The sequence below is a fragment of the Schistocerca piceifrons genome, chromosome 1, assembly GCF_021461385.2.
Source record: "Schistocerca piceifrons isolate TAMUIC-IGC-003096 chromosome 1, iqSchPice1.1, whole genome shotgun sequence".
NCBI classification, from domain to species: Eukaryota; Metazoa; Arthropoda; class Insecta; order Orthoptera; family Acrididae; genus Schistocerca; species Schistocerca piceifrons.
In genome coordinates, this window is record NC_060138.1 from 401,668,213 (window position 1) to 401,891,161 (window position 222,949).

The 222,949-nt window shown below is 41.4% G+C and overlaps 1 protein-coding gene and 1 non-coding gene across 4 annotated transcripts; one reads left to right on the forward strand and one right to left on the reverse strand.

Moving 5' to 3' along the window:
- The first annotated feature begins 7,887 nt into the window (after positions 1-7,887).
- On the forward strand, positions 7,888-195,903 carry LOC124794965 (2-oxoglutarate-dependent dioxygenase frbA-like). 3 transcript variants are annotated; one of them, XM_047258690.1, is made up of 8 exons: positions 7,888-8,032; positions 108,375-108,490; positions 110,733-110,848; positions 125,965-126,134; positions 130,666-130,853; positions 142,026-142,136; positions 171,807-172,019; positions 195,496-195,903. In XM_047258690.1, exons 1-7 carry the CDS (start codon positions 7,978-7,980, stop codon positions 172,014-172,016), a joined length of 966 nt encoding a protein of 321 aa, XP_047114646.1. In that variant the 5' UTR covers positions 7,888-7,977; the 3' UTR covers positions 172,017-172,019; positions 195,496-195,903. The 3 variants fall into 3 exon arrangements, with proteins under 3 accessions (XP_047114646.1, XP_047114654.1, XP_047114662.1); XM_047258698.1 differs by lacking the exons at positions 171,807-172,019; positions 195,496-195,903 and adding exons at positions 165,752-165,813; positions 169,463-169,505; XM_047258706.1 differs by lacking the exon at positions 171,807-172,019.
- Positions 64,614-64,687, reverse strand: Trnat-ugu. The gene has a single exon. It is a non-coding gene; the product is annotated as a tRNA-Thr (tRNA).
- Positions 195,904-222,949: the final 27,046 nt, after the last annotated feature.

Here is a 222,949-nt window from a genome sequence, read left to right on the forward strand (position 1 = left end):
TGTGCAATGAGAGGAGGTTGAGGTTTGTTGGAAAGGTTGTGAAGGGTGAGTGAGTTGCCTTTCCGGAGGTGGGAAACCAGGAGATTGGATAGTTTTTTGAGGTGGAGGGTGGCACGCTGTTCTAATTTGCAGTTGGCCTGTAGGAGGATGCTCTGAGCAGCCGGTGTGGATGTGGGAGAGGAAAGACTGAGGAATTTTATTAAGGATAGGAGTTGACGGGTGTGTTCATTGGCTGAGTTGATATGTAGGTGAGGGATTAGGTAGCTGAGGGCAATGGATTGTTCAGTTTGAAATTGGTATAGGGACTGATGGAAAGAAGGGTTGCAGCCAGAGATGGGAACTTTAAGTGTGAGGCCTTTGGGGGTAATGCCAAATGTCAGACAAGTTTAACAATGGAAAAATCCAGGATGGAATGTCCTGCCGTGATATTCCGCTGCCCACCGAACCTACACAATACACTCGTCCATCCTTACACAACCCCTGCTCCCAATCCCTACCTCATGGTTCATACTCCTGTAATAGACCTAGATGCAAGACCTGTCCCATACATCCTCCTACCACCACTCACTCCAGTCCAGTCACTAACATCACCTATCCCATCAAAGGCAGGGCTACCTGTGAAACCAGTCATGTTATGTACAAGCTAAGCTGCAACCACTGCCCTGCATTCTATGTAGGCATGACAACCAACAAGCTGTCTGTCTGCATGAACGGCCACCGACAAACTGTGACCAAAAAAATAAGTGGACCACCCTGTAGCTGAACACGCTGCCAAACATGATACTCCTCATCTCAATGACTGCTTCACAGCCTGTGCCATATGGATCCTTCCCACCAACACCAACTTTTCTGAATTGCGCAGGTGGGAACTTTCCCTGCAATACATCCTATGTTCCTGTAACCCTCCTGGCTTCAACCTTCGTTGGTCACTGTCCTCACCCAACCAGCCCCCTCCCTGTTCCCATTCCAGGACTACACAGCCTTCATTTCACCACCACACCCAGTCTTTTAATTTCTTTTATTTTTATTTCTCTCCTTTCTGCTACTTACCCCCTCCCCCTCCGCACCTTTTCTCCTACCCTCTGTCTAAACTGCAACATTTCACTGCCCGCCACTCCCATCACACTATCCCTCCCCCTCCCTGCCCCAACTTCCTCCTTACCCCCACCCAGTTGCCACTCCCGTCATGCACTAGTGCTGCTGCTCGCAGTGTAGTTTCAGCTCTCTGAGACTGCAGATTTGTGTGCAAGTTGCGCTTGCATTAGTGTGTGTGTGTGCGTGTGTGTATGTGTGTCTACTGTTGACAAAGGAGGCCTTAATGGTTGAAAGCTATGATTATGTGAATCTTTTTATTGTGCCTATCGTGGCTCAGCATCTCCGCTATATTGTTATTTACAAGTTTAGATCAATTTAAAATAAGCTAATTTGTATACACATATATTTACAGACTTCTAGTTAGAGAAAATCATTAGATTTGCTCCTGGTACACAAACTTTTTCTTACAAATAACTTGTTAAATAATGTAATGCCACACTGTTCACTCATATTTCACTATCAGTCACTGCACACACTACGCATACATTGTTTCAAAACATTTCACTCACTGTACACAGCTTCCCATTTGAAAAACTGAGGCAGCATCCATCCATAATGAGTGAGGTGTTAGTATTGTGCTTTGCATATAGTATTTCTAGAAAGGAAAAAAGAAGGAATAAAATTAGAAAGTGAAGGTGTTATGTGGAATGTTGGATGTTTTATAATAATAATAATAATAATAATAATAATAATTATTATTATTATTATTATTATTATTATTATTATTATTATTTATTTGTATAACATTTTTTTATCAGACCCCTACTCCAGTTTATCTAAGTAATCCTTCAATGTATAAAATGTATTGCATAACAGGTACTTTTTAGCTGCCTTTTTAAATAAGTGTATTTTTGCAATTTCTTTAATCTCTTTTGGTAATTTATTGTACAATTTTATTCTTTGGTAGAAAATGCTGTTTTGAGTTTTATGTTTATTTTTTCTTGGTAAATGTAAGCTGAGTCTATCTCTTGTTGCATGGTCATGGACAGAGCTGTTTGTGCAGTAATTACAAATGTTATTTTTTATGTGTACAACTGACTGGTAAATGTATTCACATGGAGCAGTTAAAATCCCTAGTGTTTTGAACAGATATTCAAAATGAGCTCGACTAATATTTTTAGTTATTATTCTTATGGCTCTTTTCTGGAGTTTGAAAATTGTGTTCATATTTTGTGTGTTTGTTCCCAAAAAATGAATGCCGTAGCTAAGAATTGAGTGTACATATGAATAATATGTAACTAAAAGACACTGCATGTTACACACTGATGATAGGATTCCAAGGACATAATATGCTGGTGACATTCTTTTTGCAAGTACCTTTGTGTGTTACACCACTTCAACTGAGAATCAATATTCATTCCTAGAAATTATGCATTTGTAATACAGTCTATAGAGGTGCCATCTACATTTAATTTAACATTGTCATTTTTCCTCTTCAAACTGAAATTCATGGCGTTAGTTTTCCTTATGTTCAATGTCATTTTAGTGATTATTGACCAATCATAAACTTCCTTGAGAGTTTCATTTGCTTTCTCAGCAAGGAGTTCTCTGGTTTTCTCAGTGGCTATAATATTGCTGTCATCAGCAAAGAGAATTTTTATCACCATGAGTAACACTATTGGGAAAGTCATTTATGTATATCAGGAATAGTATTGGTCCTAATATGATACCTTGAGGAACCACTATATTAATGTATTTTGATTCTGATAAGTGTTTTACTAAATGTTTAGATCTATTTGAAGTATGTGTTATCTCTACTCTTTGTACCTTACCTGTTAGGTATGATAGAAACCTGTCATTAGCTACCCCTCTTATTCGTAATTCTTCTAATTTATTTAATAGAATCTTGTGGTTGATTGTATCAAATGCCTTAGAAAGATCCCAAAATATGCCTGTGATACACTCATCTTTATCAAGAGCATCAGGTACAACTTTTGTGAATTCTACTATGGCTGACTCTGTATTTTTGCCACTTCGGAAATCAAACTGTGATTCGCTTAAAATATTGTACTGTATTTATTCAGGTAATTCATTAATCTGTCTTTCATAATTGCTTCTATTATTTTTGAGAATGCTGACAACAGGGAAGTGGGCCAGTAATTTCCCATGTCTTCTGCCATACCTTTCTTAAGCAAAGGTACAACTCTTGCCTGTTTTAACTTCTCTGGAAATGAGCCCTGATGTAAAAGATTCATTTATTTTATTTGCTAAGGGCCTTGTATAATCCCTATGCATTGTTTCAGTACATACACTGGTACTTCATCTAAGCCTACTGACTTTTTGTTTTTTAGTTTTTGAACAGTTTTATTGACTTCGTTCTCTGTGGTTGTAAGTAACATCATTGTATTTAGTGCAACATCATTTACAGGCATTATATTTGCTTTGGGGAATTTTTGCTGTAACTTCTCTGCAGTACTTGAAAAATGCTCGTTTACGTAAGTTTGCTAAGTGTTATGGATCATTTATTACCTTACCCCCCTCCCTTAGCAGTATGTTATTCTGCGCTTGTTTGCCTCTCCCCAGTTCCTTTTTTATAACATCCCAGACTGCTTTGCTTTTATTCTCTGCATTATATATTATTTTGTCATTAAATGACTTTTTTTGCAGCAATCAGCACCTTCCTATAGATCTTTTTGTATCTATGATAGAAATTTAAGAATTCTGGATCATTGTGAATCTTTTTCATAGAACTGAGGTGTTTAAGTGTTTGGGAGGACTTCTTAATATCTGCTGTTATTCACCTGTTTTTATGAGATGGTGATACAGACATGCAAACTTTTGGAAATGCCTTTTCAGAGTTCAATTTAAACAACGTGGAGAATTTCATATTCACATTGGATTCCTTACACACTTCATCCCAGCTTTGTTTTTCTAGTTCTTTTGAAAAATCTTTTATTTTGATTTCTGATAGATGTCGTTTGTAGGCTTGTAGTTTAGGGAATGATTCGATGCCTGATTTTACTGTTGTTATTTCACAGAGATGGTCTGATAGTCTGAGATCTTTTACAGCTACATCACATTTTTCCTTGTCCATATTTGTGGCCACATGATCAGTTACTGATGCAGTCGTTGTGGTAACCCTTGTTGCGCTACTGACCAATAGGGACATGCCAAAACTTTGATGGATGTTTTTGAAGGTGCTGCTGGATTCATTTATATTAGTGTTGATTTTAATGTCCCCACACAGAATTATGTTGACCTTTGTACTTGAGACTTTATCTAGAACTTCTGTTAATTTATTGAAAAAAGTGTCCACACTACCACTAGGAGGTCTATACACACACAAAATGATCAATAATGATGGAGTCATCAGTTTTTAGGGAACAAAGAGCCTGGAGTTCTGCAGAGGACAGGTTGGTGTCATGTTGTAGGGACCTGAGGAAGGGCAGTGAAGCAATGCTGGATGTGAAGAATTCTTGGAAGGCTTGTAAGGGTTGATTTAGAGCTAGTGGTGGGGGATCAAGTTGGGATTGTGATAGGAACTGTCCAAGGCAGATTTCAATGTCAGGTTTGCTGCTGGAATGGTTTTGGGATTGGGCTCCAAAGTAATATTTCCAGTTGACATTACATGTGCAGCAAAGTAGGCCCTTCATCATAATCCCAAGTTCAGCCAACAGAGCAAGGGTTGCTGGAAAGCAACTTTCCTGAGATCTGTAATGATGTAGATACATTGATGACATATTTGTCAGATGAACTCATAGTGAGGCTCACCTGTTTAAATTCTTGGTTTCTTTAAATATATTCTCCCAATTAAATTTCAGCTTGTCATATTCAGACTCCCATGCTACTTTCCTTGACATTGATCTCATCTTCACTGAAGGTCAGCTACATGCTTGTGTTCACATTAAACCTACTAACAAACAGTAGTACTTGCATTTTGACAGTTACCATTCTTTCCAGGTGAAACTTTCCCACTCATACAGCCTTGGCATTCAAGGTAAACACATTTATTCAGATGCAGACTCTTTACAGCAGTACATCACCATTTTCACCTCAGCCTTCATTGGATGTAATTATCCCACCAGCGCTGGTTCATAAGCAGATTTCCAGGCCATCACATCCAGTCCTGGTGCTGCTGCTCCCTCCAAAAAACAAATTAGAAGTTTGCCTCTCATCACTTGGTATTATTCTGGTTCTTGGATGTATTAATAAGCTACTTCTGTCTACCAGATATGTACCAGCTACCTACCTGTTGACAACCTATGCTGCAAACGCTGTGTTCGTTGTCTAGCTGGATTTCTCAAGGGATTAGAGTGGTCTTGGGCCTACACAAAGTCTTGCAATATTTCACAGTTTTCATTTTTTGTATTTGCAACTGGACAGAAGCTTTTGTTATGTTCTGAATTCTTAACCTGCACAGAACTTGTAATGAATGTTTGCGTTCAAGTGAAGGGAACACAAACAGTGGCCCAACAATTTTAATTTCCAGTAATAGCTCACGTTATTTGCCAAGATTTGAGGGAAGATAGAAAGAAATGCACAATAATTTTACTACCAAAAATTTTAATAGATAACAAAAAAAAAACCTTAAGCCTTTTATCTACTGTTCTACATATTCACCAATGTTGTCAACACATTTCTCTCATCATGGTACCAGTTTCAATATGCCATATTTGTAGAAGTTGGTTGGAGTATAGCCATCTGCGGACTATTGATTTCACTTCTGCATATGTTGGCCATCCATGAATTTCTCCATGGGACAAAACAGATGAAAGTCTTATGGTGAAAGGTCCAGAGTGTATGGTGGATACTGGATCATCTCCCATCCTGATTTGGTGATTTTCTCATGACAGTAGCAGCAACATGGAGGTGAGCATGTCATGAAGGAATCTGACACCATCAGCATTAATGTTGTGGCTTTTGTCATAAAGGGCACAATGCAACTTAACCAAAGTTTTAATGCAACTTAACCACAGTTTTGATATAGGCTGCAGCATTCACAGTGGCCTGTGTTCAGCAAAGTCAACCAATAACACACCATACATATTCTAAAACACTGTCACAAGCACTTTCCCAGCAGAGTGAGTCACTTTGATTTTTTTTATACTGGGGAAGCAGCATGTTTCCACTCCATAGACATCTGGTTGGTTTTGGGCGTGTAGTGCTTTTCGATCCTCCCCCATATATTTCTTTCAGGTGTGTATTATTTCGATCTGCTGTTGCCCTAAATGTGCTAGGGATACCCTTGTAAGTGCAAGTCTTAGATTGGAATAGGGACACACACCAATTTACTCAGTGTTTTGACATATTTATTGCTCTGCTGGAAGTGTGTGGATTGCAACTACTGCAGTGTCTGGTATCAATTCTATTATTTCTCTCCCAGTACTAAGTAGTGTAAGTTGTAACTTGTGTCTTATGCCCTGTAGGCCTACTGACAAAATTCTTCTGGTTTCAATAATTTGTTTGTGCACTTTGCTGGATGAAATGAAAATGAAAACATTCATCAGGCACTGAAAGTGTGATAACTTCTGTCTGGACATCTCAGACAGCTACTGCTCTTGTGAAACTAAAAACACAGCAGCTATTTGAGATGTGTGGACAGAAGCAGTACCTCCTGAATATTTTCACTGATTTGGAAGGCCTGACATGCATCCAGTTATGATTTGACTCTGCCAGTACAAGTATAAATTGCTGCTCACAACTGTTTTAACTCCTCCTGTGCAATTTCTTATCAGATTTAAGATTAGTTACTTCTTATCAATAACTGTATATTGGTAATATTATTTAATGGATTGTCAAAAATAATCAGCATATGAGTTCAAACATTAAGCTTGCAGGAAAACATTATTATGAGCTACTTAGGTTTACAATTGCTCACTGAGAACAAATTTTTTCAAGTCCCAAAAAGGACAGAATTTCCTCTGCTATTAGGCATGACAGGGCCATTTCTGTCGCATTATAGCGTCCTTACTTCACAGGTTTATGTCAAGGAGGTAGTTTTCTATATGGTGTGCTGACAGAAGAATTATATCTGATAAAAACCCAAAAGATATAAGCATAATTTTTATCACAAAATCATGTGATATCCATGAAGATACTAGCCATACTTCCAGAAGTGATGCTGTTATATAAATGTTTGATATCTGCTACTATTTAATTGGAGTATGTGGCATCATAAAACATTGAACACTGATGAAACATGTGCTCCAAATAGCTCATTTGTATTCTAGCTATTACGTGACTTCTTTCCCACACACACAGACAACAACTATGGGGTAAAATTGTAGTGATAGAACAATGGAGAAAAATACTACAAAATGTGATTCTGTCAAAGATAGCCTATCGTTTTTCTCATATTATACGCCACAAACTGTTGTGGTCATTAAGCATGAGGTGATATAACATGGGGAATTTCAACTGAGAATAACTGGATGTACATTGCTTACCCAAAACAACTTAAAAAATATAAAAATGTCATGGCATATATTAAATGCCAAATCAGTTAACAGTAAAATATATGATTTCATCACGTATTTGTGTAAGTTCCTTATGATGTCTATGTGTTACAAACGTGCTGATTGCATTAAAATAATAATAATATTAGGAGAGAGGGGTGATTAAAAGCAGGAAGATTTCAATTCCTTCCTGGAACCTGATACAGTGCAAAAACAATTGTACTATTTCGATGTAAGACCTAGAGTTCCCCAAAAGGAAACTACATTAATCTGGTAATTTTCAGCCGTAAATGAATTAAATAACTGCTGCAAGAATAAATGTCAATTGTATACACCTCTGGTGGTATCGGCATAAACTAATCGAAATGTGTCTGTCATAGAGCGCCCCTGGCGGTGGCGTCAACAGTTTGCAGTCCCGCGGATATGAGCTCGCCGAGTATCAAGTAGACTGGTATGTTATGCCTTTAGTCGCTCACTGTCAAGCAGAATGGAGACATTGCTGTCGAGATCAGAGATTCCTATAATCGACCTCGCTCACCTAGGTGAGTACAGCACTCTTGAATAATAACGTTCTTCCTCTTACTTACAATTCGTTTGCCATATGTAAAGCGTTCGCGTGAGTCGGTGATCTCACCCGCAAGTTAATAATATTCGGAACACCAGAGTCCAACGCAAACGTCGAAGTACAAGTTTAGAGACAATATATTGCAAGAAAGCAAAATAACAGATATATCTACATGTCTCGTACAGTTTCAGCGTACGTGACGTTAAAATAAGAAAAATAAAGAAACCTATCGTGCGAGTAGCTCATTTTAAAAGTTGCAAACAGGATTCCTCAAAGCAAGAGTTTTAGCAGACACTAAAATTCTGTCATTAAAATAAGAAAATAAACAATTTTTCGTAGCGTCAATGATTACAAAAAATATGGACAGAAAGTTACTGAAATCTACTAAGTGTGTTCACACCCCTACAACTAGAGCAGTTGAAAGACTCGATCAAATAATTGTGACGATCTTGCAGCTGAAAATGTGTTTCTTAGATGGCTCGCCCGTGGTTTCCTTCAGTAGCTCAAAGAAAATGATTACTCTGGAAAGCAAACAGCTGATTTCTTTTCCCATTCTGAGACCCACGCACGCTGGTCCCTCTCCAAACACATATTCATTTGCTACATTTAACTGGGTTCCATAAAGGATTACAGAAGTTAAAAGCGAAGCTGTAAAATCTCATTTAGAATGCACTATGAAGTCATTTTCATAAGCTGTATACACGCGTCCTTACATTTAAACTCAGCGAATCATCGTGAAGCCCGCACTAAAGAGTGTATACTGTTACTGTGCTTGATTCCGCGCAACAATTGCAGCTGCTCTGACGTTGAAACAATGGATAGACGATTTTTCGTGTTGGTATATGCGTCATGTTTGTCATCAAGAATCGTGTGTTATCACAATGTGACAGCCGGCAGTCAGTTTCTGATTTTACCATGGTCGCAGTTTTCACGGACCCTCTGTTTTTGGCCGGCCAGAGTGGCCGAGCGGTTCTAGGCGCTACAGTCTGGAACCGTGCGACCGCTACGGTCGCAGGTTCGAATCCTGCCTCGGGCATGGATGTGTGTGCTGTCCTTAGGTTAGTTAGGTTTAAGTAGTTCTAAGTTCTAGGGGACTGATGACCTCAGAAGTTAAGTCCCATAGTGCTCAGAGCCATTTGAACCATTTTTTGAACCCTCTGTTTTCCAGGATTTGTCATATACAAACTCTCGGCTTTTATCACTCTGGCAATACAGCAGGATACAATTGGTATTTCTTTTATTCGTAAGATATAGTATCACCTCCTAATCAACACTCTCTAAAGTACATTTGCTCTCTTAGTACTACCATGGGCGTCCGCAGAAATTTGTCCGCCGTGAGGGGAGGGGGGGGGGGGACCACAAGATTATTAAATCCCCATTTATTTTTTATACAAGTAAGTGCTGGTCAGCTTCGAGACGTATCATGCCACAAGAACTAAATTTTACAGGTGACAAAAAACTTATCTCAGAGCATTGATGGTTATCCGCTCAGTAATTGTTATAGGGTCAGTTATGAAGTAGTTAATTGTTCTAAGACTTTCAGATAAAATGCGTTTAGTTCAGCACAGTCTGGGCTACAGATTAACACCATTATCACTAAGCTGAATGTATTCTTTAACATATTTTAATAGTTCAAGGTTATCAGCCACTAATTAAAAAAACTCAATTTTTGAACAGTTGTCTTCCAAAGAAAGATTAACTTCTCAGCTTTAATATTTTTTCTACTATTAAACTGTATAGTATAGTTATTTTTTATAAATAACTGATATATTTTATTCCTAAGCCTAGATATCACAGATGTTAAAAAACGTTAAAAAAAATCCATTTTTGAAAATAGTGTGTTTTTTTAAGTGTAAGCTGCTAACCATTAATACTCTATAAAAAGTAACTATACTTTGCAGTGCAATAGCAGAAAAAATATTAAAGCTGAGAAATTAATCTTTCTTTGGAAAACTACTGTTCAAAAATTGAGTTCTTTTAATTTGTGGCTCGTAACTTTGAACTATTAAAAATATGTTAAAGAATATATTCAGCTAAGCGATAATGGTGTTAATTTGTAGCCCAGAGTGTGTTGTACTAAATGTATTTTATCTGAAAGGCTTAGGACAACCCACTACTGAATAATTGTAAAAAATGTAGATGCTTGCAAATACGAAAAAACACATGGGGCCTGGAGCAAATATGGCCGCCATTTCAAAATAATAAACAGTAATTTTTTAAAAAATATATTTTTGTGACTACTAAACATTGGGGAATTCACCAAGCAAATATAAATTTTTTTCTGAGATGTTCAAGCAACCAGTGCTGGACCACTTGGTATGAATTGACCATATATGTAATGAACAGAAACTATATCCGTTAGTAATTTCCCACAGTTCTGTGGTTTGCATCAATTTCTTGATAATTTAGCGTGTTGCTGTTTCACAACGCATCGTGTCTTGTGTTGACTTTACCTCATCTGGCGTGGCGATAAAACCCACTATCGACACACAAGCGCGATTAGAGATGCATCCTTGTGCCATGTCCTGAAAGACAGTGGTTGATGCGATCACAGAAAACGCTTTTTGAAATCGGATGTTATTGCTGATTGGGGTTTTGGGTGCTCAACATCTGGGACTCCGTTGCGCTTAATGACGCACTCGGTATACGCCTGGGTTTGGACCGACACCTGTTTCTAGGGCGTTACAAGTCGGGAAGTGGTGGATATTGGCAGGAACAGAAGGTTTAGTGATTTAAAATTCTGTGAGCAAATGCTTGACACGTTTATCTCCAGGTGGTTAAAATGTATATTCAGTATCGTAACTGGTGAAAAGACGTATGGTAAAGACCTTTTAAGAGACAACAGTTTCTTGTTCAGTAGTGGGTAGAATTGAAAGTTTATCAGGCGCCAGTTCGACGGATTTATTTAGTCCAGTGCCCACCATGCGTTTGTCTTATCCAACCCTGGTTTGGTATTTTGTCTACATTTGGCCGAATTTTTGAGAGAACGAGAACTGCAGAAATCTCGTTCGGTCGTCTCTGTGACCCCCGTTTGTAATCAGGTATATATTTAGACATGGCCAGAATGATGAACAAAGAAAGGAATTTCCTGCAACGTGTGTACACGAGATCAAATAAATTACATACATTGTAATGGCTGTAGACTAAATGGTTGCATTGCTAGAACAACTCTTAAGAGAACATTACAGTAAATGTTGATTGGTGAGTTGGATTACGTCTTTCTACGCTATTTGAAAGTATCCAACAGAACCTGCGAAACCTGTTTTTGGTCTCCCCACAACCCGACATAGCCCTGATGAGAAGATGCAAGAACATGCACTTCTTGAGGCGTTTCGAATCAAACTGTTCCGCATAATCCTCACAGACCAGCACTGGCGTCCTTCCCAAAACCTCAAAAAACTGTCAGTGGACAGCTGAATATACCTACCGAGCTTTCCTCATCAGACATCCACGGGCACATATCATGGAACCTAAGTGCCTCGAGAGAATATATCGCGGCATACAACTTGGAGAAAATGTGAACATAGGAACGAAATTCCAATAGTTTTTATAACTTTTGAAAAGAACAGCATGATGCTGTTAATGTATATTTCGGATGAAAGCAGAAAAGACTCAGTCACAGTCATGAGTAACACTGACTGAGCTGTATTAAGTCAAATGGAGTACTATAGGGCGTAAGGAACAGTATTTGGGGATGCTGCAGATGCCGTATTTGCTGCGAGATAACACAATCATTTATTATCTCTCGCTGAGTAAACAATCCGTGCAATATCATAATTCATGAGCGTTTGACACCCGCTTCATCCATGTTCGCCTGGTGCGCACGAAGATAAGAACGTCCTCTACCCCTTCCCTGGGGCCACTCCTGGGTCACTTTATTTTCTGCAGCAATGGGAAGCTCCGCTTAGTTGCGAAACTCTCTATCCATCTGTTTGTCTGTCTGTCTGTCTCAGGTAAAGAGAAAAATCAGAACAGGAAATAACAGTACTAGAAGTTAACTACACCTTGTGCAGTCGAGCTAGAATTGTAAAGTGCGAGACAGAGAAAATGCATGCTCTTTATTTGGGTATAGTACGCCTTAACGTATAGAAAATGACGCAAGAAATGAGGTCGTTACGCTATAGCCCCATGCAGCATATGGCTTACCATGGGTGTTAATCAGATTGAAGCTATCCAAGATCAGGAATGATATGCACAAGTGAAGTGTTTCCGCAACTCTGATCTACATCTGTTAACCTATTTCACGAACACCGCCACCATCATAATCAGCCATTTGCGTTACAGTGCTAAAACGAAAGATCTCTTCCAGACTACTCGAAGTCTACAATCTTCGCTCTTACATATCTGTTTTGCTCGTCCATGTTCTTTAAAGTCACCTCCTCACCTTCCACTAGGGCACTGTCTTGGTTTTTTGTCGTGCACTGGATTCAGCCAATAAATTTGCTAGGTCCAACTGTCATCCAGTTGCTGGTTACGTGTCTAACTGAAAGTATTTTTCTTCTTTCGTCGTTATGTCCAGTTAAAGGGCGCGTTTGAACTTGTTGGCTTGGTCTGGCAGCTTCTTTTTCTTCTTCTCTTCCCAAAATATCCTGAATTCGCTGTGTTGTTTTTAGCGTTCCTCTGTCCACTGTTTTCCAATGTTTTCTAAGCTTTCTCTGCAGTTGCGTGACTCGCAACTAGGATTCTAAAGGCTCTGCTTTCTTTGTTGGTATCTACTGTGACATTCATTTATCGTAAGTCCTGCCTAACTTCTTCTAAACAAGTGATTTTCATCGTTTTTAAATTTATTATATTAAGCAGTTTTTTGTTAATCTAGTGTTGTCCATTCTGTAGATGTGAACACAGAACTTCAAGCATCTAGGTATTACATCAGTGAGCCCATCTATTGCTGTGTTTAAGTCTGTAGTTTTTCTTTTAATCCACTTGCAATTTACATTAGAAATACAACAACTTTTTCTTAGAATTTTTCCCACCTCCTTTGCAGTTTCATCAATTTTCGAATGGTCTCCTAGAGTTGTAGTTTGTGAGACATATGGTGCTTCAGGCAGGACAACTGTCTGTCTGACAACTGTCTGAAGTTTCGCATTACAGATTATCACTATTTTATTTTAGTGATTCCATGTTATTCTGTACGTTTTCTGAAGTCTGTTGGTTCTTTTTAAATTGACTTCACTGTCTACCCAAGATTGTACAGTGATTTCTTCGAGACAGTTAACAGAAGACATATATGAAATCGTCCCGTATCTCATTTGTAGTGAAAATCTTATGACATTTTAATGTAAATTTTCCGTCAAATAAGTTCTCTTAAATGATATTTGGAGGCCTGTCTTTGATGCTACCTCGTCTAACGTATCTATGACGTACTTGATTTCCCCATTAGTCTTAGTGAACGTAGCTAAATCTTCGGTTTGATTCCCGATATTTATAACTTTGATTTATTTCCTCCATTCTCTGACGACTTTGTCTAATAAAATGTTGAACAGAAGCGGGGAGACGTCATATCCTATCGAACTCCTGTACGTACTTCAGAAGAATCAGATATTTCACCAAGCAACTTCGCTTGAGATGTTTTGTCTGTGAGAATCCGGTAGATTAGTTATCTGGTCTATCTGTCTACCCTGAGCTCTTCTGAAGCGTTCAAAACGGTTTGGCTGTCGGCAACGGATTGAGCGAGGTGGCACAGTGCTTAGATCACAGGACATGCATTCGGGAGGATTATGGTTCAAACCCGCGTCCGGGCATCCTGATTTAGATTTTCCGTGGTTTCACTAAATCGTTTCAGGCAAATGCTCGGATGGCCAATTTCCTTCCTCATCCTTTCCAAATCTGAGCTTGTGCGCCATTTCTAAAGACCTCGTTCTAGACTGGTCGTTAAACACTAATCTCCTTCTCCCTCCTCCTGTCAACGTGGTCATACGCCCTCTTGAAGCCCACAGACGCGATGTAATGTGTTGATACTTCAACACATCCTTAATTTGTCTTCAGACACCAGATCTCCTCAGCACATGATGTGGTTCTTCTGAAGTCCGCTTGATGTTCACCAACCAAACGATATATTTGCTGTTTAAATCTGTTTCGGAGAGCTTTGGTTAGAACCTGACAGAAGAGATAGGCCTCTAGTTGTTGGGATCTGCTCCATCACCCTTTTTGTGCAACGGATATATAATAGCTTTCTTCCATTCCTTTAGAATCCTTTCAGTTTTCCATATTTTTGCTTAGAGGATATGAATCCTTCTTATGAGGTAATCTCTTCCTATTTTAAACCTCGCATCGGTTATGCCATCCTCTCCTGGCACTTTGTTATTCTTGAGTGGCTGAATTGTCTCTCTTGTTTCTTGAATTGTTGGAGGATGATGGCCTGGGTTTGTTAAAGGTTTCTAAAATGCAATCTTTCCACTAGAGCATCGCAGTTCAATAAATTTTGAAAGTAGTCAACAACTATCATACAATTCACTTTATTGTTTGCCTCTAGTTTTCCATTAATTTGGCGAAAACACAATGTTGGTGGTTTATACCGAAACAAATCCTCACGTAATGTCTTGTAGAAACATCGGGTGTTGTTTTTCTGGAAATCCTGTTCTGTTTCTGTGAGCCTGCGTTTGTCGTAGGCACGTTTCTTGTGGCGGATTCTTTTTGAGGTGAGTTTTGTGTCTTCAGTGAGGACTCGCATCTTTCAACTGTTTGATATTCATTCCAAGGATCCCATTCTTTGATCCACTTATCGACAATTTCATCACCACCACCTGTGTTTACATTTCCTGGCTGGCTATCCTAGTTTTATGACTGTCTGTAATACTCGTGTGCCTGGGTAATGTGCCGCGGAGGTCTGGCTACTCCTTGGGATCTTGTTCTCGTGTCACAAGCGAAAGCCTCGGAGTTGTTCTTCAAGCAATCTGTATCAACTTTGGAAATTGATTTCCATTAGATCTGGTCTATTTGGTAGGAACGTAATTCTGTTTTGTGTTAAGTAGTTATCCGAATCAACTACTCCCTTCCGTACTGTGACATATTTAATCTTATGCATATTCTTTGCAAGAACTGCCGCATTCCCTAATGCGTTATGTCAGTGCTCGGCAAACCGCGGCTCGCGAGCCACATGAGGCTCTTCAGCTCCTTGTCTGTGGCTCTTCCATAAACACCACATGTGGGCGCACGTTATAGCGCTAAAGCTCCTGATCATCGCCAGTTTCAAGTCTGTTTAGTTGAAATGGAGAGTGAGTACGTACTCTTCTCAAGCATAATAAGATACTTTGATCGTATAGAGGAAACGTTTTGAAACGTTTCGCTTCCTTATTAACATAAATTAAAGCATTTTTCCATTAGAAAGCTGTCCACGATCCAGAACGAACGATCAGTGGATCCAAAAATCCTACTTCGTATTAGACGTTATGTCGCAGTCTACGTCAGCTTAATCGTAAGTTATAGGAGAAAGGAAACATAATTTTTTCGACGTTAGAAGAATTTATTTCGTTCGAAAATAAATCATCTCTTTTTGCTCGAGATAGTGAAAGAGAATCTTTGATTCACTTTCGAAGCCTGTTGAAACATTGCCAAAAAAATAATCGTGATATTGAATATTGCTGTCTCAAAACAGCGCTTTTAAATATAATGGAAGCTTTTCACAACAAGTTTCAGGGATTTTTTTTTAAAAAAAAAGTTGCTTAGTGAATATGTCGCTGTATCAAAAATGAACTGAAAAAAGTCACCTTCGCACATTGCTTCATTTGCATCAACAGGTTCATCATGAGGGACACATGTAAACTGCTTCTTCATTTTCTTGGAATGAATTTTCTTTTCTTTTTCAAAGTGTGGATGGATCTAAGTTTGTCTGCTTTTACTTTTGCAGCATCCGTTACCCCACGGGTCTCGTCTCCTTAAAATAAATAATAATAAAAAAAATGAACTGCCACGAACCTGGTACGTTGTCGTAGCAAGGGAAGGGGTGGCGCATGTCATATTCAGGTGGCGAACAGGTGAGGTTCTCAGCGGCTTGCCGGCGGACTTCAGCGAAATAAATCAACTCTCGCGTACTAAAACAGCTTAGCCGGAGAACAGTTACAGGCACCACTAGATCTCAACAATCGAGTTGTAATTTTGTGATCTTTCCCCAAAGATCATCTCCACTTATTCCTTTAATTTGTAAAACAGGCATAATGGAACAAACGCAACTACCCCAAACCCCGGACACATATCCGAAAGTTCTCGATCCAAAGGATTCTCTGGGATTGGGAATATCATACAGAGATGAATCGGAGATTCTCAAAATCTCTTCGCCACCTCCCCCCCCCCCCCCCAAAAAAAAAAAACTTGTTAAGGTATTTTAATATCCAGCACCCTGCTGAAAACTGACACACATATACAACTGACCCTCTAGAAAAATTCGCCATTGATATACTAGCAATCCAGGAAACACGTTTCCAACTTGACTACCATATCGACTCAGAAAACTTCAGCATATTTAAAGATAAACCGACCATAAAAATCAAAGGAAATTTATCAGTGCTTGGAGCTGTCTTTGCAGTAAGAAATAGGATTTTAGATTCAGTTGTCGACTTTACATCCCCATGCGAAAGAATCTCAGTCATTACAGTAAAATCAAGCAAAAAAATATATGCACTGATAAATGCTCACGCCCCCTCTAACAGTGACAGCAAGAAAGCTCCTCAAACACTGGAAGATTGTAGGAAAGGCAAGAAGGAACTACATGCAAGATACCCAAACATTCTGAGAAAATCTTGTTAGGTGATTTTAATGCACAAGCTGGCATGGAGGGAAATATATATATATATATATATATATATATATATATATATATATATACTCCTGGAAATGGAAAAAAGAACACATTGACACCGGTGTGTCAGACCCACCATACTTGCTCCGGACACTGCGAGAGGGCTGTACAAGCAATGATCACACGCACGGCACAGCGGACACACCAGGAACCGCGGTGTTGGCCGTCGAATGGCGCTAGCTGCGCAGCATTTGTGCACCGCCGCCGTCAGTGTCAGCCAGTTTGCCGTGGCATACGGAGCTCCATCGCAGTCTTTAACACTGGTAGCATGCCGCGACAGCGTGGACGTGAACCGTATGTGCAGTTAAAGGACTTTGAGCGAGGGCGTATAGTGGGCATGCGGGAGGCCGGGTGGACGTACCGCCGAATTGCTCAACACGTGGGGCGTGAGGTCTCCACAGTACATCGATGTTGTCGCCAGTGGTTGGCGGAAGGTGCACGTGCCCGTCGACCTGGGACCGGACCGCAGCGACGCACGGATGCACGCCAAGACCGTAGGATCCTACGCAGTGCCGTAGGGGACCGCACCGCCACTTCCCAGCAAATTAGGGACACTGTTGCTCCTGGGGTATCGGCGAGGACCATTCTCAACCGTCTCCATGAAGCTGGGCTACGGTCCCGCACACCGTTAGGCCGTCTTCCGCTCACGCCCCAACATCGTGCAGCCCGCCTCCAGTGGTGTCGCGACAGGCGTGAATGGATGGACGAATGGAGACGTGTCGTCTTCAGCGATGAGAGTCGCTTCTGCCTTGGTGCCAATGATGGTCGTATGCGTGTTTGGCGCCGTGCAGGTGAGCGCCACAATCAGGACTGCATACGACCGAGGCACACAGGGCCAACACCCGGCATCATGGTGTGGGGAGCGATCTCCTACACTGGCCGTACACCACTGGTGATCGTCGAGGGGACACTGAATAGTGCACGGTACATCCAAACCGTCATAGAACCCATCGTTCTACCATTCCTAGACCGGCAAGGGAACTTGCTGTTCCAACAGGACAATGCACGTCCGCATGTATCCCGTGCCACCCAACGTGCTCTAGAAGGTGTAAGTCAACTACCCTGGCCAGCAAGATCTCCGGATCTGTCCCCCATTGAGCATGTTTGGGACTGGATGAAGCGTCGTCTCACGCAGTCTGCACGTCCAGCACGAACGCTGGTCCAACTGAGGCGCCAGGTGGAAATGGCATGGCAAGCCGTTCCACAGGACTACATCCAGCATCTCTACGATCGTCTCCATGGGAGAATAGTAGCCTGCATTGCTGCGAAAGGTGGATATACACTGTACTAGTGCCGACATTGTGCATGCTCTGTTGCCTGTGTCTATGTGCCTGTGGTTCTGTCAGTGTGATCATGTGATGTATCTGCCCCCAGGAATGTGTCAATAAAGCTTTCTCTTCCTGGGACAATGAATTCACGGTGTTCTTATTTCAATTTCCAGGAGTATATATATATATATATATATATATATATATATATATATATATATATATATATATATATATTACCAGCAGTGGGTCTTAAGTCAACAAAGTTTACAAGATCTCTACGTAAAAAGAAAACCTGGACATCAGCTAATCCAACGGTCGACATACTCATTAGTCGACAGAGCCAAATATCAACAGTACAATGATTTAAATTTTTTTGAGACTTAGATTTTTTACACTTAAACTATATAGGAAGGTACATTGTTATTAGCTTACTTAGGATCATCATAAGCGGGCCTTCGCTAAATAATATCCTCAGTCTGATTGAGGTACGTTCGCTGAGGTCGACCCCATCCTGTTCTCCCATCCACATTCTTTTCGTATGCTTGTTTCAGCTATCTCCTTTCGGTCCTCTCCTTTGTATGTCCAGACTACGTCATCATACCTTTCTCAATATTCCACACCCCATCTTCTTTCACTACACAACGCTCCCTGAAGTTAACTTAATACACTTTGCTAAAGTTCTAAGTCTTATTGAACTACAGGTACGCTGAATAAGACTTGATGTCATACTTGTCAACGATATTATTTGTTGATGAAATTTAATTGCAAAGTATACATAAAATTAAATTATGACAATGACTGACAAACACTAATGTGCACAATAGCCTTGAATGTCTTTGTAAAGTTTGGTAAGTCCAGTTTCTATGTTGTTGATTTCAATTTTAGGCACGATTCCAGGTTCTAATTAATAAGACGACGTCTCAATCAACAAATGGCACCTCCATTTATGAGTAACGGCCACATTTCTCGTGTTTGGAGGTGTAATTGTACTTATTTTGCCAAAACACAGTATAATTTGCACAAACTCATTTTTGCAGCAGCTATTGTGACAGAATTCTGAAACAGAGTATCTCATTAAACAAGTAATTGGCGACCAGAGAGCTCAATAGCTTACGAAAAACCTATTGTATCGGTTTGGTGTAACCTAAGAGAAGAAATTTCATGTTTATTTTCGTACTAGGAAACTCTTGTTTCACTAACTGTCGATAACTCTTAAAGAATTAGCGTCACTCTACAGTCTGGAACCGCGCGACCGCTACGGTCGTAGATTCGAATCCTGCCTCGGGCATGGATGTGTGTGATGTCCTTAGGTTAGTTAGGTTTAAGTAGTTCTAAGTTCTAGGGGACTTATGACCTCAGCAGTTGAGTCCCATAGTGCTCAGAGCCATTTGAACCATAATTAGCGTCACTGGAAGAAAAAAATAAAATAGAAAGTACAACTTCTGGTATATCACCATAGATAAGGAAGTTCAGTGTGTTTACGAACTGGAACTATACTCCCCTCCTTGTGTGCCATCAATCGTCAAAATCTCGTTCGATGTCTCGAGCGGTTTAGGAGATATGAAGGATGTTGTGAACATTTGAGTAGATTAGAAGCATAACTCACATGCTCCAAAAACATACATTTTCACAAATGACTAAAAACGTGTTTTACATGCGTCGTGCGCATGTCCCATATATTGACATCAGTATGTGCAAGAACAATGGCTATAAATCATTATGTATATTTCATATTATGTTTGCTTATTGAGAAATTACAATTATTTAAGGTTATATTACGGATCATGTGAGTTTTGTTAATGAGCTATGGAACATGTAAGTTTTGACAATCCCCATTTTGGATCTTTTGAGTTTTGGTACCAAGCTGTTTGGACGATGTTGATTTCGCGGGAACAATCGTGTTGCGACTCGATATGCAGATCATGAAAGTTTTTGATATTGTTCATAGAAACTGAACAGCAAGTAATGCTCCTCCACGGTGTTGACATGTCGGATACTGGGGCAGCACTGAAGGTTTGTACCTATAATGATAGAACAAACTACACTGTGAGGTTCTGTTTATTTTTCAAAAATGGACTTAAAATATTGAATTTGCGATTCCTCACTGTTAAGTTCCAAAGAAAGAGTCATTCTTACCTGGAGGAACAAATCAAGCCAATAACAAGAATCAGTTTAATTTGAAAACAATGAAGAAAACAGGATATTCTAACCTCATTCGTTTGGCTTCCACATTTCTGGATGCTGTGAACGTTTCCTTGGCCTTCCTCTTTCTCCAACGGGTGAAACGTTTTCTTCCATGACTTGTGTCTCAAATCAGTTTTATTCCAACCACTATATTGAATTATATTCCCCAAAATAACTGAACAGAACAGAAATCACACTCCACTGGCATCAATATTTACTACTACACAAAAAAATTGCGCCGATTGAGCTAATCGCTGATTGGTCAAGATGAGGTACGGGAGAAAACTCACAAGATCCCGCGGAACATGAGACTTTTGAAATTAACCATGAAGTTTAACACCGGTTTTCTCAAGGATCTTGTGCCAAATGTGAATAATTGTTTCGTGAATTATGTTCTTTGTACAAAGCTATATGTGAATACGTCGGCATCTCAATTTTCATCATTTTGGAGCATGTGAGTTATGACTCTAACCTACACATTTCATTCCCGCGGGCGTGAGATCGGGAGTGAATGCGCTACATTGGATCAACTTTCTCGGGATCGGAGACAGATAGAGACCTCCTCTCAAGTCTAAAGAAAAATCCAGTATGTTAGTTAATTTTCGTGCGCAGCAGCGTATGGTGTATTACGACCAAACGCAAAATCATAGCGCCCCCTGTTTTTCATCGCACATTTTTTGAATTTTGCATAGTGTCTTACTAAAATGTGTTTATCACAATAAGTATGACCATTAGCGAGATGATGGGCACTTCGCCATGAAGCTGGCATATAACGCTACAAGTAAGGCAAAGATCAAATCTTTTCACCAAATAGTTTCAATAAATTCGTTTGAGAAAAATCAGTGTGCGCGCGCTTCGGTTCTGTCAGCGCAGAGCGTCGCCAGTCGGCGCTTGCGAAGCTTGTGTACGCGTCGCAATGTGCGCAGGACCAGCGCGACAAGTGTAGAACGTGCGCGTCGCGTTGTAGTTTTGTGCCAGGTCACACGTGCTATAAGTTTCTCAATTCGTGCTTAGCCGTATAGTAGAAATGGAGTTCCTACGACGATGAGCTCCTTACCGTGTACGACGGAATTAAGTACTTTCGGCCACTGCTAGATGCAAGGGTATTCACCATATACACTGATCATAAATCATTGAGATACGCCTTCAAGGGGAACAGCAACAACTGCTGCTCACCTCGCAAGTATAACGACCTGGAATTCATAGCCCAGTACAGCACAGACGTCAACCACATTTCGGATATTGACAGTGTAATTGCTGATTGCCTCTCCTCATCAACAGTTAATGGAACTCGCCCAGGCATAGCAGGATGATCATGAGCTCCAGAGCTTTCTACTTGACAACACATCTGTGTTACAGTTACAACTTGCGAGCGTGCCTGGTGAGAAAGTCAAACTGTATTGTGATGTCTCTCAGGAAATATCTCGCCCTTTCTTACCAGTCACATTTCGAAGACAAGCTTTCAGCATCCTACACAACTTTTGTCAGGCTGAAATATGTCCATCTTTTGCCTTTAATCAATGTGTTTTGTGTGGCCTGGCACGGAAATAGACTGTCGTGACTGGACACATTCATACCTACAATACAATCGTAACCAAGTGTTTCGCCACGTGCATAAGGCTGTCTGCGATTTCCCAGATACTACCTTACGTTTTCGCATGTGCACGTTGACGTAGTAGAACAAGAGCCTCCGTTGAATGGCCAATGCCACGTATTAACCATGGTAGATTGTTTCACTCGTTAGCCGGAAGTGGTGCCGGTGGACAACACTTCAGCAGGAACTAACGCTTCCGCTTTCATGTGGACGCGGTTAGCTAGGTTTGGTTATCCTCTGCACATTACAGCTGACTGCGGATGACAACCTGAGTCTTATTTGTTCGCCCTGCTCGCAAGTTTCTGTGAATATGTACACAATAAAACCACCAGCTATCACCTGGCGAGCAATGGTGTTATCGAGTGAAGGCACCGTTCCCTCAAAGCTGTTCTTGTGTATCACGACACCTCCTGGACGACTGCTCTTCCACTAGTTATCCTTGGTCTGCGGAATACTTAGAAGCAAGACACAGATTCATCCGCAGCGGAACTGGTTTATGGAGAAAAATCAGTGTGCGCGCGCTTCGGTTCTGTCAGCGCAGAGCCAGTTCTCTGCAGTCTTCATCTTATGATCATCCAGACTTTTACAATGTTTGCAGTACCACATAGCTCGCACCCGTCTTCGCAAAGCCTCCAGACAAGGCACATCATATAGTTACGTCTATCATGACTTGGACGATCGCTCGCACGTAATGTGCTACGTGTGGACGGCGTGAAACCACCGTTACATCCTCCGCATACTGGCCCACACCGTGTTTTAAGAAGAGGTACGCGGACGCTGGATACTGCGGTAAATGGCAGAAGGACAACCGTCTCTCATGATCTCGTCAAGCCCGTCTACGCCTTCAGGGAGGCGCTTCCAGCTGAAGCACCAAGAAGACAGGCTCATCTTCCGGTGCCGGCACAACAACCACAGAGTCAACAACCGACCGACGCACAACCTCAACTGTTGCGCACGACTCGTTCGGGACGTAGCGTGGATTTTGCTACGCATTTTCTCGACGACGCTCCGCTTCGGCCACGGGGGCTGCTGTAGCGTCAGACCGCTGTCCTCTGCTGTGTTGAATGGTGTTGTCGCGGCAGTCGAAGTTGTAATTATGCGTAACCAGCGACACTGTATACAGCAGCAGCAGTGGCATTGGCAGTGTTTATTTTGTGACCTTCGTACAGCTTACTCTTTCCCGTGAATTTTGTACGCAGTTACGCAATTTTCCCCATCTCAACTATGCCCATCTTCGACGGGCCGTTCAGCATTCATGTATAGATTTTATAGTATATTAATTACAAAGATTGGACTGCCCCCTAAATCAAGCAGTATCCGTCAGGAATAACACTCTCAAGCACTGCACATACATATTTATATGTAGTAAAAGATGGAGAAAACATAAAATAAAAAGTTTCTGGGTTGCTGCAGATAAATGCTAATAGAACGAAAGAAATTTCAAAAGAGAAATCATTCAGAAATATAAAGTAATTTACTATGGAAATTGAGTTAATAAAAGAATTTATTTTCAATTTAACTTTTTGTAAATTTCTGAAAATATGATATAAAGTGCCCGTGGTTAAAGTAGAACTCCTGCAAAATAACGTGATCTCAGCGCAGAAACACATTCTTGTTGTGAGCGATGGGTGGTTTCACCCCTTTGTTCCGCCTCAGTTGAGTGACGCCAGTCGTCTGGCAGCTCCAGCTTTTGTTGTTGAAATCCCTTTACTGCATAGGATAGTATTGCAACCTCAGGGCCAGTAGCCGGCCGGAGTGGCCGAGCGGTTCTAGGCGCTACAGTCTGGAACCGCGCGACCGCTACGGTCGCAGGTTCGAATCTTGCCTCGGGCATGGATGTATGTGATGTCCTTAGGTTAGTTAGGTTTACGTAGTTCTAAGTTCTAGGGGACTGATGACCTCAGAAGTTAACTGCTCTAGTGCTCAGGGCCATTTGAACCATTTTCAAGGCCAGTAGGTGCTGCGAAAGTTCTTCATGCGGCGAAAGTTCTTCATAATCAGGCAGTGTGATTATGTGCAATGTCTTTAAATTCTTGTCGGAAGAAGCAAACGAGAAAGCAAAAATCTCATTAAATAGTATGCTCGAAATGGTTGCAGAAACCGCTAGCTATCGCAGTCGCACAATAAAAAGAGTAAAAGAGGTGTGGGTAAACACAGCTTCAAGTACATTCCAGCCGGCCGCGGTGGTCTAGCGGTTCTAGGCGCTCAGTCCGGAACCGCGCGACTGCTACGGTCGCAGGTTCGAATCCTGCCTCGGGCATGGATGTGTGTGATGTCCTTAGGTTAGTTAGGTTTAAGTAGTTCTAAGTTCTAGGGGACTGATGACCACAGATGTTAAGTCCCGTAGTGCTCAGAGCCATTTGAACCATTTTCAAGTACATTCCAAGGCTTTACTTTTTTGGGAAAAGCATGTAAGAAGGTGAAGAAATTTTTATATTTAGGTTATATTAATGAACTGGTTCTCAGGAGACTGATACACAATTTCCACATGGTACATGTTCTTTATTCTGCTATGTCAGTATTGCAATAAGACACATTGTCCTGCATGCTACATTTTTACACCTTTTGTGTTTTATGAATTTTCCGTCTGCTAGTGCTTGGTTGGATTTCATTGCTTTGGTTGATCCCTTGTTTATTATTTCTTTTTCAGTACTCTACGATTTTGGTGATCCCTTGATGCCTCAGAGTACGTCCTACCAACCGCTCCCGTCTTCTAGTCAATTTGAGCCACAAATTCCTCTTCTCCCCAATTCTATTCAGTACCTCCTCATTAGTTACGCGATATATCCATCTAATCTTCAGCATTCTTCTGTAGCACCACATTTCGAAAGCTTCTATTCTCTTTTCAAATGGCTCTGAGCACTATGGGACTTAACTGCTGAGGTCATCAGTCCCCTAGAACTTAGAACTGCTTAAACCTAACTAACCTAAGGACATCACACACATCCATGCCCGAGGCAGGATTCGAACCTGCGGCCGTAGCGGTCGCGCGGTTCCAGACTGTAGCGCCTAGAACGGCTCGGCCAACCCGACCGGCTATTCTCTTTTCGTCTAAACTACACTATGGGCCATTGAAATTGCTACACCACGAAGATGACGAGCTACAGACGCGAAATTTAATCGACAGGAAGAAGATGCTGTGACATGCAAATGAATAGCTTTTCAGAGCATTCACACAAGGTTGGCGCCCGTGGCGACACCTACAACGTGCTGACATGAGGAAAGTTTCCAACCGATTCCTCATACACAAACAGCAGTTGACCGGCGTTGCCTGGTGAAACGTTGTTGTGATGCCTCGTGTAACGAGGAGAAATGTGTACCATCACGTTTCCGACTTTGATGAAGGTCGGATTGTAGCCTATCGCGATTGCTGTTTATCGTATCGCGACATTGCAGCTCGCGTTGGTCGAGATCCAACGACTGTTAGCAGAATATGGAATCGGTGGGTTCAGGAGGGTAATACGGAACGCCGTGCTGGATCCCAACGGCCTAGTATCTCTAGCAGTCGAGATGACAGGCATCTTATCCGCATGGCTGTAACGGATCGTGCAGCCACGTCTCGATCCCTGAGTCAACAGATGGGGACGTTTGCAAGACAACAACCATCTGCACGAACAATTCGACGACGTTTGCAGCAGCATGGACTATCAGCTCGGAGACCATGGCTGCGGTTACCCTTGACGCTGCGTCCTGCGATGGAGTACTTAACGACGAACCTGGGAGCACGAATGGCAAAACGTCATTTTTTCAGATGAATGCAGGTTCTGTTTACAGCATCATGATGGTCGCATCCGTGTTTGGCGACATCGTGGTGAACCCACATTGGAAGCGTGTATTTTTCGTCATCGCCATACTGGCGTATCACCCGGCGTGACGGTATAGGGTGCCATTGGTTACACGTCTCGGTCATCTCTTGTTCACATTGACGGCACTTTGGACAGTGGACGTTACATTTCAGACGTGCTACGGCCCGTGGCTGTACCCTTCATTCGATCCCTGCGAAACCCAACATTTCAGTGGGATATGCGCGACCGCATGTTTCAGGTCCTGTACGGGCCTTTCTGGATACAGAAAATGTTCGACTGCTGCCCTGGCCAGCACATTCTCCAGATCTCTCACCAACTGATAAAGCCTGGTCAATGGTGGGAGAGCAACTGGCTCGTCACAATACACCAGACACTACTCTTGATGAACTGTGGTATCGTGTTGAAGCTGCATGGGCAGCTGTACATGTACACGCCATCCAAGCTCTGTTTGACTCAATGCCCAGGCGTATCAAGGCCGTTATTACGGCCAGAGGCGGTTGTTCTGGGTACTGATTTCTCAGGATCTGTGCACCCAAATTGTGTGAAAATGCAATCACATGTCAGTTCTAGTATAATATATTTGTCCAATGAATACCCTTTTATCATCTGCATTTCTTCTTGGTGTAGCAATTTTAATGGCCAGTAGTGTATTTATCGTCCATGTTTCACTTTCATACATGGCTACACTTCGTACAAATACTTTCAGAAAAGACTTCCTGACACTTAAATCTAGCCTTGATGTTAACAAATTTCTCTTCTTCAGAAACACTTTCCTTGCCACAGCCAGTCTGCATTTTATACCCTCTCTACTTCGACCATCATCAGTTATTTTCCTCTCCAAATAACAAAACTCATCTACTACTTTAAGTGTCTCATTTCCTAATCCAATCCCTACAGCATCAACTGACTTAATTCGATTACATTCCATTATCCTCGTCTTGCTTTTGTTGATGTTCATCTTATATCCTCATTTCAAGACACTGTCCATTCCGTTCAACTGCTCTCCCAGGTCCTTCGCTGTCTCTGACAGAATTACGATGTCATCGGCAAACCTCAAAGTTTTTATATCTTCTCTATGGATTTTAATTCCTACTCCAAATTTTTCTTTTGTTTCCTTTACTGCTTGAATAACGTCGGGGACAGGCTACAACCCTGTCTCACTCCCTTCCCAACCACTGCTTCCCTTTCATGCCCCTCGAATCTTATAACTGGTTTCTGAAATGAAATGGCTCTGAGCACTATGGGACTTAACTTCTGTGGTCATCAGTCCCCTAGAACTTAGAACTACTTAAACCTAACTAACCTAAGAACATCACACACATCCATGCCCGAGGCAGGATTCGAACCTGCGACCGTAGCAGTCCCGCGGTTCCGGACTGCGCGCCTAGAACCACTAGACCACCGCGGCCGGCTAACTGGTTTCTGCACAAATTGTAAATAGCCCTTCGCTCCCTGTATTTGACCTCTGCCACTTTCAGAATTTGAAAGAGAGTATTCCTGTCAACATTGTCAAAAGTTTTCTTTTCTCCAAGTCTACAAATGCTGGAAACGTAGGTTTGCCTTTCCTCAATCTATCTTCTAAGATAAGTCATACGGTCAGTATTGCCTCACATGTTCCAACATTTCTGCGGAATCCAAACTGATCTTCCCCGAGGTCGGCTTCTACCTATTTTTCCATTCGTCTGTAAAGAATTCGTGTTAGTATTTTACATCCGTGACTTATGAAACCGAGAGTTCGGTAATTTTCACACCTGTCAACACTTGCTTTCTTTGGGATTGGAGTTATTATTCTTCTTCTTGAAGTCCGAGAGTATTTCACCTGTCTCATACATCTTGCTCACCAGATGGTAGAGTTTTGACAGGCCTGGCTCTCCCAAGGCTATCAATATTTCTAATGGAATCTTGCCTACTCCAGGGGCCTTGTGTCGACTTAGGTCTTTCAGTGATCTGTCAAACTCTTCACGCAGTTTCATACACTCCATTTCATCTTTATCTACGTCCTCTTCCATTTCCATAATATTGCCCTCAAGTACATCAGCCTTCCACCTTTCTGCCTTCCCTTCTTTGCTTAGAACTAGTTTTCCATCTGAGCTCTTGATATTCATACAAGTAATTCTCTTTTCTCCGAAGGCCTCTTTAATTTTCCTGTATGCAGTATCTATCTTACCCCTAGTGATATATGCGTCCACGTCCTTAAATTTGTCCTCTAGCCATCCCTACTTAGCCATTTTACGCTTCCTGTCGACCTCATTTTTGAGATATTTGTATTTCTTTTTGCCTGCTTCATTTACTGCATTTTTATATTTTCTCCTTTCATCAATTAAATTCAAGGATTTCTACTAACACTCGTGTTTTTACCTACTTGATCCTCTGCTGCCTTCGCTATTTCATTTCCCAGAGCTACCCATTCTTCTTCCACTGTATTTCTTTCCCCCGTTCTTGTCAATCGTTCCCTAATACTCTCCCTGAAACTCTCTACAGCCTTTGGTTCTTTCAGTTTATCCAGGTCCCATCTCCTTGAATTACCACCTTTTTGTAATTTCTTCAGTTTTAATCTACAGTTCATAACCAATATATTGTGGTCAGAGTCCACATCTGCCAATGGAAATACGTTACAATTTAAATCATGGTTCCTAAATCTCTGTCTTACCATTATATAATCTATTTGAAACATTCCAGCGTCTCCAGGCCTCTTCCACGTATACAACCTTCCTTCATGATTCTTAAACCGAGTGTTAGCTATGATTAAGTTATGCTCTGTGCAGAATTCTACAAGGCGGCTTCCTCTTTCATTCCTTACCCGCATTCCATATTCACCTACTACTTTTCCTTCTCTTGGGTTTACGTCCCACATGACTAAGACCAGAAGTCTTGTTCCTCCTGCCACCGAACTTTACTAATTCCCACTATACCTAACTGTAATGTATCCGTTTCCCTTTTCAAATTTTCTAACTTACCTGCCGGATTAAAGGATCTGACATTCCATGCTCCGATCCGTTGAACGTCAGTTTAATTTCTCCTGATATCGACGCCCTCTTGCGTAGTCCCCGCGCGGAGGTCCGATAAGGGTGACTGATTTCGATGAGTGTTTCCATCCAATCGCCGTAACTCTCGAGCTGGCGGCTACCAGTGGAATACAAACCACAACCATTGTTTATACGGTAAAATGTCCATGAAATGACAGTGACAGGCGCACCTGCCGTTGGTACTGAATACAGTGGCGAGGGGCAAGGCGACTCACCGAAATCAAGCACGATGTCAAGCATCCCGACGTGAACAAAAGCTATTACGTCCACGTCTTTGTTGCTGAATCACGGTAAACGTAGTTTATAACCAGGCAGTGAATTAGCTAACCATATTGTACTGTACAACCAAATTTGCAACAATGAAGTAAATTTCTAACGAAAATATCAATCGTTAGAACACAAAGGTTTACGTTTGCATCATAAATGAAATGCAGAACCAAATATGTCGGCTCTTAATTGGAAAACCAGGCAGACTTGATATCTGCCGATGTATTAATAAATAATAAGACGCTTATTTTAAGTTATATGGTAATTATTGGTTTAGATAGTAAGCTATTTGCCACTCTTATTCTTTTGTTGAAATGTGTTTGAAATACATTGCAATCCATATTGCTACACAATTATTAAAAAAAAAGTCATTGAATCTGTTGGAGTAATATATTCGCTGATTTCTGAAGTCATTTTATCCAGTCTAATATGATACTCCATTGGGGTATCCCATGCCCCCCCCCCCCCCCATCTCCTTGCCACCGCCCCTGTTCAGAATTATAGCAGAAGGGAGAAATGGAAAGCGACTCACTGACAGCCAGAATGGTGATCTTCTCAGCTAGCCGGCCGTTGTGGCCCAGCGGCTCTAGGCCCTTCAGTCCGAAACCGCGCTGCTGCTACGGTCGCAGGTTCGAATCCTGCCTCGGGCATGGATGTGTGTGATGTCCTTAGGTTAGTTAGTTTTAAGTAGTTCTGAGTCTAGGGGACTGATGACCACAGATGCTAAGTCCCATAATGCTCAGAGCCATTTGAACCATTTTTCAGCTAAAGGAGGGAAAACCCTAATAGAAAATTCAGGAAATACTACGAAACGTCGACATCCTCAATAGGAGGGAACCCAAGTTGACAGAACCATCTCTGAATTTAGAACTTAATTCATTTTATTTCCGCTGACATATTCTGGCACATCAATCAGTTAGCACTGGCCCGAAGGGCACGCGCATCTCTTAGAAGAGAATAACAAAGGAATGTTTAGCCCATGTTCAGTAACACAATAGTACGGTCATGTGTTAACACCGGACTTTTAAGTAGTCGAACTTCGACATTTTATTACGCGTTTTTAGAATAGTTGCCCTCAGCAATCTGTAGTCCGCCAGTAGATTCTCTAACGAGGATCACGTCTTATCAGTTTTGTGTCGGGATTCTTCTTTTCTGCAGCTTTCTTTTCTGCAGCCTTCTCTATAGGATTATGTTATGTCACCCTCACGTACAAGACCGATTTGCGTCAGAGGATACGCTTATCCGAAAAAAAAAACAGTCCGTGCATATCAGTTAATTGAGCGCATGTGTTGTTTTGGGAGCCTCTATATCAGCGGTTCTTCCGTCAGCTGTTTCCCACGTCCCAGCTGTGTTGTTGAAACTCTCGTATCGAGCTATTGACTGACAAGTCCGTGAAACTCATCAGCAGAAAAAACTGTTTCGTAAGCCGACGATCGCTCTATTTCCCTATCGAAACAGTCCAACTATAGACTACATACTACTACGATTCCTTACTTCCGGTTGTATTTCGTTTTTCTTCTTCCTCAGTATTTTTTCATTGTTCCACTCTGCTGTTTGCACTGATGCGAGGTGAAGATTCTTCTGCGTTCTGTTTTTCTTACTCTTGGAAACCTTCAGACCTCTTACTTTTAGTTCTGAAGTTCTTTCTGTCTTGGAAAATTTCAGCAATATTCATTTCTTGTAGGTCTTTTCGAGTTTCATTTATGTAGCTAGTTTTATTCTTATTAGCACTGAAGTACTGAACATATGTTTAGTTAATCTGCTTTCATCTATTCTTTCTAGTTATCCTAACAGAGCGATATATTCCGAATTGTATCTGAAAGTTTTTAAGTTTCCTGTAGAGCGATATATTCCGAATTGTGTCTGAAAGTTTTTAAGTTTCCTGTAGAGTTATACTTAATGTATACTTTAGGATTACCAGTTTAAAGCACTGTCCCCCAGTCTTCAATAATATTTGTAGTTACAGTGTACCCCATCGCACAGAAACACAATGAGTTTCACTGTATGTGTCACATTATTTTTGCTACCTTGGCTGTGATGCCGCACTAAGTGCGAAGTAACAATTTTATCACGTGGCACAGCAGTCAAAGTTTGATCTGTTGGGATCCCCAGTCCCCCCCCCCCCTTCCCCTCCTACTGGGTTTCCTCTTGAATGTATTGACTAAGTCGGTGTGGTTAGCCACGAATTCCTTTCTTGTGCCAACCTCTTCAGCTCAGACGAACACCCTCTGACCTCAATTATTTTTTGAACATTTCCATTCTGCCTCTTTCTCTACAATTTTTCCACCCTGTGGCTGCTTTCTTGTACCATGGAAGCTGTTCCACAATGTGTTAACACATGTCCCGTCATCCCGTCCACTTACTGAAGACCAGGGATAAGAGCGGAACACTAACGAGCTACCCTGACGACCCACAACATTTACGACCACTCCACACCCCGAGACTGAATGCCGCCGCCCGCCCGGTGGCGTTGCGGGTGCGTTACGCCATAAGGGAAGTAGACGAGCGAAGCAGAGACGGGTGGGGAATCGTTTTGGCAACATTATGGGACACAAATGGGGAAATCAGCTAAGTAAACTGCTTTTACAAAAACGAAATTGTTATGGCCTGGCATCTGAGAACGAGCATCTCGAAAACGGCGAAGCACTTCAGCCATTTGCGTACTACGTAGTGAGCATCTATGGAAAGTTGTCGAAGGTCTGTAAAGCCACGGGCTGCGACAAGGTGTTGGACGGCTGCGCCTCATCACAGAATATGCGGCCTGAAGGCTTGCCCGCTCTGTAAAGGAGGATAGGCTGATGTTTTTATGTGTGCTCTCCACAAAGACTGGAAAAGGATTACTGTCATGCGTCTCATGCTGGTTGACTGGGGAAGTATTTGTAGGAGCCCTACTGTTATCGATACAGGCTGGACACAGTTGGACTGCTCTGATACCCCCTTCAGCTGTTTATCACTTGTTGATTGATTGCTCGATACGTATGACACTGTATTGACCTTGTTGAGAGGCTGCTGCTTATCGTCCTCTCCATGATAGGTTTATTGCTTAGTTTGCAACTTTCCTGGGTGGTGGCTGGGCTTCAAAGATGGGTTCATCCATTTGGTTTTCGTCTGCAATGAGAAACTGTAGTGTGATATAAATAGCACTGGACGTGCAACGTAGTGCTACTGACGTACGGTTGCGAGAATTAGACGGTCCTCCTCGTCTCTACTCGCAATCATGCATCTCTCTCACGGAAGGAAGGTTAACACACGATTATGTTTGAGTACCGTACAAGTCTATCACTAGAAAACGCTAAACTATCAGTCCGTAAAGAATGGACTGTCGACCCGTGCTCGCGAAAGATGTGGTCTAGTCCTGGTGAAAGGTATTCCCGTGCAGTGAATCAGGAGAGGAACATGTATGGTACAATGGTTCCTGAGCAAATAATGCTCTTTGAAGTCATTACGGAGTGAATGCTAGCAACGTTGTTAATGGTGATCTGCCCATCGGATGTAGAGTAGGAGGCTATGTGCCGGCGCATGGTTACTCCCTATCAAGGCCATACCCAACGGGTCTCATCTCACTTCTCCCTCCCCCTAAAAAAACAACAATGACATTTCCAAATGAATTCGCATCCTGTCGCATCACACAGACAGACATCTCGTTTCGATGTCAGTTTGAACAACACGTCGTGAACGCAACTGTATAAAGAGCCATTTGTCGTGAACTGTCAACACTATTTTGCTGTTTACCACTACACTTCCTCCAATTGGAAAACTTAGATATGCCCGGATTCTAAAAGCTCCCAGTAGCGTGCCTTCAGTTCGCAACTATTTTGATGTGTTACCACCCAATGGCGAGAACTACAAAAGCGTGCTTACGGGATGTATCTCCATCTGAAAGTTACCTGCCTGGCAAAAAATAAAATGTACGCATCTCAAAAAACGTTTACCTTCTCGGTTAAGTACACTGCAGGTAGTAAAGTAAACTAAAGCCGTATGGTATGAATGGCTGGGAGACCCCGAAGGGCAGGTTCAGCCGCCTGAATTGGAAAGGTGTTTTCTGTCCTTTGCATCCGTAAGCACCTTTCCATCGAAGTGTGAGCGTTCTATGTTGTTTAAGTGCATTTGCGGAGTCTAGTTGAGTAACGAATGAGTGGATAGTGTGGTGTTATATTTGTATTTTATGATAATGATGAGAGAAACCCGGTGCCGGCACATAATCTACTCCTCTCGAATACCAACAAGGGCCGCTGAGCTTAACGTCCTCATGCGACGGACGGATCAACGTCCACAGTTTCCCGTGCCCTCACTCCATGAGACACTGGAGAGGTTTGCAATTTATTACGGTACATTCGCCCCAACACTGGTGATCAGAGACTCTACGCTGTAAAGTCAAAGGGGAAGGAAAAATTGCCAACAGCACGCGGATTACCTGGGCGGTCACATATCCAAGTAATGGCAAGGCGCGACGGAGATTAACTTCGGTTATTTGATGGGAACCGGTGTATCCGCCGTGGCACGGTCGTTGACGTTGCAAGAGGTGTAGGTCCCTTATATAAAGCGGTAGCATTAGTATGTTTGGTGATTCATAAACACAGTTTTTCGTAAGTTCTGCGTTTTATTTCAACTAAGTTGTGTTCGTTTCCTCCACTCCCTTTCCACAAAACTAACATGATTTGCAACCCTTCTGCTCCCTCCTCCGAAGGAGAGTTCCTTGTTACGCTCTCTTTCTCTCTCTCTCTCTCTCTCTCTCTATCTCTATCTGTCTACCTATCTATCTATCTGTCCACAATAATCCATGCAACACAAACATGATACCGCAGTGCATAAGAATAAATCCAATAATAGAGTAGATATTGTTACTCTTTGCAACAATTCTTCCTCAGTTATGTTTATCATGTACATATAATAAATATTATCCAGCATTTGCAGCTGATGTTTGTGGCTAAAACAAAATAAACATTCAGTTGTAAACGACGGATAGTATGTATTATTATCTACGTAATAAACATAATGAAATAAATAAAAGTTCCATTATGGAAGACAGCCCTAAAACCTCAATTTAATAAATTTATTACGAATATTAAATCTAAATGTCCTGGTTGAGGCTGCTAGGGCCTCGGCGAAAAAAGAAAAAAATCCCGGCTTCAGAACGGAAATTGTTGAGTTGTATTTTGCAAGGCATTTTGGCGGACGTATGGTGCAGCTTTCCAGTTACCAATGTGCACCGCTAGTACCTTTTAATTTTTTCTAGAAACTCAGGTTCTACAATAAGTAAGCAGGAGCTCTGTAATCCCCTAACTGCAACAGACATTTAAATCCGCAGTCTTAAATATCGCTCAACACATTTCCATCGGCGACTGTTTGTACAGGGCTAATCCGGGATAAACGGTTCATCTCGAAGAGACAGAGATAAGATCAGCTGGGACGTGTATGTTGGGCTGGTAGGCGAAGCTGTGGGCAGTCGAGGCTGCTAGGGGTACCGCCTGATTCGGAGGGCGTCGGCTGCGGCTCGCTTTGAACATCTGGAAAGAGAGGGCCGTAGTTAAAGGCACGACTTCCCCCTACATGCTGCTGTCCATTCGCAGGCGACACTTTTCACATAATCTGTGGCGCAAGAAAGCTGGTCCAGACTGAATGAAATTCGAACAGCACTGTTGGCTGGAAAATCACCTGCGGGTGAATTGCAGAAATCGGATCGGTTTTTTTAATGGGTAACTACACCCTCATACATACTCTGCAAACCACTGTATGTTCGTGTGTTCAGAAGTCTTGCACACCGCCTATGGGCTGCCGTTGATGTCAAATGGTAACTTTTATTTTGTGTTACTTGAGTCAGCCTTCACTATAAAAGTGTTTGCGTATTCGGTGGATAGCTTCGTTCTGCGCTGAAGAATTATGTTTTGGTGCAAAAAGGAAAGAATTGTGGCAGAAAAAGTTTCACGTGCTTGTCAATGCTTGTAAATCAGATTTAGTTTTGTACTGGGAACCCTGCCGAAATTCCAGGAACTGAACCTGAAGTGTTATATGGTAGCGCACTTAGTCTTCGCACGTGTTACAACGAGCTATCAGTTTCTGTGGCAGTATTGTGTACGTCTTAAGAAGAAGCGGCTATAGAATTAAACTACAAATCTGCTGTTGTTTGTACGAACGGTATTTTCAAAGGAAATCGGAGCAAAATATGCGAAGAAATGATACATGAAGCATTACAGGCGGCATATTAGTTCGCACAGTAACATCTGAAAACGTAGAGGTAAAATGTGAAGCTCCACCTTCTGGCCCTATACGGATCAATCGGGCCCGACCCACGGATGAGCCATCTTCTGCTTGTGGCGGCACCGGATGCGCTACGGAGTGGCATGTGGTCAGCACACCGCTCTCCCGGTCGTTGTCGGTTTTCTTGGAGTTGGGGCCGCTATTAATCGGTCGAATAGCTCCTCAGTTGGCCTCGGAAGATAAGTGCAACCCATACCAGTCCTCCCACCAAGGAAAAAACCCTGGGAGGACCGGGAGTGGAGCCTGGGTCCCCCGCTTGGTAGTCAACCACAATCAGCTGCGGAGGCGGACGTCTGAAAAGCTACAGAAGAGGAAACTCAGTGTCAATCCAGCTAGGTTTCTTGGTAAGTATAGTGTGACTAAATATAGACAAATAAAGCTACTCAGTAAGGTTTGACTGCAAAATAGTTTTATTATCAATCACAATCACCTTTTCAGCTGCGCCGGCCAGGGTGGCCGAGCGGTTCTAGGCATTTCAGTCTGGAACCGCGCGACCGCTACGGTCGCAGGTTCGAATCCTGCCTCGGGCATGGATGTGTGTGATGTCCCTAGGTTAGTTAGGTTTAAGTAGTTCTAAGTTCTAGGGGACTGATGACCTCCGATGTTAAGTCTCATATTGCTCAGAGCAATTTGAACCATTTTTTTTTTCTTCAGCTGCGACCTGTTTCGACGTTGGTGTCAACATCAAATACGCAGGAGCTTGTCATCTTCTGCTCAGCCGCAGTAGATCACTGCAAGAGAAAGTAGCCCAAATCGAACTGAATGGAGCAGAGAAATGCAACATTTGGACACGGATATAGCTTCACGGGCATCTGAGTCTGCATCAGTTGCGTAGCAGATCCGGTACTTGCATCTGTATAGAAATTTCTCTACTTTTATTGCCCTCTGACCATATTTCTTCTATTTCGGCAAATATGGCTAACTACTGTATGTCTTTACATACATTGTTTTGTGCAATTGTTTAGCTTTTTACACATTTATGACTCTTGTGGATCTACGTTTTTTCACCGTCTTGTGCTTTAGTTTTTAAGGTAATGACAAATTTTATTTTAAATGAGACACTTAAAGTAGTAAAGGAGTTTTGCTATTTGGGGAGCAAAATAACCGATGATGGTCGAAGTAGAGACGATATAAAATGTAGACTGGCAATGGCAAGGAAAGCGTTTCTGAAGAAGAGGAATTTGTTAACATCGAGGGTAGATTTAAGTGTCAGGAAGTCGTTTCTGAAAGTATTTGTATGGAGTGTAGCCATGTATGGTTCAAATGGTTCAAATGGCTCTGAGCACTATGGGACTTAACATCTATGGTCATCAGTCCCCTAGAACTTAGAACTGCTTAAACCTAACTAACCTAAGGACATCACACACATCCATGCCCGAGGCAGGATTCGAACCTGCGACCGTAGCAGTCGCGTGGCTCCGGACTGAGCGCCTAGAACCGCTAGACCACCGCGGCCGGCAGCCATGTATGGAAGTGAAACATGGACGATAAATAGTTTGGACAAGAAGAGAATAGAAGCTTTTGAAATGTGGTGCTGCAGAAGAATGCTGAAGATTGGATGGGTAGATCACATAACTAATGAGGAGGTATTGAATAGAATTGGGGAGAAGAGGAGTTTGTGGCACAACTTGACAAGAAGAAGGGACCAGTTGGTAGGACATGTTCTGAGGCATCAAGGGATCACAAATTTAGCATTGGAGGGCAGCGTGGAGGGTAAAAATCGTAGAGGGAGGCCAAGAGATGAATACACTAAGCAGATTCAGAAGGATGTAGGTTGCAGTAGTTACTGGGAGATGAAGAAGCTTGCACAGCTCCATGCTAATGGAGAGCTGCATCAAACCAGTCTCAGGACTGAAGACCACAACAACAACAACAACAACATATTTAACTCTGTAGCCCAGATACTCTTCTTGGCGCCACAGTCGTCAAGGTAATGTGAGGGGAAGGAAATTGTACGCGCCATATGTCTGTGAATCGTGTGAACTCTTTTTGTTTATTATCGTATTTCAACTATTTTTGTATGAGACGAAATTTTTGAGTTATCTGGGCGCATGTTTCTGCATTTTTGTGAGCTGTCTCCAAAACCCTCCACCGCCCCCGCCCTTTTAATCTCACACACCTCTCTGCGCCCCCCCCCCCCCCCGCGCCCCCCCCCCGCGCCCCCCCCCCCCCCCGCCCCCCCCGCGCTGGGAATCACTGATGTAGATTTTTATGAATTCTGAGTCTCGATTTACCACAAGGGAGCTGACTGACTTTTCAACAGAAACACATAAACTAGCTTCATCGGCTTCGTAAATATCTCGTAGACATAGATTCTAATGAAGATACGACTTTCGCTGCTCCTTATATTCAATTTCCAGCGGCATACAGTGTTAGGCACTCACTGGTGCATGAAAGGCTGTAGTTATATCTCTGGCAACTTGGCAGGCTTGAGTTTCATGTGGACGTATCTGTATGCGGTCTTTTGCCAAAATTAATCTGTAGTTCGAAACCCGCCTTTGAAAAATGCCACAAGTGCATGCTCTGAAGATGCGTACAGAGATTCCTCGAACGAAGAGAACGCACAAATGAAAGGCTGACGAATTCTGCAGTAAACTTAGCTCTTTCATGCATATATGACATGTGTGGCAGCTTTGGAGGATTCTCTAATTCTCTGTTTCATTGCGGCTCTCACGAAATGCGAATTTGTACTAGTTTTGTGGAAAAATTATGTTGTGCAGATCAGCAACGCCACATCGACGATTTAATTGAGCCGATATCCAATTGTAGTCTATCAAAAAATAATTCATTCGACTCAAGACTGAATATAGACTACTTGTGGGTGAATCAGTTCTCATTTATCATTATCGCATGTCTTGTCTTTCACAATATTGGCCCTGGTAACAGGACAACAACAAAAGTCTCGTCTTACTCTGTTATGGGGTTAGTATGTTGTAATGTAGATTCGGTTTGCTCACTACCACAACCCGTACTCCTGCAGGAAGGTTATTCACCAAGTGGCAATGATATCTGTGTGTATTTTCCTAGTCTGATCCTTTATTTCCGACGGCTCTGTATCTGTTCTGTGGTGGGCTTATGGATCTGTTAATAGGCTGTTTAGTTCAAGAGATGTTCATCTGGACCGACGTCAGACTGGGCGCCAGCCGTACTATCTTACGTCATTCCCTCTTGAACAAGCTGCGCGATTGTGACCTTCTCGATGTAAAAAGGAATAAAGGAAGGAAGGTCGTTAAGGGCGGAGCACAAGCTGGGACTGGGGAAGTATGAGGAAAGAAATCGGCCTTGCCTTTTTCAGATCAACCACACTAGCCATTGCCTCAATTGATGTATGGAAACCTGGAAATCCTGAATATGTACGACCGAGCGAGGTGCTCCAGAGGTAAGGCACATGGCGTGTATTCGGCAGAACGGAGGTTCAAAACTCCGTCAGGCCATCCAGATTTAGGTTTTCCGTGATTTCCCTTAATAGCTTTAGACGAAAATCGGCATTATTCGCTTGAAAAGGCTCAGACTCTTTCCTTCCTCACTTCTTCTTCCTCAGCTTGTGCTCCGTCTATTAATGACCTCGTCGTCGACGGGACGTTAAACCGTAGCCTTCCTTCTCTTTAATCCGGATGGCCGGATAGAGACTTGAACCGCCGTCCTCCCGAACAGGAATCCAGCCTCCTATTACTGCGTCACCTCGTTCGGCGTGACTGTAGTAAGCTCATGACAAGAAAGAAAAGAGTAGTTCTGAACTCAGTCTGATCCAGTGTTGTACATTCAAAGATCTATGTCCACGGTGAAAACGCTCACTTCTGTGACGAGACTCGAGTAATACACTAAGCTGACAAGTCATGGGATTGCGATATGCACGTATGCAGATGGCGATGGTATCGCGTACACAAAGTCTAAAAGGGCAGTGCGTTGGCGGAGCTGTCATTTCTACTCGGGTGATTCATATGAAAAGGTTTCCTACGTGATTATGGCCGCACGACGGGATCGGACAGACTTTGGACGCGGAATGGCAGTTGCAACTAGACGCGTGGGACATTGCATTTCAGAAACAGTTAGGAATTTAGTATTCCGTTATCCACAATGTCAGGAGTGTGCTGAGGATACCAAATTTCAAGCATTACCCCTCACCACGGACAGTGCAGTGACAAACGGCCTTCTCTTAACGACGGAGAGCAGCGGCGTATGCGTAGAGTTCAAAATGTTCAAATGTGTGTGAAATCTTATGGGACTTAACTGCTAAGGTCATCAGTCCGTAAGCTTACACACTACTTAACCTAAATTATCCTAAGGACAAACACACATACACCCATGCCCGAGGGAGGACTCGAACCTCCGCCGGGACCAGCCGCACAGTCCATGACTTTACGTAGAGTTATCGGTGCTAACAGATAAGCAGCACTGCGTGAAATAATCACGGAAATCGATGTGGGACGTATGACGAACGTAAGCGTTAGGACAGTACGGCGAAATTTGGCGTTAATGGGCTATGGCAACAGACGACCGACGCGAGTGCCTTTGCTAACATGACATCACCTGCAACACCTCTCCTAGGCTCGTGACAACATCGGTTGGACCCTAGACGACTGGAAAACCGTGAGCTGGTCTGATGAGTCTCAGTTTCATTTAGTAAGAGCTGATAGTAGGGTTCGAGTGTGGTGCAGACCCCACGAAGCGATGGACCCAAATTTCTCTGCCTCGTGATGGCTGGGTGTTGTGTGATGTCCTTAGGTTAGTTAGGTTTAAGTAGTTCTAAGTTCTAGGGGACTGATGACCATAGAAGTTAAGTCCCATAGTGCTCAGAGCCATTTGAACCATTTGATGGACCCAAACTGTCAACGTGGCACTGCACAAGTTGTGGTGGCTGCATAATGGCGTGCGGTGTGTTTACATGGAATGGACTGGGTCCTTTTTTCAACCGAACCGATCATTGACTGGAAATGATTATGTTCGTCTACTTAGAGTTCATTTGCAGCCATTTATGGACTTCATGTTCCCAAACAGCGATAGGATCTTTAGGATGACAGTGCACCATCTCACCGGTCCACAATTGCTCACGATTAGTTTGACGAACATTATGGGCAATTCGAGTGAATCGTTTGGCTATCCAGATCGCCCGGCATGAACCCTATCGAACATTTATGGGACATAATCGAGAGGCCAGTACGTGCACAAAATCCTGCATCTACAACAGTTTCGCAACTGTGACGGCTATAGAAGTAACATGGCTCAGTATTTCTGCAAGGGACTTCAAACGACTTGTTGAGTACGTGCCACGTCGAGTTGCTGCACTACATTGGGCAAAAGGAGGTCCGACACAACATTAGGAGGTATCCCATGACTCCACCTCAGTGTAGAGCGATACACAAGTGACTTATAGCTTCACACGCCGTGCGGTGATCTTTTCTAAGTGACCTGGCGTCAGTATTCCAGCCTACTGTCCTTCAGGTCCGAACATTTCTCTTATAGCGGACGATAACAATAATAAATGTTCACATGTGTGTGAAATCTTATGGGACTTAATTGCTAAGGTCATCAGTCCCTAAGCTTACACACTACTTAACCCAAATTATCCTAAGGACAAACACACAGACCAATGCCCGAAGGAGGACTCGAACCTCCCCCGGGACCAGCCGCACAGTCTATGACTGCAGCACCCTTAACCGCTCGGCTAATACCGCGCGGCGATAACAATAACAGGCCAGCGATGTACATTGTAGCCCTTGGCTGACATTCTGAATTCTAAAGTTGAAATTTTGATGCCAAAGTATTGGAGAGACATATGACCGATCATTTGAACACATGTATCAACTTCATTCGGTGAAGTTGGCCTTCTCAGACGTCTCGTCCCACTCTGCCAGCAACGACTGCCACCCTTCTCTCCAATATGCAAATGCAAGTGTATGGCTACGCTCTTGTTGGTGTCTAATAGATTCAAGTGTCACTTCTAATGTAATGGCGACCTCATCTTTAAGCCGATTATTTTGTTATTCCCGGGATCATTTTGTTATTTCCGGGATCATCTAACAAAAAGAGTCAAACAACAAAGAACGACATTCAAAGCTGTGTGGTACAATCTGTGGAGCATTGGCATCCATTATACATTTTTCTGATCAGAGTCTTGTTGTCTCAAACGCTGAATATTGTGTCCCAATTTGCCTAAACAGCCCGTATGCACAAAAGAAAGATGTAAAAATGAATAACGCCTGAGAATGTTGGCTGGCGTTATCAGATCAACACCTACAGAATGGCTGACAGTGCTAAGTCACATTCCACCTCCTTAACGAAGGCGCATAAACACCTTCAAGAATGAATACAAAAAGATCGTGTATAATAAAAGTCTACCAGTACATCAAGATTTTGATGATGCAAATCCTTACCGACTTCGCTGTAGACGACCACCAACAATAGCAGCAAGGATTACTGTGGAAGATCGGTTCAACGTTACTAATGCATGGACTGAAGTACGGACTGGACAACAAAATAATAATATGCCGTGTCTCATCCAAGAACCGTCGGGATTTGACTTGACACGTGAAACTTGGTCAATGCTGAACAGAATTAGAACGAAATACGGCAGGTGTGCACATTTTTTGCACAAATTGAATAAGCAACCATCGCTGCTTTGTGATTGCGGAGAACCGTAGCCTACGAGACACATCGTAGGAGAATGCTCCGTAGTATGATGCCATTGTAGACCACATGGCTCGCTGTTGGCGACTCCAAAGTCGATAGATTACATAAATGTTCTAGATGTGTCTCTATAAGATTTTATACTGTAAATGTTATTCTCTGCACTCTATTTGTTTTTCAGTGTGTCAAAAAGCCATACGATAAATAAATAAATTTATTAATTTTAAGTTTCTTACAATTCCTGCCCATAATTCGAGGAAACTGTTTTAGCGAGCTAATGTACATATGAACAGAGGTGAGCGCTAACAGTGGATGTGAGGTCGTTGTGGGTCCACCGCCGTCTTCAGAAGTACAGGCTCGTTGTTGATTCGTGACCGATTTTAACGGATCGCGCAGAGAGCTGGAGTGGCCGGGAGAACGGCGCCAACGTCGCCGCGAGCCACCTGGCACGACTCCGCGGCCCCTTGCGTAATGAGGCCGTCTCCTCGTCACTCGGTTATCAGTCGCGGGAAGGTTGCACGACTGTCCGCGCTCGCCGGCACTGGATAGCAGGACGCGAAATATCGTCAGTTTAAAGCGTGCAAGGGTTGGCTATACGTACCATGTTGCCTATAGCTCAAATAAATAAACAAACAAACGCGTTTTATCGTGCGTTCTTATTTTCTGCTCCGGAGGAAGTTTTGTTGCTGTATCGTTATTTTAACTCACGATAGGAAGTCGTTAGTACACATAAATCACGTCGTAAGGAAATGTAGTAGCCAAATGGGAACTCAGACGGCTGAAAAATGAGATTGACAGGAAGTGCAAAGTGGCAAAACAGAGACGGTTAGACGAGCAACTCGGGGCTGTAGAAGCTTGTAAACTGCGAGAAAGATGGATACAGCATATAAGAAAATTAGAGACCTTTGATGAAAAGAGAAGCAGCTGAGACGGTAAGCCTGTACTAAGCAAATAAGGAAAGGCGAAAGGTGGAAGGAACAAATAGAAGCAAAGCATTCACAAGAGCAGCTGAACGGAATGGCCAGGTCTTCAAAATGGGTTATAGGAGGAATTTCAACAAAGTAAAACAAGGATAATACAATATAGTCAAATCATGTGATACTAGAGGAAACAGAGTAGGAAATAAGACACTGTAAGTAGTCGATAAATTTGCTATTTGGACAGCGGAGTAAATGACAATGGCTGAAGTAGACAGGATATAAAATACAGACTAGCAATAGCAAGAAGAGTGCTTCTGACAAAGAGGAATTTGTGAATATCGAATATAAATTGAAGTGCTACGAAGTATTATGCGAAGGTATTTGCATAGAGTGTAGTTTTGTACGGAAGTAAAACGTGAACGATTAACAGTGCAGACAAGAATGGAATAGAAGCTTTTGAAATGTAGAGCTACAGAACTGAACTCCGTCCGAGCAGGCCTTGGAAGGCCCGACGGTACCGACCGGCCGCCGTGTAATCCTCAGACGGATGCGGAGCTACAGAAGAACGCTGAAAACTACATGGCTGGATCGAATAACTATCGAGATGCTGAACAGATTTGGAGGAAAAACAAATTTATGTCACATCTTGACTATAAGAAGGGATCGGTTGATAGGACACATTCTGAGGCATCAAGGATTCATCAGTTTGGCAGTGGAAGGAAGTATGGGAGGTAAGAAATGTAGAGGGAGAACCAAACCAGGTCTGTATTGTCTAAATTGCTTATCGTCCGCGTCCCTACAAGGTCGCACTCCATACAAACAGCTTCAGGAAACATTTCCGTACATTTAAATTTATCTTCGATGGTAACAGGTTCTAACGGATGTTGGTAGCAGACGTTAAGCAGATATGAAGAGGCTAACACAGAACAGTCTAGCATCGAGAGCTACACCAAACTAGTCTTCCGACCGAGAAGTCGCAACTTAGAAGATCGTAGTGAAACGCAAGAAGACAAGCAGATCTTTGATCCTTGGTGTAGGAACTGGCAGGGATCCTCAACATGCAGAAATATAACGTATTGGACATAGAGACAGAAAAATCCGTTATTGTTTGGTTACAACTTTGTCGAACAGTCACTGTAAGCAGTCACAGCCATTAAACATCTGCGAGTATGCGTACAGAATGAACTGAAGTGACCACATAACACTAATCGTACGAAAGGCAGACGGCATACTGAAATTCTTTATAACAGTAAGTGAGAGCCATCCACGAAGGAAATAGCTTACAAAACCCTCGTTTGGCGATACTTGAGTATCGCTGCTCACTCTGTCACAATTACTATCTCGCATTTGGAGAAAAACGGGGAAGAAAGTCGGCCTTGTCCTTTCCAAAGGAACCATTCCGCTATTTGCCTTAAGTAGTTTAGCGAAACCATGAAAAATCTATCTTTGTATGACTGCGAATCCATTGCGCCAGGCTCGGTAGCTATGGAGAAACATTTGTTGGCAGTTTATGGATTCTAAGCGCAGAAGACTGTAGGCGGATTTCCCAATATATTCAATAGGATAAATACAGGGCGTCCCAGCAGGAATGGTCAGTATACGGCGATATGACAGGAAGGTTCATTCGAAGCGAAAAAGTCTAGTAAACACGGGCTCTAAGAGCTAGAAGCAATTCTTCGATAATGTAAAACAAATCTCTTCTACTGCAAGCTTTTTGCTTTCCGTATTTTCAGAGGTGGTAGTATGCAGCAAAACAAGAAAGAAATGTCCAATAAATATGGAAGCCGAAGTGTATATCTTGAACGTTATTAGCACTCTTCAACTTTTGAACACATCTCTTTTACTGAACAATGTCTCATAGCTCTTTAGGCATGCATTTTAAGAGCCCATCTTTGCTAGACAATTTTTTCTTGTTTTGGTGCATACCACTACCTCCCAAAATACGGAAAATAAAAAGCTTGCTGTAGAAAGATTTGTTTCACAATATCTAAGATGAAGAAGTGCTCATAGTTCTTAAGTCATGGATTTTAGAGCCCATGTGTAACAGACTTTTTTTACTTCGGATGAATTTTCCTGTCATTTCCCTGTTTGTTTACCGACTAATTCATACTATATGTAACGTACACGTCATTCACCAACTTTTGCGCTTCAGTGTTGTACACTATGGATTAGTCGGTATTATTTGTTGTATGTAACACCTGTAACAATGCGAATATAATTAGAAAGGCCGTAAGTTTGTTTACATGTAATCCCGAGATATTTCCTCTCATAAGCCTTCACAACAAGTTGCCGTAATTGCGATTTTGCGCCTCGTTATGCTTCCCAAGGACACTTGTGGCACGTGGCTGCCTGATTTGCAGGTCCCTTCTCAATGTGCAGAGATATTTGAGGGCCGCGATATCGTACTGTTTGGGGATTAAGGAAGGAAGGTCAAAGTGTGACGTACCAGCCATCAAGGTCACTAGGGACGGAGCAACTGATCACGCAGACGAAGCGGCGTAGGCCTGTCAGTACGTGTATCCAGATCCGGTTACTTGGGAATAGCCGATTCTGGCAAGCAGTTTTTGTGTTACAGCATTAACCGTGCTACGTAATGTGAGCTGTGCCGGTCATTCTAGCATTTTCATGGACTGCATAGGCGCTATCTTGGAATCTGGTAAACATACTTGTAATTCATTACGCCTTTCAAGAAATAATTCTTTCCTATTGTCCTAAACTGCAGACTTAGTGCAGGTGGACGGGAAATAATATGGCTTTAGCAGTCGCTGCTTAACTTAGCTTTGTTTGGTTGTCACTCTCTTGGCGGGAAACTATGTGGTTTTCCGTGGCCCGCGACTGTGGTTTCGGCGATGCCCTGGAGTCAAGTCGACTGCACCAGTGTAGCTTTGAGAGCAGTTTGCTCAGCTTTAATTATGCCAATCGAGACATAACACAACAGCACATGCGCTAAAATGATCAGATGTGAAGCTTTATAAGCAAAGTGCTATAAATGAAATTAAAATTAAATAGCCTATATTTTGATTTGGTACTGTATTAGTTACATTTGTTAATCTCTAACACGAGTTTCTCAGTAGTTCTTGGAAAGATTTCTGCAGACGCAGTGGAAGTGAGCACCAACGGTCTTCAAGGAATCTTACAGAAAATTTTGGCGTAAGGAGTTTTTATAGTATAAGAAACTGTAGGCAGTACGTCTGTATCTCGGCCAGCTCCATCACAGGATTTTGTTAATGGATTTTTCATTGCGGGCCCTGTGTCACGTTTAGTTAACGAGCCTCCAGAAGATAAGTCATTGGATGAGGTTACCACGAATCGCAGCAGCTGATGTACACGAATTCCGTCCTGTGCTGGAATGTGTACGATTATACGCGAGGCCTCACTGCACCGTTGCTGGTAATGATGTGGGTCGATTTTCAAAGCGACGTGATGAACCTTTTAGTCCGCCACCGCTTTTGAATTAGGATAATTACGTTACCCTCGAAGCTCTACGTACTACTTCAGTTGTCAATTTATAACTAATATTTGTTAGAAAGGAAAGAAAATGTATGTTTAAATTCAGGTCCACGACGAGGTCATTGTGGATGGAAAAAAGCTCGGATTGGGGAGGGATAAGGAAGGGAATTGGGGTGACGTTCTGAAAGGAAACATCCCAGAGTTTGTGTAACGCAGTTTATAGAAATCACGGATAATCAGATCTGATTCGACCCCAGTCCTTCTAATTTTGAGTTCAGCGTCTTATCAAGTACGCTTTATAGGCCACAGAGTAATAATTAATTGATTTGCTATTGTACGTAATCAGTACGGTTCATCACGTTCAACCGAACGGTGTACATATCTAGTATAGTATCCGAGTTGCCCTTTAACAGAGCACCGGAGACTGCATTATTCATAACACTCAACCAGCACACCTGAACTGAAAGTTTCTTGAGTGAAATCTGCGACTTACAGCGGCCAAAATGAACTGTAGAGGAAGTTTAGGGGGAGACAGGCACTTTGAGACGATCAGTGAGATGAATCCCACTCTGCGTACGATCGTAACCTGTCTTAAATGCGCATTTCGGTGGACTTTTTCGTAGAGTAATTATGCACACGCGCCTTTCATTTGATCTTTATTCACACTTGTTTGTATTAGAAGGTTGTGTGTCTTTTCTTACAAAATATTACTTTATGATGGCAGTTTTGAATAACAGTGTTTGATGCAGGCCATGATGAGACGCAGTGGAGTCAATATAGCGTTACAAAACGGTCACTGATCAGATGAAAGACCAGATGTGAATAATTATTTGGAGTGACTCGTGATTCCAGTATTAGTTATGAACCTTTGTGGATGCTAGAAGTCCTGTGGGACGCGATGGGAACGTAGTCATTTACGGCAGATTACTTGAGACATGAGTTGTGATCCGTAGGGATCGGCGAAGTTACTTCAAGTGTATAGTTACGGTTACATTACTTCCGTGGTCGGGTACTGTGGAAGGAGCAGTGAGTGAAATGTCCTTGCTGTGGAAATTTTGGTAGCAGTCGTGTGTTAAATTGTACTGGTTGCAGTTAACTGAAGGAGAGCGTGCACGAAGGGGAAGACTCGGCTTTGTCTGACAGAGATAAATAATCTGTGTTGTTGCTGTGGATGTTACTGCTAAATTTGAGTGACTGACTTTCGTAATTATTAATTATTACTCCGACAATTTTCATTCTTAATTTTGCTGGACGTTCCTAGAAGCCAATTGGAAAAGCAAGTGAAGACTGTTGCAGTGTATAATTTTCGTTCCAGTGCCCGGGTCAGAACTCTCTGAGAGCAATAGGATAGCGACAGGGTTCAAATCAGTGTTGTATGAGGTGTAAATGATAAGATATACTCGCGGGTCAAAGTGCGGCTGGCTGTCTTAATTATTACGGTTTACAAGTGTCATGTGAGGGAGGACACGTCAGACAACGTGAATGACGGTAGCGGACGTCCTTGCAAGCTCGGGAGAAGGAAAGGGATAACTGTTTCTAACTTGCCTCTATTTAGTTCCTCTGTCGGTAAGAATCGGTCAACATTTTTAACTTCTAAAATTGTGTTAGAAGTGCCGGCCGGTGTGGCCGAGCGGTTCTAGGCGCTGCAGTGTGGATCCGCGCGACCGCTACGGTCACAGGTTCGAATCCTGCCTCGGGCATGGATGTGTGTGATGTCCTTAGATTAGTTAGGTTTAAGTAGTTCTAAGTTCTAGGGGACTGATGACCTCAGAAGTTAAGTCCCATAGTGGTCAGATCCATTTGAACCATTTTTGTGTTAGAAGTGTAAACAATATCAGGATAGAACAGCCCGCATCTCGTGGTCGTGCGGTAGCGTTCTCGCTTCCCACGCACGGGTTCCCGGGTTCGATTCCCGTCGGGGTCAGGGATTTTCTCTGCCTCGTGATGGCTGTTGTTTGCTGTCCTTGGGTTAGTTAGATTTAAGTAGTTCTAAGTTCTAGGGGACTGATGACCATAGATGTTAAGTCCCATAGTGCTCAGAGCCATTTGAACCATTTTCAGGATAGAACAGGGAAAAAAATCACGTTTCGCTCTGATCCCAATAAGGGAAATTCAATGTCACGCTTACCCCATCTCTTTCAGGAAATTGGAATTATTCGTAACTGCAAGTCACATTACAGAACAAAGTGGGTATTACCTGAAACACGCTTGGCCCTCGGAAGGTTACAGCACTTGGCAAATGTGCAGTTGTACCGCATAGTCAGAAGGCAATGGAAGCTGTGTTGTCGATCGTGGCGGCGAAAGTGAGGCGGGACCAGACCCACATCGGGGGAACCGGTTTGGGGGCGAGGGGTATCCAGGCAGAGCACCTTCTGCTGCCGCTGCACACTGCACATCTCACCTGCCTCCGTGGTCGATGTCGCTAGCGTGCGACGCTCTACGCGGATCCGGTTCGGATCGTGGTGACGGATGGGATTTTGGCAACCAGTATTTGGCCGGCAAGAGGAGCAAAGGTGGTGGTGTAAGGTTTCTGACCACCAGTCTTTGCATCAATGTCCTAGATTCCATTCCAAGCCTCTCCGCAGTGCCTCATGAAGTGAGAGTTTGTGACACTGACGATGGTGATCCGTCCGTCGAATGCAGACGTTAACCTCGGCGGCCCGCTCGATGCTATTCGAGAGGAGTAGGCTCTGTGCCGGCACCGGGTTTCATTCTGTCTGTTCCCTTACACAAACGCCCGTTACAGTCACCTACGCTTAACAGCTACACTTACGCACACAGTTTTCATACTTCAAGAAGGAAAGGTGCCTGTGGGCGCGAAGGATAGGGAAAGTTTTTCCAATTAGGCGGCCGAACTTCCCTTCAGGGACTCCTAGGCATTTACTTTAACTACACATCAAAACCGGTTGGGCACTGGAGCACTGAGCACGTGCTGGAGGTCTGGTTTTCGTTGCAGGAATGCTTAGCCTCAGTTCGAAGTGTGTTATATTTTCATCTACGTCCATACTGAGCGAGCCACCTTGCGATGTGTGGAGGAGGATACTTTCTGTATCAGTGTCAGTTCCCCATTTTCTTGTTCTATTTGCGAATGATTCGTGGGAAGAACGGCTGCTGGTAAGCCTCCGTGTGAGCTCGGATCTCTATGATTTTATTTTCATGGTCTTTTCGCGAGACACACGCAGGCAGAAGTAATATATTGGTTGCCTCTTCTACGAAAATTACGCTCTCGGAAGTTTAACAGTAAACCAGACCGAGATGCAGAACGCCCCTCTTGCAGCGACTGCCACTTGACTTGGCTGGACTCCGTGACGCTTTCTCGCGCACTAACGAAACGCGATGCTCCTCTGTATTGGTTGAACGAGGGTTTTGTAAGCTACCTCCTTTCCTCATTTTTGGGAAGACTATATTTCCTGAGGATTCTTCCAGTGAATTTCTGTCCGGCATCTGTCTTAAATGCGATTACTTTTATGTGGTCGTTCTACTTCAAGTGACTATGTAAGTATACTCCTAGACATTTTGTGGATGTCACTACATCCAGTGATTGTTCTGCAGCTGTGTAATCGCAAAATAATGGGTCTTTCTACCTATTTATGCACAATACGTTAAATTTGTTTATGCTGAGGGCCAACTGCCGATCTGTGTACCAAGCCTCGATCCTCTGCAGGTCTTTCTACAACTTTCTAGCCTTGGGACTTCGGCGTATACAACAGGATCATCCGCGAAAGGCCTCGTGGAACTTCCAACGTTACCCACAAGGCCATTTACATAAATTTTGAGAAGGAATGGTCAAATAACGCTCGCTTGGAGCATGACAAAAGTTACTTTTTAATCTGAAGATTTCTATCCGTCGAAAATAACGTGCTGTGTTCTGTTTGCTAGTAACTCTTCGGTGCAGTCATACAGCTAGTTTGATATTTCGTACGGTCGTATTTTTTTTCCATTAGGCAGGAGTGCGGAGCTGTATCGAACACCTCCCGGAAGTCAAGGAACACTGTATCAACACGGGCTCCTGTGTACACTGCTTTCTGGGACTTGTGGACGCACAGAGCGAGCTGATTTTCACGCGATCTTTGTTTTCAGAACCCATGTTGATCCCTACACAGAAGATTTTCCGTCTCCAGAACTGCCATAATACGCGAGCATAAAACATGTTCTAGTATTCTACAACAGACCGCCGTCAGAGATAAAGGCCTAAAGTTTTGTGCTTCTCTACGACCCTTCTTGAATACGGGAATGACGTTGCACAAAAAGGCCTGAAGTTTTGTGCCTCTCTACGACACTTCTTGAATTCGGGAATGACGTTGCACGAGAAAAACTTGAAAATGAGTAAATCTCTTCCGTTGCACTTTTTCATGGTGTATATTGCTGACCAATTTATTATCATCATCATCCTGCGTCAAGTGTCTTTAACGCTATACTCCGGTAACAGGTTTCTCCTGATGTAAGCACGACCAGAAGTGCTGTCTTTGTCTCCAGTTCCACGAGAGCCATTTTTGTCTGCGATTTTCTTGCTTGAAGCGGAAAGGCAGTAGTGTAAACAGTTTTATGTTGTTTGTTGCTTGAGTTTCAATTATGTTATCGTGATTTTATGTTCCTTTTTTACTTCTTAAGGACAATATTTTTTGATGTCCCGACGCTACTAAAAATAATTGACATTTACAACCAAGCAGCACCAAATATCACTTTATTTTTAGGATGAACAAACATAGTTTCGTTGTATCCCACTGAGGCATTAAGCCGTACTAGTACTTCAAGTTGTGCTCGTTGTGGTCTTGAGTCGGAAGACGGGTCTGATGCAGCTTTCCTCGTTGGTCTATTCTGTGCCGACCTTTTCACCTCTACGTGGCCACCGCAACCTGCATCCACTTGAACCTGCACTGAAGCCGTGGTATCCCTCAGCAATTTTTACCCCCTTACGTCTCAGGATGTGTCTTACAATTGACTCATTCTTTTAGTCCATTTGTGTCATAAATATGATTCACTATCTCCTCATCTGTCATTTGATCCACACATTTAATCTTCAACATAATTCCCTACAACTACATTCAGAAACTCCTCTTCTTGTCCGAACGGTTTATCGTCCGCGTTTCACCCCCGTTAAAGGCCTTATTCCAGACAAGTACCTATGTAAAAGACTTACTCACACCTAAATTTATATTGGATGTTAATAAATGTCTGATCTTCAGAAATACTTTTCTTGCTACCTACTGAACTCCTTTCTGAGCCACTGACAGTTTTAATAATGGGTAATAAAGATCAGTTTCTCCTCTAGCGTTGAGGTATGTGCGTCACAGTTTAAGATATAAAGCTTGTTTTGTTATGTGTCAGACATCTTATGTTATTGGGCAACTGATGAAAAATTTTTGTTGCTGCACATTGAACTCCTTTCTGAGTTGTTGACAGCTTTAATAATGAGGAATAAAGGTCAGTTTATCCCCTAATGTTTAGTTATGGACATCACAGTTATTTTCAAATTTTGATGGATTATTTATGATAAATTTCATTACTGAATGTATGTACTGCGATAGTGCAGTTAGAATGCTTAAGAGTGAAGAGTGCCTACATGACGACTGCGGGTGAACACCACATATTATTCTTACTGCTCGCTCATGTGCAATCATTACTTCCTTTCTAAGTGATGACTTACACCAGAAAATTATTCTATGAGGCATTATTGAGTGCAATATGCAAAATATGTCAGGAGGCTGGTGGCTCTGAGCACTATGCGACTTAACTTCTGAGGTCATCAGTCGCCTATAACGTATTAAACCTAACTAACCTAAGGACATCACACACATACATGCCCGAGGCAGGATTCGAACCTGCGACCGTAGCGGTCGCTCGGCTCCAGACTGTAGCGCCTAGACCCTTACGGCCACTCCGGCCGGCTGTCAGGAGGCTGATTCGTTTGTTTCCAAGACCAGCAGTTATACGAAGAGCAAAAACGGCAGAAGGTAATTGTTTGAGAAGATCGGTAATATGCTTCTTACAGTTCAAGCTTTCATCAGTTTGTACATCCAGTCAAGTCTTTGGCGGAGGAGGCGTGGGATGTTTCCACAGTTGGCTTTGCCGTTTGCTCACGGGCTGTCGAAATGCTTTCGGATGGAATCATCCTGTTACACGATAATGTCCGCCACCACACTGCCAGTCGGGAGAAGGCTGCGCTTCAGCAGTTTGCTTGAGAAACACCGCAGCATCCTCCTTACAACCCGGAATTTTCACCATATGATTTTCATATTTTTGGCGATCTGAAGAAAGGCATGCATGGGCGCCGGTTTCAGTCGGACGAGGAAGTGCAAGTGTGGGTGCTGTTGAGGGTCCGTGAGCGTCCGACCGCGTTCTACGAAGCAGGAATTCCTCGTCTCGTCTCCCAGTGCGATAAATGTCTTAACGCGTGTGGTGATTACTTTGGAATGAAACAATTCCGTGGTACCATTGTGGCGGGTGTTCGATTTTCATTTGACTGCCCCCCCCCCCCATACTTTAGAGCCTGCTGTTTGGTATGCTTTATTAAAGACTACATTTAACGCCACCTTTTATTATATAATGAAACTTTTCTCATTGAAATGTTGTCTTTGAAAAGCGCTCTGAATGTCTGAGTTAAAGAAAAGTACAAGCGAAAAAATTCTTTTCACGTAGTCCCAGATACATCAAAATTTTGGGGTAACTGGGTCCAGCTAAATACGATGTGTCCCCCATAAGAGTCGTCAGGAGCATTTTGTCTGTTGATTCGGCTCACGTTACCGTAAGGTAATGGTGGTGGTGGTGTCTTCTTATCTATCGCCGAAGGTTGATGAAGTAACTGAAAATTCGGACAATGGACAAAAATGTATTTGGGCTGCCATCAGAAGATGTGCGGATATCCTGCAGTGTTACATCAAATGAAACAGACTACAAGCATGACTCGAAGATCAACGACCTGGCGCCGGTAAAAGTTATTTACTTTCTACAAAAAAGCCTCAAATTACTTAACATTCTCGTTGTGACCGTGTCAACTTACAAGCGAACTGTGACTTCTTTTATTCTTTTTTTTTTTTAATGCTCACTGCCTCTGTCGGAGAACTAAATGTATGGGAAACACAGGACAAATATAGAACTGTGATGAAACCTCATTTTCTCATGACACTAGAGGTCTTGATTGAGCTAGCATCAAAAGCGAATGTGAGAATATTTCTCCTGAACGAGAAAATCCTATAGTCTTTCAGTGTTCATCAGCTGATGGTAAAATGATGCCAATACTTTGCACATTTAAAGGAAAATATGTGGAGAAAAGTTGGATCAACAGAGTGGTGTCTGCACGGATTGCAACTGGTGTCATTTGACCTGGTGACCCCAAGTGTATGGTGTGTTGCACCATTTCATAAATCTGTAAGGGGTAATTGGACCACTCATGCTAGAGGTAATCAGAAACAAGCATTTACGTGAATTCTATTATACACTCCTGGAAATGGAAAAAAGAACACATTGACACCGGTGTGTCAGACCCACCATACTTGCTCCGGACACTGCGAGAGGGCTGTACAAGCAATGATCACACGCACGGCACAGCGGACACACCAGGAACCGCGGTGTTGGCCGTCGAATGGCGCTAGCTGCGCAGCATTTGTGCACCGCCGCCGTCAGTGTCAGCCAGTTTGCCGTGGCATACGGAGCTCCATCGCAGTCTTTAACACTGGTAGCATGCCGCGACAGCGTGGACGTGAACCGTATGTGCAGTTGACGGACTTTGAGCGAGGGCGTATAGTGGGCATGCGGGAGGCCGGGTGGACGTACCGCCGAATTGCTCAACACGTGGGGCGTGAGGTCTCCACAGTACATCGATGTTGTCGCCAGTGGTCGGCGGAAGGTGCACGTGCCCGTCGACCTGGGACCGGACCGCAGCGACGCACGGATGCACGCCAAGACCGTAGGATCCTACGCAGTGCCGTAGGGGACCGCACCGCCACTTCCCAGCAAATTAGGGACACTGTTGCTCCTGGGGTATCGGCGAGGACCATTCTCAACCGTCTCCATGAAGCTGGGCTACGGTCCCGCACACCGTTAGGCCGTCTTCCGCTCACGCCCCAACATCGTGCAGCCCGCCTCCAGTGGTGTCGCGACAGGCGTGAATGGAGGGACGAATGGAGACGTGTCGTCTTCAGCGATGAGAGTCGCTTCTGCCTTGGTGCCAATGATGGTCGTATGCGTGTTTGGCGCCGTGCAGGTGAGCGCCACAATCAGGACTGCATACGACCGAGGCACACAGGGCCAACACCCGGCATCATGGTGTGGGGAGCGATCTCCTACACTGGCCGTACACCACTGGTGATCGTCGAGGGGACACTGAATAGTGCACGGTACATCCAAACCGTCATCGGACCCATCGTTCTACCATTCCTAGACCGGCAAGGGAACTTGCTGTTCCAACAGGACAATGCACGTCCGCATGTATCCCGTGCCACCCAACGTGCTCTAGAAGGTGTAAGTCAACTACCCAGGCCAGCAAGATCTCCGGATCTGTCCCCCATTGAGCATGTTTGGGACTGGATGAAGCGTCGTCTCACGCGGTCTGCACGTCCAGCACGAACGCTGGTCCAACTGAGGCGCCAGGTGGAAATGGCATGGCAAGCCGTTCCACAGGACTACATCCAGCATCTCTACGATCGTCTCCATGGGAGAATAGCAGCCTGCATTGCTGCGAAAGGTGGATATACACTGTACTAGTGCCGACATTGTGCATGCTCTGTTGCCTGTGTCTATGTGCCTGTGGTTCTGTCAGTGTGATCATGTGATGTATCTGACCCCAGGAATGTGTCAATAAAGTTTCCCCTTCCTGGGACAATGAATTCACGGTGTTCTTATTTCAATTTCCAGGAGTGTATTTAAAAAAAATCAAGAAATAAACACTTTGTTATGGAAGAAAACATGCAAAATTTACAGCCTAGCTACTCATAAATATTTATGAATGAAATACAGTGTGTTTTTTTCTGTTTAACACAAAATACTTCATTTAGGTATGGCAGCACTATAAAAATTAAATATTCACCAATTTCTTCGGGAAGACATCATGACCCAGTTGCCCCATCGGCCTCTTTACCGATATATATTCATGTTACACACTTCAACATGTTGCAGAGGGGACTTACCAGCTCAAGTTTTAAAAAGGAGCCCATGTCCGGAAACGGTCGGTTTCCATGTTACAAGGAAACAAGATGTACAGATTTTACTGCTGTTTACTGTGATATTACAACAGCTGTTAGATATGGGGACCACCAAGTTTTGTGCAGACAGTATATCTGCCTTGTAAGTTCGCATAGAGTTTGTCCAACATGCGTGGTGTATGGTTAATCACTTCTGCCGCAGCCATGACCCGTGCAATCAGATTTTCCTCCGATTGATCGGGAGTCTCGTAAACAAGAGTCTTCATGTGGCCGCACAAAAAAGAGAACAAAGGGATTAAATCTGTATCTTGGTGACCAAGTGTGTGGTCCATCTCGACCGATCCACTTGTCCACGTAGACTAAGTTCAGATGGTTTCGGCCGCGAACTGCAAAAGGTACTGCCGCCTCATCATGCTGGAACTACAATTCGTCCAGAATGTCCAATGGCACATCTGCAAGAAACTCCTCCAGCACTTGTTGCAGGAGTATCAAGTAGCTAGCACTCATTAGGTGGGGAGCGAGGATGTGTTGCCTAATCGGACGACCATCGCAGATACCTGCCCAGGCACTGATGCCAAAGGTGTGGTGAAATCTTAGCGTACATGTGGCTTTGTGGTTTCCTTAATCCTAAATGTGGCTATTTAGAGCGTTCACAACACCTTCCTTATTGAAATGAGCTTCGTCAGTGATCAAAATTCGTCTTGAAACACAAAGAAAATCCACTCAACGGTGTAAAAATCAAGTACAGAAATTGACACGTGGCACAAAACCCGCCGGGAGCGAGGCGTGTACCTCCTGAGGGTGATAAGGGGTTGAGTTCCTGTTCATGCAGAACGCGCCACACAGGCGAGTGAGACCCATGCAAATCAAGTGCAATGGAAATTTTCCACTTTCCCACAGCCGTTGTTCTACTCTGGCAAACATGGAATGAGATGGGTCACACGATTTGAAAAGTACTCGTGGTACAGACGTCGGGCTTTCCGTTATGGCGAGCTTCACCGTAAATTAACAAAATATCGGTGTACTCTGCCAACGTGTACTCAGACATCCTGTTACTGCAGTACTGTTCACCGTGATGTCAATTAACGCATCACCAGGAAGCATGAAAACGAGATAATTGGGAACAGAGGACATCACGTGACATCGCGGCATCGTACTATTCATGAATGCAGGTAGCCTATCATAACAGGCGAAATGCGTAAGAAGAATATACACCGAGCGTGTGATTGAGTAGGTGATGTTTAAACTTCATTTTCTACGGGTATTTTGTGTGTCAAACGAATAAATAGATGAATAGAAAAAACAAAATGAAAGCGAACGGTTCATTTTCAATATCAGAACAGTCATTAATGTAAGGGAGCTGATATGGTCACACAACATGAGCGAAAAATGAACAACGACAGTTCTACGACCTTGGTGTTTATGTAGGTAGCTAACGGAACGCTCTAACCTTTATGTAAACACCAGAATTCGAAGAGTCCGCAGTGCGCTCGGTCGCCGGCAGGAAGCCAGGTAATATGCCTACCTCCATAATTTCATTGTCACAGAAGAATGAAGTAGACAGTCTTCTGTAAACGACCAACTGCTTTATAATGAAAATTATTTGATAAACTTTGTATGGAAATGGAATTTGCGGAGAAGAGGCTATAGCAGCCGAACAGCTGAAAATCTTGGGATCAAATTCCATCTACGAACTCACTCAAATAATGACAGAGATTCGGTAGACAGTAAAACTTCTTGAATATTGTAAATGCTCCCTAATTCACCCAGTTCACAGAAGAAATACACCAAAACGGATTTAAATAACTATTGAGGAACCACCCTTCTGCAAATTACATACAAAATGTTGTCAGCATGCCTCTTCCAAAGAGTTCAGGACCAACTCGATCACAAAATTGACGTATACCAAGGCGGCATCCGGAATGGTCAACGCGGCTTCCGGAATGGTCGAACTTGTATAGAACATATATTCAGTTTAAAAACAACGTTAAAATACAAGGCGCTCAGTAACAACCCGATCATATGCTCCTTTGTGGACTTCAAGAAGGAGTAAGAGTCAGTCGATTGACAATCCAGTTTTAGTATCCTCGAAGAACAAGGATTCGATCTGAAACCACTCATCAAACAAATACTCACCAACACTACCTCTACAGTATTATGGACGATCAAAACGTTTTCGTTTGATGGTCGTACAGTCCAGAATCGGTATGCCAGTGAGACCAAATCGCCGTGAACATTGGAGCAATCGTCTTACCAACGCACCAAGTTGAAGATACCGTTTGGGAAAACACCGTGTCCCGCTACATGAAGGAGTCCCTAACTGTCTGCTGCACAGTCCGACAGGAATCGCCGACCCTTCACGGACATTTTTAAGGGACCGAAGGTGTGATAATCGCATGGAAAGAGATCAGAACTACAGGGCGGGTGCTCGACTGTCTCCCACTTGAGCTGTCGCAGCTCCTGCGTTACGACATTTGCGATGCGAGGACGTGCGTTATCATAAAGCCATTGTAGCAGTTGAGTGCGCTCCACAATGCTGGTTTGCGACAGACATGCTGCCCCATACGCGTTCTGCAGTCTACAGTAGATGTGTACCGATGTTCGTCATTCGGGAGCCAAGAGGAGATTAACAGCACGTTGATCCTATTTGGACCCATTTGGTAATAATACCGCCATAGTTCTCGTTTTCGCATCTACCTCACGCATGTCGGAAACACAGAATGCCACCTTAATCCGTTGCGTACATGTCGGTGATGAGCAGCAACGTCCTCAAACGGGAACTTTTTGATCGATGGTCCGTCATAGAACTCATGGGTCAGGTGGCAGAGCCGTTTCTGATCAATACCCGTGTTCCGCAGGGCGACGGTCTATTTGGTGCCCTTTTTAATCTGGTTTTGGACAAAATTATCCGACAGTGTCAAAAAGAACTTAAAAACAAAAGCTATTGAAAACCCATACGACTTGGGAGACCTAATAATGACATCGAATTTCTTGCATTCTTCGCAGACGGTCTGGCAGTGTTAGCAGACGAAGAGAAGACAGCGGTAAAACAGACAGAAACGCTCAAGGAATGCACGGAAAGATTTGACCTCCAAATATCCTTCCAAAGAACCAAATACATCCGCTCAGAACGTCTCACTCAAAAGCTGATAACAAAAAAAATGGACAAATCGAGAGAGTTCCATACTTCAGATACTTAGGCAAAAACCTTGAACTATAGGGGGAAGAGAAAATGGCGCAGAAAATTCAGATGCAAAAACTTAGGAAAGATTATGGCAAAAACTAGAATATGCAAAGCAAAAAAAGCCTGTCCATACAAACGAAAATCATGCTCTATTACACAGATATCAAGATCACGCAACTTTTCTATGTGGGCAATCGCTGTTTAATCTATGCATAGCTAATTTTTTTCAAACTTTACGTGTTAAAATCTTCTAAAAGATTGCTGCTGTATATATACCGGGTGGTCCATTGGTAGTCACCGGGCCAAGTATCTCACGAACTAAGCATCAAACGAAAAAACTACAAAGAACGAAACTCGTCTAGCTTGAACGGGAAGACCAGATGGTACTGTGGTTGGCCCTCTAAATGGCGCTGCCATAGATCAAACGGATATCAACTGCGTTTTTTTAAATAGGAACCCCCCTTTTTTTTACATATTCGTGTAGTACGTAAAGAAATATGAATGTTTTAGTTGGACCACTTTTTTCGCTTTGTGATAGATGGCGCTGTAATAGTCACAAACGTATAAGTACGTGGTATCACGTAACATTCCGCCAGTGCGGACGGTATTTGCTTCGTGATACATTACCCGTGTTAAATTGGAGCGTTTACCAATTGCGGAAAAGGTCAATATCGTGTTGATGTATGGCTATTGTGATCAAAATGCCCACCGGGAGTGTACTATGTATGCTGCTCGGTATGTAATGTAAAATTAGAGAGATTAGAGCGCGCACGGAGGCTTTCAGACAGTCGTTCTTCCCGCGAACCATACGCGACTGGAACAGGGAAGGGAGGTAATGACAGTGGCACGTAAAGTGCCCTCCGCCACACCCCGTTGGGTGTATCAATGTAGAATGTAGATGTAGATGTCCGGACCGTTCGCCGGATAGTTACGTTATTTAAGGAAACAGGAAGTGTTCAGCCACATGTGAAACGTCAACCACGACCTGCAACAAATGATGATGCCCAAGTAGTTGTTCTAGCTGCTGTCGCGGCTAATCCGCACATGAGTTGAAGACAAATTGCGTGAGAATCGGGAATCTCAAAAACGTCGGTGTTAAAAATGTTACATCAACATCGATTGCAATCGTACTATATTTCTATGCGCCAGGAACTGCATGGCGACGACTGTGAACGTCGTGTACAGTTCTGCCACTGGGCACAAGAGAAGTTACGGGACGATGACAGATTTTTTGCGCGCGTTCTATTTAGCGACGAAGCGTCATTCACCAACAGCGGTAACGTAAACCGGCATAATCTGCACTATTGGGCAACGGAAAATCCACGATGGTTGCGACAAGTGGAACACCAGCTACCTTGCCGGGTTAATGTACGGTGCGGCATTGTGGGAGGAAGGATAATTGGCCTCCATTTTATCGATGGCAATCTAAATGGTGCAATGTATGCTGATTATCTACGTAATGTTCTTTCGCTGTTACTACAAGATGTTTCACTGCATGACAGAATGGCGGTGTACTTAGCTCGCGTGCGGTTGAAGCGGTATTGAATAGCATATTTCATGACAGGTGGATTGGTCGTCGAAGCACCATACCATGGCCTCGAAGCAACATACCATGGCCCGCACGTTCACCTGATCTGACGTCCCCGGATTTCTTTCTGTGGGGAAAGTTGAAGGATATTTGCTATCGTGATCCACCGACAACCCCTGACAACATGGATCAGCGCATTGTCAATGCATGTGCGAACATTACACTACTCGCTGTTGAGAGGAATGGGTTGGATTGTTTGGGGAAGGAGACCAGACAGCGAGGTCATCGGTCTCATCGGATTAGGGAAGGACGGGGAAGGAAGTCGGCCGTTGCCTTTGAGAGGAACCATCCCTGCATTTGCCTGGAGCGATTTAGGGAAATCACGGAAAACCTAAATCAGGATGGCCGGACGCGGGATTGAACCGTCGTCCTCCCGAATGCGAGTCCAGTGTCTAACCACTGCGCCACCTCGCTCGGTGTTGAGAGGAATGCCGTTACACGTATTGTCAAATGCATTGAGGTTGAAGGACATAATTTTGAGCTTTTATTGCATTAATGTGGTATTTACAGGTAATCACGCTGTAACAGCATGCGATCTCAGAAATGATAAGTTCACAAAGGTACATGTATCACATTGGAACAACCGAAATAAAATGTTCAAACGTACCTACGTTCTGTATTTTAATTTAAAAAACCTACATGTTACCAACTGTTAGTCTAAAATTGTGAGCCATACGTGGGTCCAACTAAAACATTTATATTTCTGTACGTACTGCACGAATATGTAATAAAAATGGGGGTTCCTATTTAAAAAAAAAAAAAAAAAACGCAGTTGATATCCGTTTGACCTATGGCAGCACCATCTAGCGGGCCAACCATGGCGCCATCTGGTTTTCCCCTTCAAGCTAGACGAGTTTCGTTCTTTGTAGTTTTTTCGTTTGATGCTTATTTCGTGAGATATTTGGCCCAGTCACTGTCAATGGACCACCCTTGTGTGTGTGTGTATGTGTGTAGGAAATTTGGGAGCTAAGTTGTATAGGAACGCAGTTACACATTAATATATACATTTTTTCTTCTTTTCCCGATCGGTTATTTCCGTATCTCCCGAGCAGTGAACAGTGAGTCTCCATTTTAGGAAATTAGTGAAAGGTGAATGGTTTATATACAAAGTCTCACAGACGATATCAATAGTAAACTCATGCTTTTTGAAAATTGTGCAGGTATCTGCAGTGAAGTACTTTCCGTGGAAAGCTACACAGATGTCCAGGCAGGTGTTGCTTGATAAGCCTTGAAAGTGGCACAAGGACGGTTAACTTGCGTTAGGTGTACGGAAATATAAAATGATGCAATTCACAAAACGCAGAAAAGTAGCATCCTGTGACTGCAACATCAGTGAGTCGCAGTTGGGATCAATCAATTCACACAAATATCTGGGCGTAACAGTTTGTGTGGATACTAAGTGGAATGATCACACAAGTTCACTTGTACGTAAAGCATGTGGCAGACTTCGATTCGTAGGTAGAATACTGGGAAACCAAAGTCAACTTGCGGAGGTGGCTGCTTGTTAAACACTCTTGCGTCCCGTCTTAGAATATCGCTCAAATGTGTGAATCCACATCAACTAAGGCTAACAGGGGATACTGGTACAATGAAACCCAGCACGAGTGTTCAGTTTGACTTATGGGAGTGCGTGACAGAAACGATGAAAAAACTAAATTGGCAAACTCTGACATATATCAATTATTCCGCGAAAGCCTACTTACTAAGTTTCAAGAAACAGTATCAAATGAAGAATGTAGGAATACGCCACAGTGGAAATACACCACAGCAGGAATACGCCCGTATGTGTCGCTCCCACAGTCACTTAGACCACCAGAATAGGCAAATCAGAGCGAGCAGGGAGGTGTTGTAACAGCCATTCTGCCCACTCTGCATTCCCAACTGATAACGGAAAAAATGATAATACTTGCAGAGGGAGGGGCCCTCTGCCACACACACTTCACAATATGAACGGAGATGTAGAGCCTGTTGAAGTGAATTGTGTGCGTGACAGGACAATGGTTCATATTGTATGTGACCTTATACTTCTGTATTACTTCTAAGGAGCAAAGAAGAATACAAACTGTAAATGTATAGACTACCTAATGTTCCATTTGTTGTTTCTCATGAGTATAGGCTGCTCGATACATTTCATCCCAAGGGTAGGACAACACAGACGTCATTACGAGTTCAAATGGCTCTGAGCACTATGGGACTTAACTTCTGAGGTCATCACTCCCCTAGAACTTAGAACTACTTAAACCTAAGGACATCACACACATCCATGCCCGAGGCAGGATTCGAACCTGCGATCGCAGCGGTCGCGCGGCGCCAGACTGTAGCGCCTAGAACCGCTCGGCCACTACGGCCGGCCATTACCAGTCACACATGTGACAGTACAGTAGTTTGCCCAGATTAGGCATGACCTGTTGGTTCGACTTTATTATGGTCTCTGCGGGTTCATGCTTCAGTCTAGCACAGAGTTGTTTTGTGGCTTTTAATATGTTGTAAAAAGAATTTGATGATCATCTGAAAAAGCCCCACAAAGGCGAAAAGCATTGTCAATAAAATAATAATTTGCAACCAAAACTGTTTTTAATTCAAGTAGGCATATTGTCTTAGCGACACGCGCTGATTGTCTTCTAATTTTAAAAAATATATATTTTGTATATAAGCCTGATGTTAGACGAGTGATATCTTGCAGTGAACACATAGTTCGTAGTGGGGCGATCATTCTGTTGTAGAAATAATTCAAAAGCCAAGATCGCTTAAATACTGTTTACTGGATAACCGTTTTCAACACACTAAAGGTGCCATCATCGGATCTGAATGTTGATTAACATTTATCATCTGATGTAGATTAACATTTATGTTAATCTACATTCAGATCCGATTTTGGCACCTTCAGTGTGTTGAAACCGGTTATCCAGTAAACAGTATTTAAGCGATCTTGGCTTTTGAATTATTTCTACAAGTGATATCATTATCGGTTTCGAATTGTTAACAAGTCATAATCATATGATCTACTTAAATAGCAAGAAATAGCGCGATAGTAAACTACTAGGAAACTGATGTACAAATCAAATTATCTTCTGTACACAACCATACATATTTCGGTACATAGTAATTCGTAAAATGAACAGGCCCAGAAAGCTATCACGGTGTAAACATATATGCGCTCTGATCGTTGCAAGTGAAGGCCGCACGTCTTCACTTGACAACTTTATATTATTACGTTGTCAAGAAGCACTATTTTCATAGCTTTGTCGTAATTGCAGTGTGAACTTGTTTTTGCAATCTTGGAACCACTGTGAGTGGAAGTGGCTGGCTGGAAGCGAAAGAAGACTCAGGGGCCTCCCCTTGAAAATTCAGGAAAATAACCTTCAAAAACTACTATATTAACCTGTTTTGATACGTAAAAATATCAAAGAAGTACGAAAATGTTCTTTGTTTCAGACAAAAATGTTTTAAATTTCTTGAAATGTATAGCATTCATGGCTTCTTTCTAAGTAATTTAATTGATATAATCGTAAACATACAACCACAAGCTCTATACCCCTGTAACGCAGAGCTATTTAGCAAATTGAAACTGAAATTAGAATAAAATCTTTTATAACTGCAGTTTTTAATTTGTTGACGGTTACAGTTTTGCCAGGGGCCGTTCCGAAAGTAATGCCTCCTATTTTTATTCATGGAAACTACAGGAGATACAGAAATCACAATAGCACAGCCAAACAGAGCAGAATTTCAGCTACACACTGCCATTTTTCCTAGTCATCACCATTTGTTATGCACTTTTGCCAACAATGAACTAGAGCCTGCAAGACGCGCTTGTAAAAATCGGAACCAACTAACCACTTCCTTACAGCTTTGACAAAAACATTCAAGTCTTGAAAATGTTCGCCACGTAGTCCATGTTTCAGGGCCACAAAGAGATGAAAGACCGAAAGCGCTAAATCTGGTCTGTACCGTGAATGTGGTAAGACAGTCCAGCCAAATTTTGCAGTGAGCCGCGTGGTCGCAAAACTGATGAGGAGCGTGGCGTTATCATGTTTCAGGTGAAAGCGGGTCATCTTCTTTGGCCTTACCCTGGAAATTCGGTCTTTCACCTTAGTCATTACCGTCTTGTAGGGTGCTGAATTCACAGCTTCTCCAGGCTCCAGGGCATCCAAAAGAACCACACTCTGGCTATCCCAGAAGACTGTGCATTCACGCCCGTGTCTCGAATTTCTTCTTTGACGGAGGATTCACATGTCACAATTCCATGGCCTGTCTTTCGGATTCCAGCTCGTAGTGGTGACACCACGTCTCATCTCCGGTGACGATGCTATTCAGAAAATTGTCATCTTCAGCTTCATGTTGGTCCAGCAGGTCCTGACAAATTTCCATTCGATGAATGATAATTAATTGAAACCTTCAGCTGCCGACAGGTGTTATTGACATACCTCAATGGGGACAGCCTAAAATGTGTGCCCCGACCGGGACTCAAACCCGGGATCTCCTGCTTACATGGCAGACGCTCTATCCATCTGAGCCACCGAGGACACAGATGTCTAGCGCGACTGCAAGGATTTATACCTTAGACGCTTTCCGTGAGACCCACATTCCCAACTGTCCACAATCTGCCTACGTAATGTTCCTAATAGATACTTTGCCCATCCACTCATTACTCTCCCCCACTAAGGTAACGATTCCCGTAAGAGTTCGGGCAAACCTGTGCCCATTTGCATAGGTTCGAGTCCCGGTCGGGGCACACGTTTCCAGCTGTCCCCATTGAGGTATGTCAACAACACCTGTCGGCAGCTAAGTGTTTCAATTAATTAACATTTAGTCTAGAGAAGCTGTACGGTCATTAATGGATTTTTTTCTGGCTCTATTTAGATAAAACGTATGAAATTTTCTCCGATCATATCTTGGTAAATACAACTCAGAAAAATTGTCATTTGCGTTTTGTGACGAATATCAGTGGTCTCATCAAACCCCATTACTGCAGAATCCGTTTTCTTGGACTCTGTATAATATTTGCGAAAAAATTTCTTCCTCACAGCGTTAATGCAAGTAGTTTTGTACAGTTTTACTAATAAATGTACCACCTTTGCTATCACAGCTATACTGCGCCGCTAATTCAGTATCTCGACGTTCTTCGACAGGAAATTTCATCAATTGTTTAGTTACCTTTATTTGATAGTCTGGGCTGTTTTGAGAAAACAGAACCATCATCACGATGCTCCCTAAAAGGTATGTTCATCCTCGAAATAAATATAACGTTTTGCAAAGTGAATGACAACTTTTTCTGTTTCGTTCTCCTCTTTTGATTCTGTATGTGTACACTTGATTTTCAATGGATTCCTCGCGGATTTGTAACTAACCAGGAAGTCATTAGCACGTTCCAAAGCTTGCTGATGATGCAGCGTTTTGCTATGGGATCAAGCCACCGTTTTTTTCCTTCTTGTTGGTGACCAGATACTTTTGTTAGGAGTACGAGTGCTAGTGTGTTTAGCTTAGTTCCTGCATGATTACCGCCCTTAAACGCAGGCGCAAAAAAGGGACATACTTTTCGAAGTGGATCTTGTTTCGATGGTGACAAAGCTAACCATGATTTATATTTATCCAACTGCTCTTTTTACAAACACCGCTACTAACATTTCCTCCCTTGTTGTCATTATAATGTGGAAATTTGTATTCGGCGGAGGTTGCCAGTGATTTTGAAGTATGACGGCAAGTACTCTACAGGCTGGTCCCCATATGTATACCAGTGTCGTCTTCGTAATAAATACCTGAAGCTGAGAAGTATAACCTGTAGGTAATGGAGCTGCAGAGCAGCTGATCAGACCACCTTGGACCTGCGATGTGTTGCTCGTTGGAGGCTCAGAATCCGTAAGATGCTCATCTGGTCTGGAACCTGGAAAACGTACGTAGCACCTAAATTATAAACCTTATATGTTTAAGGTTCGCCGATGACATTGTAATTCTGTCAGAGACAGCAAAGGACTTGGAAGAGCAGTTGAATGGAATGGACAGTGTCTTGAAAGGAGGATATAAGATGAACATCAACAAAAGCAAAACGAGGATAATGGAATGTAGTCTAATTAAGTCGGGTGATGCTGAGGGAATTAGATTAGGAAATGAGGCACTTAAAGTAGTAAAGGAGTTTTGCTATTTGGGGAGCAAAATAACTGATGATGGTCGAAGTAGAGAGGATATAAAATGTAGGCTGGCAATGGCAAGGAAAGCATTGCTGAAGAAGAGAAATTTGTTAACATCCAGTATTGATTTAAGTGTCAGGAAGTCATTTCTGAAAGTATTCGTATGGAGTGTAGCCATGTATGGAAGTGAAACATGGACGATAAATAGTTTGGACAAGAAGAGAATAGAAGCTTTCGAAATGTGGTGCTACAGAAGAATGCTGAAGATTAGATGGGTAGATCACATAACTAATGAGGAAGTATTGAATAGGATTGGGGAGAAGAGAAGTTTGTGGCACAACTTGACCAGAAGAAGGGATCGGTTGGTAGGACATGTTCTGAGGCATCAAGGGATCACCAATTTAGTACTGGAGGGCAGCGTGGAGGGTAAAAATCGTAGAGGGAGACCAAGAGATGAATACACTAAGCAGATTCAGAAGGATGTAGGTTGCAGTAGGTACTGGGAGATGAAAAAGCTTGCACAGGATAGAGTAGCATGGAGAGCTGCATCAAACCAGTCTCAGGACTGAAGACCACAACAACAACAACATGTTTAACCCTTTCGCCGTACAGGCATACATGTTCATCTCAGTTAGGACGCTCAAGCTGCTATTGGTTGGCATAACTGAACGCGTAGCCCCTCGCCGTGTTAGGGGGTTACTAGGCGCTTCAGTCTGGAACCGCGCGACCGCTACGTCGCAGATTCGAATCCTGCCTTGGGCATGGATGTGTGTGTGATGTCCTTAGGTTTAAATAGTTCTAAGTTCTATGGAACTGATGACCTTCGATGTTAAGTCCCATAGTGCTCAGAGCCATTTGAATCATTTTGGAACACACTGCTCACCTGAACTCATTACATATGACTATTTTAGACATTTAAGCCGAATCAACTGATTGGAAATACGTTCTAAGTAATCAACTGCGGGCGAACTCGTAAACAACTGCTGGTGCAGTAAAAAAAATGGTTCAAATGGCTCTGAGCACTATGGGACGTAACTACTGTGGTCATCAGTCCCCTAGAACTTAGAACTACTTAAACCTAACTAACCTAAGGACATCACACACATCCATGCCCGAGGCAGGATTCGAACCTGCGACCGTAGCAGTCGCGCGGTTCCGGACTGCGCGCCTAGAACCGCTAGACCACCGCGCCGGCGCTGGTGCAGTAGACCACCCCCTGTCAGGATGGGCAGGTGCCATCTGATAAACATTTTATCCAGTCACCACCTCAAGTATCAACTATCAACCTCACCAATAACATCTCGACACTATTGGAGGATGGAATTCGACAATAGATGTGTAACTAAAGTTTGGTACGGGTGCGGAGGGGGTGGGGGAGGGGGGATAGGACCTCAGTTGCCCATTTCTTCAGCTTTGAAATTGCGCTGACTTCAACATACGATATACACTATATGGTTGGTCTGACAAAACGAGTCATTAAGAACATGTTTGTGGGAAATTTTATCCTCTCCACCTTATAGGTAGTCAACTTTGCCGATAATTGAGTCTTTCCCGAGTTGTTAGTGAAAAACCCAAAAGTACCATTTTCCCGGTTTTTCCCATTTTTGACCCATTTCTGGGCCGAAATTTTTGTGGAATTTTGGAAATTCAGATTCGGTACCCTCGAAAATAACTAGAAAACTTGTCAAACAAATTTCTACAAATCTTTCCGCTATTTGCCCTTTCTGAGCACCATACGGCTCGATTGCATTGAATTCTGGGCGAGCAATCTAACAAACAGTAGCAGCATTGCCAACAATGGGAGCAAAGCAGATATTGTCGTACGTGCGACGCGAAGCGTGCACTGCTGTGGTACGTCAATATATTTTCCGAAGCGCGCAAAGTAAGGTGTGGTGGGGAATACGGAAGTAAATGACTAAATCTACTGAGTAGGACTCTAAATTTTTATGCATTACTGTGGCACAAAAAAAGAAAAAGAACTGGTTTTAATTTAGTTTCGCCTCTCGTGGGAGGGGAGGGAGGCGACGATCGCCCCTAACCCCTATTCCGCCCTTACCTGGAACAAAACTTCTTCACCTGCTGTTAACACTCAGTGCGAAGAGGTACTGCAGTCCATTTAGAATGGAACACCTTACAAAATGTTCTTGTGCCTGTTTTTTAATTTTGTTGTGAACGCAGGAAATTAGTACAGTGTGTGAAGACGAATATTGAACACAAGAGTTGTGTAATGGATGTAACATTTCTTTTCTATTATAATACATGGACTGGCCTTTCGTAAAGCACCTCGCTAGTCGGAAGAAAGTCATTTGTAAAAAGCTAAGTGTACGATACACAGCCAGAAATACTTTGTTTCGTCGGTTATTGATCGCTTACACTGGTGTGAATAAGCGTTGCGTCTTTTTTCTCTTTTAGAGGTCCACAAGTGGCCCCGCAAAGAAATCGAAGATTAAAATTACTTCAGCGAACCGGATAAGGAAGTAAATATTTACGTACTGACTATCAAGGGGGCTGCTGTATATGAACATCGATAACGCTACCATAATAACACCCAGAAAGCCTGATGTGTATTCACAGTGAATGCTAAAAACGTCTGGAGCCGTTAGAAATCTGCGACATGCATCAGTTTTCTCGGAGATTCCAGAGTGGAAGCCGCCCCGCTATTACTCTTGCGATGAAATGGCGTTGCTGTTACTGAGCTGAGCTTCATTACAGACGATGCTTTATTTTCCATTGTTTTTTAAGATTTTTGTCCGGGTTAATGGATTCTTCCGTCTCTTCCTGAGAAAAATTCTGTGTTTGACGCTAAAAAGGAAACAAATTTCGTATTTCATTCCACTGACATTAGTTATTCGTCACCATAAAATATTTAGATCAGAGAATAAACTAAATGATAAGGTAAGGGTAGAAGTATCACTGATTTTCTGTGGTAGACTGTCTCTCTAGCTAATGTACTAGTTTCAAAGGCGATATTTTGGGGCTTTTTTTCTGGGTCCGATCGGTCGGGAAATGGACACCACAGTGCAATTAAAAACTGCTTTATTTGCAACATTTAACTACATCTTCCAGCTACTTCTCGACATAGTCGCCTCTCCGATTCAGAGATTTATTGTAGCGTTGTACCAATTTTCAAATACCCTCGTCATAGACGGCAGCTGCCGGTGCTTTCTGTCAATTCTCTACGCTGGCCTGCATCTCGTTGTCTGTGCCAAAATGCTGTTCTCATAGCCAGCGTTTAATGTGACCAAAGAGATAAAAGTCAGAAGGAAAACGCTCCAGGAACGTCTTTGTTGCAGCTGCATACTGACAATATTCGTCTTAACCTTGTTCTGAATTGCACTTCCTAGCCGATTTTCGCGAATCGCCTGACCTACTCGCTGAACGAGAACATCAGTTGACACTCGCTTCCTGCCCAGACTGCCTGCATCATGAACGTCTGTGTGTCCTGCTTCAAAGTTCCTGCATCATTCTTGCACCTAGCTGTCACGCATGACAGCTACGTTGTACGGACTGCATGAAATCAGGCGGAACCCCTCAGCGCGAAGAAATCGAACGACAGCACGCGCTTCGCGCTCGGCGTGAGTGTTTATTGTTCTAGCCATCTTTACATGCTGACTGTGCACTCAGGACGGAAAGGTGAGACGTGGCGCGATCGACGGGTATACTAGAGACGCAGCGCAACACATCTGCGCCAAGATTCATCGGATTCTCGCGGTGGTTTTAATTTCTCGACCGATCGGACCTCGTATATGCTGGTTGTGGACCACAAACTATCGGCGTCGGAACAAAGGGCTCGACCATCATTCTTTCTTGCTTATGTTTGACAAAACAATTAGCGGAGGAAGCTGTCTTTTCTATTTGTTCAAGGTTAACATTATGTGATGACTTAAAAAAAATGTTGGTATTATTATTTTCTTCCTTCGTTTCTTAGCGCTTATTTTGAGCCTGCGTTACTTAATGTGCTCTCTTCCTTGTGAAGTATGATGTATGTGTGTCAGAAATAGCGAAGTGTTTCATCTATATCAGCTCGATAGTTAATTCCACAGTATGATTGTTTTCTCCAGCCAAATCTCTTAGTGTATGTTTATTAAATATACAGGAAGTTTCAAACAATTTCATTTGTTTTAGGAAATATCAAAAATGTTCACAGTGAGTAAATTCTGTCAGGACTGCTTCAGAGTGATGCCAGTCTGTTTCTACTTGTGATGTGTTCACATAATGCGGGCTAAACAGTTACTGTAGCTGGAAGTAGCAATATAACCAAGGACGAACAAAGTAAGTAGGAGAAGAAAGCGGGAAAACCAAATAGCCACTATTATTTATGATAGCTGTTCTGGGAACTTCCAATGTGACTTTTGACCAGAGTGCCTTACAGCCAGCACTATGATCTTCTAAATCAGCAAAGATTCCGTCCCATTTATTTTCTTTTTTTTTTTTTGTAGGAATTCGCACGGCAGATTTCTTACGTAATCTAATATTATTCTATTTCGAAATGTACGCTCGCTTACCTACCAAACAGATGTGACTTTATAAATAATGAAATGTGCGTACAAGTCTTAGTTTTACATAACCTTAAAATAGATCTAGAATGCCACGAACAGGCTATATACACATACCAAAAAAAAATTTGCATCATCTCGGTTCCGAGAGTTCCGGAAGCTGTACAGAAAATTGGACTAGAGATCAATATAAACATCATTTCCGCCCTTTTTATTGCTCATGAAACCACACATTGCATGGTGTAACACCATACAGTGAGACCTTCAGAGGTGGTGGTCCAGACTTCTGTACACACCGGTACCTCTGGTACCCAGTAGCACGCCCTCTCGCATTCATGCATGCCTGTATTCGTCGTGGCATACTATCCACAAGTTCATGAAACCACTGTTGGTCATTGTCCAACTCCTCAACGGCTATTCGGTGTAGATCCCTCAGGGTGGTTGGTGGGTCACGTCGTCCATAAACAGCTCTTTTCAATCTATCCCGGGCATGTTCGATAGGGTTCACGTCTGGAGAACGTGCTGGCCACTCTAATCGAGAGATGTCGTTATCCTGAAGGAAGTCATTCACAAGATGTGCACGATGGGGGCGCGAATTATAGTCCATGAAGACGAATGTCTCGCCAATATGCTGCTGATATGGTTCCACTACCGGTCGGAGGATGACATTCACGTATCGTGCAGCCGTACGACGCCTTCCAGAACCACCAGCGGCGTACGTCGGCCCAGCATAATGCTACCCTAAAACAGTAGGGAACCTCCACCTTGCTGCACTCGCTGGACAGTGTGTCTACGGTGTTCAGCCTGACCAGGTTGCCTCCAAACACGTCTCCGACGATTGTCTGGTTGAAGACATATGCGATGCTCATCGGTGAAGAGAACGGGATGACAATCCTGAGCGGTCCATTCTGCATGTTGTTGGGCCGATCTGTAACGCACTGCATGGTGTCATGGTTGCAAAGATGGACCTCTCCATGGACGTCGGGAGTGAAGTTGCGCTTCTTGCAGCCTATTGCGCACAGTTTGAGTCGTAACATGACGTCCTGTGGTTGCACGAAAAGCATTATTCAACATGGTGGCGTTGCTGTCAGGGTTCCTCCGAGCCGTAATCCGTAGGTAGCGGTCATCCACTGTAGTACTAGCCCTAGGGAGGCCTGAGCGAAACATGTCATCGACAGTTCCTGTCTCTCTGTATATCCTCCATGTCTGAACAACATCGCTTTGGCTCACTCCGAGACGCCTGGACAATTCTCTTGTTGAGAGCCCTTCTTGGCACAAAGTAACAATGCGGACGGGATCGAACTGCGGTATTGACCGTCTAGGCTTGGTTGAACGAGAGACAACACTAGCCGTGTACCTCCTTCCCGGTGGAATGACTGGAACTGATCGGCTGTCATACCCCCTCCGTCTAATAGGCGGTGCTAATGGATGGTTGTTTACATCTTTGGGCGGGTTTAGTAACATCTCTGAACAGTCAAAGGGACTGTGTGTGTGATACAGTATCCACAGTCAACGTCTATCTTCAGGAGTTCTGCCAACTGGGGTGATGCAAAACTTTTTTTGATGTGTGTATCATTATTAATAATTTTCAAAGATTCTTCAAAAGTACACTGAGGGAAAAAATTGCAACATCAAGGAGTTATACGACATAAACGAAAGTTGGTAAGCGTGTTTCTACAACCAAAAAATGATGTCTATTCAAATTTCGCATCAGTAGCGTAAGAGTGGCGCTAGTAGCGAGAATAAAAATATGGTTTGCTTTAAATATGTAGTGTAACAGTCGTGTTATCTTTGAGATTAAACGTGGTGCGTTGATGTTAGTCAAGAATGCCATTAAGGCGACAAAGACGCCACTATCAACATCTCATTGAGTGTGAACGAGATCATGTAATGTGGCCACAAGAAGCTGGATGTTCCTTCTGCGCCACTGCAGAAAGACTTGGTAGGAATGTAGCCGCTAAACGTGATTGCTCGGGGCGGTGGCCACGAGAATGTACGATCCGCGTATGGCTGTGGCGCATCGTACCGCATCTGCAGCAACAACCTGAGCTGTAGTTGGCCCTAGTGACACAACGAACTGTTACAAATCGGTTACTTCAAGGATAGCTCCGAGCCAGACGCCCTATAGCATGCGTTCCACCGACTCCAAACCACCGCCATTTCCAACTTCAGTGGTGTTAAGTGAGAGATCATTGAATGGCAGGGTGAAGGTCTGTTGTATTTGCTGATGAAAGCTGGTTCTGTCTCGGTGCCAGTGATGGCCAAGTGTTCGGTAGGTGGTGGCCAGTTGAGGGCCTGCAACAGACCCGCCTATGTGCTGGACACACTGAACCCACACCTGGAGTTTCGGCCTGGGGTGCGATTTTGTATGACAGCAGGAGCACTCTCGTTGTTATCCTAGACATCCTGGCTGCAAATTTGTACGTAAATCTGGTGATTCGACATGTTGTGCTGCCATTCATGAACAGAATTCCAAGGGTTGTTGTCCAGTGGGATGATGCTCAGAATGAAATTTTAACTCTGCAGTGGAGTATGCGCTCTTATGTAACTTACTGGCAGATTGAAACTGTGTCCCGGACCAAAACTCGAACAAGATCCCGAGTTCCATTATCGGTCCCGCACACAGTTTTAATAAGCGAGGAAGTTTCAGGACAACGCTCGCCGCTTGCGTTCAACATTCTGGCGGTTACAGCCCTTATTAATGTACCAGCATTTCATATTTGCAATGGCTTATCACGCGCTTGCATTAACCAGTCATCTTGCAATGCTAATCAGTTAAATGTAGTACCTGGACAAAGATATTCCCGATATTTCATTACTCTCCATTAATTCATTTTTAGTGTTGCGATTTATTTGCGTCAGTGTAGATAGGCCATATACATCTACATCTGCATGGATGCTCTGCAAACCGCTCTTAAGTGCCTGACAGTGTGTTCATCGAACCACTTCACAATAATTATCTGTTATTCCAGTTTCGAACAGCGCGCGGAAAGAACGAGCGCCTATATCTTTACGTGCGAGCTCTGATTTCGCTATTTTATTATGATGATCGCTTCTCCCTACGTAGCCGGCCGGAGTGGCCGAGCGGTTCTAGGCGCTACAGTCTGGAACCGCGCGACCGCTACTGTCGCAGGTTCGAATCCTGCCTCGGGCATGGATGTGTGTGATGTCCTTAGGTTAGTTAGGTTTAATTCTAAGTTCTAGGGGACTGATGACCTCAGAAGTTAAGTCCCATGGTGCTCAGAGCCAGCCATCTCCCTACGTAGCTCGGGGTCAACAAAATATTTTTGCATTCGGAGGAGAAAGTTGGTGATTTAAATTTCGCGAGAAGATCCCGTCGCGACGAGAAACGCCTTTATTTTAATAATGTCCACTCCAAATCTTGTATCATGTCCGTGACACTCTCTTCCCAATTTCTCGATAATACAAAACTTGCTGCTCTTGTACGGACTTTCTCGATGTACTCCGTTAATCCTATCTGGCAAGGATCCCACATCGAACAGCGGTACTCCAAAAGAGGACGGACAAGCGCCGTGTAGGCAGCGTCTTTAGTGGATTTGTTGTATTTTCTGAGTATTCTGCCAATGAAACGCAGTCTTTGGTTCGCCTTCCCCGTAACATTTTCTATATGTTCCTTCGAATTTAGATTATTCGTCATTGTAATTCATAGGTCTTTAGTTGAATTTACGACATTTAGATTTAATAGATTTATCGTGTCTAAACACTAAATAACGTCTAAAAAATTAGGTGACGGGAAGCGCGAAGTGGCTAAACAGTAATGGCTAGAGGACAAATGTAGGGATTCAGAAACATATACCACAAGGGGAAAGATAGATGGCGCCTACAGGAAAGTTAAAGAGACGTTTGGAGGAAAGAGAACCACCTGTATGAATATCAACAGCACAAATGAAAAACCAGCCCTAAGCAAAGAAGGGAAAGCAGAAAGGTGGAAGGAGTATATAGAGGGTCGATACAGGGGAGATGTATCTGAGGGCAAAATTATGGAAATGGAAGAGAACGTAGATGAAGATGAGGAGGGAGATATAATACTGAGTGAAGAAATTGACAGAACACTGAAAGAGCTAAGTGAAAACAAGGTCCCAGGTGCAGACAACATTCCATTAGAACTACTGATAGCCTTGGGAAAACCAGCCATAATAAAACTCATCTATTTCGTGAGCAAGCTGTATGACACAGGCGAAATACCCTCAGACTTGAAGAAGAATATAATAATTCCAATTCCCAAGAAAGCAGGTGCTGGCAGGTGTTAAACTTACCGAACTATCAGTTTAATAAGTAGTGGATGCAAAATACTAACACGAATTCTTTACAGAAGAGTGGAAAAACTGGTAGAAGACGATCTCGGGGAAGATCAATTTGGATTCCGGAAAAACGCGAGGCAATATTGACCCTGCGACTTCTCACACAAGGCAGGTTAAGGAAAGGTAAACGTACGTCTATAGCATTTGTAGACTTGGAGAATGCTTTTGACAGTGTTGATTGGAATATTCTCTTTCAAATTCTAAAAATTACAGCGGTAAAATGCAGGGAGCGAAAGGCTATTTACAATTTGTTCAGAAACCAGATGGCAGTTATAAGAGTCGAGGTGCATGAAAGGGAAGCATTGGTTGAAAAGGGAGTGAGACAGTGTTGTAGCCTATCCCAGATATTATTCAATCTGTATATTGAGCAAGCAGTGAAGGAAACAAACGAAAAATTTGGAGTAGGAGTTAAAGTCCAGGGAGAAGAAATAAAAACTTTGAGGTGCGCCGATGACATTGTAATTCTGTCGGAGACATCAAAGGACTTGGAGGAGCAGTTGAACGGAATGGACAGGGTCTTTAAAGGAGGATATAAGATGAACATCATCAAAATCAAAGCGAGGATAATGAAATATAGTTGAATTAAATCAGGTGACGCTGAGGGAATTGGTTTAGGAAAGATGAGGTTGGCATTTGGCCAGCAAAATAACTGATATTGGTCGGAAGTAGAGAGGATATAAAATGTAGACTGGCAATAGCAAGAAAAGCGTTTCTGAAAAAGAGACATTTGTTAACATGGAGTGTAGATTTAAGTTTCATGGAGACTTTTCCGAACGTATTTGTGTGGAGTGTAGCCATGAATGGAAGTGCAACATGGACGATAAACAGTTTAGACAGGTAGAATAGAAGCTTTCGAAATGTGGTGCTACGGAAGAATGCTGAAGATTAGATGGTAAATCACGTAACTAAACGGAGGTACTGAACAGAATTGGAGAGAGAAGAAATTTGTGGCACAACCTCACTAGAAGAAAGGATTGGTTGGTAGGACCCGTTCTGAGACATCGAGGGATCACCAATTTAATACTGGAGGGAAGTGTGGGAGGTAAAACTCGTAGAGGGAAACCAAGAGATGAATACAGTAAGTAGATTCAGGAAGACGTTGGTTGCAGTAGTTATTCGGAGATAAAGAGGCTTGCACAGGATAAAGTAGCATGGAAAGCTGCATCAAACCAGTCTTCGGACTGAAGACCGCAACAGCAACAACAACAACAACATCGTGTAACCGAAGTTAACGGATTTCCTGTAGCATGATGTGGATGACCTCACGCTTTTCATTATTTTGTTCAATTGCCAGTTTTAGCATTATACAGATACCTTTTCTAAATCGGTTAGCAAAAAAATGGTTCAAATGGCTCTGAGCTCTATGGGACTCAACTTCTGAGTTCATCAGTCCCCTAGAACTTAGAATTAAACCTAACTAACCTAAGGACATCACACACATCCATGCCCGAGGCAGGATTCGAACCTGCGACCGTAGCGGTCGCGCGGTTCCAGACTGTAGCGCCTAGAACCGCTCTGCCACCCCGGCTGGCAAATCATTTTGCAATTTGTTTGGACCTTTGCTGACTTTACTAGACGGTAAACGACAGCATCATTTGCAATCAACTTAAGGCGGCTGCTCAGATTCTCTCCTAAATCGTTGATAAAGGAACAGCAGAGGGCCTATAACACTACATGGGGGGAACCCCAGAAAACACTTATGTTTTGCTCGATGACTTTTCCTCAGTTACTACGAACTGTGACCTCTCTGACAGGAAATCGCGAATCTACTCGCGTAACTGAGACAATATTCCATAAGCACGTAATTTCATTACAAGCCACTTGTGAGGAACTGTGTCAGACGGAAATCTATAAATACGGAATTAATTTGAAATCTCTTATCGATAACACTCAACAGTCTGTAAGTAAAGAACTAGTTGTGTTTCACAGGAATGATGTTTTCTAAATTCATGCTGAGTGTGTGTGAGCAGATCGTTCTCTTCGAGGTAATTCATAATATTCGAACACAATACGTGTTCCAAAATCCTGCTGCATATCGACGTTAATGATATCTGCCTATAATTTAGTGGATTACTTCTACTACCTTTCTTGAATATTCGTGTGACCTGTGCAGCTTTGCAGTCTTTGGATACCGATCTTTCGTCGTGCGAGCAGTTGTATATTATTGTTAAGTATGGAGCTAATGCATCAGCATACTCCGAAAGGAACGTAATTGGTATGCAGTCTGGACCAGAAGACGTGGATTTATTGAGTGATTTAGATTGCTTCATTATTTCGAGGATATCTACTTCTAAGTTAATCATGTTGGCAGCTGTTCTTGATTCGAATTGTGGAATATGTATTTAAAATTTAATAATATTTCATGGAGTAGATCTATGAACCGTAAATCGCGAAAGAGATACAACTTCATGTCTGTTCGGTTTTACAAAAGATATCAACAATGTTATTGTATTTTCTTGACAAATTACGATTTGTTGGACTTGTCTAATCAACATTAACTTGACTGCCCAATGCAGACTCCCAGAAGAAATCAGAAGCTATCACATTTTCCATTCATACAAAAACTGGACACTTCTGATGAGTTCTACAGCAACTACACCGTTACTGAGGAATGAATATGGCCATAAAATTTTTATCACTTCTTAAATGTATCTGCTTTGTCTGGCATTAGCAAATTAAAATCCAGTGGTGTACGTTTCGAAATGATGAGAAGTTTACTAGTACATAGAAATAATCGAAAGTAAATAAGTCTACGTCTGATAAAGACGCTAATTGTACTAGCATGTGCGAAGAACAAGATAACCGTATCATCTTTGAGAAGAATGCTATGTGTTCAAAAATCCAACGATTACTCTCAGGCAAAGAGCTTCCGTATCACGAAAAGTTAGCTCAGAAGCTTTAGAGGAAATTTCATATCTTTAAATTGGCAAATCGAATAAGGAATACTTTAGTTAAAGTTTTGCTACTGCCCCGAGGAAATTCTTGCTATGTACAGGCCCGAGGTTCGTTTCTGGCAATGGGGTCACAATTTTTCACTGTCCTTCCCAAATGTAATTTGCTACCACATGTACATTTAATGTGCAACTTGTGGCTAGGATTTCAATAATATTAACAACAAATGTATAATTTTTTTAAATATTATCATAATTTGTTTACATCATTTTAATACAGTGCATTTCATTTTTTTTGGGGGGGGGGGGGGACGGGGGGAGAGATCATGACTCCATGACAACGCCTCTGCCTCTCTCTCCGATCGGCATCCTCTTGGATCTGCGCCTGGTTATGTATAGCGTATCGTTGCCTATTCTACACCGCGATGCGATGAAGAAGCAGTTAGCATTGTCAAAGAAACCGCAGAATCTGTTCCACACTGTGAACTCGATTCCTGGGCAACACCTGTACGGCAGATGCAAGCCGCCTTCAGTAACAGTATGCACCACAATAAACGTCAGTACCACAGAGCTGATACAAGGTAACGTTTATTCCTTGTATTAATTTAAAGTTATCACGATACTGATTACCGTCGCACTGTGTTACTTAAAATGAAAAGAGAACTTAAAAAAGCACGAAGATAATATGTTCACTAAACTAGATAAAGAGGCGTTAGTGAGTATCATGTCTGAGGGAGGAAATTGATACATAGACAGTAGATTGTAGAGGAACTATGGCTCAAGTTTAGAACAATATTTGACCAATTACTGGATAGATATGTGCACAGCATAACAGTCGGTGACGGGAGAGCCACCATGGTACACATTGTCTGTTACAGGGGCGTAACTAGGCTGGACAACTGGAGCATTGCCCAGGTCCCGTGAAAGAGGGGTCATTGGAGTGCTAAACTAAGAAACGAAAAAAAATAGGAGCAATTAAAACGAAAAATCACTCGAATCAATTATTCAAGTTAAGCATTTCCCTACGTTAAATTATCGAAGTTGGTTTAGGACGTAATTCTCACGTAAAGATATGCGAATCATTTTGTCAACTTTAGTTTGGAGACGATGCTGTGTTCACTGCACCTACGTACTCATAAAAGAAAGCAGACGTTAAAAGCAGATTTAAAGATCGCGGAAATGTTTTATGTAAATGAATTTGAAATTTATTGATACATCCAACGAAGAAACTCTTTGTACACAATATTGAAAACAAAGCTTGGTAGAAACCGGAAACAAGTGAATATCTCTCCGAAGTCATTACACAGCCTTTCGACTTCTACCAAACAGCTGTTCCCGTCTGCCGCTGCTGTGAGAGTCTTCTCAGAGCGAACGGTTAACACTTATTGTGTCACCTATGGGGTACACAATGGGGTGAAAGATTATGTACAAATGATACTCAATACTCCAAATGATTTATCAACGAAATTAAACAGAGAATTAAACAGTGACGAATGTAGTGTCAGACCTACAGCACACAGTATTATTTGATCGCTAAAGATGGCAGCGAGAAGCATCAACATACAAGGGTTGGAACTTTAATAGTGGCAACTATTTATTTACAGCTCGTAAAAAATAGATACGTGTTCCAAAGTTTTACTGGCCTTCAGAGTAGTCACCAGCATTGTGTATAACCCGTTGCCAGCAATGTGGAAGTCGTAGGATACTCTTCGCAGTGCCAGCTGTGTTGACAGTTCGAGCGGTGCGCTCTGTTGCCCAACGAATTTGTAGCAGTTCTGAAGCGAATGCCGTGAAGTGTTTCCTTCAGTTTAGAAATCGAGTTGAACTCACGAGGGCTTAAGTCAGGGAAGTGCAGTAGGTGGTATAGCACTTCGGAGCCTCATCAATCGAACAAATCAGTAACAGCTTGCTCTGTATGTGCTTGAGCATTGTCCTGCAAAATGATGGTCTGGCCCTGCAGAAAGTGTCATCACTTCGGTCTCTAAGCTGTTCAATTTTTGGAACACAACCTACGACCTGCTTAGAGACTGGTGACTACTTTGAAGGTCAGTAAAACTTTGAAACACGCATCTACACTACTGGCCATTAAAATTGGTGCACCACGAAATTGACGTGCTACAGACGCTAAATTTAACCGACAGGAAGAAGATGCTGTGATATGCAAATGATTAGCTTTTCAGAGCATTCACACAAGGTTGGCGCCCGTGGCGACACCTACAACGTGCTGACATGAGGAAAGTTTCCAACCGATTTCTCATTCACAAACAGCAGTTGACCGGCGTTGCCTGGTGAAACGTTGTTGTGATGACTCGTGTAAGGAGGAGAAATGCTTAGCATCATGTTTCCGACTTTGATAAAGATCGGATTGTAGCCTATCGCGATTGCGGTTTATCGTATCGCGACATTGCTGCTCGCGTTGGTTGAGATCCAATGACTGTTAGCAGAATATGGAATCGGTGGGTTCAGGAGGGTAATACGGAACGCCGTGCTGGATCCCAACGGCCTCGTATCACTAGCAATCGAGATGACAGGCATCTTATCCGCATGGCTGTAACGGATCGTGCAGCCACGTCTCGATCCCAGAGTCAACAGATGGGGACGTTTCCAAGACAACAACCATCTGCACGAACAGTTCGATGACGTTTGCAGCAGCATGGACTATCAGCTCGGAGACCATGGCTGCGGTTACCCTTGACGCTGCCTCACAGACAGGAGCGCCTGTCGATGGTGTACTCAACGACGAACCTGGGAGCACGAATGCCAAACGTCATTTTTCCGGATGAATCTAGGTGCTGTTTACAGCATCATGATGGTCGCATCCGTGTTTGGCGACATCGCGGTGAACGCACATTGGAAGCGTGTATTCGTCATCGCCATACTGGCGTATCACCCTTCGTGATGGTATGGGGTGCCATTGGTTACACGTCTCGGTCACCTCTTGTTCGCACTGACGGCACTTTGAACAGTGGACGTTACATTTCAGATGTGTTACGACCGTGGCTGTACCCTTCATTCGATCCCTGCGAAACCCTACATTTCAGCAGGATAATGCACGACCGCATGTTGCAGGTCCTGTACGGGCCTTTCTGGATACAGAAAATGTTCGACTGCTGCCCTGGCCAGCACATTCTCCAGATCTCTCACCAATTGAAAACGTCTGGTCAATGGTGGCCGAGCAACTGGATCGTCACAATACGCCAGTCACTACTCTTGATGAACTGTGGTCCAAGCTCTGTTTGACTCAATGCCCAGGCGTATCAAGGCCGTCATTACGGCCAGAGGTGGTTGTTCTGGGTGCTGATTTCTCAGGATTTATGCTCCCAAATTGCGTGAAGATGTAATCACATGTCAGTTATAGTATAATAATATATTTGTCCAATGAATACCCGTTTACCATCTGTATTTCTTCTTGGTGTAGCAATTTTAATGGCCAGTAGCGTCTTTTGTACGAGCTGTAAATAAATAGTTGCCACTACTAAAGTTCCAACCCTCGTATTAGCAGCTCGAATTCCTGCGACTTCTACCGATTCAGTTCTACAGAGAAGAGAATACAAGAAACCATGGCTGCTCTGCAGTGGAACTGAAGATAGAAATTGCTCTGGCACAATGATGAAAACTGACTCATTGAATTAGACATTAGCAGAAACAGTAGTTTCAAATCACATCTCATTCCGTTTGTAACAGATCTCTGATTTACAATATAAATTATATTCTTCTGACCAAAAACACACCTTAATTTTTGAAATTAATCGTTAGAAATTCTTACAAAAATATTATTGCTAAGGTACGTGAATGATGAACGGGTCCCAAGACATCTTGGTGTGTCACTTGACTAGTCGAGCAGTGTCTGTACGAGTGAATACAGAGATCACTTGGAACGGAAACTTCGTAGGAGAAAGTAGAATTTGCAGTATAGTAGGAGAATGTAGAGTTCGAAGTATCCGATTTTTGTGTAATTACAAAATTCATAAAGTAGATATTTTTCCAACACAGACTGCCTCAGAAAATCATTGATAAACAAACTGGATGACTCGTTCCTAAAATCAAAATACGTTGAATGTACACTGATGAACGAAAATATAATGACCACCTGCTAAATAGCTTGTTTTCCGGTTTTGGAACGAAATACATCACTGATTCTGCGTATCAGGGATCCGACAGTTTGTTGACAGGTTTGTGGAGCTATGTGGCGTTAGATGTGTACGGAATTCGCGTAAAATTACGGCGTCCAATAGCGATCCAGATGGGTTCCATAGGATTTACATCTGGCGAATTTGGTCGCCGAGACATCGACGTGAGGTCACTGTAATGCTCCTCAAACGACTGCCGCACGGTTCTGGTTCCGGGACGCGTGCAATTATACTACTGAAAGATGTCATCGCCGTAGGGGAAGCTATCAAGCATGAAGGAATAAAGTTGGTTCGCAACTGTCAGCGTGTCTTCGATTACTTCCGCAGGTTCTATGGAAGCGCAGGAGACACACTCCCATAGCACAATACTGCTCCCACCAGCCTGCATCCGTGGCGCGTTGCATGTTTCGAGCCGCCTTTCACCTCGACTATGGTATTTGTGGAGACTACCATCAAAGTAGTGTAGCAAAAATGTAATTCACATGAAGAGACGATACGTTTCCATTGATCGACGGTTGAATTCCGATGGTTCCTTGCCCGCGGCAATCGTAATTGACGATGTCATTGGGTCAACATGTGAACACGTAGGGGTGGTTTTCTGCGGAGCTCCATGTTCAACTATGTACGATGAATTCTGTGCTCCAGAACACTTGTGCGTGCACCAGCATTGTGCTCTTTCGGCAATGACGCCACAGAGCACCATCTATCTCACTTTACAAGCAGACAAGCCTCCGTACCCCATGTTCTGTGGAGAGTTGTTGACGTGCAGCCATTTAGTGCCTAGTGGTAGTTTCACTGTCCTCCTACCTCTTTCTGTACATGCTTATGCAGAAGCACGTGGACATTCGACCAGCTTCGCCGTTTTCGAGATATGCGTTCACAGGCTCTGCATAGTAATAGTCTATACTTTGTGAAAGTCACTTATCTCAATGGATTTTCCCATTTGCAGCCCATATCTTCGCTAAGGTGACCCCCTCCGTGTCTACTCCGTTTACACACTTTTGTTACCGTGTCACTTGCCCGCAATGCCGCCAAGCGGCATCCAACGTCGCGGTGGACAGTCGTCATAATGTTTTACCTCATCAGTGTAACTGTAGTGCTGAAAATCTCCATGTACATTACATATATATATATCTGCGAGAATTTGTGTTATACCTCTGCAGAAAGGTGCAAGCAATTTGACGCTTTTGTTTTTGGTGCCACGTATTTGGCTGATTTCAGATGACTTACTTTCTGAGTGCTAATGTTGCTCTGTGTTCCCGGTCAAGGGGACTAGTGGACACGAGTCGCTGGCGTTGCCCAGTGACGAAATGTTAATGGCTGCCGTCACGCAACCTGTTGGTGCATATATTCGCAGTTTTGTTGTTAGTTGACGAAGGTAACGGGTTTGAAAGCAAAAAATTAATTGTGGGACTGATTGATCTGTAGTTTAATCCGAGGTACAGGTTAGGTGGGAAGGTGACAGTTTTGTTGTCAGTTAGCGAAGCGATCGGATGTGGAATGAAATAAATGTGGTTGTGGTGACAGACTGATCTGTAACTTGTTCCGTTTAAAAAAATCGCCAATAACATCACGTTACAGTCACCATATTGTTTACGGCGTTTGTTGAGGGACGACTCGTATGGAACACACCCCTACATCCCTGCATTCGTACTGCATTTCACGGTTTTCTTAAAATTTAGCTAACTGGGGATGGATACTTTCATGTTGCTCGTCAGACGCCTCGTCTCAAACACGCTGAGCGACTGCGTGGACAGCTGCAGAGACCCCTGCAGTGTTGGGAATTGCATCACGTCGCAACATGTTAACTCCTAAGACAGCGGTTCCCAACCTTTCTGCAACATCGCCCCTGAGCGCAGTCAGATATTAGTTAGTACCTCCTACAGCCCTCCCTCACCATTATTAAAATTAGCGCTTAACTAAACTATAGAATCAAAAATAATTTTCTTTGAATACTTTCGTTTTCAAAATGACGGAAGATAAATTACTTCGTTATTGTCCGTGTTTCATTAAACCACGAACTAATGAGTGAGTGAGACAATTGGTAGTGAGTATCCATGACACACTTTTTTAGAGAGTGATGAAGCAGTCTTCAGTGAATCGTTAATGCTACCTCCATCTCCTTCTCGGGAAAGAAAACTAACTACCCACGTTGAGGACTGACACTTGGTTCCTGTGCACCAGTCCTCTTCCCAGCGACATTTGCTTTACGCACATCCTGCACCTCCATTTAAAATCAGCCAAGTTAAAACGCCTATATATATACTTACGCCTGCTGTTTGTAAATCATTTGATTGCTAAATTACTTACCTCTGAACCTGGCATAAACTGGAAGACTTCAGCCTGCCAATGCTTCATGTCTGATCACTGCCACTACTATTTCTACTGCTACTACTGCTAACAACAACAACAACGATAATAATAATAATAATAATAATAATAATAATAATGCTGAGTAGGCCCTACCGTAGTGTAGTAACTGTTACTTAGTTACTGTTGTGCTGTCAATTAGATCAGTTATTTTTCTCAAGTGAAGAACGAAGCAATTTCTGTTATTTTGCTGGAACTATGTACAACTCCGAGAAGGCATTTCGTGGCATACCTCTGAAATGGTACAAACTGGAAGAATTCAGGCTACTAGTGCTTTATATCTTATCATTGCCACTACTATTTCTACTACTACTACTACTACTAATACTAATAATAATAATAATAATAATGGTTAGATCTTACAATAGCGTAGTAACTATTACATAGTTTCTGTTGTGCTGTCCTGTCAATTAGTTCAGTTATTGTTCTCAAGTGAAGAATGAAGCGATTTCTGTTCTGTTGAAGGAACTATGTACAACTCCAAGAAGGCATTTCATGACATATTTAAAGATATGCGATGTATATGTCTTAATTCTGCTATTATAGATGCATGGTACATAGTATTAAGAATGTGTGGAGTTGATGGACTATGTGAGGGAGGTATTGTTCATACATTCGTTTCGGTAGCTGTAACCTCCACCATACTGTGTCATGCATTAACGCTAGTATTTGAAAAAAAATGTAATTATTGGCAATTTATGTAATTAGTATTTCAGTCACGGAATGTTGATAGTAATAATACTCGTTTAAAAGTAATTTAGTTTTGCGGCCGAAATACAATTAAATTTGTTTTTGCTTCTCAGAAAATTATACATCATCCCTAAGGTGGTAATAACCTCCAGGTTGGGAACCACTGCTCTACAGAAGGATATTAGCCGCTACACTGTTAATGTTGCGTCGTGCTATCATTTAGTTCGATTATTGTTGCGAAATGAATAATAAAGTAATTTATGGTCTATTGCGGAAACTCCATGGGGCAGTCAAATGAAAAAGAGACAAATGGAAAAAAAAAGTAAGTAAACTGTTTATTACTTCACAAGTAATCGCCATAATATACTTAACCCATTGTTAATACCAAATGCGCAAAGTGAATTGACACTTGGCACCGTGGCTGAAGGGAGCGCCTGTGAATGGGAAATGCCTTTACGCCGGTCGCTCCCACCAGCCATCGCGCCGAGCGCCAACTTACTTTTCCGCGAATGGTACATTTATCCCACTGTCAGCCTTCCTGGAAAATTGTTTGCAGTTCCCTTCGGAACCATGACTGTACCCAAGCGAGCACTTGTTCAGCCGAAGCAAATCGATGGCCACAAATGTATCTCTTCAGGGCATCAGAAATGTGGAAATCGTGTGGGGAGAATAGAGGCCTTTACGGAGAATATGTAAGAGCTTCACAGCGAAACTTCAGCAGCACAGACGAAACGACACGCAGCAGCTCCGGGAAAGACACAAAGACCTTTTTCTTTGACTGTAAGGGCCGCCCGCTGTTCATTGATAATACACCACAATCAACTCACAGTGGTACGTGGGCACTTCGCAAAAATTGAAGCTTCCCATCAAGTTCAAACTCCCAGGAATGTTAATGGATAATGCCCGCCCACACGTTGCCAAGGGTGTTTTGACTAGGCTGCAGAAGTTTCGCTGGGAAGCCCTTACACATCTTTCATACAGTCCCGATCTCTCTCCATGGGATTTCCATGTTTTTGGGGCTCTGAAAAAAGACATTCGTTGCCGTTGATTTGCTTCGATTGGAAATGTGCTCGCCTGGTACAATCGTTGTTCCGTACGCAACCGCAAACATTTTTCCATGCAGGCAATGACAGCCGTATCTCACAGAGGGATTACGTGTGAAAAGATAAACAGTTCATTTACTTTATTGCCAACTGTCTCGTTTTCACTTGACTGTCCCTTCTACTTACAACACGGAGAGGGCATTCTCGTGAGATATTTAAACATATGGGAGCCACCTGTCTCATAGATGGACGGTACAAAGTATGTGTGTAGTGGATGCTCTATGCGTGGAAGATGTTGTTCATATATTAGTTTCACAAGCTGCAACCTTCACCAAATTACTGCTAGCACAGTACAGTCTCGATAATTCAAAGTCAACGGGACCGGAACAATCTCGAACTATTGAAAATCGGACTATCGAAATTTCTGATGAAATCTTCTCGAGCTTCCATCCGGGTAGTAGCTGTGTCGAAAATCCGCGGCGTTTCGGTGAGTGTCATTCCAGTCATCTTCTGGCGAAGATGATGAGAATGACACTCATCGAAACGCCGCGGATTTTCGACGCAGCTACCAGAATGGAAGCCCTAGAAGATTTCATCAGCATTATACACCGGGAAAGCCTACATTCACATATCGAAATTCATGTTGGAAAAGAAGTAAAACGATGGTTATAAGATAAACTGCATGAACAACGCCTCACTTGATTTTCTTTTATTTTCAAACTCCGATTTCTTTATAGTTTTTCGATTGAGACTCTCTTCAGAGCATTTCCTTGAAGAAAACTGTTCCAATTCATGCCAGTTCCTTGGTCATTGACAAACCGTAACTTCGTCTACACCGTATTCGGGAGCAATTCTTTTATTGTTTCTCCTTTGTCAAGTTGTTTCAATGCCTCCAACTTAATATTCAAAGGAACAAATTAGATTTTCTTTGTTGCAGCAGTCATTTTTAGGTGTACAAGCAAAACAGTCAACAAAGAAACCGAAACGCAACACTGTACTTCACGGATAATTAAAAACATAAAACACCACTTTCAACTCGAATAGGTTGTGCCATCAGTGGCTGGGGGAAACGGATCGAGGTTTGAAACACAGTACTGTAGCTTTTTTATTTTATATTAATTAATTAATTTATTTATTTATTATCAGGCCCGGATTGTTGGGACACACATTATTCCGAGAATCTAAATATCAAGACTGCTGTATTTAAAAAAAAGATTATTATTGGTAACTTATGTAAGCAGTATTACAGTCTTACGAAATAGTGATGACAGCAATGATCTTTTTAAAACATTACTTTCGTCACTCTTTTTTAGCCACAGCACACTATATTTTACCCCTTAGGGAGTAATTACTTCCAGGTTGGGAACCACTGCTCTAAGAGGATATGGTGGCCGAGCGGTTCTAGGCGCTACAGTCTGGAACCGCGCGGCCGCAAGTTCGAATCCTGCCTCGGGCATGGATGTGTGTGATGTCCTTAGGTTAGTTAGGTTTAAGTAGTTCTAAGTTCTAGGGGACTGATGACCCTAGAAGTTAAGTCCCATAGTGCTCAGAGCCATTTGAACCATTTTTTAAGAGGATATGCACGAAATAATAACCGAACAATTAGAAACCATCCAGTGATTTATAGCAGCGTAGTAGGGGTGTAACATTAGGACTGGGACGAGTGAGGCAGTGATCACGAGGATAAGGTACTTCTTGAAAGAAAAAAGAAAAAAATGGAAAAATGAAAATTGGAAGGAAAGGTGGAAGTACTAGAAAAGACGATGAGTCAAGATAAGTCTTTAACTATATTAAGATAACGAAATATTGTTTGGAAATTATTCCGACATAAAGATACTCAGGTCAAAGATCACTTTGTTTTAGGAACCAAACAACAATCAAATGAATATACAAAATGAAAGCGATTAGATGTGAGCGACATATCGCTCGATTGCTGTCAGAAATACCTAGCTTCAGAGGATGTTACGATACAGTACTTGGCGCAACTTTCAACGTGTGTGAGAGATGGACCATTACGTGTAAATTACCTAACACACGAATTAAAGCAGCAGTGAAGCACATTGCCGTTCTTTGTAAGGAGAGGTTGGGGGGGACAGAGCACGTAACTATACATAAAGTAAAAGTTCTTTTTATCCAGTGAGTGATGATATTTATTCGCAACTAAATGTCTGGTTTAAAGGAATGATGTCTATTGTAATGCATACGTAGCAATACAACCTTCTTTCCTGTCTACCGTCTATGACAAATATCATAGAAATGAACCACGTAAGTTTGTCAGTGACATTTCTCTTCTGTTTCCAGCACAGTTAATGTTTATAAGAATTTTATGTAACGTAGAAATGTACAAAATGAGGTATGGTACAAGAGACTTGCAGGGCTGATGTCGAGTTATCCTGACTTATTCACAGCCGTCCTGATGAATCAAACAAAATCTCAATTGTTCCAAAAACTGAGGTTTCTTTTTCCAAGTTAAATAATTTTTATAAAATAGTTCCGTTCAGCAATGAGTCATGCTTGGTTATCTTGTCTGGCAGTTCAAAAAAATAAAAGCAGTGTGGTGCGAAAGATCACAGAGTTGTTTGGTTTGAGTGGTGATGGAGTATAACAGACAAGTTCAAAAGCCTTAACTTCACTAAAATATTTACGTTGTACAGTGGCCGTTTGATTTGGCAGTTAATCAGTTGGAGTAGGGTGGTGCGAATGACCACCGGCTTTTATGGTATATTCCATCAATACTTGGTGGAAAAATTATATTAAAAACTGAAACACACATTAATAATATTCCACAAGAATATTTGTCTTCCGTTTCGCTGTGTACCAGTTTTCGGCTTTTTATGCCATCCTCAAACAACTTAAGACTAACCTGCAGTACGTGATGGATAATTGAGTTACTTTAGCACATTTTATACCATTTGTGAAATAAAATTGTTCGAGTATCACCTAGAAAGCAGAAAGCCGGTTTACAACGAAATACATACTAATATTATAAATGAGAAAGTAACTCCGTTCTGTTTTCACAGCTAAACTGCTGACCCGATTTCGATTGAATTTGTTATGGAGATAGCTTGAACACTGAGAAAGAACATAAGCTATTTCAGAAAGCGTGCAGTACAAGATATTTATTGATTTGAAGAAAATTACGCGAATTACTGGAATCTCATTGAATGGACCAAAGTTATCTTCAGTGATGAGTACCGCTCCGAACAGAGCTCCTATGAACAGCAAAGACGTGCCTGGTGACGCCTCGGACAGCGGTAGGATAGCAACCTAACTGTTGCCCGCCAGACAGCCCGACAATCTGCCCGCCAGACAGCCCGACAATCAGGAGTGAGGGCCTGGGCGCCATTTCTTTTCGTAGCAGGACCACTTTGGTTCTCATCCGTGGCACCCTTACAACAGAGCGTCTCCCAAATTGAGAACATTTGTAGCGCTTTTGCAGAGCCCTCCAACTTGCTCGGGATTTTAGCGATCTAATGCGCTAGTTGGACAGAATTTGGCAAGATATCTTATAGGAGGACATACGACAACCCTATCAACAAACGGCAAGGCAAATAACTGCTTGCTTAGGACCCAAAGGTGTACCAACGCGTTATTGATTTGCTCAATTTGTAAAGCTGTTACTCTTGAATAAAGTATCTGATTTTCGGAAATTATATTCATTTATTTGTCTGTGCATGTACAGGGTGATTATAATTAAAGTGAAACTTTCAAACCGCTGTAGAAATAACACTACTGGTCAGAATGACGTCAAATTGCAATGGAATATTATCGGAGAAGGGGGGAAACGTATGGAGGAAGAAAAATAGTTGCAAAATGTAGGAGTAGATGGCACTGTAAGCACCATACACTACTGGCCATTAAAACTGCTACACCAAGAAGAAATGCAGATGATAAACGGGTATACATTGAACAAATATATTATACTAGAACTGACATGTGATTACATTTTCACGGAATTTGGGTGCATAGATCCTGAGAAATCAGTACCCAGAACAACCACCTCTGGCCGTAATAACGGCCTTGATACGCCTGGGCATTGAGTCAAACAGAGCTTGGATGGCGTGTACAGGTACAGCCGCCCATGCAGCTTCAACACGATACCACAGTTCATCAAGAGTAGTGACTGGCGCATTGTGACGAGTCAGTTGTTCGGCCACCATTGACCAATTGGTGAGAGATCTGGAGAATGTGGTGGCCAGGGCAGCGGTCGAACATTTTCTGTATCCAGAAAGGCCCGTACACGACCTACAACATGCGGTCGTGCATTATCCCGGGTTTTCCCCGGATCTCCCGGTTGTCCTGGGTCGTATACACCCTGTACTACTTTCCTTTCCTGTTCCACGCGTAAACAGAACGAGGGAAAAACGATTATCTGTATGCCTTTCTTTGTATGGGTCCCAATTTCTCTCATCTATCTTCGTGGTCCTACGCGACATGTACGTTGGTGGCATTAGAATCGTTCTGCAGTCGGTCTCAAATGCCGGTTATCTAAATTTCATCAACAATGCTTCACGAAAAGGACGTCGTCTTCCTTCCATGGATTAGCATTTGCGTTCACGAAACATCTTCGTAATACTTGCGTACTGATCGAACCTACTGGTGACAAATCTAGCAGTACGCCTCTGAATTGATGGGATATCTTTGTTTAATACGACCTGGTGGGGATCCAAAACACTCGAACAGCACTCAAGAATGCGTCATACTAATGTTCTATATGCCGTGTCCTTTATAGATGAGCTACACTTTCCAAAACTCTTCCAGTAAAACTAAACTGACCATTCGCCTTCGCTACTACCAAATTGACGATATCGTTCCATTTCATTTGGCTTTGCAACATTATGCCTAGGTGTTTAATCGATGTGATCATGACAAGTAGCACAATACTAATGTTGTATTCTAAAATTATAGATTTTTTCCCACTCACCCACATTAACCTTCTCATACACCGCACCGTAGCCAGCAAACAGCCTCGAGTGCTGCGCACTCTGTCCGTCAGATCACTTATGTATGTCGAGAATAAGAGTGCTCCTTCCACACATCCCTGGGGCACTCCTGACGATACTCTTGTTCCTGATGAACACACATCGTCGAGGGCAACACGTAGTGGCGGATTTAAAAATTTTGCGCCCCTAGGCACACCATATTATATGCCCCCCCTCCCCAAAAAAAAGTTTTAAATAATAAATATTACCCGTGAGCGTTTCCGTACTCTGCTATTCGTTGTTCTGAAGAGCGCGTCAGCGGTCTAGTCGCGTTCAATCAAAATGTAATACGGCTTCTGAACTGTACTTGGTTTACGGCAGCGGATAAAACAAACTTAAAACTGCATTGTGTTAACACATTCTTATGTCGAAGGACAAAAGAAACGAACACAAGGAAAATAACTTTTCTTTTATGGCCTAAAATTTCGGCAGAGCGTGTAGGAGACAACGGATTTTTGGGGTCAGCTGAAGAACGGGATACAACCGTCGGCTTTGACAAATGACGTCGCTTGTCGTACTCACGATTTATTCGTATGGGGGTGCAGCAGGGATCGACTCTGGCGCTTAATTAGACGAGGAACGTGGTTTGTGAAATCGAAGCTGACCTCAAACAACTGATATCCTTAACATTGTGTTCGAAATATGAATGCACGTGCTATATGTCTACCGTTTTCTCTCTACTGCATTCCTTTGTTTATGAACACTCGTCTTTGGTGTTAAATCTGTGTAATAAATCATCTCTGGCAAACAGACGAACAAACACAGGACTGGATTTGCTATTACTAATTTTACAGACTAGTGTGGAAAAATCAAATTTGTTCTATAATCTAATAGTTAGAATAATTTAATTTCATTGTCGCCTGTTTCTTTGTTGTCAGTGAACAGTAGAACCACATTCGCCGGCTGGAATTCGTCTCGTAAAGAAAACGGGACAGTCCTTTTTTGGCTTCTATTTAACGCGTCGCCGGAATTTTAGATGAGATACAAATATGTTCTAAATATTCTTGACACTGTCTTTCTAATTTAAAAAGCGAATAATTTTTGCAGTTTCTTGTAGTGACGTGTGCTGGATCGACTCTTATCCCACTTATTGTTATAACATTTAAGCGATTTCTATGGGCAGAGAAGACAGACTACAAAATTTAAGTGTCTACACGCAAATGCACCTTTTATTCCAACAGAAAATAAAAATAACATTTGCTCGAAGAAAAAAAAGCTTAGTTAAGAAATTTAATATAAAATTTGCAATGCCACGTACTATTCGATTGCACAGAGTGGGAACTTTGTTATGGTGCAGACTGCACCATAACAAATCAGACAAACTAAAGTTGGATTTTTCTTCTTTTTTCGCCAAAAAAGTATATAAATAAATAAAATTTTTAAACTGCTGTGAAGTGTATTTCACACATTATTAGATACTCTGCTAATGTTCTTTTCGTATAAACATGTGTTCAACATGTTTTGTTAAACGGGTGTCATTAAATCAAAGCACAGATATTGAAGACCACAGAGCTTTCACATTAATTACAGTGATGGAGGGCTGACTTGATACTTCCCCGTAGTTTCTACAAGAAATTTAAGTAGAGTCGGGTTTTACATACTGAGGCCCACACATGTTACAGTATTTAAGGAACTGCTGATTAGTTTATCACAGCTATTTAGAGGTCCCCGTATTTTCACGGGGAAAACGTGGTAGGGTTAAATAGAAGCTGACAACATCCTCGGAATAATAACGTTTCAAATACTGTATTGTAGATTGCCGTCCTGACGGCTTACTTCAAAATATTTTGAACAATCGTGAAGATGATACCAGGCAGGAACTCAGTGATAAATTTCCATTCAGCCACCAAGTAAACTGTATATTTTCAAGCTTGTATTGTCGAATTTCGCTGTTAAGGCCTATTTAAACTAGCAAGTTGTTTAACAATATTAAAATATTTTGTCGTTTGTAAGCGCAGTTATTGTAAAACGTAAAAAGTTAACGTGAGTGCAGAGCAAAAAATTCCGCCCCCCCTTAAGGTGCCGCTCCTAGGCCCGTGCCTAGTGGGGCTGTATGTAAATCCGCCACTGGCAATATGCTGGGTTTTGTTACTTAAGAAGTCTTCGAGCCACTCACATATCTGGGAACCTAATTCGTGTGCTCGGGCTTCCGTCAACAGTCTGCAGTGTGACATCCTGGCAAACACTTTCCGGAAATCTAAAGAGTATGGAAACTGCCTGTTACTCTTGATCCATGGTTCGCAGGATATCATTCGAAAAAAAAAAGGCCAAACTGAGTTTCGCACGAGCGATGCTTTCTAAATCCATGCTGGTTTGTGGACAGGACCTTTTCTGTTTCAAAGAAATTCATTACAACCGAGCTCAGAATGTGTTAAAGAATTTTGTAGCAAACCGGTTGTTAAGGATGTTGGTCTGTAACTATGTGCGTCCATTCTTTTACATTTTTTACACGTGGGACCCACCTGTGCTTTTTTCCAATCGCCTGAGACTTCGCTATAATCGCAGGCTAAGTAAGGAGCCACTGCTGCAGAGTACTCTCTGTAAAACCGAACTGGGATTGCACCTGGACCCGACGATTTATTCTTTTTCAATTCTTCTGGTTGCTTTTCTACGCCAGGTTGGCTATTTATATGTACTCCTTGCGGGAGACTATGCGACAGTCAAACGACGGTATGTTTTTACGTCCTCCTGCGTGAACGATTTCTTGAACGTGAAATTTAAAACTTCAGCTTTCTTTTGCTGTCTTCTGTTACCATCGCTGACAAGTCGACGAGTGACTGTATAGAAGCCTTCGCCTCGCTTATTGATTTTGCGTGTCACCAGAATTTTCTCGGGCTCTCGGCAAGATCTTTTGCTAAGGTATGACGGTGGATGCTGTTGTATGATCCTCGCATCGATCTTCTTATGGACGCACGAATTTCTGTTATCCATTGCCTGTCGACGTTTGAGCGTCCTTTTTTTAAATCGATAGTGTAACAACCTCAGCATTTTCCGAGTTTTGTTATTAAACCACAATGGGTCTTTTCCATTGTTGAACCCATTATTCGGTGCATACTCCAGCGCACGATTTACATTTTATACTTTGCCCATGCGTCCTTTATACTGGAACTAAATGTGCCCATTCATTGTCTAAGCGGGATGCTAATAACTGCTTTTTGTAGCATAATACTCTGCTACCCTTCGTAATGGATTTATTAACTTCCGTAACCATCGTCGCTGTGATGACATAATGCTCACTAACCACTGTATCTCTATTGTCACTGTCGACAAGGTCAGGTCTCTTCGTAGCTACAAGGTTTAAAATATTTCCATTGCGTGTGGGTTGTTCCAAGCAGGTTTCGGAAAACGTGTTCAAAAGCACTTCGCAAGACTGCCTATCCGTAAAGTCTTATAATGAATCCATTGTTGTCCCAGTCTACACTCGGTAGAGCAAAGTCGCCTCCGACTAATATTGCATGATCTCGGGATTTCCGGGTTACTGAGGGTAGACTTGCTTTAAATGCTTCTACAACTGTTATGGCTGAATCGGATGGCCGTTAAAAACATCCGATAACTTAAATTCACCTAGGCCTGTTACTCGTCTCCACATAACTTCAAAGTCAGACTCAGTTTCGACCTCGATAGACATACTATTTCTGTCTACAACATTGAATATTGCCTCTCCTATGGCGTCTAATCGGAGCTTTTGTTTCGCCTTTCTGGCAGCTCTCAGTTCCGAAAATAATTTGAGCGCGACATTTTCCTCGAGGGCAGCAAATTCAGGAGCTTTGCAACGAGTACTTGGACAATTTACGTCAAACTTTTGACAGTCAAGGTGTCTACTTCGAACGCGATCTGATTTTGCGCTCTGCACGTTGAATGGCGAGCGTTCATCACAGGACCTCAAACTATCGCCAGTTACACTCCACAAGTGCTCTGCTGCCTGAGTAGCCTCTTCCTTTGTGCAGTGCACCCCTGAAGTTTGAAGGGGTGTTCTACCACTGTCCAACCCATAGCGCAGGACCACAAATCTGCATCCATGACAGTCACAGAATCGACGGAGCTTCTGGTTGAGACTGTCCACTCGATTGCAAAAAAGAGGGCCCGTATCGACTCTGGCTAAGTTATGCCAAATAGCTTCTGTGTATCTGCTACTGCTTCTTTAATATACCAGTCGGATAACGAAGGGTTGTCATAACGTTTTAATTATCACCTCGAAAATATAAAGTTAAATAATTAATTTTTGTTAGTTTGCTGGTGCACGTCACTAGCCACTCACTGAAAATCCTAAGTCACAGTACCGCTAGAGGCCCAAATTGTCGCAGCGCACTGATAAAGTGAAGTAAATCTGCGTTTTAAAGAAAACAACGCAACAACTCACGATGAGTTGGGGAAGTTGTACGGCAACAACACGCCACCATATAGCACAGTGGTTAGGCGGGGGAGACGCTTCCAGTGTGGACAGGAAGTCTGACTGACGAAAAAGGAAGTGGAGTACCATATATCTGCGAGTAATATAGAACTACAAGAGAACTGGAGGCCTTTATGCTCCAAGTCCATCACTGTCGAGACGATAAAGGAAAAAATGAAAATTTGTCATGGATCAGTTTTCAACACCTTGCGTGACGGAAGTCACCGCTCGCTGGACTCCATGACTGATCATATCCATTCAAAAAACTTTTCGGATTGAGGCAAGGCCGTAGTCACTGGAATTCCAGTACCTGTGCTAGCAGCTATGTCAGGCCTGTCGGAATGAGATGCGCCTGAGTCAAAGCAGCAAAGGAAGCTCACCACCACCGAGAAAGCCAGCCTCTGTGACCGAGCGGTTCTAGGCGCTTCAGTCCAGAATCGCGCTGCTGCTACGGTCGCAGGTTCGAATCCTGCCTCGGGCACGGATGTTTGTGATGTCTTTAGGTTACTTAGGTTTAAGTAGTTCTAAGTCTAGGGGACTGATGACCTGAGCTGTTAAGTCCCATAGTGCTTAGAGCTATTTGAACCATTTTTGAACCACCGAGAAAGACGAACACACATCCTTCATGGGGCAAGGTGCTGTTGAGTATTTTTTCGGGTTTGCCACGGTGTGGGCTAAAACATTCGACGTCAGAAAAAACGACACGCCATAAAGGAATTCTCCGAATGGGCGGAAATCGGTAGATGTCATGTACGTTTGCAGACAAATACATGATTACAATTTTACAAAAACTGAATAATTTATTCAAGAGAAAGAGCTTCAGAAGTTGAGCAAGTCAATAACGCCTTCGTCCACCTCTTGCCCTCATGAAAGCAGTTATTCGGCTTGGCACTGATTAACAGAGTTGTTGATTGTTCTCCTGAAGGGTAGCGTGCCAGATTTTGTCCTATTGTCCCATTAGATCAGGGCTTCACAACATACGTGCTCGCGGAGCAAGCTGTGAGCAGCAAGGCGCGAGCACGGAGCAGCGCGAGCACGCTACCCCCACTACCCGACCAGAGCGGAGAGTGGGGAGAGTCACGTGGGGCACACAACAGCTGCCGCCAGTCAATGTAAATCCGCGGCCACCTGCATGCAGGGATATCACTCACGAATTATTACTGCGACAAATGAAACAAATAAAGGAGAATGTACACATGCCACATAATTTTATTAGCTTAGTGTATGCCTCTACATTCACATTAATTTGTGAACTATTTCACAATAAAAGCTGTCACTGAAGTGTGGGATTCTCGGTTATCTTGTACTTTTTGCCCTTTGCAATTGCATTGCGTCTATGTTCGGAGTAATTGTTCTTGTGCATTTTAGGCGCAGCGTGCAGTTTAAATTTCGATCAGACAATGCGTTTCTCAGGCGCGTCTTGTTACATTTCATTGTAGAGAACAGTTGTTCACAAACATACGTGGAACCGAACATTGATATTATTGTAGCCGCCAGTTTGTGCAAACGAGGAAATCTATCCTCAGGGAAATGTCTGTAGAATTCCAAAATGTTTTTCTTGTTCTGAAATTTGTCTCTGTATTCTCTGTCACACTGCAGGTCAATAATTTCTTGCTGCAGCTCAAGACGAATCTCTTAAATATTCGCTGAATATGGAGAGAACAGATCAAAATCACTGTCTAGTGCTGTCAGATCTTGAAAGCGCTGATCAACTAAACTATGTGAATGACGTTCACAGACTTTGTGAACATCTTGCATGGATGATAATTTAGGAACATGAGCTAGGTTTCCTGTTTCTAGTTGACTTACCCAAAGTGTCAATTTCATTTTAAAAGCTCGTATTCGATCTATGAAATGAGTAATTAGCAGATCTTTACCTTGTAGTGAAATGTTCAAAGCATTCAGATGGCTAATTAAATCTGCTAAGAACGCGAGATCACATTCAAACGTGCGCGCGCATTTCCCCTCCCTCCCCTCCCTCCTTACTCCGCGACCTGGCACCTGCTCGCGAGCACGTGCCTGAGCAGACGCGAGTACTCGCGCTCAAAACCGGCCAGTTGTTAAGCCCTGCATTAGATGGTCAAAATACCGAGCTGTTTGGAAGGCCCTCCCCAAAATGCTGCAAAAATTCTCGATTGGGGAAAGATCTGGCTGGCCAAGGTGGGGTTTGGCAAGTACGAAGACAAGCATAAGAAAATCTCGTCGTGTGCGGGTGGTCATTACCTTTTTGAAATGTCAGTCCAGTATGGCTTGCTACGAAGGGCAACAAAACGGGGCATAGAATATTGTCAACGTCTTCGGCCTGAAACCTCATAGTCTGGAGTAGAATTGTCTCCAGTTATAAGGCCCGCTTCAAACAGAGCTCCGATGGCCAGCGAAGGATATGCCCTGGACAGCGGTGGAGTTCCAACCTGATTGTCGCCCACCGTACGCCCGGCAACCACGAGTAATGGTTTGGGGTGTCATTTCATTTCATTTCACAGCACCAGCTTTTTGGTTGTCATATGCGGCACCCTTAGAACACAGCTGTAAGTCAACGATGTTTTAGGACCCGTTCTCTTGCCATTCATGTCAAGCCATCCTGGTGTTACATTTGAGCAAGATAATGCCCGACCGCACAAGGCTTCAGTTTCTATTGCTTGTCTTCGTGCTTGCCAAACCCTACCTTGGCCAGCAAGGTCGCCGGATCTCTCCGCATTTGAGAACGTTTGGAGCATGATGGGCAGAGCCCTCCACCTCCAACCAGCTCCGAATTTTGACGATCAAACGCGTCAGTTGGACAGAATTTGGCACGATGTCACTCAGGAGGACATCCAGCAGCTCCATCAATCAATGCCAAGCCGAATAACTTCTCGCTTAAGGGCCAGAGGTGGGCCAACGCGTTATTGACTTGCTCAATTGGTGAAATAATCCGGTTTCTCTGAAATTGTGATAATTTTTTTGTCTGTACATGTACGTCAAATCTACAGATTTCCATTCCATTCGGATAATTTTTTCGTGGTGCGTCGTTTTTTCGTCTTTGAATGTAGATCATACTCATAAGGATGAAACTGTTGCAGAAGCATAATAAACGAAATCCCCTGACGTGGTTCTGGGAGGCTGCGAATCCGAAGCGAAGCGGGAACCTGTGCAATGAGCTATTTTTGCCCTACTGCAACACCCCATTGTGCACAGTTCACAGTCACGCACGCTGCTTCTTTGATTTGTCGATTTTTGCACTCTCCGTATTCTCTTGACATGGACCCAGTGAGTTCTCCCTCTTCCCCGGATGAAGGAACCACTGCGTTACAGGCATTTCCAGAATGATTTTCAGGTGGATCGTTTCCCGCACGGCGAAAATCCCTCCAAGTTTTCCATGGGGAAAAATGTGTCACATTAACTGGTGAATACGTAGGGATCTCACACTGTCGCCAACCTTTCATGATCGCAGCTCGATTGTATCGAGATGTTAATTAAAACGTGATGACTGCCCCTCAAAGAACAACAGTTGTCTTTGACGTTAACATTGTGTTCTCTCCATGTTTCCAACCTAACTGCTCTATTATTAAATTTAGATAACGAGAAGATAACTGGTAGGTGTGTTTTTACTCATTTGAGATAGCATAATACGAGTCTCCGCAGGCTTAAACTTGAAGCTGTTTACTATGGATCTGCTGTAAGTGACAGTTATCATATGGCTATATCTTTTGTGGCTGAGTGCGTGCACCTAATTACACTGCTCGAACCTTAAAGCAAATTTTACAATTTTGCACAGTGTTCTACAGCCCTTCGATGGCCATTTATAAAGTTTTCAAAATATTTCATTTATTGGCACAATTACAATGATTAATGGATATGTCTGTATCCCCGTAGGTCGTCTGTATATTGCTATGACTACGACTTTTCCCTGTATTTTATACAACTGTATAGCTGCTGCTTCAAAATGATTTTCCACTCTCAGCGATTCAGCTTCACACCTTCTTTTGTACCTGATACTTGATTTAGTAAAGATACATACACCTCCGCTTTTGGCATTTTCTCTACAATACTGACTTGCCAACTTATATGGATGAATATTAATGATATTGTACTATTCATTGCTACCTCAAATTCTAGTGATTTATTTCTAACGCATTGAATATTTAGGCTTAAAATCTGCAGGTGACTAGGGTACGAACTGGTTATAGCTTTATTTACGTTTTTTGCTGTCATATTCGTTCCCATGTCCTCGAGAGGTACCAAAAGCCCTTGTGAAGGACAGGTTTCCTGCATCTCTCGGGACGAACCTGTTCATTGGGCTGGGGTGAATTGCTTGTTGCTGCTATTGGTGCTATTGCTAATATGCTTAATACTGCCATTTCTGTTGTTGTCGGTGATGATGTTTCTGAAACTTCCAGTGTTGGTTCTTCCACTGCTGCTGTGCTTTCTTGTGAACTTGGAATCTTTGCGTTTTTCTTGTTTTCACCTAAAATAATATTTAGATGATGAGGAACTGTAGTTATTGTCGTTCAAATCGTTGTCCACTGTTCATTCTGTAAACACTTTGTCTTTTTTTTACATGCTTTGCTGGTGCTGATGATAGTTCTAATGCTTTTACCTCTTTTTGAAGTGCTTTCGTTATGGAGTCTGGCGATGCGATTATCATTTTGCTTTTTAATTTTTTTTTATTTCTTTGGTTATCAGCACTCGCTGTTTGATTTTTGTAGACGTCGTTTGCGCCTCCCAGAAGTACAACAAAGTCTTTATCGTGCAGATTTTTTACCTTTGCGGATGCAGTATTTTTTTTAATTTCGTCAAGTGGGAGTCCCGATTTCACTATACTACACGAGTGTGTTTTAGTTGTTATTCCACGACCATGGCAGCCTGAAAGCATAACAATTTGCTGTTTTTGAAGTTCAGTATGTGGGAATCGTTTTGTATTGTTTTACTAAACACTTCGGCACAATTTTTGATCGGCTCATTTACATTGACCTCATTCACGCTTGTTTTCGTCAATAAATTTTCTTTTCCTACCTTATTCACAGTGCTGTTCTGCTTTTCCCATCGTTCATGCGAACTCTATGTTGCATTTTCACTATCGTAGGTTGAAAGTACTTGAAATGTGTTTTCGTGCACAAAGCTTGTCTTACTTTCACAGGTTTCCCGATTTTGCACTTAGGTCTTGCTGTTACTGCCCTTCTCATTTGACAACTTTTCCGTAACGGACGAATTATGTCGCGCAAGTTTTAGCATGTTCAGCTCACTATTTTCTTGTTGTATTTTCGAAATATCCGTTTTCAAACTACCGATTATGAACTGTAAGCTCGTATGTATGTGGATGTAGATGTAGGTGAAGCAACTGTATTTTTTAAGAAGATTTTACTATGCTCAACTGGAGCATACGAAAGCATAAATGAGATACAATACTTTAATGGAAGTTAATTGTTAACACGAGGTACATAATTCATGTACGAGACCACACAGACTAGTCCCAATCACATAAGTTTGTTCAAGGAAATATGACGATTGACTGAATGAATAGTTCGCTTCAACTATAAGGCATTGTCTCATCTTGCCCATTGCAGTTACTGATCTGTTTCAGGTAAGTCACGCTTCTGCAAATTTAATGTCGATGACGGATGAGGCATCCAGTCAAATCGACCAAATTCAGCTGCAGTCAGACACGAATTGGGGCAGATAGTTGATGACGGCCTTCAGTGGAATATGAAGATGAAATTAAGAAGAGAAAAGAGTGACGCCGATGTTCCACAAGAAGTAGTTAGGCTGATAAAAGAAATGCAACGGACTTCTAACACTGCTACGAGCGTTTAATACTGATTACGTTACTGTTACTGGTAAAGTTGCTGCGCAGACGTCCGTTAGAAGGTGCGGCCCACGCTTCACATCCGCCGTCGGGAATTTGCACGAATGTAGCTGCTTGTAGCTGGAACAGCGCAGTTGTCGCAGGTCGTAACACGGGCGCTCAGCTGTCTTGGACTGTGGTTCAAGGCACTGACGATAAGGTGCGCCGTTCAGATAAAATGTTACGTTTCCTGAAGACTATTAGGAGACCGTTCCATTCTCGTTCCTTTCTCTGACACTATTACCAAATTCAGGAATTCCTTTTATTTGTTGCTAGCAACCGTCCGTCTGTTTGTAAACAGAACGATATAAGTTTGAGCTGGAATGGTATCTTGACGGTTCTTACATCGTACAGAACCTCCTATGGTAAAAGGATGTACAGTCGCGATCGAACTGTCCAGTGTTGCTATTTGCCTGATGACAAGTGACTGAAATGTGAGAACATATACAAGATGAATCTCAAGAAACACAAGCACCATATTTGTGTTCGCTAATGTTGCGAGGCCAGATCAGTCAGTCAACCAAACTGTTGTTCGTGCAGCTGTTGAAAAGGCTGCTGCCTCTCTTCAGGAACCACAGATATACCTCCTTTGTGGCTGTACCTAAGATAACATTCTGCGTATTATTCTCGAGGCACGCAAGCCCCCACCTCGTCAAGGCTCAAGGTTCATGGGGCGTACATGATTATAGCGTAGTTTCAAGGAAATTAATCAAATCGAAATAACTACGACAATAGTTAACACAAGATTAATATCCTGAATATGTTGGCAGTTGAGGGAATCCCAAGAACAAAACATAATGTCTAGGTTCAACACCGAATCAGCCACATAAGACCTGCATATAACACAACTTGTCCACTGAGGGTGTGAGAGGAATGGTACCGAACTTTTCACATATTTCAGCCAGGTATGGAAATGTCATATACGTCAAAAATTACCAAATAAAATTTATTTCTTTGCTCGGCATCTCACAACATAATATACCTACACACAGTGATGCGCCAAAATATTATGACCATTGTACATGAAGCGATAACGGAAGTGAATAAGCTGAGTAGAGGCAAATGAGAAATCATTCAAGCAATGATACGGATTGCAAACAGGCAAATCGACTGACATACACTATCTGATCAATTGTATCTGGACACCTATTGGTGTCCAACCTATTAATAACGGTACAGTCAATTTCTGAAGCTTGCTAAGGGGTAAATAACTGCATTTATTTCTTTTACACACGATTACAGAACACATTTTTAATTATTACAAATTTTAAGTGTACATTGGCCATTTTTAGAATCCATATGTCATAAACCATATATGGATTCTACAGATGGCCAGTATCAGATGGAAGCTGTCATGATTAACAACATTTTATTTTGTTGAATATAAAAGATATAAAAACATGCACATAATATATGTCAGTGACTTTTCACTACATTTAGAATGATTATTTTTTTCCAATAGTACTAAATTCTGGAGAATTTTGCCATTTTATCTTGATAGTTATGACGATGCTTCTCGTAGAGAGAGCGGAAATGTTAGGCAGAAATATGGGGTGTGTCCAGCCTTTGCCTCTATAATGGCTCATATCAGTTGGAGACACTTTCAATGCGGTAAGATGTCAGAATGTCTGTGGAGGAATGGCAGCCCATTCTCCCTCAAGGTTCAAACACTAGAGAAGTTAGTGATGTTGGATGCTGGGTTCTGGAGTGACGTCAAAAGTTTTGCCTGATAAATACCGCTTTATTACATGGTGCATTGTCATGCTGATACAAACGATCATTATTTCCAAACCGTTCCTCTACTGTACACAATACTCAATGCTGTAAAATGTTTTCATGTCCTTCCACATTTGGCGTTTTCTTAAGCGCAACAGGGAGACCACACCACAACCATGGAAAACACCCTATACCATAGTAGGACCACCTCTGTATTAATGTACTTCACTGTTAGTACTTCACATGATGGCAGGTAGCGTTCTCTAGACATTCGCCAAAACCAAAACCTTCCATCAGATTGCCACAGAGTATAGCGTGATTCATTACTCCAAATTACTTGTTTCCAGTCATCCACTCTCAAATGACATCGTTGTTTGCACTGCATGAAATATCACTTGGCATTGACTACTGAAATGTGTGGATATGAGGAGTTGCCCGATGATTGTACCCCATTCTTTTTAATTCATTACACATAGGCATTGTGCAAGCTGTACCACTGTTAGCTCTTTTGAACTCACAAATGATTCCTTTGGCTGACTTTAAGAGATTTTTTTTCAAGCACTCATCACAATGCTTGACAATCCTTATCCACAAGTGCATGAGGTCTGTCTTATCTTTGCTTAGATGTGGTTGTTCCTTTGCATTACCCCTTCACCACTGCATTACCAACAGTCAACATGGGCAGCTTTAGGGGGATTGAAATGTTCCTAATGGATTTATTAGTCAGGTGACATCCAATGACTGGTCCACATTCAAAGTCACTGAGCTCTCCTGACCACCCCAATCTGCTGTTACGGCTCCTCTACTGACTGACAATACAGTCCATGTTTCATGACATCTAGCGGTCAATTATGGATTGTACTGAGCTGTCCGGATACCTTTGGTCAGATAGTGAAAGCGACTTCAATAGGAGGCAGATTGTTACAGACCAGTGCCTGTGTACGAGTATGTTTGTGTCCTACTGTCGTGGACATATGTGGAAAGTGGTTGCCACACAGTGAAACTATGAATAGACGACAAGTTGCAGGTGTCTACGCCTCATCACAGAATGAGCAGGTAGGAGGCTTTCGCATGATAGGTGGCAGTCTGTGGCCGACTTGATGACAGAGTATGAAGTTGGTGCAGTCACGAGTGTCTTGGAGCACACCATTCAGCACACATTGTTGAACACATGGCTCTGCAGCATATGATCCCATAGATGTAGTCATGTTGATGCAAAGACATCGTCAGTTTCTATCTGAGTGGATCACGTTTCTTGTTACAACATATTGATAGTCATGTCAGGATACTATACCATCCAGGCAAATGGCTGGCCTGAACACAGGCCAGTGGGGGCAGCATTATACTATGGAGGCATTAATTTGCGATTCCTTGTGACCCCGATAGTAATAGAATGCACCGTGACAGCTGTAGTCTGTGTGGACATTATTGCAGACTAAATGCGCCCTTTCATGTTTGGTGTCCTCTCTGATGGTGATGGCATCTTCCAGCAGGATAGCTCTCCATCTAACAAGGCCAGAATCATGCTACTTTGTGTTGCAGACAACAAAACTGAACTCACATTGATGTCTTGGCCACCAAATTTGCCAGGTCTGAACCCTATTGAAGATATCTGGTGGTGCCAGTTTGAGAACATTTTTCCATACAAGTGACTTACTATCTGACAGCCCCCCCCCCCCCCCCCCCCATTTCCCATTTTCCCTATATCCTCTCGCCCATGTTAGTTTACACTATTGACTGTGAAACACACTGGGTAAAAACCTCTCACTGGGGCGTGGGTGGGCAACAGGCAGTCTGCGGCCAGATCTGGCTAGCAATTAGTTTGAATCTGGACTGCAGAAGAAATTCATGTGAGAGAGTGAGACACTCACATTGTACTCCACCCATGACACATTTTTGCATATTCACCATTTGGCACGTTATGTGACCAACCATTAAAAGCATTTTTGGTCAAATATTTTTTTTAAGAAAAAGCTTGCTAACAGTGTTTTTGAGTGTTAACACACTAAATTTCAAAAGCACCAATGACCTACCTGTGGTCAAAAATCACTAAGTCACCCCTAACCACTGGTAGACTGGAACTGCCCATCTCATTGCTATATTTTGTTTTTCTGTCCTTTGTCGTATTAATATTACTAAATAATCTTTGACCATTAAGGATGTATTAGAAGATTGCGATTTTGAAACTGAAGGTAGTATGCTCTGTATTAGCTGAAACCAGTTGCTTTTATAAGCATTTTTTCCCATGATGCCTGGCATCCCATGTTGTGTCTACATTTACTTATGTCTCATGAACAGTGTTTCTTTACTATCAGTGCTACAGAAACTTTTAAGAGAACTATTGTAAAATGTTGTATGCACAGAAACAATGTTCAAATGTCATATGCACATAAACAATGTTCGCATCCCAAAATAAATGTAAACATCTGAAGACTGTGTGGATATTAATATACACTTGAAAACATGAGTTTCGAGGCATAATTTGTTGTTTGATGTGTTGGGAAGGAGGTGTCATTCATATTTGTGAGTTACTGCATAAACATTAACTTTAAGGGCTATGAATGCTGCTGTCATGTCACATGATGAGCCGGGCTATGAGTGCTGCTGTCATGTCACATGATGAACTGACCGTGTAAACTAAGTTGACACTTGACATGGCGGCTGATGGGAGTGGCTGTATATGAGTAATGCTTTTACAGTCTCCCAACAGTCACTGTGCCGAGTGTCGTCTTAGTTTGCAAGTTTGGTATGTGGCTCAGGGCAGCAGGTCACCATACATTGCCCAAGCCTGCACTACGGCATCGCTGGCAGCCCTCTCTGCTTAGTGCCCAGGCAGGGGCTAGTTTTGCCTGGCTCTTAAACCAGCCCTGTATCTGGGACAATATCAGGTGCCAGTTCCACACTCACAAATCACCAGCCTGAAACTTACGGTAACTGTGTGGCCTATGTATAGATATCTGTTTCACATACCTCCGGAAACCTTCCAAGGGCTTATCAAATCCATGCTACCCAGAATTGCAGCCTTATTGTGTTTTCCAATGGTTTATCACTGTGCTGTTAAGCAGGTGGTAATAATGTTTTGGCTTAACAATATAAATTTTATATATGAGCTGCAATGTAATACAGGTTACGTTGGTATTGCAACATATTGGTGTAGCATTGGCACTAAGTGTTTTCTTATCTTGTTCTCAAACGACTATGCCAACAATACTGTGCACGAATACACCATGAAATGTAGCAGGGAGATTCTCAAATATAAGATCACGGAGTCAGATACTTTTTAACCTTCGTTTACATTTTACCCCCTTGAACTGATATGATATCTTACAATAGCCTCATTTGCATGTGTTTGGTGTAGCAATATTATCACAGGCAAACCTTTGTGTTAAGAGTTAAAATGTGGTACTGTCAGTCAGTAAATCAGTCAATTGGTGGCATTTCAGTACTGTGTTAGGACAGTAGCTTAATGCATTTATTGTAAATTTACGTGGAAGTGTTTATTAAATTAACTTATCTATCAACCAGATTGTGCTGAACTTATGATTGTGAAATCATGAAGGTATCATGTGAAGAATGATTGTTGAACCGATGGAAGAATGAACTAACTGTGAAAAGGTGTGTGTACTAGTGCATCTCAAACTTTTTATTGGCAATCCTTCTGTTTAAGCACATTAATTAACAACCCTCCAAAACACTGTTGTAAACATAAACGATTACAGACAGCATACAAAATAACTGATAACCTAGTTTCTACGTGTATTTTTCTGCATGAACAATATCCTAACAACCCTCTTTACTGAAACTCTAATAGAGTAAATTCTTAACAAGCCCTTTTGTTATGACCATCACATAACACATTATTGAAAGGCTGTGGAAACTCCATGTGACCTTGTTGAATCCCAGCAGTGGTGAGCATAGTCTTGAAATCATACAAGATATCTGCTCCATAAAAAATGAAGTATTTTGGTAATGTTCCACTGTAATACAACTTATAATGATATTGATACTCCAAGCTACTTCTCTTTTCTTTCTCAGAGCAACAATATCAGAACAGTTTTGGCTGAATAGTGCAGTTACTCTCTGTCCTCATTGTTACTTGACTACAGGATGTTTCTTGGTCTCCGTAAAATATCCAGCTCCATATTCATCAATAACTTGTGCAGATAACTCTGAAGAGTAGAGAAGAATACATTCTTATTTCATTTTTAAATGTTCTTTCCATTTCCTTTGAAGTGCGATACAGAGTGGAGAACATTTTAGAAGCAAAAAATTCACAAATTATCTCTTATTCCGTGACTGTGAGGACTGAAGCATGCTAGTCATGTTTCATGCGACCAGTGCTTTTTCAACCCATGACAACTGCCACATAAAACACCACTTTGTTCGAGATGAGTCTGTATGTTCAGATTACGCATGTTTTTAGCTACTGTGTTATTGTTGGTACTGGATCCAGATGGGTCCTCTAATACATGGGTGTGATTTGTGCTCTCCTGTAATCACTAAGGAAAGTTTTCTGCTTAAGACATATTTGAGAAGGCTTGTGAGTGATATGCTCTAGATGAGGCAAGTTTATGTTTTTCATACATACTTCCGACTGCTAAGTTTTACATTAAATGATTCCACATCACTGAAAGTTCTGCTTCTGATCAGACAGGGCAGAATATAATGTATGATTAAATAAATAAGTGGATAATCATCTTAACTCACATACAAAGCCTTTCTAGCTTATGGAAACAGATTATTTCTTCAGGAGAGAAAAAAGGAAGTAGTTGAGGTAGGTTGTAGAGGGGACAGGTCATCTAGTTCATAGGTGCAAATAGACTATCTTTGTGCAGTGGGTTCTGAGTGAACTCACAGTCTCAAACCTCTTCCAACTATTTCTTCTGTCCTCCCTTACAGAAGAAACCTGCAGCTCTGAAAACTAAGAGTGGTTTTACTTTTTTTTATTTTTCATATTGCTGCTGGATGTTTTGTGCATCCGAAAGCTTAGTACTGCCCAGGTACTCTCTGCCTCTTTCTCTTTGCAAATGGAACAAGTTTTTGTTTGAGATTTTCCCTTTTTATACAATTAACTCATCATGTGGATGAAGTGGATGAATATTTTGTTATTTTAATGAAGTACAATGAGTGTACAGGAAGCTTTATTTATATTCTTTACTGTCACTTGCTGTTTTGTTGACTGTTTTACTATAAAAATAAAATGAGATTATACCACATAAAAATCCATTTTGCAGGTAGCATAGAGAAACCAACTCGTAGCAACTTGAAGAAGGTTGCCGCTCAGCTGCATCGATCACTGGCACAAAAAGGAATTGCTTTCCTTGTCAATCATGGTATTTCAAACAATAGGGTGAGTTAAACTCCATTAACAGCAACTTGTTAAATTTGTTATCACATTTTAAACTCAAGCATAGAAGTGCTGTATGTATTGGCACTTTGTAGTTACATTCAATATTTTTTTTTGTATCTGAAAATGCTATTTTGGGTGACCAGTTATATGATTCAGTTTACAGAGCAACTTCACTTATTTTAGAAAATTTATGAGGTGTTCCACATCTGATAACTTTTTCATGAAAAAAAGATTAATTTGTAGGAGATGTAAAATGGACATTTAAAGAGTTCTGAATTGTAGAACACTCATGACAAAATGGCGTGTTAACAAGAGTGTACAGTGTTTCCATGTACACTTGATACTAGTCATAACTTCCCCGGATGGGACCTCCAGGCCAGCAGTGCCATACAATCATTTCATTTCATTTTGTCAGTATCTATTACATGTTCTTCCTTTCTTCAAAATTTTAAAAGTGATTGTGATTTACTATGTTTATCTGTGGTGCATGGCAGAGCTCGAATCCAGTTTGTGAAAGTAATTTTATTCTAGGGACCGGGGGGCAGCTGAAACTCCCCTGCTGGGCGCACCCATGGGAATTTAGGAGGAAGACACACACACACACACACACACACACACCTGTCAAAGCAGCCAGCAGCCATGTCAGATACCATCTCAACTGCAATTGCTGCACAGCGTTTTTTGTGGGCATGATCACCAACCAGCTGTCCACCAGAATGATGGCCACCACAAAACTGTGGCCAAGAACAATGTTGAGCATCGAGTTGCACAACACACTAAATGCTTGAGTTCAGTGGCTCCTTCACAACCCACTCCATCTGGTACATTTGAAAGTAAGCCTTCCTGCCATCACCATCATTTCTAAACTATGTAGATGGGAACTGTGCTTGCAACATATCTTCACTCCCATAATACTCCTGGCTTCAGTCTCTGCTCAACCACTGTCCAATAACTTCCATCTGACAGTTTCTCCTTTCTCTGTCCTGTGCACCTCTCCAGTCCAGGCTTCCACATCATCTTCATTGTGCACTGTATCTCACCAGCTTCAATACTTGTGTGTCACATTCCTAGCCCATGCACTCGCTACCCCCTCCCTCCTGCATTCCTAGCCCCGCACATCTGCTGTTTCCCTCTGAGCTGGTAGCTACCCATCCCCAACTTATTCTCCTGCTTCCTCTCTTTTTGTCCCTCTATGTTCCCTACCTCTCAACCAACACAACCCCACCTCATTTCTCTTGCTGAACTGCAATCTGATGGTGGTGGTGATGGTGGTGTGTGTGTGTGTGTGTGTGTGTGTGTGTGTGTGTGTGTGTGTGACTGTGACTGTGTGTGTGTGTGTGTGTGTGTATTTGTACTGTAGCTTGTCAAACAGTTTCTTCCGAAAGCTAGAAAAGTTTTCATTACCTTTGTCTCTGCCTGTTGACGAGTCAGCACTTCTGCTATTTAGTGAGTGGTCACCTTTTACACTCTGTTTGAAGTTTGCTTACTGTAGAATTACTTAATCTTTCTTTCAAGGTATAGAGAGAGAGGGGAAGGGGGGAGGGGGTGAGAGGGAGAGAGAGCACAGTTTTAAAGGAAATGCATATACATGTTATTTTTCTAGAATTTTTCACTCTCATTTAATAAAAGTAAAATAAACCCTAGTTAAATAAATAAATAAGTAAACCCTAGCACTGAAGTAAATACCACTCTGTTTTACTAAATGTTGTCCTACTAGAGACAGATGTCTTCTGACCTGTGAAATCTCATGCCTAGCCACTTGCAATGGAGTATATAGTTTAACAGTGAATGTGAACTATCGGGTACATTTGAAATTTGTCACAAACATATAGCATTGTCAGTGATGCTTACATGCCAGGATAAAAAGAATCGTATGAATGTGTACCATGGATCAAATCCTATAGCTTTGTAGGTATCTGTTTCACATTTAGTCTCTGCAGCATCAGATCATAATCAGCTTATAACTGCTCTTGAAATAACTTTTAGGAGGATGTTCATAAATTTTACAAAAAAAAAAAGGATGAAATTTAAGTTTTACACAGGAACATACATAATACACTCCAACCCTGAAATGAGTTGTCAATAGTGTGTCATGCCGGTTCTAATAATGTGGGACAGTAAATTCTTAAAAGCCAACTTTCCTATCATTTTTTCCTTTCTGAAGAGTGATTGAAATGATATGTTAGTATTATGTCCACAGTAAATTTTTGTGAAATGTATTAAAATACTCTCAAATTTACAGCTGGAAGCAGCATATTCAGCAATGGATCGATTCTGTGACCTACCAAGAAATACAAGGGAGCTCTACTTGAGACATCCACCTAGCAACCATGGATATGTACCTCCAGGAGTTGAAAGGTAAATTTTAAGTTGACAACTACCCAGATATTGAATAAGGCTGTGCCTTGGAGCATCTAGGCATGTCTTGAAATCATTGCCACCAGAAAATAGTGGTGAAAGAAGAATCTTTCTTATTCCAAAGGAAACAAAAATGTTTCCCTGATGAGGCCAGGTGCTTCAATACTTATGAGAAGATGGACAGCACAGTTCCATGACCCATCAACATTATTAACAATACAGAAAGACAATAAATTCAACATAGAGAAAAATTGAAAAAGGAGTCCCTTAGGACCCAATCCTTGGTTCAGTGCTGTTCATAGTTTAATGTATTGCTCTGCCATTTATTAGTAGGTAATAGGGCAAAACTAGTAATTTTTGCTGATAATAGAAATATCTTCATCAAATACCCGGTCTCCATAATGCAGGAAACAACTTACCAACTGCAGAGTGAATAACTTGGACATTACCTTCTAACACTTTCCAGATTGAAATTATTCAGCCATGTTCGAAAACATCAAAAATGGAAACGTTTCAACTTTTTCAAATGTTCCTACCTATGTTTCTATTACCAGCAAGGCAAAATTGCAAGTATTTGTTTTAGGAGTTGCTGATTTCACTTGCGTATCAATTGTAAAATCAAGACCAATTTAATTTTAAGAAAATGCCATTGAAAACAGCTGAAAAATGTTTGAAAAGTACGTAAATGCATTTTCCAGAATGAATCTGGAAACAGTCTCAAAGAATGACTTCTTCTAGAAGTACTAGTCCTGCAAGGTATGCCAGAGTACTTCCATGAAATTTGGATGGTATGAGGGAGGTAGGGGCTACTGGGAGAAAATGGGCTGTGAGGTTTAGGTCTTGAGTTGTACCTGGATAGCCCAGTTGGTAGGAGCAGCAAGGTTCTGAATTCAAGTCATGGTCTGGTGCATGGCTTTAGTCTGCCAAGAAGTTCTGGTACGCAATTTGACTAAATATGGGAACTGCAATAAAACAAAGGTATGCTTTGTTGTTGAAAACAGCTACCTAGGTCACAGTCATCATGCACCGATCAGATAGCTATGGGGCAACACCACTTTCTCCAAGGTGATGTGTTAAAACACACATCCTCCCTCTGAGATGACTGATATCATGACAATTCCATCAGAAAAACAAACGAATATTCTTCCTAACTGACAACAAACTTTTTACATTTATACTGTGAATATGGGCAACACTTCTGTCTCTTAAGTTGTCCTCTTCTGATTCCATAAATCAAAACCATAAACATCTCTACTTGTCAAACATGAAGTATTCTTTTACAGTATTTATTTTATTAGTTCCTTAAACATCACATGCTAATGCAGTCAGTTATGCTTGTATGTGGATTATCCACATAAAGCGATATCAATTTATTCTTGCACTGCATTTGTCATTGAGTGACTTTGGTCAAATGTGCATAAGTGTCGTTATAAACTGCTCATTCCGTCTCTACAAAAGTCTGTATCAACCCAAACATAATGCTTACCTGAGCACAAAAGGTATAAAAATCCCCAGTAGAAATTTCATAGCAAACAAGTTTACTTTTCACTGTGCAAAAATTATACAAAATGCTACAAAATATGTGAAGTTACATTTGTGTACTATGCCTACAAAAGGCATGGTTTAAGTTCCAGTTTCTCTTTATTGTAGGTCTGGTATTTTACGATATTTGCATACTATGCCTGCATAAGGCATGGTTTAAGTTCCAGTTTCTCTTTATTGTAGGTCTGGTATTTTACCAAACATTTCCAGGATACACGACAGCATATCCATAGGTATACAATATTTTATTTGTCTATGACACATGCATCCACTGTGAGGAGTCACATACTTTACAATTAGCAACTCTTCATTGCTCAGCTTACTATATTTATACACTTGCTGTTCTCTTACCTCAGAACCAGCTGACAAACTCAGATACCTGTGTAAATACTAAAAAATGGACTCCAAGCTCAGATAAGGTAATCTGTTTTGTAACTTTGGTGTAAGCCTCAACATAAAGGTATTTTCCATCTGTAAGAAACATCAACAGGTCTTCCTGTAGAAAGATCTTCCCTGAATAACCCTTGATTTACACAGTGTTAGTCATCCAACTCATGGTACAAATGAACATCTAATCATCCACTAATTTATGCATAAGTATACATTATTCTGTCTCTCAAAGTACACTTTGGAGGTAATTTACTCCTTTTGCACGTAGAACCTGTGCCTGATTTCTGAGTTTAAACATTGACTGCCCAAATGTACACCTCTGTACATAACTACCAGTCACCATTCCCTTTTGTTACAAGTTTACTATGATGCTGCGGCTTCAGATGCTGCTATTTACGTCACATCAGGATCTAAAGCTGGCTTTTAGCTCATCAACTTCCATACCTATGAATAGTACATGCCCATCTCTCTTCCCACATTCAAGGAAGCATCACTAATAGCCATAGTCAGCTCATAATCTGCTCACTGAGTTTACATACAGTATGTTTCACAATTCATGTTATCCACTTTTAGAGATTGTAGAGGGAACTTAGTAGATCAAGTTTTATGTAGGAACCCATGTCTGGAAATGTCATCCAACTACAGAGTGTCAAAGTTATAGGTCATGGTGCCTGTAAATGTATCTATATAGAGGGTGATTCCGTGATGATGTTATAGACTTTCAAGGATGATGGAAAAGGATAAAGGTATCAATTTAAGCTAAGTGTTGCTGTACCAGAAATGAACAAGTTAAAATTATAAGTGAAAACCATTCTGATACTTCTGACAGTGGACTACACATACCGGTACTGTTGTTACTAAGAATGTGGAGTATGCAATTTTCAGAGGTAGCAAGGATGGAAACAAGAAAAAGTGTCTAGTAAATATGAGCTTTAAAATGCATATCTTAAGAGCTATGAGCATTTGTTCAATAGAGGAGATGTGTTTCACACTTGCAAAGATGAACAAGAGCTATTTTCTCCTCAGCTATACATCTTAGAGCCCATGTTTACTTGATGTTTTCTCTTGTCTTGGCCAATACTACCACCTCTGAAAGTTGCGTATCCTAAATTCTTAGAAACATCAGTACTGGTACGTGTATTCCACTGTCAGAGGTATCAGAATGATTTTCGTTGTAACTTTCAACTTGTTCATTTCTATTGAATGAGGTGGCAGGGTGGTTAGCACACTGGACTCGCATTCAGGAGGATGATGTCTCAAACTCACGTCCAGCCAGCTTGATTTAGCTTTCTGTGATTTTTCAAAATTGGTTCAGGCAAATGCTGGAATAGTTCCTTTGAAAGGGTGCAGCCAATTTCCTTCCCCATCCATTGCTAATCTGAGCTTGTGCTCCATCTCTAATGACCTTGTTGTCAACAGGATGTTAAACACTAATCTCCTCCTTTTTTGTTTCTAAACCAGGGACCCTTACCTCAAATTGATACACTTATTGGCCTCCATCACCCTTGAAAGTTTGTAACATCATCAGGGAATCACCCCGTATATACATACATTTACAGGTGCCAGCCTATAACTTTGATGCGATGTAGCATGGTTGGATGATGTTTCTAGACATGGGTTCCTATGTAAAACTTGACCTTCTAAGTCTCTCTACAACCTCTAGAAGTGTGTAAAATGAATTGTGAAACATCATGTATAATGTATTGAATGTAGCATAATTATCTATTGAATGTAAATTACACTCAACTGGGTTCTTTAAATATTTATCAGTACTGCCATTTTTTGCTCCCTGGGTGACATTTACCTTAAAACACATCTTGTTCTGTACATAACAAAATGTTTTGTGCTATATGTACTATGTTTTAAAAATTATTTTGAAGTTGAGTTGTCTGCCCTCTCCAAAAATTACAGGGCTTTTGCCTCTGTTGCCTTGTTGGGGATGATGGGGGGAAGGTTCATAATATTTATTAATGAAATGTGTAGGAAACTTGTTCTGTGACATGTCTGAACAGTAGTTAATAGCAATGGAATAAAGATTGCTGTTGATATTGCTTAATGTGCATTTCTAGGTATCATGATAAGAAATAGCTGTGAGGGAATATTATTTTAAACCACTCGACTTTTAGGGACACTCTTGTTAGTGTTGGGTGGTCCTAATGGTCCAGATAGCCCTTCCATTCTTTTTAAAAAATAGTTATAATAGAATACTCAAAGGGAAAATAGGTCCAGAGAACAGGATTGCAGGAATGTATGAAACTTCTGTACAAAAATTGAAATGATAAGTAATATAGCAGCTATCTCAGAACCCAGCAGGCATAAGTCTGACTAGTCTGCACAGATTGCAGTCTCTTCTGAGGACTACAACACTTAATTATCATTCCTGCGTGCCTATACATCAAAAACAACAACCAAGGCGCTATCCTGGGTACCTCCCTTGCCACATACAACTCAAGCTGCTTAATATGTGAATGAGGTCACCAACCCTTCACTTCAGAGATGCCTTTCCATCTTCTTTTATCTTTACTGAAATAGTGGACATCAATATTTGTTAAAACAGATAATTTAAACAAAAATTGTAGATGAACTTGACACCTTCCTTCTCATCAATAATACCTTTCTGCGTGTTAATAATAATTAATTTATACTTAATCTTATAGAACTATCAGTACCTATTAAAATGCAAATATTAGTTTCTTCAACCATGAAAACACCACACATTATACAACAACAGGAATCCAACCAATCACTTAGAAATTTCTTTCAAAAATCAGTCAAATAAATGTCCCGCCAACGCAACTGTATGAGTGCATCAAAAGCAGATAATCTCTCCCAGATAGACTTATTGGCAATGTCTCCAACGTGCAAGTGTAGAACTGTGGTTTCAGCTGCATCAGAATCTCTCATTTGTTGTAAAACATTTAACTGGACTTCAGAGTCTGAGGTCTGTGTATGCACTTTCAAAATGCTCCATTTCATCTTTAATCTGCACCAAGCAATTAATTAGTTCTCTTAATTGCTAATTAGCTTCATTTCTTACTAAATCATATTGTTTAGTTACCTCAGTAAGTAACTCTTCCGTTAGAGTGGATAGCATCATTTGTAATTTAGATATTTTGCTATTGATCTCGTTTTTCTCTTTATGAGATTTGGTAATGCGTCACTCAAACTTGGCCTTTTCTGTATCTACTTTAGTACTTAAGTGTGCATTGAGGTATCTAATCTAATACCTAGCTCAGTACTTAGCTTAGTACCTAGTTCAATATTTGTGGTATCTATTGCAGTACTTAGTTCAGTTCTTAGCTTGGTACTTAGATCAGTACTTAAATCAGCCTGTAAGTTAGTGCTGAATTGCGCATGCCAACCACTCTGGTATTGTTGCCTCACAGCCTCTTGTCATGGCTGCCATACAATTACAAAGAAAATAAAATTATACTTGTAGCCCTTCATAAATGCAGTTGTCAATCTTCGACTCTTGGACTTGCATAATCTTCTTCAATGTAATGGCCATTGAGAAGTTAAATGATATCTTCTTGAGTACCAAACTTTACTGAAAAGTTCTTAGTTCCAATGCATCCAGATAATTTGCAACCTACATCTTAATTTTGGCTGTTGATCTTATTGCTAAGAGCAACACCAATCTATTTTTGTACAACTTTCTTTCATTTTTTTTATTTTCTTCAAAATTGATGGTTAATTTATTTGTGTTATTAACATGTAATGCAGGAGTAGGTTTAATAATGAATAGGAAAATAGGAATGCGGGTAAGCTACTACAAACAGCATAGTGAACGCATTATTGTGGCCAAGATAGACACGAAGCCCATGCCTACTACAGTAGTACAAGTTTATATGCCAACTAGCTCTGCAGATGATGAAGAAATTGATGAAATGTATGATGAAATAAAAGAAATTATTCAGATTGTGAAGGGAGACGAAAATTTAATAGTCATGGGTGACTGGAATTCGAGTGTAGGAAAAGGGAGAGAAGGAAACATAGTAGGTCAATATGGATTGGGGGACAGAAATGAAAGAGGAAGCCGCCTGGTCGAATTTTGCACAGAGCACAACATAATCATAACTAACACTTGGTTTAAGAATCATGAAAGAAGGTTGTATACATGGAAGAACCCTGGCGATACTAAAAGGTATCAGATAGATTATATAATGGTAAGACAGAGATTTAGGAACCAGGTTTTAAATTGAAGGCATTTCCAGGGGCAGATGTGGACTCTGACCACAATCTATTGGTTATGACCTGTAGATTAAAACTGAAGAAACTGCAAAAAGGTGGGAATTTAAGGAGATGGGACCTGGATAAACTAAAAGAACCAGAGGTTGTACAGAGATTCAGGGAGAGCATAAGGGAGCAATTGACAGGAATGGGGGAAATAAATACAGTAGAAGAAGAATGGGTAGCTTTGAGGGATGAAGTAGTGAAGGCAGCAGAGGATCAAGTAGGTAAAAAGACGAGGGCTAGTAGAAATCCTTGGGTAACAGAAGAAATATTGAATTTAATTGATGAAAGGAGAAAATATAAAAATGCAGTAAGTGAAACAGGCAAAAAGGAATACAAACGTCTCAAAAATGAGATCGACAGGAAGTGCAAAATGGCTAAGCAGGGATGGCTAGAGGACAAATGTAAGGATGTAGAGGCCTATCTCACTAGGGGTAAGATAGATACCGCCTACAGGAAAATTAAAGAGACCTTTGGAGATAAGAGAACGACTTGTATGAATATCAAGACCTCAGATGGAAACCCAGTTCTAAGCAAAGAAGGGAAAGCAGAAAGGTGGAAGGAGTATATAGAGGGTCTATACAAGGGCGATGTACTTGAGGACAATATTATGGAAATGGAAGAGGATGTAGATGAAGATGAAATGGGAGATATGATACTGCGTGAAGAGTTTGACAGAGCACTGAAAGACCTGAGTCGAAACAAGGCCCCCGGAGTAGACAATATTCCATTGGAACTACTGACGGCCGTGGGAGAGCCAGTCCTGACAAAACTCTACCATCTGGTGAGCAAGATGTATGAAACAGGCGAAATACCCACAGACTTCAAGAAGAATATAATAATTCCAATCCCAAAGAAAGCAGGTGTTGACAGATGTGAAAATTACCGAACTATCAGCTTAATAAGTCACAGCTGCAAAATACTAACACGAATTATTTACAGACGAATGGAAAAACTAGTAGAAGCCAACCTCGGGGAAGATCAGTTTGGATTCCGTAGAAACACTGGAACACGTGAGGCAATACTGACCTTACGACTTATCTTAGAAGAAAGATTAAGGAAAGGCAAACCTACGTTTCTAGCATTTGTAGACTTAGAGAAAGCTTTTGACAATGTTGACTGGAATACTCTCTTTCAAATTCTAAAGGTGGCAGGGGTAAAATACAGGGAGCGAAAGGCTATTTACAATTTGTACAGAAACCAGATGGCAGTTATAAGAGTCGATGGACATGAAAGGGAAGCAGTGGTTGGGAAGGGAGTAAGACAGGGTTGTAGCCTCTCCCCGATGTTGTTCAATCTGTATATTGAGCAAGCAGTAAAGGAAACAAAAGAAAAATTCGGAGTAGGTATTAAAATTCATGGAGAAGAAATAAAAACTTTGAGGTTCGCCGATGACATTGTAATTCTGTCAGAGACAGCAAAGGACTTGGAAGAGCAGTTGAATGGAATGACAGTGTCTTGAAAGGAGGATACAAGATGAACATCAACAAAAGCAAAACAAGGATAATGGAATGTAGTCTAATTAAGTCGGGTGATGCTGAGGGAATTAGATTAGGAAATGAGGCACTTAAAGTAGTAAAGGAGTTTTGCTATTTGGGGAGCAAAATAACTGATGATGGTCGAAGTAGAGAGGATATAAAATGTAGGCTGGCAATGGCAAGGAAAGCGTTTCTGAAGAAGAGAAATTTGTTAACATCCAGTATAGATTTAAGTGTCAGGAAGTCATTTCTGAAAGTATTCGTATGGAGTGTAGCCATGTATGGAAGTGAAACATGGACGATAAATAGTTTGGACAAGAAGAGAATAGAAGCTTTCGAAATGTGGTGCTACAGAAGAATGCTGAAGATTAGATGGGTAGATCACATAACTAATGAGGAAGTATTGAATAGGATTGGGGAGAAGAGAAGTTTGTGGCACAACTTGACCAGAAGAAGGGATCGGTTGGTAGGGCATGTTCTGAGGCATCAAGGGATCACCAATTTAGTATTGGAGGGCAGCGTGGAGGGTAAAAATCGTGGAAGGAGACCAAGAGATGAATACACTAAGCAGATTCAGAAGGATGTAGGTTGCAGTAGGCACTGGGAGATGAAAAAGCTTGCACAGGATAGAGTAGCATGGAGAGCTGCATCAAACCAGTCTCAGGACTGAAGACCACAACAACAACAACAACATTAACATGTCCTCACTTTTCTAGCACAGAAGTATTATGATCCACCACTTAGGGTGCCAGAATGAAATGGTCCATGTTTTGTGTGGTATACCATTTGTGAAATAAATTTTCAGTTCCCGTTGTTAATTTATTCTGGCTGAGTATATTTCAGTTCACCACCAAGAGAAATCATGTTCTAACAAATGACATTGGTTTCTTCTCGGGGAAGTATGCATATACATTGATCAGCCAGAGCGTGACGACCTTCCTTATAGCTGGGATGTCCACCTTTGGCACAGGTAACAGCAGTAATGCAACAAGGCATGGAAGCAGTAAGGCCTTGGTAGATTACTGGAGAGAGTTGGTACCACATCTGCACACACAAGTCACCCAATTCCTGAAAATTCTGGGGTGGGGAGTGATGAGGTCTGAGGCCACATACAGTCACATCCCAGATGTGTTCAATTGGGTTCAGAACTGACAAGCTGGCGACCAGCATATAAACTGGACCTCACCATTGTGTTCCTTGAACCACTCCATCACATGCGTCGCCTTGTGACATGGTGCATTATATTGTTGAAATATGCCACTACCATCAGGAAACATGATTGTCATGAAGGGGTGTATGTTGTATGCAACTAATGTCTGATACTCCTTGGCCATCATGGTGCCTTGCAGAGCTCCATTGGACCCATGGATGCCCACATGGATGCCCAGAGCATAATGAAGCCCCACCTCTTGTCTCTGTCTCACAGCACAGATGTCAAGGAGCTGTTCTCGTGGAAGACGACAGATTTGTGCCACCCTATCAGCATGGTGAAGAAGGTACTGGGGTTCATCAGACCTTGTAATGGTCTGCCATTATGTCAACATCCAGTGGCAGTGGCCACGTGCCCATTTCAGTCATAGGTGCCGATGTCATGGTGTTAACACTGGCTAATGCATGGGTTGTCATATGCAGAGGGCTGTCGTTAGGTGTGTTCGGTGCAGTGTGTGTTCAGACATGCTTGTACTCTTCTCAGCATTACAGTCTGATGCTAGTTCCACCACAGTTCACCATTTGTCTTTTTTACCATTCTGCTCAACCTACAAATTCTGACATCTGTAATGAGGGGTGGCTGCCCAACCCCATGACATATGGATGTGGTCTTACCTTGGTTTCGCCACATGTTCCAGGCACTGACCACAGTACTCCTCGAAGACCTGATAAGTTGTGCAGTTTCTGAAAAGGCCACGCTGAGCCTCTGGGCCATCACAACCTGCTCTTGGTCAGACTCAGATAGATCGCGTGCCTTTCCCATTCTACACACAGACAGCATGCTAACAGATACTACATGCACTGTGCTTTTGCCTGACTAACAGTTATTCCTTGCCATGTGATACTGTTATCACCTGGATGGTTTTATGTTATTGGAAGTCAGTGGTCATAATGTGCTGGCTGATCAGTGTATTATACTTTCCAATACAACACAGAATCACTCCATATATTATAGAACTTTGAGGATTCTTGTCTGTGTAAATTATCTGTCTTAATACATATCTGTCAGACTAGTTAAAAATGTTAATTATTTAGACAATGAAGACGTCATGATCTTATCTTCCACACCTGGTATGGAGTAAAGTACCGAATCAGTGAGCGCTGAAAATCACAGAAGGACTGCTGTCATCATACTGTCTGTTATATTTGGTGTATCCATCCCAACTTGTGCACGTGTGTGTTAAGAAAGACAAAATTCCTCTTACAGTGTGCTAGTTGAAATGGACTGTTAACTAAAACAGGAATTACTTCCAAAAATCACGATAATCATTCATTAGACAGATATCCATGGGCAACAAATATCTCACTCTCACAGAGCAAAACATGCTGAACTTAATTGCTGTACAAGCTTTACTACATGGTGATTAAAATTTAAGTTGTCATGAACATGAAGTCCTAGCAACTTTGCAAATGTTACACTACTAATGACTTTGTCACCCAATACCAGAGCTGGATTTACATTTTCACTTGTTTTTCCCAAATTACATTTATTTTGTATAGCTTACATTTAGTATCAATTTATTTTCCTTAGATGAAGAGCGGACCTGCTTAAGGACTTTATCAGTTGTTGTATGCAACAATTGCTTTGGCTCACTTATCATCACACTAGTGTCATCTGCAAATAGCATGACTTTGGCTGCACTATCTGGGGTCTGTATGTCATTTATATAGATAAGAAATAATATGGGACTCAAATACTGCCTTGGAGTATTCCAAGTTCCCTTTTCTTTGCATTTGAAACTAAACTGATTTTGTGACTGGACTAAAGTGATATCAGTTGTACAATGCATTTAGTTTTGTGTGTGTGATTCAAACCCCTTTTTTCCAGACTCTTGAATACATAGTGCTTCCAATTTTTCGAAATTATTGAATGCCATTATTGACAGATCAACTGCTTTGGAGAGATCTATATTAACTCCTATATGCTATTTTTTTCAAGATTTCTGATTATTTGTTCAGTGTCACACATTGCTCCTATTTCTGGGATTTTACCTTCCTGAAGGCCATGCTGATAACTTTTAGTAACTTATGATCACTTAGATATTCCTTAATTTGATGCTACATCAATTTTTCAGATGTTTTGGAGACTGCTAAAAGAAGTGACACTGGCTGATAGTTTTCTGGCATATATCTACCCATTTTAAATAGCAGCTTATTTTTCGATATTTTCACCCTTTCTGGAAACTTTCCTTCACTAAATGAATAGTTGGCAATTTATGCCAAAGGTCTTGCAATCTGTGAAACGGTCTTAATTATGACAGACACTGGCACCTCACCTTCATCTGCCAACATTTTGAGTTTCAAGCTTTCCTGTACCTATTAACATATTGTCTCTCTTTGGTGCTTGTATTGTGTTGGTGTAGATTAGAGTGTATGCCTCCAGCACGTTGATCAACAAAAGTACTCTAAATTCATATATAGTAATTACTGTTAAAATTAAAGTTTTTGGGAGTTAATTTTGTGAGGATTATTTAGGGCTAGTATCACAAATTATTCTTACAGCTCTTTTCTGTAAGACCAGTAGCCTATTAAAGTTACCTTGGATTGGTGCACCTAAGAGCTGCATAGCAGAGAGTACTCCATACACTAGTCACTTCCCTCCTCTTCTGTTCTAGTCACAAATGGTGTGTGGGAAGAATGATGGTATGTAAGCCTCCATTTGATTTCTAAAATGTCTAACATTACTTCCAGTCTTTTTGTGAGGTATCTGCAGTGAGACAAAAATTAATGATTGATTCTTCTACAAATGCAGGATCTTGGAATTTCAATAGTAAACAAAATTGTGATGCACAACACCTCTCTTGTAGCATCTCGAAATATCTGTACAGTATTTTCTTAACATGTTGTTGTTGTTGTTGTGGTCTTCAGTCCTGAGACTGGTTTGATGCAGCTCTCCATGCTACTCTATCCTGTGCAAGCTTCTTCATCTCCCAGTACCTACTGCAGCCTACATCCTTCTGAATCTGCTTAGTGTATTCATCTCTTGGTCTCCCTCTACGATTTTTACCCTCCACGCTGCCATCCAATTCTAAATTGGTGATCCCTTGATGTCTCAGAACATGTCCTACCAACCGATCCCTTCTTCTAGTCAAGTTATGACACAAGCTCCTCTTCTCCCCAATTCTACTCAATACCTCCTCATTAGTTATGTGATCTACCCATCTAATCTTCAACATTCTTCTGTAGCACCACATTTCGAAAGCTTCTATTCTCTTCTTGTCAAAGCTATTTGTCATCCACGTTTCACTTCCATACATGGCTACACTCCATACAAATACTTTCAGAAACGACTTCCTGACATTTAAATCTATACTTGATGTTAACAAATTTTTCTTCTTCACAAACGCTTTACTTGCCTTTGCCAGTCTACATTTTATATCCTCTCTACTTCGACCATCATCAGTTATTTTGCTCCCCAAATAGCAAAACTCCTTTACTACTTTAAGTGTCTCATTTCCTAATCTAATTCCTTCAGCATCACCCGACTTAATTCGATTACATTCCATTATCCTCATTTTGCTATTGTTGATGTTCATCTTATACCCTCCTTTCAGGACACTGTCTATTCTGTTCAACTGCTCTTGCAAGGCCTTTGCTGTCTCTGACAGAATTACAATGTCATCGGCGAACCTCAAAGTTTTTCTTTCTTCTCCGTGGATTTTAATACCTACTCCGAACTTTTCTTTTGTTTCCTTTGTTGCTTGCTCAATACACAGATTGAATAACATCGGGGATAGGCTACAACCCTGTCTCACTCCCTTCCCAACCACTGCTTCCCTTTCATGTCCCTCGACTCTTATAACTGCCATCTGCTTTCTGTACAAATTGTAGATAGCCATTCGCTCTCTGTATTTTACCCCTGCCACCTTCAGAATTTGAAAGAGAGTATTCCAATCCACATTGTCAAAAGCTTTCTCTAAGTCTACCAATGCTAGAAATGTAGGTTTGCCTTTCCTTAATCTTTCTTCTAAGATAAGTCATAGGGTCAGTATTGCCTCACGTGTTCCAACATTTCTACAGAATCCAAACTGATCTTCCCCGAGGTCAGCTTCTACCGGTTTTTCCATTTGTCTGTGAAGAATTCGTGTTAGTATTTTGCAGCTGTGACCTATTAAACTGATAGTTCGGTAATTTTCACATCTGTCAACACCTGCTTTCTTTGGGATTGGGATTATTATATTCTTCTTGAAGTCTGAGTGTATTTTGCCTGTCTCATACATCGTGCTCACCAGATGGCAGAGTTTTGTCAGGACGGGCTCTCCCAAGGCTGTCAGTAGTTCTAATGGAATGTTGTCTACTCCGGGGGCCTTGTTTCGACTCAGGTCTTTCAGTGCTCTGTAAAACTCTTCACACAGTGTTATATCTCCCATTTCATCTTCATCTACATCCTCTTCCATTTTCATAATATTGTCCTCAAGTACATCGCCCTTGTATAGACCCTCTATATACTCCTTCCACCTTTCTGCTTTCCCTTCTTTGCTTAGAACTGGGTTTCCATCAAAGCTCTTGATATTCATGCATGTGGTTCTCCTTTCTCCAAAGGTCTCTTTAATTTTCCTGTAGGCAGTATCTATCTTACCCCTAGTGAGATAAGCCTCTACATTCTTACATTTGTCCTCTAGCCATCCCTGCTTAGCCATTTTGCACTTCCTGTCGATATCATTTTTGAGACGTTTGTATTCCTTTTTGCCTGCTTCATTTACTGCATTTTTATATTTTCTCCTTTCATCAATTAAATTCAATATTTCTTCTGTTACCCAAGGGTTTCTACTAGCTCTCATATTTTTACCTATTTGATCTTCTGCTGCCTTCACTATTTCATCCCTCAAAGCTACCCATTCTTCTTCTACTGTATTTCTTTCCCCTATTCCTGTCAATTGTTCCCTTATGCTCTCCCTGAAACTCTGTACAACTTCCAGTTCTTTCAGTTTATCCAGGTCCCATCTCCTTAAATTCCCACCTTTTTCCAGATTCTTCAGTTTTAATCTACAGTTCATAACCAATAGATTGTGTTCAGAGTCCACATCTGCCCCTGGAAATGTCTTACAATTTAAAACCTGGTTCCTAAATCTCTGTCTTACCACTATGTAATCTATCTGATACCTTTTAGTATCTCCAGGGTTCTTCCATGTATACAACCTTCTTTCATGATTCTTAAACCAAGTGTTAGCTATGATTAAGTTATGCTTTGCGCAAAATTCTACCAGGTGGCTTCCTCTTTCATTTCTTAGCCCCAATCCATATTCACCTGCTATGTTTCCTACTCTCCCTTTTCCTACTCTTGAATTCTAGTCACCCACAGCTATTAAATTTTTGTCTCCCTTCACTACCTGAATAATTTCTTTTATCTCATCATACATTTCATCAATTTCTTCATCATCCGCAGAGCTAGTTGGCATATAAACTTGTACTACTGTAGTAGGCGTGGGCTTCGTGTCTATCTTGGCCACAATAATGCGTTCACTATGCTGTTTGTAGTAGCTTACCCGTACTCCTATTTTTTTTATTCATTATTAAACCTACTACTGCATTACCCCTATTTGATTTTGTATTTATAACCCTGTATTCACCTGACCAAAAGTCTTGTTCCTCCTACCACCGAATTCTTAACATAATAGTTACAAATATGCTTTTGGACAAGGAATACAATTTCACTATCTATGTATACTTTCACAGCTGTGTGTTTCATATGGATGCTGTGTTCAAGAACTATTTATTAGGAACTTGGATATTTACAGTCTTTACACATAATCACTTGTTTATTAAGTTTCATAATGGAGCAATTTGAATACGTGACCAAGTAGGCTCTTTTTTCTTGAAAATATCATGATGCTAACTACTCTTCTACTGTGCTGTTATGTAACATCAACCACATATCATTATTCTCAGTACAAAAATGTATGGAAAGTTCTGGTTGAGAATTACAAATTGATTAGGAATAAAGGAGACGACTCACGAAAAGGCAGAAGTGCTATGTCGTTGAGAGGTTCACAAATGAAAGTCAGCACTCACTGAGCACAATGTAGGGAGACAGGTGTGTGTTTGTTTTTCCCAAAAGCTTGAAAAAGGAAGTGGATTCTGAAAGCTATCCAAGGTCTACCATTTGTTTGTGCACCTATCGATGATACAGTACTTCTGCCTTTCAGTGAGTCATCTCCTTTATTCCTAAATAATTTGTAATCTCAATACATTTCTTTTATCCAGAATACATTTGTTTAATGTGTACCTTTTCACATTTATTTGCTTACTCCTTTGTTAGTGCAGGTTCTCAAAGGAACCAGCTGATGAAGCACGCCACACTTTTAATGTTCTCTGGTTGGACAGAGGGCTACCAGAATCTGAAGTACCAGGGTTCCGTGCCATTGTTACATCTGTAGCATATGACTTTCAAAGGGTGGCTTCATTATTGTTACGTGTTCTAGCTGCCGGTTTTGGTAAGTGTGCTATTGAAGTTATGACAGAATTGTAAAAACAGCTTTAGGGAACTTATAAAACATGAATCAAGCCCTAGATGAGGAATTAAAATATCATACTGTGCCATAACTTCAAAAATTAATTTATAATTTTGCCCTATTTTTTATATGTACAAATTTAAAATTTTGATTAATATGGTAGTGTAAAAGTAACTTTGTAAATTTATCTTTGTTGATAATATTATGAAAAGAATAGATTGCTACTGATGACGTGGTGAGTAACACTCTATCCTTTTCACAATATTGACTTTTTTCTATCATGTGTTTTCCATTGTTTGATGGATCTTTGTTGTTTATTCCTCACTATCTAGTTGTGTGTTTCTCTGTTACGTAAAACATTCCACTAACCTTTAGGTTCAGAGTGGCTTGTTTTTATTTTTAAGACTTTCAGTCTCTTTCTGAAAAGTTTTTTTTTTAATCTATTCATTTGTTTTGCTCCGTAGTCAGTGAGTTTCATGTTCCATGGATCATTTGTTTGATAAATTGTAATGATTTGAAATGAGTCATTTTAAATTTACATTGCAAATTAATTTTTAAATATGACTGACTAGCTTTTTTAATATACAGAAATGAAATAGTAGTTCTTATCAGCCAACTTTTACACATTAAAGTAATAGAAATTCTTCTGTGGACTAGAATAGAAGGAACTGTCAGAGAAAAACATTCTCAGTTTGTTTTCAAATTTTACTTTGCTGTCTGTCAGACATTTTATATCACTGAGTAAGTGATCAAAAGTGTTGGTTGTAGCATTGTGCACCCCTTTTTGTGCTAAAGACAATCTTAATGAGGTGCAGTGAATGTTGTTTTTCTTCTGGTATTGTAATAATGTACATCGTTGCTCATTTTGAACTGTAGTGTTGTATTTTCAACAAACCTCATGAGGAAATAAGTTTTTTATGGAGCAGTAGTCAGAATGCCTAACCCCTTAAGCAGATTTCTACAATATGATCGCACCACATATTATTCTTACAGTAAATTTTTGAGCAATGAAGACTTTCTTTCTTAAAGGTGAGTTACCCTAGAACATTATTCCATATGACATCACTGACTGAAAACACTCAGAATATATTAACTTACTGATTTGTCTGTTTCCAAGATTCACAATGATTCTAAGTGCTGATGTGGCTGAACTAAGCTGTTTTATGAGTTGCAAAATGTGTTTTTTTCTGTTTAAATTCTCATTAATGTGGACACAAAAAATTTTGAATTTTCTATTCTATTTATTATTTACTCACCATGTGTTACATTTATCACCAGTGTGATACCCCTAGATGTGCAGAAATGAACATGTGTCTTTTTGAAACTGAGAGTGAGACCTTTCACAGAAATCCAAACAATGATACTTTTAAGAACATGTTCTTGTTTCTCCTGTTGCTGCATGTGTGCTTTGTTTGATTATGATACTAATGTCATCCACAAAAAGAACTAAATCTGCTTGTTGTATATTAGACAGAAAATCAATTTTATATACATAAGAAACAATAGCAGTCCTCAGACTGATCCTTGGGGAACCCCATACGTGATTTCTCTCCAGTCAGAAGAATCTCACCTGAGTACATCGGCTGAATTACTAAGTACAACTTTCTGCATTCTTTTCATTAGATATGAAATTATCTATTGGTTTGCTGTATCACAAGTTCCCTAAAACCTTAGTTTATTTAGGATAGTACAGTGATTCACACAATCAAATGTCTGAGATAGGTTGCAGAGTATACAAGCTAGTGCTGTTTTGCTATTTAATGCTTGTAAAATTTATTGAGTGAATGTGTTAGTAGTATTCTCAGTTGAGTAACTCTTCTGAAACAACTGTGATTTACTGGGGATATGATTTTCTCAGGTGGGATAGTATTCAAGAATACATCACCTACTCAAAAATTTTAGTAAATGATGCCAGTAGTGAAACAGGTCAGTAGTTATTGACATCTCTCCTATTACCTTTCTTATAGAGAGGTTTAACAATGACATATTTCGATCTCTCCATAAAAGTACCTTGAGTTAGTGATGCATTACACATTTCAGATTTGTCAGAACAAAACTTTAGTACTATATTGAAGATGCTGTCAAATCCAGATGAACTTTTATTTTTAAGAGAATATAGCAGTCTCATAATACCAGAATGAGAAGTTGGCAATACATTCTTATGATTGAATTTTATGAGAGTTGCAGCTTATGCAAGAATAGCTTTTAAGGAACACAATTTTCTGAAAGAAATTGAAGGAGAACATTAAAATCATTACCTCTGAAGCCTTATAAGCCTACACTACTACACATTGTGAATGAGATGATCCTGGTCAAGGGCATGAATTGTGTGAGTTATGTGTGATCTACAATGAAAGTGATCCAAAATTTTTCAAAACTATCCTGTGAATTGATGAAGCAAGCTCTAAGTTAAATGGAAGAGTTAACAACACAACTGTGTGTACTGGCCTTCTGCCAATCTGCAATTTGTTATTGAGGAGCAGTTAAATGTTCCTGGTGTTGCAGTGTAGGCTGGTACATGAAGCAAAGGTGTGATAGACCCTTATTTTTCCAATGGGACTGTGACTGTGGGAAGGTATCTTGAAAAAATCTTATGAGAAGCTATTATTGTGTTTGAAATTGTACAAAATAACCACATTTAGCAACAAGACAGTGCCCCACTGCACTACAGATTACATGTCCATGCAATTTTGGGTGACAATTTTCAGGAGTGGGTAGGAAGGCGGCATAAAATCATTTGGCCTCCAAGATCACTTGACCTCAAACCACATGATTTTTCAATGTGGGTGATACTGAAAAAGTTTTCATAACAAAAATCAATAAACATAAAGCAGATGATTTAATTGTACAAGCATTGTCATAGATGGTAAGTCTACTGCTGATCTGGAGACTGATGTTAATGATATACTCAGAGAAGTTACAGCTTGGTTTTCAATTAATTCTCTTTCAGTTAATATTAAAAAAACTAATTTTATACAGTTCCACACAAAAAATAAAGCTCTAGAAAATATAGTAATTGCTCATGACAACCTGGAACTAGAACAAGTGCAATCCACTAAATTCCTGGGGGTTCACATTGACAGTAGGCTAAACTGGGAACAGCATGTGTCCCTTACTCTAAAAAGGCTTTCATCAGCAACTTTTGCTCTAAGAATCATTACTTATATTGGGGACATCAACATTTTAAAACCAGCTTACTTTGGGTACTTTCACTCATTAATGAGTTACGGCATAATATTCTGGGGTAATTCACCAGCCTCAAAAAAAATCTTAACTGCTCAGAAGAGAGCAGTCAGAATCATGTATGGGGTCCCTCCACGAACCTCATGTAGAAAACTTTTTACACAGTTAGGTATTCTGACCACAACATGTCAGTACATATACTCTCTGTTGAATGTAGTTAATAAAGACTATGCTCAGTATGAAACAAATTGTTCATATCATAACTACAATACTACAGGTAAAGATGATCTACATGTTGAACTAAAAAATTTAACATTTGTACAGAAGGGAGTAAAGTATGCTGCTATAAAGACTTTTAATGCATTGCCTAATTATATTAAATGTACAAGAGAAAATGAAACGCTATTCAAAGGTATGCTAAAAAAGTACCTGCTTGACCATCCACTGTACTCGTTAGATGAATTATTTTCCAGAAGTAATGCCCTCCCTTAATAATAGATGTATTTAGTCTCTTAGTTTTCAGATGGACAATACAATATTAGGTTAATGTTATAGTGTTAATGTTATAGTTATAATGTTATATTGAGAATTGCTATACTAGTTAAATGACAGCTAGTAAATGAGAAAAAGTGATACTTATTAATATCTATATCATTGTATTGTATTACTATTCTGTAGCATTAATTGTATTTTTACAATTGTATTGACACGTTCCACATCCAGGCGAATCACTCGCATGTACGGATCTATGGAATATGCATACCAAATAAAATAAAATAAATAGAACAAGAATTTGAGAGCATTTTTGGCAATAATAGGAAGTTAATGTGGCAAGATACTTAATTTGGTGTTTAAATGATGTATTCAATGTCTATATAAAAATGGAGGACGCTTTGAACAATTTCATTAGTAAAAATTGCTTTGTGTAATCCATTGAAATTATGAAACACTGTACTACATTTTTGGTTGACTGCTTTTTGCTGCACCCTCTATTATCCAATGATATTGTGTGAGAGAGTTGATGACAAGTTACCAGTTAGGATGACTGTGAAGTTATGAAAATATTAAATAAAAGGTATTCTTGTGGTAAATGTTCCAGCTGACTAGGAGCTGGATGAGTAATACTTTCATTAATAGTAGAGGAGAGAGAGGGAGGGTGGGGAGGAGCAGAGAGAGAGAGAGAGAGAGAGAGAGAGAGAGAGAGGGAGGGTGGGGAGGAGCAGAGAGAGAGAGAGAGAGAGAGAGAGAGAGAGAGAGAGATGTTCTCTGAAGAACCAGAAATTGTGTAAAAACATGATTGTGTTGTCCTGATTCAGATACTTTTCTTCAGAGCTTCCAACAGATTATCTTCTTGACATGCACCGTGGAATGCTGGGAGAAGACAATGAAACATGCGTCCGACTACTCTACTATCCTCCTTGGACACCAGAAATAGATGAGGCAGCAATACGCTGTGGAGAACATACTGATTATGGCTCATTCACTCTGTTGGCCCAAGACTCAGAAGGAGGCCTAGAGGTTAGTACATTTGATATTTTTTCCATGAAGCTATATTCCAAAGCAGTTATATTCCAAAGCAATTATTCATTTTCCTCAAATTTTAAGTGATATGCATGATGTTATAGAACATGACATTGCCAACAGAATCTTAACTCTCAATAGAAGTTATTGCATATCCAGCTGGATAGTTGCCAGTGAGTTCTTAGTTTTTTGCCCAATAACTGCTGGCACGTTTAAGAAAATCTTGCAGTGGTGTATTCTCTACCCAGAATTGACCTCTGCATAAATTATTTTGTATCAGGTGTTATAGCTGCATGTATAACAGCTACATCACAAACATTTTATTGATAGTTACAAATATCACTCAAGAATAAATATACTGGCATAAAGAGTAAAAATATTTATGACATAGAAGAGGGCTCTGCATTTATTTCAGTTATTTACTTCATGAAATAGTTTTATCTTATATATATCTTAGGATCAACACTGTTTCTCTTTTATTATGTTATCCCAGAAACACTTTTACATAGCAGTGTGAACTGAAAAAGTCATCAATACACTACATTCATGCAGATTTATTGATAAAATTTTGACCATTTATAATGACTTGCAGTGGAATTAGCTGGTTTTTCGTGCTTTCCCTCTCAGTTTGTTTAATGTTGTAATATAGAAAAAGTCAGCAAAGAGTTTATTATACAAAGCAAGCAATAAAAGTGTTGAATAATGGTGTTGGGGCCCATTACTGTACTTCTCAGTACTTTTAGCTGTAACTACACAGGATACTGTTGTTAATAATAGATTACAATTTCATATGAACTATGACAAACACTACAAAAACAACAACACAAGGTATAAAACTTAATTTCTGTGTACACTGTGCTTTATTATATAAGATTCATAATGAAGTACTTTATTCTGATGCAAAATTCTTAAACTAGTTCATCCTAGACACAATGCACGCTGCACGCATGAAATGTGGTAGCCACAGAAACTGAAGAGCAGTTTAAGGGCACACATTATTAAAAGTTTGGTTTATAAATTATCTGATCATATAGATTTTGGTCCATCTTTGGAATGCAATGGGGCAGTGATTATGTGTGGCATGAGTCCAACAAGTCCTCGGTAGGTTAGGTTCCCGGAAGTACGTGGCAACAGGTATTTAAGCACAGGTTGTGTAATTCCTGTAAAGTATAGGCACATGGTTTGTTAGTGCAGAGGTGGAGCCTGATACCATCTCAGATGTGTGTTGTTCTCCTCAGATGCTGGTCCCTGTTTTGACCAGAGCCAAGGCTGGAATCTCTCTACACATCGGTCGGGAGGCCTGAAGATGGTGTAATACATCGCCGAAACTGGTAGCCCAATAAAATAACAGTTTGGAAATTAGATGACTTGACTCTCTGTGCTGAACAGCCGAGTCCCTCAACCATCTCTGGTTCAATAAAATACTTCTGCTGGCTATGATGCTTACTGCCACTAGTATGCCAAAATATTACGATCACTGCTCACTGTAAGACTGAAAGCCACCTGGTGATGTTGTGGACACTTATAAATGGAGCAGAAACAATTGGGGAATCATTGTAGTCCACAAATGGGGAAATACACTGACATAAGCAACTGTGACAGAGGACAGATTCTAATGGCCTGGTATACGGGAATGAACATCTGGGAAATGATGAACCCGCTGAGCTGTTCATATGCTACTACCATGAACATCTACATAAAGTAATATAAGATGTCACCGGTTGGTGACAAGGTGTTGGACATCCATGCCTCTTCACAGACCATCAAGATTGGAGGCTTTCCCACTCTGTAAAGCTTGATAGGTGGTGATCTGTGCCTGATCTGATGACAGAGAACAGTGCTGGTGCAGGCAGAAGTGTTTTGAAGGATGCCATTCAGTGCATATTGTTGAACATGAGGTTCAACATCAGACATCCCCCGCATCCTCCCATGTTACCCAGCAACATCAGCACTTAATCTTTGCAATGGACACAAGGTCGTTGAGACTGGACTAAGGACCAATGGAAACGTGTTTCCTGGTCAGATGAACCAAGTTTTTCTGTTACATCATGCTGATGGTCATCACTGGATATGCCATCATCAAAGTAAATGGCACTCAAAACGTGAACCACACTATGGATGCAGGCAAGTTGGGCCAGTAGTATGCTACAGTGGACATTCACCTCAGCTTCCATGGAACCTGTGGTAGTAATCAAGGGCAGCATGGCAGTTACGAACTACATGAGCATTATTGCAGACTGCTTCCATCCCTTTGTGACTGATGCCTTCCCCAAGGTGTTGGCGTCTTCCAGCAAGAATAACTTTCCATGTCACAAGGCCAGAATTGTGCTACTGTGTTTTGAAGGAGGGAACTCGTGTTCATGTCTTGACCACTAAATTTGGAAATTATATTATATCATCTACTGTGGTACTGTATATCACAGTTTGTTTGAATTTTACTTTAAGTGATTGAACTTAAAGAGCAAAAATGCTGTGATGGAAGTGTTAGAATTCCTATACTCTTTGAAGGGTCCTCTACAAGAGGTTTGATTATTTTAGCTTTGTATTGTAATTTTATTCTTTACTTTTGTACAGTAAATAAGTTATTGACCTTATATACATTACCCCAGACGTCTTATGTAAGATAACAATGTCTGGTTCAAAAATGGTTCAAATGGCTCTGAGCACTATGGGACTTAACAATGTCTGAAATTATCTCTTTCATAATATAGATATAAATATCCTTAACAATGTAATATTATTTTTATTCAAAGCCATTTAAAAATTTTATATTTTGCTCCAATTTTTCTTCATTTATTTTATGCTATTATGTACAGTGCCATTGACAAAAAAATCTTAATAGACATTTCTGTATTGTCATTCCCATTGTTGAATAGAAATAATCAGCACTTGTTTTGATTTCATAGCCAAAATGATAAAAATATCATTGCATTTTATCGTTTTTTTCACTCCAAAGGGGCTGTGTTTTAACACATTACATAATAATTTATTAGTATTTTAGTATATAATGTGCTCACATATGATTTTGATATGTAAAGCTACAGTATGACAGAAGTGCCAATGTATTTTACACTAGAATTCTTGGATTCAGTAGAATAAAATTCCCATTGACCTAATCAATTTTCTTGAAAGTTCTACATAGTATTATTTCAAGTTTTATTTTGTGATAATCACCATTTCCTTAGTAGTAACATAACTTTCATCGTAATGAATTTACATTTTGAAAAATGCACAGTTTTATTATATTGTTTAAACCAATTTTTACAATCAAAGGTTTTCAGTGCTCAAGTTTTCCAACCTGAGAAACTGTACAAATATATAAATTGACAAGGATGTATTAAAAGACTGTGGCTTAATGAGTTGGTTGGTTAGTTGATTTGGGGGAGGGTACCAAACAGCGAGGTCATCGATTCCATCAGATTAGGGAAGAAAGTCAGCCATGTCCTTTCAAAGGAACCATCCTGGCATTTGCGTGAAGCAGTTTAGGGAAATCACGGAAAACCTAAATCAGGATGGCTGGATGCCGGCTTGAACCATCATTCTCCCAAATGTGAGTCCATTGTCCTAATCACTGTGCCACCTCACTTGGTGCTCAATGAGTCTAATAGGAAAGTGCCAGATTACAAATCTATAATATGATTAAAATTACTTGATAGTTCCCATCTGCCACTTGACACTACTGTGTTGCCACATCCACTGCTGGATGTTAATGAGTAACTCGGAACAGTGTTGGAAGTGGCCACTGCGAGGTATGACAGAATTGTGAGATGCTCTGTTGACAACTGATTTTGAGTGAGCAATGATCGAACTGAGGCAGACAACTGTTTCATAGCCCTGAATTTAAACTCATGTACTGATCTAACCATGACCTCAAGATTTGCAGTGTATCTGAGAAAGTGATCTAATATCATGATCACTTTGTTCCTGGTGTTGAACACTAACATGTATGAGCAAACTCAAGACAGAAAAAATTCATAACATGTTTGTTGCCATAGCCATCTTCTGCAGCAAAATTTCGTAAGTCAGTATGATAATGAAGATTATGTGATGAAGTATTAGAAATAAAAAAAGAATTACAACTAAACCAATTTAATAAAAATTATAATCAAAGTCTTTTTATTAGGTCTAGAAAAAAAAAAATGCTACATTCAATAAGATTTGAACCTACGACCTTCCCCACATCAGGTTAATACACTAACCACTATGCAGTGCCATTACAATGTAGAAGGTAATTGTATTTATGACTCTGGTGATGATCCTGGTGACCGAGTTGCAACAATTAATTGTGGTCTTCAAAAATTCAGCCTCACACAATGTCATGTGAAACATATCTAATGTAAACTGATCTCTTTGATCATAATTACTGTATATGTGATGCTGATTTGTATCTTATGCGGAAGGATCCAGTAGTTGTGAATTGTGTTTTATTCATCTCATGACATACATTTGCAATCCATTTGGTTTGCGTACAGGAGACATGTCAAAAATTTATCAAACAGTTACAGTGCTTTTTACATTAATAAATAATAGCACTATAATAAATAATAACACTATAAGGATATTTCTTGGAATGTGTAACACATTATATCCAGCTCATATTTCTAGTTTGTCCCGCATGAATTCATCCACTGAGTAATAACACTTCAGTGTCAGTACCTCATATAGCTTTCTTTTAAGTGATCCTAAATTCATCTGTATCAACTTGTTCCCCTTTTAGTTTATTACAAATTTTCATCCCCATGTATTGAGGTCCCTGGGCATACAGTCTGAGGTGGTGGGTGGGGAGCATAAAAGTTTCTTTGTTTTTAGTATCATGTGAATGGCCAAAATAGTGTCCCTCAAATAATTCATGTCTGGTGTAAAAAATATAATAATCTCATACATGTATAAGGATGACAGAGTTCATATTTTAAGTTTTCTAAATAATGGCCAACATGGTTCTTTGAGATTTGCAGTGCACATATTTCGAATAATTTTTTTTCCCTGTATTTTTAGCATCTGCACTATGTTTGTCGAGATACCCCAAAAAACAATACCATACCTTGGTTGTTGTGTACAATCTTAATCTGCTCACATTTTGATTGTTTGGTTTTGAACTGCATTGCATGAGTCTTAGATATGTTTAGATTCAACCCATTTATCTGAAACCAACTTCCTAAGGTACTGATGGTACTGATCACAGATTTGGGAATTTTTCCAAATCCTGATCTTCAACCAAGACAGAAGTATCATCTGCAAACAGAACTGATGGGGAGCTAATATTTAATGGTAAGTCATTAACATGAAAGAGAAATAGGAGTGGGCCTAATATGGAGCCTTGTGGAACACCCTGAGTTATATTTTTCCATTCAGAAAAATAATATGCGCTATTTGAAGAAATACTAACTCTTTGCTTTCTGTTTGATAAGTAGGATTTAAGCCACTGTACGGCACTGCCGCTAATGCCATACTTTTCAAGTTTGTAAACAAGCAATGCATGGTCTACGGAATCAAACACCTTTGTGAGGTCACAGAAAATTCCTGCCACCTTATTTCTCTTGTCTAATGATGTACTTATTTTCTCAATGAAACTGTTTACTTCATCTATGGTGTTTTTCCACTGCTGAAAACCAAATTGATTGTTTAGGATAGCAAAATATTTTGCAATGAAGTTTTGGATTTGTGTAACAGCAAGTTTTTCAAATATTTCAGATACGACTGGGAGAACTGAGATAGGATGATAATTTCCCATGATATCTCTTGACCCCTTCTTGAAGAGTGGTTTGACTTCAGCATATATCAGTACCTCTGGGAAACAGCCCTCTTCAAAACATTGATTTATTATTTGAGCTAATGGGTTTGCAATTCTGTTGTGTACAACTGCAGATTTTTTGTTTCTTAATGTTAGAATATCATTTTCTACATCCTCCACAGAAACATTTAAGAATGTTGTAAAGTTTTCAGAGTTTTCACCTAGGCCAAAGGGATTTACTTTGCTGTGATAATCTGTTACATCTACATCAGGCTTTGCTACGTTTATAAAGAATTCATTAAAGTACTCCAGTATTTGCTTCAATGTCAATTTTTGAAATTTCTTGGTTATAGGCTCTATCGCCTAACTCAGATGTAATGACTGACAGCATAGCCTTTGTCTTACTTTTATGATTTAAAATTAGCCTGTTATTTGCCAGTTGTTTTGCTGCCCTGACAACTCTTTTAAATGTGGTTTTATAGAGTCTTAACATATTTAATGATATCAATATCTTTATTATATTTTAGTTCTCTGTAGTTGTCTTTTCCTTACACTGGAAATTTTTATGCCCTGGGTAATCCACTTCACTTTATTTGTCATTTTGTTGCTGCAGGATCTACGTGGAAATGTTTCATTAAAGACACCAAGAAAACTATTGAGGAATTTCTCAAAGTTTTCGTCACTTTAGTTACAATGATCAAAAGGCCAAGTTTTCTCTTTTAGCTTCTCACTAAATGTTGGCAAGTCTTCTTCACTAAAGTTCCAGCTCATATGGGCTCTCATATGTGAAATGTTCCTGTCTGTGTGTGGCAGCTCAATGAACAATGCACAATGATCTGAAATACCTAGATCCAGACAAAATTTATACACATCTTAATATACATAATTAGTTAGAATATTGTCAGTACATGTTGTTGATTGCCATTGTCTCTGGTAGATTAGAAGAAATTCAATTTTAAACCAGATTTCTGTACTAAGTCAGTGAATCTTGAAGAGTGGCTATTATCACATGTGATACCAATATTAAAATCAGCAGCTATTGCAATTTTTTTTCTTTTTTTTCTCTACAAAGGTTTTCTAGCATAACTTGAAGCTTGGATAAGAATAGTTCTGTTCTGTATATTGAGATTGTTATAACATTTGTTAGTGAGTCCACTATTTCTACCCAACAGCTCTCAAACACACATTCTTCATTTAAATAATTAAGACAGTTTCTGGTCTCATAATTTATATCACTATGTAGAAGTATACAGAAGCCTCCATGTGGCTTGTTTCTTCTGCAAAAGGTACTTGGTAATCTGAAGTTCCCTATTTTGTTTAGAATTTTTATTGTGTCCTCAGTAAACCAGTGCTCATTTAAACAAACAACTCTAATATTTGCACATTCTGACAGGATGATTTCCAATTTGTCTATTTTGGAGCATCAGTGTTTAAACCATTTATATTCCAGTGGATAACATACAGGTACCTACTTTGACTATTAGTTATGGGCTTTAGCATATTTCTTGCCAGATCATGGTTTGGTTTTGTCTTTCTTAATGCTAAGTAGTTTCCCTTATTTTTTATGACCTGGCAAGTGTCTATGAACATCTTACTGAATATTTTTGAGCCCAACCTATTCACATGTAGAATATCTTTGCAATTCTGTTGTGTACAACTGCAGATTTTTTGTTTCTTAATGTTAGAATATCATTTTCTACATCCTCCACAGAAACATTTAAGAATGTTGTAAAGTTTTCAGAGTTTTCACCTAGGCCAAAGGGATTTACTTTGCTGTGATAATCTGTTACATCTACATCAGGCTTTGCTACGTTTATAAAGAATTCATTAAAGTACTCCAGTATTTGCTTCAATGTCAATTTTTGAAATTTCTTGGTTATAGGCTCTATCGCCTAACTCAGATGTAATGACTGACAGCATAGCCTTTGTCTTACTTTTATGATTTAAAATTAGCCTGTTATTTGCCAGTTGTTTTGCTGCCCTGACAACTCTTTTAAATGTGGTTTTATAGAGTCTTAACATATTTAATAATATCAATATCTTTATTATATTTTAGTTCTCTGTAGTTGTCTTTTCCTTACACTGGAAATTTTTATGCCCTGGGTAATCCACTTCACTTTATTTGTCATTTTGTTGCTGCAGGATCTACGTGGAAATGTTTCATTAAAGACACCAAGAAAACTATTGAGGAATTTCTCAAAGTTTTCGTCACTTTAGTTACAATGATCAAAAGGCCAAGTTTTCTCTTTTAGCTTCTCACTAAATGTTGGCAAGTCTTCTTCACTAAAGTTCCAGCTCATATGGGCTCTCATATGTGAAATGTTCCTGTCTGTGTGTGGCAGCTCAATGAACAATGCACAATGATCTGAAATACCTAGATCCAGACAAAATTTATACACATCTTAATATACATAATTAGTTAGAATATTGTCAGTACATGTTGTTGATTGCCATTGTCTCTGGTAGATTAGAAGAAATTCAATTTTAAACCAGATTTCTGTACTAAGTCAGTGAATCTTGAAGAGTGGCTATTATCACATGTGATACCAATATTAAAATCAGCAGCTATTGCAATTTTTTTTCTTTTTTTTCTCTACAAAGGTTTTCTAGCATAACTTGAAGCTTGGATAAGAATAGTTCTGTTCTGTATATTGAGATTGTTATAACATTTGTTAGTGAGTCCACTATTTCTACCCAACAGCTCTCAAACACACATTCTTCATTTAAATAATTAAGACAGTTTCTGGTCTCATAATTTATATCACTATGTAGAAGTATACAGAAGCCTCCATGTGGCTTGTTTCTTCTGCAAAAGGTACTTGGTAATCTGAAGTTCCCTATTTTGTTTAGAATTTTTATTGTGTCCTCAGTAAACCAGTGCTCATTTAAACAAACAACTCTAATATTTGCACATTCTGACAGGATGATTTCCAATTTGTCTATTTTGGAGCATCAGTGTTTAAACCATTTATATTCCAGTGGATAACATACAGGTACCTACTTTGACTATTAGTTATGGGCTTTAGCATATTTCTTGCCAGATCATGGTTTGGTTTTGCTGGCAAGTGTCTATGAACATCTTACTGAATATTTTTGAGCCCAACCTATTCACATGTAGAATATCTTTGGCAAGACAGTTTGCACTTGGCAATTTGTTGGGATCAATGAAAACGACTCCTAGTTTATTGCACTGTTCTTTAATATTGTCATTTATTCTCTGCACATAGCTGTCACTCACTGATCTCCTGTACACAATGCTACTTATTATTATTATTCTGGAATTCGAGTAGAGTCTTCTGGCTGTTCAGATGAGGTTCCTTGTCTGGTTTACAATTTCTTCCTCGCTGTTGTTTCAAAGCGAATTTGTTCCCGTATGGATAAAAACACCTTTTAGATTTCTGCTATGCTTATCTGCTGTGTTCTGTCTTGAGTTTAAGATGATGTTTAGGTGTGTATACAATTGATGCGTCCTGATTCTAGGTCAAATGTCAATTCCGGAGTTTGTAATGACTATGTTTTTCAACAGTGAGTCACCTGTAATAAATAATTCACTTTCTGTCTTATTGTAATGCTTCTTTCCGTCTTTTTTGTATGTTATGCTGGTCCACTTAAATTTGTTTGGTTCTTCAGTATCTCCAGTTTCTTTTTTTCTTTTTTTTTTTTTTTCATAATGGCGGCTGAATGTTTTCATTGTTTGTCAGTTGTATCACTGCATATTTGCCAAAGTAGGTCCATCTAGTACTGGATTTTTTCACATACACAACACTTTTCATGTTTCAATGCAATATTTTCTTGCTTTAGCAACGTCAGTTCATCTCTCAGAGCATCAATGTCACTTTGAAGAAGACCAATAATTTCATCCTTAGAACTTAGTGCGGATGTTAATTGTGCATTTTCTTCACTTGTACAGGCATGTCCACTGAGTATTGTCATTTACAAATTTCAGACTCAAGTTTGCGCACTTCTCATGTAACCAAAAGTTGCACTTAATGTACCGAATTCCTTTGACTGCATGTTTTATATACTTTCTGCATGAAAAACAATTTAATTTCAACTGATTTTCGAGCATTCTGTCACCACACAGTCCTACCAGCATCATCTTTACACTCCAGTGTTTGATTAATGCTATGTACTTTGTTAGCATTATCATGTTTGATGAAATACGAAATGTAAGGACCACACTCAGGACTAGAGATCCAAACACATCAAGAAAGAAAGCCTGACAATGAATTGGACGTGATCACACCAAATGTTGTGGCAACAGTGAATGGTTCAGCCATGAAGTTGAGTGCTCTGATTGCAGGAAACCAGCTAAAGGACATGAACTCTCAACTACCAAGTAATTTCAATCAGACTGTAAAGATCCAGGTATCAGTTCTCAGTTGGTCCAAGGTAGTGAACAGCACAGCACTTCTGCAAGCAAGATGTTATTGAAAGTATCACACACTTTCCTTCCTCTGATCTTTGAACTGACTTAGCCAGCTACTTTTAGGGGGACCTACAGCTTAACACAAAATTTGAACCACAGAATGAACTGCATTTTTCTTCACATACACAAAGAATTACCAAAAGAGATTGAGGGGAACAGTAAGTGTCCATAATGAACATTGCACAACCAATCTTTCACTTTTAACCCAGACACTCGTGCACTTAGCCACTTAATCTAAGTTGCTGAGAACTTTATTCTTGCTTTTTTTTTAACTCGCTGCTGGTTTATTTCATCCTTAGCATATGTGAAATATATTTCATCTGCGGATCATTTAGATAAAACACATTCCAACTTCAGTACTAGCCACAATATCTTTTGTGAACATTTCACGGGGTGCAAACACATTCTTATTTCATTCTTAAGTAGTACTCTGTCCAACCTATTAATAATGGTACAATCAATTTCTAAAGCTAGTGAAGGAATAAACAATTGAATTTATTTCTATTGGACATGATTATAGAACAAATTTTTAATCATTACCAATTTTAATTGTACATTGACCATTTTTTTTTAGAATCCATATATCATAAGCCTATATGGATTCTACAGATGGCCAGTGTTAGGTGAAAGCTGTCGTGATTAAAAACATGTCCTTTTGTTGAACATAAAATAAATAAAAACATGTGTATAATATATGTCAGTGACTCTTCATCACGGGCAGAATGATTATTTTTTTCCCAAAAGTACTACATTCTGGAGAATTTTACCATTTATCTTGATAGTTCTGAAGATGCTTCTTATAGAGAGAGAGGAAATGTTAGGCAGAAATATATGCCTCAGTTCATGGTCTAAATCATAAAAATTGAAGGTCACCAAAAATATATCTATCAAATCAAAAACTGTCATTATACAACTTTGAAAAGTACTGTACAATACCAAATTTAAATAATGGAACATAGCTTTGGACTTCTTTAACAAATAAGAATTAAAACAAAGTTTTATTTCACAGGTGAAAACAGCTGCAGGTGAATGGGCACGTGTTGGCTTCTTACCAGGAGCATTAATTATCAACACTGGAGAGCTGTTATCCTTTTGGACTAAAGGAGAGTACACTGCAATTGTGAGTGCACACATATACTTTCTTTTTCCTATGTAGTTTGAATAACTGATAACACTCCATCAACTGAATTTTATTCTGATGGGGATCAGAAATTTATGAAAAAAAATTGTTTCTTGATTTCCTGTGACAATTTGTAGATAAACCAGGTTCTCACCAGAAGATGACATAATAAACCCAAACCAGATTTATTAACAAACACAAACTTGCTTCAAAACTTCAGGGAAAGTAATATTTCTTTAGTAATTATTAATAGCATAAGTAATAAGATATAAAATGGAATGAGTGCATCAGGTTGGTAGCAAGGAAGGCCAATGCTGGACTTTGTTTTATTGGGGGAATTTCAGGAAAGTGTAAATCAGCCATAAACGAGGTGGCACACAGAACACTAGTGTAACTCATTTTTGATACTGTTCAAGTGTTTGAGATCCCCATCAGATTGGATTAAAGGAAGACATTGAAGCAATCAGGAAGCATGTTGCTAGATTTGTTACTGGTACGTACAATCAGCATGCAAGTATTATGGAGATGCTTCATATATTCAAATGGGAATCCCTAAAGGGGAGAAGATGCTCTTTTTGCTAGGCACTGTTGTGGAAATTTGGAGAACTGGCATTTGAGATGCAGCAGAGTGATTCTATTCCCGCCAACTTGCTTTTTGCATAAAGACCATGGAGATGAGATGCGTGAAATTAGACCTCATACAGAGGCTTGTAGATAGTAATTTTTCTCTCATCCTGTTTGCAAGTGCAACAGAAAAGGAAATGATTAGTTGTGGTATGTGGTACCTTCTGCCATGGACAGTACTGTAGCTTGTGGAGTATGTATGTAGATGTAAATGTAAGTGTAGATGTAGAAGTAGAGGAAAACTAGTTCATCTAGAAATTTGACACCAGTACCAAAATTACAAGTAAAAGTTTGTACTTTATTGACTGTGAACATTTAAATGGGAGCTGATAGAAAAAAAGCAAATAAGAAGAAGTTTTTGTAAAAGTGTAGAGAAACCTGAAAACTAAATTAACCAGAATGTTTGGCATAAAAATGTACATTAAATAAGTGATGGATGACATGAAACTTCTTGGGAGATTATAACTTTGTGCCAGACCAAGATTCAAACTCGGGACCTCTGCCTTAAGTGGGCGTAGATTTTACTTCCATTGGTACCATGTCTCCCACCTTTCAAGTTTCACAGAAGCTCTCCTGCAAAAGGCAAAGGTCCTGAGTTTGAATCTCAGTTTGGCACATGGTTTTAATCTTCCAGGAAGTTTCATATGAGCACACACTCCACTGCAGGGTGAAAATTTCATTCTGGAAACAACCCTGAACTGTGGCTAAGCCACGTCTCCACAATATCCTTTCTTCCAGGAGTGCTAGTCTTGCATCTTTAGCAGGACAGCTTTTGTAAAGTTCGGAAGGTGGGAGGTGAGGTACTGGCAGAAGAAAGCTATGAGGACAGGTTGTGAGTAGCGCTTGGGTTGCTCAGCCAGTAAAGCACTTGCACGCAAAAGTCCCGAGTTTGAGTCTCGATTCAGCACACAGGTTTAATCTTCCAGAAAGTTACGTATCAGTGCACATTCTGCTCCAAAGTGAAAATTTCATTCCGGAAACAGATAACATATTAAGGGGAAAAATAAATAATCCATAGAAATGTAAAACAAATTATAGTGTTATCAAGAGAAGCTGGTGTGGGAAAGTTAGATTCATTTAGTTTCATGGATCTTTTTATGAAGAATAACTTTCAGGAATGTGTAACTTATTAAGGTTATGTTAATAAATTGAAAGACTTTTATAAATTATGTTAATATTCTGTTTATCCTGGTTAAATTAAAAATTAGCAGGGTAACACCTACTCAGAGAATAATAGGTACTGTCTTCTCTTTATCATATGGTGTTGCTGTTTATCTGGTTTAAGGGGAATATGTAGGTCCTATACCTACAGTGTTAAATTTGCAATATTGATGACCCATTAGCTCAGAACCATTGAGAGATAGATATCTGAAATTTTTAGGAAGTATAGTTTCATTCCTTTTCTGATTACTGAACCAGGATCAGAATATATAGACAAATAATTAGTTAGTTATGATTTTAAAAAATTACGTTCAATTGTTTTTTGAAAAAAAAAAAGGGTCCCCTGTTCCTTCTCTAAGTAAAAATCATTACAAGTTATGTTTTTGTGGTTCAGCAGGTGCAGTGTACTAAGAGGTAACACTGTGTAAAATGAGGCATATGTATCTGTAATAGTTATTATCTGTAATAGTTCCTGAGATAATGGGTCAAATATTTTAAAAAATTTCATTTCTGTGAAATCAAGTTTAAACATTTTATTTGATATTAATCCACATATGGAACCATCCATATCCCCCTAGAAACAGCCAGGCCCGTAATCAGCTTTTTCTGGATCATGTACTTGATCATCCTGCAAACCTAGAAGCTTCCTTCTTTTCCTACCTCTTGCTTCTTTAGCCATTTCCTCTGCTGCACACTGCACTTTCATGATCCTGAGTCGATCCATTCGCTGGAAGGCTTACAGTGTGTTGGCTCCTGGAATGATACCAAGTTGCCCTAGTACCCTAATTCTTCCCTTATTGCCATCATTAAACGTTGTCATAGCATCGAAAACACCCAAGCATAGAGTTTTCATACAAAGACATTTTTTGGTATGTGGGTTCAAATGACATTATTGAAAGACTCATTCTGGGTTTTGCATTCGACCATGGGGACATTTGGAAAGAAGATCAGGCTGAACTAACTCTCTACATATTGGCTTAATTACCTCCATCACTGCAGATGATGTGCTGTTTTTGTGCCTAAATTGTTCCTCTGTACCCACTGCTTGAGCTTTATGGTACTTGCACCACGAATCTATCTATCCTCATCCATTCAAACCCAGAACCTCCCACAGAAGAACCCCAAAAGTGCCCCATTGTGGCAGGATACTTTCCGGGACTGGATCAGACTCTGAATGTGGCTCTCCAGTGGGGATACGACTTCCTCAAATCCTGCCCTGAAATGAGATCCATCCTTCATGAAATCCTCTCCACTCCACCAAGAGTGTCTTTCCGCCATCCACCTAACCTTCGTAACCTCTTAGTTCATCCCTATGAAATCCCCAAACCACCTTCCCTACCCTCTGGCTCCTACCCTTGTAACCGCCCCCGGTGTAAAACCTGTCCCATGCACCCTCCCACCACCACCTACTCCAGTCCTGTAACCCGGAAGGTGTATACGATCAAAGGCAGAGCTACGTGTGAAAGCACCCACGTGATTTACCAACTGACCTGCCTACACTGTGAAGCTTTCTATGTGGGAATGACCAGCAACAAACTGTCCATTCGCATGGACACAGGCAGACAGTGTTTGTTGGTAATGAGGATCACCCTGTGGCTAAACATGCCTTGGTGCACGGCCAGCACATCTTGGCACAGTGTTACACCGTCCGGGTTATCTGGATACTTCCCACTAACACCAACCTGTCAGAACTCCGGAGATGGGAACTTGCCCTTCAGTATATCCTCTCTTCTCGTTATCCACCAGGCCTCAACCTCCGCTAATTTCAAGTTGCCGCCGCTCATACCTCACCTGTCTTTCAATAACATCTTTGCCTCTTTACTTCCACCTTGACTGACATCTCTGCCCAAACTCTTTGCCTTTACAAATGTCTGCTTGTGTCTGTGTATGTGCGGATGGATATGTGTGTGTGCGAATGTATACCTGTCCTTTTTTTCCCCCTAAGTTAAGTCTTTCCGCTCCCGGGATTGGAATGACTCCTTACCCTCTCCCTTAAAACCCACATCCTTTCGTCTTTCCCTCTCCTTCCCTCTTTCCTGATGAAGCAACCGTTTGTTGCGAAAGCTTGAATTTTGTGTGTATGTTTGTGTTTGTTTGTGTGTCTATCGACCTGCCAGCACTTTTGTTTGGTAAGTCTCATCATCTTTGTTTTTAGATATATTTTTCCCACTTGGAATGTTTCCCTCTGTTATATTCATATCATTAATTTGAACCCAACAATTACGTTTGTTATTGTCACTGTTGCATTTCGAAATCTTTTTTGTCGTCTTATTTTCTCTTTCCGTTTTTTGCCAGTAGTTTCACTTTGTATTCACCTTCTCCTTTTTACCGTAATCTACCATACAATTTTATCCCACCGATATATACTCAATAATACGTAATACGTAATAATACGTAACCCACTTCCAAACCATAACCAAAAAAAAAAATTTTTTTCTGCTTTCAACACTACAATAATTACATTTAGATTATTGATACACAATATATATAGATTACATACTATTAAGTAAAAGATCATTTAAGTATATTTAACATAGCATTCCTGAGGTCAAATCATATCATCACCATACTGTATGGGCACTTAAATATAAGCCATTTTTGTAAATCATTTTTAAAAATTCTGCCAGAAAGCTGTTTCAGGTTGTTTGGCAGAGAATTATAAAATATTGCTCCCTTAATGAATGGGGTATTTGTTGTTAGATTCAATCTTCTGCTCACCATATGAAAGTGTGATTTGTGTCTTGTATCATGATCATGGATTTCCATATTTCTGTTTGTCACTTTTTTGTCTTTTTTCACTGATAAAATTGATTGAAACATATATACTGCATACATAGTCATAATATTAAAATTAATAGACAGGTTTTTGCATGAAGTTCTGGGTCTTACTTTTGCCATAGTTCTTATTACTCTTTTCTGCAATACAAATACCCTTCTTATATTGTATTGGCTACACTCACCTCACAATACAATTCCATAATATAGTTGCGGATACACCAACCCAAAATATGCTATTTTTATTGCTTCAATATCTAGATATTGAACTAATCTTCTTAGTAAATACAGACTAGATATTATTTTACCACAGACATGATCTATTTGCTGATTCCACGAAAGTCTGTCATGTATATGTATCCCCAGAAATTTACATTCTGAACAGGTATTTTCCTGAGTGTCCTCATTTACAGCAGTATTTTTATTTGAGCCACTTGTCTTAAAATAAATTAAATTAGTTTTGTTAATATTGTCCCTCAGGTTTTCTTTTTCAAAATGTGTTTGGGCTTTTTCAACAAAATTCTGTACCACTGAATTTAGGCCATCATTACTACGTGCCCAGCAAACCCTAGAGGTGTCATCAGCATACATAGTAATACGATGACTGGTGTCTAATACTTTTGGAAAATCATTCACGTAGCAAATAAACAAAAAGGGGCCCAAGATAGAGCCCTGTGGCACATGAAGTAGGCAAATACCATATATATGTGTATCATCAGTGGATGATTTGTGGAAGAATGTAGCCCACACTGCTCTTTTCATTCCTTGTAGGCCATGTCTGTTGTTCCTTATTGTCATTCTATAATATTGCTGGAGTTCATCAATGTTTTTGTCTGTAGGTCTTCCTTTACCATTTAGAGTCTTTCCATCCAATAACTTCTCTTTTCCTTTTGTCTGCTTCAGTTTTCAAAGGCATGTTCCCATCTGTTTTTGAACATGGCCCACACATTCAATCTTCAAAACATGCTTTTCACCATAAGGTTGGCTTCCCACAACTGATTGGAAGGCCTCCATTCCCCAAGTACTCAGTGTAGCACATACCTCTTTCCTGCTGTGAGTGTCTCAACATAGAAACAGCTGCAGCAGCCTCCATATCCCCACTCATTCCCTCATAACTCTTGGCACAGTTTGTTTTATGACTTTCAATTGTTTTATTGCCAACTGATTTACACTGATGGCAGTATTTAGTTAGCACTTCAATGTCTAAAATTTTACCTGTGTCTACACAAGTGACAGTTGCAACTGCATTTTTAGATGTGTGGCCTCTATTCTGCTGTGTACCATCAACTGCCACAGAGAAGTCTGTCATGTTCTTTAATTCTGCTTCTTTAGCAGTGGCTTTCATATAACAACAGCAACAGATTTGACACATTCACCAATTACGTCTTTGTACTTACTTGATCCAGATGGTGGGTATGACAAGTTCAGCCTCACACACAATACTTGAGCTGCAGTTAGTCCTTTACCTATGCACCTCATTCCAGCTACAAGAATCTATCATTGCTCTCAAACAAGTCATTCTTGCCCTTTTGAGAAGTCCAAAATGATGTAGAGAGCCTGCAAACTTTGCACTGAACAACAAGTTCGTTAGCTAGTCCAGTCCTTGCAGATGTGTCCTCAAAGATGATAATTTGCCCACCACAAACCTTACATGAAACAGCATCTCGTAAAACTTGTCCTAACACATTCAAATCTAATAAAACATAACCTAAACTATTTACATGATCTCCTTTGTCAATAAATAAATCCTCATGGTTTCCAAGTTTCCTCCTCAAAGCACTAGTAGCCATGTCCTTTTTGTGTGTCTGTGAAACATCTGTTTCAGGATCAGCACTGGATTCAGATCCAGTCCTATGCTGATTTCCATGGAAATGTTGCTTCTTAAAACAGCTCTTTCTTTTCGTCATGTTGTAAAGAAGTATAAGAATGTGTAATAGTACACCAAATGACTATGTTTGCAGTTCAACACCTATGAAACACTACACCCACAAAGTAAATCCACAAGATGCGTGTGCAAGTACTACCATTTCTGTTTACACAGTGCATCCATCCTCTTAACATGAATTCAAGGAATAAATAGCTGAAAACTATAGCCTTGTAGATTGAATAGTTCCAGAGATAGCAAGTCAATGCAGAAGGAGCGGATTTTTTTACACTTGCACTACTAACTTTGAAATGATAAAAAGTACACTTCCAATTGGAGTTAATTGAAAAATGATGCAACAAACTAATCAGGAGACATTAAATGTTATTAAGAGATAATAATCAGAAAATGCCACCTTTTGAGCAATTTCACCATATGTATTCCCCTTAATAACTATTTTTATCATGACCAGACTGACATTTATCACAGAACAAAGATTATCTACATTCTGTGAGAATAGAAGACTGTTTACAATGAATTCTGCCACTCAGCACATAACTAACAAATTCAAGCAATAATAGGAATCATACAGTTAAAGAGACAGTTTATGGATGTGTTTGAAAGTGAATAATGGGTAGAGAGAGAGGGATATGGGAATTCTGGATGCAACAGAGAGAAAAAGAACACATGGATAACATATGTGCAAGATCTGTACATGAAAAAAAAAATTATATTATAAAATGAATTTTCACTCAACCAGTTACAGAATTTTCCTTGGAATAATTTACAGGACGTGGACCATGCGAAGGCTGGTAATTTGGTAAAGATTTTTAGTGAGCTGACTTTGTGGGAATAGGCTGCTTTTAAGGGTCTGTGTCTTTTAATTTTTCCCCTAGTGTTGTACTAGTGTATACCTCCTATTAATTGAAATTCTTTTACATTCAGTTTAACGTACTAAGTACATCAAGTTTCCTAAAGAGGGAGCAGCAGTGCTATACATTTCTCTTATGGCACTTTTTTTTGTGTATTATTCAATATATCTGTTGCATGTAAGTGTGCCCAAGTGTAAGGAACAGAATTTGACTATGAGGCAGAGGTGAGAGATTGTGTGTGTGTGTGTGTGTGTGTGTGTGTGTGTGTGTGTGTGTGTGTGTGTGTGTGTGTGTACTTGGACTTTGCAGCATGACTCCTTGCAGGCCAGCAATGGAAATGGAAATGTCGTGTGGCTAGGGCCTCCCGTCGGGTAGACCGGTCGCCTGGTGCAGGTCTTTCGATTTGACGCCACTTCGGCGACCTGCACGTCGATGGGGATGAAATGATGATGATTAGGACAACACAACACCCAGTCCCTGAGCGGAGAAAATTTCCGACCCAGCCGGGAATCGAACCCGGGCCCTTAGGATTGACAGTCTGTCACGCTGACCACTCAGCTACCGGGGCGGACAGGCCAGCAATAAAAAAATGTCTCACAAAATTTCATCTGGCAAGAACATCCAGCAGAAAAAGGACGTTAAAAGAGTGGCAATCTGGCAACACTGTAACCATATGTAGGGTAAATACTTGTTCAGCAAATATTAATCTTGCTGTGAAGTTGATGCAGGAGGTTGATGGTTCGATTCTGGGTTGAGGCATATGTTTTTTGTTTGGTAAATGTGGTCCAGGTGGTACAGTATGTGGCATCTTAACTACCAACAGCAATTGCAGCGGTCCTCTAGAAAACATTTGCACTTACATACTACAGTCGTAGAAATGCAAGCTTAGTCAACTTTGAAAGAAGCCCTTTCCACGTCGTGGGCATGAATTTATTTGCACCACTTCATCTAATACATATGAAACCTATTTTCTTTGTACCCTTCTCCGATGTCCTATCGATTAGTAGCAACCACTGTCATTGCCTCATTCTGGTCCATTACATTTTGTTAGGGGCTTTTGTTATCAGTAGGATTTGCAACATGCTTTGCAAATAATGTCCAAACTCTGTTACTATTTGTGTATGTTATCATCATGGTCCCACTAATTATGCCTTTCAACATTGTGTCTCGTAACTGCATGCTGTTTAGTATGTATCTCAATTCATTATTATTATTATTATTATTATTATTATTATTCTATCAATATGACTGTGGAAACATCACATCTCTGACCATCAGGGAAACAGTGTAATTCAAAACCTAGCATTTCATAATTAGCGGTGTCCGGATGAATCATGCAGAACAATATCTGTCAAAGGGGTAATGTGCGTTAGGCGGAAAAGTGCTTAGGACTGATGGTGTGCTTATACTGTATGTGCTGTCCACCAGACAGGGACTAGTTACAAGTGGAGTGATGTGCCTGTGGCAGACTCCAATGTTCATGTGTACACATGTATCAAATTTTCTCATTGTAAACCTCTAAACCAGAGTGGCAGACAATGAATATGTGGGTATGCTTCTAGTCCTTGGTGCATCTGATAACTGGGCTGGTGTTGTCACTCATGAATACGCTGCTAGATATCCTCATCGATGCCATCCAGATAAAAATGTGTTTCGTTGTCTGGAGCTGCACCTTTGGAAGTCAGGTTCTCTCCTTCTACAATCGCGTGACAGAGGTCATCCATGGATTCACCATACTCTAGCTACTGAGGAAGCTATTCTGGATGTCATACACCAAGAACCTCAGCGAAGTACACATAGTGTAGTAAGGCAGCTGCATATCATGCAATGCATGGTCATTAAAATGCTGCACAAGCATGGGCCGCACCCTTATCATTATGCTTTCACGCAACACCTACATCCTGCAGATCGCCATCAGCAGATGCAATTATGTGAATGGTTCCAATGACAACAGGAAACCAATGACGACTTCGTGAACAGCGTAATATGGTCGCATGAAGCAGCTTTCACTCTTGACGGTGTGTTCAATATGAGGTTAACCTGTATGTCACCCATGAGCGTGGATATCAAGTTCCCTTTGGTATCAACACCTGGGCCAGAATATTGGCTGACAGGTGTTTGGACCCCTACATGTTGCATGACCGGTCGACTGCATAAAGGTATCATGCATTCCTATCAAACTATCTGCCTGATGTGCTGGGAATTAATGTGTGACAGTATTTGAACAGAACATTTCCAGGGGAATGGCTCAGACATGGAGGTCCAGTTGAATGACCACTGTGTTCACGTGACCTAAATCCCCTGGATTTCTTTATGTGGGGACATCTGACGAATGTGGAAGAATTGGTAGCGTGAGTTTGTGCTACTCTTATTACTGTGGATGCAGCTTTCCTGCAAAGGGTCCAGAGCTATATGATGCGGCGGGTTGCACAATGTTTGGACATGCAGGGCGGTCGCTTTGAGCATCTGTTGTTCTGAGGACAATTTATTCTGTTGTGAAGGTCATGTGATCATTAATATGGACATTATTATTGTCACTGGTTGCTAATGTGCGACACCTGTGTACTCTCATTACATTTAGTATAGATGACAAGTAGATGTGCTATTGTACTGTGCTAGCATCTTCAGCATCTCGAAACTGACATTGTTTTTATAGTTATTCTGTCATGTGTCAGGTCATTTGTTTCAGCTGTCTATTTCCTATTTGTCTAACCATGTATTTGTCACGTTCGGCGTTACAAATGCTTCTATCTCTTTCTACTGGAGTCAAATTTACATTTCCTTTGTTTCTTTCACAGTAGTGCATCATGTACAAGCATCTCTTAGATGACAGTGAAAACACTATTTGTGGTTTAAGCTATCAGTAGAACATAATTCACAGCTATTTAATATAACTGAGCAAGCAACAGCATTTAGCAAAGTAATAATTTTCCGTCTAATTCACTAGGGTACATTCAAGCAGTGTAAGCAGTTTTTAAGAACTGTACTTGATAAAAGCTCTCATGTTAAACACATAATGGTTGATTTCCAGAGTAAGAGGAGGCCACGATGTTGGGATAACAGATTTCCTTCAAACTTTGTACACCTTTAGTAGGCCATTAAAACAACATAATGTGCCAGTAGTAAGGTGCACTAATCTGGCAATTCCGAGAAAATCGCAAGAGAAGTTTTACTTGTCTATCATGTCACATGTATCTGTGCATAGGTTCTGGTGGTTAGAGTTCATGGCATTTTAGATTCATAAGATGAATGTGTATGAGGCAACGCTTTGACTACTACTCGTACTTAATTTTCAATCTATATTTTTTCATCACTGGCCATATTTAATTTAAACGACATTTGAGAGGTAATATAATTAAAAAATCACATGTATTTGCATGAAGTTTTAGTGAATTTCATGTTATTTGGCTACTTACTATTTTTAATTAAATTTAGTTAATAGAACAATCATATTTATAACTATTGACAAGTGAATGGTTGGTTGATTCAGGGAAGGGACGAAACAGAAAGGCCATCAGACCCATCAGATTAGGAGAGGGTGGAGAACCATCCTGGCATTTCCCTGAAGCGATTTAGGGAAATCATGGAAAACCTAAATCAGGATGGCCGGACACGCATTTGAACCATAGTCCTCCAGAATATGAGTCCAGTGTGCTAACCACTGTGCCACCTCACTTGATCAAGTGAATGAAGAAGCACATAGAGTTTTCATGAAAATGTATGCCTATCATGATTTGTGAAACCCCTTATACATGCAATCTGGTAAGGCACCAAGAACTACTTTGTACCTCGATGCTTCGAGCTGCAGACACAGAGGCAGGCCCCATTTGGCAGTTAACCTGTGTAGAGGTGAGACATTACTAATGTAGCAAGAATGAATAGAGTAGGGGCAAATTTATTGAATATCATAGAATTTACAATTGTACTAAAAAAATGAATGTTTGAGCCCGTCACCTCGTACTCATCCCTTTCATCAAGCTCGAATGCTAACCACTTGACCACCATGAACTGTAATGTCTGGTGCCTATGTACAGATACATTAGCTACATAATAGATCCATAAAACTTCTCTTGTGATTTTCTTGAAATTGTCAGGCTAGTACACTTTCTACTTGCACATTATGTTGTTTCAATGGCCTACTAAAGGAGCACAAAGTTTGAAGTAAATCCATGATCCCAATGTTTTGGCCTCCCCTTGTAAGTATACTATTGAAGTGTATTGCTTGTATGTACACCATATCTCGTATGTATTATAAATGCACAAATTCGTGTGTGAGTATGCTTGTTACTCCTTCATGCTGAAATGGCTAGATGGATTTGATTTGGAAGAAATCTGGAGTGGAATTAGCTTATACCCTGAATTAACACATAGGCTATTTTTAAAAGTGAGTAGTAAAAGATATTAATGTACAGAATTACAAATTATTTAGGAGTAAGGGAGACTACTCACCAACAGGCAGAAGCACTGCATTGTCGATAGGTACACAAACAAAAGATACAGAGTTTTGCTAGCTTTCGGAATGAACATCCTTTTTCAATTTATAGGAAAAGCATGTGCATGTGTGCGCGCACACACACACACACACACACACACACACACACACACACACACACACACACGTCTGGCTCCCTACATTGTGCTCAGTTGACGGCCAGCTCGTTGTTCTTGGCTCACTGTGAGTGTGCTGGGGTGAGATGGGCTGCAGGGTGGGGTGGGTGAGGGATGGAGGGAGGCAGGGGGCTAGGGAGGAGGTTGGGGGAAGTGTCTAGTAGCTTGTTCAGAAGTGTGGAGCTGTCAGTGGGCTAGCTAGGAGTGCAGATAGAGGGGCTGGTGGCAGACAGCTGGGCATGCAATTTCACAGACTAGGGCATGAGACAGCAGCGCACAACTAGCTGACACGAATTGGGTGTGGTACTGGGACAGGGGATAGTGTACACACACACACACACACACACACACACACACACACACACAAACACACACACACACACACACACTTTAGTTTAGGCCATGGAGGTTACGAGAATGAGGGATGTGCTGTAAGGATAGCTCCTGTCTGCACAGCTTAGAAAAGCTGGTGGTGGTGGTGATGGGGATCCAGGTGGCATGCTGTTGTGGACTGGCAAGACAGCCAATCCACAATGACGGGTAGCCGAAAGGCACGCGTTTAAGCTCACACAGGATGGCGTGAGGTCTCGAACAGGTGAGGGATATGAGACTAGCAAAAATATTACGTATCTGTTGGAATACTTAACTTTAATCCATAATTGGTGAACATCGGTCTGACGGTACATGCATCAAAAGATAAATAGCAATTGATAATGGCGCCTTGCTAGGTCATAGCAAATGACATAGCTGAAGGCTATGCTAACTATCATCTCGGCAAATGAGAACGTAATTTGTCAGTGAACCATCGCTAGCAAAGTCGGCTGTACAATGGGGCGAGTGCTAGGACATCGTTCTAGACCTGCCGTGTGGCGGCGCTCGGTCTGCAATCACTGACAGTGGCGACATGCGGGTCCGACGTATACTAACGGACCGCGGCCGAATTAAAGGCTACCACCTAGCAAGTGTGGTGTCTGGCGGTGACACCACACATGCCTTATGAAGCAGCCATTGAAATCTTGCGTGTTGTGCTCTGCTGCATGTGTGCTACTAGGTGGTCCACATTTTTTTGGCAACAGTTCAGCAGTGGACATTCATTCTAGTTGACAGCTGGTTGGTTGTCACACCAATGTAAAATGGTTTGCAGTGGTTGCTGCAGAGCTGGTATATACCATAGCTTTCACAGGTGGCCTGGCCTCTGATGGGGTAGGATGAGCCTGTGACAGGACTGGAGTAGGTAGTGCTGGGTGGGTGACTTAGGCAGGTCTTGCATCTGGGTCTTCCACAAGGGTTGGTCTCTGTGGCAGGGTATTGGGAGCAGTAGTGGCATAGGATGGACTAGGGTGTTGTGGAGGTTAGGTGGGCAACGTATCGCCAGTTTGGGAGGCGTTGGGAATGTCTTGGGTACAATGTACCTCATTTAGGGGCATAATGTTAGGTAGTCAAAGCCCTGACAAAGGATGTGGTTCAGTCATTCCAGTCCTGGGTGAAATTGGGTGACAAGGGCAGTGCTTCTTTGGGATTGGTTCTTGGGATGGATGTGAGGCTCAGGTGTGGGTGAGGATACAGCATGGAGGATCTGTTTATGTATTAGGTCTGTAGGGTATTGCCTTTCTGTGAAGGCCTTTGTGAGGCCTTGCAGTATACTGGACAAGGGAGTTCTCGTCACTGCAGATGTTTCTCCAACATGTGGCCAGGCTGTATGGGAATGATCTTTTGCTGTGGAAGGGGTGAAATCTGTCAAAGTGCAGGTGCTGTTGGTGAAACATGGATCTGACGTGGACCAATGTGTGGATGGAGTCATCTAAGAGGAGCAGACTGACATCTAGGAAAGTGGCACAATGCATGAAGGAGGACCAGGTGAAGTGGATGGGAGAGAAGTGTTGAGATTGTGGAGGAAGGAGAATAAGGTGTCCTGGCCATGGGTCCAGATTATAAAGAAGTCATCAGTAAACCTGAAGCAGACCTGGGGTTTGGGATTTTGGGAAGCCAGGAATGTCTCCTGTAGATGGCCCATGAAGAGGTTGGTGTAGGAGAGTCCTATGCAGGTGCCCATGGCTGTGACACGAATTTGTTTGTACACCTTCCCTTCAAAGGTGAAGTAATTGTGGGTTAGGATGTAGCTGGTTAGATATATGAGGAATAAAGTGGTGGTTTTGGAATCTCCAGGGCACTGGGGAGGTAGTGTTCAATTTTGGCAATGCCATGGGCATGAGGGATGTTGCTGTATAAGGAGTTTTCATCAATGGTGATGAGTAGGGACCCAGGAGGTAAGGGTGTTGGGAGGATGGAGAGGCGGTGCAGTAAGTGATTGTTATCTTTAATGTGAAAGCTAGGTTTTGGACAATTGGCTTCAGATGTTGGTCAACAAGGGCTGAGATTCTTGTGGTGGGGGTACCGGAATTGTTAGGTTTGTGGATTTTGGGGAGCTTGCAGAAGGCGGGTGCATGGGCTGTTGTTCTGGGGGGGGGGGGGGGGGGGGGGAGTAGGGAGATGGATTCAGAAGAGAGGTGCTGGGAAAGGCCTAAGGATTGAAGAGATTGGAGGTTATGTTGGATCTCTGGGATGGGGTCACTTTGCAGAGCTTGTAGGTGGAGGTGTCAGACAACTGGCTGAGTCCCTCTGCCATGTAGTCACTTGGGTTCGTCACAACTGTGGTGGAACCTTTGTCTGCTGGATGGATGATCAGATCAGGAGGATCACAGTTGGATGGTGGTGGAAAGTGGGACAGGCAGGGTATTGGCATTAGTTAGAGGTGTTGGTGGCAAAGAAGTGTTTCCACTGTAGGGAATGGGAAGAGGATAGTAGGTCTTTCACAAGTCCAACATAGTTAAATCTGGGAGTAGGGCTGAATATAAGGTATATGGATAGGACTAAAACTTCAGTGGGGCTGAGGATTTTGGTGGTGAGGTTAACAACAGTGTTCTGGTGTTATTTTGGTTCTGGATTTCATGGAGTGTTGGTAGGAGGTTCTGGACGATGTGGTAAGTTGGAAAGGTCTGGTAGGCAGGGTCTTCGGTGCTATAAGGGTTTGACAAGGAGGTGGTTGAACAGTGATGCCCCAAGGTGGGAGTAGGATTCCAGCAGGCTGAATAACTTGTGGAGGGGGGGTGAATGGAATGTTCTTCTAGGTGTTGGAGTGCCAGGATTTCAATTTGGGTGATGAGTTGTAGCTAGTGGGGATCGCACAGTAACAGTATTTTACCAAGGGAGTGGGAATGGTTCAGGGATGTCTGTGCCATGACGACATGTTTTTGTAGAACCAGGTTTGTGAGGGAAAGGGACTGGCAGAATCTGAAAAGGTGAACTGTTCAGTTTCGCTAATCATATGCCCATTCTCTGAAATTAAAACATCAGGTTTTGTTGAGTTGTGTGTTAAAAACTGGAAAAACTGTGTCTTACTGTGATTTAGCATTAGTTTATTTTCTACAAGCCATGAACTTATGTCAGAACTGCACTATTTGAAACTTAGCCAATGTTGCACACAACGTCCTCTACTACCAAGCTAGTGTCATCAGCAAACAGAAATATTTTAGAGTTGACCGTAATACTAGAGGGCATATCATTTATGTAAATAAGGGACAGGAGTGGCCCCAACACTGATCCCTGGGGCACTCCACACTTGATTGTACCCCACTCAGACTCCACATCACAGCCATTCTCAACATAGTGAATAATGACCTTTGGCTGACTGATGCTAAAGTAAGAGGTGAACCAATTGTGAGCTACTCCCCATATTCCTTAATGGTCCAAATTCTGGAGCAATATTTTGTGACCAACACTATCAAACACCTTAGTTAAATACAAAAATATGCCTAGCATTCGAAACCTTTTGTTTAACCATCCAGTATCTCACATAGAAAAGAGAAAATAGCATTTTCAGTCGTGAAACGGCTTCTAAGGCCGAACTGTACATTTGATAGCAAATCGTATGACATAAAAGATCAATTATCCCTACGTACACAGTCTTCACTGATGGGATAAAAATAGGTCTAAAATTGTCTACATTATCCCTTTCTCCCTTTTTATAAAGCAGCTTTACTACTGAGTACTTTAATTGTTCAGGAAACTGACCATTCCTAAAGGAAAAATTACAAATATGGCTAAATACAGGGCTAACATGTGCAGCACAGTACTTCAGTATTCTGCTAGGCACTCCATCATATCTATGAGAGTCCTTAGTCTTCAGTGATTTAATTATTGACTCAATCTCCCCTTGTCTGTATCACAGAGGAGTATTTCAGCCATCAATCTCAGAAAGGCATTTGCCAAGAAAGTTATGATTCCCTGTAGAAACTAAATTTTTATTTAATTCACCAGCAATGCTCAGAAAACAATTAGCTTGATTGTGACTACTTCTAACATTTTGATATAATTCCTGCTTTGTTCTACATGATATCCTTACTTCACTAGTCAGCCACCCGGAGATGCCTATAACTGCTAGTACCCCTTTAGAATCTTCTAATGGAAAACAACTCTCAAAGAGCTTGAGAAATGTGTTAAGGAAAGCATTTTATTTGTCATCTATGTCATCGGCACTATAAACATCCAGCCACTCTTGTTCCTTGACAAGGTTTAAAAAACTCTCTATTGCTGTTGGATTAACTTTCCAACATAGTTTGTAATTATATGTGACATTTGTTTGCGTGCAAAAGCCTTTGTGTTGAAATTTGTGCATCATGGTCTGAAAGGCTGTTCACCCTTTTACTAACAGAATGCCCATCTAATAATGAAGAATGAATAAAAATATTGTCTATGGCTGTGCTACTGTTCCCTTGCACCCTAATTGAAAAAAACAGTCTGCATCAGATCATATGAATTTAGGAGATCTACCAACATCCTTTTTCTTGCACCATCATATACAAAATTTATATTGAAGTCACCATATATAACTAATTGCTGGTACTTCCTACAAAGTGAATCAAGAACCCTCCCTAGCTTGAGCAGAAATGCTCTGAAGTCATAGTTAGGGGACCTATAAACAACAAAAATTAGAAGTGTAGTTCCACTAGATTCAACTGCCTCTGCACAACATTCAAATATCTGTTCAGTGATATGTCTATGGACTCAAATGGAATACTGTTTTTTACGTACATGGCCACTCCCCCACCCCACAAGGAACTCCTTGAACAACAGCCAGCTAATCTATATCCTAGTAAAGAAAGCCTCTGAATTGTCAAATTGTTTAAGTGGTGCTCCGACATAACAAAAATTTCAGAGTCAACATCCATAAGCAGTTCACTAACTTAATCTCAAATACCTCTTATATTTTAATGAAATATGTTAATTCCTTCTCTACTTGGAAACAGGATGTCCTCTGAAGGTGAGCCCTTAGTTAGAGGGACTTCCTTTAAGCAGGTATACCTATCAGCTGACTTCAATCTAAAAAAGGTGCAGCTCTAAACCCAACTACTTCAGGAATTTTTCCATGAATAATCCCACCACCACCTACTACATTGTCACCCATAAGCTTTGCCAGGCTCCCCTTCCCATACCTATTGAGATGCAGACCATGCCTAATGAAACCTGACCTATTGATAGACCCAACTGGCACCACTGAAATGTAACCCACACGCTCCGCCATCAGCGCCCTCTCCAGTTCCACGTTAACGTGCCTAACAGCTGCATTAAGATGAGGTCAACCATGATGCTGAAGCAGCAGCAAGAAATGCACATTAGTGCCACCAGTTTGAGTAGCTATCTTTACCAGGGCACCACCTACATCATATTCCCTGTCCCTGCCAAGACTGTTCCCTGCTCCATCCACTATCACTACCTGATCCTCCTTTGTAAAATTCCTACATAGCTCCCCTGTTCTGTCGTCACCTGAGCCAACCCTGTCCAGGTCCTTTGCTGTTTCTGACAGAATTACAATGTCATCGACAAACCTCAAAGTTTTTATTTCTCCTCCATGGATTTTAATTCATACTCCAAATTTTTCTTTTGTTTCCTTTACTGCTTGCTCAATATAGAGATTGAATAACATCGGAGAAAAGCTACAACCCTGTCTCATTTCTTTCTCAACCACTGCTTCCCTTTTGTGCCCCTCAACTCTTGTAATTGCCATCTGGTTTCTGTACAAATTGTAAATACCCGTTTGCTCTCTGTATTTTACCCCTGCCACCTTCAGAATATGAAAGAGAGTATTCCAGGCAACATTGTCAAAAGCTTTCTCTAAGTCTTCAAATGCTATAAATGTAGGTTTGCCTTTCCTTAATCTATCTTCTAAGATAAGTTGTAGGGTCAGTATTGCCTCATGTGTTCCAACATTTCTATGGAATCCAAAATAAACTTCCCTGAGGTTGGCTTCTACCAGTTTTTCCATTTGTCTGTAAAAATTTGTGGTACTATTTTGCAGCCATTACTTATTAAACTGATAGTTCAGTAATTTTCACATCTGTCAACACTAGCTTCCTTTGGGATTGGAATTATTATATTCTTCTTGAAGTCTGAGGGTATTTCGCCTGTCTCATACATCTTGCTCACCAGGTGGTAGAGTTTTGTTAGGGCTGGCTCTCCCAAGGCTATCAGTAGTTCTAATGGAATCTTGCTACTCCCGAGGCCTTGTTTCGACTTTGGTCTTTTAGTGCTCTGTCAAACTCTTCACACAGTATCATATTCATCTTCATCTATATCCTCTTCCATTTACATAATATTGCCCTCAAGTACATATACTTCTTCCACCTTTCTGCCATCCCTTCTTTGCTTAGAACTTGTTTTCCATCTCAGCTCTTGATTTTTGTACAAGTGCTTTTCCTTTCTCCAAAAGTCTCTTTAATTTTCCTGTAGGCAGTATCTATCTTACCCTTAGTGATATATGCCTCTACATCCTTACATTTGTCCTGTAGCAGTCCCTGCTTAGCCATTTTACACTTGTTTTGATCTCACTTTTGAGACGTTTGTAGTCCTTTTTGCCTGCTTTTTCTTCTTCTTCTTCTTCTTTGTGGATGCCTCACTTAGGACCACGTGTAATCGACATTTGTTGGCCTTCCTGTTTGCCCATAATTCCTTCGTACTCAACAAATAGGCTAGTTTTCATTGTGCAGACCATGTATGTCGGTTAGTTCTTCTCCTTTCTTCCTCAAAACCATGTGTGTTTGTGATTTTTCTGATTTCATTTGTGTCATGTAGATTTGGAGACCCTAATTCTCTTAGGTCTTTTTCATCTCTTTGTACCAGTTCGGTGTTATAGTTTTGTTCTTTAAAAATGTATGGATTTTGTGCATTAACCTGTTTGAGTCCATTCTTTCTAAATGCCCCATGAATTGGATTCTTCTCATATGCATTGTGTCTGTTATTTTGGAGATATTTTTATATATTTCTGCATTGGGTTTTGGATAATGTACACCATCTTTAGTTCTTGGTCCTAGGATTTTCCTCATTATTTTACCTTCTCTCACTTCTAATTCCCCTTTTAGTGTTCTGTGTTGAAGATTTAGTGTCTCAGATGCGTAGAGAGCTTCGGGTTTAATTATTGTTGTGTAGTGTCGTATTTTGCAGTTACATGAGAGACTCTTTTTTTTGTAAACATTTTTTGTTAGTTGAAGTGCCGTCTCCATTTTCTGGACCCTCTATCAGACAGATTTCTTTTCATTACAATTTTCTGCAATACATTCCCCTAAATATTTAAATTCTTTTACTCGGTAGATGTAGTTATTACCAATTTTGAGATCAGAAGGTGCATCTTTGATGTCAGTCATAAATTTTGTTTTTTTTCAAATGAAATTTCTAATCTATTTTTGCTGCCTGCTCTTGTAATAATTCTGGCTATTTCTGTGCATTGGCAATGTCTTGGATGATCAGTGCCATGTTGTCAGCAAATGCTAAACAGTCTAATTCTATGCCCATTCGTTTTCGTCCCAGTCTGTGTGCTGGTACATCTGCTTTTCTCCATTCTCGAACAACTTTTTCAAGAGCACAATTGAAGAGCACTGGGCACAGTCCATCCCCTTGTCATACTCCCGTGTCCATTTCAAATTCTGTGCTCAATTCTCCGATAAATTTTGCTTTGGATTTAGTCTCCATGAGTGTTTCTTTTATGATGTTTGTTGTCTTTTGATCTAGTCCAAATTCTGCTAACACTTCAAAAAGGAATTCTCGGTCTGTACTGTCATATGCTTTTTTAAAGTCAACAAACGTGATGACATAACTTTTGTTTGAAGTACTATGCAAATATTTCATCGAATTTTTCAAGTTAAGGATTTGTTCTACGCATGATCGATCTTTTCGGAATCCATCTTGGTATTCGCCTAGTTTTGAATCCAGGTGAGGTTCTGCTCGGTTTAGTAGGGCTTTAGACAGAATTTTGTATGTTATTGACAATAAAGAGATTCCATGATAGTTGTTGGGGTCTGTTTTACTTCCTTTTTTGTACAGAGGATGTGTGATTGCTGTTTTCCAATCTGTGGGGATTTTTTCAGTTTTCCAGATTTCATCTACAATTTCTTTGAGTTTTGCAGTAAGATTTTCTCCTGCATTTTTCCATAATTCTGCAGTGATTTGGTCTTCTCCTGATGGTTTGTTATTTTTCAGCAACTGAATTATCTCTCTAATCTCCAGTAAACTTGGTGGCTTTGAGTCTGGGTTTCATTGTGTATGACGGAACTCAAATTTTTCTGCAGGCTTTTCACCATTCAGTAATTTAAAAAAAGTATTTTGCAAGAATTTCACAGTTTTCAGTGTTGGTATGGGCAATTTCTCCATCTTCATTTTTGAATTGGAGTGATGGAGGAGAGTACTTTGTTAATTTTTGTTTGATTACTAGGTAGAAATTTCAGGAATTGTTTTTCTTGAAATCATCTTCTATGTCTTGCAATTTTTTGTCTTCGTGTTTTTTACGGACTGTTTGTATTGCTTTTGTGACTGTTTTCCTGGTATCTTTTGATCTTCCAGGGTCTTTCTGTTTTGCCACACCTGTTGTCTGAGTTGGTCACACTCATCTGTCCACCATGGGTGTTAACGTGCTCTTGTTTGTGGTGCTATAGTTTCAGCTGCTTTTAAAAATCCTGCTTGCAGCTGTTGCCAATTTTGTGGTTTTAAATTTTGTGTTTCTTTTGTAAATTGTTCATTGTGTATCGGAATCTAATTCTGGTCTCCAAGGAGAAGCTCAAAGCACAGACTATTAGTAGAGTGACTCCTCTTGTACTTAAGTGGGCATTGTGCCTTTCGTACTCAATCCTGATGCAATATCTGTGTTTCATGGTCAATGTGAAGGTCCAAGGGATACAGAAAACCTGCAGTCTTTTGTACATCATATTTACGGTGTGGAGATTTCTTAGTGAATTTTCTTTTTTGTGAACTACATCTAGGGAGAATTTTGTTTGGTAATGGTCGGAATCTAGGTCTAGTCCATTAAGGACTTTAAGTTTCATGATTTCTACTGTATTTATGCAGGACATCATTACGTGATCCAACTGATATTCACCTAGTAATGGATTAGGTGAGATCCAAGGTTTGGTTTCCGAGTCTCTTTTCTTGAAAAATGTCAATTTGAAAAACAGTTGGCAGTTTTTGCAGATTTCAATGAGTCGCATGCCATTTTGGTTGGTCTGTGTATGTCCTGACCATTTACCTATCCAATATCGATATTTTTCTTCTTTACCAATTTGTGCATTGAAATCACCCTTAAGGATTTTGACATGGGTATTTGGGATTTTTTGGAGAATATTTTCTAATGGGTTCCAGAATTTTTCTACTTCCCATACTTTGTTTTTGTTAGTGATGTTAGTTGGTGCATGTCCTTTGATTAGAGTGTATATCTTATTAGCTGATTTTATTGTCATTGTGGAGAGGCGACACGAGTAAGATTTGAAAGTCGTGACTGAATCAAGTATTGATTTATCTACTATAAACCCAGTTCCAAATTGTGGACAATTTGCCATGGCTCATTTTCCAGGTTTTCCTTTGTATATCCTGTATTCTGCTGAATCAAAAGGATTTTCATCTGTATATCGTAATTCCTGAAATGCGATAATTTTGATTTTACATTCTCTGGATTTGTCCAGGATGTTTTTTAGTTTTCCCATTTTTAAGAGAGAATTTACATTAAATGTCATTAGCCAAATTCTTGATTTTGGTTTGATTTTGTTATATGGGGCTTTGAGGCACTCCGATTTACCTCCATGCACACTTCTGTGGTCTCCCCAGAATCCGAATAGACCACTTGCGGTTTTTCAACCGTGGGATTTGACCCACTGGGGTAATTTATCTTTGAAGGTGCTGTGTCCATGTTGATTTATTTGGACTGAGTTTGTGACTGAAACTGAGATTTCAGTCTGGTTAAGCTCAGATCATCTGCCACAACATGTGGAATAGACGCTATAGGAGTACCGCCACTAACCTGTGAAACCGTCGTGCCCTTTGTCCAAATAACCTTGGACAATAGCTTTTATAATATCCCAAAAAGCAAGGTTGCCTCTTCTGCCAGTTCCACCATACCAATGATATTCATCTCCGTCTTCATTGCCATTGAGTTCTTCACCGTATCCCTGTGAAGGGGCCCTCATGAGGTACTATCACCCGGGCTAGGTGAACCAAGGTTTTATTATGAGGTGTTACTCCTCCCCCTCCTCCTTTTTCAACTGGGCTTGGGACCGACTATGGCAGAGTTTTGAGACGTTTGTATTCCTTTTTGCCTGCTTCATTTATTGCATTTTTATATTTTCTCCTTTCATCAATTAAATTCAGTACATCTTCTGTTACCCAAGGATTTCTGCTAGCTCTCGTCTTTTTACCTACTTGTTCCTCTGCTGCCTTCACTGTTCCATCTCTCAAAACTACCCATTCATCTTCTACTGTATTTCTTTCCCCTGTTCTTGTCAATTGTTCCCTAATGCTTTCTCTGAAATTCTGTACAACCTCTGGTTCTTTCAGTTTATCCAGGGCCCATCTCCTTAAATTTACACCTTTTTGCAGTTTCTTCAGTTGTATTCTACAGTTCATAACCAGTAGATTGTGGTCAGAGTCCACTTCTGCCCCTAGGAATGTCTTACAATTTAAAACCTGGTTCCTGGGTCTCTGTCTTACCATTATATAATCTATCTGAAACCTTCCAGTGTCTCTAGGCCTCTTCCCCATTTACAATCTCCTTTCATGATTCTTGAACCAAGTGTTAGCTATGATTAAGTTATGCTCTGTGCAAAATTCTATGAGGCGGCTTCCTCTTTCATTCCTTACCCCCATTCCATATTCACCTACTACTTTCCCTTCTCTTCCTTTTCCTGCTATCAAATTCAGTCCCCCATGACTATTAAATTTTCATCTCCCTTCACTATCTGAATAATTTCTTTTATCTCATCACGTTTCTTCAATCTCTTTGTCATCTGCAGAGCTAGTCTGCATATAAACTTGTACTACTGTGGTAGGCTTGAGCTTCATGTCCATCTTTGCTACAATAATGTGTTCACTATGCTGTTCATAGTAACTTACCCGTGCTCCTATTTTTTTATTCATTATTAAACCTACTCCTACATTACCTCTATTTGATTTTGTATTTATAATCCTGTATTCACCTGACCAGAGTCTTGTTCCTCCTGACACTGAGCTTCACTAATTCCCACTGTATCTAGATTTAACCTATCCATTTCCCTTTTTAAATTTTCTAACCTACCTGCCCAATTAACCTTCTGATAGGCACGCGTATGTGTCAGATATGTAGCGATAATGTTTGTTACCTTTTCTTGGAAAACGCGGGGGAAACCCTCCATTTGTTCTAGCCTCTTCATTCAACCCCACCCTACTTCAGTCCTGGTCACCGCCTGCTACGGTAAACAGCATAGTTTATTTATTTTATTTATTTATTTATTTATTTCTTGTTCCGTAGATCCAGTTAGTGAGTCAATCACAAGGATATGGAACGTGTCAAATTGTACAGGTTTCAATTTAAACTTACAATAAATACAAGGGCAATTCAATGGAAAATTGTACATAGTTTAAGTAAGACATACTATAAATAAAGTAACAGATACAATGTCAGCTAGATAACATAACTACCATTTGACAGAAAAAGGAGTTTCAAATAAAGGTTAAAGATAAGAGCACAAAGTTAAATCAGATATTAGACCTACAAGAGTAAATACATGTACAGCCAATCTGTTGTTACAAAAAGTGCGCTAATGCCCAAATGCACAATAAAATCAACTGAACTACTTCTAGACACAATAAGTTTAGTGATGGTATACATTTTCTTTCAGGTATTCATCCACAGTATAATAAGATTTCTCTGTCAGGTAATCTTTGAGAACTTGTTTAAATTTTGGCAGTTCTGTATGAACACATTTGATATGTAGTGGTAGAGCATTGAACAGCTTAATGCTGGAGTAGTAAACTCCTTTTTGTACCAGAGTGAGACGTTTCATTTCTAAATGTAGATCGTTTTTGTTTCTGGTATTATAACCATGGAATTTACTGTTGTCTTGGTAGATGGAATAATTTTTGCACACAAAGGTCAGCAAGGAAAAAATATACTGTGAGGCAGTTGTTAGGATACCTATCTTCCGAAACAAGTGCCTGCAAGAGTGTCTTTGATGGACCCCACACATTATTCTGATTGCTTTTTTTTGGATGGTGAAAACTTTTTTTGCAAGTGGTTGGTTCCCCCAGAATATGATAGCATATGACATCAATGAGTGGAAGTAGCCAAAGTAGGCAACCTTAATAGTGTCAACTTCAGCCACTGAAGAAATTACCCGTAATGCAAATGTTGCCGAGCTAAGTTTTTTACATAGATGAAGAATGTGAACCGACCAATTACATTTACTGTCTATGTAAGCACCCAGGAATTTTGTGTCTTCAACTTTCTGTATTGGTTGATCTCTACATTTTATGTTAATTTCATCGGGATTACTTTGTGCTGTATGGAACCTCATATAATGAGTTTTATCTGCATTGAGCGAGAGACCATTTGAGGAGAACCAATTTAAGATGTCATTAAAAACAGTATTTGTAGTTTTTTCAAGATCATGATCAATCAAATCGTCAATTAGAATTGTGGTATCATCGGCAAACAGGGTAAATTTGCTGTTTGTCTCAGAACAAAGAGGAAGATCATTAATAAAGATGAGGAAAAGCAGTGGGCCCAAAACGGAGCCTTGAGGCACACCACACGTTATCGTGCCCCATTCAGACGAGGCAGGTTCTCCAGAAGAGCCATTTAGCATTACAGTCTGCTTCCGATCCTGTAGATATGATTGTAGCCACAAGCCAACAGTACCACCTAAACCATAGTATTCTGCCTTTTTCCAAAGAATCTGGTGGTTTACACAGTCAAAGGCTTTCGTAAGATCACAAAAAATACCCACTGGAGACATTTTTTTGTTAATGGCTTCCAAAACTTGGTTGCTGAAAGAGAATATTGCCTGTTCAGTACAAAGACCGGCACGAAACCCAAACTGATTTTTGCTTAAGATACTGTGGATGTTGAGATGGTCTACAATCTTCCTGTGCATGAGTTTTTCTAGAATTTTCGAGAAGGTAGTTAATAGGGATATTGGGCGATAGTTTGTAACAATGCTTTTATCCCCTTTTTTAAAGAGAGGAATCACTACAGCCAACTTAAGTCTGTCAGGGACAATCCCATCTTGTAGGGATGCATTGAATATGTTGCATAAGACGGGGCTAACAAATTTATAACAGTGTTTCAGTATTTTACTAGAAATATTGTCCACACCAGCAGAATTTTTATTTTTTAATGATCTAATTACTCTTATGACTTCGCTTACAGTAACTGGAGGTAAGGATAACTGTGGGATTCTGTTGCTAATAGCTTTCTGTAAGAGGGACAATGACTCTTCCATAGAACCATTACAGCCTGTCTTCTCTGCTGCTCTCAAAAAGTGGTTATTAAATATTTCTGCAACCAACTCAGGTTTCTTTATGATACTGCCCCCTGTATTAATCTCTACCTGAGACATGTTCCCTGTTGTCCTGCCAGTTTCCCTCTTTATTACATTCCATATAGTTTTAATTTTATTTTCTGAGCTTTCAATTTCTGATTTTATGCACATACTTTTAGATTTATTTATAACCTTCTTGAGAATGCTACAGTAAAGTTTGTAGTGTTGTCGTTTCTTTGGATCATTACAAGTCCTGAGAGAACTGTATAACATCCTCTTTGTTCTACAAGATGTTATTATCCCTGTAGTGATCCAAGACTTCTTGGCATTGCCTATATGACTATTTCTAACTACTTTTTTGGGAAAGATGGACTCAAATACAGACATGAATTCATTTAAAAATGAATTGTACTTTTTGTTTACATCTGTTTCCCTATAAACTCGGCTCCAGTCTATCTCTTTTAGGCTATCATTGAATTTTTTAAGGCCCTGTTCATTTATTATTCTAAAAGATTTCCAAGAATGCTCGGAACTGTTGCACACACTGATGTAATTGAGCCTAAGCAATTGACCACCATGATCTCTTCAGTGATCTTCAACAAGAATAGTTATCTTGTATTGCAAGAATAAATTTGTTTGTATTTTCTACAATACGCTGAATCATTGTGTCACAGGTGAGGCATTTCCATGAATCTAGAATATTAGTCACGATTTTTGCAGGTCCGATTACTCCAGGCAGATGAAGTAAAATATTTAGTTTACCTCGTCTTTGCCTGTTCCTCAGCTTTTTTTGCCATGACCAAACCTCGATTATTTTTTTATTTTTCCATGAACAGCTTGAAATGTCGATTTTGTGCTCTAATCTTCATCGTCTTCTCAGCTGGACTGAGCATTCAGTTCCGTATCACAATCTCCATCTCTTTCCGATACGTGGTCTTCTTCATCAGTGTCACTGCCCTCTGTAAAACTGTTGTCCTCATCATCCTCATTGTTGGTATCTCGCAGAATTGCATTTATCACAGCTTCAACATCCAAAGGATTGTTTAAATTATACATCTCTTTATCCCCCATAGTACCTAAGAAATAAATATGAAACGAAACTGAATAAATAACATGGCACAAGCATTGAAGTTCACGCGTATCAGACACATACAATTCAGTTTAATTTCATTGTTGATTCGAGACACATGCAAATTCACCATGTACACAACTTTAAATTACTAATAAGCATTAAACGTTTAACAATAAATAATGGAAAATGCAAAGTTAAAAACTTACACGGAGAGAGCGCTGTGTTGTGTGTGAGAGAGAGGAGACGCGGCCCCTAGTATTACTAGGGCCGCGTCGGGCAAAAATCAAGATTGCGCAATAGCTGATAAGGCGCTTATGAATGGGCGCCCAGCCGTCCACATCCGCTGCGTGCGCCAGGACTGATGCTATATAAGGAGCACACTGTCCTGCCAGCGCATTCACTCTTGTGTGAGTGAATAGCCACTGAGGCACTGCTTCTTACAATGGTTCGTAGACGTTGTTATCGTCGTCGCCGGCGATTTCTTGTCTACAAAACACTTGTAAATGTGGACGGTACTCTTGGTAACACATGTTTCATATCCGAGGAATACGCGCAACCCTCCGTGTAAGTTTTTAACTTTGCATTTTCCATTATTTATTGTTAAACGTTTAATGCTTATTAGTAATTTAAAGTTGTGTACATGGTGAATTTGCATGTGTCTCGAATCAACAATGAAATTAAACTGAATTGTATGTGTCAGATACGCGTGAACTTCAATGCTTGTGCCATGTTATTTATTCAGTTTCGTTTCATATTTATTTCTTAGGTACTATGGGGGATAAAGAGATGTATAATTTAAACAATCCTTTGGATGTTGAAGCTGTGATAAATGCAATTCTGCGAGATACCAACAATGAGGATGATGAGGACAACAGTTTTACAGAGGGCAGTGACACTGATGAAGAAGACCACGTATCGGAAAGAGATGGAGATTGTGATACGGAACTGAATGCTCAGTCCAGCTGAGAAGACGATGAAGATTAGAGCACAAAATCGACATTTCAAGCTGTTCATGGAAAAATAAAAAAATAATCGAGGTTTGGTCATGGCAAAAAAAGCTGAGGAACAGGCAAAGACGAGGTAAACTAAATATTTTACTTCATCTGCCTGGAGTAATCGGACCTGCAAAAATCGTGACTAATATTCTAGATTCATGGAAATGCCTCACCTGTGACACAATGATTCAGCGTATTGTAGAAAATACAAACAAATTTATTCTTGCAATACAAGATAACTATTCTTGTTGAAGATCACTGAAGAGACAGACACAGTGGAAATGAAAGCCTTATTCGGGCTGCTTTATCTCACTGAGATGTACCACACGAATCGTCTGAATCTCAACAACTTATGGTGAATGGATGACTTCCTAACCATTGTGAGTATAAAAAGATTTAAGTTTTTAATGTGATCTATTCATTTTGATGATGTGAAAACAAGAGGAGAATGAAGAAAAACTGACTGCCTAGCTCCTATAAGAATTAATTTTTGAAGAATTTGTTGTGAATTGCCAAAAATGCTATTCACTTGGTGAAAAGTCACAATCGATGAAAAACTTGAGGCTTTTCGAGGTAGATGCAGTTTCATAGAATATATGCCAAAAAAAACAAGCAAATATGGCATAAAAATTTCTGCTATAGTCGACTCTTGGCTATTTTATACATCTACTATGGAAATATACACTGGAACCCAACCAGATAGTCCATTTAGTGTAAGTAATAAACCTTCCGACGTTGTGAAAAGGTTAGCAGCACCCATTTTCTACAGTGGGAGAAATGTCACAGCACAGTTGGTTTATGGATTATGATTTGGTAAAGGAATTGGCATCAAATAAATTTCATTCTTTGGCAATTATGTAAAACTAAGCCTCGAATTCCTCCAGAATTCACAGCAACCAGAAAATGAGAGTCCCACTCAAGTCTGTTTGATTTTTACAAAGAGGCAACACTTGTTTCATACGTGCCAAAAAGTACAAGAATGTTTTGTTGATATCCAGCCGTCTCAACAATGGAAAAATTGATGGAGGAGCAGGTGACCTCAAGAAACCAGAAATTATAACTTCTTATGATCACACAAAAGGAGGCATTGACACTGCTGACAAACTTTGTGGGTCTATCAACATTGCAAGAAACACAGAGTGATGGCCTTTGGTGGTGTTTTTTTGGATGATGAGCATTGCTGTCATAAATTAATTTATAATCTGGAAAGGAAACACCAGCAATAATCTCAAGAGTAGAAAATATCTCAGATATCTTTCAAACAAACTTGTCCAGGAACGTGTAAAAGGAGAAGTACTAAAGTAACTGGAGACTCCGTGCAAAAGTTTTAAATGTGTTGAACACAGAAGATGAACACCAACAGCAACGAAGAAGAGGAGAAGAAGATCAACCTCAGGAGCCTCTGAAAAAAGATGTAGGCCATGTTTAGTCAGTAAGAGAACGAGAATCAACCATTTCAAATGTGAAATACGAGGGTAATCCCAAAAGTAAGGTCTCCTATTTTTTTATAAGTACATAGATCTGTTTATTTCTACAATGGTTTACATCAGTTTACAGCTTGAACATTTAGCTATTTTTTGACATAATCACCATTTCTGTCGATGCATTTTTGTAGACGCTGTGGCAGTTTTGTATGCCCATGTCATACCAGCTCGCTGCCATGCTGTTCAGAAAGTTGCTGTTCAGAGAGTTGCAGATGAGTAGACCAGCATATCAGAATCTGTGTGTGATGAGTTTACGGTCTTTAACTTTTATTGTACATTTATTGTGGTGTTAACAAGATCATAAAAGTTCCAGATGCTTGTATGTCCCAAATATAAAACCATTTTAATAACAGTGGAGACCTGAGAAAACAATTTTCTTTTTGCAGCCACATCGTGTTGTGATGCCTGATCAAGCATCAGTGCGGAGCCGAGCACGCCATGCTGTGGTCTTCTTTGTGCACCCTGATAACAACACTCCCCTCACTCCATTGCCAAGTCATGTACAGCTGACAAACAACCCCTCACCAATACTTCCAGGGTCTGTCCAGACAGCCTATCAGTACCTACAGATGCGTTTTGGTGATACATATGCATGACAAGTAAGTGAAGATTGTTGTTAAGGCATGGAAAATCTACCAATGAAAAACAGCCTTGACACAGTACCTGTTATTGTAGTAAATAGTTTCTTTTGACTTCACTGAACTTTCATATTTGTCTGTTTTATGAAGGTTGCCTCCGAGAAAGCATTCAGTAGGCCTACACAAAAAATTTGTCCAAAATGAACTGATTTGAGAGCTACTGCTGATTAATTAATGCATAAATGAGAACCATCTTCTCATGTTCTCCATCACCCTTTCTTAAGTTTTTTTTTCCGCTGTATGTTCTGCTGCTTGTACTTTCAGCATCAAGTGGACTTTCTGGACAGTAAATAAATAAATTGTTTATTTGTCCATAATAACTTAATGGTTGTGGACATAGTCAGTTTACAAACACAACAATGTTAAAAAAAAAGTTAAGAAGTAAAGATAAATTATACACAATAACATTAAAAATCCTTGATGGGTTACAAACATTTATCAGTTAACAGTTGCTTTAATTTTGTCTTAAATATGTTTCATTTTAGCAATTTTATATTATTTGTCAATCTGTTATAAAAATATCTTCTAGTAGAAAATGGACTATGATGTGTTGCTCTCGAACATATATGTTTTATGTATCAGACTCTTCAGAGAGATGTGTGCTACAAAATGAATATATTTTTGAAAATTCGATTTTTAAAATTTTTGATGTCGTATCTCAAATGCTCAAGGGAGGGGGGGCTGGGATTTCCACTTTTCTGACAGCTATGCATTAATCGCCTTGTAGAACAATGAAGTTATTTGTGTCGGTTTGCTAAAGAAATTTGGCTTTTATTAATCTTTTTCGCGGAGGCGGTCAACATGTTTGAAACAAAGTGTTTAGTTCCACACTATTGGCTAATTTCAACTGCTCACTGCATTTCAAGTGCACATTTTCATCTTCTAGCACGTATGGCATTATGCCATAATAAAGAATCAAAAATGAGTTAATACAGTACTGGTACTCCAAGAAAATTTACATCCCGAAACCCACTCTGAAAAGCTTAATGTCATGTCGAGGCCTACTTCATTGGGAATTAGGACAGACGAATGTGCTTTTTAAGTATGCACTTTAAATGTGCCGTTTTAGTATGGTTCACAAAATTCCGATGCTCTTGGAGTATCCTCTGATGTCTTTTTTCTTTTGTGACATAATGTAAGATCTTCTAATGTTTTACACGTAGGAACATACGGGCTTCCTGCGTCATAGCAGCTGCCAAAGTGTGGTGGCGCCTATTATCTGGCACTCTCTGACAACTACTGGAACGAGCCTAACAAGTCGTGGGAAAATATTGCGAATGGTGGTTTGAAAAGTGTTACTTTCAAAGTAAATTTCCTTTTACACAAGTTGAACTATGTGTGAGTGTACAATGAATTTCTTAAAACACAGAGCGTTTGATGAAGAGCCACTTAGAAGTATTTCGAGCACGGATCAGACATTCATGTCGTCATTATGAGAAAATTGATGTAGTGCTACGGGAAGCTCTCTCTCCTCTGTAGTAGCTATTTTATTTTTGGAAATCTTTGAGGACAAGTCACTGGAATCGGCTAAAAGTGTTACTGGCACCTATGTGTGATATATATCTTAAAGTGTAACACGCGCAAAAAATATCAACATTATATGCGAAAACTTAGCTTCTCTTGCAGATTATTAACCTTAGAGATCAATATTATATGTGAAAGCTTTGCTTTTCTTGTATCAACACTATGCATATTAATTTAAAACATTAACTTTTCCTGTTCGTGTATCCGTGCTACATAAGTGATGTTGCTATTAGCTGACTACATCACGTGTCCTGTGTTCTGAATATCCACTGTCATCGACTGGCAGGATCATGTGACATGAGCTATGACTGGCTTACAAAAGCGCATCACAATCTCAATTACAATGATTCGGAAAGTAACATGCGGTGTTTGGTGGAATTTGAATTTATACTTTCGTAATATGAAAATATGCAGCGTACATGTTGCTGCACATCAAAAATCTTTCCAAAAGGAGTTTTCTTCCCTGAGTTTCATTTTCTAAAGTGCCGGGAAATTCTACATTAGTGTATAAAAACATAATCATTCAAAGGATTGATAAGTTTTACAGTTCCGAGGGAAAATATACTGTCACTTAATAACACAGAAAAAGTGTGTTTACATCTGGTAGAAAGTGTATTTTTAACCATGTGCCATTGTAATTCTGAGCTATTAGTTTTGCTCACTCATTGGCATTTAATGGTTCAATTTCTTTCAGAATACTCTCATCTATAGTATGAGAATTCCGATTTTCTGGATTAACAAAGTTCCAGAATCTTTCAACACATTTTCCCACAACAACATAATGCAAAACAATAAGCAACTGAAGTTTGCAAGAAACATCTGTGCTTTCATCCGCAATTATTGCAACATAATTGGCATATTTTATTTCTTTACGAACTTTGTCATGGTAGAGTTCCAACGTGCACTGTAGCAGTTCGTTCTGAACGGTCTTAAAAATGCCTATGAACACTGATGTGTTAATGAGATGTAATTGAAGATGTGTATCCAGTGCCATGCTGAACTGAATTAGCTTGTAAAAATTTTGAGAGGCATCTGATTCATCGTGGCCCCTGAGAGCCAGTTCCAAAGCACCAGTTCACAGTTTACAGTTACATTCAATATACATCTATTCTATTCTACACATTTGTTGTGGCTGTCAGCTGTTTGTCTATATTGCGAATCTAATTTCTTCTGAATGTTGGTCTTGCCTAGAAATGAAAGACTAGGCACATTATTCATGTGTCGCTTTGACATTTCATGTATTTTCATTTTAGACCATATATGCCTAATATCAGTTATTCCGGTCTTACACCAATGAACATCTCTCCCCCCCCCCCCCCCCCCCCCAAAAAAAAAAAAAAAAAAAAAAAAAAAAAAAAAAAAAAAAAAAAAAAAAAAAAAAACTGTTGCTTTCTTCACAGCCACAAATCCATTTCTTCTTTTGGTATTTTGGTAAATTTCTGGATTGCACTTACGGCATTGATTTTTTTCATTGCTGCTACAAATTCAGATTCAGGAGTGGCCTACCTAGTGTTTTTTTATCTGAGAGTTCTGTTGCTAAATGACGTTTTTAATAACCCATTTACTTTACTTTTCCCTTACAGATAACACTGTGCATATACTCTATATACCCGGTCAATTACCTGTCCTCGCAATAACTACGTGTTTGTACAGAACTGTATTACACGAACGTAATGAGTATGAACAGAAATACTACACCTTTGTATGGAAAACAGATGCTCAACATGCAGTGAATACATTAGTTTCCTTTTTTTCTGCAGCAAATAGCCTTGCTGTTGGTAGATATACCAATATTGAAATAATGCCTCTTAGCTTCAAAATCTAAGGGCATAATTATATTCAAATTGCAAATAGATATTTATAATGAAAGTGTATTATTTCTGTATTCAATTTAATTAAGCATTAATTAGCATTTAGAAATGCATTAGCATTAACTTGCAGAAAGATTGTAAAAATGGTTACAAGAAATCTGTGCCCCGATGTGTTCTAACATGATCCCTAGAGATGGCAGATCATGCTTCTATAGATCCTGCACTTTACTGCTCTCTGGCGGAAGGAACATAAAACTCTGAGCCAGACCTCTGCCATAAGAAGCATGTAGAAACCAGTGGCCGAGCCTTTCACACAACACTTATGAGGACAGACGGTGCCAATCTGCAGTTGGCTCCAGGATTCAGAAATCTACCATGCAAGTGCGTGCAATGAAACGTGCCTCTTCAAATCAGAAAATACATATTCCAAAATAATGTTTTATGTGCAATTTGCATATGTTTCTCTTTCTTTCTTTTCTATGCAAGTGGTGCCATGGCACAGTGGCACTACCTCAGAAGCCGCCCCTGGCTCATAGTCTTGGCAGTCTGCTCTCTGGCACAGATTACGCTGAATGCAAGCCAGCTCTGGCAGGGCCCCCATTGCTCCGAAGTCTGGACAACCTCATAAACAACCACACATGCAGCGATGGACCACATCAGCATCAGAGTCATTGGCCAGCTGTAAACATTGTTTTCTTTGCCATGCAAAAGCAGGTGTCTCATTGGCACGCAGTAAGCTACATGTGCTGCAGAGAAGTACACTTGCAAGAGGTGTACTTTAACAGTTCTAATGTTGTTATGGCCCATCCTATGGAAGTTAGTGATAAATCTGTGGAAATTTAGAATCTTCAGGACAAAACACAGCAAACATACCTTGATCCTTTCACAGCATATACCCTGTGAAATTAGTTTTGGACATTAGTGCAGGCAGTTGAGACAAACCTATGTTCCTGTGGATGCTATCAGGGGAGCCATTGCTAGGAAAAGTTCCAGCTTTATTTGCTTACAACAAAATCACTCACCCAGTAAATTTTCTTGCAGGAACAGAGCCAACAGTGAACAATATTTTTGAGATAGATTCTTCTTCTCATGCTTTTGGGTTCATGATTCTTGAAATTGCAAGGGGCTAAAATGAACTTGTGTAAGGGTACTTCCAGGGCACCCTGGCACTCAACCTCTCAGGCAATAAAGTTGAACAAAGTAGAAGATTATGTCATGGCTGCCACTTACTAGGAAATGATGTCCAACACCACACTTAACATCTGCTGTGGTCTTCTAGCAACATGAAAGACCATCCTGACTGAAGATCCCTGCTGTTCAAAGCGACTGCAGGGCTACCCATCACCGCACTCTTGTGGTTGCATCTACCGCCACAGCATGTCATTGCAGAGGCATCTCCTTTCCAGGTAGGCACCTGGGCATGGGCTGACGAGCTTTGATGCTCCCCAAGATGGATCCAGGACAATCCCTGCATGCCACATGCCACAGGTTCATGATGCATCTTCTGATCTCTCTTCAAATATTTCTTTGACACAATCATTACCTTCATCTCTGATATTCTGTACAGTAGCTGCCAGTTTCTCCACTCTTGGCATACCCTTTGGACCAGTGGTGACTCATATAACTCCGTATCAGGTGTCATCCTGTGCTGTATTTTCGAATCAACCTTCTTAGACTTTGATCCACCATCTACTCCAACTCTTCTGGACCAAAAACCAGTTTATGACGCCATTCCAGTGCTCTGGGTGTTTGCTGGTAATTATTGTCTGCATTGTCACATTACTCCTCTCTTTGACATGCCTAAGCAAAGTGACTCTGTATATGGTGGCATGACAGGGTATGCTCTTCTCGCTTGGTGGTCACTTTTAGTGGGGGTGGGGGGATGTAGTGGGACCACCTATTTTTACCATGGAAACTGAATAACTAGTGCAACATTACTACCTACTACTGTAGCCATTACACAGAAGGCACTGATTCTCAAGTGTGGCCTGTGAGAGGACCAAACCAGACTCCAGCATATAAGCCATCACTAGGTCGATCTGATGCCCTCTTCTCTGTGTTTGTGATGATATGAGCAGTGAAGTTTGTCCTATGAGTGTTATTGTATTGCCTACAGTGTTATCTGGTGTACTTTATTTGCAATACGGTTTGACCAAATTTATATTTATGTAAGGAGGAAGAGAAAAAAAACTCGTAACTCAGAATTACTTAGAAGTCCAATAAAGATATGATAATACACATCATATTTATCATTGGGAAAAAAGAAAGAAAGAAAGCGTATAGGGGGTCTACATGTGTAAACTTTACAATCAACAAAGATAGAGTTCTGTATTAAAAGAAAAAATATCATTCGCTCCTGTTTAGAGAAATTAGATACTATATTGTAATTTGGCATGTTGCACTGTATAAATGGCAAAGGTACAGTTTTAAAGGGAAAATACATTGTTTTGAACTTCATCCTGATTTAAAGAAATCAGATAATTTGGCTTTTTTCACTTTTTGTGCATTTAGTGTACACACCTCATTTTACAAACTTCTTAATGAATTCAGATTTTGTAATATGTGCACACTTTGACTGCACTTAACACTTCATTTAGTTTAGGTGTTTCAAGATTCAGGTCGTCATCTCCATCTCTATCACTGTCACTTGAAGCTGGTTCACCTTCTTGATCATCACCACATTATTGGAACACATCAGCAATAATCTCCTCATCCTATAGTTCCACAAACGTGGTGAGATTATCATCAAAATATACAAAACTGCCGAAATCTGCACCCTACAGTAGAGTTAACTCATTACCGGACATGACTTCACTGTCACCACCACCACCACCATCGTCAATGGCAGTCCCTTCCTAGAGCTTCCTAGAAACAGTTGTTTATTGTGGAGGATAACACCAGCTGCCAGGCAGCCAAAAAAATTCCACGGCTTGTGGTAAGTTAATGGAGAGACTCTCATTACCTGCATCTGTCAGTTCTTCAACTGTTTTTTTCAATAATGAACTTTGAAATTTGCAATAATGCCCAAATGAAATGGCTGTATAAAACTGTATAGTTTAGAGGGAAGAATTCCACTCAAACATTTTCAAAACTATTTAGAGTGGATGTTCTGCACATTGATCCATAAGAAGCAGGATCCTCTTCTTTTTAAAACCACTGTTCTGTTAAAATCACAACTATCCAAAAAATGTATTGGATTCATAGGATTCATCTTTACACCTTTGAAACACCTCAGATTTTTAGATTTTGCTGACACAAGTGGGTGACTCGATCTGCATTTGTGGCGAGAAGAACTGTCATATGAATTTTACTTTTTGTACCTCCATAACATGAGCCACACTTTGCAGCTACTGTTCTACTAGGAATCAGACTGTAGAGTAGACCAATCTTGTCACAGTTGTAGATGTTATGAGGTTAACAATCTCTTAATATACTCAGCAGAACCTCATCAATTCAGTGTTGCATGGTGACATTGTTCACAGCTTTCAATTCACCAGAAATTGTTCTCCCCATGATTCCATGATGATATTTAAAGCCTTGTAACCATCTTGATGAAGCCTTGAAATCAGCAGTGATGTTCATACTTCTGGCGCCTTTGCTTTCAGCATGTCACCACTGATCAATAGAACTGCAACCCATTTTTGTTGCAACCATGTAAAAAGTGCCTTTTCCAAATCTACATACCTCCTTCTTGCTGATAGTTGTGTTTTGTTGATTTTGTACCCAATCTTAAAAACATGTTCAAAATACTATTTCTTTTGCTGATGACATACATACTGTAGTACAGGCAACTCCTAAGCCTGATTGTGTGGATCAGCATCCAAACTCTCGTATGAATTTTACTTTCTGATCTAGTGTGCAACTTTCCCTTTTTCTGTTTTCCATGGCTGATCAGATGTGACTGAATGATAGAAGCACTTTTCAACAATAAATGTCAGCAGGCAGCTTTTAACTTCTCGATTGTTACCACAAAAGAAATTCCTGTATTGAAAACAACAATGCTGGGAGTGTCTTTGTTTCCATGCTACTTACTCTGGTTAACTGTCTTTGTCCCCATGGGACTGACCACTTGCTGTACTTGCATACATCAAGAAAGTTAAGGAAAATATCACAGGGAATTTATTTCACTGGAATTTGTGGTCTATAATAGTGAATTACAAAAAAGGCATTGCATATATGTATGGTTTAATGGACGTGTTTTTAAATTATATTTTAATGGGACTGTAGTGACCACAACCAACTGTGGGAACGCCGTGGGCTGCAGATCGGAGCTGCCAGGCGGGGAAGCCGCCGGCGGTGGAGCACGCACCACCGGGTAAACACAAGGACGAGTCGGACGACAGACCAACGACAACCGACCGCAACCAACTATGACTGACGCAACAAGGAAGAGATAAACAACGGAGGTTTGTAGAAACCACAACACCAAACACCAACAGTAAATCCACTCGGAACAAGAGCCAGGCAAAAGTCAACAACGAGCAACGAGAGAAACACAGTACCGCTGAGATAGAAACTCAAACCAGAGCGAGTACCAGACTGGCTGGACTAGGGCAGAGCGGGTCCCTATATACGAAATCGGAGGGAGCGGCTATTGGCGGCTGTTTGCACGTGGCGTAACGGTGGCGCCCTCGCTGCGCGAGAGCCACTGCGCGGAATAGCCGCCGCGGATGCGGAGCCCTCTATGGGCTGACCACGTCCATATGTTCTGGCACATGTTCAACTTCCGCGGGGTGAGGTACTAGATCCCACCCCCCCGAAATTGGCGCATAGGGGCGGAAATGCCCCGGATGATGCCAAGGCGGGTGGAACGAGGGCACGGGTTGTGAGACGTTCGGAAGGACCACTGGGGGAGGAGAGGGCAGACAGTCTGCGGCATCCATCAAGGTGTCACCAGAGGGCAGGGGGTCAGAGGGCGTCTCTATACCCTGGCGTGGCGGAAGGGGTGTCTACCGAGCCGGCAAGGAGATGGAGGTGGAAGGGGAGGGCTCCACCTCGAGGGACGTGTCTGCACCAGGAAGCAGGGAAGGCAGTGGGGGAGGAATCAAGGCAGGGGCCCGAGGGCGGAGTTGGTTACGGTGGCGACGCTCGAGCCCCCTGTGTGTCTGTACGGTCGTCACACGCTGCCCATGAGCCGCCGTCACTGTAGCGGGCATCCATGCAGGTGTGCTGCCATAGGAGCGGGCCCACATGGCCATGTCTGGGGTGTAGCGCTGGGAGGGGCGAGAGTGGGGCCCAGAAGGGGATGGTGTCAGCAAGTGGAGGAGGGTCCGAGGTTGTCGCCCGTGAAGGAGTTCGGCAGGACTATGAGTGGCCACCGGTGTAGGGCGGTAGGTGCTTAGAAACAAGGTGAGGGCCGAGGTGGTGGCTGACAGCTCCACTGATTTCATTAGCTGCTGTTTGAAAGTGCGGACCAGGCGTTCCGCCAGGCCATTGGATGAAGAATGGAAGGGGTGAGAGCGAATGTGGTTGATACCTTTAGTGGAGCAAAAGTTCTGGAAAGAGGACGCCGTGAATTGGGGCCCATTATCTGTGACCAACACCTGGGCCAAGGCGGTGAGGGTGGCGTCAGTGGTGGTGGGCGCCATGCAGACCACGTATGGGTATTTGGAATATGCATCAATGATGAGGAGCCACATGGAGCCTAAGAAGGGGCCTGCAAAATCTAGATGGATCCTGTCCCAGTGTTGGCTGGGTGTTGGCCAGGGCGCGAAGATTGTGGAGGACAAGCCTGATGACGCGCACATACTGTGCAACCATGAACCAGGTGCTCAATGTCGCCAACGATCCCTGGCCAATAGACATGTCGTCGAGCCAACGCCTTCATGCGAGACATCCCCCAGTGTCCGCGGTGTAATAAGTGCAGGACGCGGTGGCGTAAGTCCAGAGGGATGACCAGCCGATGGGTGTCCGAGTCCGTGGACAACAGGAGGACATCCTCCATCACCGAAAGTCTGTGTGAGACATGACGCCATGGGCTGAAGTCAGTTTTCAAACGTCGGGTAAGGTAGGGAGGCCAACCATGGGTCACATAGCGGAGGACTTGCCGCAGAATGGGGTCCCTGCGCGTGGAAGCGGCGATGTGCGACGTAGCAAGGCATCTGCATTAGTGTGTTGACTGGTGGGCTTATAGCGGATTGTGTAAGTGTAATTACGCAAGAACAACGCCTAGCACTGAAGACGCTGAGCCATCCGTTCTGGGAGGTGCGAATGGGGCCCGAAAAGCGACACTAAGATCTTGTGATCCGTGAGGAGGGTGAACTGCGCCCCAAACAGGTAAATGTGAACTTTTTGAAGTACAAAAATAATGGCAGGAGCCTCCTTTTCGATCTGAGAGTAACTCCTTTGAGCAGGGGTTAACATCTTGGATGCATATGCCACAGGTTGTTCCGACCCATCCTCATTCCTGTGTGCCAGGACTGCCCCAATCCCGTTCACTGAGGCATCGGCCGCCACCACCAAGGGACGATCCGGAGAGAAAGGTGTAAGGCAAGGGGCAGATTTCAGCATCATCTTCAGGCGGGTGAAAGCCTGATCGCAGGCAGAAGTCTACATGTAAGGTACCCCTTTGCAACGCAGGCAATTTAGAGGATGCGCGACGTGGGCGGCTTGGGGTAAGAACTTTAAGTAATAATTGACTTTCCCCAAGAATACCTGGAGTTCAGATAAGTTTTGTGGATGGGGAAGGGCATCGATGGCCGCGACATTGCGGTCCGAAGAGCAAATGCCATCTTTAATGAGCCAATGCCCTAAGTACTCCACTTCCGGTTGAAAAAAGCTGCACTTCTCCAGCCGACAACGTAAACCCGCAGCCTGCAGGGCGTGAAATAAGGTACTGAGGTTGCCCAGATGTTCCTGGCACGTGCGCCCCGTGACTAAGATATCATCGAGGTAATTGACACAAGCCGGTAATGGTTGCGTAAGTTGCTCGAGATACCGCTGGAAAATCGCAGGGGCAGAGGAAATGCCAAATGGAAGATGCTTGTATGTATAGAGATCGGAAGGCGTGTTGATGACGATGATGGCCTGCGATTCCTCATCTAACGGCAATTGGTGATAGGCTTCTGCCAGATTAATCTTAGAAAGGTACTCGCCACCGGCCAGTGTAGCGAGAAGGTCTTCCTGTCGAGGAATGGGATAAGTTTTGACCAAAGACTGAGCATTCACCGTAGCTCCAAAATCCCCACAAAGACGAAGCGATCCATTGGGTTTCTTGATGACCACTAAGGACGTTGCCCAGGCACTCGATTGTACTGGCTTGATAAACCCCGCAGCCTGTAGCCGATCGAGTTCCTGCTTGACGGCCGTATGCAAAGCTACCGGAATAGGCCGAGCCGACAAAAGCGAGGCCGTGCGTTCAGCAGTAAAGTGATGTGTGCCTGGAAATTGGAAGCGCAGCCTAGGTCTGCTGAAAACAGGGAGGAAAAGGACATGCACAGATCGTCTAGGCCCTGAAATGGAACCGTAGTTGAAATGAACTGCACTTCGTCTTGAATGGAAGAGCCAAACCGCGTAAACGCATCTAGTCCAAAAATGTCCGAAGCCGACGGCTGGTCCACCACAAATAGGGTAAGGGGCCAGGGAACGTTTTTGTAGATGGCCATAACAGAAAACTGCCCACGGAGAGGGATGGACCTGTCGCCGTAGGCGACCAACCTCTGAGAGGGTGGGGACAATTCTTGAGACCCGAGACGTGCGTACGTCGTCAGATTGACCAATGAAACGGTGGCCCCCGTATCGACCTGGAAACGGACGTCCTCGTTAAAGATGCGTAGGGTGTGGAATAACTTTTGAGCCAATGTGTCGGTCCGAGGGGCGACTGCGTGTAAAGCGTGGACGGCCTCCTGTTCGCCCGCAGGTGCGGGACGGGGGCGGGTCGAGCAGCCACGACAGACAGATCGAAGGTGGCCCTCTTTCTCACAGAGCGAACAGGTCTTCCAGCGATGGGGACAGTCAGCTCGAGTGTGGGCCGAGAAGCATTGGGGGCACGACGGGAGGGGGCCACGCGGCCGTCGTCGAGGGGCGACCGGCGGTTCGGACGCCATAGAGACGTCAGACAGCGAGGAATCTCAACGCCGGTGCCCTCTGGAGACTGCGCCCCGTCGATGGCGGGAAGGAGTGGAGCGGGAAGTGGACTCAACCGCTGCCACCTGGGGCTGCGCCATGAGACGTTCGTTCACCGCTTGAGCAATTTCGAAGGAATGGGCAATACGCAGAATGTCTTCCAACGAGGGGTTGTCCAACTTTAACGCCGCAGTGCCGACCTCTGGATCAGGCGCCAGTTGAACGACCACATCCCGAATCAACGAATCTGCATATGACGCCTTGCACTGCTGATTGGTGCACGTGAAGTTGCATTTGCGGCTGAGGCCTTGCAAATCCGTCACTCAGGAACGGTAGGACTGACCCGGCTGCTTGTGGTATTGATGGAATTCCAAGCGAGATGCAACCACGTGGTATCGCTGGGAATAATAGTCAGTTAGCAACACACAGATCTCGTTAAAGGAGAGAGCCACGGGGTCGGCCAACGGTGCCAACTTGCGGAGCAAGAAAAACGTGTCCGGTGAGGCCCAAGACAAGAATAACGACTGCTGCGGAGAGTCATCCGACACCTGGAAGGCCGCGAAATGTTGCTTCAGACGATGCAGGTACATTTCCCAATCCTCTTTTGCATCGTTGAATGGTGGGAACGATGGCGGACGTGGGAACGTGTCTGAAAGTGGGGCACCTGGGAGAAGAGGTGGGAGGGAATCCCACTTATTGACCCTGTCCGAGAGCAACTGCAGTGATGCCTGTAAGACCTCCAACTGCTGCTGCTGCTGTCGCATGAGCTGTTCCTCTAAGAGAGTGAGCAATTTCTCTTCCATACTCCTATGTTCTGTTTACCTCATCGCCAGTGTAGTAACCACAACCAACTGTGGGAACGCCTTGGGCCGCGGACCGGAGCCGCCACGTGGGGAAGCCGGCGGCGGTGGAGCACGCACCACCGGGTAAACACAAGGACGAGTCGGACGACAGACCAACGACAACCGACCACGATTGACTTTGACCGGCACAACAAGGAAGAGATAAACAACGGAGGTTTGTAGAAACCACAACACCAAACACCAACAGTAAATCCACTCGGAACCAGAGCCAGGCAAAAGTAAACAACGAGCAACAACAAGAACGCAGTACCGCCAAGACAGAAACTCTATCCAGAGCGAGTACCAGACTGGCTGGACTAGGGCAGAGCGGGTCCCTATATACGAAACCGGAGGGAGCGGCTATTGGCGGCTGTCTGCACGTGGCGTAGCGGTGGCGCACTCGCTGCGCGAGAGCCGCTGCGGACGCGGAGCCCTCTATGGGCTGACCATGTCCATTTGTTCTGGCACGTGTTCGACTTCCACGGCGTGAGATACTAGAGGGACCAACAAAACTTTACATATAAATAAGAATTACACAGAACAGAGTTTCATATAAATCAATTTCAAATGTATAGTAGTAAGCAGTACCAGCTACTGTGTAAGATCACAGGTGCACATGGACACCCTAACTTTCAATGCCTTGCAGATTTATTGGTTATTTTTCTTTGAATGCTGTTAATGCGGCAGACTTTTTTCCCCATTTGCTTGGCATTAATGCTGCTACATGATAGCTCACTCCTCAGATAAGCTAATTCACTCACTATATACTGCAGGAAAATTATATCGGACATCAGTGTATGTTAAAGTTGGACTGAAAATCAACCTATTTCTTGGGCTTCTGAATGAGTTATAGTATATTAAATTATGAATTTTATCGTACAGTAATCCATTTGAGGTGGAGAGAATCATAAGGGCATAAAGCACATCACCATTGATTGTGACATTGTAGCATTTATTCATCCTCCTGAAATCTGTGGAGCATATGGTGAGTCAAGTTTATCTGTCCTGTAGGCCCATAATGTATACATGAAAATTCACAAAAAAACTGTATCACTGGTTTCTCTGATATTCACTTAAATGTGGGATCAATGGCGGTGTGGTTTAGGCTCTTATGGATCTCAGAGCCTCATTTGTATTCGAGTGAAGTGACCATGTTGGCAGACATTACTACTTCAGTTTAATCATCTCACAAATGGCACTTTGTGTTTGGAGTTGGTTGTTTACTATACAGGAATCAGCTTTCATGTGCAGTGTAAACATAAACTATGGTGAATCTATATCAAATGTTAACAGAAAAGTAAAGCTGTGGGGATGGGTCATGAGTCATGCTTGGGCAGCTTAGTTTGTAGAGGACTTGCTGGCATAAAGTAAAAGTCCCCAGTTTGAGTCTCAGTCCACCACACAGTTTTAATCTGCCATGAAGTTTCATATCAATGCGCACTCCACTGCAGCATGAAAATCTCATTCTGGGAACAGGAAAGTAAACTATCAGGAAAAGTTAGCCACAGAGGAACTAGGGCCTCTGAAGACAGAGCCTTTGATTGAGAGAGTGACAAAATCAAATAAGTGTGACTATGAGTGAACATTTAACAAGGCAGTGTACAGTTAGTACAACAATAGCTGCTTGAAGGGTGTTAGCCTTCATCTGTTGGTAATTATTCTACATCACATTTTTGTAGTGTGAGGATGGTTTTTAGATTTGTCGTGTTATGAACCCCTGAAAGTGAGGCCACCGGTATAACTGTATGAATGCAAGCAAAGTAGACAGTTCTGTTACACTGTTTATGAGACACATTACTAATTACACATAGTGCAAGGCAAGCAGAACTTAACTTGCTAGCGAGATAATGGATTTTGTATTATGACATCCAGATCATTTTGTGACTTTGTTTTCCTGTAATGGATGTAATTAGTTTTTGAAATATTTAAAGTTAACTTGTTCATTTCAAACCAATTTTGTAAATATTCCAAAACTCTAGTTCAGATGTTGGCAATACTTCGTTTACATCTGTTACAAGAACATTTGTATCATCAGCAAACAGGGTTATGTGAGTACCATTGATTGGAATTTTTAGAACACTTCCTGTGCTCCACAAGTGTTACAGTATGAAAATCAGAGTTTTAAGCAATAGTTTGGTTTGCAATTTCTACTATCTGTCTTCTGTTACAGAGATAAGACTGGAACCATTTTTTCATAACTCCTCATATATCAATAACTTCTAATTTGTCAAGCAAGATATCATGTTGGACAGCAACAAATGCCTTTGATACATCCAGATTTATTGCTATTGTACTATTGTGCCTGTCTACTCTCATTGTTGCATTTTCACTGAAATGGAAAGGAGCTTACAGACAAGAGATTGAATTTTTCAGGGAAATTTGTAATCCTGTGTTTCAAGACTTTCTCCATTACTTTTGAAAATGCAGATAACAAAGCCACCAGTCTATAATTTCCCACTGCATATATATTGCCCTTTTTATACAGTGGTTTTATTTTAGAAATTTTTAATCTTTGAAGAAACACTCCTTCCAAAAATGATATTGAGGGAATATAGTATAGTTGTAGGTAAACAACTAGAATTCTCTCATATACAGATTAATTCACACTTAGCGTCTACACAGATACAAGTCCGGAGTCTAACTCCCGTTAGCGTCCAATATGCTCTCCAAAGCCCTCTCCTCAAAGATAGCACACTTACGCACAGAACAAATATCGATTTTTATGGCGCTCTACGCCACATAGCCCCACCCGCGCAGTATGGAGTACGTCCCTGTGAATGGGGGGGGGGGGGGGGGGTGAGAAGTTAGGAAGGTAACGCACAGTTCTTCTGCATCAGGTGGAAGCGGTCGACCGACTGATAGGAGACTGGGGGGTGAAGCCCGGTATGTCGACGGTGAAGTCAGCAAGCGACGCCGGCTGCTGAAGACGATGTCCCGTCCTGGAGTGAAGGTGTAGCACTTCGTCAGCCGGCAGGCGGAGAATCACCTTGCCAGAAGGCCTAACAAAGGCACGCAAATTGCCACACCAATTTAAAGCGGCACACTACACGAGATTCTGCACTTCCTCCCTCAATATTGTCACACGCGAGTACCACACACTCTGTATCGCCATCTACGACAACAGATAATTTATGTACGTCATCAGGGTGCACATGTGTTGTGAATTCTTGGATGGCACCTGTACGAGCAATGGTAGGGAGGCAGGGAGGTGTGGGAAAGCCATGGCAGGGGGAAGAGGGGGGTGGCAGGTGCACTAGACTGTGGAGGAGACAACCTCGGGCGATCAGCTGACAGACGAGGGAGCGTGACCGAAGGCAACGAGAAGCCAGCGTGGGTTGAACGGCGTGACAAAGAGCTGTCACACGAAGATGGTAACACAATGGTAGAATCCGAGTGGTTGGCAGTTCGACTGCGAGGGCTGTGAGGAGTGAAGCCCTGAAAAGATTGGCCACTCGAATTAGATGAACACGGAGAAGGAGCAGTGCTCGGCAGAGAAACATGCTGTGGAAAATCAATACCCAAATGCATGGTGTGGGAAGATGGATGGCCGCTCGAAGCAGGAATGGGAGGAATAGGGGCAGAATCAGGGAGGTTCACCTGAGGCTCAATGAAAGCTGGTTTCACTCGGTTGAGTGAGACCGTGGTTACAGAGTCTTTTATGAGGAGATACATGTTATTCTCAGAGCGTTTGACGACCTTGTAAGGACCTGTGTAGGGCGACTGAAGCAGGGCTTTGACTGAGTCGTCTCTGAGAAACACGTACTCACAAGAGTCTAGCGTGCGCGGTACGTACACGCGCGGAGGTGTATGAGCAGCCGGAGGTGGCGGCTGAATTTTGCTGCAGTGCAAGCGCACCCACTCGAGAAGTGAAGGGAGTTCAGAGGGCCGTGGAAGTGGGGTCGGAGTGACTGATTCTCCAGGCAAAACCAGAGGTTGGCCATATACAAACTCGGCTACGGACCCCTTGAGGTCTTCCTTGAAAGTCGCACGAAGGCCAAGAAGCACGAAGGGCAGTGCCTGTGTCCATCGTGAGTCATGGCAACGCAGGGCAGACTTCTGGGTGTGATGCCATCGCTCAACAAGCCCATTGCTTTGGGGGTGGTATGCAGAAGTATGAATTTTGACAATACCACACATTTTACATAAGTCAGAGAAAACTGAAGACTCGAATTGTCGCCCCTGGTCAGTGGTGAGGTAAACAGGTGAGCCAAATCTAGATATCCACGAATCTAAGAATTCTCGACTTACTGTCTCAGAGGTAATGTTCGGAATAGGCACAGCCTCAGCCCACCGAGTCATCCTGTCAATAGCTGTAAACAAGTAACGGAAACCCTCGGAGGGGGCAAAGGGCCTACGAGGTCGACATGAACATGGTGAAACTGGCCTGGAGGTTAGGCAAAACAGCCGAGGGGTGGAGAAGTGTGCCTGGAAACTTTGTTCTGTTGACACACCATGCATGCCCTTGCCCAAGACTGACAGTCACGGTGCATATTTCTCCAGACAAACCGTTCAGCTACCAGACGGGTGGAGGCTTTGACACCGGGGTGTGCTAATGTTTGTAGTTTGTCAAAGACCTGGCGTTGAAGGGGATTAGGAATGAATGGCCGCAACGTATCAGTCGATTCATCACACCACACTAAGTCAGATATGCCAGGGAAAGTAGAGCGTACCGGTTGGAGAGAGGAGCTGTGGTCTGAAATTAACTGCATGGTATCGGGGTCTGCCGATTGCAACCGAGGTAGGTCCGTTAAGTCAATTAATGTTGTGACAGCACCAACACGCGAGAGAAAATCAGCGACCACATTGTCCGCTCCTCGGATGTAGCGAATGTCATTTGTAAATTGCAAGATGTAATCGATGTGACGAAAGCGTCGTGGGGGCAGATCAGCTGCAGGATTTTTTATGGCAGGAACCAACGGCTTGTGATCAGTGAGCACATAGAAATCTCGTCCCTCAACATCAGTCCTGAAGTGTCTTATGGCCTCGTAAACTGCAAGTAGTTCTCTGTCGAATGCTGAGTATTTCTTCTGCGCGTTGTTTAGCTTTTTTGAGAAAAACTGCAGGGGGGTTGTAACATCGTTGTATGTCTGACTCAGTACTGCGCCGATAGCATTGTCACTAGCGTCAGTAGTGATAAACATTGTGGCATCCGCCCGTGGGTGAGCAATAGTGACAGCGGAGGCCAACAGCTGTTTGAGTTCATTAAATGCCTTGTCCATGTCTGGTGTCCATGATACCTGGCGGGTGCCAGAAGTTTGTGGGCCAGCGAGAGCATCTGTGAGAGGAGCCTGCACCGCAGAAGCGGCTGGCAAATGTTTCCGGTAATAATTAACTGTTCCGATGAACCTGCGTAATTCCCTGTAGGTCTGAGGGCGTAGCATCTCGAGAACAGGCTTCATCTTGTCCTGTGGTGGTGCCAGACTGTCCGATGACACAACATAACTTAGGAATGTGACAGATGACTGGTGCAATTGAGTCTTTTCATTGTTCAGTTCAATACCAGCGACTGCTAAAATATCTGTCACGACTTGAACATGCTCCTCACTCTGTTCTAAAGTAGAAGCAAAAACCAATATGTCGTCCATATATACGAAACAAAAGTCTAGATGGGATAAAGTTTGATTGATGAAACGCTGCCACGTTTGGGGTGCATTTTTCAACCCAAACAGCATAAATTTGTATTGGAACAGCCAGAAGGGAGTGGTTATGGCAGTCTTTTCAGTGTCCTCCGGAGCCATAGGAATCTGATGAAATGCGTGCTTACAGTCCAAAAGAGAGAAGTACTTTGCACCTGCGAGCGCATGATTGAAGTCTGCGATGTGTGGGACCGGATATTTATCAATGATGGTGCGGGCATTTAAACGCCTATAGTCTCCGACCATACGCCAAGTACCGTCTTTCTTTTGGTCTTTGGGGTAGGACTAGCCCAGCAACCGGAAGAAGGTTCAATTATTACCTTTTTTAACAGATCGTCCAATTGTTCTTTTGCAATTTTCATAAATTCCGGCTTGAGGCGGTGTGGACGTTGCGATATGGGCGGCCCATATCGATGAACTGTGCCGTTAGTGACAACTGCAATATGTGGCGTGGCACGATAGTCAGATGTCCGTGAAGCGGAGCAGGCAGTGGCGGACGGGCCAAGCTGTGGCGCTGAGGGCATGGAAGTACAGGTGTGCCACCCGCTCGTAGGCTGCGTAAAGGCCGCACACGTGTTAACATGGGCGAGGTTGGTACACTGGTTCTTGGTAGCGGGCCGTGCCGCTACGAGCGCTGTAGGCACGAGTGGGCGTGGCCGGACAGCAGATGGCCGTAGTTCATTGCCACAAGCTTGGCAAGTTAATTTTCCATTCGGAACGCAAGGAGCATGAGCACTCGGGCATACCCTATCATTACAAAAGGGGGTGCTGACACAGTTTACAGAGTTCACAACATTGTCGTTAACGTGCGTGGGCATGGGAACACCAGATTGGCACAGACTGACCTTGTCTGTGGCCGACGAGTCGTCTGCTTGTAGTGCCGTGAGGCGTTGTTGTGTGGAGGCCAACTCGTGGTGTATGTCGCGGAGATGCAGCAGCATTTCCATACGTTCCATCCGCAACTTAGAAGACTTGGCGCACTCTACTGGCCACTTGTTTGTCCAAGATTGCAGCTCCAAGGATAGGTTTACACACTGTCACTCGGCGAAGCGAAAGGAATATGTTTGTTAAGGGAGGGGTAAAACACAGTATTTTGCACAAAATCTAGTGACAACTGATAATGCTTGAGGAAATCAATTCCGAGAATAGGTTCTTCAATTGTTGACACTAGAAACGTCCACTCCAGCTTGCACTCGGGCGAAAGTTTCACTGTATACAAAGTGGAACCCGAACACTGTAGGGTAGACAAGTTCACTGCACGAAGTACTGTTTTGTGTGGTTGCACTTTATTGGTTGCTAGGTGAACCAGCAGCAAAGAGACGTCTGCGCCAGTGTCTACCAGAAAACATACACCTGATCGTAAATCGCGAACATAGACTCGACCACACTTACTGTTATTGTCTGAAACGGAGTGCAATGTGGGATGGTGCCTGTTGTTTACATCGCAGGAGGTGGCACCGTATCCTACCTGCGGTTGGAGTTTGGGTAAGAACACGGTGACTGGCATTTGCGAGCTTGCTCCCCGAATCTCGTGTGGAAGAAACAGTAAGGTTGGGCGGGCCTGTGCCCTTGTGGGTAGTTGCTAGGTGACGGAGTATGTGCTCCAGAGTCTTCCACAGAGGCCGATGCACTGTCACTGTGAGGAGTCGAAGGTGCAGGCGGGCGGCTAGTTTAAAAAACTTGTTATCAGCAGCACCAGACAAGGGCGTGGCGTCAGAAAGCGTCTTAGTGCGGTCACGTCCAGAATGCAGTGCACGGAGCTCCCGTTGCCTGGCGGAGTATGCTCTGTCGGCGGCACGTAAACATTGATTTACTGGCCTATCTTCATACGCAGAGATTGCAGTCTGGACAGGCAAAGGCAGCTTTTCAGTCCAGATTTCTGCGAGCGTGTCATCAGGCATAACTTGCTCATCGACGAGAAGACGGATGCACCGCCACAGCTGGGATGGAGACCTGTCGCCGAGACGCTCTTCGTAGATGAGCTGTCGCACATTTTCTCTCCTGGTTTTAGAGATGCGCTCCAGTATCATTTGTTTCGCCACAGCATACTTCCCTGCTAGGGGGGCTGCTTTGACCAGATCATAAATTAAATCGACGCGGTCGTGAAGATGGTTCATGAGGCAGGCGAAGCGTGCGTCGTCGTCCAAAGCACAGACATTGAATGTTTGCTCAACCAGGTTAAACCATAACTCCGGGTGAGTGGGTTTGAAGTCTGGTAATTTCAGCAGATTCAGCACTGCAGTCACTGCGGAGGTGCGCCTATTACTTCGGACGGAAGTAGAGCATGCAGAAGATTGCGAGTCCGGATTATTGGCGTTCCGTAATGCGGGAATCGCGAAATTCAATTGACGTCGGGGGGGTGGCTGAGAAGCGACGGACGCTCGAACGGTGTGAGGATCGTAGTCAAAATGTGCATTCTCATTGACGTGATAGCTCGGAGAGAAGCCACAAGTGCTTAAGTACGCCGGTAAATGTTCTTATATGTCTTAATGTAGTCTGCATAGTTTTTATCATTGGTGTCTTTTTTTGATTTGACTGAGATGTTTTAGAGTTTGAGTAGATACTGTGATAGCAGGTGATACCTACTGACTGTTGTTCCTTGGGTTCCTTGGCATGACATTGATTTTTCAAGCTGTTTTGGAAAATGCATCTCAAATAGGAACATGACAGTACTAGAAAAAGCATTGTATGAATTACTGGTTGTTGTGTTTGAAAATACATTTTCCTAGGTTTCCTTTGCTAACATCTGAATAAAAGTATTTAGATTTTCTGTGGAGAAATGTCTTTTATATTCCTGTTTATATTTTATTACTTTGGATATAGAAGAATTGATACTTGTGATGAGTGTGTTATGATGTGAAAGACCTAAATTTACATTTTATATTTTCTCCTTCCAGCATTATTTGAATTACCCAGCACTACATTTTGCATACTTTTGCAAGTATGATTCAAACCCATTGTTTTTCATACTATTAGTTTTATTATTCAGACTTTAGCAATGCTTTGCACAGATCACAAGTGATATCTGTTAGTGAAATTTTGTGATTTAAGGCTTTTACAACATTTGGTATGAATGTATAAATGACATTCTCAGTCAGATACTCTGCTAACCAAATTGTAATACATAAATTTATCTTCTTAGGAAAAAATCTGTAAAATGGATTTCTGTTTTTCATATCTTTACTTGTAAAAAGTTTTATTGGTGGCAATTGTAAGGAAGAATTCTCTGCCTTACTGATATCACTAAGAACATCAAAACACTTTTGAATTTTATTTGAAGTTTTATCAACATTTCATGAGATTCTTTTTTGAAACTTTTATAATACTTTTAATTTCGATTTAGGATGTTGTTGAAACTTGAAATTTCAATTTTTTATGTACCTATTTTGAATATAAAGTATCATTTTACTTCTTCAACTAAAGTATCTGACTCCGTTTTTTCTTAAATATGCTTGCAATTTATGGATTCTCATTTACAGTACAGTGGTTCTGTTTAATTATATTAATTTTCTGCCTCTGACAGACATATTTCTGGAGTATATAACAGTTCTTACTAAAAATTACCACAAATTTTTTAGGGTTCAGGTAATAAAAGACCTTTGTTTGGTTGGCAAATATATTATTTCCTCTTTCTCATTTCTTCCAAACTTTATAGGAAGACTAGTTCCAAATATTGACACATATTTATCACGAAATACACTGATTTCACATTGGCATCTCTTTCCACATATATCTCATCCCATTGCTTCTCTTAGAAGACTGTATCCTGCTGTCTTTAGCTAGCTTCACTGTTTTATGTGGACCTCTCCAAGTTACCCATCATTGTCAGGTAGTGTACTACTGATGCAGTGAGTATTAACATTTTGGTACTAAATACTGTTCATCAAAATGTTAACAATCAGTATCCCACTATCTTACTGTACATCAGTTGGAAAATTCACTTCTGAAATCAGACCTTAACAGCCAAATAATCTGTCAGAATATTTTAAGAAATCTACATTAAAATATTAACAAACTTTTTACTACTTTCTTCTTGACTGTCAGACACTGAACATAGATTTCTCATAAATATTTCCTATGTGATTTTGTGGACTGTTACAATTATAAGAGAAATATTCTTCAGTAATGACACAAGCACATGCATCTAAGTTCTGGTCTATGAAAAAACTGCCTGTTTCAATGTTTCTGACTTTGTGATCAAGTTTTATGTAAGCAGCAACAACCTCTTTCTTCTTTTTACATATTGACTTTAGAAAAAATGATGCTTATAACTTCCTTAAACTTGTGGCTATATGCTATTCAGACAGGAATGGAAAATCTCTCGATTCAGACTCTTGAAAATCTTCTAAACATACAAGAATCTCATTTACATTGTTTTCAAGCCTCATAACATGTTGGGAAACAAACTAACTCATCATGATACAAGATATTTTGTGGTACATTCTCTTATGATTTCTTTCAAGATTATTGTCTGTAATCTGACTCTAACTTGAAAACTGCTCATCTGGCTCCATTAATCTTAAATGTTTTTTGTTTCTTTGTGACACATTTATATTTCTTAGTAGAAGTGCATTTAATCTTTACTTCTTGCTATTCAGGTGGAAGCCACACTTAACATATCCACATCTTCCAATTGCAGCAACTGATATAGAACAGACATGAGACTATGCTGCAGCCCATAGCAACCCACTAACTTTTTTACATGGCTGACAGCTGTGTTCATCCAGGTTTCATCTGAATACTGCAAGATCAGTGGTTGTGTATGCTGTTTCCATCTGGGTCAGGTGATATGTCAGAGTGTTGTTCAATGAAGTTCTCGAATATGATTTCTGAATTTTTCTCCTTTCAGTATTTTTATGTTTAATCCTTTCCCACTAGCCACATTCTCATTCTCCTTTCTAATTAAAAATATGCCACTCTAATTCTTTCTGAAGAGTGCAAATTTTTCTTCCTTGTTCCATGATTTTCTTGTGTTTTCCACACAAGTGACATATCATATGGTGTTGGTTGTCCACACCCCATAGCCCCCACTGCCCCCCCCCCCCTTTCCCCCAACCTTTTTTGTTTTTCCTTGGGATCACAATCAAAAAAGATAAGCACAGGTTGTTTTGCACACCACACAGTGCTTTATCTACTAGCCATGGAATTGGTATGCCCTCGTCTTTCTACCATCTCTCAACTGACTTACCCAGTCAATTGTAGTATGGAGAACTACAGCATTCTCCACCTTAAAAATTGCAGTTTCACTATATACAGCTTTTCGTTCACATCATATATCTCACATACTGATAACTATGTTTGATATTACTTGTGATGAGATTATGACACCAGGATCAATGTAGTCTTTTTTGCAGTTACGTACTATAATCAATATTTCATGTAGTAGTTCATTTATTTACTTTGAGAGACATCATAAAGAATATCTCTTTTTAAGCCTCACATTTTATTTCAAACTGTGTATTGTTATTAGCATTAACAGCAAAAACTATGGATGATTTGGTTTGTAATATTCTTCACTTTTCTGTACATGTATGACAAAAATTCCTTTTTTCTTTTACAGATAACAAATATTTGAGTTCTGCTCTCTTCAAACCATTCTGCATGAAGCCAAATGACTGTGAAATTCATAACTTATGACACCCTTTGCAAATCATTCAGTGAAACTTTACAAATCATGAAATATTTATGGTGCTTTCATAATGAAATTAAAGGCACTGAGACACAGTTGATTATTATAATTATTATTATTTAAAAGATAATGATTCAGGACGCACAGTTGAAGTTGTATGGGAAACCTTGAGAACCACTGACTTCCAGAGAAATGTACTGTGATGATATCATATCTCACATGTAAGCTTCTGACTGATTTATGCATTCTAACAATTTTTAAGTCATGTAAATATTGACAAGAAAAGATAATGTATTCTAGTATGTACAAATAAAGGAAATAAACAACACATATTTCTCATTTTGTTGTGTAGTCTCAATAAACCAGTAAATATGAAAGGAATCTGCTTGCCTCAAGCTGCCACTAACAGTTCCAAAACTGCCAGTTTATTAACGTTTAAGTACTTGATTTGCCCTTGTATACTTACAGATAATCTTGGAGCTGAAACATTATATATAAATGTATCTGTTATCTGAAGTATGATATGGTTTAGTACAACTGTTACATTTAGCAACAGTCTCAGGTTAACGTCTATAAGTTTTGAAATGCTCTAAATATTTTTTTGTTTTTCATCTTTACATAGTGAATACAAGCTCATAACAAGCCTAGGAATTAAAACAAATAAAAGAAGGTGTACAATATTGGTTATTAATTTATTTCATTTATCTTTATTCATCCAAGGATTTCACGATGATATAGGAATTGTCAAGATAATACAATACAAATCAGTAGCTCGGAATATACAACACACAGAGTACATAACATGCTTTCTGAGGATAGGACAAGTGGCCTGTGATGATAGGACAGGTGGCTTGTGATGATAGGACAGGTGGTTGGCCATAGCCTTGATTAAGGAATGATCCCAGCATTTGTGTAAGTGATTTAGGAAAACCACAGAAAACTCAAATCAGAATGGCCAGACTGAGCAACTCCAGCCTCCCAAAAGTGATGTCAGGGCCTTCACATCAACACTTCCTCATTCATTTAGTCTCTATTGTACAATGTTCCTTGATTTACAATACAGTTTATTTCAGGCCACATGTACTAAAGACACCCCTGATACACATGGATTGTGAAGATGCTCCTGGGTCCTTTGCACTAACCCAGTCTGTTCAGAAAGCTAATTCCATGCCCACACATATTCAACTATCCCCTCAGTGCACCTGAAAAACTGAGTCAGCTTTCCCCCTCCCCATGATAAGTGAGATGTTGAACCTCAGAGAATGACAAGACATTACTATCATGCATTTTATGTCTTAACACATGATTTCATTGTGAAAGCAGTTAACTGCGATCATGTATGGAAATGCAACAGTGTGTTGTAGTTTCCTGTTTCATTACTATTCACTACTGTGAGTCCTCTAAGTAATCTTTAATTGGGTAGTATGCATTATTTATGAAGAACATTTTAGCTGCTTTTTTTAAATAGATGTAATTTAGTAATCTTTTTCATTTCCTTTGGCAATTTATTACACAATTTCTTCCCTGATATAAAATGCTGTTTTACGTTTTTTATTTATTTTTCTTGGGTAAATGTAACCTCAAACTGGCTCTTGTTACATGATTGTGTATAGAACTATTAGTGAAATACTTAGTAGTGTTTTTCCTGATATGCATCGCAGATTGGTACATGTACTCACTTGGTGGAATAAGGACATGTCCGAAAGAACAGACACCATTGATGACCTGCAGCCATCTAGAACGAAATTAGAATTATATTAATATCTTCAGCTGCTGACGGGCATTGATATATATCAATGGTGACGTGAAAATATGTGCCCCGACCGGGACTCGAACCTGGGATCTCCTGCTTACATGGCAGATGCTCTATCCATCTGAGCCACCGAGGGCACAGAGGTTAGTGTGACTGCAGGGACTGTCTTGTACACGCCTCCAATGAGACCTACATTCTCACCTTGTATGTCCACACACTACATTCGTAGTGCCCCACCCCAACACACACATTACTCATGGAAGACATTCTTACCAAGTCCCGTAAGAGTTCAGGGAATATGTGTGCATCCGCACAGATGAAGGAGGTCATGGCTGGTATTGCCAGAACTATATACTTATATGGATATGGTGTAAGAACTTCTTCCATGAGTAATGAGTGTGTCGGGGTGGGACACTACGAATGTAGTGTGTGGACATACAAGGTAAGAATGTGGGTCTCGAGGGAGGCATGCGCGAGATAGGCCCTGCAGTCATACTATCCTCTGTGTTCTCGGTGGCTCAGATGGATAGAGCATCTGCCATGTAAGCAGGAGATCCCGGGTTCAACTCCCGGTTGAAGCACACATTTTCACCTGTCCCCGTTGATATATATCAACGCCCGTCAGCAGCTGAAGGCATTAATATAATTCTAAATTTAGCATGTATATTGTTTTTCACACACACTTTGTCCCTGATTTGATCTGCCAGAGCCCAGAAGAAGTATATCATTTGTTCCAAAAAAAAAAAAATCCTTTTGTTGGCCTGCAGTCTTGTAGTTTTTACCAGGCCTTTCTTTAGCTTTATTATCTGATAGTAATGATGTCAAGGACTAAGAGCTTGTATAAATACTTTACAATTTTCTGTGTCAATATTTGTAAGAACATGGTTTAAAATTTTCGGATATGCTATACAAGCCTGTACCATTTGTGCCACATCAAATGTGCTCATAATGTTTAGGAAGTTATTACCAATTTTATCCTCAACACTTGGGTTAAAACTCATGTTTCTACTTATTATTATGTTGTTGGTTTTTGTGTGTGTGTGGGGGGGGGGGGAGGGGGTCTCTTTCCATGACTTCAGTTAATTTGTTAAGGAAAGTGCTCACATTACCATTAGGTGAGCAGCACACACACAGAATAATTAACTTCTAATAGATCTCTCACTCTGTTAGATCAGTGGATGCTAATTCAAAATGTTTATCTACAGTAATGGTGATTGGATTTTCTTTAGCTTTAAAATGTGTGCCACCTAGAGAGGGGAAACCTGTTGTCATGGTTTATTCTAAAAAAGGTCTAATTCTCCCACCTATGACAACAGGTACTTGATGTTGTGTGACCCCTCACCTACTCACTATACTCTTACTAATCAATTCCACCCACCTCCCTTTCCAAGTCTTGCTGAGGTGCAGACCATGCCCAGTCTAGTCCCATCTCCCAATAGTCCCCACTGGCACTAGTGCAATGTGTGCCTGGTCAGCAAACATCAGTTCCATCTCCAGCTCTGCATTGACTTGCCATACAGCACTGCCAAGTCAAGGCTGACCATGCTACCACCTACCGGAGAAGTTATCTTACCCAGGTCACCACCTACGTTGAGTGCCATGTGCCAACACTTCCGTGTGTGTGTGTGTGTGTGTGTGTGTGTGTGTGTGTGTGTGCGTGTATGTATGTGTGTGTGTGTTTGTGTGTGCACGCGCCCGTGGGTGCGTGTGCATATGCATATTACCCATCTACAGTTTCTGCAACCTCTTGTTGGACTCAAAATATTTTCCATCCACAAATTCGTTTGAACATGAGAATAAGTGTGGTGCCAAATATAATGAACAGGTGGGTATTCCAACTATTTGTATATCAAATCCTTCAGCCTTCCCATTTGTGTGTCTCTTTATCCTTTCACAGTTGCAACCTATTACCATGGTAGCTGTAATAGGCCATTTAATCACATACATTGAGGGATAATAATATCTGTGTGCTGCATAATAATATTACAAAACACAAGAGAAAATATAAAGTCTCAATTCTTACTACCAAAAGACTTCTGCTGTTAGTATATTGCAAAACATAAGAAAAAATAATAAAAATCCAATTCTTAGTACCACAAGACTGCTGCTGTTAGCACTCTAATCCATTATCCAACTATTGGTACTACTGTTTCTATTATAGCTAGTTTGATACCTATCACCACAATTCTTGTCCATTTACTCTGCAGAAGAAATACATTTAAACTAATCAGGTTCATTTTTCACCTGTGGATAATTTCTGAAACTTTATAACATACTTATATGATCAGATATGGCATCTAATGTTTATGCTTGACAATGGCACAACACTGAAACTGGAATAACGTAATAGAAACATTTGCAGCCATAAGCAGAAATGGCGTCCTTTAAGCAATACATATAACCTGTGGACCCATATTACAAGAAGTTTAAAAAGGAAGTAGTGCTCTAGTTTGTTACTAATTAGTAACAATATCCTGAAGTTATGATGACACTGTCTTTCAAGTATAATGTGCAAAACTGGTGCTAGATGTTATAGATTAATTTTGATTGGATATTTAAGGTAATGTATAGTATTTATCTTTTGTGTCACTGATATTTTAGAAAGACCGTAATTTTGTAACCATTCAAAGATTTAAATTTATACTGAAATGAGATGCTGTAATAAAATATTAATATTGAGCCCATTCCAAAAATTGATCTGACTCTTGCTGTATTGTACAATAGACTTGGTGCATGAACATGACAAAAACCAGACTTTCAAATTCATATGCTCTCTATGTGTGTAAATCACATATATTTTGTTTTGTGTGTTTGTGTGTGCATATTTCTGAGACCAGTTGGTGTTTTCTTGTGTTATTATAATACTCAACCATAGGTCACACTAAGGTTAGCCAAAGTAAAAGTGCTTGATGTGACCATGTGGTCTGTATGTTAAGCTACAAAAGTTAATGTAGTAACACTGTTCACGTTTACGTCGCACTGCACTTAGCGTAGACTGGGACTGTGTCCTAGGCATGCCCGATCTTGACTGACTGGGCACAGCCCGTGCTGCCGGAGTTGTTGTTGTTGTTGTTGTCATGCCGGCAGAGGTCGTGTCCGAATTCTCGCATGCCCTCTGGTGGACGGGACTCTACTTGCGGCAACTACCGTCCGTGACGCGCCGTGCCAATGTGCGCCTCCCGCGATCTTTCTGGTGGCTACTACACTCCTCCTCCTTCGGGGGGTGAAGCCATTGTGATCCACTGCATCGGAAGGTGGAGCGACGGGCAGGAGCGATGACCTCCACATCCATTGGATGGCCGGAGTCGAGGGGATCTGCCAACCCTCGAGCTGGAACGTTTGAATATGGCTGGAAGTGACCCACACGAAGAGGCCCCCGTCGTCCCACAATCGGAGCCCGGGACAGAATGGGCGACAAGCTGTTGAACTCCGGATCCTGTTCCACCCTGGGAGGGGCAAGACCCAGTGGCGGGGACGAATGGGAAGGGACGACCACAGGTGAACCAACCTCCTGAGAAACCGGGCCCGCTAGGGGGCCGGCTCTCGCTGGGGCATCTCGAACAATGGCGATGCCGGTGCTGGAGCTACTGGAGGCTGCCAAGGCTGAGAACCATCGCAGTGCGGCAGAGGCACAGCGGGGAGAGGAGGCAACGTCCCCTGCGAAACCAACACAGGTGCCGGCAATGGGGAAGCCGGTGTCCGAGAGGGTGGAGGGTGGGTGCCTGAACGTGGACGTAGCTGATTTTGGTGACGACGTACCACCCGGTCCCCCGCCTGCAAGGTATAGAGCCGGCGGCCATTTCGGCACAGGACCACCGCTGGTAGCCAACGTGGATTGCGACCAAACCCACGGGCCCAGACCGACATACCCAGTGGAAAACCAGGTACTCCGTTTTGTGAAGACTGGCGAGGACCAGGCCGGAGGAGGTGCGGCAGAGTCCTAGGTTGACGCCCATGGAGGAGCTCTGTGGGGCTGCAGTCTCCCATTGGTGTTGTCCGGTATGCCGTCAAGAAAAACGTCAATGCTTCCTCCGCAGGAAATTTGTGCACATACTTTTTCATCTGCATCTTAAATGTGCGCACCATGCGCTCAGCTTCCCCATTCGATTGTGGATGGAAGGGGGGAGAGCAAACGTGCCGAATACTGAAGCACCTACAAAAATCCTGGAAGGTCTGCGAAATAAACTGCGGTCCATTGTCCGAGACCAGGGTGGATGGCAGACCTTCCACAGAAAAGATTTTTGCTAGTGCCTGGATTGCAACTTCTGAAGTGGTTGAGGAGCAGCGAACCACATATGGGAATCGGGAATAAGCATCAATGACAATGAGCCAAAGACCGTTGAGAAACGGGCCCGCAAAATCGATGTGAACACGTTCCCATGTTTGGGTTGCTGGTAGCCATGAAGAGAATGCCGCCCTGGGAGATGCTTGTTGGCTCGCACACTGGGAACAGGCGGCCACCAAGTGCTCAATTTCTCTGTCAATACCGGGCCAGTACACATGTCTGCGAGCCAAGGTTTTAGTACGGGAAACACCCCAGTGCCCCGCATGTAATAACGTGAGGACCTCCTGTCGTAAACTTGCAGGAACAACCACGCGAGGAGCTGTATCATTGGTAGCCAGAAGGAGAACGCCTTCCAAGACTGAGAGGCGGTCCCGTAGAAGAAAATAATTACGAAGAGGGTCCGAGGCCCGGCCCGGAGGGCAGGATGACCACCCCTGCTGAATGAGGTGAACTACTTGCCGGAGAACCGGGTCAGCTGCCGTTTCCCTGGCGACTCGAAAACTAGTGATCGGGAAGCCATCAACCGCTTGGCGGGACGCCACATCTAAATGAAAACACATAATCTCCTCTCGATCGAACGTAGGATCCGGGCCCACCGGAAGACGGGAAAGAGCGTCGGCGTTGGCATGCTGTCCTGTAGGGCGAAAATGAATGTCATAATGGTACTTAGAGAGGAACAAGGGCCAGCACAGTAGTCTGTGGGCCGCCCTATCCGGAATCTGAGAGGTGGGGCCAAATAACGATATTAACGGCTTATGGTCAGTGATTAACTGAAACTTCGTGCCATACAAGAAAGGGTGAAACTTGGTAACAGCGTAGACAATGGCCAAAGCCTCTTTTTCCACCTGGGAGTAATGGGCCTGCGCGGGACTAAGCGTTTTAGACGCAAACGCCAGTGGTTGCTCGGAACAATCTGCGTTGTGATGGGCCAGGACCGCCCCCACCCCATACTGCGAAGCGTCTGTAGCCAGGACCAACGGCTTACGGGGATCAAAAGTAGCCAAACAAGGGGCGGACGTGAGGAGGCCCTTCAACGAGGTGAACGCTCGCTCGCATGCAGGCGACCAATCAAAAGGAACACCCTTGCGCAGAAGGCAGTACAGGGGGTGGGCTATAGTGGAAGCCCTGGGAATGAACCGGTGGTAATAGGCTATCTTGCCTAAAAAAGCTTGTAACTCTTTCAGCAAAGCGGGCCGAGGAAGGTTGACGATACCTTGGACCAAACTTCCTAGTGGCTGGATACCGTGCCGAGAGATGGTGTAGCCCACATACTCAATGGATGATTGAAAGAAGGTTGACTTATGCAGGTTGCAACGCAAGCCCACAGACCTGAATTTGAGAAAGAGGGTGCGAAGGTTGTGCAAGTGTTCCTTCGTGCTGCGGCCTGTGACAATTATGTCATCCAGGTAATTAATACAATGAGGAATTGTCGACGTGACATGCTCAAGATAACGCTGGAATATCGCCGGGGCACTGGATATTCCAAAGGCCAACCGCTGGTATTGGTAAAGGCCAAACGGGGTGTTGACGACCGCCAACCGTTTGGAGTCCTCATCAAGTGGTATCTGATGATAAGCCTCCGACAGATTGATTTTCGAAAAATATTGGCCTTCCGCCACGGAGGAGAACAATTCATCAGCACGAGGCAAAGGATAGGTGTCCACCACCAATTTGGAATTAATGGTGGCCTTGAAATCGCCACAAAGACGTAATTTTCCCGAGGGCTTCCTTACAATAACGAGGGACGAAGCCCACTCACTGGAAGAAATGGGAAGAACGACCCCTAGGGCTGTCAGCTGGTCTAGCACTTCCTTTACCTGAGGGCGGAGAGCCAAGGGGATCTGCCTCGCGCGTAGAAAACGCGGGCGAGCCGACGCCTTCAACGTTAAGTGAGCTTCAAAATCTGAAACACGCCCTAGGCCCTCCTCAAAAATATCTGGAAAATCGGAGATCAAAGATTCCAATGATTGATAGGGAACGTCTTTGGAGACCAACTGTATGGTGTCAGCAATAGAAAAACCGAAAGCTTGAAAGGCATCCAGGCCAAAAAGGTTAGCTGAGCTCGCATCACTGACAACAATAAAAGTAATAGGCCGAGTGACTGATTTGTAAGTCACGTCGGCAGTGAATTGACCCAGTAGGGGAATGAACTGTTTACCATAACTGCGTAGACGCTGGTAAACTGGCGCCAACGGGAGCGATCCAAGGTCGGAATAAGTTTGTGCATTCAACAACGAAACTGCCGCGCCCGTATCGACTTGCAGTTGTAACCGGCGCAACCGAACCGACACCTCGATAAAGAGTTTGCGTGCCGATGCGTCGGGAGCCTGGCCCGATGAAACTTCCTGAATGTCAACGTCTATGTACTCTGTACCTGCTTCCTGCGATTCTTTTGAGGCTGAGCGGCAAACTTTAGCAATGTGACCTTTTCTATTACATTTGCGACAAACGGCCCAACGCTGGGGGCACTCTGACCGATCATGATGTATATAGCACGATGCACAGGACGGCAACAGGGGCCGGCGGCCGGAATTCTGTTTACGCGCCGTGCGGGAGTGGCCGTAACCGCCGGATTGAACCACTTGCATGTCGTCCACCCCCGACACAGTGGACGCGGCCGCGCTGCCCTGAACCTCCGTGACGTCGCACCACGCTTCCAGCTGTTGACCTGCTGCGTGAGAGACTTCATACGATTGAGCAATGGACAGGACTTCCTCGAGGGAAGGGTTTTCTAACTGCAGGGCCCGTTGCCGGACCTCCCTATCAGGGGCCGAACGAACAATGACGTCGCGCACCATAACGTGGGCGTACGACTCTCGCGACTGCTCCGTGACAAAATGACACTTGCGACTAAGACCGTGCAGGGTAGCGGCCCACGCCCGGTAAGACTGATGGGGCTGTTTCTTGCATTGATAGAACTCGACCCTAGCCGCCACAACATGCGTGCGGCGGCAATAATATGAAGACAGCAATGAACACAATGCGTCAAAAGACAAGGACGAGGGTTCCTGCAACGGCGCTAGCTGCCGCAAAACTTGATACAGCGAGGGAGATATCCAAGACAAGAAGAGAGCACGACATACCTCCGCATCGGAAACATGAAACGCCTGGAAATGCTGCCGAAGGCGATGTTCATATGCGTCCCAATCCTCCGCCGTCTCGTCATACGGGGGAAAGGGAGGAGGGAATGGCGCCGGAGCAGACGGTGTGGAGAGTAACGCCGGAAGCACTTGTTTCATGGTGGCCATGAGTTCCGTCTGCTGCGCAACCAAAACTCGCACCAAATCCTCCATGCCGTGGAGAAGCTGCGAAACCGGAACAACGACACAACACGCGAAAGAACGACCCTACTCGTCGCCAATTGTGTAGTAACACTGGTCACGTTTACGTCGCACTGCACTTAGCGTAGACCGGGACTGTGTCCCAGGCATGCCCGATCTTGACTGACTGGGCACAGCCCGTGCTGCCGGAGTTGTTGTTGTTGTTGTTGTCATGCCGGCAGAGGTCGCGTCCGAATTCTCGCGTGCCCTCTGGTGGACGGGACTCTACTTGCGGCAACTACCGTCCGTGATGCGCCGTGCCAATGTGCGCCTCCCGCGATCTTTCTGGTGGCTACTACAGTTAATCTGAAACAGATTTGTATTGACAGCTGCAAAAAATATTAAAGATTAAATATCCTAGAATTCAGAACATCTACTTGATTACATTTAAGTAACTTGTTTTAAATTTTAGTTCATTTTTCTTCTCTGTTCAGAACATAAGAATGTCCCTGAAATTTAGAAATAAATGATATACTATGTAAAGCCACAGCTAAATTTTTGAGCCTTGTTCTTATCACTCAGACCTCTCCAATGCGGAAACTGAATTTGAACAATACAATTAAAGCAGCACCTGAACGATGGATACTACTGTTACAGAAAATAACAGTCTGTACTACATATATGTTGTAGTTGGTGTGCGCGTGCTGTGGTGAAGGATGGTGGTTCAAGGTGATGACAGTAGAATCCCTTTATTACATTCCAACAATTCATATTAGTTGCTTAAGCCCATGTATGATGGGTGCTGAAAAGTGTGCATTGCCCGATGACATCGGCACGAAGTGTCATGAGGATGCCTGTAGATGCAACAGGGAGCTACAGCAACTGCTGATGCCTGAGACTGGCAGTGGAGCCAGGATGCCAGTGGAGCCGTAGTGACTTATGGCAGAAGGAGGCACTGCGATGGACACTGACTCAAAGACTCATTGATTTGATTCGATGTCCAGCCTAACTGGGCAGCCAGTAATTATATGTGCTGAAGTGGATTTGTTGCAACGTTACTGCCACAAATGTTACTTACACTGTATGTCGAAGTATCCCTGGTTTTGGTAATTTTCCGAGTGCTGAGTGGCAGGTGAGCAGTGGTGCCCAGCGGATACTGTGACATTATGCCGTGCCAGTGGACTGCAGCAATTGACCTTTTTACAGCATCAAGCCCTGTTGCCTAGGCTCATACCATTACACCCTTCCCTGCTTCAAAGAATTTGGCTCTCTCTGTTGCTTTACCTGGAACTAGTTAAATTTTTCGCAATTCATTGCAGGCATGTTCAATTAGTCTTTAGCTCACACAGTTGTGAGAAATCCTATTTGCAGCTCTTCAATGCCTAAATAGATATCCAGATATATTAAAAATCTCCCCACAGTTTGTAGTTTCCAGTCACCAAATATCTCTAGAAACTAGCATAAGTCTTGCAAACAAATACCAGATTAACTGCAATGTGTTATTACTCTTTGATGCCTAGGTGCACTTTTTGTGATTCACGTGATGTTTCCTGCAGAACTCTTCAGCCAGTCTCACTGGGAGTCAACAACACACAGTCTAAGACACTGACATGTCCAGTTGGCAGTAGTGTCACAACATCTCATAGGATTAGACAGTTTGATTTTCAGGGAGATAACCTACAACTGTGCCCCTGTTTGACTTGCCTGAAATTACAGAACTACTTATTCTTTTCTTCCATGAATTATCCTCCTCACTTTATACCCAGCTTTGTCGATGAACAATCATCTTCACCAGCTTAGTCATCCTGTTCCCCACTTTACAAATTACTCTAATACTGTACTATGTATTATCATAATGTCATGAAATGAGCACAGAAGTCCATCAAAAATGAGTTAAATTATTTACAAAAAGGGAATCGCTGAGAGTCATTGCAGCTGTATTTATGATTGCAATGTCTGGACAGCTATCACTTAAATCCTAGAACTTTGTCTCCTCTCATACCTGAGAGACCTATTCAGCATATCATGCTTCACGAGCACTGCAATACCACTGAAATATTTAACCACAGACACTCTACCAGCTAAAACTCCTATTACTTAATAACATTTTCTTCTCGTCATACTTCCCTGAAACTTGATACATTTCCCCATTATATTCCTATTATTCCTAACAATGATTCTCATAGTTACCTTAGAAAGATTCTTTGATATCATGCTGAGGGAACTTTGAAGGATCCAGAACAATATAGCACCTCACTAGCGACCCATCTTGCATCGTGCTCTCTCAGCATCTTACTTTGCTATTTGGGTCAGCATTGCATGACGAGAAGACAAAAAACTTGAACTGGAAGTCATTTTTGCAAGACTGGTCTGTTTGTTTTTCTGTTAGAGCTGTGCCATTACTTACAATTGTGGCACCTCACAAGAGAACAGAACTACAGCTAAAGCATGAGTTTGGCATGGCATAGAAACTGAAAGGAAGAGAAAAGCTACACCCTTGATACAGGTACCCTGTGGGTGTCAACCCACATATCTATTAGTGTAGAATACTGGAAGACCTTAAATTCACAGTTCACATGACAACCCTATTTACAAAAAATTATGCATTTAATCCCCTACTATCTACATTCGCCAAACTTCCCTCTATCCATGGTTTACCAAATCTCAACCACGCTCTCTCCTTACGCTGCCTGGAATAATGCCCTCTTTGCTGACATATCCCACATACCACATCATGTTACCTGAAAATGGAGCCATGTGATCTGGTAGGTTGCAATGCATACATACAACTGTCAAGACATGCATACAAGTCTCAGGTAGCAGCAGCAGCAGCCAGCTGAAACACAAGCAACAACAGGAAAGTAACAGATTTTGTGACATTTTACAAGTTCCTATCCATGAACAAATTGTATAGTTTCTTGTGTGTGCTTTGCTAGTTTGGTTTCTTGAGTTTCTGCATTTTAATTTAATATACAATTTACACAGTTCTTGCATGTTCATTTGTGTCAGAAAGTAAACTTATTTTGTAATGTATTACAAGTTCCTAATCAGTCTCACCTGAGTGCTATGGTAGTTCAGTTTTTGAATTTTTGCTTGTTAATCTAATTTATTAAACACAACTCTTATGTATTCGTCAGTGTATACAGTAGAGTTCCATAGCCCATGTCGACAGTTTTTTGTTTGTCTGTGTAGTGTAGTTTTGCATGGTCTTTATTATAGATAGGGACTGTATTTGCTATGTGCGGATGTGAGCCAAGTTGGTGACACTTTGCTCTCAGCTCTGGGCTGCGATGACTTTGGTTACAGAGCTTGAAGCTGTAGTGGATGGGCATAACTGTGGTGGATGGGCTGTGGGGATCCAATGGACATCCAGTATATCTGAGTCCGCTGATCGGTCCACACCAGTGGCCAGCCCAACTGCTGCTTGCACTGAGGGTGACCCCTCACCTGGGTCGAGTTGGAGGTCACCTCGGGAGTTGGTGACCTCAGGACGTGGCAAGCAGTGAAAGACTTCCCAGGGTGCTGAACATAAGGCTTCCCCAGTTAGTCTGACAAACAGGTGCCAGGTGCTGTCTGTGGCTGACAATGTCCCTCAGCCAGATGCAGTCACTTGTCCTGTTTCAGAGGAAACCTCTCAGTCTGCAAGAATCAGGCAGTCACAGAGGGTGAGATTATTGGAAGTTCGGAGTTCCAATGTTAAGCGCATTATGGGGTTCCTTAGGGATATGGCTGCCAAGGAGGGGAAGAAAGACTGTGCAGTTTTTGTGCATGCTGGGTGGAGTCATTCCAGATATGGAATGGGTCCTTCCGGAAGCCATGAAGAGCACAGTGTGCAGCCAGCAGCAGGTAGTGGCTCATGTCAGTACCAATGATGTGTGTCACTTTGGATTGGAAGATATTGTCTGTGGTTTCAAGTGACTATCAGAAATGGTAAAGGCTCTAATCTTGATTGTGAGATGAAAGTAGAGCTCACTATTTGCAGCATAGTCGATAGGACCAATTGTGGACCTCTGGTACAGAGCTAAGTGAATGGCCTGAATCAGAGGCTCAGATGGTTCTGTGACTGTGAAAGCTGCAGATTCCTCAACTTGTGCTATAGGGTATGGGTTTTAGGTCAGGAGTCCATTACATGCAGGAGGCAGCTACACAGGTAGCAGGGGCTGTGTGGAGTGGACTGGGCAGTTTTTTGAGTTAATGGGTCTCAGGGAAACACAAAAAGGGCTTCTTTCTCAAAGGGTGCAGATTGAACACAGGAAGAATGAAGATCCAGGAACAATCGGTATAACACTTGTAAACTGTTGTAGCTGCATTGGGAAAGTACCAGAGCTCCAAGTGTTAATAGAAATCACTTATATTCAAATCATTATAGACACTGAAAGCTGGCTAAAGCCAGAGACAAGTTCAGCCAAAATTTTTGCGTAGGACCTAATGGTGTTGAGAAAGGATACGCTAAACTCAGTTGGTGATGGATGTTTGTTGCTGTTAGAAGTAGTTTCCCTTGTAATGAAATTGAAGTAGATAGTTCCTGTGAGTTAGTATGGGTCAAGATCATGCTTGGCGACTGGAATAAAATAATAATTGGATCCTTTTACTGACTTCCCAACTCAGGTGATACAATTGCTGAAAGGTTCAAAGAAAACTCGAGTACAATTTCAAACATGTACCAACCCATAGCTACAATTATAGTTGGTGGTGACTTCAATTTACCCTTGATATGTTAGCAAAGATACATGTCTAAATCCAGAGGAATGAACAAAACATTGTCTGAAATTCTGTGAAATGCATGCTCTAAAAATTATTTCGAACAATTAGTTCATGAGCCCATGTGAATAGTAAAACACACTTGACCTCTTAGCAACAGCATCAAAACAGATACAGGGATTAGTGAACACAGGGTTGTTATAGCGAGACTGAATGCTGTATTTCCCAAATCCACCAAAAATAAATAAAAAGTTGAGAGACACTCTCCACTCCTTCCAAATTAATAATGTACCTCTAAGTGTAGACCAGATCTGGCTTGAATTCAAAGAAATAGTATCAGCAGCAATTGAGAAATTTATACCAAATAAATGAACAAATGATGGAGCTGAACTCCCTTGGTACACAAAAGTAACAGAACACAATTACAGAAACAACAAAAAAAGCATGCCAAATTCAAACGAACACAAAATCTCGAAGACTGGCGATCTTCTATAGAAACTTGAAACTTGGCATGGACTTCAAAGTGAGATGCTTATAATAGTCTCTACAATGAAACTTTGTCTCAAAATCTGGCAGAAAATCCAAATCTGGTCATATGTGAAGTATGCTAGTGGCAAGAGAATCAATTCCTTCCCTGTGCAATAGCAATTGAAGTACCGAGGAGATTAGACCTCCTCGGGAAATACTATCGATGACAGTGCTACTAAAGCAGAGTTACTAAGGACAGCATTTCAAAATTCCTTTACCAAATAAGACAAAGTAAATATTCCAGAATTTGAATGAAGAACAGCTGCCAACATGAGTAACTTAGAAGTAAATATCCTCAGAGTTGCCAAGCAATTTAAATCATTTAATAGAAGGATGAAATTATAATTAAATCAAGACCCTAAGCTGTTGACAGGCATTGATATACGTCAACGGGGACAGTTGAAAATGTGTGCCCCGACCTGAGATCTCCTGCTTACATGGCAGATGCTCTGTCCATCTGAGCCACCGAGGGCACAGAGGATAGTACGGCTGCAGGGATTTATCCCTTGCATGCTCCCGTGAGACCTATATTCCCACCTTAATGTTCACACACTGCATTCATAGTGCCCCAGCCCATTACACTCATTACTCGCAGCAGAAAATCTTACCGAGTCCTGTAAGAGTTCGGGCAATGCGTGAGCATCTAGCACAGAAGAAGAAGGTCAATGGCCGGTTAGCCTTAACTATATGAAGATGGTATCTGTTCTTTCGGACATGTCCGAAAGAACAGATACCATCTTCATATAATAAAAGGAAGTCTTCTAGTCCAGACTAAACCAATTAGGTTCTTTTCAGAGTATGCTGATGCAATAGCTCCATACTTAACAATTATATAGAACCGCTCACTCTATAAAAGATCCATATCCAAAGACTGCAAAGTTGGACAGGTCACACAAATATTCTAGAAAGCCAATAGGAGCAATCCACTAAATTATAGGTCCACATCATCAACATTAATATGCAGTAGGATTTTATAACATCTATTGTGTTCAAACATTATGATTACCTCAGAGAGAACAATCTATTCACACACAGTCAGCATTGGTTTAGAAAACACCATTCTTGTGAAACACAACTAACTCTTTACTTGCACGAAGTGTTGAGTGTTACTGACATAAGATTTCAAACTGATTCCCTATTTCTAGATTTCCAGAAGGCTTTTGGCACTACTTCACTAGGACCTTATAGTCAAAATGCGTGCTTATGGAATATTGTCTCAGTTATGTGATTGGATTCACAATTTTCTGTCAGAGAGGTCACAGTTTGTAGTAACTGACAGAAAGTTATCGGGCAAAACAAACGTGATTTCTGGCATGCACCAAAGTAGTGTTATAGACCCTCTGCTGTTCCTTAATTTTATAAATGATTTAGGAGACAATCTGAGCATTCATCTTGGATTGTTTGCAGATGAGCCTATTCACATAGGATTTCAAATTGATTCCGTATTTCTAGATTACCAGAAGGCTTTTGACAATGTACTTCACCTTATGGAATATCATCTCAGTTGTGTGATTAGATTCAATTTCCATCAGAGGTCACAGTTTGTACTAACAGAAAGTCATCAAGTAAAATAGAAGTGATTCCTGGCATTTCCCAAAGTAGTGTTTTAGGCCCTCTGCTGTTCCTTATCTTTATAAACAATTTAGGACACAATCTGAGCTGCCGTCTTGGGTTGTTTGCAGATGATACTCTTGTTTGTTGTCTAGCAGAGTCATTAGAAGATCAAAACAAATTGCAAAACAATTTAGAAAGGAAATCTGTATGTTGTGAAAATTGGCAATTGACCCTAAATAATGAAAAGTGTAAAGTCAGCTGCATGACTGCTAAAAGGAATCTGTTAAACTTCGGTTACATGTAAATCAGTCAAATCTAAAGCCCATAAATTCAAATAAATACCTAGGAATTAAAATTACAAACAACTTAGATTGGAAAGAATACACAGAAAATGTTGCGGGGGAGGAGAACCAAAGACTGCGCTTTAATACAAGGTGTACAACTTTGCTTCCACCATTTTTCTCCAACATTTGAGGCTTTAATGAAACAAATTGGTTACACATGTATCATTCAAAGCATTTTCCATCGCTGGCCACTTCTTTTTCCCATCTTTTGGGCAATATACAATGAAAAAATTGTTCATCTATTGAAACGACCCACAAATCAATCCAATTTGTGACTTCTTCATGAGATAGGAAGTGTTGGTTAGCCAGACCATGTGCCACTGATCTAAACAGGTGTAATCAGAGGGAGCAATGTCTGGAGAATATGGCTGGTGGGGTAGGAATTCTCACGTTAACGTTTCTAAGTACATTTTGACCTCTTTTGCAATGTGGAGTCAAGCGTTGTCATGCTGCAAAATCACTTTATTGTGCCTCTTGCTGTATTGCAGCCATTTGTCTTTTAATGCTCTGCTCAAATGCATTAATTGCATTTGATAACGAGCATCTGTGATTGTTTCACTTGGTTTTAACACCTCATAATACACGATGCCGAGCTGGTCCCGCCAAAAGCACAGCGGGATCTTGGAGCCGTGAATATTCGGTTTGGCCGCCGACATGAAAGCATGACCGGGATATCCCCATGATTTTTTGCATTTAGGGATATCGTAATGAACCCATTTTTTGTCCCCGATCACAATGCGATGCAGAAATCCCTTCTGTTTTTGCCTCTGAAGCAACTGTTAACATACACACAAACGTCGTTCAGTCTCTTGGTTTCAGCTCACATGGGACCCAAGTTACTCCTTTCTGAATCATGGCCGTAGCCTTGGGACATTTTGAAATGGCTTGATGTGTCACTGAAACTAATTGTGCCAATTCTACTTGAGTTTGACGTGAGTCTTCACTCAGCAATGTCTCAAATTCTGCATCTTCGAAAACATTCTCTCTTCCACCACTATGCCCATCTATGATGTTTAAATCACCGTTCTTGAAGCATTGAAACCGCTCGCAACACGTTCTTTCACTAATAGCATCCTTACCATATGTACTTGAGGGCATTCAATGAGACTCAGCTGCTGTTTTCTTCATATTGAAACAAAACAGTAACACCTTCTGCAAATGATGAGAATTAGGCTCATAAACTGACATTTTCAATCAAGAAAAACTTTGTGATGCAGACAAAAATCGACTAATGTTTGAATAAGATTATGTTGACCAAGGTCCAAGCTAACTGCATGAGGTCTGCAATCTGTGGAAGCAAAGTTGTACACCTTGTAGCAGAACACTTAGCAGTTGCAACAGATATGCTATAGGGACTGCCCACCCTATGCTTGACCATTCTCTTTTGGAGTACTGCTGTGTGGTGTGGGAGTCTTGCCAGATAGGACTAACAGAGCACATTGAGAAAGGTCAAAGAAGAGCAGCACATTTTGTGTTATTGAGAAACAGGGGAGCGAGTTTCACTGCTGTGATACAGGACTTGACAGATCGACATAATTAAAACAAAGGCATTTTTCATTGGAGGGTAATCTTCTCAATTTCAGTGACCAACTTTCTCCTTCAAATGCAAAAATATTTTGTCAATGACAACCTAAGTAGGGAGAAATGATCATCATAATAAAATAAGGGAAATCATAGCTCGTCCAGAAAGGCATAGGTTCCTAATTTTTTCCACGTGCTGTTAGAGATTGGAATAATAGAGAATTATTGTGCAGGTGGTTCGATGAACCCTCTGCCAGCCATTTAAGTGTGATTTGTAGAGTATCCATGTAGATTTATAAGTAGATGAACTGATTTCATCAGTTTCTCCCCTGGGCCCTTTGCAATTACCACAACCCAATATATTTATGATATAATCAAGACACATCAAATAGGACAGTGGAAAGGGGACAGACCCAGACATGGACATGGATGTTTTAATTTCAGTAAATGTTGAAAAACTCAGTTCAAACAGTATGCAGTTGAAAATGATATCACAAATAACATGTTAACTGCCACCTCCTTATTGACAACCAAATGTATCCAAAGGCACTTTTGAAAAATTTTGATGGCAATATTCTGCCTGCTTTCAAATCTGCCTGTTCCCCTTTTAAGCCTAACCCTAAATTATTTGGAAGATGTTTCAAATACATTAATGGATCACAAATCCAGTCAAATCTTCACCATTCTCTCCAAAAAAGTTTTTGAAATTCTGCTGCAAGAGTAGTCAATGTTAAGTCAAACAAATCTTATTATCACTAGTAAGGGGCCATACAGTCGGGTACATCTCACCCAATCCATTTTCAGTTGTCTGTACCCACAAATTTAACTTATTAATAAATCCTGGAATAATATCCATACTAGTCAGAATTTCTACTTTGCATTTTTCTGTTCATTTCATTAAAGTGTAGAAAAATGTTGGAAAGATATGCCAGCTGAGGTACTCATGCATCATTTGCAATAAATCTGCTTACTCATGCCTCTCAATAGCCAAAAAAATTGAAGTATCTAAATTCGAAAATTTTTGTTCACACTATACGTCAAGATATGTAGCAGAAGTGTAATATTCAATGATCCCATTTCTTGACACAAAAGATTAAGAATCTGCATATTTAGGAGCCATGGCTGAAGTTCACGGCTTTTACTACTTCATCCATCATAATTTTAGAGGAGATGGCAAAAACTTATAAGGGAAATTCCCCATCAGCCCACCCACCTCCCCAGATTTAGTAATAAGATGGCCCAGTGGATAGCCCATCAAAAACTGAACACAGATCAAGCATGAAAACAGGAAGAAAGTGTATTGAACTGTGAAAGAAGAAGCAAAATAGAAACAGTGAAGGTCCAAGTTCAAGATATGCAAGATTGAGCGAATTTATATAGCCAGGGCAGCATGGTTGTGTAGTCACGGTGTTGGACTGTAGAGCAGGAGATCCCTGTTCAGATCTCCCTCATGCCCAGCTATTTTTTTTCTTTCTTTTTTTTTTCTACAAATTGATGAACTGTTCATCTGGTTATTGATGTGTCTGTTTTCCTTTGTAGTCTTGGAAATTGTCATATTATACACTGGTTACAGAATATGAGAAATGTGGTCAAAATATATTAATGTCGCAAGTAAATGTAATTAGTGAGAGTAGGTGACATGTCGCATGGACCTCTCACAGAAATCAAAATAACAAATAAATGGGCATGAATATTCTACAACAAAGGAATTCAAGAGCCAAAAATTTCAAAACAGAATGCAAGAGTCATAATATGTGATACTTGTTTAGAGCAAATAAGAGGTACATATGGCTGGAGGTTCCTTCCTTAAGTTAGGCTGCCTGTATTTTTTGCAAAATGTGTACTGGTATATTCATGAGCTTCACTTGTTTTTCATTTTATTCCAACTACTGACAAAAATAATTCACATCTTTACTTAACAACTGGGAATGTTTTATAGACAAATATCATTTCAGTAACCACAGCGGCATTAGTGAGTTTTTTACCACACACAACACTCTTTGGGATTGGACATGTTTTGCCACCATACCAGAAAAACACTCAAGATCAGTAATTACCACTATATTGCTTTTGAAGTACCTTGTATTTCTTTTTTCGGGCTTGATGGTTTCACTACTTGTACTCGAGGATGGACCACTTTGTACGATGAGCTTATTTGTATAGAAATAATTTAATAATACTGTAACAGAAAATACTGGTGTAACAATCACAATATTCACAGTGCTGCGGAGCACAACTGTGATAAACTGAACTGAAATACGGTACTCAAACACTGGAAAGTCCAGGCTGGAATGTTAACAATATTGTTGAACTGAAATGCAGCATTCTTGTCTGACAAAATGTGGGTCTTTTGGCAGGGAATGAAAAGAGCAATAAAGTTTAAGAAGTGGCTATAAACTGGAACAAACATCAAAACAAGGCAATAAAAATAATAAAAGAGGGACATATTTGCTAATCCCTGGAATTTTAAGGACAAGCATGTACATCCACCTCCACACAAAATGTATGGTTTTACAGAGTACTCTCTCTCTCTAGCAGCATCACATTCTTACTTACAATAAAAAATAAATAAATAAATTCACAGTATGTCTAAAATCAAAATCCCTTAATTTCCTACAATAATATGTAAATGTTCATGTCAAACCCTTCACTCTGTGGCAGCACACCAGTATACCATGCCACACTTGTTGTGAAACACTGTAACACAATACTCTTGCAGATATTTCTGTGGGTGTTGGGCCAGACTTCGCTATGACACAAGTACTTAAGGCCAGCACCAAACAGCAACAGTTAGTTCATTGCTTTTGTAGATACTAAAACTTCAAAGTAGGCAGAACTAAGCTCGTTGTTTAACTTTTCCACATGCTTGTGTCATTTCGGTTTATGATCAATCTGGATAGTTAGAAACTACATGTGTGGAGCCTCATCTGATGTGCGCCCATTGATCTCTACTTCTGTTACCTGCAACAATACCAGAGAAGGAAAGTTGCTACTCACCATATAGCGGAGATGCTGAGTCTCGATAGAAACAACAAAAAGATTCTCACAATTATAGCTTTCGGCCATTAAGGCCTTTGTCAGCAGTAGACACACATACACACACGCACACACACGCACACACACACACACACACACACACACACACACACACTCATGCAAACGCAACTTGCACACACGTCTGCAGTCTCTGAGTGTAGTTTCAGCTCTCTGAGACTGCAGACGTGTGTGCAAGTTGCATTTGCGGGAGTGTGTGTGTGTGTGTGTGTGTCTACTGCTGACAAAGGCCTTAATGGCCGAAAGCTATAATTGTGTGAATCTTTTTGCTGTGCCTATCGCGACTCAGCATCTCCGCTATATGGTGAGTAGCAACTTTCCTTCTCTGGTATTGTTACATTCCATCTGGGATTTTTCTTCTGTTGCAAGCAAGTCATTTTTATTTCTTTGGAACTGCACAATATAAACTTTTGCAGGATGGTTAAGCTGCTTGCTTGAACCAGTCATAGACCTGTTTCATTATTCTCTTGGCTGTGTAGTGTACTAGAGTCATCAACAAAATTTGACTAGCAAATCAGCAAACATCACTGTTTTTGTATCCAGTGCCGTGGTAAATTACTTATGTAGGTTAAGAACAGGAGTCGGCCAAGCACCAAATCTTGCTGGACACCACATTTAATATTTCTGTACTCTCAATGTTGTTTTATTCCTATGGTGTCATTTGTGGCTGTGACATTTTGCTTTCTGTGTTAAAAATGATTTCATCCATGCATGGGAATGCCATTAATGCCTCATATATTGAGTTTCTCTGCATAATTTTATGATCTGCACACCTAAAGCCCTTGGCATGATCAAGTAATTTGCCAAGATGGTAATGTTTTCTTGTTTAGCTCCACCAGAACTGATTTTATGGGATCACATATTGTTTTCTCCATAATCATGGTCCATAGCATTGCAGTCACCATCTCTGACATTTATTTCAGTACAGGCAGGAAGAGGATTGGCAGTAGTACATAAAGTGACTGAATTCATATAGTTAAAGTACTAATTGCTAAATATGTTGACCACCTTTATTATAGCAGCTGTACAGAGGAATATTATGGAAGTAACAATTCAGTGAATGCAGTAATCCTATTCAGTGGATGCAACAATCCTATCTCCAAGGTTTATGTGCGTGTTTCATACCAATCACACAATTGGTCTGATAGTCCATATGCTCTTACTTTGTTCATTAAACGACTGTGGAGAACTGTATCGAACGCTTTGCGGAAGTCAAGAAACACAGCATCTACCTGGGAACCAGTGTCTATGGCCCTCTGAGTCTCGTGGATGAATAGCTCGAGCTGGGTTCCACACGATCGTCTTTTTCGAAACCCATGCTGATTCCTACAGAGTAGATTTCTAGTCTCCAGAAAAGTCATTATACTCGAACATAATACGTGTTCCAAAATTCTACAACTGATCAACGTTAGAGATATAGGTCTATAGTTCTGCACATCTGTTTGACATCCCTTCTTGAAAATGGGGATGACCTGTGCCCTTTTCCAATCCTTTGGAATGCTACGCTCTTCTAGAGACCTACGGTACACCACTGCAAGAAGGGGGGCAAGTTCCTTCGCATACTCTGTGTAAAATCGAACTGGTATCCCATCAGGTCCAGCGGCCTTTCCTCTTTTGAGCGATTTTAATTGTTTCTCTATCCCTCTGTCATCTATTTCGATATCTTGTCTTGTAAACCAGGCTCTTCTCATGACCCCAGTGGGACAACAGCTTAAAATATCAAAGGGACACCTAGATCAATCCATTGTTGACCACTTTAAACTATATATTAAGTAAATAGAAATACTGTGAACAAAATTGTGAAAGCACTGAGCCAAATGTAAACCACATTAGCATAATAATTGTGAAAAGCACATCTCCCATGAGCTCCGGAAGAACTTATTTAATAGTCTTGTAAGCATTTCAGTTCACATGTTTGGAAAATGTAATTATTCTAACAAGGTATTGTATATAAAATGTAGGGGAGGGAAAGGATCCACCTTGGTACAACAAACATTTTAGGGAGTTGCTGAGAAAGCAGAGAATTTTGCAGTCATTTTAAACGTAGTCACTGCCCCACTGACAAACAGAAATTACACGTAATGAAAGCAGCTGTCAAAAGGTCAATGAGAGATTACTTTAACGAATTTGAAAGCAATATTTTATCTGCAGATTCTAAAAATAACCCCCAAAAATTTTGGTCGTGCATAAAATCTATGAATGCTACAAATAATTCAATACCTTCTCATACTGACAGTACAGGTAATGTAATGGTTGATGATAAACAGAAGGCCGAAATTCTAAACCTAGCTTTCAAAAACTTGTTTATGGAAGAGGACTGCAGCACCATTCCCCCTTTCAATTATCGAACAGACGCAAGGATGGCTGACATAGTGGTTAGTGTATCTGGGATTGTAAAACAGTTAAGATCCTTAGATGCCAGGAAGGCATCTGTCCCAGACGGTATCCCCATAAGATTATATCTTGTCTATGCCTACAAATACAGTACCATTCTTATCTATCATCTATCAGAGATCGTTGGAACAGTGGAAAGTTCCACAGGACTGGAAGAAGGCCCAGGTCATAGCAATCTATAAAAAGGGTAGAAAATCAGATGTACATAATTACCGGTCAATTTCACTGACATCGATTTGTTGTAGAACATGGAACACATTTTGTGTTCAGACATAATGACCTTTCTAGACTCTGAGAAGCTCATCTGCAGAAACCAGCACAGTTTTAGGAAACAGTGGTCATGCGAGACACAGCTGGCCCTCTTTGTGCATGATATACAACAGGCTCTAGATACCGGCTCTCAGGTTGATGCCATATTTCTCAACTTTCGAAAGGTGTTCGACTTGGTTCTGCACTGTCGCTTGCTCCAGAAACTGTGCGCTTATGGTCTATCCAATGATATATGTGGTTGGATAGAAAGTTTTCTAACAGACAGAGAGCAGTATGTCGTCCTGAATGGGGTGACTTCAGCAGAAACAAGCATAACATCAGGTGTGCCCCAGGGCAGCATAATAGGTCTGTTGCTTTTTACGATTTACATAAATGATCTGGTTCATGGTATTGACAGCAGCATTAGACTGTTTGTCAATGATACTGTAGTCTACAGGAAAGTAGTATCACATGAAAGATGAGAACTAATCAATGAGGATTTGCAGAAAATAAACGTGTGGTGTAATGACTGGCAGCTATCTCTCAATATTACTAAGTGTAACCTACTGCGTATAACAAGGCAAAAATCCCCATTAATGTACGAGTACAAAATAAATGGCCCAGTCTTTAGAAGCAGTAACATCCATCAAGCATCTGGGTGTGACTATTCGAAATGATCTCAAATGGAAGAATGATCAGGTTGCACAAGTAACGGGCAAGGCGAACTCTAGACTGTGGTTTATTGGTAGAATCCTGAAGTGATGCAGTCCTTCAACAATGGAAATTGCTTACAATATGTTAGTTTGTCCAGTCTTAGAGTATTGTTTGTCTGTATGGGACCCTTACCAGTTGGGTCTGATTCAAGAGATTGAGGAGGTCCAAAGAAGAGCAGCTAGATTCATGACTGGCACATTTAGCCATCGTGAGAGCATTACAAATCTCATAGATAGTTTGAAGTGGGACACACTTGCAGACAGACAACGCGCTAAACGGAAGGGGCTGCTCACTAAATTCCGAAATCCGAACTTTGCCGAGGGTGTAGAGCGTATATTATTACCACCAACTTTCAAATCGTGCAATAATCACCATTCAAAGATAAGGGAAATTAGAGCTCATACTGAGGTGTTCAGACAGTCATTTTTTCCTCGCGCAATCTGTGAGTGGAACAGAGGGGGCAAAATATGACTTTTGGGTGAATTGTGCCCTCCGCCACACACCACTTGGTAGCTAGTGGAGTATATATGTAGACGTAGATGTAGATATACCATAGTTTTCTGATATCAAACAAATTAGCAAAAATCTTGAACAACTTCAGAAAGTTTATGTTTCATATTTGCTTTAGTTTAAGTAAAAGAGTGTCCTAGCTTTTGAACAGACTATCTTTTATTAGATATGAGGGCTGATTTATCAATATGGTAGTGATGATTTATCCTGTGCCATGTGAAGAAAAGAAGGGAGATTAGGGTTTAACATTTCATTGCAAACAAAATCATAAGAGGCAGAGTGAAATTTTAGATTGGGGATGGATGGGAAAAGAAATAGCTGTGTCTTTTCAAAGGAACTGTCCTGGCATTTGCCTTAAATAATTTGTGGAAACCATGGAAACCTATGTTTGGATGGTTGCATGAGGGTGTGAACCAATGTCCTCCTCATTGCAAGTCCACTGAATTAACTACAGTACCACTTTGCTCTTTGTACCATATGAGGAAAGTTATGGAGAAGACAAAGGTTACTTCTCTGATAATTTGGAGTGAACATACAGAAGCATTAAGTGTAGGCTGCCCAGATTTGATGTGTCCAACAACTTTTTCCTTATGAACATAGTGCACATTTACACCTGGTTATAACCTGACAGGAACACAAGGAACTAATTAGATCATGTGATAGTTCAGTGTAGGAAGTAGTACAGTGTGCACAAAATTAATACGTGCACAGCTTTCTGTTCAAAACTAATTAAGTAGTGATAATTATTAGCACTTTGTATCTATATAAGTAAATGTTGTATATGTGTTTTTGTAAGCAATGTGTTATAGTGACAAAGATACATATACTAGTGTCAGTTACGGTCAGCAGTAACATAACTGGACATTTGAAGTTTTATGGAACAGACATATAACACTACAAGACACCTACATTGTGCAGCAGTTACTTTCTATGGCATTGCAAAGGGAATGTCAAGTCTGTAAGTAAATGAGAACTTGGGAAACAGGGGCAGACTAGTATCAAGGAGAAATTCTGCACCATTCTAAACAGTTAAGTTCAAAGGCATGGAAATAACAGAGTAGCTACTGATTGAACAAAAATAAAAATAGTCATGTTGTCATAGGCATTGAGAATAAAGTTAAGAGAGGAAACACACTAATGTCAAATAAAAGAAAAGTCTACTTCAAAAGCTCCCATGGTGGAAGGTATGCCATACTGCAAAAACTACAGTTATATTTTGTTGGTTGTAAGCTGACATTTATTGATTCACAGACGTTGATACATTTCATGGCAAGAACCCTTCAGTAAGACCCATTTCTGGCATGAGTGGGTAGTGATCCTGATCAACTAAATACTAAAGATTCTATGGAGAAAGCCAAAGTCTGAGAGCATTAAAACTTAAACTGCTTTATCCAAGCCCAGACATCATGTCTCCAGTGCCAGTGACAATGTGTATGAAAGAAGCTAACGCTGCATATATTTTTCACAATTTTCTTAGTAAATGTTAGTGATGGGGTAACATGATATCAGTTGTGGAGATCTAAGCAGTTTTTAAGATTACTGATGGTTACTCAGTGGGACTCAGGTACTTTGTATTGTTCCGTAGTGTCTGAAAGTTTGTAAGTGTGTGCTACCTGACGAGGAAACAACATACTCTCATGGAAACAGGTAATGAGAGAGTTTTCTCTTTCTTCACCTAAAACTGAGGATACTGCCTCTGGATTCTTGCCCTTTTACATCTCTGAGGCCAGAACCCCATTTTTTTCATTGCATACCTTGACAATGATGATGAAGATCAGGATGCTGTGCCCAGTGAAGAAAGGCAAGTTCATTTACAAGTTTTCATGATACAGGGGGGAGGAGGTGATTCCCTGGGTTTGTGATTTTGATACAACATATTCAGGTGTAACTCTTACACTTCCAGAAAAACCTAGTGCATTACAAGTTTTTCTGACATTATTCACAGCGGAATTAGTATTACTTATTGTAGACATGAATAATAGTTACTATACTGTTCAGTGTTTGAAGACCTGGAAAGAAATGTGTGTAGCAGAAATGTATTTTTTCCTGACAGTGACTCTTCTCATGGCACGAACTAAAAGACTCACACAGTTCATGACAGGTGTGTGGAACATTGCCGTCATAGGAGGCTACAACAGCCAGAAAAATCGGCAGTAGCAGAACATTGCTTCAATGAGGGACACAGTATGAAATTTGATGAAACTGTGGTAGTTGCCAACATTTCCAGTTTTTGGAACAGTGTCTATAAAGAGGCGATTGAAATTAGGTTGGCAGATAATTTAATAAACAGAGACAATGGGTTTCCTCTTAGCAAGACGTGGGATTCTGTATTATCTCGCATTAAAATTGAACGTTCTTCGGTGAGGCCCTGAGTGTGATATATCGTTGCTAGCAGTGTTCTACTAAGGGCGGCGCCACCTCCCTGTCTTGGAGGGCAGCAACCATGATGGGCAGTGCATGCACCGTGTACTGCACGATGACCTATATAGGACGTCGATTTGCAGCCTGGCATCAGTTC

Excerpts from the sequence above, each read along its gene's own strand:
- LOC124794965 (XM_047258690.1), top strand. The coding sequence starts at position 7,978 with ATGGAGACATTGCTGTCGAGATCAGAGATTCCTATAATCGACCTCGCT. Across the intron at positions 108,491-110,732 it reads ATGGTATTTCAAACAATAGG|CTGGAAGCAGCATATTCAGC; the intron begins GTGAGTTAAACT and ends TCAAATTTACAG. Across the intron at positions 126,135-130,665 it reads TGTTCTAGCTGCCGGTTTTG|AGCTTCCAACAGATTATCTT; the intron begins GTAAGTGTGCTA and ends ACTTTTCTTCAG.